At 42.7% G+C, this 287,606-nt stretch overlaps 3 protein-coding genes across 16 annotated transcripts; all 3 read left to right on the top strand.

Moving 5' to 3' along the window:
- Positions 1-1,894: 1,894 nt before the first annotated feature.
- Positions 1,895-35,203, top strand: CAPRIN2 (caprin family member 2). Of its 10 annotated transcripts, none has more exons than XM_039571343.1 (20): positions 1,895-1,977; positions 3,101-3,363; positions 5,059-5,121; positions 8,243-8,329; positions 10,188-10,426; positions 11,650-11,732; positions 13,611-13,772; positions 14,267-14,310; positions 15,650-16,495; positions 21,633-21,764; positions 21,961-22,048; positions 22,491-22,546; positions 23,147-23,248; positions 24,899-25,009; positions 25,642-25,794; positions 28,822-29,005; positions 30,653-30,775; positions 32,078-32,178; positions 32,943-33,009; positions 34,279-35,203. In XM_039571343.1, the coding sequence occupies exons 1-20, from the start codon at positions 1,926-1,928 to the stop codon at positions 34,845-34,847; spliced, it is 3,525 nt and encodes a 1,174-aa protein (XP_039427277.1). In that variant the 5' UTR covers positions 1,895-1,925; the 3' UTR covers positions 34,848-35,203. The 10 variants fall into 10 exon arrangements, with proteins under 10 accessions (XP_039427277.1, XP_039427275.1, XP_039427274.1 ...); XM_039571341.1 differs by having other exon boundaries at positions 30,593-30,775; XM_039571340.1 differs by having other exon boundaries at positions 30,590-30,775.
- A 6,750-nt stretch (positions 35,204-41,953) lies between these two features.
- On the top strand, positions 41,954-88,414 carry IPO8 (importin 8). 3 transcript variants are annotated; one of them, XM_039570733.1, is made up of 26 exons: positions 41,955-42,162; positions 50,402-50,483; positions 52,584-52,740; positions 54,023-54,181; positions 55,123-55,279; positions 56,323-56,412; positions 56,822-56,916; positions 57,481-57,565; positions 59,460-59,594; positions 60,434-60,533; positions 62,184-62,260; positions 63,514-63,630; positions 65,891-65,980; positions 66,652-66,817; positions 67,390-67,550; positions 67,993-68,118; positions 68,773-68,839; positions 69,511-69,636; positions 70,111-70,208; positions 71,221-71,316; positions 72,732-72,952; positions 78,731-78,936; positions 80,228-80,458; positions 81,132-81,248; positions 81,346-81,406; positions 81,941-81,952. In XM_039570733.1, the coding sequence occupies exons 1-25, from the start codon at positions 42,079-42,081 to the stop codon at positions 81,366-81,368; spliced, it is 3,066 nt and encodes a 1,021-aa protein (XP_039426667.1). In that variant the 5' UTR covers positions 41,955-42,078; the 3' UTR covers positions 81,369-81,406; positions 81,941-81,952. The 3 variants fall into 3 exon arrangements, with proteins under 3 accessions (XP_039426668.1, XP_039426667.1, XP_039426666.1); XM_039570732.1 differs by lacking the exon at positions 81,346-81,406 and having other exon boundaries at positions 81,941-88,414; XM_039570734.1 differs by lacking the exons at positions 81,132-81,248; positions 81,346-81,406; positions 81,941-81,952 and having other exon boundaries at positions 41,954-42,162; positions 78,731-78,990; positions 80,228-80,307.
- Positions 88,415-124,315: 35,901 nt separating this feature from the next.
- TMTC1 (transmembrane O-mannosyltransferase targeting cadherins 1) lies at positions 124,316-264,837 on the top strand. Of its 3 annotated transcripts, none has more exons than XM_039570700.1 (20): positions 124,316-124,431; positions 137,010-137,187; positions 138,810-138,883; positions 140,055-140,231; positions 142,147-142,353; positions 177,803-177,884; positions 178,837-178,940; positions 190,868-191,057; positions 203,164-203,285; positions 217,381-217,545; positions 225,766-225,879; positions 241,110-241,253; positions 247,563-247,671; positions 252,668-252,770; positions 255,739-255,874; positions 256,652-256,796; positions 256,919-257,056; positions 257,446-257,568; positions 258,747-258,824; positions 259,551-264,837. In XM_039570700.1, exons 1-20 carry the CDS (start codon positions 124,331-124,333, stop codon positions 259,689-259,691), a joined length of 2,631 nt encoding a protein of 876 aa, XP_039426634.1. In that variant the 5' UTR covers positions 124,316-124,330; the 3' UTR covers positions 259,692-264,837. The 3 variants fall into 3 exon arrangements, with proteins under 3 accessions (XP_039426634.1, XP_039426635.1, XP_039426632.1); XM_039570698.1 differs by lacking the exon at positions 124,316-124,431 and adding an exon at positions 124,968-125,275; XM_039570701.1 differs by lacking the exon at positions 217,381-217,545.
- The last annotated feature ends 22,769 nt before the right edge of the window (positions 264,838-287,606 follow it).

The following is a 287,606-nucleotide window of genomic DNA, read 5'->3' as shown; positions in this document are numbered from 1 at the left end:
GCAATTTGTCAGCAGTAATTATGACTTACAGAATAGTCCCAGGTGTATGAACATTAATTATGACTTACTATTAATAAATGCATTAACTGATCGTTCATTTTATAATTAATTTTCAAGGATCTAGCCCATCAGTGTTAGCTTTGAAAAAAACACACAGAAATCTACCAGAAGGACTCTCAGAGCACACTGCTGATCTTAAACACAAGCTGTGTCTTATTCATTAGCATTTCTTTTCGGTCATGAAAACTGCCTCACAGAGTGACCTCATTCTAGGAGCCAGGGCTTAAAAAAAATGAAGAATTTTGAGGTGATTAAAGAATTTGACACATTGAGAAGTGGCAAGATTGCGGATGCTATAGATAGTTGCATACAGCTGAATCTGATTCTGTGATACTCCATTAATTCTCCTTATTGTTTGAATCACTTATCATTTGCTTGTTTTAAATGCAATCTTTCCTATGTATAAGCCTTTCCTCCCCAGTTCTCTCATCCTTCCTGTGTACTACATAAACACTTCTTGTGTTCTGTAAAACCTGTCTTTCCAATCCCTCCTCACTGACTCACCTTTCTCTCTTTCAAAATGTCTCTATTTTTGTTACTTTCACAACCTTCAGGATTGCTATGAACTTGCCATATGGTTTATTTATTCTTTGTGGTAATGGCCACAAAAAGAGAAACACAGAAAACAGAATTCCAGCTTAGTCCTCTGATCTTTGGAAGGTCTATTTTCCCTAGTCTTCCAGCCTTTGATACCTTCCATGGCATTGATTGCTAGAGGTTAACGAAGTTTGTGATTACTTTATTGTGTCTATTCAATTAAGTGCTTTTCCTAGTTATCAAGAGTTTACATGGTTGGGTGGCATTGGGTTGTCCTATGGACAGTGGCTGAGGGAGCTGGGGATGTTCAGCCTGGAGAAAAGGAGGCCCCTTATCACTCTCTACAACCACCTGAAAGGAGGGTGTAGCCAGAGGGGAGTCAGGTTCTTCTCCCAGGTAACAAGGGATAGGATGAGAGGATAGTCCTAAACTGTGCCGGGGAGGTTTACGCTGGACATTAGGAAGAATTTTTTCATGAAAAGGGTGATTAGACTCTGGAATGGACTGCCCAGGGAGGTGGTGGAGTCACCATCCCTGAAGGTGCTTAAGGAAGGACTGGACATGGCACTCAGTGCTTTGGTCTAATTGACGTGGTGGGCTTCAGTCATAGGCTGGACTCCAATCTCATTGAGTCTGTGATTTTTAGAGGACATTCACATTTTTTGATATGTAAGGTGACGCACAGCCCTGCAAGTCTCCTCCAGGAACTTTGTACGGGCCCAGAGGAACCCTTCAGCTGGTTTACGGGCACAGACCAACACTTTCCCTTTCTTACGGCTGCACCAGCCAAAGGGTGTGACTGAACAATGCGCTGTGAACCGGAGGAGGCCGAGGGGATCCCCTTGCGCTGGGGTGATGGAGCCCTTGTCGTGGGGCTGTTCAGGGAGCGCTGCCCAGCTGCCACAGGCTGACTGTCGTGAGAGGCTGCTGCGGTACCCGCGACGCCACAGCGCATCGGGGCTTCGCCAGAGCCTTGCGCCGAACCTCTCCCTCCCGGGCGGCACATGGCCGAGAGCGACACACCTCACGTCCCTTCCCCACGAAGCGGGCGGCGGGGCCACCCTCCCCGGACACCCCATTCCCCGCCAGGGCCGTCGCTCAGCTCTCTGCAGGAGCACCAGGTCCCACCCGAGCGACCCCCCATGCCCTAGGAAACCCACATCCTCCCCCACAGCACTCGGGCGGCACCCGGGCGGGACGCCCCGACCTTCACGGGAGCCGCCCCGCGGCCCCGCCCTCCGGCCCGGCGCAGGGCGGGCAGGTGAGGCGGCGCCGGCCATTGGGAGGCGGGCGGTGACCGGCGCGGGGCCGCCCCGCCCCGCCGCTATATGAGGCGGGGGGCGGGCGGTGGGGCGGGCCTGAGCGTGTGCGGGCACCGAGGTGAGTGGGGAGGCGGGAGCGAGCGAGCCGGAGCGGGGCTGGCGGACCGCGGGCCCCCGCAGCGCGGCGGGAGGCGGAGGAGGTGAATCACCCGGCAGGAAGGAGCCGCTGCTCCTTTTTTCCCCACTCCTCCGCCGCCGCCGCCCCGCTCGGGGAGCGGCGGTGGCCGTGCCCTTCTCCTCCCGGGAGGAGCTTCCTGCTCATCCCTGGCAAGGACGCGATGGAGGGCCGCCCCCGGCTCCCCCGGCGGCGGGGGCTGTCCTGGGGAAAGGGGGGTTTTGCCCTGGTTGCCCGCCGGGGCGGTGCGGTGCGGCCTCCCCGGCGGCGGGCAGGCAGAATTGTGGTGTCATTGCTTTCCAGGAGCAGGTGTCCGTAAGTAGTTGTAGATGAGGGTGGCCGAGCATCTCTTGCAGAAACTCTCTGCTCAAGGTTACAGCCCCTCCCATGGAAGCTGGTGTCTTGCCGTGGCAGAGGCACGTCTTTTGGATGGGTGTAGGCAGGGACCAGTTCCTCACGAGGAATGATGCTGTTGTAACTAAGCCGGCTTTTTGCTTTATCAAACGGGGTTTTTTTGTTTGGTTTTTTTCTTTCTTTCTTTTTTTTTAAACTGAATTGCTTTTAAGTTCTCGGTTGGATTGCTGCGAAGGTTGTGAAAGGGTAAAACCGATTTAATGGGGGTGAGAAGAAGAGGGGCCATACCTTCAGGCATGCCACTTCGAAATCTTCATTCAGGCTGCCGCCCGGATGCCAGGCTGGCGGCATGATTTGCAATTGCTTGCTTGCAGTTTTTTCCCCTGTGGGTGATGTGTGCAGGAAACCTGCCTAGTTTTATATGGTCACTATATTGGGTTTCTGGAATCATCCTCTGTGCTGTCTAATTCTGCCTATGTAAAGGATTTTTGCTGTCTGGATGGGTGGGGAGGCTTCGAACAATACGAAGTTTGCCTTGCTTTGAAATTCTTGCTACAGATATTTTGAAAGGGAGGGAGGAGAGTGGAAAAATTGTGGTTGGTACCGAGGCTCAGTTTTGTGGCTACATGTTCTGAATATGTGATAAGAAAAGATGTAACTTGAAAAGGGGGAGCAGGGTGTGAGAGAGCTAAATGAAAGAGTTTCTTTGCAGCTCCATCCATTTCAATGGTGCAGCTTTCCCAAGCCCCTTTCCATCGTCCATCATCACCTTCAGGCCGGTCGGAGGAAGGGGAGGAGAAGAGGATGAAGGCGGCCAAGCAGCAGGTGACCCCGGCTGGGGAGAGCCCGGCTCCCGCCAGCCCCCTGCAGTCCGCGCTGAGCACGGCGGCCTCTCCTTCCCAGGCGTATGAGACCTACATCGACAACGGGCTCATCTGCCTCAAACACAAGATCAGGAACATCGAGAAAAAAAAGGTAACTCGGTTTTCTTGCCTATGGCACCTATTTAAGCTGCCGATAGTAAAGCTCATTGCCTTTTAAATAACATTTAATGTTATTTCCAGTATTTTTAATAGCTGGAATAAGGTTATGTGTGTGTATATAGAGCTCAATATATGTTGATCAAAACTGAGGATGCTTCTCTAGACCAAATTAGTTCAGAACAAACTTGGATCTGATTTAAACACGGTTTATAGTCTTGCAGAAATCTTTCATCAATTAAATGCATCTGATATTAATTTAGATGTAAGTTGTTTGTAAAACTGCAAATTAGAAAAAGTGTTTCTTCTGACAGTGGAAATGTCAGATTATATTAAATATGTATTGCCCTTTATTTTGCATAAATATTTGACTTAAATATTTTAAATACAGGAAAATGTTACTGACTAAGAAACTTTTATGCAGAAATCATCCAAAAGTTGATCTCTCATTTTGACCTGTTTTTCTGAGGCTGGGGGTACAGAACAGTGTTAGTAAGAATAATTGAGATAATGATACACCTAAAACATTGTGGCTGTGGCTAGTCAGACTTCAGTGTTCTAAGGCTTTTCAGTTGATTGGCAGGTGACTCCAAGGCTTTGGGCTTGGTTTTTAATTGAGAGAATGTTATTTTCTGTAGGATAAAAAATAATGGTGCTGTTGCTTTCAGTGCTGGATCAGGATTACAAGTAAAGCAATTGTATGACTATGTTGTGCTACTCTAAATGTCTGGAAAGCTTTTAGTTATGTCTGAAGGCAAGGGGAGAGAGTAGATCAGACATCTGGCCATGTGCTTAGGGGGACTTGATCCTCCTGCAGGAGATGCAGTATTACTGCTGTCTCATGTCATGCATCATGCTGTAATTTTGAATAACATCAGACAAGCATGTTTTCTTTGTGTGATTAAACAACTTTGTATTGTATTCTAATTCTGTCCAAGGAAGCTTCTTGTTGTGAATTTCTCTGGTACCTTTGATTTTCATGTGAATGATATTATGGCTTTATCAGCAAATAAAAGTGTGACTTACTAAAAGGAGTAGAAAGTATTCCTAGTCCTGTGCTCCTATAAGTGCTGTGTCAGTGAAGCTCTAGAGACACAAATGGAATAGTATTTACTTCATGGCAGTGAAGTCAACCTTTCTTTTCCCTAAAGAAGTTTGCAGTACCAAATAGCTTAGTCTTGTATTGTTTACATCAGCACTTAAAGACTGTTTTGGTATATTGGAAATAGATTTATTTCTTCCCTGAATATACATGTCCACTTTTTTAGGGAACAGGGCTACAAGTTTGTGATGTAACTGAAGCCAAATTTTGGAAAGATATAGCGAGGATTATTCAAGGATAATAAAACTAAATTCCAGCATTGACTTGGAAAAGCTATACAAGCCTAACTTCAACAAGGACCCTGGATGTATTTGGAGCCCCTTAAAGAACTTGGATCAACGCATTAGCAGTTCTTACATGAAACAAAAGTAGCAAGTAAGAACTGAAAGATCAGTGGTAGGGAAAGGAAGTAGACAGTCCTGCAGACTGAAATTGCCAAATCAAAGGTATAGCAAAACTTTGTGTTCCTTCCTCCAGGAAAAAGAGGAACTAGGAGATTTTCTATTCGATGTTACAGTATTTCACTCATACCCCTTATTTAATTTTTATATTGTTTTCTGTATAATGTTTACTTTCAATTTTCTGCAGCTCAAACTGGAAGATTACAAAGATCGGCTGAAGAAGGGAGAAGCCCTCAATCAAGACCAGTTGGTAAGCTTGCTTTAAGCAAGAGTGGAGGGCCTCAAAACCTTCTGATGTGTCAGGAGGGATGGGTTGGTGAAGGAGATGAGGGTGTTTTTTTACAGAAGCAGTGCCTACAGGCTTGTAAAGGTATTTTTCACAAAATCAAATTAACAAATTATTGGTAATCAGGCTGATGTTGAGCCTACAAGCTCCATCTTCTGTTTTAACCTTCATGTTTCCTGAAGTAATAGAAGGTCCCTGTTTATCTTTGATCTGTATACTTTCAGCTTCAGTGCTCCTGCACCTGTTTCTTAATGAGGTGTCTGTGTGCAGCTGACCTATGTGGCAGTGCAGTGTTAGAACCCAAGCCTCAAGAATTCTGAGGTGGCTAATTAATCTTCCTGATTTCTTCATTAGCAGCTATTACTTGAAATTGCCTGTTATCTGCACAGTGCTGTTGGTTACAAGTAGCTCAAGTAGCTGTTAATATAACTGACAGTGCTGGCTTTTTTTTTTTTTTTTTTTTGTCTTGGGCTGGAATGGATTCTAGATCTGAAACCAAGCTTCTGTAACTTGAAAGTTTTAGCAGATCTGAGTAGCAGTGTCATATAATTCAAAGAGTTTATTGCTCTAGTAATCTAGGAGTCACATTTTTAAAAGGTGGTGGACACTTGCTAAAGAGTAATTGTCTGATGAGGACTACTGACACTTCAGTGATAGTGCTGATCCTGCTAATGAACCAGCTGGAAAAATGTTATTGATTGCTAACTTTATCACAGTGTAGCAGTCTGAGAACACAAATTCTATTTTCTTACTGTGAATCATTTGTAAAAGAGTTAGACATAAATGGGATAAGATGGGAAAATGGTAATTTCTTAGAAGTAGAGTCAACCTGTTGGAGTAAATCATCATTTAGTGCTTAACTGCAAAATCTGATGTGGTCTCTTTCCATTTCAAGTGCAAAAGTAAATGAATTAAATCTGATAGTTTGAAGTAGGTTGATGACCTTTCAATTCCTCTCAACTCAATCTGGAATCAGGTGGGCAAGAAACTTTTGTGTTTAGATCATAGGTGTTCTTTACAATCTGTTTGCTGCCATGAACAGTGAGACTATTGAACAATGTTCTGTAAGTTGGAATAGTCTTAAATATATGGACTACTTCAGTATATACCCTGGACTGCAACAAGCTGTTAGGTGAAAGTGTTTGGAAAATGGCATTAACTTGGTTACTGGATTTTAGTATTCCTAGCTGGGCTTCACTTTTTAAATTTTAGTATCTTTTTCCCAGTTTCTGGGTTTTCTTAGGCTACCAAAATGAAGAATTAGATTTAGTCTTCATAGTGAACTGACAAGTGGTAGTCACATGGTCCAGGTGACTATTGTAGAAGCACATATATGCTCAATATTTAATAGTGAAGTCCCCTGTTTCAGTGGTGAAGATACAGAAATACTGCATTTGTAACTTTCAGATGCAAGTCTGTGGTGTGTATACAAACTGAAGCTGGAGTAGAGCTTAATAGATCTTAAAAGCTAAAGAAACCAACTGCCTGTAACACAGTGGTGCTCTAACACAGCTTGATGTTATCTATAGTTTTTATTTTCTCACACAGAGGAAGAAGTGCATGTCTGGTGATGAGCTAGTTTTGCAAGCAATTTGGATTAAGCTGTAATTACTCATGGTGCATGCCTGCCAGACCTAATGTGTGCACTAGCCTTGCTTTAGGAAACATTTGTTTCAAAAATGAGGAGCTTCCAGCAAGTTAAATGCTCTTACTGGCAGTATTGTGCTCTTTTGCAAGCTGAGCAGATTTTCCTCAGTACTGTTCTTCCAACATGCTGTTAATGAGTGTTAGTAACAGGTGTGACAGAAGAAAGCTATTGCTTTCCTGTGGGCTGAGTTACAGCTTGTCAGGAGAGCAGGGGTAGCTGTTCTTGATGTTTTCAGGTAGGGAGTTTTACTCTGCAATTTGTTGTTAAAAGCACAATTATTGTAACCTGACTGGTAAATTGTTGGTGTTAATTGTGAGTCTTCCTCAAATGTGTGGCTCTAGAGCCTTAGAAGTCATTCTCTCAAGTGTTAGGTGAATTGCTAAATAGTACTTCAAAGCTGCTTGGTGAATTGTGTGAAGACAACTTAAACTACCAGGTGAGTGCTTGCACTTTGTGTTGAGTGGCATTTAGTCCTGGTAGTGTCTAGTATAGCACAAACAAGTGAATAAAAGTAACTGAGCAATCAAACTGAACAAATGAACATATAACTTGTTTTTCAGTTGCTTAGGAACACATAGAATTTGCAGATATCCCAAGTCTTATTGGAACAGTAGATTAAGCTTTTGTCAGTGCACTGATGAAATGCTTAACACTAACACTGCTGTGAAAGAGCTTTATATTGGACTGATGGGCCTCTTCTAGAGAAACCTGTGATATCATGTCAGGAGCATAAACCAAACTGAGTGTAAAGCACACGTGAACAACTGGAATTAAACTTGTTACTTCCCAGGCATGCCTTGTGGTATGAAGATATGGGCAGCATGTCTGAACTACAGCATTTTTCTGTCTTCAGAGCTGTCAAGGGAACTTAGAGAAATTAACTGATTCATTAAAATGCAATTAATAATCTACTGCAGTTAGTCTTTTTGAATACTAGCCAGTAAAATACTGGTTAAAGCCATTTATGAAGACAAGAATGTGGCTTCTTCTGTGGAAACTAAATTGGGAAGACTTTTTTCTGGAGGTATGACTTGCCTTGTATATTTCTAAAGTTTGTACAAATTTTCTGTAAAGGCATTCAGTTAAGCATGAGGGTAGAAGATCTGTGCTGAACTTCTCCTGTATTCCTTCCAGGCTCTCAGACTGATTTTAAGTAGCTCTTTGCCTCTGATTGCCAAGACCTATATAGGCAAACTTGTAGGATATCTGTCTGGTGGTGTGAGCTGGCTTTGAGCTGCATCAGAGGCAGTTACCGGTGAATAGTATTTGCAACTGAAGTTAAAGTACTAGCTACAGACATAGTATCTTTAAAAAGCTACAATTTCAGAAAAGGACACACTAAATGACTGCTTCACAATGAGAATTTAAATACAAGGCAATTGAGTGCAATGAGTAGTCTTAAGTGTGAAAAACACGTTTTTATCTATTGCTTTGTAGGAGGCAGTAGAGAAATACGATGAAGTAGTGCACAACCTGGAATTTGCCAAGGAGCTTCAGAAGACTTTTTCAGGACTTAGCCAAGATGTAAGTAACTGTTTGTCTCTGTATTGACAGGAGGTACCTTCAAAATTTGTGCTGCTTCTTTAATGGCTACACTTCTATTCCAGTACACCCCATACTAAGAAGTTCCTGTCTTGTATCTCTGGAGTAGTGAAGCCTATGCGGAAACTGAGGAGCAATAGATTAAGGAGAACTGATTATTGGTACTTGTTAACCAGTTGTCTGTTTCTGACCACTTGGTAGGCAAAGGGTGGAGAAGCTTCAGTGACTCCAGTGGTGGGTCTCTGAATGGCTGGGGCCTGGAAAATGAGACCTGTGAGGAGAGCCTGGAACAACTGGGCTTGTTGGGCCTGGTGAAGTGAAGGCTTGCCAGGAGATGCACTATTATCCTTCCGATCCCAAATACTGAAAGGGTGGAGGTGGGACTTTTGCTGAGAGATGTGGTAGGAGAAGCAATGATCAGTAATTGAAATAGACTCCAACCAGGTAAGAGGAAATGGTCACTCGGTGGATGATTAAGCATTAGAAGCAGGCTGCCTAGGGAAGTGGTAAAATCTGTCCTTGGATTTCTTCAGCACCTGACTGCGCAAAGCTCCAAGCAATCTGGTCTTGATTCAGTGTAGCCTTTCTGGAGGCCTGGCTAGACAATGTTCCAAGATCCCTTCCCAAGTGAATTTTTAATGTTTCTGGTGAGGGAAAGTGCTGGTGTTAAATCACTTTGGCTTTGATGAGAAGTACATCCCTCAGTAAAATTTAACTGAAGCTTGTGGAGTTTGCTACTTAATCTGCTGTAGCTGTTTCTAATTGTGGCAAGTCACAGATTGAGGGCTTTATTTAGGTCTTTGTTCAGGATTTAAAGCACTATGTACATTATTTTTATGTAAGCAACTGTTTTGTCTTTGGAGAAACTGGTCTCTTGGCTCAAGCAAATTCTACACTTATGGAAGCTTTGATCCAAGGTAGTGGTAGGGATGCTAAACATGATTAGTCACTGCTCTGGCATTATTTCTCTGCCTCCTACAGAATGCTGAAGGACTGGTACCTGGTGACCCAGGGTATCTTTGAGCAGGTGTTTTTTGTAATCCAGCATTAACTTCTACCGGTTCATGTTTGTTCTTGGACTTGTGGTGCATTTAAAGGCTAACCCACCTTGTTTTTAACTTGGCTCTGCTTCTGCTGGTATGGATTCTACAGCCAATAGCCATTACTGGAACACTAGGGGCCATTCTGGCAACAGCATCCTTGCATCCTTTGCAGTGTCTTGTAGGAAAAAAAAAATCATAGATCTTGACACATATTGAGGCATTTTAAATTCTGCAGTTACTTGGATAGCTTCTGCTGGGTAGTTGTATTAATGCATGATGAGAAACTTGAATGCGTATTCTGTATGTGTTCTATAACTCCTGGTGTTGCTTATTTAATGAGAATTCAGTCTTCTGCCAACAGAAATAATTGTTGGGTTCTGCTGTATCCTTTAAGCTGGAGTATTTAAAAGTGAAGAGTAGTTGTCTTACTAGGAGGAAGTTGAGACAATTTCTGCGTCTCTAACTTTGTGGCAAATGTTAAAGGTCAGCTGGGTTTGGATTTGTGCACTGGTATCAATTCTATCCATTTCTTTAAAAGCTGTTACAATAAAACAACTGAAAGTTAGATGTGTAGAGAATTAGTAGATAAATGGGGAGCTCTTCCAAAGGAAGAGCTTAAAAGATTCTGGATATCTGAAGAGTTAGGAGCTTCTGTTGTCTAACCAAAATTAGTAGTTGGTTTCTTCATTGTAGGATAACCAATACTAGAACTCAATGTTTTATCCTAGAATTTTGTTGCTAAACAGGATTAAACACACTAAATTGTGTTTAATTGTTGAATTTGTGCATTAAAATAGCTGCTGAAAGCACAGAAGAAGGCTCAGCGGAGAGAGAGTCTACTGAAGCTTGAAGCAGAGAAGAAAAAGCTGCGTACAATACTTCAAGTCCAGTATGTGCTGCAGAACTTCACTCAAGAGCATGTTCAGAAAGATTTCAAAGGTGGTGTGAATGGTGCAATATACTTGCCTTCTAAAGAACTAGACTACCTCATAAGATTTGCAAAACTGACGTGTCCAGAAAGAAATGAGAACTTGAGGTGAGTTCAGGGGGTTTTGTCTAATTAGTATGCTTCATTCATTGTGCTAAATGTCTTGTTTGGCACTGCCATGTCTTTAAATACTGTGTTTTGGAACATTAATTAAAATTCTCTTCAATCCAATACCATCCTGAGCAGGGAGGCTGGGGATGTGCTGCTTCCCTGAGGTCTCACTGTTCATGAAGTGAAAAAAGTGCAGTAAAATCAGAACTCTTCTGTATTCCATTTACATTGATGATTCAGATGTGCATCTTTATTCCAGAGGAATGTAAGATGGTGCTACTGAGGTGCTCTTGCTGTTAGCTTCGAAGTGGTTTTAAAAAATTGCCTGAAGTTTTTGATACCTCAGCACTAAATGTCATGCATGTTACCTGGTTGTCAACAGAGGTAATGTCAGCATCAGTGCTCATGTGGCACAGCTCTGGTGCTGCGATGGCTCATGCTTAGTGTGACAGCCTGTCTGGTAAGGTAGTGCAGTAAGAATTGTATTGGAATATGGAATAAGTAGTTATTATATGGTAAGCTGAAACCCTTTATCCATAAGTCATGTTTGAATATGGGCTAATTCTTTAAGTGCCTCAAAATTCTAGTCACTTGTCATACACTAGAATTGCCTAATCTTCGTTCTTTAGTTAACTTCCAAAGAACAGCTGCTTATAAAAAGCTACACAACAGGAGTGTCTCATCCCAATGAAGTAAGTTGTTTCTAGGTTACTCTTGTGGTATTACTTCTACAAGAAGCATAATCCTTTCCTTTGGGATACTGTGTTTCATTGCAGTGGACTGCAAATTTGGTCTTCTGGAGGAGGTGGATCTTGGACCTATGGCAAAGTTTCCCAGTAGCTGCTAGTTAGTGAGAATGGCAGCTGTTGTTGGTTGCACCTGTATGTGTTCATCCAGTAATTGTGACCAGCTGATTAAACAGCAATTGTTGCCCTGTTTGGGAATCCTGGCTTGGAATGAAGTTCAGCCATATGGTCTTGTGGGGCAGTGCTTAGGATCTTTATATTGACCAACAAAAGAAATTAGGTTTGCTAGGTTAAATCCTGTGCAGACAGAGGTAAATTGCTTCCAGTGATCTCAGGGCTTGCATTCACTTGGTGTATGCAGCCTTGGTTTGGAAGGCTGGACATTAGTCAATGTCATAAAATGGGGGGTATTAGGATAGTGCAGCACTTGATCTTGGCTATGATTCTACCTGGTAAAACTGTCATTTGTTTTAGTGTTGAAGACCAGATGGAACAATCATCTCTCTACTTCTGGGACCTTCTAGAAGGAAGTGAGAAACCTGTGGTTGGAACAACATGTGAGTGTCTCATCTAGAGAAATAACTTAAAGTTCTAAAATTTGTGTGCTTGTTAAATATCTTAAAACCAGTGGATACACATGGAAGGCTTAAACACTTTCAAGAGATGTGTGTATCTTGATTATACAAGGATGAATAGCTGTTCTAGTTCAGTTAAGTACAGGTCAATCACAATGCCACATGCTTTTGTTTTCCAGTCAAGACTTACTCTTCTACCAGTGTACTAGCATATTTTTGAGGAATAATGATGGTAGCAATTCAAAACCTGATGCATGAATACCTTACAGAACAGTGGGAAGGTTTTTGTATGGTTATGTGCAAATGGGTTAAGCTTAGAACAGTACCCAGCCACGAAATGCTTAGTTGGGTACACTGATGTATTACAAAGCTTCATTGGCCCTGGGCTGAAGGTCCCACGGCATTGAAGAGTCTGCTTTCTTTGTTGGAATTTTAGACTCATACCTGTTGTCTCCCTGCAGTGCAGGATTCCACACTAAGGAAAAGGGTAGTCATTAATAGAACTTGCTGGGATCTCTCATCATGCACAGTGCAGTCTTTCTGTCTTTCTTTGATGTAATGCAAGTGTCCTTACTTTTCAAGCATACCAAAATCTGTGGGACTCTGTGGCATAGTTCCAAAATCCCTGGTTGTAAGCCAACATACACATTGTGTTCCTATTTACAACTTGTTTGTGAGGAAACTGTCCTTAATTGAGTTGTAGTGTCTTTCCTATTGCAAACAGCCCTTGCTTGTTGTGTTTATGCTGATCTTGTAGCAGCTGTGTGGCAGGAATCTTTCATTTGTTACTGACAACAGTGCTGAAACTGTTAGACCAGAGCATTAGAGTGCCCTGTCTAACTTCCACATATGGCTAGCTGAACTGAAAACTAGGTGTTAAATCTTTCCATGTAGTTCTGGACAAGCTGCAAGCTTGTATTGCTGCAGGCTGGTAACCTTAGCCTTGTATCTGTTGACATGAATAGATTGTTTATTAGTATCTCTATCCCTTTGGTGTCAGTCTTGCATCCCTTTCTATGCAAGCTAGACTTCAGATAAAGCTGTTAGGTTGTTTTATTGTTCATTGCCTTGGAAGACAGGTTTTTTTATAGCCATATTAAATTCTAGCTACAATTCTTGTTTGTGTGGTTGTCACTAGTAGGAGTGATCTTTCACTGAATGTTCCTCCTGTTCTCAAGGCTGCCCTGTTTCCAGCTCCTCTGAAACAATTTCTAGAATCGCTGTTACTTCTGAGGTCTTACTCTCTACTCTAAGCTGTTGTCTCTTGTTTGCACAGAGGAGCAAACTGGACAGTGCTTCTCAGAGTACTGAGAGTACACAGATAAGCTTTTGTTCAACCATGTCAGCTTTGAATCTTTTCCAGCTTCAGAGGAGTAAGTTCAGTCTGCGAACAGTCCCTTGCATTTCCCTTGCTTGTTTCTGTAGTTCTTAACTTTTCCTTCTGAGACACTGTCCTGTTACCAGCAAGAGGGTCTTGTAGAGTAATTCCATTGTGACTGTTTAGCTTTACCTCTGTTGCAGTCTCACCTAATTTTAGTATTGATGCTGGCTAGCTTTATACATGGTAAACAAAGCCCTTTCTAAGCATGTGGGAGACCAGGTGGCTCAGTGTTTACCTTGTGGACATTTAAACACAAGCTGCAGTCTTGCCCTGGGATTGCAAAGATGTTTTCAACTACATTAAATTAAGCAGTCTAATAAATAATTTCCTTTACTAAAACATTTTATTGTTATAGCTTGATAAGATGTGAGAAACTGCAGCTCATATAAAGGGAGGAAGTACCAAGTCTTAATCAGTAATTTGAATACCCCTTAATTTCAGGTTTTCCTATTTTAACTTTATGGACTTTTACTCTTTAGATAAACACATGAAGGACCTGTTATCCAAACTTCTAGACTCTGGCTACTTTGAAAGTATTCCGACTCCTCGCACCACTGTGCCAGTAAAAGAATTGGAAGAAGTAAATAGAAAACCTGAGAAAACAAGACAGATGTCAAAAGGAGAGCCTGTCAAAGAACCAGGTGGAATATTTCGGGGTTCAACTTTTATATCAGTGTTGGGAAAGGCTCAAACTGAGCACTGACTGTGCATAGCTTGGCGCTAAATCTGATGCTGTGCTGTTGCTTACTTGCAAGGTAGTAACTGAAATGGAACCTGCAGGGCTTGCAACCCTATTCTAGCTAATAATGTAGAAAAAACATTAATTTATAACAATACAATGCTATTGCCCTCTGAGCAAGTTGAAGATGTGGGAACTGTCTGGTGTGTAGGGAATGTTACATATTAGGATAACAAAATTATGAAGACTATAAAATGTTTCTTGTTTAAACTACTGAAACTGTAAAAGCTAGTCATAAAGTAAAAGCTTGTCTACAAATAGAATGGCAAGCTCAGCTTTCAGAATATCTGGTTTAGCAACTGGTACTACTATTTAAAATAGATTTAAGGAGTTGCTACTGTTTGATCTGCCTTTCTGCATTTGATCAGTTGAAACAAATTAACATCCTTTCTCTAGAATCCATTATGGAGCTTATGAAGTCTGAAATACAGCCACAGGAGGTAAGATACTCTACTGTTAATTGCTTGCCTTTAGTATTGTGATTTATCAGACACAAATGCTCTTTTGCAGCCCTTTTTTAAACTTAAAAAGGGAGTCTGAACAGCAATCTAGGTGTTGCTGGATGTATGAAGTGTTAAAGACTTGCTTACACTTCCATTTGTAACCCCAAATTTATGGCATCTGGGATATTTTGGGATAAATGGAGCAGGATTATATGAAGCAGTGTAGTACTTTAATGCTCTGGCACTTTCCTGAATAAAACAAAGCATCAGCCTTTAGAGTGGAAACACTGATCTTTTGTGTACTGCGGAATAGAGAAAATACACATCTACTAAAGCTTTCCATAAAAGCTAAGCTTGTTGCAGTAGGCTTGATATTGGTGGGGTTGAGAATGATGCTGGTCTTACTCTGATTTGTCAGGAAGGTAGGAAACCCAAGACAGACTTGTGTGCACAGGTTGTGTAGACCTGTTTCAGCAGCTCTTCAGACTCCCGTACTCAAGCTTTGACTGTCAGTAGCATAGAAATCATTAGACCTGGTTCAAAAGGTGGGGAAGGGTGTCTTTTTTCCAAGTGGAAATACTGGTTCTTAAAATGCTGAATCCTTGTTTCCAAGGTGTCCCACTAGAGGGTGTACTCTAGAACAAGTCTTTGTAACTTACTGGTAGCACTGTTACCTAACACTCATCTGATGTCTAGTCAGAAAAAAGATCTCAGCCAGTGAGCCTTGTACATTCTTCACTTCATGTATTTATTTCCTGTTCATGACAAAGTGGTAACTTAGAAAAACTTAAGACATCATCATTGAACTCTCAGACTTACTGACACTAAACAGCCTGCAGCTGAAGTCCAGTGGTACTAAATCTGAGAATATGGTGACATTTTAGTATTAAAACTCCACTGAGAATGAGGGTTATACTTGGTTACTGGGTCTAACATTTTGGGGCACTTAGCAGAATGTCTAATATAGTACCAAGGCTTAGTAGGTGCTTAGAAGGAGAGCTACCTTTATAAAAATCACAATTAAATATAGTATTGTCACTGTCTAGGAGCATCAGGTAGCACTGAGGATAAGGGCAGTAGATTCATTCAGCTGGGTTTTACTTGTGCTGTTCAGTACTGTTCCCTGTTTCTCTGTGGCATGCCAAGCAAAGCTAGTCTGCAGTGTTGCCGGATAAAGCCATGGCTGTCCACACGGTTTCTATGACTAGTGCTTAGACTGTCTAGGCTCTGCTTTTAGTCAGCAGTTTTCAGTAGCTGGGTGACCTAATTTAACTGACCTGAACTGTAGTAGCAAAACGTATTCTTGGGAGCCATTAAGTTTCTTTGGTCTATATAGTTTCTCAACAGGCGTTATTTGCCTGAGGCAGAATACTCTGTCAAGAAGAAGCCAGAAGAGCCCAGATCTTGGGAAGCCGAGTGTGCTAGAAAGCAAGAACCTCCAAAGTCCTGGGAGATGCTTGTTGATATTGAAGAGCAGGAAGAGAAGCAGAAACAAGAGATCTTAAAGCCTTGGGAAGCTCGTGTTAGACAGCAAGAACTAAAAAGACCAGATTCTCCAAAGCCTTGGGAAGCTCGTGCTAAAGAGGAGGAACAGAAGCGTGAGTCTGCAAAGCCCTGGGAGACCCGTGGGGAGGAGGAACAACAGAAGAAGCTGGAAGCTCCAAAGGCATGGGTAGCACGTGTCCGAGAGGAGCAGGAGTCTCCCAAACCCTGGGTAGCAAAGGTTAGGGAAGAGCAGGACCAGAAGAAACAGGAATCACCTAAGCCATGGGTAACAAAAGTTAGGGAAGAGCAGGAGCAGAAAAAGCAGGAGTCCTCAAAACCTTGGGTAACCAAAGTTAAGGAAGAACCAGAAGAAAAGCGGGAATCTCCAAAACCTTGGGTAACCCAAACTAGGGAGCAACCAGAACAAAAGAAGCCAGACCCTATGAAAACATGGGAAGTGCCTGTTAGGGAAGAGCCAGAGCAAAAGAAGCAGGAGCCTGTGAAGGCTTGGGCTGCACATGTTAGGGAGGAGCCAGAACAAAAGAAGCAGGAGACTCGAGAGGCTTGGGAAAAAGCTGACAGGCAGCAGCAAGTGTCATCACCGCAGTTACAGAACCCTCCGAAGTCCTGGGCAGCTGCCAGTATGGGGCCAAAGGAGCAGATGGGGCCAAAGAAGTTTGATATGGAACCCAAAGAAGTGAGTTGGCATATGTAGTATTATCTGTCATAAGCTTTTGACATTAGTGTATTGGAATAAAGCCGCCTATACACCAAGCAGGGGTGTATAAGGTGTATTTTGTAGGCCAATATTTAGACTCCCATTTCATTCTTTCTTGGGGGAAATACTTCTGGCGGATAAAGTTTATATTTGAATAGCAAGATGGTCTGCTTTGTTTTTTACATCAGCAAAGTATTGCTGTGTTTGAACCTTGAATAACTGCTTTATGCATAAGACAGAAGAATTAACTTGGTTCATCTGTAGCTATTGGCTCTGTCCACTGTTAGCAGTACAAAGCAGGTATGACTCATCCAGGGATCAAATACTTTGTGGCTGCATGCAAATAACACTTCAGTAATTTTTAGGCTTTTGATTAAAATAGCTGCTGATTCAAGAGAGATCTAATGTCTAGATCAAGCAATACCAACTGTACAGGGGCTTAAATATGTATTTCCAGATGAATGCATAAACCATACTGCTGTCCTGGGACTCTAACAATAGCAGAGTGTTCGAAATGTAAAATGAAAGCCATTGCATGGCTTACAGCTGAGCAGGCTGCTACCCTTTGGGCACATTACCTTCTTTCTCACCTCAGCTTGGGTAGCATTGGCGCTGATCACTGTAAAAACAGGTAACTGAGCTCTGCTATGTCTGCCTTAGACACTAAGAGAAGTGTTACTCTAAAGGTAGACTTGAGGAAGAAAATATGGGGAATTGAGTGCTTCTTTGTGCACAGTGTTGTCACAACTACTATCTTCCTGCAAGAAAGCAGGAATCAGTATGTCCCATGTTACTCATGGCAAATGATTAAGCTTGTATCTTGTCAGTAAACTTGACTTAACTGAAAAATGGATATTCTTGTGCTTAGAGGCGAGACCGCAAACAGAAGGTTGAACCCGAGATTAAAAGAGTATGTAACATGCAGCACTGGGTAACAGCATGGGATTATGGTGTTTCAGCTTGATCCATCTTTACACTAAGCTGTGTAGAATCTTGTGTCCACTGGTGGTGGTGGTGGTACAAGTAGAAAAGCTGGTTGCCTCACTAAGTAACTCTGAGCACAAATAGGTGTTGTGCACCCAACTATGCACAGTATTCCTGTAACTGAAACTAGGTATTGGAATAGTCTCAAGCACTTGTAAGGTGCCTTGGAATTTCTGGTGTCAGATTACCTTAAATGCAAGATGCTTCCTAATGAGAAGATACTTCCTCTTGTTTTTGTATGGGATGGATGGATGGCTTAAGTGGTTGAGAAAACTTTGCTGCAGCAAGTAAAAAAAGGGTTTCCAGTCATCTGGAGAAACTTGCAAACGGCTTCAGAATCTCCCTGGTAGCGTGCAGGTGCGCATATACTGGCAAAATTAAACTGAATGCTGGAATGTGAGGTCACTGAAGGGGGATTGCTGAATTAAGTAAACAAAGAGTGTTTTATAATATTCAAACTTGGATTTACATAGACCATAGGAAAGCATCAGCTGGCTTTATTTTTGCTTAGTAGCTATTGAGAAATCCTAGTATCAAAAGTATATTCAATAGAGTAGAGAACAGTGTACTGTCAACATAACTAGTTTCCATAACCAGCTTTTTAAAAAAGACATCTTCGACTTGAGGTCCATAAAAAGAACAATTAAAATCATGTTAAGCTCTTCAGATAACAATTTCTCTTGCACTTGCTTATATAAAAAAGAGGCAATGCAGTGCTATAGTTGGATCTGTTTAACTCTGAGAGAATCTATAAATGCTCTTGTGCAAGGATGTAGGCATGTCAGATAAAAGACTTGTGCCACTGCTGCTGCCCTCTGAGCTGAAACTGTTAGAGCTCTGAGGTCTTTAAAAAAACCTATGTTTTGAGGTATTTAAATATGCTTATTTAACTTAATGTACCTTAAGGTGCCATACCTAAGAAGCTGAGCTGAAGATAGAAGGGTGAGCTGATGTGCAGACCTGTTTAACTGTTGTTCTGTTTAAATGTTTGTGCAATCTGTGGACCAGCAAACTTGGTTAGAGCTGAATTTGTGGCCTGCTACAGGAAAGCAAAACAGTTTGGCTTGTGCTGTCATCCAGTGTGTCGTTTAATTCACACGTGCTGTGAATGCTGCTCTGAGTAGTAAGCAGATTTTAATTGTGTATCTACATGGCACAGCTGGCAATAACTGATTACAGCTTAGGTATTTCCACCTCATTTAGTACTCCATAACCAACAAACCTAAAGAGGAATTGAAGTCCTGTCTCACAGAATGAAGTTTTACTAGTAAATGAAATGGTTGAAGTGGTGTGTTAGTGGTGCATGTAAGCAGACCTTCAGTCTCTAAAAATTCCAGCTTTAACAGGAGTCCTTAGTATATTGGCACTCTGACTAGCCAAATTCCAAAGTGGTCATTGGTTTATTTGCAATGGTTTAATGGGTCCTAGAACAAATTCTAGATGTTTCACCTCTACTTTCAGTCAATTCTCTGGATGTAAGGCAAGACACTTTTTGCTGAATGTGTAAGTAGTGTTGAAGCTAGGTTTCAAAAACATTTCTTATGACAAATTAGACCCTCAACTTACTAGTACTGTTAAACTCTAGTGGTTCAAGCAACATTCAGGTTAGTGTTAAGTGATCTTAGCATGTACAGGTTTGCTCTGAGCCAGACTAGTAGGTCAGAATCTGCTGCTAGTTTTTAATGACTACCAGAAACAATAGTAGGCTAGAAAGAAAACTTGGTTTAAAACCATCTTAAATGTCAAGTGCCTGCTCTTCTTCAAAGCATCTCTTTATAAAAAGGCATAAAAACTGAAATACTTTAATTTCCTGATACCTTCCTGTATATGATCTTATATTGCACTTAAGTATTGTAGTTTTGAACTCCTAGGTACCAGCAAAGCAGCAAATCAATATGAGGCTGCTTCTGGCTGGTGTATTTTAATATATATGAACTAGAAAATAACTTCTATGGAATGGAAAGTCTCAATGTTTCAGTCCTGGTTTAAAGCCCTGATATCATATATGTAACCCTGCCTTCTCGTACTTCTTGAAGTAAAGAATGCTACCAGCATAATGCACAGAGTGTGAGCTGGGGAAGGAGATAAAAACTCTGACAAATTGTAGAAGCATACAGGAATTTTATCATCTTTGGAAGCAATGTCACTTTGAAAAGTGACAAGTCTTTTCTGCTTCTGTGCTCTTGGGGCTTTTTCAGCTTTTTTTTGTGTTTAATGTACAAGTCTCACTTAAGAGCTTTAGACCCTGCCAGACTTGACCTAGTTAGGTCAAGGTTAAAGGTGAAAGGCTTCTGTTACCCATTTTCAAACATACAGAACCAGTTTGGTAGTGTCCTTGTGTCTTAGCAGAGATGGTAGTGAGGAGGAAGAGGGTAACAAAAGCATGAATCAGTTTGACCCATACTGGATTTACTATGACAGCAAGTGCTGTAAAATTAAGACTATTTGCAAGTGAGGACTGAAAGTGATGGACAAAAAGATTCAGATTGCCAGTAACTTAATCTATAACTCACTGAGATTAACTTTATTCAGCTGTATCTTTTTTCCTACACTAATATCCTTAAAAGCTTTAGTTACTGTTCATTATTGGAAGCTATAGCAGTATAAACTTGTATTTAACGGGTAGTCAAAGGTAGTGCTTGTGCAGCAGAATTTCTAATTAAGATAGAGCTGTACAAAGATGCACTCTGAACTCTAGAATGAAGTAAAACTTCTCACAGCTGATCAAGCAGCTATCATGTGGGCCACACAGATACTAGAGACAGAGTCCTCCCAAGTTAATCATGTGCTGTAAGCTTCTTGCCTGTGCATGGTATTGGAATTTCTGCAAAGGCCAGAGATTAGTTTCAGATAACTGTCAAAAAGGAAATGCAGGAGTGTTCTTAGGCTTGTCCTAAAAGTGGACAAAGAGCACTTCATCAGTTTGTTATGGATTTAGTGTGACAATTGTCATAACACAAATAGCCTTCTGCTATATATTTTCCAATGACTTCATGCAAATACTCACTAACATGCCTGTACAATATATTGAAGTAGTAACCTCCTGTTAGAAACACAGGTGTTGAAAATAAAGGCTTTCACATATTCCTGCTATCTCAACATTTGGGCCAGTTGAAATAATGCAACTTAATGTCTTCAGATTTGCCTCCCTCTAGCTGCACAGAACAGCAAAACTTTAGAGAACCACAAAAAGTTATTGGGTTAAAATACTTCTAACAAGCCTGCCTCTTCTCTGAGCTGCTTTCAAAAGATGTGTTAGACTATCTAGACAGTCTAAGATTATTGTCACCCTTTAAACAACAGGGCTTCTGCTACTTAAGGAGCTTACTATTATAATTTTTCTGTTACCTTAGACTGACTTGTTCTCTGACAAAGCATGTCCCTCTTTTAAAGTGGAGTGAGAACCAGTTGGGATGAACTCTTAAGGAACCAGCTGAAATACTCAAGGAGTGATAAAGCCCTGCAAAAGTCCATGTTAGGTTGTTGTGTAGGAGCACAGGTATATTTATGCCAAATTTGGATGTAATACTTTCTGCAGGAGCTGGTGCATTGAGATCATCTGGCTTTTTAGTAGAAACACTTTGGTCTCATCCCAAGTTACTTGCTTGCAGTATATCTCTTAGGTGCAGTTTTTACAGATTGTCTGGAAATGCCATCCTAATAAAAGATCTGTACTTACTGGTGTAGGCTCTCTTGGGAGGAAGTAAACCTTGAGTGATGCAGCTTTGATTTTTAAGTTTGCTCTGTCCTTCAAATTAAATGTGACTGTCCTTAGACGCAAGTGCCTAATTTTGCGCTAGATGCAGTCAACTTTACGTTAGACTATAAGAAATTGAAGTGAATTAATCTAGTGAAAGGTGTTCCTGCCCATGGCAGGGAGGTTGGAACTAGATAATCTTCAATCTCTCTTCTGACCCAAACCATTCTATAAAATATGTGGCTTAACTAGTTGTAGCAACAGGAAGATGACTTTTTTCTGATAAAGCGAAAGCTTGATTCAAGAAATATCAATAACAGCACAGAATTCCTTGGCCCACAGTGTCTGACACCTCTTGGTTGCTCTGGAAGTGTATTGGATAAGGGATCTTGTCCTGCTTCCAGTAGTAGATTTAATATAATTTCTCCTTATTAGGTGCCTAAACCTGTACATCAGCCAGCTGCAGAATTTTGCTCTACTTCAACTCTTCCAAAAGATCCAGTATTGAGAAGGGAAAAACTTCAGGATCTGATGACTCAGATACAAGGGACTTACAACTTCATGCAAGTATGTTTTTCTGTGCTGTTGTAGTACAAAGCTCCAGTTCCTACTGGGTTAGGGAGAACAGTGCTGACAATGTGCGTTGGCACTGAATGAATGAATTTACCTCTAATTAGCTAACAGCAGCTTGTCAAGTGAGAATGTTTCATTTGTGTCTAGACTTTAATTTTTTTTCTACCCAATGGTGATCTTTTTTTGAAAGGAGTCCATTCTGGATTTTGATAAAGCTTCACCAAGTGCCATTGGTTCATCCCAACCTCCTTCAGTTACTCCAGCAAGTAGTCCTGTAGGTAGGTGATACTATAAGTGTAAATGGTATGTAAAATTTTGCAAGCACTAACAGGGTTTGCTTGGGCTGTAGATCAGTAGGCCTGGTGAAGATAGCTTGTTTAATTATAAAGAACAGACCATGCTAAAAGACTGGGTGGATCTTGGGCTGTAGATCTCAATTACCCAGTTTATTAATTTTTTTCTTAATCTGGAAAGTGGCTATCTCTTCTGTGGTAAAAATATTTTTATCATTGAATACCTGTCCTCTTTTACCAAAAACCTGAAGTTTTCAATTGGGTGTAGTTTGCTGATGCTAGGTTTAAATATTTGCAGTCCACGTGATAAAAATAGTTTGTATCTTCACATACCAAATATTTTAAAATAATAGAACTGCACACTGAAACTATTATGCAGTGTTTGAATTTAAAAGTAAATGTTGCTTAATGCATCCTACTTTTACAGCTTCAAAAGAGCAGAAACTGCCAAGTCAGAGTGATTTTCTTCAACAGCCCCTTCAGGTAAGTTGAAGTTAGGGCTGACCTGAAGAGGCAGATAGAAGTTATTTACCAGCATGGACTTATACTTGAGTTGTTTTTCTTGTCAGTTGCTTTGTATTTCATACAAGGTAATAGCTTGTGAGTCTAAGATCACTCAAATGCTGACAAAGCTGGCTGCTCTTCTGGTTGAAAAGGGGCAATAAATGCTTGAAAATTCTTGAAGTATGTTGAAGACATGCTGAAATAGCTTGCATATTTTACCTATAGATTCAGGTCATAGCTAGTAGTTGTGTGCAGAAGAACAGCTAGTTTCTTTCCTAGGTAGTGCATGTTTCCATTTTCAAGATCCTTACACCAAAGATTGTGTCTCAAGCTTTGGTAATTGTGGTTAAATGAACCTTAAATTGACTCACTGTGCTTGCATGTCTTGTGACTTTTGCTTTTAAATGTTTCCTTGCCACTAATGAGAATTCCTAGAAAACTGACTAACTGGTCAAAACACTTTGGTCCCTGCCTTATTGTGAGGCTTACTTGGACGTGCTCAGGGTGTGAGTCTTAGTGAAACCAAACATTTACGTTCAATATTTTCGAAACCTTCTCTCTGTCTTCTCTCCTTGCAAGCCTGCTGCTTCATCCATGGCACTGCATGGTTCAAACACTTCCCTAGCATCTGCTGATCACGCTCTTTCTGGCTCTGAAACTGAGGACTTGGTGACACCACAGGTACCATACCCTGGGGTTCACTGGCATTCAGATCTGTGTGACAGCCAGCCCTAACAGAAAGCTGAGCTGGGGCCCTCCTGAGTAGCTGTACTTGAACAACATACAGGGACAGAATGCAAGTGGCAGCAGTAGTATAGCCTGCAATCTGGAATACTTAAAGATGGGTGGAAAAGTCTTGCTAGTACTGCATGAATGCAAAGTGAACAGTCTGCTTCTTGACACAGGAAGGGTGTGGGATGAAAAATGCTCACTAAAAAGTGTGGTGCACATTCTTGTGGGAACATGGGAGCAGCATAAATATTTGCTTTGGGTACAGTGTAGAATAGTCCCTCTAATGATGACAAAGGTTGCATAAATTTGGGATGGGTACTGTCATGAAACAGCAGAACCTGTGTGTAACCTGAAGACTGAGATGTTCTCTCAAGCACTAACTGAAGAAATACTGGGAATCTGACTTCCTTATGTTCAGCTAAGACCTAAAACTTTGCTTAATTGCATTTATGTGCAGTTAAATCTTCAAATAACATTCAAATAGTGTTTAGAGCTGAGAAGTTTCAATTTATGCAGATCACTGTCTTAAAGATCTCTTGTGAGTTGTATTGCTGTGTTCAAGAACACAGCTGGCTCTTTCCTGTTGGACTCTATAACTCAGAGTATGTAGATCATAATGGGAAATGTTCTCTTTACGTTTTTTTTGCTGATGTACATGTTACCAGCATACTGTGTATGTAGTACTTACTTTTTCTCAATATACTGTATAGCTGAATATAATGCTCTGACAGGGCTTATTAGTCTTACTACCTCTTGAATCAGCAGTTCTGTCCCAATTCTTGACACCTTCTCTCACTTCTACAGTGCCATGAGACTCCTTGTGCTGAGAAGAATTCAATGATTTTGCTGTTCAATATGCATCCAGAAGGCTTGTGCTGTGCTATAAAGTAGAACATCTGATTTAGTAGAATGTTCTGAGATTTCTTGCAAACTTATTGTTTGGAATTTGGGTTGCTTGTGCCCAGCCTATCTCTAGTCCCTTCAGCTTGAAGTCTAGTGTGTCTTTCCAGGGAAAGCAGTAGATAAGTTTTTGTTCCAGCACAACCAGGGAATACACACCATGGCGACAGTGCTCCTCCTGGTGTGCAAGTACATCCCAGTGCTGTCTGAGGCACTGTGATGTGTACATGGTGAGCACAGGACTGGTAGTCTTTAGCCCTAGGTTCTGTATTTAAGTATTAAGCAACTCCTAAACTTTACAAGTGTGAGCTAACTACAGAACATGCAGGCTTTGCAAAGCCTTCTTTGACAGAGCTTACCAGAAGCTCAACTTATCTTTCCATTTGATTCAGTGAGACAGGTGTGTGTTGCAGGCTTCACTGTAAGTGCTTGCAGTAATCTACTGTTCTTAAAATGATCTGACTTTGCAGGGCTAGTTGTACAACCAGTTGTGTAAGAAGAGTAATCTAAATTTGGATCTCTAAAGGTAATTACTTGAAGCTTTGGTTAAGATGACTGTTTAGTGCTTTGGCTTTGGACTTAATGTTTGTGCTGGTCTTTGAAAATCTATTTGTTTCAACTTTTCCACTGGTGTTTCATAGCTTTACCAGAACTCTGTAGTGCTGCTTGTAATAGCAGGTGCATTATGGCTTCTTCTAGGCAGCAACATCACTTTCTCAAGAGAATGAGAAATACACTTCCCAGCCTCTATATCAGACAAGTTCACGTATTTCTGAGCCACTGATACCTAAAAAGATTGAAATTGCCCAGGTGAGCTATCACAAGTAAGGTAAATATTTAAGTTGCTGAAATGGTAAGGCTCTAGATGTGGTCCTTTTGACTCCTGATTCCTAAAAATATTGGTATTCTAAATCAACATTTCATTTTGCCATCTGCACAGCTGAGGCCTAATGCTGGTTAATACTTTGTCTGGACAACTCAGCATTGTTTCTAATCTGAAACATAATTAAGTTGGAAACGGAAAAAAATCAGACCCTCTAAATTTCCTAAGTTCCTCCAGAAAAGAGAAGTAATTTTTAATATCAGCCAAAGAATCTTCTATTAATAAATGGAACAGAAAGCATTCTGTGTGTCCTTAGTGGTAGGGAAAAAATACCTAGTGTCTCTTTATTGTGATATTATGCCAAAGAATGGTATGTATAGTAGCTCATAGGCACATTTCACTTAATCAGCAGAGACTGCAATAGAAGTACTGTTTGCTGAGGATGCACAGCAAGATTTGAAATTGTAAGCAAAAGCTATTTTGTAGCTCTACTATGTCCAAATGTCATCCTGTAGAAACTGCTGACTTCTGTCAGGCTAGGCTTTAGAACAAATTAACTGCTTCTGTTACTGCCTGATAATTATCAAGTGACCTTTCATTACATTTGTTCTTCCCCCAGGCAACTATTCCCCTCCCAAGTGAGCCACAGTCACCATTGCCTACTTCAAGCACCCCCATGCCATCAGTGCCACCAGCGCAAAGCTTTCAGTCTCCTCCAGCAAGCAGCAGCTCTGTCACAATAACAGCAGCTCCCTTTCAGGCTATGCAGACTGTAAGTATGCAACACGCAGAAAGAATTGACAGTGATGTAACTTGGGACTAGCACTGAGGAACTGGCTCCTCTTGGAATAGTGCCAAACTCGATAGATCGTTTTGTTTTAACAATAAAACCTAGATTAGTCCTCTGGTTCTCTAATGCCTTCAGAACTTAAAACACATCAGCTAAGAACAAAGATCCTGGAAAACACATCAGCTAAGAACAAAGATCCTGGTTTTGCTCTGTATAGTCCCCAAAACACTAATACTAGGATATTTTAGTAGCCTCAAGGAACTAAGAGGGAGAAGGCAGGCCTGAAATTAACAGATTTATAGCTATGCCCTAAAGTAAGGTTTGATGTTACAGTTTTCTTGGGAAAAGATTTCAAATTAAACAGACTTCACTGGAGAACAGGAATCCTGAATTATATAGCTGTTAGGACAAAATGCTTTCAGAAGCCTGAGTTTGTCTTGCTGCTTTTTATAGTGTTTGTTTCAGTGGGGTAAAACTCAGTCCAATGGAATTATGGAAAATGTCTTTTTGGTAAAACTGGTGTTGCTCATTATCCTAAGTTGTTAACAAGCAGTCAGTGTACATATCCAGGAAACAGACCAAACAGTCTGAGATGTTTGCTGCAAATATAGAGCATCAGTAATAGTGTATGGCCTCAAAAAATAGTATCAAACATTGTTACTTCCTGGTAATCTGCAGTGCAGGCTTAGAGAGGTTCAGAGGAAGGCTCTCCATTTCATTAGGTTCAACTGCAGAGAAGGTAACATTGTTTACTCCTCTGGTACGTTCTTCAGAAGATGATACAAACATTCATTTAATGTTTTCCTCAAAAGCAAGCTTTAGATTCTCCAAAGGCATTCTCTATTTTAACGAAAGTACCAGTGCAATTCACAACTTGCTGGATAATCTCTGTCTTGCAGTATGGGGACATATGTGGTAGGAGCTGGTGGAAGAAGGTAGCTAATAGCCTTTCAAATCACAGGAGTCAACAACTAAAACATCTGAGACATCCTGCTGTGGTCTGTAGTAAAATCACTGCATTGACTTTTTCTGCTTGGTTTTCTGTATTTGTAGAAGAGGTCCAAGTAGAACCTACCTCAGAGGCACAGAATTGTGATGCACATTACAGATAAGTGGTAGGGAGGTGGGTTTTTTTCTAAGCTAGATATGTTTAAGTTATGCAAAGTGGCTAGGTGGTGATTTTCTCCTGAAAGTGGAGAAGTAGCAGCATGCTATGATTGAGGAATCCGGAGTCTTTTGGGGACCCAGTCTATAAGGTAAGGGTCTGTCATGGTATAAATATGGAGTCTTGGTCTCAGTCATTCTGGTTATGTCGGAACTTGTCTGTGTTCAGAGTGCTTTGATCATAACAATACCACTGAAAGTTCACTTGAACTAATGCCATGTTTTCAGAGATGTTAAATGTCCAAGATTGCTCTTGGGATTTTTGGGTAAACCTGGCAAACATCTGTCACTAAGTCATGAAGATGTTCATTCCTCTTGTAGTGGTAGGAATCTTTAACTTTGCAGTGCAGGGTTCTCTTCTTCCCTACATTGCTTAGATTCTCATTGCTGCCAGGAAAACATAGCCATTGCACTTGAGTAGATAGCCAGGATAATTCCTTGCCAAATAGTGGTATCACAGTGACAGTAATGGAAGTATCTGATTACAGGTTTTCAAACATCCTATTGCTGCTCTTGTGCTTATGGAAGCTTAAAGGCAGACTTGGCCTGTAGCCCTAGTCCTTGATTTGAATTCCACCTCTAACCCTCACTGCAGGAAAAAGCAGACCACTTGCTACAAATACTTCAGCATGTGGGTGTTGACAGCCTGACTGCCCTGCATTCTCAAATTTCTTTTAGAAAAAGGATTAGCTTTGGATCACTTTGTTTACCAGATGAAGTGATCAAAATTAAAAAAAACCAACCAAACAAAACAAACCACCAAAACCAACAAAGCCTGTTTTTTTTACAGTGGTTCAAAATTTATGCTCAACACTTCAATATCATGAGGCATTTCCATGCTGCCTCTTAGAGGCAATACTGGGTTTCATGACCCTGGAAAAAGTATTTGTTTCTTGCTTTTTAATTAAAGGGCATCAGCAAATGGGAAGAATTGTCAAGCTGTGAAGCTGTTTCTTGCATTGTGTAGCTGTGCCTTTTGCCCAAGTCTGTCTTCAGAGAGTTTATAGTCTTGGAAAATGGTCAGATACATGTGTAGACTCAGTACCAGTAGTGCTGACAGTTCTTTATGTGAAATTTAGATCCTTTTAATCAAAATAGACTTTGCCTATTTGATGTTGATACTAGTTGATACTTTTAACAGCATTATTTCTGGTGATTGTGTTATTGGCTATAAAGTAATACAGTCACTGAAGTGACTGGGGTCTGGTTGATTAGATTTAACTAACAGTAATATCTGCTCATCATTGTACTTCCCAGACTATAACATTTGAATGACAAGGCTCATGTAGGGTAAGTGTTTACTCTTGGGGAATTTTAAGTGAGTAGAAAAGATGAAGTTGACTTTACTGAAGGGGTAAATGATGTCTAATATGGTGTCTGAGTGGATAGCAGTGTTGCATCAGGTTCCAAGACACATATAAACACCCAGGTTGTTCCTAAATGGGAATATCTCATCTCAATGTAAGCTGTCCCAGCTTCAGGTTGAGCTGTAGGACAGGTAGTCAGTGGATTTCACAGTGGATTTCCCATAGAAGGAAAATAGCTTGTTGTATGGTAATTGTTCTGCTGATAAGAGTACAGTAGCTCTGCTGATAGAGTACAGTAGCTATGGTGAATCAAGCTGTTCCTTGGGTACTAGCTACATAAACAGGAGTGTGTTCTGTGAGTTTACTGAGAGAGAAAAGGATGGGTTGATGTATGGTGTTCTTGATTATTTCTAAGAAACAGTTGGTGTTCTAGAGATGTTAAAAAGCATATGGATTTAAACCACAGCCTAGCAGGGTGGTGGCATAGGTAGAGACTTTAGCTGGTAGTGTTAAGCACTCGTTTTCAAATATGTTGTAGGTATTTAAAGTGAATGCACCACTGCCTCCACGTAAAGACCAGGAAATTAAAGAGGATTCTTCATATTCAGCAGGATATAACCAGAGTTTCTCCACAGCAAGTACACAGACTCCTCCTCAATGCCAGTTGCAATCTTCTCATGTTGCAGAACAAACCTCTCTTTCACAAGAATCTCTGTCTTCAGGTGAGAACTGCACTTGGATCTGTATTTCAAGTAGTCTTTAAGTATGTTCTGTTTATATCACTATTTAAATTCATTATCATGTGCTGTTGAGTTCTTCTAACCCAGTGAAATTCTTAACAGGTGCTACATAAATGTCTAACATTAGGCATACATCAATTCTAATGTAGTTGATGGTATGTAAACTTGATTTCAAAACTGCTAGCAGGATGAAAGGCTGGTTCATACTTGTTTCTATATTAGATGAACAGACTGTTGTCACTTACATGCCTGAATTTCTCACCAGTAGGTGAGAAATTCAAGTATGTGGTGATACTTGCCAGTCAAACAATCATTTGCTTGGAATAGCAGCAATGATGAAATACTCTTATTTAAAATCATTAATCTGGTCTCTGGTAGTAGTGCTGTCAGTGCTGGGAGCTTCTGAATGCTAAGTAAGAAAGCTGGGAAAAGTTTTCAATCTGACCTGAGAAGTACTGAACTAGTAAGTGGTCTTGAGCTGTTGCATTCAACACAAACCTGACCTACTTGACATTCAGGTAGTGCACCAGGTGGATTTGTATAGCTGGCACTAAATTTGACATGAAACTGGCCCCTAAATATCTTGAAGTTTTAGGATGAAAGAAAGTGACAGCTAGGGATCTGTATTCATAACGCTATCTAATGAAATGGCTCAAGGTCATTTAAAACTGCTGTTTTTCTGCCAGAGTGGTTTTCATAGGTCTTAGGCTAGAAACAGACTGATAGTGTGTGAAGTGAATGAGACATTAAGAACTCAAAAGAACAGTGTAAGAGTAGCAGTCAGGAAAGCATGTTTAGCTTCAATGCTCTTTCTGATCTCTGAGACTACAGGTGATAAGCATTCTGTACTTCTTTTACAGAAAATTGTAATTTTTTGATTAGCCTTGTGCAGTGACTCTGCACAGACTTCACGTGCAGAGTGTTTATACTATTGTTTTGGATCAATTTTAAGCTTTTTGGATTGAAATAAAGCATGGTCTTGTGGAAGTACATTCATGGTTGCAAGGTTTGTATTTAAAGCTAACCAGTCACTCACCCCTGTGAGTGAAAAGCATTCTTTAATACATTTTGCTTGGAGTTGAACTGCCTAATATGTGGTAGGAATGCCTGTTGAAGAGACTGAACCCAAATATCTGCTTTCCATAGCCATCATTGCTATCTAGCTGTGGTGGTTTGTCTCACTGTTTCAACAGATGTCAGTACTGAGGTGACCTAGTTTATCAGTGAAAATTCTTAATCAAATGTTATTTGATTTTAACCTAAATTGGGTTTTTTCGTGCCGCTGGCAAGCTTGTTCTCACCTATGCTACTGACTCTTGTTGAATGCATTAGGGACTTACACTGAGAGCCTGAGCTGTCCACAGTAGACTTTAACAAGCATTACACTTTACAAAACAAAGGGAAGGATCCAATCACTTAAATGAAGTAATAAAGGGACAGAAGAACAGAATATTCAGAGCAGCTTAATTGGTCTCTGAATGTCCTAATGCTGCCCTTGCTTCTATGCACGGTAACTTACTGCAGTTATAAAAAGCTTTGAATTCATGTGTGCCTTCTGTTTTTAAGCAGTGAACTATCAACCTGATGGAGCTGTTCCTGTTAGCAATGGTAGCCTTGCCTTTTATCCAGCACAGGCTAATGTTATTCCCAGACCCCCTCAGCCTTATCTCAACAGTCGTGGGTCTGTCAGAGGATCTGCTAGAGGTGGAAGGTCGCTGGCTAACTCGTATCGCTCCCCTGGTGGGTACAAAGGTATGTCTGTATTTACTATCATCCTAAAAAAGATCTAATGTACTACCACTGGAACGTGATTTAACACAACACAGTATTAAATTCATGTTCTGTATATAAGAAACATCTCAAAACAAGGCTGTAAGGGCAATGTGCAGAGAACGGGGCCCTCTGTTGTAGAATTTAAGGAAGTTCATTCTGACTTTTATTTGTGGTCCCTGTACTTGAGATGTCAAGCCAAATGGCAGAGCAATTTCATAGCTTCCCTAAATATGAAGATAGGAACTTTCAGTAACAGGTTATTAGATTACTCATATGGACTTTTCTGTTGGCAATTTCACTTGCTGTTCTGAACTTTTTACCCACTTAATTCTTTCGCCTGGCATCTTGCTGACAAACTGGGCAGGCATCTTTCTTTTCAGATATCACTTGCAGTGTTCGCCCAAAATAAGGTATTTTTTGCTTAGCACTGCTCACTTTAATATTACCAGCAGAAACCAAGATGGGGGAGAGGTTCCCAATAGTGAAGAGCCCTTCTAGATGAATTACAGACTGAAGAGCTTTTTAAGAGGAGGCTTATTTGGTCTCTGCAGACCAGTTATTCTTTTGCTGCTAGCTGAAGTACTATAGAGAGTTTCAGCTGACTTTAAGCAGTTACTAAATTAAGGTTGTTGGTAGCTACCAGCTGCAGGTTGTGGCCTATTCCCCTTTGAAGTGGAAGGGCATTTAGTCTGTGATAGGTGCTTCAGTTGTTGGGCTGAGCCTGCTCAGTACCTTGTAGGAACATGTACCAGATGATGAGTTTTATAGTTGTGACTTAACAGCAGTCCAGGGTTTGGTGGTGTCTGGTATGGAATTGCTTGCAGCTCTGCTTTGGTAGTTAAATTATAGCTTAAGTTAGTAAGCTAATAGCTAAAAAGGCAAAAATTATAGTAGCACCTAAATGTATAACAGTAATAGCTCAGTGTATGTAACAGCAAAAGAAAATGTTTCTTAATTCTACCTTAAATCCCTTTTCTGGAGTTAGGAAGCTTTTCAGCTGTTCTGGGATGTCCCATTAGTATCACAGGCAATGGATAGGGTCTGATATTAATATTTTTAAACATGCAATTTTGAGATAGCCAGTGTGTAAGTTATGAGTAGCTAATGAAATGCATTTGTTATAGGAGTAGCAAGGCCCCTATTCAATTCCAAATTTAAGAATAGCTGTGTTACTGCATAACTTAATGTACATAATTGCCAAAAAAAGTTATAGTTATATTCTGGACTTGTAATGTAAATCAAACAATGAATGATACTGAATAATCAACTCTATTTGAACAGGTTTTGATGCTTACAGAGGTTCACCTTCATTAGCTAATGGCAACTATGGCCAGTTACAATTTCCTGGTAGAGATTATGCTGGAATGCCATATTCTCAGAGGGTAAGTATTGACTTTATTTCCAGTAGCCTTCTGCTGTACAGGAGCCAAATCTTCTAACATGGTAGCCTTTCATTATCTTAACAGGTGAACTATTACTTACAAGCTAGAGGTTAGTTTTGTTTCATAGACAAACCCTTTTGTGGAATGGTAGACAGCAGCTGAAATAAGTCAGTTCAGAAAGGTAACATCGCTGTATGGCAGGTTGATTTTAGTCTGAAAGGAATCTTTGAAATGCAAACAGATGGTAAATAACATATTGTATGAGTCTAGTCTATTATTTTAAAAGTTGGTTCACTAAAATGCCTCTGTAATGTAAAATAATGAACTCCTAAATGGACTGGCTGAGAATGTGGTTAGGCCAAAAAACATGTGCCCCCCTTCCCCCCCCCCCCCCCCAAAAAAAAAAAAAGTAGGAAGACAAAGGTTCCTGGTGGGTTCCTGGTGTGAGAAGGGTCTGTCAGTGTCTTCTGTGCAGGCTCATGGACTTTGAACAGACATGAGATTTAAGGGTAGTGCTCATAACCTCAACTGAGTCCATAGTTCAGAAGCTAACTTGCTACAACAGGCATCAAAGTAGATCTTTAATTTCATACCAGCTACTATAAAAGTAAATTTTCCATAAGTAAAGCTGTTTATCTGCATCTTGTTTCTGAGCTCTGTCACTGTCTATGCTAGAGATTTGAATAAATTGAGCAAAAAAAGTGTATTTGCCTCACTTGAGTTCAGATTTGCTTATAGCCATCTTCCTAACACTTCTCTTTAAGGATGTTAATTACCAGCAGTGCTATAAACGAGGTGGGATAAGCAGCGGTCCTCGAGCAAATTCAAGAGGTAAGGCTGACATCAGTGGTCCAGTATATGCTTGGGCATTGCAGCTGGGGTGTTACTGGGAACAGTGTGAAAAGCAGAATACCATCACTCACCTAACAGATTGAGCTTGGTGTAAGTTAACCAAGCTTAGGTGGAGGCTTGAGTGCGGTTCTTAAACAGAATTGCACAGCAGAAGATTTAATTTTACTATTCTTAGTCTGCAGTCTTCATGACCAAGTTCTGACACAATGGTACCTTACTGAATGTCACAAATAACCTGACTAGGAAAATGCACTCAGGGCAGTTCCCTGTGTTCTAGTTGGAGTCCAAGCATGAATAGCATGTGTTTTGAAGAGCTGGAAACAAGATGATTTATTCCTATTCTGTGTGCTGGAAAAAGAGGGACTTCCAGTGCTACAGATGAGAAGTGAGATGAAGAGTAGCTGTAGATCACTATTTTAGAGACTGAAGGGAAATTATGGCATACCGTGGAAGCTGTTTTAGGGTAAAGCAGGTCATATCCTAGTTTGAGGGATGATTCATAGAATATACCTCAGAAGAGAACTAAATATGAGATCATGGTGAATTAATAGCTGATAGAAGTACTCATTAGCATCAAGATCTCACAGCAACTTCACTTATTTTATAGTTTGTTTTAAGGTGTTGTTTCCCAGTGGAAATAACAATGGTTTGCAACTTGAGTGTGACTGCTCTAAATTTCTCAGATTTATTAATTTTTTCATTATAGACCCTTTTAACGTGAGTATTTGAAAAGATTAACAGCTTTAATTTGGGGAGTGAGGTGCAGAAAACTTAAAAGCAACTCTAGTTTGTCAGACTTTAAATATTCTAGCATCATAAGTTGGTAAGGTCTACTAGAAATGCAACTACAGTGAGTAACATGAAGTGAAAATTCAGATCTTGAAGGTGCCATGGCTCTCACTTTGTCAGTATTTTTCAGCAATTCCATTTTATTTCCCCTCAGAAGTTAGCATATGCTTTTTAAGATGACACATGTGACATACTAAAGCTAAAACGATTGCAACCTACTGCTCTCTCTTACTTAGAAGTATAAGAAGTAATTGTTCATTGCTCAGTTATGTCCCATCCTGCTCAATGCAAGTGTGATGAATGTAAGCCCACTTCACAGTTCTGTTCTCACTGGGGTCCTTTGACAACTTGCTGTGGCTGAAAGATCAATCTGCTGCAAAGCCTGTGTACTTGCTGCTTGAGATTATGCCTGCAGGCTTAAGGGTTTTAATACTTACCGCTGCTAATGGTTCTTAACAGCAGGGTGGAGTGACTCCTCTCAGGTGAGCAGCCCAGAACGAGACAATGAGACCTTTAACAGTGGGGACTCTGGGCAGGGAGACTCCCGCAGCATCACCCCTGTGGATATGCCAGTGACAAGCCAGGCTGCCACCATACTCCCAGTGCATGTCTACCCGCTCCCACAGCAGATGAGGGTTGCCTTCTCTGCTGCTCGAACATCCAACCTGGCCCCTGGAACTCTAGACCAGCCCATTGCGTTTGACCTGTTGCTCAACAACCTTGGAGAAACTTTTGATATCCAGCTTGGTAGGTTCAACTGTCCCGTGAATGGTACCTATGTCTTCATCTTCCACATGCTGAAACTGGCTGTCAATGTCCCGCTGTATGTGAATCTCATGAAGAACGAAGAGGTCCTCGTGTCAGCCTATGCAAATGATGGGGCTCCTGACCATGAAACAGCTAGCAACCATGCAGTCCTGCAGCTGTTCCAGGGAGATCAGATCTGGCTACGGCTGCATCGGGGAGCCATCTATGGAAGTAGCTGGAAATACTCCACCTTTTCGGGATACCTCCTTTATCAGGACTAAAATCCAGTGCGATGTTTACAAAAGAGCTGCTCCAAACACCTTGGTGAGGGGGGTGGGACTAGCTTTGCACTTACTACTGACTTTATAGAGGATATGTGGTTCCATTATTGGGGGGAAATGGTGGTCCTGTTTTGCAAGGTGAAATCATGGAGTTGGGGTACTGAATCAGCACTAATTTGGCACTTTATCAGTTGTGATGTAGCCTTGCTAATAAAGCTGTGAATGTATATTGTTTGCACTTACCCTAAACTGTATTAATGTCCAGCTTACTACACTATTGATTGCCTCAAGTATGGGCTATTCACAATGCCTTGTTGTGCCTCAATAAAACAAGTTAATATGCATTTTAGTATTAATTTTGCCCGTGGTTTTAATTTTAAGACATATCACTGACCTTTTTCCTGGTTTGGTCTGTACATGACTATTACACAGAACTGGTGTCAAAGTTTCAATAATTTAGGGTAATTTGTATTTAACTGGGATTATTTGTTCTTGCTTAATGCCATTCTCAAGAGTGTTACCTTGATCAAAATGAATTCAGGATTTAGTTACCTTCTTTCTTTTCAACTGAAAGGTCAAGAAATTACAAGTGCAATGCTACATACTTCATTAGGACTACTTATTTTAAATACATACCCTGTCAAAATCTAGCATGGTCATAGCCTCAGTCCTTGAGTAGCGATGTGGTTGAAATTCTTAAACCTGAGAACAGTCACAGAAGGGGCTGGCTTACACTGTTATTCAGCTGCAATATATTTTAAAGTTAAAATTCAACTTTATGAAGTATAAATGTGTATGGCTTCCCCCTGCATGAGACCTGAATCAGATTTTTATACAGGTTCTTTCCTCATTTCAGAGAACTGCTGAGGAACTTGGTATTTGTTGTTGAAGCCTGGTGCTTGCATTTTAAATCAAACATGAATACAAATGCTAGGAAGCATTTCTGAAATCCCTTTCTTACAGCTCTTGGGCTGTTTGACCAGCCTTCAGTACTCTTGTGGCCTGAGAACTGAACAGCCATGATGTATGTCCTTGTCGAAGCTGCAGTGTCAAATACTATAAATAGTTTCAATGTTTAAAATGGTAATATGAACTAGTAAGAAGGTAGGTCACTGGCTCTCTCATTTCAAAAGCTTCAGTAGATTGTTTTAGCAGTATAAAGCACTTATCTGAGTGTACTAAATTAGCTGGTGCACAAGCCTGACTGGTATATCTAAGGCTGAAGCAGAACTATGCAAAGTGAAAGCAGCTGAGCTATCTGCTTTTTTAAATAAAAGTAAAAACCGAAACTGAATAAACTTCAAGCCTAGTATAAAGCTGCTGTTTCTTGTTAAGTGGTTTCACACCTTCCAACTTCAGTTTGCCCTTACTACCATGCAGATGCCACAACAAGTCTGGCATGACTCCATAAAGTTAGTGGCATAAAGATCTTGATTTGTTCCAAGCTCAGCTTTTTTTCCATACAGATTTTTAGAGGGTGATCATACTTCAAGTCTTGGTTTAGTTCCTTTGGCAAATTTTGAGAGGAGAAGTTGAGGTAGGAGAAGCTTTGGGGAACCTAGTTTTTACCACTACAAAAATGTCAAGCCTTAACTCTTGTACACTAAGCCTGTATTTTATAATTTTAAAAATGGTAGTTCTGACTTTAGCCAACAAAGAGGTTTATTTCTAGAACATGCACTACCGAATAAGTGGCAGTTTAACTAGATAGGAGGTAAACATTTCAATTTCAGAGCTGTATCTTGTAGAAGAGATTTTAAATTCCTAGCTAAAAGGAATTACAGCCAGAGTTGTGCAGGTAAGATGAAATATGAAATCTAATCATACAATTCCTTGACTGTAAATCATGTAGGGGATGGGGTTTTTTTGAAAGTGAAGGTTTTTAGGCTTTATCAGCCTGAATCACAATCTTTTCAGTAGTAGCTACTTTAAAATAAAATGTCTGGTTTTGTCCTATTATTTTTTATTGAAAAGAACACATAACTTGGAGAAGTCTCATCCCTTAGAATAACTAAAAAATATGATTGATTTAATCCTGTGGGTTTCTCACATAGTACCTTTTTAGCTAGAGCTGTTGGTTTTCACTGTTTCTAGCCACCTTGTGAACACAGGTTTTAGTAACCTCTGTTACAAAAAGGAGTATAAATACAACTGAACAGGTACTGTCCTAAAGAAGTTTTCAGACTAGAAGCAACTCAAAAGACTGTTACTGAACCTTAAATGCTAAGAGTGTATTTAAAAAAAACAATGCAGAAGACCAAGCAAAGCACCTTTTTGCCATAGCCGTAGCTGGCCAAAATCCACTGATAGCAAATTGCTACTCTGATTTCCAAAATACCTAAAAATGTTATGTCATATGATTTTTCCATGATGATAAACACTAAGGTAGGGATATCTCATTATGCTTTTAGATTAATAATGGTTTTTGAAAGCTTCCCAAAGTACTTCAGAATATTTCAGTGCATTTTCTACTGACACAGTTTTAGTCTAGTCAGTGTGTCCAGACTAATGACCTAGTTTTTTATTCTGCTTCTGGGCAAAGCATTTAACAGGTGAGTTTCACAACCTGGAAATACTTCACTGTGTAGTTTTCATGTAAATACTGTCTGACAGTGTAAGTTGTCTTTACACTCCTTTTTTTCTCAGTAATTGTTAAATGAAGTTGATTGGATTGTTGCATTAGGAAAAATGCCTTAACTATATGAGGAATATAATCAGGTCTAATTAAAACATAGAAAGGGGTGTCATAGTTCTGCTACATTTCCTGTTGCTGTCTGCTGTGCACATTGGATACCACCTAAATTCTCTCTGATTTACTTCTCTCGTGCAGCCTGCTGAAGACAAACTTTAAGGGTAAGAAATACTATGTTTGCATTTAGAGTGAGTAAATTTCTGTGTTTCCTTCTCTTGACACCAGCGAAATACTAGAAGGACCCTGAAATGGGGGGGGTGTAATGGTTTGGCTGGGAGAGAGTTAATTCTAGTCAGAGTAACTGGTATGGGGTTGTATAAAACTGTATAAACAGTGTTGATAACTCAGGGATGTTTTGGTTATTGCTGAGCAGGCCTTGCACAGAGTCAAGGCCTTTTCGGTCTCTCACTCTGCCCCACCAGTGAGTGGGCTGGGGGAGCACAAGGATTTGGGAAGGGTTAAAGCCAGGACAGCTGATCCCAACCAACCCAAGGGATACCCCAGACCAGATGACATTGTGCTTAGCAATCCAAGCTGGGGGAAGAAGTACTATATATAAAATTTGAGTTATGGTGTCTGAGATCTTAAGTCACCGTTACATGTGATGGAGCCCTGCTTTCCTGGAAACGGCTGAGCACCTGCCTGCCCATAGGAAGTGGTGAATGAATTCTTTGCTTGGCTTTGCTTGAGTTTCTGCTTTACCTGTTAAACTACCTTTATCTGAACCCGTGGGTTTTCTCACTTTTGTCTTTCCAACTCTTTTCCCTGTCCCGTTGGAAGGAGTGAGTGAGTGGCTGTGTGGGGCTGAGCTGCCAGCTCAGAGGGGTTCAACTCTGACAAAGGGTTTCTTAAAGTTTTCAAAATTCTAATGGACTTGTGACTTTTGTGGGTTTTTTCCAGGTCATGGAAGTGAGGGGAGACAATGAATAATCTCCCACCACTGCCATGGCTGACTTCCTGTGGCTAAGGAAACCTCCATCCTGCAGGCTGCAGTGGTGGTGCAGAGAATGTCACTGCTCTGTCCTGCTGGTTCAGTTTAGACACCTTTTCCTCCCTAACTGCTTTGTTATCTACAGCTGCTCCAACAAAACAGTCAGTGGGGGGGACGGCTTCAGAATTTTAGCTCTGATGAAGAGCTTGTGTCTGGAGGACTGGAATACATTTATCTGCTGCAGATCATCCTTGCTAGTTCTTTATTAAACCTATACATGTCTTGTGAAGGATATGAAAAGTCTGTTGTGTATTATAATTGGAGAGATGCAGTATCATAACCAGGTAAAAATGAATTAATCCTAGTTACACACTTGTTCACAAGTCTCTGATCAACTTAATTTTCTCCCAACTATAAACAATTCTATTAAGAATTTAAAAAACTTACACATTAGTATTTGTGGATTGAATGTTTCCTGGAAGCGTTGTACTTGAAAAAATAATATTGTGAAGTACTAATCTGGCTGGGAAGTATTATGGAAAGTATTAGTTCATACAGTTTTTGGGCCCTAGAGTAAGGTTTGAGATGTGGTTGGTACGGAATGAAGGTTTTATGCTAAGTACAGATCCAATCACTTTGTCATTAGTTTACTACAATGAAATAGGCACTACATTGAAAGCAGTGGTTTGCTGTTAGCCTGTAGCACATCACACAGAGGAGCGCCGCTTGCTTTCTTATGCTTTTTCAGGAGTGCCTCTGATTAACAACTTACAACCAGGTGCTGTCCTAAAGGGACGTGGTTGGCATGATGAGAGAGGGGTTGTTCTCTGCCAGCAGTGTGTTACAGGCAGCTGAGACCCCACCAGACTGCATTTCAAAGCCACCAAAAGTCAAAGGACTTATTCCAAGTAACCTGCAACATGTGAGGCTTTTCAAGTTTTTCTACACCTCCCAAAGTTCTTGAACTTAATAGAGTTGTGTTGATGGCAACTTTGTAAAGAACCTGTTTAATTTTTGTTCAGGTCAAACTGGTTACTTTGAAAATCCTTGGTTTCACAGCTGAGTTTTAAAATAAGATTGTTTGTTCTAAATACTTTACAAAACTGTTATAGCACACCTGGAAAGCTTTGAAGCTTTAAAAAAACCTCACATCTTTGCTTTGTATTATTTCCTTATCTCCCTGGTACTGTCATTCTTTTATTTTTCCTTACTTGCATGCTGGTGCAACTTTGATTTCATTTCTTTTAGTTTCTTAATATCTCACTAGTCCCTTCACATTGGATCTTCTGTCACCAGCAGTTAGAGAGCCATCAAGAAAAATCTCTGAATTTTACCTCAGATTCTTAATTTGCAGAGTAGCAGAACAGATTTAAGAAACCACACCCAACCATTCATTCTAAGTAGATGAAACCCCAAATATTAACAGAATCTTTGCTCTAACAAAAAGGCATATTAGTTCTTGCTTATAAGTAGTTACTTTCATCCTGAAGTTTTTGAAATCACATAAAAGTATTTCAATTAATTATTTTTAGAGTAACATAGTCACTGGTATCTATGAAGGTTCATGTTGTCCAGAAAGAAGTGTCAGGCATCCAGCAAACCCAGCACACAGGTAAACTACGATGCTTGCAACACTAAAAGTACCATTGTAAGTGCAAAAAAATTCTGAGAAACATTTTAGAAAGATGTTATAATACCCTTTAGGTATATTTTGTTCTTTATTGATATGTTTTACATCATTAGCTCTACAAAAGTTCTTCAATGAATAAATTTAATAACTTTGTATTCATCCATGGTAGGTGAACTTAACAGAAATGGAATGAAACAGAACTGCTCTTAAACTGTCCATAACATGGAATTTGGGAAAAGGGAGTAGAGATACACCACTACAAATCCTTTAAAGCAATTTGGATTTACTATGATATGGAATCCAAGATTTTTTAAATGGGCAGTTTCCCCTGGACAATTTATTACCTTAATCAAAATGGGAAAGCAACAAAGAATTACCATAGTTAATAATATATACTTTTTACTCTAACACTGTTTTGGTTTTTATTTTATGGTTACTGAGCATACTCTCATCTGCTTTTAAGAAGAAATGGAAAGGTCAATGAAAGTGTCTACAATTTCTTGCTAGATGCCGTAGAGCTGCATTACAGGAGAAAGGAAAGATAATGATCAGGCGTTCTGCAACACTTCAAAAGGTGATGAAAACCACAAGAGAGCACACGATCTCCAAGTGCCAGGTAGGTGCAATTTGTTGTGACAGCTAGATTCCTTTTTAATTAGAGGCAAAGTTACTAAGGGACATTTTTTTATTATTATTAAATCACTAGTGCCAGGTGCTTTAACGTTCTGGTTTATACTGTAATTACAATGAACAAATGACATATTGTCCAACTGTATTCTTAAGGCACCTATATAATGGGATGATCTTGTAATTGCCCTTGTGTTTGACTCCTCCTTGGTGCAGCAAATAGTCTTTCTGTTCTTCCTACCACTTAATCACGTCTTTGGTTTGTAAATGTTATGTAAAACATCACCCGCAGAAGTAACCAAAGGATTTGGCTCACCAAAACCGTGTTAGTCATGAGGTTTTTCTGGTCTGTTTACTGAGAATTACACCTTTGACAGACATCTTTCTTACAGCTGCACGGATGCTTAAATCTTTGGTCCACTTGCATGTTCTAGGATTTAAGAGGGGAAATAATGGGCGAGAGGTGGCGAATCAGGGTGGGGCAAGTGTTTTGAGTTTTGAAGTGTTAGAGGTGGTGTTTGTATATTCCTGATAAGATGAGGGGTAAGCCTCTCCCACGCCCTTTCACACACAATCAGCATTAAGATAAGCAAACCCTCTTCAGGTTCTACTAATCTACATAGTGATGAAGACAAGTATCATACAGAAACCTGCTCAGATGCAGAGTAGGAATTACGACGTGTGACCCAACTGTGCATTTTAGTAAGCTCCTTGCAGCAAATTTCTGTCTTCCTGTATGTTGTCAGTCGTTCTTGTGCAGGGCACATCCCGGAGGCACCTGGATAACTGTGACCAATGTCAGTTCCCCTCCATGGACCTCACCTCGCCACCTCATCCAGCCCCCGTGTTCTTGTGCGAATGACTCGCGGGGTAACAAATACGGAACACCCAAGCCTGGCGTGGAAGCCTAAAATGTACGTAGAAAAACAGAGCAAACCATTAAGAAATAAAAATGGGATTTTAAAATCCTAATTTAAAAACAATCCATGCAGGGCGCGGCGGGAGCCTCGCCCAGCCCTCCGTACGGGAACATGGCCGCCCCTGTGGTACCGCGGCCTGCAAACCGCACCCGCTGCGAGCCCTCCCGGCGGACTCCTATCCGTACAACAAGATGGCGGCCACCTCGCGCCTACCCCTTCCCGAAGCCAGAAGGCGGCGCCGCGGCCGTAAAGCAGCGCCCGTTTCCCGATATCCAGCTGTCGCAAACCGGTGAATGGCTGTGGAGAGGGACCGGGGGGGGTGGGGGACGCGGGCCCGCGCTTGTGGCACGGGGGGGCGGCGGCGCTAGCGGTGGCTCCTCCGCGTCCTGCCGCCCCGGGAAAGCGCTGCCTACCGGAGGGGGAAGGCCAAGATGGATCCCAACAGGATCATCCAGGCGCTGAAGGGCACCATAGACCCCAAGCTGCGCGTCGCCGCCGAGAACGAGCTCAACCAGGTGAGGGGGGACCCGCGGGCGGCCCGCCCCACGCGCGGCACGGGGGCGTCCGGCCCCGCCGGCAGGGGAGGGGGCGCTCCCTGCTCCGCGCCGGGACCGCCCGCCCGCGGCGGGGGCCGGGGCCCGGGGCCGGGGCACGGGCGGGTCGCTGCCCTCGCTCGGCGGTGAGCGCCGTGCTGTGACCCCCGGGTAGGCGCTCCGGAGTGCGGCAGCCCGGCCCTCGGCGTGGCCGGGGCGCTGCCGCTCGGTGTGGGAAGGGATGACATTGATGTGGCGCTGCGCGGGTCGCGCCCTGGCGCTCTCAGGGGGCAGGCGGCAGTGACACTCCGGGGCGCGCTCTGTCCCGTCCGGAGCGCGGCAAGTGAAAGTTGGAGGAAGGCGCCTTAGATTCCATGGACAGTATATGTCATGGCATCCTACAGTTAATCACAGAATTACAGAATGTGGAGTTGGAAGGGACCCATCAGGATCATCGAGTCCAACTCCTGGCCCTGCCCAGCACCATCCTCAAGAATCCCACCGTGTGTCTGAGAGCGTTGTCCAAACACTTCTTGAACTCTGTCAGGCTGGTGCTGTGACTCCTTCCCCGGGGAGCCTGTTCCAGTGTCCAGTCACCCACTGGGGGAAAAGCCTTTTCCTAAAGTAGCGGCAGAATGCACTGAATGAAACTGTGACCCCAGGCTTTGAACGTTCGAGAAAAGAGAAAGTTCTTTTGCACAGCACTAGTAAAGCTTTGCTTTCCATGCTTTGATAGAATATTTGATCAATTCTCTTTGAGGACTCGGGATTTTTTGGTTGTGTTGGTGTGTTAGCAAAACGGACTAATAAGAAAAAAATAAGAATTGGCTGTCAGGAATTATGGTACTTCAGGATTGCTCCTCCAGCTTAGTTTTATATTTAGGCAACTTAAAACTCCTTCTGAATTAGATATAGCTAATCCTTGCTTTAGCAGTTGGTAAGTTCCTTTAGTAAATCAGTGGATTAAGTGCTGGACATTGAGAATGCTCTTGTGAATATTTAGATAAGGATGCAAGGCTTTTTTTCCCTTTTTGGCATAGTTACTTTAAAAATCCATTAGTATCTGGTTTTGTCCCTACTGTTAAGGGCTGAGAGGGAAATGAGAAATATTTGTCAGCAGCCTGTTGCACAGGGGTCAAAACAACAATACAGAGTACTGCTACTACAGTGTTCTGTTCAGAGCAAAGAGGCAGCTTCTGGGCTCCTAGGTCCTGCTCCTAATGCAGTCATCACCAGTAAGTACTGTGAAGGTCAGGAAAAGTCCTGAAAGCATTTTAAGATTGAGAGCTGTAAAAAGTTCTAAGTTTAAGCGATGGATAGTGCAATTCTCATGAAAGACACAGGTTTTAGATTCAAGAGTGCAAGTAGACTTATTGAGAACAGGTTGAGATGCAGATTTTTCTTTTAAAATACTTCACATGTCTTCTTTTTTGTAACTATTATGAAGACTGAATCCTGAAATCAAGACATAGCTATTTTTGTGTAGGCTTCCTGTTACTAGGTGAAGCATGATGTATCTGACTGACATAATGTGCTGATGCAGTGCTGGGTTTGACATGACTCTTTGGATAAGAGGAACAAAAGTGCTCCTGAGCGATGTTGCTTAACGTGGGACTTTGACATCTTGAAGCTTTTAGGTGCTTTTGAAGCAAGGCTTCAAAGCAACATGTCAGACTCCTCTCCCATGTATCTGATGGTAGTGTTGACATGTCCCTGTGTTCCTGCAAGTGCTGAAATCCAGGTGCTGTTCTAGCATTTATCTTGTTCTAGCAAAGGAACCAGTCCACCAAGCAAACAGAAAACTCTCTGGCAATAAGTACCCAAAGTGGTGATGTAGCCCATGGCCAAACAGAACGAGGGTCACCTTTATTCTGTGTCATAGTTACAGGGATGCTGCTCTTGAGACAGGCTCAGGGGTGCTGAGGTAAAACTTGGCTGTGTTAGCTCATCTGCAGTGTGCACTGGCATTCAGCTTGGTATCCAGGTATTGCCATGAGCTTCCCAGACACTGCAAATCCTACTAGTGCACCAAGACAGTGCCTCTTTGTAGGCACCTCAGTGCTATACCAGTACAGAGAGTCCTTTAGAGCAGTGTCATGATAGTCCTGACACCATAGTTTGCTTACAATGTAGAGAGTGGGGAGTAGAGTTTACGTGAATGAAAGTTTTTCTACCTGTAAGAAGAGCCAGCGTGTTTGAAAATGCTTCTTTTTCCTCTGTATGTTCCTGCAGCTGTGTGAAGATACACCCAAATCAATGAATTTGCTGTCTGCTTTCTGGATTATCACCTAAGTGCATTCAGAAATGGAATCTGAATTCCTTTTTTTATTTTTTTTTTCCCTTTTTATATCTATTGGAAGGCTGCTTGTGAATCTTCTTCCTCTTGCAGCTAGAAACAAGTGTTGGTTTTCAGTCAAAATTAGTTTATGGTCCATTTATATCCATTTGTGCCAATCTTACTTCTTAACTAGAACAGGTTTCTTGGTACCCTCTCTGAACAGATTTGTCAAAGGCTGATCCCCTAGAGGCCTGTTTTTCTAGCCTCAGCAGGCTATATTTCCTTTGCCATATCATAAAACTGAATTTATGAAATCTAATAATAGGAGCACAGCTCTTCTCTGCACTGGTTTCCCATTGAATTAATCTTTCTTGTTCAATCTGGTCATTTGTGTTTGCAGTGTTCCAGAAAGTCTCGTGCTCCATGCCACTAATACCTCATTAAATACTAAATCTTCAATTATCTTCTTTGTGTCCAACATCTACATGGTTCTTATCTCTCAATATACCAAAGTCCTTTTAGTCTTTTATACTATGCTTGTTCTTCCCTCAGAAACCTCATGTTTTTAGGAGAAATTCTATTATCTTTGAGTACCTGACCATGTACTTTGGCCTCTTACCCCACTCCATTTTTGTTGGTGGCGTTCTAAAGATCATTCAGTTCTTAGTAGGATTTTTCTGGTCTTTATCCTTGGTTGCTGCTACTTTCAAATCATCAACAAACTTCACTTCTCTCTGTGATCTGAACACAACTGTAAGTGTGGGATTTATTTGAAATCTGATTCTTGCTAAACTGGAGCAGTAATTTCCTGCCAGGTCAGTGTCTGTGTCCTGTAATTGCTGTCATTTCCCTTTTAGCCTCTTGGGTTTCTAAGTGTACACATCTTTCCGTCCCCCTCTTTCTCTTTTGCCCTCCTGCCCTGCCTTTTTTTAGTTCAGCTCTGTCACATAATTAGCGTGCACTTGAAGATATTTATCACTCACACTGTACTCAGTAGAACAGTTAGTTATCCTACCAAGAAATATACTCAGTTTCAGTGCATCGTTTGTCAGTATCTGTTCCAGGCTATTACTTCTGTTACATCTGTCTCATGGACTTCAAGGACTTTTGCTGGGTTCATTTATTTATTTATTTATACTATGGCTATATACTGCTTTCATGTGCCAGTTCTTGGAGTGCTGTGAAATTTACTATCTGATTACTGAACATAGAGAGTCATTCTAATTCCAGTTCAGATAGGATTTCCGTACAGTTTTTATGCATTAATCTTCAGTGGCTCAATGTGCTGTAACACATTCCTTTGGCCTGTAGCAAAAGAGAAAAGAAGAACTCAATTGCAGAAATACAGTTGGGTTTTTTTAAATATTGAGTAGGAGTTACATAATTTGGCTTTGACAGAAACTGAGTAGCAGTGCTGAAAGAACTGTGAAAAGATTACCCAAAAGCAGAAGAGTCCAGAATAAAGTTTGGCTTCCTTCCATATCTTTCCGCATCTTCGTTGAGCTGGCTGCCATAGTAGCCAGGGATCTTAAGGCCACTCTGTAAGTGCCAAATGAGCACCTCATGATACCTAGAGGGAGAAATCTCAGGTATTAAAGACCAATTTGATGAGGAAGTTGACTTGGATGAATAAAAGTTCTGTGGAAAGTGAAGTTTCTTTGATACTGGATGAATTGGGCTGCAGAACCCACAGAGGAAAGAAATTCAGGTGGGTTCTTGCACAAGCTTATTTTCACTCTATGTGAAAACACTGTGTGTTTTCACCTCCCCACATAGTACCTTTGCATATAGGCAGGGAAAGAAAAAAGCGTCTCTTGAAGTTCTAGTTTATTTTAACAACTGTCTGGACTGACAGTGTAAAAAAACAAGAGTGAAAATGCTATTAGTGACTGCAGAAATACTAAGTGTGCCAATGGAATTTCTAAGTATACATTTTCAGTACACAGAAGATAAAGTAAGACTTGGTAAACCAGGTTGCTGAGCATTTGGATCAAATGTATTTAAGCCTTAAAATTATATTTTTAAAAAGTTATTTGCTCATGAATTCAAGGTACAAATTTCTTCGGTGTGTTTGTTTTTGGAAACGAAGATGCAGTGCCTTGTTTTTTCAGCAATTCTTATGTGCCATACTTGCATTCAGAGGTAATAAAAAGTGATGTTTACTCGTGGTGGAGAAGGATAATCTTGGCTTGCAGAACCTGAAGGAGGGCTTCCAGATTTCCCATATCCATTGTCCTAGAGTGTCCTGTTGTTTTGCGGGGGAAGAAGCACCTTTCAGTGGCATTCTGCACTTGGGCATTGTGGTTGCCATCAGTACAGAGGGAAGGTTATTGGCAATTGTGGTTCTGGAGCAGTTGCTCGTTGTGGGCTTTAAATGCGACAGCAAGCAAGACGCAAGAATAATGCTTCATGAAATGGGTTTAGTAGTGTATAATGTGTGATAACCTGGGAGCCAAATCTGAACATTAGATGTGAAAAGTATTTGCTTCAGTAGGATCCATTTGGGAAGATTTTAATATATTTTTCCTACTTACTTCTCCTTGTATTCTAGTTCTTTACAAGTGATGGTCTTCATCTTGATGTTTTTCAGTGGCCCATCTGAAGCTCACTTGGCTGTCATATGTTCTGTACCTAATCAAATGGAAAATAGGCAAAAAAAGATGTGTTCTCTGATCTTTGAAGCCTGGAGCTGTGATGCTGAGGCAGGGAAGGATACATCAGGCCAAAGTTGAAGGAACAGAGTGCAAAAAGCTGTGCAGCTGCAGTGTGTAGATCCCAAGACAGTGGACACAGATGGAGCAACATGCATGGGTCATAGACCTGCATCTCTTCTCCATTGCTGTAAATTTACCCAAGTATGTCTTCCCAATGCTGCGTGCCTCTCCCAGTATAGCTGCTAGCCTTGCACACTTCTGTATACCATCCTCTTAATCCCAGTGGAAATTAAATGAGATTCTTTTTTAGCATAAATGCTCTGATCTGTGATTCATGCAAGAACAGTCTCTGTTTTAGACAGCTTTAAAATAATTGCTCTTTGTAAGTACTCAGTGAAAGTTTGTTTTTCAAAAACTTTCACTTTCTCCTTCAAAATAAACACATGCCCCAATGGATCAGCACTTTTCACAGAAAGTTTTACCAGATCCCAACAATGTGAGTTCAAGGCAGTGTTATTATTCACCAAGTGCACAAAGCACCGTGCTGTGTTGTGGGAGTTGTGCTGAAGGTCTATTCAGCCATCTGGTGCCTCCCTGCGGCTCCTGGGCACGGCTCTTCAAAATCAGCAGATAGTTTTGTGTTCCTTCCGTGGCACTGACAATATTCCTGCTCTCCTTTTGTTAAGGTGCAGCTGCAGTGATTAAAAGAACTGTCTTGTTGAACTCATCCAGCTCCAAGGTCTCTTCCATGTCCATTTCCATGTCACAGTATGCACCTGACAATTGCTCCGCACCTGCTTGTACGATAGGTTCAGCTTTGTTTGCTGATGTCCGGAACAGCACAGGGAAGGGACACATCCCAACATCACAATTAGCATGATAACTAAACAAACGAGAATGTGCTGGTACAGGAAAAATGTTGCTGCATGCAGCTTTTTAAAAAGTCCTCTGTTCTAAAAACTGCAGACAGCATGTAGTTTTCCTGACCGGGGTTTGTTGCTGCACAAGTGAGCAGGATGTAATTTGAGCTTCACAAATACAACAGAATCGGGTGTCTTGTTTCTAACGTGGGCTCACAGTCTCTGTTCATCTCTACAGTGTTCTTGTTTCTGATAACGAGTAGTAAACAGAGCTATGTAAAAATGTGAATGATGGGCGTGACAATAATAGGGAACAGAAGGATTTAATGGGCCTGGCGATCTCCCTAGGGGTGGTGGTGTGTGAAGTGTAAGGACATGCACGTAGGGCTGTGCCGGTGGCTATGGGACCCCCTCGGGGACACTGTGCCTTCCGTCTGTGTAACGGGGCTTTTGTCACTCTGAGTGCTTGTTGAGTGGATCTGGCACGGAGGCAAACAACCATATTTGTGCAGATCCTGGCAAAACTTCAGGGAAAGCAGTTGTACACCAGCACAAGTGGTACCCATAAAGCTTCCTGAAGTAGCAGTGATTTTAATGTAGATCCAGTAAAAACTGTTTGGACAGGGAAAGGGAAATAATACTGTTAGCACCGTGTCCACTCTAAATGTGGTACTGGTAGGATTGCAGCAGGAAACCACCACCACCAAAACAACCCCCCAAAGCTGCATTTTTAATCAGTGTGTTTATAGTAGTAAAAGCTTTGTAGATTGGGTCTGAGAGCAGTATACAGGCACTGTTGAGAACAGAAAGGGTGGTTAGAGTTCATGCGTGGTTTTGGTTTTCCGTGCTGCTGGGATTTCTCATGGTTTCCTTATCTCCCTGTAACTTGGGTGTTGAGTGCTGGAGGGTGCCGCAGTCGACTGTGGCCCTGTCAGAATCCACCAATGTTGTCCAGTAGTGACTGAAGGGCAAGATTTGCCCTCCAGGATACTGGATTAAAAGGTGCTCTTTGGAATCCAGTATGGTTCAACCAGTTCAGCATGTCTCTAGATAAATGGACTTCCTGTGCTGGATGTTACAGCTTTTACTTTATTTGGAGCATTTCTTAGGGATAATTAAAGTTTATAGAGAAGGAAATTGCAGGAGGGTGTGCTTTTGATTTGCCACTACTGCTTTTATCTCAGATTACTCTATAAACGTTGAATGAGTCTCTGAGCACAGAGTAGGTTAGAATTACACTATCATTATAGTGAATAAAATGAGGGCCAGAAAGTTAAGTGATTTGGTAAAATTATCGAAGGATAGTGTCGCGATGCAGCTGGGACACTTAGGCATCATGAAAGCGATGTAATTTTACCTTGTTATGAAAATGTTAGATCAAGGAACTGGGGACATGAAGGGCAGAAAGTATCTCTTACTTCACAGCTTTCAAATGAGGCAGAGTTTATGGGAGGACATTCTATACCTGTGCTTAAAGCACAAGTCTGGAAACAACCACAGAACTGCCAGGCATAATCTAGTGGGAAGAAATACTATAAAAGGTGAAATACAGAAACCTGCTGCCATCTAACCCCAAGAAACCTCTCTCTTTGAACATAAAGAACATGGATCCAAGGGATGAAAGATCTGACCTGCCAGTACTGATCTGCCAAGGCTTAGTAGTAACTGCACCACACTGAGTCAGCGATTCCTCGCTGGAGGAGCCCTGGTGGATGGCAGCAGGATAATGCTATCAGATTGTCACATCTTTTAAATCTGGTGTGCTTTGCTCAGAAGTTCACTGAGCATTGTTTTCTCTTTGAAATTCTTCAGCTGCATGGCTGATGCAGTGTTTGAAAAGTTCCCATGAAGGCTGTGCGTTTTAAGTGTTATTTGCCTACACTTGATTTTAATTGAAAATGTTTATCCTGCTGTTTCCCCAGTTTTTATTGAGATGCACTATACATCTAGTTTGCTAAAAGGTAGTTGCATATGGCTAATGCAGATGCTGTTTACACTTGAAAGCAATTTTAAATTGCTTTTAAAAATCTCTTTGCTATTGCTGTTCTACCACAACTATTTTGCAAATAAATGGCGTGTATTGATGAAGCATGTCAATATCCATTTGACTTATGGGGCTAAGATGAATAATTCAAAGACAGATATCTAGTGCTTTTTACTATGTATTCTTAGAATTATTTAAATATTCATAATCACTGATCTCCAATTGAGAACCTTTTCACATTACTTATTCTGCCCATGTGCTGTTACGTGCTTGGCTTTTATAAGTAATCGTTTCGATTTCTGCAGATCTGGGTAAATCCAAGTGCTAAAACCTTTCATACATCATGAGGAGAGTGCAAAGTCCTTGGTCTGTATTTCCCATTCAGCATTAGCTGATACGGTCTTCTTTAAACATAGTGACTTACTGTGCTGTCTATGTCTTTCAGTCCTATAAGATCATCAACTTTGCTCCAAGTCTGCTGCAAATCATAGTATCCGATCAAGTTGAATTTCCAGTGCGTCAAGCAGGTGAGAAATTCCTTGTTCCATTTTCTTTCAGTAGAAAGTCAGTCTGTTGTTTGAACAGACTCTTGAGCTGTTGCGGTGTAAGTCAGTTCAGGTTTGTTCTGAAGAAGGAAATGAAAAGGATCTATCTTAGCTGTGTCTTTCCTTCACGAGGGTCAGGTAAGACCATGGGTATAGGACAGAGTCCTACTTTGACTTTCCCTGTGTGTATAGTGATCCCTACTGGATTGCTGTGATACTGATATGAAAAAAGCATGATTTCCACTCAAAAGTGAGCACCCTTAGGTATTATGTCTCCTGATGGTGAAGAAGTAATGATGCTAAGGCAAGTGTGAATTTAAATATTAAAAAGTGTATCACATTTGAATACATGTTTCTCTATTTGAATCTCTTTTCCCTGGAAAAATGAAAATTTCTGAAAAATGGAAATAACTCCTTAATCCCTAGATCAAGGGTAGCCCCATACATTTAATCAGTATCTTGGGGACTACCTAAATAAGTAGATATGAAGGAAGGTCACATCACTGATAAGTTACACAGTTACAGTCTGAGCATGTCTGGAAGGATTGCCCAGCTGTGTGTGTGAGTTCAGGTATAGTGGTGCAGTCAACTTCAGGCGTATGCATTTATGGAAGATCAGATTCTAAATTCTCATAATCCATTTTAACTACTTGTGTATAATATTTTTGTCAGATACAGAGACTGTTCAGGTTTTCCCATAAATTAATTAATACTGTTTTCTTCACAGCTTTGTTTTTATCCTATGGAACAGCATTTCCCATAGAAGCACTGTTGGGTTTTTTTGGTACAGATCCCATTAATCCCCTGAGTGCTTTGGGGTGTGCTGACATACTCTGTTTGTCATGCTGGCCTTTATTTTTTCAAAGATAATCCAACTTTGAATGGTGTTGTTAGTCCATTCTGTAGTAAAGTTTGAGGCTTAATCTAAACTCCATAAAGTCATTTTTTATAAATTAATCTCTCATTTCAGTATCATTCAGGAAAAAAACACAATTACATAGAATGTAATTTTATTTATTTTACAGAATAGGGGTGTAAAATAGAAAAGTACGTGTAAGTTATATTTGTAAGCCAACAGATTTCCCTGGGAATTTTTTAAAAGCCAAGAATTTGTATAACAACAAGATCTATGGACAAAGTAGATTAAAGTCTTGGGCTGGTCTTTCAGGACCTGTTTCTTGTCTGACTAGTCTGGCATGTCATAGACAAAGAGCTGTTTTTCCTCTTGCGCCTATAAAATATTTAACAAACTACATATTTTCATACTTTGCAATTTGTTATCACAAAAAAAAAAAAAATTGTACCCAAGGATATCTTATATATACTTTAAAACCCTAGCTAGTAATCAACTAAAATAGTGTACAGGCATAAGAGTTTATTAGGAACATTCCTATAATGCCTCACACCGTATTTTCTTTGTTTCCTGAAGAATGCCTTCAGGCATTTTAGTACTGATGCATAAATGCTGCTTTATTTTCTGTTGAAGATTAACTTTATTTTTTGTGGTTTTTTTTCATGTGAGACAGAAGGGAACAATTCTAAGGGATTATGGGAAATCCTAATAGTGAGATAAAGCTTAGGCAATTCACAGCAAACATTTCTGTCTGAATAGAAGGTAGGCCACGTGCCAGTTTCATACTGGGCATTTCCCCAAGCAGAGGGTCCCATCTGTGTGTGCAGCAATTTGTTTACATGAGCCTTCCAAAGCTTCACTTACTGAGCTTGAGTAGCTGTTTTAGGGATGAGTGAAAACACAGATAAGTTGATTTTTGTTGGCTTGTTTAGAATGATGGAATATTATGTCCATATGGAAGAGTGCTGTAGTAAAGAATGTACTTCAGTAGATGCTGATGGAAATACTATCCTGTTCTGTTCTGATCAGGCGCTTGAGCCTGATCTTGTGTGAAATCATGAGAAGAATGATTTTCTGACTCAGCTGTGCTCAGTGCCCATAATTGTTAAGAATTCAGGTGGTGGATTTAGGCGCCTTTTGAACTCTTTGTTCTGCTTTTAGCTGTTCTACATGTTGAGCACTGGGCAATGTGTAGAATTAAACTATTCTTTCCCACTGTCTGTACTTAGCTGCCATTTACCTGAAGAACATGGTGACACAGTACTGGCCAGACCGTGAGCCACCTCTTGGAGAAGCAGTTTTTCCATTTAACATTCATGAAAATGATCGTCAGCAGATTCGGGATAACATTGTAGAAGGAATAATTCGTTCTCCTGACTTAGTGAGGTACCTTACATTGCATAGAGATGTTTCTATTGCTCAGGTTTTCAGACCTAGCAGTGTGGATGTTGTTAGCATGAGAATCTCGATGTTTTGGGAGATGAGACAAGTACTTCCTTTGCAAAAGTAATAATAATCTGTTTACACTTACTTATGTGTGCCTGTTTTTCAGAAAAGTAGTAACCTGGCAGAGAGCCCTGTGATGTGGTTTATCCTCTAAGGGTGTTGTTCAAAGTGTCTTGTAACACTTGCTGTAGTGACAGCCTGTCTGTTTGGCTGATTCAAGGCAGATAGTATATACAGGGCTGTCTGCAATATAGAATTAACCATTCAGGGAAATATTGTCCAAGATTTGTTTCATTTTTTTCTAGTAGCCCTTTTCTTAATTACTTTATCAATTTTTTTTACTTTATCCCAGTATTTAAATATGTATTAGGGTTCTTGGTTTTAAGGTGTTAAAAGAATGAAAATTGCAGTTCTGCTTTTGCTGGAAGAATAGTTAAGAGTCACAGACATGCTACAGTCTGTGATTGTTCACCCCTTTAATTAAGGTGAGGCTGATAGGATGGGAACTGATATTTTCTGCAGGCTTTTTTTTTTTTCATTGCTTAGCAAAACTAAAAGTAGTTCTCCACAGGTTCTAGTTCAGTGCTGCTCAACTTTTTTAGTCACACTTCAGTTTAGTCAATCAACAGTTCTGCCTTGCCTCACCATTGTGAGGGGTATCTAAAAATGTGTGGCAGGAGAGAAATGGTAAGAGGTTTTTTACCTAATTGGCTCTACCATATGCTTTGGAGGTTGAGAAAGTGCTGTTCTAGAAGATCCCAGGAAAACTGTAATTTCTTGAGGAACCTGTGGCTTGGATCATAACATAAGCCATTATTCTTTAATGAAAACATACAAATTTGTGTTTTTGTGGTTGCTTTCAGCTTGATAAGCAAGTATAAACATTCATTTTCAAAGCACAAAGCTGGCCGGTTTCATGAGCAATTAATTCTTATTAATTCTTTTAAAATACTGCTTGATACATGTGGAGAGGGAGGAGGGAGGCAGAAAAGTAGCTAAAATGTTCTGAAATGAGTTTTTTCCTTAAAGTCAAACCCTGTGGGATTTATTTCTTGCTTTTCCTCTGCTGCTTCCCAAAACTCTCAGTGCTGTCAAAATATGTATGATACTTATGACATAATATGTACAGTAGCCAATAAACTAAGATTTGGGATCTATCCTGTAACTTAAACACTATGCTATGACCTTATTTGCTTATATTTCTTTTTCCCCCCTGCACTAGAGCCCAGCTGACAATGTGCCTCCGTGCTATCATTAAACATGACTTCCCTGGCCATTGGACAGCTGTAGTAGACAAGATAGGATACTACCTGCAGTCTCCAAACAGTGGGAGTTGGCTTGGGAGCCTCCTGTGCCTCTATCAGCTGGTGAAGACTTATGAGTAAGTTGGTGTCCATCAGTAAATGAGGAATTGGTACTTTCAGTCTGAGCTGATTGCTGAAAATGACATTCTTAAGAGCACTGGCAGTTCTACAAGGGAATTCAGATAGAAAATGGGAATGAATAATTATCATATGCTTCCTTTCCTGCAAATAAATGAAAAATATTCATCATTAGTGAATTGAAAGCAGAGCTGCCAGCAGTAATCTATATGAATTTACTGAGGTTTTTTTCTTGAGGCTTTGTACTTTTGATCTGGCTGTAAAAACAACCCTTAGGTTTATAACTTCTTTGTTTGAAGATTCCCCAAATTCTAGATGTATGAATGCAAATTATTTTCTGCTTTTATGTCATGACTACAGTGCTGTCATTGTCATATACTGCTATTGCATATTGTTAACCTGTAGCATCTTCCTGATAGTCTAAATCCACAAAGCCTAAAATGGGAGCAGGGTAGTAGGGCTTATCACTCCTTTTTTTTAATTACCTATTGTTGGAAACATATATATAAACCACACAAAAGAAATGTAAATGCAGAAGGAGAATCTTTTCCAAAGCAAGGAATCATCTTTCCCTTTCAATGGCTGTTCACTCCCATTTGTTCAGCACACAACTTGGGTTTGGCATTGGTATGAGCAGCAGAGAAATTCAGGTCCCCTGCTCCTGTGAGGTGACAATTCAGTAATAAAGAACAGTAGTTCTTCCTCTCAGTAACTGTATAAGGTAACATTTGTTGTTTTCCTTTTTTTTATTTATACGTGTTTTTAGTGATTTTGCACAAAGGGTTCAGATGGGGGTTAAAGGAGGGGAGAGTGATTGATTGAGTGCTGGATATTCTTTTTTTGGTTTTTTTAGGGCACCGAAATTAAATTGTTGTTGGGGAATAGGCATTAGAATCTCCAGTGTGTAGATCCTGGACCAACACTTTTGTTTCCTTTCCAGATACAAAAAGGCAGAGGAGCGAGATCCTCTCATAGCCGCCATGCAAATATTTTTGCCTCGGATTCAGCAGCAGATGATCCAGCTTCTGCCTGATAACTCCCATTACTCTGTACTGCTTCAGAAACAAATCTTAAAAATCTTCTATGCTCTTGTTCAGGTGGGCATCTGTGTAGAGGAAAACCAAACTTTTACTTTGCTGGGCACAGTGACCCCTTTCAGAATACTCAGGGGTGTGATTAAATAAGAATACCCATTTGGATGGGAAAAGTAATGTACAATAAGCAGGTGTTACAGAAATAGGATATTTATAGATTTTTCTACTTCGAAGCTGGTCACACGATCTCCCAGATTAAATTTTTAATGAATGTAGGTGCTTCTGCACGTTCTATCTGTAAGCTCACTAGAGAAGTGTTCCTATTTTTATAAAGTTGCACATAGCCTGACATGAACTGCATGGTTATCTGGACTGTGTGGTAGGCCTCTGAAAGTGTCAGTAATGGATATTGTAGTGTAATTGTCAAATGCTGCACTTCACTGGGTGGCATTTATCATTATCTCCTGAAGATCTGGCAGATATTGTGTGTTGAGGCACATGCACTTCAGAAAGATGAGTTTGGCTTTTACTGGGATGAGTTTGGTGAAGGAGTACTTACAGAGAATTGGAAAGCAAACCAGATCCTTCATAAGGAGCAGCCTGTAAATTCTTACTGGGGGTTAAAAAGCTAAAATAGTTTGTTATTAAATGGGTGGAGGATTAAAAAGATACCAAGATCCTATTTTTCTTTTCAATAACTTGCCTGAATATCGTCACTTTTCTTTGGATTTTGTAGAGAAGTAAGATTTACTGGATAGTAGCTAGGTAGTAGTAAGGAGTACATTTTGCTTGCTAAAATGCTATTGGTTTGCCCAAACCCTGTAATACAGATACTGCTGTGGTCCTCAAAGTTACCTGGGCTGTTGTGAGGAAGAAAAACGAAGAGAGTTCTTAGACCAAGGAACTTCCCTCAAATTATGTCTGCTCAGAAATTCCTCTCCAAATTGTACCAAGAAGGTTGCAATTAGAGTAGTGTTGATATGTAACCTAATTGGTTTTAGTTTTACTTAAAACCTCATCTTCCTTAGAATGTAACTATTACAGGAAGATCTGCCTTTTACAGAGGAAAATAGTATTTCATACCTGTGTTTTTTCCCTTATTGCAGTATGCATTGCCCCTCCAGTTGGTGAATAACCAGACTATGACTCAGTGGATGGAGATCTTCCGGACCATCATTGATAGAAATGTGCCACTGGTGAGTTTTGGCTTTGTAAAGACCTCTGATACCTGTGTGTTGGCGTTTGAGGAGCAGTCCGTGTAAAGATTTTCTAAGTGTTCTTTTTTTAAGATTTCTGTTTAAGATTCTTTTCCTTGGATTTTTGAACCAAAGTGATGTAGTATTAAAGTATATCTGAGAATTTGCATTTTGTAAATTCGCATAATTTTGAAATTAAAGTACAGCTGTTGTGCAGGTATTGCGTGTACACATTATATTGGCTAATTAAGATAATTGAAAGCTCCTGGGTGTTATGTAACTGTTAATAGAACCAAAGCTTTCGTCCATGCTGTGTGTTTATATTAGTTTTCTCAGCAAGGAATGTTTAAAGTGTAATTGCTCTCAACAAGTGATGTAACTAATTTAAAATACATGTATTTGTTTGTAGGAGACTTTGCAAATTGATGAAGATGATAGACCAGAGCTGGTGTGGTGGAAATGCAAGAAGTGGGCATTGCATATTGTAGCTCGTCTCTTTGAACGGTAACAAACTGATTAAAACCAAATTTGGGTTACAAGTCTATACCATTAGTTGACATGCAAGTAGAGAAGAAATTTGATCAATTAAACAGCTCATGGTCACTGAAGAGGTTTTCCTGCTGCTGTCCTCTGCCTTGCACTGGCACAATGGTCTCAGCTCCTAGTGAAATGATTTGACTCTCTTAAGATGGCAAGAAACTTGCCCCACAGGAAAAGTAAATTTATCTAAATATGTATTTATTTTACTACACCCGGCTACAAGTGTTTATATTCTCAAATATAAAGGCAGGGGAAGATTTGAAAAGAAGTCCATAAACATGGAAGTTACACAGCTTGTGACAAAAAGTCGGCCGTGTTTACTTGAGTATAATATCGTACCTTAGGATAATTTAAGAAAAGGGAAGTGAGGTGTTATGGGAAAGGGTGGCTTTAGAAGAAACCTGTGGTAAAGGTTTCCTTTGCTGATGCAAGACCACTCGGGGTCCTTTATGGTTTAGAAAGTACTGTGTTTTCCTGACACTATAGACTTCTCACAGTGTAAATATCTGTGTCCTTTTCCTTTTAAAGATATGGAAGTCCTGGAAATGTAACTAAAGAATACTTTGAATTCTCAGATTTCTTTCTAAAAACCTATGCTGTGGGCATACAACAGGTAAGCACAGTTCACTTTTTGTGAATTGCATTATTTTGGCTGAAGAAATGTATTACTTTTTAACAGTGTGCTTGTATTGAGCTTAATTTATTAAACAAAATGAAGAGAGTCTGGCAGGTTTTCCTTTTAGTGATTGAGAAGTTCTTCAGTTCTTCAGTGCCATACAGCTGAGGTATAATAACATGAATTTTCACCAATTCAAAAAACCCTGCAGGAAAACTCTCAGAAAAGATGAGCGCTGATAAAATGGTGGTATTGTCGTGTATAAGCACTCTTGATACAACCGAGAGGAACACTTTTGGTGCAGAGGCCTCATTTCATGTATTTTCAGTCCTGTCTTTCCCAAGTGCTTTTGCTGCAAACAACTTAGGTACAGTAATCCAATGATACTGTTTTATTTCAGGAAGATACAAGCAGGTTAGAAGATGTCTGGAGAACAGCAATGAACATTATTTTATCCCTGGAAAACATATTATCTGAAAATGTAGCCTAAATTCAGTTTGCAAGGAAATTATTTTTGTTAGGGAATGCTAATTATTTGTGTTTAACATGGTGTGTGGAGACAGTTCAGTTCTGATAAAGTTGCTAAACAAAATTACTTTCCTCCATCCAGTTTGACAACAGAATAGTTTATCCATCAGGATAGGAGTGGTTGTGTAAGGCTGTAAATTAAATGAAAAGGGAAGCAGTCTAATAGTTATTCTAAATTCCTTGCAATGTGTAACTCCAGAGTGGAAAAACAGACTCCCGTGGGCAGTTACAATTTTAAATACTTAAAGTTTGTCTGTTAAGGCATTAAACTATGTTGCAGAGGGGACAGTTTAGCTTTCAAGATAAATGTGCTGGATGGTCTGCACACTTCTTCAATTTCTGGCTCTTAAATAGCGATTTATCATGATTGCTTACGGAATTCTATTGTGAATATTACATTACTAAGCCTTTGTTACTTACTCATCAGTTGGTAAGTGCTGACATTGTGCTAGAGTCTGTATAAGAAACAGACAGTTCTTGTCCTGGGAACATGTCATATAGAAGACTTAACATCAGACTTAGTATTCCTAATGAAGGAGCTATATTAAAAATAAAATTTATTATCATGTTCTGAAGAATTAGGAAGCAGAATTGTTCTGCTAAAAGCATATGACTCACATTTTTGTTCTGCATTGCCCTTTATTTTTACTGTTATTCGTGTATATGCCACTTCTTTACACTTACTAATAATTGACCTGCCATTAGTGCAGATTAGTGGCTTGTACTGTGTTTTTTTCTTAGTAGAGCAAACCTTTATACCAAGGAAGCTTTGTGTAATAGAGTTTATAATAGCATGCTAGGTGATACTATCTGATGGCTACAATAGGTAATTGAAGTTAAAGGGTTTGCATCTCTTCTGATTCAGAGATTTAGGTGAACCTATTTTTCTTTCCTGGTTTAGTATTTCAGTTCTCATCACTGTTCTTCCAAAGTAATTTGTCTTCTTTAGGGACCTGTCCTTAAATATGAACACAGACATCACTTAGCAGGTTATAGAAGCAACCAGTTTGAACATCTCCCTGTGCCTTTTCCTTACCTATTCCAAATTTTGCTGAGGCCTCTGTAAACTGTGAGCCTGTGACTGTTGTAGTGTATCTTTGGTTTATAATCACAAGTGTTCATCTGGTAAGGCTAGTAGTAAAGGTGGACATTTGCATAAATGTTTGCAGGATTAGAACCTTGATATTTAAATTATTTACTATTTTTGGATCAAGGGCATTATAGTGATTTCTAATACTAGAACATCTACTGTAAAACTAATTTATCTGTTCATGTATATTCACTGAGGGAGTGCACTGCATGTTAGTGCATGAGACAGAATTTTCAGTCTTCATTTAAAAATACCAATTTGTCACTTCTTTAGGTTCTCTTAAGAATCTTAGACCAGTACAGGCAGAAAGACTATGTTGCACCACGTGTTCTTCAGCAAACACTGAATTACCTGAACCAAGGGGTGATTCACTCTATAACATGGAAGCAAATGAAGCCACACATACAGGTCAGTGGATAAAACCCCATCATAAACAGTGCATGCCATCAGAGGGATTAAAAAAACCTCACCACCACCCCCCCAACAAGTTCTGTGGTTTTAAAGAAGGTTTCATGAATCATTCAGCAATTGATCTGGAAAATAAAACAGCATTTCTACACAAATGTGGTTGTGTTTTGCAATATATTGCTGCCTTTTATTGCAGATACTGTTAACTCAATCAGGGATTCTGTTCCGTAAGTTCTTTGTTTTAATTTTTACAGTCTGCTAGAAAGTCATAATGTTCTGGCTTTTATTAGTTGCTGGTGTTCAGAATTGTCAATAGATTTTTTGATTGTAGTGCAAAGATAGTGCATAAAGAGAACATTCATGTAAGAGGAGCTAAAACCTCTTTTAAGGACATGTTTTATAAGAACAAATGAAAAGTGGTTTTCCTGTTCTTTTATTTTTTCATATCATAAGATCCTCTTTGTAGCTAGTTAATTCCATGACTTTTAAGGGGAAGGACTCTGAAATCCATTCTCTTGTTAGGTATTGCATTGGTGAGATCCTTCTGCAGAATGTAATACTCTGCTGTGTACAGACTATGTCCTGAAGTATATTTTGTGCATGGTAATGTAACATTATAAAGATAGATTGTATACTTACTGCTGCTGTCTGGGACTATTTCAAAAGGAAAGTACCTATAGTACTGTGAATTTGTTTCTGTTAGACAAAATAAAAGTGCTGCTTAAAGGAATTTAACTCTTCAGAAAAATAAGTCTAATAAATTAGTCTGTGGTGGAGGGAAGCTGTACTGGAATTTTAGTTTATGTGTACTTATGTGTATTTGGCTTTTCTAAAATTAGACTATAACAGAAGAGGTGATATTCTCTCTAATGTGCTACAAAGATGAGGACGAAGAGCTCTGGCAAGAGGATCCATATGAATATATCCGCATGAAATTTGGTAATTTGGCTTTATTTTTTGCTTTCATTGTAACTGCACGCTGTAGTTCCAGTGATCAGCATGGTCACTGTAATGTCTCTCTTTACCCCCAGTGACCTGAACTCTGGGAAGAAGAAAACTTTTCTTAAATCTCACCAATCTGTAGCTAAAAGCAGGTGGCAGATCAAGTGAGTTTGGGCCATTTGACTGGTAGCTTCGAACTAAATGAATCTCAGTTTTTTTTCTACTTCACATGTGCTCAGAGCAGCCCAGACAGACTGGCTTGCTCACTTGTTAGTGCCAGTTTCAGAATCCTGACTTGCAGATGTGCCAGCTGTCTGCAGGTTCCTGCAGCTCTCACTTTGACCAGAAGAGGCCTGACTTACTCTTTCCCTGTTGAAAATTGTCAATGCCTTCAGCATTTTTCTGCCACTTTTTACTACTAAATTGTAAGGTAATTAGATATATATATTCTTTTAAAAGAGACAGTGCAAAATCTTGGGAATAACACACAGGGCCATATTATGAATAATTACATTTATTAAAAGAGTCTTGTCACTGAAAAGGAGAAGGGTACTTTAAAAGTACAGCAGTTTTAGCTGGAAAACTCCTGTGAGCCAGGCACCACAGAGATATATATGCAGCATTTGGGAAATTTTAATTAGTTGATTTGGGATTAGCATATGTGAAAACAGAATTTAAATATTCATAGAATAATTTTAAAAGCTTGGGGAGTTGTTATGCAACAAATTAATTACAACATAGTGTTGATCACTGGAGTATAAATATATCCTTGATTTTTGGTGTGTGAATTCAGTTCTTTCTGTGTAAGTAGTGAATCTTATTTTTATGTGTAGCTGAGGCAGTTAAGTACAGATTCAGATTGTATCATGGAAGGTAAAAAAACACTCAAGTATCAAAGTACATTAAATGCAAGTTTAGTGAGGCAGCTTTTCGTTTGGAACAAGAATTCCAGTAATCTGGTAGTATTTCTTAATGATGTTTTATCTTAAAGTTTTCAGGAAAAGTTGGTATGTAATTTGGGTCACATTTTAAGATCACATTTTAAAATCTTTTAGTTTCATCCAGTTTGTGTAGGGATGTTTGGATTAGAACATATTTGCAGGAGGTTTTTTTTCCAACATATAAATTATACTTTCAATATGAACAGAGGAGGTTTACTTGCAATGAATGAAACTAAAAAACTTGACCTTTCAGCAGATATAAAACAACCTCAGATCTAAGTAGTTTTAATGTACAAAAAGTTTCCCATGAGGTTTTAATAAAATGGAGTCAAAAATGTGTACACATGGTATACAGATGGTACTGGAATGTATTGTTGTTCTTCCTATAGGGGTTTTAATTTAAAAAAGAGATGGGATTTTTCATCCCTTGTCTATGGTCTCAAAAAAGCTAATGAATAAATAGCATATTCTTAATTAAGGGAATGAAGAGTGGCAGTGGATTTGGAAGGCAAGAAGTAAATGCTTTGTTAAGGTATGTGACATAAGCTTGGGTCTGAATTTTTAACCATGAAGACAATCATGTCAATTATATTGAGGTTATGTATTCATCCAGATTTTGTGATACCCGAAAAACAAGATGGTTTTTAAAAAATCAATTATTCAGAAAAGAAAAAAATTGTAATGCCTTTTTCTCCCCATTTTTCAGATGTATTTGAGGACTATGCATCCACAACAACAGCAGCACAGAATCTCCTTTACACTGCTGCAAAGAAGAGAAAAGAGGTATGAAACCAGTGGCTTTTAATTATTTGCATTTTCCTTAATAATGTTATTTTCCCCTTATGTTTGAAGATGGTACAGGAAGCTATTCTTGAAAAATCTACTTGCTGCTACGTAGTCAAATGTGTCCTGGCTGAATGCTCTCGATTTTGGGAGAGTTAAAGTATGGCGTGTATAAATACTAAGTGGATTCTTCTTGCAGGTTTAAAATTCATCTGCCAGATACAAACTGGGTTGGAATAGATGTATTGGAATAGATTCTCCCAAGTTTACAAACAGCCTCTGTCACAGCTGTTCTGAGTATCACTAACTGTAGCAGGAGGGAAAGTGGACCTGATACTTAATAATTTTCACTGATGCCGTTTAAAAATCCTTCTTAACAGCTATGAAATTAGCAAGGACAAAACCCATTTCATACAGTTCCTCTTTAAATGAGGATGAAACTTTTCTGTAGATCCTTCTGTATTTACAGTGATCTGTGCAAAAATACCCAGGCAAACCCTGGAAAGCAGTTTGCTAAAACAGCAAATGTTTTTCTAGGTTCCATTTTAACATCCAGTAATCATGGACCTCCATTTCCAGGTGGATTTTCAGAGGAGAACACAGTCTTTACATTAGGTGGAATATGACCTTTCTACTTCCTTATTGTCAGAACAGTTCTTGTCCACTGATCTTCCTTCTCATTTTCATAATTTGTATTTAGACCATCAAAATGGCGAATTGGAAAAGGACATAATGGGTGTGGAAATCACGTTCAGCTGGTTTTGCTAAGAAACTTTTCTAAGTCTAGTCAACTTTAGAAACTACTGCCAAAATCAATAGATCAAATTAAGTTTATGAGGTTTTAGTCCAAGCTCTCCTTGAAAATACACATATATATTTTCATACATATATGTACACACGCATATGTATTTATATTTATGTGTGAGACAAGCCAGAAAAGAACTTAAGGGAAAAAATGGGTGAGGTGCCTTTTCATCACCTTTTCTGATTTGCCTCAAGACAGTAACAAAAATACCTTACTTGCTATTAGTAATGCAAAATTTCAAGGAGATTAACCTAATTTTGACCAGTTTGGCTGAAAAGTTGAAAATTCCATAGTTCCACATTTTAACTATTGAAAGATGCTACACTTAGTACCTCACATTGCTTTGGCCAAAACAAAACTTCTTCTTGAAAATGTCATGCGAATTTTTTAAACGATGCTATTGAAATAACTTGACAAAAGGGGATTGTGTGCTTTCTGTCCTGCATAGGTATTACCAAAAATGATGGCATATTGCTACCAGATTCTGACAGAGCCAAACATTGATCCGAGGAAAAAAGATGGAGCTTTGCATGTTATAGGATCCCTAGCAGATATTTTACTGAAGGTAAGTGGGTAAAGAAATGAAAAAGGTTTGCAATTCTTGCTATCAACTGAGATTTAAAATAAAATAGTCTTGCTTTATAAAGTATGGCTAGCCCTTAGCCATATTCATAAAGTCTGTAGAGAGATTGCACTCTGATTGCAATCAGAATATGAGAGTCTGTTTATTTAAAAATATTAACATTCTTTCCTGGTTTTTATATCACAGTTTTATACGCAGATTTTCCTTCTCACGCTTTTCCAAAGCTCTGTTTGTTTGTTAGAGAGCAGTCCCCTGGTCCCCTCCTGCTTTACTAGTTAAATGGAAGAGTTAAGAAATCAAACATGCATTCTATCAGCAACATTGCCTGTGATTCTTTATGAAATTCCCCAACAGCCTGCACTGTTATGGGCTTCTTCTGGTTCCAGGAAAAGGTTTACTTAACATGTTGCAGGAATGTTTTGTCTAGCTTTCCAACTTTTTTACTTTGCAATGTGTAGCTTTAAGTCTTACTTCTTCTGCCAGTTCGGAGTTTTGAAAAAAGCTAGGAAGAACAAAGAGCCTTCCTCCATTATTTTATAGACAGCATCTTCAGAATTTTGAGTATTTTTCTGGAATCTGAATACAAATTTAATCCACACTGTTGCTCTCTAATTAATAATGATTACAGTTTGCCTGGTGCTTTTGTAGATGGTGGAGTCCAAAATATGCCTTTGCTCCATGTCAAAAGTAATTTCCAAATCATTATCATTTTAGCATGAGAATGGTGACCTTGTTCTAGAGGCTTCTTTTTAAAAGTAATTTATTATAGTTTGTCTGAATTGTCTCTCTGTGCAGGATGTGTCTTCCTATTACAAGCAACATCTTACCAAGATGTACCATCTCTTTTTTCACCAATGTACCAATCTGTTAGCTGATCTTAAATCCTGAAACATCAGTCACTTTTGCAGAATTTTTGTAGATTATTTTGGATTGTAAATGCCCTTCCTCATGCTGGAGTATAACAATGAAAGAGGATGACATTGGTTGTGTTGTAAGGAGACTTTCATATTAACATATTTATCTCTATCCTGAGGGGAAAAAGGAGGATTTATTCCAATATTCTGCTCCTATTTGAAATTTTCAGTCCTGAAACATGAGGTTATATTTTACTTTATAAAAGAGTAATAACCCCAGACACTGCAGACCCCTTTAAAATCTGAATTTCTCGTGTTTTGAATTTGATACATAGCAACATTCCATCAGCTGTTTCCATATAAAATCCTGGATTTGTAAGTGCTTTCTGTCTCTTAAGCTGACTGAGGTAGAGCGTCTGAGGAGCTCACAGGCACAATGACCCTGCCTTAGCCACCTGGCTCCCCACAGCAGCTCCATTTCAATGCCTGCAAACTTCTGGCCTGTGTGCACAAAGGAGCATTATTTTCCTTTCTCTCTGTTGTTTCTCTGCTCAGTCCTTCATGTGCCTCTGGAGAATCAGCATGGAAAAAATGCTGTATGCATTGGTGAAATGAAGTGTGATCGTGTAAGATACGTGTTGTACTGAATGTCCCATTTCACCCTCTTCCTATCTTAGCCACTGAATCGTTCCTTTGGATGGTAACAGCATCCCTAGCATGTATCTTTTCTATTGTTCTGAGACTATAAGGAAAGTCTCAAATCTCCGTGCTGGTTCTAGCTTCCTGTGAGTATCTTGGGTTTTGCTAAGGTTGGAATAATGAAGAAAAACTCTCATCCAGTATCCTTCTGCAGCTAAGGAGATTTCTGTCACAAAGGAATTATCTTCAGCCATTAATAAACATGAAAAAAAGATGTGATTTGTTGCTGTAGTGTCCAAAATAATACGTTTTGATACTTAGAGTAACAGTAGGTCATTTGAAACTCAGATCTATTCCATAGTAGGCTCATATTTATCTTCAGGTATGTATGTACTCCTTTCTAGGAAGAATGGAAGTACTAGGTTATTGATCCTAGTTAGTTTTTAAGAAAAATCAGCTGGAATTAATTGCCTTAAATAACATGGAAATTCCAGTTTACAGGTTGTAATGAATAATGCCAAGTAGAGTATTGTATGTACAGTTCTTTCACTTACCTGGTTTTGAACTTGCTATGCTTTTGAGTTTGTTCTATTCAAGGTAAGGGATTCAGTTCTCTTTGTGGGACAATGGCTTTATTATATAGGCAAATAATTGTATTTCCCAGGGTTGATATTTGAAATGCATTATGGGCTAGACAGAAGTATGTAAAATGAATGGTCTCCAAAATTAATTCTTCCTTACTCCAACAGAAGAGTGTCTTCAAGGATCAAATGGAACTAATGTTACAGAATCACGTGTTTCCCTTGTTCATGTCTAACCTGGGGTATCTTAGAGCTCGAGTAAGTTCACTTGTTACATCAATTCCAGTATTTGCCATGGTTCCTTCCTTTGCAGTTTGATTTCATTCTGAATGTTGAAGAAAGAAATTAAGTAAATACATAGTAAAATTTAAAATAACACTCTTGTGCAGTATTTTTTCAGTATTTTGATTTAAAAATGGTTTTTCAGTTAAATGAATTGATGAAGGCTCTGTGTTGTATTAATGTTCACCTCTTCAATCAAACTTGAGAATTTGAGCAGTGATTGTGGCCATTTTTCATAGCAGAGCTCAATAACTAGAGTACTTGGATGGCTGTGAAGAATAGGCAGGATTTCTGCAAGTAGGTAATGTCAGTTTGAGTGTTGCTTGAAGAGAATCCCCAAGTGCCAATATCAGTCATAGACAAACAGTTTTCGTTATTTTTTTTCTGATTTTATTTCCCCCAGAAGTACCAAAGCTATGAATGCCAGTTATGTGCATACTGAGTTTATTGGAATTTGGGAAAGGAGAATAAAGAACTGCTTGAGTGCAAAACTTGTGTTACATTTAATGTATGAATACACCATAATTAAGTGGAGGAAAAAAAAAGCAGTGCATTCAAACAGGGAGATAGTTAATATTGGTTTTGAATCAATTAAAAATGCCTAAAATTACCATAGTCCCTAACTTGCTTCTCTTTTTGCCTTGCAGTCCTGTTGGGTACTTCATTCATTCAGTGCTCTGAAATTTCACAATGAGCTAAACTTGAGGAATGCAGTAGAGCTGGCAAAGAAGAGCCTGATTGATGATAAGGAAATGCCTGTCAAAGTAGAAGCAGCCATAGCTCTTCAGACCTTAATAAGCAACCAAGAGCAAGGTATGTGGCAGTGATTCATCAGCTGTATACACTGATCTATTGATTTTTTTGTAGAGACGAGAAGGTTGGTGCAGATTTATCTGTTAAACATTTCTGCCGTTTAAAGACAGATTTCAGAATATTTCGTCATGTTTAGACAGCTTCACTTGCTCATTAGTTACTGTATACATCCCAGAATTCTGACTTCAAGTTTTTTTGGCACAAAAGAAATTAGAATCAGCATGTTTGTTTTAATAAAGTAAATATCACCTGTCTTTGGGTTTTTTTAGTGAAGTTAAATAGTGTTTATGTTTAAGAATGAATACTGCTTATATATGAGAGCAAATATTTCCTCAAAACTGGACTTTAGCTGTAGATGGCATTGCGATATTACGCAATTTACTTTGCCTACTAGCTATGGACTGTAAAATTGCCTTGGGTATGTTTTTTGGCTTTTTTATTTCTCTAGTGAATTCGCATTAAAAAAACTTACTTTGTTCAAGAGTAGTCAGCTACCTGGCAGTTTGGAGATGCTGTATGTATATTTGTGTTTATAGATAGTTGATTTCACCTAGTTCCTATTGGTTTTTTAGCCAAGGAATATGTGAAGCCTTATGTAAGGCCAGTGATGCAGGAGCTCCTGCACATTGTCAGAGAGACAGAAAACGATGATCTTACGAATGTAATCCAGAAGATGATCTATGAGTACAGCCAGGAAGTGGCTACTATCGCCGTGGACATGACTCAGCACCTGGTAAGAGCAATAGGGAAATAACAGTCCAGTCAGAAGTACATGCCTAATTTGGTAAATGAACTCTGTTTGAAGTGTGCACTGTTTAAAGTAATCTTTATAAGGGCCCACCTGTAGTATTTACAGTATTTATGGCTTTTTTTCTCTATGAAGCATCTTTAAAACCTGTCGATTTTTCAAAGATACTGATTTGTGTCACTGGTTTTAATGAGCCAAGCTCTGACTATTTAGCATTTCAAATGACTTAACATAGTCAGACTTCTAAAAAAAAAGGAGATTTTAATTTGCTACGTTCCCCTTTCAAAAGTAGCGAGCATATTTTTCAGTGCTGACAGCTCTTACAGATAAAGCATTGCTGCTGCTGCATTAACTGCCTTGGTTTTGAATGACAAATTAGAAACACGGGTTCGCTCTTGAATGTCAAGTTGCTTGGTTTTGTTCACAGGCCGAAATATTTGGTAAAGTACTTCAGAGTGAGGAATATGAGGAAGTAGAGGACAAAACCGTTATGGCCATGGGCATCTTGCACACAATTGACACAATCCTGACAGTTGTGGAAGATCACAAGGAGGTGAGATTTTCCTTCATGCTTTTCTCCTTTCATTCATGACAGCAAGCACTTCTGTGTATGTTGCATCACTTGGCATGAATGTGCATTTACTCTGGCAGGATGGTAGCAAGCCATCTCTGACAGATCTGAATCTAAAGCCCAAAAGTTTACTTTTGGAATTTATTAATCATTGAGCTTTCTCAACTTCAAGGGAACTTATGTCCCAAGGGTAAAATTCTTAGCTCTTACTTGATAAATGCTTCATTGGAATGTGCTGGTTTTGGCTGGGGTAGCGTTAATTTTCCTCACAGTGGCTAGTTGTATTACAGCATGTTAAAGTATAATTTAAGAAGAAATATTTTGCATAAGGCTAGTTTTTTTACAGTGGTGACCCATATCTATAGTTTACCCAGCAATTTCTTGGATAGAATGCCTAGGAATTGGTCTCCCAGTTGTGGTGCAATGTATGTCTACATATCACATATTCAGGGTAAAGAGGTTCTTTTGGCATCAGGGAGACCTTATTTCATAATTTTGCGATTGTTAATGCAGCATTTAAAAATGATAAAAGCCTTTTTCATTTGGAGAACTTCTCAGACTGAATTAGTCAAATACATTTATTTGATTGCTGTAGTTCTAATTTTTTTAATAAGGTGCTTTATGTTTTTATTTCAGATCACTCAACAGCTTGAGAGCATTTGTTTACAGATCATTGGCCTTGTTTTACAGAAACACGTTATAGGTATGTTTTAGAGATAATTTTTAGAAAAGAAAAAAGAATAATTTTTTGTGTAAATAAATTATTACTATCTTCCAGAACAGAATTTTATCTTTTTGTGTGTTTCTTTAAAGAAAGAAAGTTCCTACTTTACCATTGTAATTTGTTTCTCCTGATCTTCTCTTGTACATTAGTCAGATTGGCTATTGTGTTTTGGAGGTCAAAAGCAGAAGATGGTGTTCTGATTATAATTCTAGCTAATTGTGTTGAAGGACAATGTCTACAATTACATTAGTCTCTTACGGACATGGTCTGCAATTACATTACTGCTTTGTCAGTATGCTGCACTAAAAGTTACAGTTTTGTGATAAGGCCTTTCAGAAAAAACAATGGCTGAGAAAATAATATATTTTTCAGTAAATCAATTAGAAGCATCGTCTTTAATGTGCTGCTGATGTATCTTTTTGGTGTGTATTTATAGTGGAAAACTATGCATATCATTGTAACTATAGCCAACATAAGGCCTGTCTGAAAGAGTCTTTTACCATTTGTTTTATTTTTCTATGTATGATTTAGTTTCTAATTGTTGTCTTCTAGTTGTTCTATGACTCAGGACTCGGTTTCAGATTTCAAGGTATTTGCAAGTTAAATTTACTTTGTGAAGCACCCTGCTTCAAATTGTTTGTCTTTTGCAGAGTTTTATGAAGAAATTCTGTCCTTGGCCTTCAGCTTAACATGCCAGATGATTTCACCCCAGATGTGGCAGCTTTTAGGTGTTCTGTACGAGGTTTTCCAGCAGGATTGCTTTGAATACTTTGCAGGTATGATTGCTTCTGTTCTATTGATGTTTTCATTCTTTGAGAATTCGTCTCTAAAACCCATCCTAACAAGGGTCACTTCCATTTAATGTCTTGGTTTCAAATGATTGTGTATTTGAGTCATGCCCTGAACGTCTGTTTAGTGTGGGAGTGTAACAGGAGATATTTAAGTAGGAGAAGCATGTTCAAATCTGTCAGTGTGAGTAGGGGTCCTGAACTCAAAGGAAGCTGAATATTCAAAATTAATATGAAACTAAAAATTGATTAATTAAAATATACTCTTACTCTAGTTCCTCTTCCTAGAATGCACCCTGCATAGTGCATTTTATGAACAATTCTTCCAGAAAAGACTTTTGCAGAGCTTGAATTTCCAGCCATATTCAAGAATCTAAACTAATGAATTCTCCTTTAGGACTACATCCTCTCTGCTTAGCACCTTTTGTAACTGTTTTCTCTTTTGCTCTCCCTGTTCTGCAGATATGATGCCTCTCTTGCATAATTATGTGACCATTGACACTGATACTTTACTGTCTAACCCAAAGCATTTAGAAATCATTTACTCTATGTGTAAAAAGGTAAGCCTTCTGATTCTTACTGTTGTGCTTATCACTTGTACATAACAATTAGAGTTGCTGAGTGACCTGAACATGCCAGGTGGTGGCCAGGCATTTCAGAACTAAGTGAATTTTGGTCTTGACTCAGTTCTGAGCACACACAGCACCTTCACACTTTTTAAGCGACATGCTTTAAAAAAAATACATGCAAAAATCTGTGTGGGAGAAAGTTGCTGTTCATCTTGACTCTCTTCTATGGAGAGCTATTTTGGTAGGTAGGGAATTAATGAAGCCTGATTTCCTTGGGTTATGTATCTTGCAGTTGGACTCTGGTTGTCAGCTAAGGTGCAAACTCATTTGAAGTTCTTCCTACATTTATCTTGTTTCTCTTTTTTGCTGAGTCTCTCATGTATAATAAAGTATGAGATCATTCTGCAGTCCTCCTCTGATTTGGGGCATTAGAGAGTGCTAGGCATCTAGCTACCTGCTTATTTTTAAGAAACTTAAGAGTATTTGAATGTGAAAATTTTGCTTCTTTGTGAGGTTTGATTGACAGTGGCCACAGGGTTGAAATGTACTGAGATGAAGCACTCAGTTTCATATGTATGTGCCTACACACAGAATAATTGCATACATCTTGTTCTTAATCAGAAACTAGCCTAGACATAGCATTCACTTCACCAGGCTGTTAATCTGCCAGTGCCTATTAGAATTGAAGTGAAAAAATGGAAACACAATGTGGAAAACATCGGTAATTCTTACAAGTGACATTTCTTTCTAAAAAAGGGAAAGTGAGGGCATACAAAGAATATAACATACTTTAAGAACTACAGCAGTTTCTTCTATTTCTTAAAATTCACTGTTAGCCGCTTGTTTATGTCCTGTAGAGGTGAATTATGTGTCCCAGAAAATTTAGCATGAATACGTATGTATATGCCGTGTAGAGATTTTTGGATGTATGCAGGTACAGGAGCATTTGCTTTCAGTGTTGTCGGTGGCTACTGATAAATTAAATTGTCATTCTGGTTGTTAGGTACTGACAGGAGATGCAGGAGAAGATGCAGAGTGCCATGCAGCCAAACTCCTAGAAGTGATTGTTCTTCAGTGCAAAGGACGGGGTATTGACCAGGTGATACAAATTGAACAGGTTTTCTCTTTTATTGCTTTCTAATGATCCATGATTCCTGAGAGAAACAGCTGGAATTAGAGAATTTGAGAGAAATATAAAGTGGGGAGAAAGACAGAAAGAAGTAAATGAGCTCAGGAGAGTTTGTAAGGTTGGAGTTTTTTGGTTTTGAGACAAGATATTAATGGGCATGACTACAAAATGGATATAGACTGAATTATAAGGATATAGTATGTTGTGCAAGATTGTCCTTTTTTGCTTTCTCTTAATAGAATTTCCCTTTTGATGCAAAACACAGAGTTAAAACTATTGTGGCTGAGAGGTTAAACTGTACATATCCAACTACTGTTGTTTCTCCAAGCTACAGGAACTTGGAATGGTTTAAGTACTTAGTGCATTTGGAAATGCAGATTTTTTAGCATGACTGGATTGTGATTGCAGGGAGAAACATAATCACAATTTTCCAGAGTTTCTTAGAACACCTTTTTAGAAAGTAGTCTTTTTCCTATAAAGGGCCAAGTTCTGGGTAATGAGCCTAAATTACCTTGACATATCATGTTTGATGTTGCCACAGTGCAGTCCGTGGATATCAGTGATAAATTTTCAGGTAATTTTCACTGAAACCGATACAACTTTACTAGTGTAAATCTGAAGTAATTGAAGATAAAAATGCTCCCTGAAAGTTGTTATTTTTAATGGAAATCTGGAAGAGTTTAAAGTGAATTCAATGCATTTGCATTGAAAATAAGCATGTGGTGGAAGGCTTAATTGAGCCGTACAACTCTGTGAATTAAAATGGTTGCACACTGAACTGAAACTCATAAACCAAAACTTTCCTAGTGCTTCCCAAATTTTTGTAAAGTATAAATCTGCACATTGAAATATATACATGTTTAGAAGATGTTCATATCATTGTTTAGAAATTTGTGCATACTTGCTTTTATCAGAACAAACTCATTTTAAACTTTTTTAAGAAATTTAACATCACTTTACATATATTAGGAAAAACTTCTTATGTTACGGATTTAGATAATTCAATTTCTAATGCCTGTTAGTTTTGAAATTGTTTGGTATCTTTCTTTAAAGATGAAAATGTCTGAGTTTCTTTCTGAAGCTTGTATGCATGCTAGAACAAGTTTCACCAAGTGGCCCCAAATATTCTGTGCTCAGAATAACATCGCAATTTTTAGCTCAGAGAAGAGCTGTTTTGGGGAACATTTATAAATGTGTGATTGGAGGCTAGAAGGGGAATAGAATGTGTTCCTAGGTTCTATAGCTGAACTCCAGATAACTCAGGACATAATTCTGATAAAAGTAGTATAAAATTTTGTGTGATCTAGCAACATGTCTAATGATTATTTTCTTTTTTTTTTTTTTTTCCTTCCCTTTTCTTTTTTTCTCATTTCTCTTATGCCCAGTGTATTCCCCTCTTTGTGGAGGCTGTTCTGGAGCGCTTGACTCGAGGAGTTAAAACAAGTGAGCTTCGTACCATGTGTCTTCAAGTTGCCATAGCTGCACTCTACTACAATCCTGACCTACTTTTGCACACCTTGGAGAACATCAGATTTCCACACAATCCTGAGCCCATCACTGCACAGTTCATAAACCAGTGGATGAATGACACAGATTGTTTTTTTGGGCAAGTATTGAAGTGTTTTTTTTTTTTTTTACAATATTAGGAATTGATCAGCAAGATTTCAACAGCATGTTAACTTTTTATCTGAGATACTGTATACTGTACTTTCTGTTCTGTATTTTGTAAGTTACTTTTAACTGCTCTATTTAATTTAAAAAGGCATTACTCTTTCCAGTGAATCCCGCACTCTGATTTTAAATGGCTCTTCACAATCAACTTGCATATTTATCATTGTGCCATTGACTGCTTAGCATACTGCTGAACTTAAACGTCACTGTGAGCTCCCTTGAATGTGTGTGTGCTGCACTGGTGTGCACTCAGGCAGGAGCTGAATATTTGTAAAGTTAATGAAGGGGAACAAAGCCTGTCATCACCTAGCAAAGCATGCACTTGATGCTGAGCAGAGGTGAAGGCCAGTGCTTGCCTCTCAGCTGAGATGTGGTGTCTAACTGTGAGATTCAAATCCACTTAAAGGCAAAGCAGACAGTCAGATGTAGTTAACAGCTACCTCTCACCTTCCTGCTTGAGTTTTGTTTTGTTACTGAAGGCTGACATGTGCCTGCAGGTGTACGGACAGGCTTAGACTGTGTCTTCCTGAAGTTGCTTCTTCCACACCTTGTGGTTATATTATTGTTAATTACTAAATTATTTGTATATCTATCAGCTTTAGGAAAGAGCAAGACATTTTAGGATTTACACGTACCAATTTTCTTTTATGGCCGAAGCAAAGTTCTTGAGCTTCATCTCTTTGTGCTTTCATTTTTTTCTACTACATATCACATGCTGAATGCATACAGAGATGGTAGGAAAGAAGATATTCCCTACAGGTGGTAAACTGAAAGAGATTTATAGCCTAAAACAGTTTATCCTGGAGCATTCAGTGAGAAACTAGTCAGATTCAGAGAGGAAAAATGTTGAGGGTCTGACTAGGCCCCAATCTCAAATAGTACTGTGAGCTACAGCTTAATTTTCAGTTCTTCTGTGTTGCTTTTCAGAAAGCATCAGCTAAAGAAACTACTGCTCAAATAAATTCGTATTTAGATCTGAGACAAAGGCTGACAAAGGCTGTGAAAATGAAAATTAAACACGTGATTGTCATGCCCGTCATTCTGCCCAGACTGCACTTGAATGGCAGCGGAGGATCAAAAATCTCTCTTTGATCTGCTGCTGCCAGCAGTGAAATAATTATCTGTAATATTGCTTAAATCTAAAAGTCACTCTTCCTTCTGTGCTGTCTCCTCACTTCGTGGCTTGCAGGTGTAGGGTAGGGCTTTTGCTGTAGTACTGCTGGTGAGGCGCTGTGATGTGCTGCAAGGGACTTCCTCCTTTTCCTTCAGGAGAGCACTGCTTCTAGAAGACCATTTGTTTTCTTAAGAGTATTAAAGGAGCCCCATATTCAGAGGCCTAACTGAACAGGAAAAGACAGAAATGCAAAAAAAATCTGTCGTTCTTGAAACCCTTTCTTGGGTCCACGCCTGCAGAGTTCATGTCTTCATCAGAGAGCAGTGGGCACCCTTATTTGTACAGTCCTTTTTCTCATCAGCTGCCATTTGCTGCTTTGGTTTACATTTAGATTAATTTCCATTAAGAGGCAGTTTTAGGCCCAAATTCAAATCATTTGGTTAACTCACAGATCCTGGAGAAATTGGACAAGATCAAAGTAGATCCACCTCCAGATGTGAAGGACCAGGTGAATCTTGCTGTCATTTCTTGGTCAGCCATGCAGGAAATCTGGGACTTGGTAGTAACAGTGGCTGTTCAAGATGCTTTGTCCACATAAATCTTACACTCTTATGTGTGAACACCCCATCCCTGGAAGTGTTCAAGGCCAGTCTGGATGGGGTTTTGAGCAACCTGGTCTAGTGGAAGGTGTCCCTGCCCGTGGCAGACTGGTTGGAACTAGATGACCTTTAGTTTAGGGTCCCTTCCAACCCAAACGATTCTATGATTCTATTTCTTTCTTCTGTTCCTGTGAAGTCTTAGTCCCCCTAGATCCTGCTCTGCCAGCTGTAGGGTTATGCATGGCTGCGCATGCTCAGGCTGGAGCCAATGGTGTTTGCCAGCAGAGTGCAGTATTTCTGGAGCAGCACATGTGAACACATGAGATGGAATCCATGGGAAAAACGGATGGGAAAAGCAGTTATAGTAAGATCAGTAGCTGTTCTTCCATGTTATTAAAACCATGGAAACTATTGAAAAAGTGTTACAAAGTTGGTATATTAAAAATTAGCCAGGCAAGGAGAACTCAGAACTCCTTGTAAGACTGTGCATAAATTCAGTATGTCATGGTGGATATCACGTCTGTGGTTTTGTGCTCATAGTGCCCATATGCTACAGGATATTGTATTTATTTCTAGATGTTTTCTACAATAACTTCACACTCGAAAGCCTTTTGCAGAAACATTTGTTCCTTACCTCTTTCTACCTTTTTCCTAACAGCTGAGGTTTGGGTGAAGCTTCTGCATGACTTACGCTTATTCTCATACTAAAAATTCTTCTGTGGTAGCTAGAGTGAAAGGAAAATCTAACTTGCTTCAAAAAACCCCTCAGTAAGTGATTTTGGGTTTTTTGAAGCTGCATAGGGTTATATATTTGATAGCAGTTTAAATAGTTAAAAATCCTAGATTTCTCCGAGTTCTATATAAAAATCCCAGTCTTATGTTGGTTCCAACTTTGCACCTAGAAGGAAATGGCTAATTATTTGCAGTTTGTCCAGGAACTAGATTGATATAATAGAAAGAAACTTGATTCTCGCATAAAGGAGCACAGCAAACCAGTAAAAAGAGCAGCTTAGCAATTTTTCTCTGAAATACTTTCAGCTTGGTTTAAAATCCAAAGATTTTAAAATCCTTTGTGCTGTATTAGAAGAAAGTGGCTTAGCAAGAAGAGGTCCTGCAGGTTCTGAAGACCACACACAGCTTGTTAAAAATAGACTTGGCTTGGAGTCGTGCGTTGCAGTGCTGTGTGTTGTGTGTTTAACACTCCAGGCTTGATAAACCATTGAGGAATAAGCAGAGTCCCTGATTGTTAGGGAGGGCTATTGTGTGCTTCTGAGCAAATAAGTACAGATCTCAAAGCACAAATTACTGAGGAGAATCATATCCAGGCTCCCTTGAGCAGATGGAAGGATGCTGAAATAATGAGCCTTTTGATAGCAATGGAATGGTCCTGAAGCCATTCTTTGCTATTATGAAAATATATAAAACTCTATTTGGCTTGTTCAGTCCTGTGGGTCCTTAATACAACTGGGGCATAGTAGAATACTGAACTTCAGGTAGGGCAGATGCTTTTCCTGCTGTTTGTCTCTGCTGGCAGGTGAAAGAAAAGGCTCTTTCTGGCTCAGGTTCACTAAAGATGGCTCAATGCCTCAATTTCTGCTGTCCTGCAGGGCCTTCTAATAACATGCATATTCTGAAGACGTGTTCATTCTTGCAACTTCTCTGTTTAGCTGCTTTAAAGTGGAGCATGACAAATATGCTGCGGGTTTTGGTCATTTGGGCTGCTTCCCAATGTTGACTCCCTTTCAAACAGCAGGGCTTCATTCTTGTACTTTGATTTGCTGTCCCAAAAAGATAATTTAATATGAAGCTAAGCCATTAATTACTAAGATTTTTTTACCTTTTACTGTTGCATTTTGCAATTGGCATTGTACAATGGCAGCTTTTTCAAATGTATGATAAAAAATAGTGCAAAGAGTTGTTAGCTACTCTGTGCAGGTGGCTGAAATTGCTTCTTTGTACATTTGGGTCTTGAAGAAATTTCATGGCTTCCCAGTATCAAGATGCAGGATTGAAGTCTTGTGCATAGATTACAGAGCTTTGGTCACACTTGGATGACAGTGCTGGCAAAAAGAGGAAGTAGAGATTTTTCCTTTTGCTCTTGCACTAAGGACAACTCTCCAAATAACAGCTATGCTTCATTTATAGGTAGCAGTATCTTTAGCTTGGCTTTTGGTCTGCAAAGTGTCAGCATGAGAGCAAATGGTTTGTTTTCAACACGCAGGAGTTAAGTCATTTCAGCTAAGAGGAGTAAGGGATTTATGTTGGGGTTTTTTTTATGAAAGCAGACTCTGTTCCTCTATCTCAGTCTCCCTGGCTGGTTTGTGTGCCCTCTTCTGTGTCCCATTCCACAGGTAAAGAAAGGATTATGGTTACAGGACACTCTTCACCTGATTGCACTTTGGTGCGTTTTTCAACACGTAACGAAGCAGCCAAACCCAGTGTGACAAAGTGTGTCATTTGATATGCTGCTTGACTTTGTTTTTCTTGGAAGGTCTGCTGTGATCATAATGTTCTGCGTAGTCATATATAATTTATTTTTGTTGTCAACTACTCTTTGAGAATGAATCACTTCAGTAAATCCTCACAGGACTAACAATGTGGGAGGTGTCATAAAATCCCTCTAGATCTCTAACCTTGTTTAAACACAAGTAAAGTTTAGAAAGCTGCAATACAGGATCACTTGTGTTACTTAAAGGATATAATAGTTCAGTAGCATGTTATATAGGAACTTTGGTTATGAAATGCTAAGCACTTCAAAATTATATTTCTGTAGCGGTTTTTGAAATGGTGGATTGAGCTGATTGTCCCCCTGTTAGTTTTATTGCAGTCTGTGGTGCCCATCTTATTTAATCTCTCTCAACTTGTATTCTCTTCATTCCAAAGTAAAACTGATTCACTAATGGAAGTATACCAAGAGTTTGGAGGATGGCCACTTTCTGCCAGCTCTGGAGGTTTGCTTGGTTTCTCTAGGTCTTGCTGGCACTACTTGTCCTGCAGAAGGCTTGCACAGGAGCCATCAGCATAAAAATGGAGTAGTTCAAACAAAAAAAGCTCCTCTCCAGCCCATAATGGCAGAATACTGTATTGTTAGCCCCAGGTTGAATACTTCTGATGTTTCCAGTAAAGGAGAACCAAAAGAGTATCTGCAGAGGCAGTTAGAGACTTTTTCCGTCTTGTTTGCAGAAACTTCTCTTTCTGGAAGTGAAAATCAATTCTTGAGTTTAAGAGCATAGATTCTTTCCCAGTTTCCTGACTATGGTCACATAAAAATCTTTCTGCTACTAATTTAATGAATTTCTTTCCCTTCAATTATCTGTAGTTTGTTTTACTGGAGGTCTACTCATTTGCAAGTTCCCACTTTGAGTATACTGCCAGTTACTCTTGATAAGGTGGAACTATTTCCCTGCTTTCTCTGGAGTTAGCAATGTGTCTCAAGTTAACATTAGAAATTGTATATTGAAATATGTATAAGACAGCCATTCTGATGGACTTCTAGTAATTTAATTTCAGCTATCCCTGGGGCATTCCATAAATACACCCTGCGATTCAATGCGTTCCTGCTTATCATTGCTCTTCACTAATAGTTTTTGCCAATTTCCGTCCCTGAAACAGTACTGCTATCAAAGCCAAGGCAAATTAATTTTCCATCCTATTTAATAATGATAATGTATGTCAAATGATTTATTAAAGACAAGATATTCTACATAATTATTAACCAGTATTTATTTAGCATTACAAATTTTGCATTTGGTAATCAGAAAAAGTTGCTTCAGGAATTTGACCAGTGCTTGAAAGATGTTTAATTGTTATGGGATGAGAACTTTCCAGTGGGAACTTGCATTCAGAAGAAAATAGTTTGTGTAGGATCTTTGAACATAGACTTTGAACATAGCATCTGAGACATTGTCTTCTGCCATGTCAAGCACCAGGACGTTAGTGTTCTCTATACATCCTTGCAGTGAAAATCTGGTTTTTGTCTAACAATTGTGTCTTGTTTCAGACTCCATGACAGAAAGATGTGTATAATAGGACTGAGCATCCTAATGGAATTGCAGAACCGACCACCTGCAGTGGATGCTGTGGCTGCCCAGATTGTTCCTTCAATCCTCCTCCTCTTCTTGGGCTTAAAACAAGTTTGCGCCTCACGGGAGCTCACAGAACATGAGGATCATGCTAAAGATGAAAAACACTTTGCAGAAGATAATGGTAAAATCTCCCCTTTTCACATTGTGGATTTTGTCTGGAATTAATTTAAAGGGGGTAAGAAATTGCAGTTCATTTTTAAGACTCATTAGTCTGCTGAAATAACTCGGCTTACTGGGTGCTTGAAATACCATCTTTGGTATTGAGTTGATTTTTCCTCCCAAAGCGTAATCAAAATGTTTCAAGGTGTAACAGCTAACATTTTGTGAAAGGGTCTGTTGGTTTAAGAGTAACTTGCAGGTCCACTCTTCTGGGTTGTAAATATTCTTCTCACATCGGAAGCAGGAATTTGCCAGGACTCCACTAGGCATATTCTTACTTCCTAGAAAGAAGCTGTTCCTACTACCCAACTGTTTGAAAGATCTTTTTCATTGAATTTTTGAAGGAGATCCTGACAGGTCTTCTTTGTCCAAATGGAATGTTGTTTGCAAAGTGGGGTTTGAGACAGCTGAGGTTCCTTGAGCACACAGGCCTCTAACCTCTGTGTCTGCCAGAAGAGAAAAAGCATCAAAGAATGCCTTACAGAGGGAATCATGGGGAGGGAATTATGCACAGCATTCCAGGCAAATCTGTTTGACAAGGAGTTGGAGATAGATGTTTAGAGGTGTGAAAATTAATTGGATGTAAACAGATTATGTAGTCCACTTGAATTTCACACAATGGAATTACAGAATTCTTCTCAATACATAGGAATACAGTATGGAAACAGCACAAATTTTCAAATCTCTGTCCTGTGATTCAGTCCCTGCTTGCTGCATCTATAGTCATTTAGAATTGCACATTGTAGTTGCATTTAATTCAGGGAGTCATAGTTTCATAAGCAGAATGGAAGGTAACGCCAACTTAATGTGTTGGTTTAAGTTGTTCAAATAAGGGAACACTGAAGAGTAGAAGGCAGACGGTGTACAGATGGATTTCTCATGGTTTTATGTACATTTGTGAATTCCACGCAAGTCTCTGTTTGTAATTTAAAAAGCAGAGTGCTGTTCCACTTCATGGAAGACATTTCCTTAAAATTTTTGGACCCTATAATTGCACAATGACTGCATAAATGAAAGAAGGAAAAGATGGCAGTTTCACATTCCTCAGGTCTGCGTAGAAACAAAAGTTTAACTGATCTTGAATGTAGGAAATGTTTTAAAAGCTTCATTTTTCCAAGGCTTCAAAGATTTTGGGGAAAGCGTGTCCCTTTTCCAGCCAAATCCTAAATTTACTAATTGTTTTTAATTCATAAGTCATTGTTTTCTTACAGTTTTTAAACTTTGTTTTGCAAAACATATCAATGCTTTTGCAGAAGAGATACCGAGCGATGAGGATGAGACAAATGAAGTGAGCCAGGCAATGCAAGAGAACCACGGTGGAGGAGGAGGTGGCAGTGCTGGAGGTGGAGAGGAAGAAGATGATGATGATGATGATGACTGGGATGAAGATGCATTGGAAGAGACTGCTCTTGAAGGGTTCAGCACACCTCTTGACCTTGAAAATGGTGTTGATGAATACCAGTTTTTTACACAAGCACTTCTAAGTATGTGTTTGCTGGTTGGCGGAATGATATAACATAGTGAAATTGGAGATGTTTATGGTCATCACTGGGAAAAACCCTTTTCTTTGTTACAAGTAATAGTTTAGATTACTGAAACTGGTAAATGTGATCTTGCTTTCTAATGTTAGTCCTAAGATTTTTTTGGCTTACAAGTGCTGCAAAAGACAAATTGGTAGCAAATACAGCCAGAGATTAATTCTCTTCACGTTCTCCCTCAGAATTTTTCAATCACAGCCTAAATAAGTGGGGCTTGGTCACTAGAGGGACTCCTGTATAGAGAAATATTTGTCACCTTCTAGATGTTAATGCGGAAATTATTTTCTCCCTTTCCTGTTTGACTAATCCTGTTGCTTTTAGTTTTCATATGAGTTTTAAACGAGAAGATTAAATTCACATTGTCCATGAATAGTGGCCACACAGTTCACTTTCTGTTTCAGAAAGCAGAGGATGCAGTTAAGTTCCTGAAAATGGATTGCCTCTGTTAACAGAGTGGGAATTCTGTGTGATGAAAACCGACAGGAATACTGATCATGTTTTGCAGTGCAGATTCTGTTTTAAAAAACCAACCAGAATATTCATATGTTTCATTTTGTTACTCTGAAATGAACTTGCGTGTAAACTGATGATCACTTTTCCTCCACTGCTGCTCTGACAGCGGTGCAGAGCCGGGACGCAGCCTGGTACCATTCCCTGACCGCGCCGTTGAGTGAGGATCAGAAGAAGCAGCTGCAGGAGATTTACACATTAGCAGAGCACCGGAGAACTGCTGCAGGTGAGTCACTTCCCTGGGCCCGTTCCAGCTGTTGCAGAGATGTTGGAAATGCTTCTAATCTGTAACAACCACCTCTGTGCTAATTGACGTTTTCTAGGAAGCGTGAGCAGGATATCATGATTACATTATTCCTTGCCTGGAAGTGTGTGTTATTCAGAGTAAGTTTACTGTTGTTTCTAATTAATTGCCTTCTCATTGACTTGTGCTGCTGTTAGAACAGGGTATGAACTAGTTTTACACAATCTGACATCTGAAATGAAGAACAAATTAAGGCAATATCTACCTGTCAGCCAGGTATTTGATGAGGATTACTATCAATTATTATGTGTTTAACAGCTTTGTAACTTTTTAACCACTCACATTGCCTTTGCAGTCAGTGTGAGATTTTAGGTGTATAGAAAACTTGCATCATGGAAAAAAAATTCAGATTTAGTCAAAAAGAATGCAGAACAGTGTAGCATAGACTGATTCTGTAAAGGATCAGTTTTTCAACTCTGTTGCAGAGGTGTGCACACTTATGCCTTTAGAGAAAATCTGATTGTAATTTATTCCTGTCATTGCATTTAGGGAATGAAATTTTGGCTCAGGTGGGGGTTTTTTCCATAACTTTGCATTCTTAGCTGAGCTGTATTGTCTCTGACAAAGGTGTTCGCTAGAGGCTATTTTTCATATCCTTTTTCTTTGAATTCTAGAGACTAAGACAGTAGAACAACAAAGTGGCTACACATTTGACAACAAAGGACTGATCACAGCATTTAACTTTGCTGGAAGTACTCCCGGTGGCAACTGAAGGACTGGCTACAAAGGTCAATGGGAAGGGTCTCATCATTACATTTTCTTGAAATCATCGTGACTTCTGAGTGATAGGGGAGGGTAATTTAATGCTGCTGAAGGTTTTCTGGAAAATAGCAGTGTGCTTCCCCCACCAGAATGTTCTTTCTAACCAGCTACTGTAATGTACAAATTCTTGTGGTGTTTTTATAATTTGATGGACTGAAAGGAGATGTTTGTCCTCAAGGAACCTGAATGACCGGGAGGGGCCAGGCTGCATCTAATTGAGTTGCACTTCTCAGGTTTTTGCTGTGCAGAATTGATAGATTCATATGGATAACAGTGCCTTCTGTTGTACATGGATTGCCTGAACAAATGGATTTTGGAGTGCATTATAATTTTTTAAGTGTAAGGACATTTCTTGATACACTGTAAGCCTTGGTTCCATGTTTTCCAATCACCTGCTTTTTACTGCTCGGTTTAATTGTTTGTTGGTTGCATACAAATTGCTGGATTCAAAATATTATCACACCTTCCCTATTTGGTGCAGACCAAATCTGTAGAAGAAGGTGTCTGTTGGAGTTGCAAAGCATACAAAGGGTCTTAACAAAATGGCAGATTTTCCCTTGATGCAGTAGTCTTTAACTTATTTCTCTTAGTCATGAATTCAACTCACTTGAGTTACAATGGCTTGCCTGGCAGGTGGCTACCCTAAATCTACATCAATATTAGCTCCTGCCTGGACAAGTGGTGTGGCCCTCTCACATAGATGTTCTACATGACAACTTATTTCTACTATTATTGATGAATATTGGATTATACATGGGATAATCTCTTCTGGTTTTATTCATTCATTACCATTCCAGTGGTAGTACTGAATAATGTGGTACAAAATACTTGCAATATTTTATTTATTTTGATAGAATGAACAGCTTCAAACTTACTTCTTACTGTTACACTCTGTGATTATATTTCTGGTCTGCATTGCAGTTGGTTATTCTTGCTCCATGCTGAAATTTATCTATCTGACAGACTTTTTTTCCTAAATTTTGGAGACTGGTTCCACCAGTGGAGGTTTAGACTAGATATTAGGAAAAATTTCCTCATGGGAGTGGTGGTCACACATTGTGACAGGTTGCCCAGAGAAGTGGGAAGAATCAACATCCCTGGAAGTGTTTAAACAACACGTGGACGTGGCACTTAGGGACAGGGTTTAGAAGTGAACACTGGGTTAACAGTTGTACTTGATGATCTTAGAGGTCTTTTCCAACCTAAAGAGTTCTATAGAACAAGGTGTTTGTGGGTAAGTTCATTTAGAGAGGAAGTGATAGCAGAACTAATTTGAATAGGTGCCCCTCCTTTAGGTCTATTGGGATGGCAGTGGTGTAGCACAAAGCAGTAGGGGTGCTTTAGAATGTGAACTTTGGATTGGAGATAAAATGTTTAGACCAGATTTTGTCTCTATGTGTTAATTTCTTTATGATTTAAAAATATTTATCAAGCAATTTTAAACACATACTGATAATCTGTTTCTTTACAGCAGGGTCCCAAATAAAAAGTCAAAGCCTTTTCCATACACCATCAAATTTTCCATAACTACAGTAAATTACAGACTGCTGGCCCTGTGCAGTGCTGAAGCTTTCATTTGTCATTCTGGTTGAGTCTGATAAATCTGAAGCACTCTCTGCCTTGGCTTGTGGAAAAAGCCAGAGGATCTCAGCATGTTCCTTTGGGAATTTTCCTAGCCTGGCAGCAGTGGGGCAGAAGGTTCCCTACGCTTTCCTGTTTCCTGCACCTTTGTGTCAGACTCTATGGCTGTTCTGTGCTGCTGCTTCCTTTTTCTTTTTTTTGCCCTCCTCTCCCCAGCAGCTGCAGAATAAAGTTGGCCTGGTTCATGGAGGTTTTTCACTGATGCTACTTAGTCAATAGCAGCAGTGAAAATGTCTTGCTTTTAGGCCTGTTCCACATGCAGAAAACTGTGAGAATTCCAGGGTCTGTATTTCCAAAAGGGAACAATATGCTGACCTGCACTGGACAGGCTCTTTAAAGGTAAAGCAGCAAGAGGGCCAGGATATCCTTTATTTTGAATGTCAGATTATGAAAATTACAGGTCACTTTTGCTAATTTAGGCCTTGGGGTGTATTGACTGAGACACTAAGTAGGAAAGCATTCCATCCAGTTTTTTGGGGAGTTTATCGGAAACCACAGAAGTTTTGAAATCATTCACAAATATAAGGAATGGCTTCTGGAAGTTAAGGGCATTGATGACTTCTCTCCTACCTGTCTATTGCAGTTAGGTATTAGGCAGGTAAACAGTTTAAGCCCTTTATTATTTTATTAAAAGAAACAAAATTGTCAAGTTGGGTTTCTTTCAAAGCCCATTTGCCTTCTCTACACTGGCCTGCAGAGTAGAAGGTGGATTTATTTTTCTTCTGCTAATGATGTTGCTTGCACAGTCACTGGCTATTATTTAGGAGTTGATGTGTTCAAGGTAAAATCTGCTTTTGCATAGCATTATCTTGGTGTCACTCAGCTGAACTATGGCTGCTCCCTAGTTCTGCTTCTTGTATACTTTTCAAATCAACTGCCAAGAAAATTTCAGCCAGATGTTTTGTACAAGAGTTTAATCAGCAGCGTGGAGTCGGGAATCTTTGTTGTCTATTTTGCAGTGGGGTCAGAGATGTCTGAGGGAATGGCATGTAAAAAGGTTAAATGCCTTTCCCTTCCCAGAAGATTCATGAGCAAATGTTTCTCCTGGCAAAAGCAAATGTTAATTATTTTATTCCTTTTTTTTGAAAAGGGTTTTCATCCAAAATGATTTATTGGGCTCTAGCCTCCACTTCAACATGTGGTTCTCTTTTAACATGATAAATACCCATTTGTACATGATCATAAATAGGTAATGGATTTTAGGTGTTTCTTTCTGAGCTGTGTCCAGCTTTGTACTACATTAAAGGGAGAGTAACACAAATATGCATTTACTGTCTCACTTTGAAGCCAAAGTAATCATGGAATATCAGATACCAGCACTGCCAACCAAGCACGATGTATTTGCCATTGGAAGGACAGAGAATCATGAATATATTGCAAAATAAGACAAAGGCTGATAACTGGTGACTTATGTTGCCCTGAGCCCATATTCCCAAAGTGTAAAGATGATCCATATGGGCCCCACAGTGGCTTTACATACGAAATTGATGTTATGGGGGTTATAATCATAGCAACTGTGAACTTACATAAGCTGCTTTTCCAGATAAAATTAACTGATCCTGGGCATTGAACTGCATATGCTGTTTTGTCACTTGTGAAAGGAAAATAAGAATTGCCACATGTTTTGGCTGCCTCTTTTTGCTCTCTCTAGTTAAGCATTGAAGTACATGGCTTTCATTACAAAGCAGAATCTTTAATCACAATGGCCAGCTCCAGGAAGAGTGCAGAATATCAAGCTGAGGAGAAGGTTAAAAAACCCCAAACCTCAACAATCACTCAAAACCTACATGTGCACAGTCTGACTGAAATAAATCTGCTTTGGGAGTATAAGTCAAAATATGTAAAGAATGCTACACAAAATGATATTGTGAGATTCTTTGCTTTAGGGAGAAAGGGTGCCTGTGGGGTGTCAGGGAGCCATGAAATGCTCTGCTTTAGGATATGTCCTTTGCCTGTGAAGTCCTGGGAGTCTGTGGCTCTAGATTCCATCGTATATTGTAGAGGAGAAATGGTAGGACAGTAGAGGATTTTTTTTTCTTATTACAAAGCCACAGTCTATCTTGAGACTTTAGTGAGCCAAAGGAATTGTAGACAACATGAATGATTAACTGTCCTGTTTCCAGAATACTTTTCTGTCTTTCTCTTCCTTCCATTTCTTCTTTTGTCAGCCACAGTGTTATTGGATATTTCAGGGAGTTTTCAAAATACCTGAAAAGGTAAACCTTAAACAATTTTTATAAAATCTCTTTTTCTTGAAGCAATGCAATTCATCAGTTGCATTTCTCTGTGTAGAACAGTCTCTCATTGGACATACACAGATGATACAGAACTTCAAAAGCCCCTCACATGTGCCTGTGGCTCGATGAGCCTCTTTGTGATTTACTCCTTAATACGGGCGCTTTGAAATCCCCACACCTTGTACTGAAATTTGCCCAAAGGATAGGCAAAAATGCACTATGTAATGAAGTACCCAGTCCTCATTTTGAGATATGCCCCAGTCTGTCGTTAATATTTGGCAGTCTGGTGGTCAGTTCCTCAAGGATCTCTGTCTCTGATTGAGGACATTCTTCAAGTCCAAGAGACTGTCTCTGCAGGTGGACGGAGAATCAATTTTCCCTCACTGCAGGAAAGTATACAGCAGGCATGAATTTCTTGATCTTAGGAGTGAAAATACCATTCTTTTCTCTGGGATATCAGATTTTACCCCAGCTGGGTGTGATACGGTAGAGATGCATGTTCCCATTGTTTTTAAGGAAGCCAGACACTATTCCAGATACTAGGAAGTCTCAGCATAAAACCGTATCGTAAAAAGGATATATGAACAGATCAAGCTACTTGGTGCTTTGGACACTTCTTCCACTGCTACTACTTTTGTAAAACCAGTCAGGGAAAACCAGTGTAAAATGAAAGAAAATTAAAACAGTGCTTGGGCACTAGACAGGCAGAAACTTTTCTGGCCTGTGAATCCAATTCCTATACTCACTGCAAATACACTCAGATACTCCTCAAATATGATATGCATCATCTGTATGGATGTCAGTACCGAGACTCTGACAGCCGTTAATGAGAGGTGAAGACTTAATGTGATTTTTCTCTGGCAGAAATCAGATGCATCCCTTTAAAAAGTCTGTAAACTGCTTGTCCTGGCTGATATGCAATCACCAACATGAGAGCTCAGTAGGATTAGAATATTTCTTAAAGATTATCAGCATATCTCCTAAAGGGCTACTGAAAGTGCTCTTTGTCTGGGGAGGTGGCAGATGAACTACTCTTGGACTAGAAGAGTTTTGGGGAACACCAGAGAGAATCTGCAGACATACGGAGTGGTGATGAATTGGGAAAGGATCTATCTAAATTGAGGTGATGCACTTGATATGATTGAGATCTGCAGCATTCCCAGTGTTGCCTAGATCTTCTAGAGAAGCATCCAAGAACTTTGTCCCATGCCTTCCTTTGGGAAGAGAATGTGCTTGGGCAGCCCCAAATTTGGTGCCATGCTTTGAACTTGAGATCAGAAAACGATTTTGAGTACAAGTTGTTCATAACAGAAAAATGAGGTGGAAGTGTATATTAATACTAGAATTCTCTTTGTAGGCTGTATAGAGATTCACAATTTAAGTGCTTGGCTGTGTTCATGGTGGAATAGGAGGTGAACTTTCAGATACATGCATTTCTCCAATGTGAATACAACAATGTCAGCTGCAGGATTCACCTGAGAGTGTGTTGGTCAGGGGCTGCCTGCTGGACCATCTGGATTATGTTACATGAAATGAAATGCAAAAACTGTGAAACTACTTGGTAGTTAAAGCTGTTGAGCAACAAAAATTTTCTTGAAATGAGATTTTAATATTATTCTCAGGTATGTTTTAATTTTCATGTTTCGTGCCCTTATACAAAATGCAAAATTACTGCATAACTTCGAGGCCTGTTCCTTTTTCACTGAACTGTTTACCACTGAAGGTGTTGATCCAAGAATTGTTCCTCGTTTCTGGGTATTTTCAATGTGTTTGTTAGTGAAGTTTCACATACCCATCTTTCACCATTTTTCATGCACAGAGATCTTGGAAATGAACTTAACAAAAGGAAGAACGGTGCTTTGAAAAGAGAAGACTATGCATAAGCAGGTTATTTTTAGAAACCAGAAGAACTATGGCCTCTGAAGAAAATACAAAACAATAAATACTTACACAAAAGTGCATGAGGTAAAGAAATTAATGTAAGACAATATAAGCAAGACACGTTCTTTGATCACAGCTGTAATGTTTATTTTTTATTTTTCATTGCCAAACAATGTGTGACACTTGCTTTTGATTGCATGTGCTGTTGGAATAACGCCTAACTTAAATCACGTGAAATGTTTTGGGGGCTCAAAAAGAGACCAAAGAGACCATGCACATTTCTTTTGATATTAAAAGCAAAGAGATGAGCCCATGACTGCTGTGACTGGAGGGAGCCTGCTATGTGCTACATTAGCAGATTGAATTGCAGGATCATCACCTTTGTAAAAAGCCTGAAATACTAAACTGTGGGTTGGCTTTGAGGGTAAGAATTGACAAATGCAAAGCATGCATTGATGTCAAGAAGAACCTCTTCCTAGCTTAAAGAATTCTGTACAGTGTTCTCTTAAGCTGTGCTGAATTTGCTTTAAAAACAGTAATAAATCTTATTGCTTAGGTCGAATGTTACATCTGTTGTGCATTTATATGGAAAGAATAATATTTCTTAAAAAAATGTAACATGCCACCTACCAAGGAGCCAAATCTCGTTTTATAGCTGCTTTTCATACAGCCATAAAACTTTTTTGCAAGAACACCCGAGAATTAATTTTAAACAAATGTGTGCGTTATCCAGAGTTAATGTATGCATTTGTGTAGCAGTGTGTTTGTTAATCCCTGACTCATGAAAGCAACTGTTCACTTACACACGTTGGCTGTGAAAGAACATAACTGATGGTTGAGGCAGAACACCCAAACACAGTTCTCAACATCGACAGTCATCTGCACCAAAGCTTGGGCCAGTCTTCTGTGCATGGAATTCATAAAGAAGATACTTTTACCAGGCCTCCCCAGGACAAGAAATGAATCCAGCTGGAGCTGCAAGCCTGGTGTTTGTATCAGTGGAGTATTTCTCTGATGGTGAGTTGCTGAAGTAGCCTGTTTGCTAAATTGCGTTGATTGATAATGCTTGCCCTTTACTGTATGGGTCACTTCTGAGTATCCTCCACAATCTCTCTCTCCAAAAGCAGTAGTTAGTGGTCCACATTTTTTAACTAGGGAGGCTGAATTAGTGTAGTTTGCCCAAAGCCATAGCAATGTGTTGCACCTGGCATGAGAAATTAAAATTCTGGCTCTGTATAAGTGCCTGGGAGTTTTGCTATTGGCTCTAATGCAGCTAGGATTTTACCCATGCAGTTTGCTAGGTCCTGGTGTTTGGATCATTGCTAATACCTTCCACAGAAGCTCTGCCAGAACATACTTAATTTATGAAATTCATCAACAGCGAGTTCCACTCTTGAACTGCAGTTCTAATCTGTCTAGCAGTGACATTCTTTAATTGTATTTTGTGTGGGTTGCTTGGTATGACAAGCTCTTCTGGAGAAAAAATGTTTCTCAGCGAGATGATGAATGACATCCCGATTGCTAATTCCCCTTGAGGCTTTGGAGTGAACCTGATGGATTGGAAGCAGGACTCCAGATGTCTGGCGGTATCATCTGTGCCATGTGTGAGGGTACAGGTTGGGAAGCCCCTCTGTGGTATTAACCAACATCCTGGATTGGTTGTGAAGTTGTAGGTTGTGATTGCCACTCCTAACAGGCTCTAAAGAGTGTATTTGTTACCAAAGTAAATATTTGGCTCCTATGCTGCCTCCTGCCCTCTAACAGTGTTGATCTTTTTTAAACTAGAATCACATTCTTAACCTGAATTCTAATGCCCAGTCTCTTAAAATAGTAATTTGTTTCATTTGGTCCCCAGCAAGGGTGAAATAGGATCAGTGTTGGTTTTCTCTTGTTGCCAGGTACGTTAAATGAATAATTTAAATAATTTAATTACCCGTTTGATTAAATTACTGGAATTTAACTAATGTCATGCAGTTTCCTGCCGATTTTTTTTTTTTCTGGCAGAGCTTAAGCTACGTGGTATTGTGTGCACATCAGGAAAACTCTCCATTGTCATTTAAATGAGATTCTGAGCAAAATACAGAGTATGGAAAGGTCATATCAGTATATGAATAATGGAATTTTTCCTTTTTTATTAAATATATTGGGCTTTTATCTGTCAGCACCTTGTAGAGCAGAATGTGCAACTACAATAAATAAGGGTGCCTCACACAGTTTCTATTACATATAAATACTCCATACTGTCCTTTTTATACAACGTACCTTGCCTTGCACCTGCCTGCCCTGAGAGGTTGTTGTGCAAAGTGTGGGAATGGGGCCAGATGTCTGCACCTCTGTGTAGGGATTTGAGCACAGCCACGGGGCTGGCACTCCGCCCTCAGCAGCAGTTGTGGCTGTGCTCTGCAAGAGCTGTGTCCTCACAGGGAGAGCACGCCCTGTGTCTCGTGTTCCTGCTGCTATAAGGATCTTCCTGGAGGATGCAGGGGGTTAAACAAAACTGCAACGAGAATAATTGGAGAACACTGCAGTGCATCTTGACTGTGCACTGAGCTGAACCGGTTATCACCGTCCTTTGCTATGTATAGACCACTCAGAAATGTGTCAGCATGAGGTGAGATTAAACAGAGACGTGGAGTCTAGTTCCTCAGTGTGACAAGGATCATAATTCTGCCAAACAAGAATCAACTCAGTTAGGGTGAACAGCATGATTAGCTCAATTTCCATTACTGTTTTGAAGAAAAACTGACAGGACCTGTCTGCACCATTGTGATGGAAGGAAAACAAAAAGCCAGCCTGGCCAAGAGAGAATCCATGCGCAAGAAATACTCTAAACATTGATTTCACTGGAACAGCAAGCATGGAAATCCCTGCAAAGAAGAGTGACTACTCCAGATGTTCAGTTACAGAATATTTACCCCAATGCATTGTTAGGCAAAAGGTTTACTGATGACTTAAAGGTAGGACTACGGTACAGAGGTTGCAAATACTTTCCCATTGTGCTCCTCTGATCTCTAAGTACTTTGGAACCCAGGACTGTCTGAGCCACCAAGCTAGAGGCTCTAAAGGAACTTTTCCTGGCTGCCAAAGGTTGTTCTGTCAGTAAGAGAGGATTCTGCACAGTCTCAGGCTGCCTCAGTTATTGTGGTTGCTTTTTCCTAAGTCTTGTGAAGGCTCATTTGATTTTTTGTTTAATGGGATTTGCTATTGGTGATTGATACTCTTCTAGTAAAATACACAAACCACTGCCACTGTGTGGCTGAAGTAGCAGCGCTCTGTGGCTGCAAATCATGCCTGGCTGCCTGTCACAGAGGAGTGTTTGTGTTTGTTTCTGTCTGCTCTCATTAGGCTTTGTTACCCTCTCACTTCACTGTCTGTTCTGTAGCTTCACAATGTTCTGATCTTCCAGGGCATCAGGATCTTGTCTTCGATCTTCAGCTTCTGCTTTTGGTAAACACAGAAATCTTCTCACTTAATTGTGATTCTGGATTCCTCTGTCTTCCTCTCACACGTGCACCTCTTGGGCGTTTGGGGCTGTGATCTGCTGAATTAGGAAGAACTGTGGAGTGGTGCTAGATTTTTCTCTCGGTAGATACTCCCACAAAGCATGGATCATGAGATTCTCTTACTGTTCTGTTTCTTTCTTTAGATACAGTTTTGTGTAAAATGTTTTCAAATAGATTTTGAGCAATTTTTTTTCAGCATTTCAGGGCCAAATTACTGAATCAAGACCTAAATCCTTATATGATGAAATTCTGTAACTGTACTGCAGGTTGGGGAAGGTACAGAAAACATGAGGCAAACACATCCAGGATTAATTATGACAAGGACAGTATTGCTTTGTTTATAAACTGTAAATACTTAGTTTATCTCTTCATATTTTTGCTCTGTTCCAGTTTTGGGCAGGGGAAGATATAATTTGCTTCTACTTTTTATTTGGATATGGAGCTGTGGTTGACTCAACTCTGGATTTTACTTTATGACAGTATTGCTGCAGGAAAATATAGCACCAGCTACTTAATGTCAAAGGATGTGTGCTAGTTTATTTTGTTGCCATTTTTGTGGCTTTCTTCCAAGGTCACTTGTGTTATGGGACACCTGAGTCCAAGATTTATTCTGCTGCAGGAGATTGCCTAACAGTACACTAACAGTTCATAATCTAAAGAATTTTTGAAGCTATATTAAAGCACGGGGAAACATTTCATCCTTCTCTGAATGGTTTCTGTTTCACAACATAACTTTGTGCAATAACATTTTCTTACTTTTTAAAAAATATCCCCCTTTTGGTTAAAGAAGAAATAGAGGGCAAATATCAGCAACTGTGGACCTTTGAAGATATACAGATGAGCACCAGGATATGGAATGCTAATGGAAATAACAAGGGAAAAAATAAGCGCACTGCCTGGTTTTAGGCACCTAATTTAGATGAGGAGGGTTATCTTGTTAGGTTTTTGTGGGAGGGTGAGGGATAGCCAGAGTTGTGCTCCTGAAGCATCAGATGCTCGAAGTCATCCTCTGGCAAAGCCTGCTTCATTCTCGTAAAGCAAGCTCAGGGAAATGAACCATCCATGTTGGGTGGGGAGCTCTGCTAATGTAAGTGCACCCCTGGTGGGTTTATTTTGAGGGGAAAGAGAAACACTCAGAAGGATTATAACCTAAAGTAATTAGAGAAGAAAAGTCTCCACTTCTTGTTTGCTGATGGTGTGCAAGTGGATGGGCAGTTTTGCTGATGTTTTGTGCATAAGAGAGATTCTGAAACATGACTAATTTGATGCATATGCTTTGTCTTGCCATGGTAAATTATAACCTTCCCTAGCCCAGGAGCTGAGCTGTAGCTCTTCTTCTGATTTAAAGTGTGTTACGTTGCCTTAATTGCACCATTTATCACGACTTTTTGGTGCTTTTTAATTTTGCTTTTTACTGTGGATTCTCTAACCCAAGTAAATGATACTATGGCATTCAGGAAACTTGGGAGGCATTCAAGTCAGCACTTCATCAGCGCTTTGCAAGATAACCTATGAACACCAAAGTTGTAGGACCTTGAAAAAAGACTATTGGCAGGAAGAGCTTGGAAATCTGCAAAACAGAAGCACCTAAAGGTAGGTAAGGTTCTGATTTGGAGTTACTGTTGAGCCCCTGCATGTCCAGTGTCCAGATCTGTGTGTTAGAATCACGGGAAAGCTCTAAAGAAAGGAAACATAGTCCTTGAAAGGAGTATGTTACAGAGCTGGGTTTTCTATCAATTTCTATTACTATCCCTCCTTGAAGACTTAGAATCAGAATTTAATTCAGGTTGGAAGGGAGCTTAGGAGGTTCCTATTGCTGCATCCCGCAGCCGTAGGGAGGAGAGGAGAGAAGATCCAACAGGGAGGAATTGTGCAGCAAGATTGATTTATTTAATTATTTTACAAACTCTTTCATAGACTTTTTTCTTCATAGTCTAATTGGACAAAGGATCAGCCACCCCCGGGTGGATTGGCTAGAACTCCTAAACATCCATTGTCAAAATATTTTTCTACTGTACCATAAACATAGTTCTAAAAGGTCACAGGTGTTCATAGAACTTCTGCTAATCTCTTCATGAGAGAGAATAGTATCCCACGGGCTTAGAAAGAAGCAAGAAAATTCTTGCTAGCAGCAATATTGTATCCACAGGTTCCTAGTCAACCTGCTGCCCAAACCATGGTCAGCTCGGAGATCAGACAAGATGGCTCAGAATTTTATCCAGCCAGTCTTCCTGCTCTTTCTGTAATCATGGGCAGGGGGATTTTGAGGGTAGCAGAATAGCTTGGTTGGCCTGTGTGGGCAGAGATCATTAGGAGGGCAGGTGCTTGACTTGTTCAAAATGTGATAATGGCAATAATCTTGAATGAAGTAGCTGTGCTTCAAGCAGAGGATAATTAGCCTTCACATTTGAAAGGAAATGAGCAGGAAAAGCAATGAGCATTAGGCATGAGTCCCACTGCTATGCAGTTTCTAGCTCTGGAAACTACAGTTTGCTTCAAGGAGCGTTGGCTTCAATTGCAAGGGTATGTCACTTCCTCAGAGCAGGCCAAAAGCTGAAGCATGAACTGTAGAGTTCTGTGGCATCATGAACTATAGAGCTGTGGGAGAAGGGAAAGTGTAAAGGGAGAACCCACATGAGAAACCAGTGGCTGTTTGCACTGCAAAGTGCCAGCAGGTGTCTGGTATGTTCTGCTTGCTGAGAGAAGCGGGTGGCTTATTATTCACAAGAGAAAAGAAGTATCTTTCTGACAAAAGATCTAAGCTTGGGAGAGCCAGATGAATGGAGGGACCTCTGGAGGTTTCAAGGAGATGGGTTGTGACCCCCATGTTGTTTTCCAAGAAGACAAAGCCTATTGGTGAAGGAGAAACACTAGACAGGGAAATACTGGCTTTTGAGGGCTGTGAAAGGCACCTGCAGGCATTTACTTTGTGTTACTGTCAAGGAAAGTATAGGCACATTACTGCCCCTGAAACTGCTCCAAACATAACATAGAGATGCGCAGGCAGCACAACTGTGTCTTCCAGTCTTTAGTTTTGCTATCAGACTTTACTTCTTTGCAGTGACCCCTTCATGAGAGGTGCAGATATATACAGAATATATATATATGATATAATACATTCTGAATAAAGGCGTTCTGTCATTCCCTGAATTAAATTGAAACATTGTACAATGTATTGTCTCTTTATGGATGTACAGAAAAGCCAGATAGGAGAGGCCAGGTTGTGGGAGGGTCTAGATATTGAGGAAGAGGGGATACACAGGTACAGGCAAGTTTAGGGAGAAGTTGGAAAGCTATTAATACAGCTACGGAGCCCGTGCCTTCTCCAGTTTAGAACACATCTGTAACTCCTAGATCCTTGCTGTCATGTGTGGGGGAAACGCTTTCCCTCAGGTACCAAAACGACATCTCCACCACAAAGCTGAAGCCTCCCACGTGCGGGTCCAGCCAAGGGACACGCGTGGGGCAGCGTGGAAAGCCTGCCCTGGGCTATGGCGGTGTGTCAGCCATCCTGCTGACACCCTGCTGTGCGGCAGGGAGGGACGGAGGGAGAGAGGGAAGGCGAGTGCCGGACACGCGTGGGCAGGCCGGGAGCGGCCGCGCCGCTGTCCGCGGTGCTGAGCGCGCCCGCCGGGGCTGCCTCGGTTGGCTTCCTGCCTCGTCTCAAAAAGATGGGCTGCTCTGTAATCTTCCTGCCTATAACATCTCTGTGTCATTTCACAAATGGTGCGGCCCACTGGAACCCACGGATTTTCACCGTGGCGGGTAACTCTGAATATCTTCACCTAGAGCCACGTTTCTTATTTCCTCGCAGAAAGCTGCTATTACGGAAATAACTGTCTGCTAAGCTGAGCACAGTGGGGAGTTCTCAGGAAGATGATTCTTCTGAAAATGCCTGTGAAATTCTGCTGAAAATGGCTACACCAAAGCAAGGAGAATCTCCTTTTGTACCATCCCAGCACATCAACGATAGAGCTGCAAAACCTTAATCCTTAAAATCCTGACTGAACTGATGTAGCTGAGCTTCTGTGTGCTCTTCATTACAATACTTGATTGCCTAGAACTGCTTACAGTACCTAAAAATATCTGATATATTCAAACTATCAGCAACACATCCAGCGTATAGTACTGAGTGCCACCCACTGGCTTGAAGTATTTTTTTCACCATGTGCCTGACTTGCTACAGGAGCCAGAAAGCAGGAGAGAGACAGTCAGGAGTGACATTGAAAGGAAGAGTCTCCCTTATTACTTAGCTAACATGTTAAATTGGTTTATGGCTCAAAGTTCTGTAGTACTAAAAGTTCTTTGTGAGGTGTGATTATTTAAATTGGTGCAATCTCTCTGATGGTGTTGAAGTGCTGCTTTGAGTCCAGCAGTTCCTAGGAAAGCTGATAGCAAAAGACAGTTCTATAGGTTTTGTTACATATGTGTGTCATGGTGTTTTGCTCCATGCTGGGCTCAGCTGTACCATTCTGTAGGTGACTAGCATTTAGAGATTTAACCTCTTTAGAATAAGATAGATTTATTTTTCACTTGAAGGTGCTTTTGGCCTTCTTCTGATAGAGTATGTATGGCAGTCAGGCTCACAATCTCAACACCCACCACCACCTCAATTCCCTAGGCCAGCTGAGCATCCAAGGAAGGAGCGTGTGAAAGGAGATCCTAGGTCTCTTAAACACATGCTTTCTGATGCTGTATCTTCTGTCCATCATCCCTTCTGGCAGCTTTCTGAAAAGCCTTTGTTAGTAGTCTAGGACACTTTTTCCTCCTGTTCCTACGTTTATCTTGCATTGGGTCCTATTTCAGTTTAATTCAGGGAATGACAGAATGCCTATATTCAGAATGGCAAAGCCTTGGCTGTAAGAGTCACAATGTTGATTTGCAGCCTTTGATATATAATAGCTTTATTTCTATATGTGTTGTTCCTTGCACTTGCATGAAGGAGGTGATGTTTCATCTACAACAATCTTACTTTCAACATAAGGGCTTATCCTCAGGAGTATTGTTAGCATGGGGCATTTTTGTGTTATATATTAGATTTCATGTGATTCTAGAAATCTCTGCTTCATTTTCCCCACATGTTCAAGTAATGGCTGTACAAAGGGGGCTACCCATCTTGCTTGTGTCAAGCAAGAACTCATTTCAGCAATCGATGTGCCATCACCCAGTCTTTGCCTGCAGGACTCTGTTCTGCATAGGGAGAGTCAACCATAGAGGAAAAGCTATGAGAGTGGAGAACAACCATTTATAAACCTGTGACAAAATGTAAAACGTGTTTCCCATTAGAAGTTGTGCCCAAGGATGCCTAATGTATAGTTTTTCATCCCATGATCTTCAAGAATGATGTACACATGATTTTATTTTTTAAAAAATAGTGATCATGTTAGGAAGATCAGGTCAGGCAGATCTCAGCTAGCCATCAAGATGATTTTCATTCTGTATGCCACCAATTTGTCATTCCGAAAAGGCTAAATTTTTTACTAGGTTTGATTGCATGAGGTGATAGGCGCAGGTTTAGTTTCCCTCTTCTTTGCAGTATTCAAAGCCTTGTTGATGGTGGTTGCAGGAAGATAACTGATACTTTCAGACACTAAAATATTTCAATGAAATAACATATGATTGTCTGGCAAGCATATTCTGTGAAGTGGAAGAGAGCTTTGTTAAAGCAGAGCAATGTCTGTTATGTCTCTGGTATGAAATACTAGTTTTCTGACCTGATTTTTCATATGGAGGTTTTAGAGAGAGACATGGAGCACCCTCTGTTTCTCTGCGAATGGTCTCAACATATCACTCCTTTTCCAGAGCTATTCACCACCTAATTTCACTGGTCTCTGGTGTGACTAGACCCCAGGGAAACATCTTATGTGCTTTTTCTTCCCTGCAAAGCAGGAAATTGCCAATTTTGCATTATCAAAGGAATAGAGAGTTTGATGGAGACCTCTCTCTGTGCTTCACTGTGATACACAGTTATGCAGTAAATTTGCCAATGGCTTCTGCTGCCCAACAGAATTCCCACCCTAAAGCTGTGTGGCAAATGTTCTGGTTTTGGAGAACACGTCTAGGTAATGCCTCTGTGATCTTTAGAGACAAAGGATTAGCTGTGGCAGTCTGCTCATCCTAATGCATAAGGGCAAGACCTACCTAGTGTAGTCGGCCCTGCTGGGAGCAGGACATTGGCCTGGCTGACCTGCAGAGTTTCCTTTCAGTCCTAAATTATTCCATGGTTCCTATAAAGCTGCCTGAGCATGTAGCCAGAATCAAAGGTGCTTTGTACAAGCAGTGCTGGAGCCATTGGTGCTGCAGCTGCCCTTGGGCAGAAGTTTGTCTCCAAGTGCTGCCTTCATTTCTCATGAGGAGCATGGAGGCACTCAAGAGATACAGTTTTGGGGGCTGTGGTGTGGTGTGCAGGGATTGTGCAGCCTGAACACTCCAGCACATTGCAGTCCTGACATGCCTCTGCCTTCCTGCATCCCATGCTTAGTTCACTGCTTGCTCCCATGGATGTAGCTGGATGGCTGCTTTTCTGCAGGACTTACACTGAAGAAGAATCCACGCAGCCAGACAGAGCCCCGTTGGGCACCCATGGTGTTTGTGAAAGGCTCAGGAATCTCCAGGTATGACAAGCTAAGGCTGCCTGTCACCCCACCCAGTGATCCATTGCTCTTCACTATGAGTGGGTTTTCCCCTGTGTTCCTCACAGGGTTGCTGGTTGCACAAGCCAGCACCAATTAATTCGGGGGCAGTCCTGCATCTTTACTGGGATGCAGGTTTCACATGCCCCTTTCCACTGCTTTCAAACAAGATAAATCGCACAAGACTTTAACCTTTATTTTCTACACATTGTCTTTTTCAGTGCTGTATACCATGAAACATCCCTATAAACAGGCAGGAACTGAAAGAACTGGAGTTGCTCTGAGTTATATGAAAACCAACTTCGAGCCCAAAGAGTGGCATTTATAGAGGCAAGTGGCTTGTTGAATAGTTGCTCAACTGCAAGCCACGATACTAAATGTCAGTCTGGGAATGCCATAAATCCTATCTAAAATGTGCTCAGGTTGTTTTACATTTCAACATGTTAGCCCAAAACTCTTCAGACAAGAAAAGAATAAGCAGCGTGGGTGGCATAATTGTTACTTTTTTAGATCCCAAGCATATGCTTTTAGCAATCAGGACCTCATAAATTTTCCCTCAATGCTTGTCAGTGTTGCTTAGGTTTCCAACTAGGGGCTTTGAACTCTGCTGGCCCTTCTCCAGAGCTATCATCTTGCCTGCACTGATGTCTGCAGTTTTGGGGTGAAAACGCTCCTGTGGAAAAAAAACCACAGCCTTTATTGCTGAAAGACAGAACTTGACAGGTAGGACTGAGACTTGTTCCCATTTTAAATGGGCCTTCCTTTACTAATCACCCTCTCCTTTCTACTCCCACCCCTGCCTCAAGCTGTGGCTGTCCTACAGTTTGGTCCTTTTAGTTTTAGCCTTTGGCAGCTTGTGCTGCTCCTGTACTCATTTCCTCAACAAGTTTCCAACCAGGTTGGGATTTGGAAATCCTGCTCACCCCCCCAGGAGGATCTGTATGAGCAGGGCCACCAGATTTCAAGGCTGTTTCCTTCCGTGGCCCATTCTGACCTGCAGATAAGCCTCTGTGAATCCTGCTGGAGACAGGCTGCTGCAGGGCTTGTAGGAGTTCTCAGGGAAAGGGGTTTGAATTTGTTTTGCTTTCATATGAATTATTTGTTTGTTTTACCACATTTTTAAAATTGGGGGGGGGGAGGTGCTTAGGGTTGGGGTTTTTTGGGTTTTTCGTGTTTTTTTTTTTTTAACCTCCCAAGTTTTGCCCAGTATTCAAAGCCTTTTGACTGGTGCCTCCTGTATGCTGGGCTCTGATGGGTTCTCAGCAGTGCCTCTAGAGGTATCTCCTGCTTATTTGGGGTGTGTCTGATGACAGAGGAGAGGGGGCAGAAGTGGGACATGGGGTTGTTTGCAGAACCCTAAACACATTCCTTCTGAAATCTTTTTTCCTCCTTCTGCTGAAATCAGATTTCACCTTGATAAGTCTAACACTGTAGCAGACCCACCGCAGGGATTTATGTCATCTTTACAGAGGAAGAAAAATTGCAGGAAGAATGATGTAGTGCTGCAGCTTTTCAGTGTGGTAAATTTAAGGTACTCAATTTACACCATTATAGCTCTTCAAAATGATCTAAGAAAAACACCTCTGAAGCTCAAACTTTGCTTACTTCTCAAATGCCAAGATTAACCTTTTGTGAAATCTTCATGTTAAACCTAGCTGCAATTTGGCAGAAGTTTAGGGAGGAGAGAAGGAAATGGTCTGGAAAGATGATCATGATTTAAGAAGCTGTTCTCAAACAAAGTGACCTCGTTCTTTTATTTCTATTTATCTAGCCTGTCTTCCAGAGAGCATTTTTTGGCTATCAAAACACATTTATTTAGATCTCTCTTTTCTGTGACCAAGACATTGTCAGCCAGTTCCTGAATTTTAACTGCTTGATTCTGCAACCTTAATATTTTTTTAACATTGGTTTGTGTATAAATTCATACACTTAGTTTTAGGAAAAAATTGAAAAAAACCAGCTTTCCCAGCATATGGAACCATATGTACCCTCACAGGGGCCAGGAAAATGGCTGAGCTATTTAGACTATCTAGCAGAGACCTCCACTTGAGTTAAGAGTGTGCAGCCAGAGCACTGAAAAGTTGTTTTCTCTGGCAGGGTGGTCTGCAGCCCATGTCTGTCAGTGGCTGTAGTAAGGGGTCAGCAGCTCATCTGCAAGGGATGTATTAAACATCAAATTAAGTGTAAGTTAAAGGTGGAATATCCTGTTTGAAGAACAGAGGGTGTGCTGTGGGTTTACTGTGAACCACTGGGCTGCAAGGTTTGGGAACTGCTGGTCTTTGTGGCCAACTCATAGAAGAAGGTGGGTCACATTCTTTGCTAGGGATTTCTTCAGATCTGTCCTCCAGACCTCTTCTGGAGAACCTGAGCTTTGTCTCCAGTTGCTGTGAAAGAGTGGATGCACAGACATCCCTCCTGTCTCAACTCCTGCCACACTCTCTTTCTTGTGGAGGTGGTCACCTCCCTCTACCCGTACTATCTAGGTGCTGTCACCAAGAGAGAGGTACCATCTGTGCATGCTGCTGGTTTGTCTTACACCACAGTGATCCCCAGCAGCAGAGAATTACTGAAATTCCTGCTTGGTCCTTGGTCTTGTTTTAAATTGGTGGTGGGCTGTTAGACCTTTTAACTTGAGAGGTCTGATCCAGCCTAACTTTTACTGTTTCTTTGTTGTCTAAAGATTGCTCATGTACCAAATACATAATTCTGCGGTATTTTCTGTATTTCCTTAGAGATGAGCAGCTGAAATTAATGTAGCTCTGCCTAAGCAAAGACAATAGAAGGGGTTTTTTGGCAGTGCTCACCAGGGCATTGCTGGTAGTTGTTTATAAAAAAACCAGAACAACAAACCCCAAACCAAACAAAAAACCCCCCAAGCAAACAAAAACCACAAAACCACACAACTTTAACTTAGGGCAGTTTTCTCACTCCCCTCTTCTTTCCTTCTCCAAAGTCTGCTGGTTGTCCATATTGCCCAGCTGCCGGCTCTGGCCTTCTGAACTCACCAGCCTCTGCTCATTGCAGCCTGCAGAGCAAACATGATGTGCTTGTGTCCCAGAACACTTCCAGCATTGATCACTGCTACTAAATGGTGCTGTAAACACCCGCTGGGGGTTTGCTGTGTGATGATGCCTTGTGTGAGCACAGAGATCTCTCCACACATGGGCAACTGAGGGCCTGGTGCACAGGAACAGCCGAGTGTGAACTGCTGGGTTTGGGCACGTCTCCTTTGGATTGTGGACAGAGTTCCAAAGCAGCAGCATTCCCAGTATCCACTCCTGGAATACAGCACACTGCTTCCTTTCAGTGTTTGAAAGCCTTGCTTCAAAGCTTCAGAACTTCTAAATAAGGCAGGCAGAGCCTGCCTTATTTAATATTAGTGAAACACTGTGGTTTTCCCTAAATTCATCCTCCAAATGGCTGGGCTAATTTTGCTGGAACTCTCTGTAAAATATTTAGCCTGAGGCAAACGTATTAGAGGGGAAATTTTTGCCTGAGCACCGAATGTTTGACAGTTGCAAGCAACTGAAATCAGGGTCTTGTGACAGGGAGTAGGAGGCAAATTTAACTATTTCATCTGTGCCGGGTGTCTGCCTGTACTAACATTTCTGGTTGGATGCATAAGTAATATGTGCAAGTCCATAATATATCCTTTCTCTTTAGGAACCAGCTTTATTCTGGTAAAACTCATTTAAGTCTATGGAATTACAAGACCACAAACCTCATATAACATTGGGAAATCAGGCTCTATGGATGTGCTCTGTGTGTGGTATCAATCTATTTGCATTGTATATATCAATAAGGCTTGTGGTGAAATGAGAAAAACAAGCTGCTTGTATATCATCTAGGAATGAGCCCTATGTTATGCTTAATATTTTCCAGAGACAAATGTGGTGACAGTCTTATCAGAAACACTGGCTGAAATGAAGCTGTTGGTCCAAACATCCTCATCATCCTTTATCCTAAAGCCAAAGCAAAAATGAGATGTCCCAGTGGGTGTGGGCCATGGTAACATTACTTTTTATCATTATTATTATTATATTCAGATGTTGGTTGTGTTTACAATTACAGTGCTGGCAGATGGACTCTATTAGAACTGCCAAATCTGATCATCTAGCCCCAAATCTGATCATATTACTGAGAACACAGTCTGGGATTTTACAGGGGCCGGAGACAAATTGGCTTTTTCTTCCTCGCCAGCTCAACTTGCCATATCTGTTTCAGAGTGAGGCACAACATCTATTTTATTGAGCCTCTGCCTCTTGCTCTGGATCCTTCTGGGTGGCTGCTGAGCAGAGACCAAGAAAAGTCAGTGGCTTTGCACTCTGGAGGGAGCAACACATGGGTATCCTTACAGATTTGGCAGGTAAGTGAGCTCAGGTTCACTGTGCATGAAAGACGAACAAGGGCTTGCTTTCCCATTTTGGCATTCCATTTTTTTTTTTTTTTTTTTTTGTAACAAAAGGAGATGTGGAGTTGCGGAGAGGAAATTCCTTACAAGCCAGTTTATGTCATTTCTCTGTGGTCAGGCTGATTATTTTTCTGTCCCAGGAACAACAAGCCAACAGCAGCACTTGCATGGTGTACTTTTGATCCAAAGAGTAAAGTGGGCCCAGCAGTTAACTAGGACAAAAAAATCCTTCTGGCAGGTCTAGCTGCCAGCACTTAAGCGAGTTTCCACTACACAGACTCTGTTCCCTGGGTTTGATGGCTCACTGAGTGAAAATGAAGAAATGAGAAGGTTAGCTTGCTCTCTGGAGAGTGAGAGATGCTCTTTGGAAAGCAAGGTAGATGCTCTGATTGTATGCAAACAAGGAACAGACAAGGAAGCAGGAGCTGCAAGGAAATTGCCATGTGCTAAAGGATTATTCTGATGAAACACTATAGGGTAACTAGTGGAGCAAAATCACTTGATCCTGACTCCAACAGAAGGCCTGTTTTCTACTCTAGGAATGACTCCCTGCAGCTGAATAGTAAAGACCCTCAAAGGTAGCAGAAACCTTCCACTCCTGCTTATTAAATCTTAGGACAGGAGTTCATAGGGCTTTGTGACAGCAGCCATTCTCCTGTCCCACAAAATAGGGAGCCTCCCCATTTACCTGACATGGTACTGGAAGGGCATTGGAGTCAGTCAGTCCAGCCCTAATTTAGGGAAGGGGATTTCTCATATCCCAGCTGACTGCCAAAAACTTGGTCACTGAAGTGGTCTGTGGCAGCATCTTTTTTCTTTAGGCAGGCAAGGGCTGTTACAAGTGGAGGTCCTCTAAAAGAAAAAGTTTGTTTTGATGAAGATGGAATTTATGGTCAAGTTTTTTCCTTGGAGAAAACTGCTTGCAGGCATCCTAGGGTTTCAAGGAAATTGAAATTGCTTTTTTATTAGCAAAATTATTCATTGCATCCTACCCTGCGTTGTACAGTGCTTCTGGCATGAGGAGCCTTGGAGAGGGGCTGTGGCTGCAGACTCAGCAGGGAACACTTTCAGGAGCAGGCAGCCAAAAGCAGCTTCTCCTCAGAGCAGAGAGATGCCATGGGAGACAGGAATCTGCTGGATTCTGAAACTGGTGGGAGACAGATGTCAGGAATCTGTTTCTTGCAGAGATGAGATCTACCTTGGGAGGGTGCAAAGGTCTTCTGACGCATAGTTTGCAGGGTATCCCAGATTCCTAAGCGCCACAGTGGGTTGTCGCTGCCGTTTGTGGAGGCAAGGTACCCAGTGGAGCTGAGGCAGCGCTGCCAGTTCTCTCATAGCAGCAAGACCCTGGACCCAAAGTGTCTACTCTATTTTGACCTCAAGAAAAACTGTGATCTTGCTTTGAAAGTGGTGGGATTTTCCTGATCTATTCAGCTCAACAGCTGGGAGAGCATGAAGGCCAGGCCGGGGGAGAGAGGAGGGTGATCCAGAGCTGCTGCCCCTCAAGCAGCTCAATAAAGCTGTCAACCTGCTCCTTCAGATGGCTGAGTCCTCACAATTGCTCTTCCTGCCTTCCAGGGCTCAACACTGGAAGCTGCACCATGTTTCCCTTTGAGCTGGTAAGTTTCCTCTTAATTTTCTTTGGATTTTTCTAAGCATGCGCTTGACTCTTTCTAATGGATTTAATAATTGATTTTCATTGATTTCCTGCATGGTGTTTCAACATAATGTGAGAGACAATCCAAATGGGCTGAGTCAAAACCACTGCTGTGTGTGCAAGGGAAAGGTGTAGATAGTGCTATCAGTACAGCTCATGGAGAGGAGCCACTTTCTCCTTTGCCCTCAGCAATAGGTATTTAGGTTTTGCGTGACTAAGCATTATCTTCTCCTTAATTCTTGCTTGTTGCTACTTAGCTGTTGTCTTTTTATTTGAATGAATAAGCGCCTCTGAAGAGGAAATATAGCTGTTTGGTGTTTTCCTTTTTTTTTTTTTTTTTTTTTTGTCCCCTGTGGACAAATGCAGGGAAGCTCTGCTTAGATGTTATTTTAAGCAGCTCGTTTTTGCTGCCTGACCTATGTGACTGACTTAAGGTCATAGGAAAGTGCATCTTTTTTCCCAGATTGCATGATGTGCTTCATGCTTTGGGCTATGCTAATAATTTTGATTTCTGGGACAGAAGGTAGACATAAAAAGGCACCTTAATTCTACTAGTCCTTCCTAAAGCTTCTCAGAGGAATTCTATAAGCTTCCTCTGTAAACTGCATCATCCTTTAGTTTCATCTTGAAAAGTAAGGGCATCGACTACCCCGTGAAGGACAGCAGCACAGGCTGTTTTCCCTCAGAAGGATGAGTATAACAGAGCTGTCAGTTCTGCTCCTCTCTGAGTTTATACAGTACCATTAAGCTGACTATCATCTCTTCCATAATGTTGCTTCCAGTTATTTTGTATATTGGGAGTAGTATATGCAGGAGGGCAAGGCTGCTGTCATGCAGGGGGACATGAACAAGCTGGAGAAATTGGATGGCAGAGGCATGAAATTTAAGAAGGCAAAGTCCCACAGCTGGGAGATAATAACCCCATGCAACAGTACAAGCTGGGGAACGGTTGGCTGGCAATCAGCTTAAACTAAAAGGACTTGGAGGTTTTGATGGACATGAAGCTGAACATGAGTCAAAAATGTGCTATTTCTACAAGGAGAGCCAACCACACCAGACATGAGGTGCAGTAATACCAGCACAGCTGGCAGGTCAGGGCAGGGATTGTTCTCCTCTATCCAGCACTTGTGAAACCCCATCTGGTGTAATGCATCTGGTTCTGGCTCTTAGAAAGCATTGATAAAAGCATTGATAAACTGGAGCAATGTTAGTGAGTGGCCACTAACATGGTCAGTAGGCGGGAGTTCAACGTTCAAGGAAGGCTGATGGAGATGGGTTTGTTCAGCTTTAAGAAGAGAAGATTCAGGTGGGACCTTATGGTTACCTTGAACTACATAATGGGGATTGCAGAGCTGCTGAGAGGTGCCCAGAGAGAAATGACAAAAGGCACCAGGCACAACTTATACCAGGGGAAATTCCTACTGTGCCTGAGGAAAAAGGGTTTCACCCAAAGAGAGATGCAGAGCTGAAGAGGTACTCAGAGAGGCTGGAGGCCCTGATTACCAGAAGTTGACTCTGCAAGACCATGAGAAAATGTTGAAGGTAGTCCTGCTTTGAATGGAATGGCTGGACTAACTGTTCTCCCTATCATTCTATGTTGCTCTTTTATTTAGTGCCCCTGTATCATATCTTCTCCTAGTTCATGAGATTTCTCTATCAGACTGTTTAGATATTCAAGTTACAGCTGTTCATGGTCTCTTACAAAGGAAATACGCGTTGCCTGCAACTCTTGCAACGTAGATACAAACCTAAGCCTGTGAACAGCTGGGTATGTCTTGGTGCTGCATTGTGTGTCTCACCCTGCTCTCACTGAATGCAAGTGCCATGTTCAGTGGCTTCAGAGAGGTTCTATCACTCTTAATATTTGTATTTAATTGATGTCATTCGGGCTTTCTTACAGATTAAAATGTTAAATCTTTACAGAAATGAGTGATTTCAGACATGAGCTCTTGCTTTATATTGAATGGCTGCTTCTTAAATACATATTTCATAGGAGGTGTGTTAATTTTGCCTTGTAATTATAATTACCATTTGATTCCCAAAATGGATTTCAGGAAAAAAATACCATTGTTACCGTTCCAGTTCCCTCATTAATGGTTCCCACTCCTTTACTTGTCCCCAGGCCCAGGAACACTAGACAGGACTGTGGTACAGGTCTACTGGGAAGATCACATGTAGCTGGAAAGGAGTTGGGCTGTGGAACTTCTCTGGCCAGTTCCCTGTGAGCCCCCCATGGCCCACAGTGTGCCCCTGCCCTCCTGAAGAACCCTCTCACCCCCTCACCCACCCCAAACATCAGATTATTCCCTTGTCTGGCCCTGGTACAAGTGAAAGGGCAAAGAGGGCTGGTGTAGATGGCTGGAGGAGAGGTGGGAACACCTTCAGACTACCATGAAAGGAGAAGCCAATGGAATCGTTCCCACCTGGGCATCAGCAGGCAGGTTACTGTTCCACAGCTCTCCTCGGTATCAGACAATCTGTCATTTGCAAAGGCAATTAAGAAGAGCACCACAAGAGCCTGCTCAGCTGAGCAGAGGGAGGAAAGTGCAGGCTCTGTGAGACGAATGTGACCAGGAGCTGTCGGAGGTGCTGGCATCAGTCCCCGAATGATGTCAGTGGGAGAGCTGCACGGAGGTGCCTGGAGAACATAAGGCTGCTTATCTCATTTGCAGCCCATCCTTGCTGAGCTATGGGAAAGGTCACACTCCTCACTGCTGCATTCGGCTTCCTTCAGACCCTGCCCAGCTGCTGTGAGTGGATATAGAAGCAAAAAAAAGAAACGAAACCCGAAGCCAGCCTTGGAAAGAAGGGAAATGCAGCCACAGCGTGTTAATGCACTGAGAATGCAATGTTTGCCAAATACATCCTGCTCCTTTTCCACTAGCATATAAACCCCAGGGAAAACAAGCCTTTGCTGTTGCTGTCAGCTGGTGAGGTTATTCCTTTGGTTCCCACTGAGAAGTCGGGGCTGGAGTTCCTGGAGTCCCTTCTTGCTTGTATTACCTTGTGTTGCCAGGGGTGTTACAGTGGCTGTAAGCTTCCCTCACTTCCATTTTCCCTTAAAAACAGCAAGTCTAGTCACAAGGAGACGAAAGAGAGGGGGACAAAGGCGTCAGCTTGGTCACTTCTGCTTACTTGGTAATGGTGTGAGAATTTTTTAGGAGGAAGTCGAGCAACTTGGGGTTTTTGAGGGCAAAGTTTTATGAGGTCCTTCACACTGATTAGGTGTTCTGCTACCCTTTTGCAGGGGAAGGACACTCTGTTTTCACACTAACAGCGTTATACTACCTCACTCCATTTCTTGGTGTATCTCAAACATGCCTCTTCTAATAAATGGGGAAAAAATAAGGAATTAATTTTCCCTCTTCTCAGAATCTACATGATGCTTCGACCAGTGCCTCCTTCAACAAAGCCATTCTTATGTAATAGCAAATACTGAGATTTTATTTTTTTGATTTTATTTATCTGATATGATACATTTTTACTTCACAGTAATGTGGCACAGCAGTTGAATTTTCAGTGCCAGTGTAAATAGTTCCTGCCTCATATTACCAATGATTGTATGATAGTCTGACACATCCCTAAAGCTTACCTGCTCTCTTGAGTATTTCGATGTTCCCTCATAAAGCCTGAGGAAGATCTGAACCTAATGGAAATGCATTCAAGGCAAAAATGTTTTGGACATGTATTTGTTTCTTTGGGCTGCATTAGAGCACCAAGAGGAGAATAAAGCTGGGAGGAGGATAGAGCCTCCACATCCTCAAGTTTCTGAAATGTTTGCAACCAAATTGCAGTACTGATCTGTATATTTTAACTGGGTCACTGAGTGAGAGCCATTTGAATGCTTCATGCTCTGCATCTTCCAAGTAATTGCAGTTTAAGGATTCATTTTAATGTTAATTTTCCCACTTACATGTTTGAAGCTGAGCTTGGAGTTATGCAAAAAAGAGGCATTCTTGATCTGTTTTGAATCTGAAACTAACCAACTGTCAGTATAAAACCAACCCCGCATTATAACTGTACACAGTAAAACCTTTTACATTGTTCTTTTGAGGTAGTGAATGACAAAGTTTTCATTTAAAAAAATTACTCTGTCTTAAAGAAAGAAATTGGTAAGTTCTTTTAAGAGCCATAGGACAAGACGGTGCCTCACACATTCATGTCTAAAACTCTGGTTATTTCCAAGCAACGACTGAATGTTTAGACTCCTTCATCTGACCCACATCCCATCCAGATTCTCAGTTCTTTTTTTTTTCTTTGTGATTTTTTTTGCGTCTTTTTCCAAAACATGGCTCTTAAGATCAGTCCTGTCACCTCTAGACATTAGAACTGACAGGACATTGAGGAAAATGAAAACCAAGAGAAGCTTTTTGTTGATTGAGTGGGATTTAAAGCTGAGGGTTGGGACTCCTGGCTCCTTCTGCAGACTGCACCCCAAAGCCAAAAGGAGCATGAATATTTGGCTCAGGGCATCCTCCCCCTGTTCTGGCCATGTAAAAGGGGAATTACAGCTATGAGGAACTTCAGCGAACTGAACCTCTTGACTTCTTTCTCATAGCAGCCAGCACAAGTGTTTCAGCGGCTCTGTCTCCCCTCCCTCTGCAGCCCCGAGGGCAGTGCAGTTCCAGACTGTGCTTTCTTGTAGAGTCTGGCAAAGTTCTTCCACTTGGATGGGGGTGGTGGTTACTCTGTTGGCTTCGCAGTAATGCTGATCGTGTGTTAAAGTCCTTAAGGGAGAACAGACACTTCCCCAAAAGAAGAGGAGCAAATTCCATCGACAAAGGGGTTTTGTTATGTAAATGAGTGCTTTTGCCAGGTGACCACTGGGAAGAGGCAGCCTCAGATGCACTTGGCATGCTGGTGGAAGTGACTCTTGAGGCAGTGGGACAGCCTTAGTGAGCAGAACTATCAGGAGTGAGTTGAAGTGGTCACTGATGGCAAAAAGCAGCTGGAGCCACAAGTGGGATTGTTGGGATGGACAGAATGAGGAGAGGCTTTGAAGATAAGGAAAAAGCAGCTGAGTTAGATTAGGAGTTCAAAGCAAATGGCATTCTTTGAATGACCAGTCAAGAAAAGCAGCTTCAGAAGCAAGACGAAATGAGAGCTGGACAGTAAAGAAGGCCAGTAAGTGAATGATACAGATTCTATTGCAGAAATATGCAGCAAAAGAATGTAATTATAGTCATGATTTATTAAAATGAGCTGGGAAGCGTCCCAGTTTAAAGAAGCTTTTTATAGAGGAGGCAGCCCACATATTGCCTATCCAATTAACAAGAGAGATTTGTGGACACAGGATGTGGGAACTGGCACCCACAGGGTGAATGGAAGTGTGTCTGTAAATCACATTTTGACAAGTGAGGGAGAAGGCCTGGCTCATCACAACAACTCTGCTGTGTCTCTCTCTTTTTCTTCCAATCCAGAACTGAAGTGTTTGTCCCTTCAAACAGCTGTCCTGCCTTTGCTTCTTTTGATGCTGTGAAGTTCATCAATATTCATCAGAATTTGAGAGAGACTAATTTTCAGCAGAAGCAGCTGAATGGCACACTGGCAACACCAACACTGGCAACAAGGCCAGATCCTTTGCCTTTTGGCATCTCCCACCCTGGACACCTACCCTACCACCACAGTGCTGATGGCTGGAGGAGGTTTGCCAAGGATTCAGATGTGATACCCACACTAATCCTACCAACTCCCAGTGAGAGCACAGGAAAATCTAAGCAAGCTTGCAAGGTGATGGGCAGAAGCTTTAAAGGGTGTGCCGTTGTGTCTAGCTTGTTGGCAAAGGAAAGCCTTCACAATTCTTCAGAGAACTTGTCAACTAGCTGGTTGGATTATCTTTTTTTTCCTTTTATAAATTATTATTGTTATTGGCTTTTAAGTAGAAATTATTTTTTTAAACCTGTGAACTTCTTTTCCAAAGTTCTGGTCTGAGCAGATCAACTCACGTTTATCTTGCTCTACGAAGTGGCTTCCTAGCTGTTAAAGAAGATAAAGCATCTGCACTTGTTTTAGGATTTGCTAATGTTGTTCACGTGTTATGTGCACAGCTCAGTATTGGGATGAGTGTGTAAAAAGAGCTTAGAGCCTGTTTTGAAGGCATCACTGTCACTTAGGGCAAAGGCAGTTGTTAGAGATCTGCAGAGGTTTGTCACCCTGGGAAGAGAAGCCGTGGGAAGTGTTGGGCAGACACACCTTGCAAGGCTTGCAAGATAGCTCTGTCTCAGCAGTAGAGACCAAGCCAGCTCTGAAGCCGTGGTTGCACCGTTCAGTGCCTTCACTAAGCAGCTGTGGTGAGGTGGGATGGTGAGTTCAGGGGCAGCAGGAGCTGCATTTAGCAATGTCAACCCAAGCCCACAAGACTCTTGCTCCTCATGATGGTTTTGCTTGCAGTGGTTCCCTTCAGATTTGGGTCCTGGGACTCTGCCTAGACTCTGCTGGTGTCTATGGGTGCTACAGGTGGATGTCTACTTATTATTCCCTGGGCAATGACACACAGCTTGGCTTTTGCCAAGCTGATCCATGGCTGGTTGTGGCAGATCAGAAGTGATTCCAGACCTACCACATCTGTTACTTCATCAGTTTGCCACTGCTCCCTGCCAGGGAGAGTAAAATCTCACAGCTTAGCTGAGAACAAGGTGAACACTTCTTATTATTTCTTTACTACGAGTAACTTTTTTTTTTTTCAGAAAGCCCCCCTATATCAACCAAATTAAGACATTTCTCCTATACCATCAGTGGCAGTCCAAAAATTCTGATTTGCTCTTGGAGTTTCCAGTAAAATTGTTGTGCCCTCAGGTTGTAGCTCAGTGAGCTCAGGTAAGGGCTGTGGGTACCCCAGAGTCTGAAGTTTTACATTAGCTACATACTTACCTTACATGATTGGACCTATTCATGGAAAAATAATATTCTTCTCCACTTGAAAATTTTATCAGATGGAGATTTCCATAATTCTGCATCCATAAAAACAGAGCAAGACAGAAATGTATCCCCAAATGGTTAAGTGCTTTCTGCAACTGTCTGATATTTAGGAATTTCATTTTGTGAAGGACATGCAAACTTCTGATTTTTTTTTTTTTTTTGTTTGGTCAGATCCATTTGCCACCAATCCAGATTTACTATGGGTTTGGGATGTAAATGTGAAACTGATCCAGCCTCACTGAGATTTGCCTGGTTTCATGTCTGAGTTGGACTTGCCTTTGGCAGACGGGCACTTGCAGCTGATCCAAACCCATTCAGAAGCTCAGCAGATGCTTCTCTGAGCCTCTTCTATTTTTTAAAATGGAAACAAAGCCTAAAACCAGGTGCTTTCTGTGCTGTCTTGAATTACAGATTTTATTCTTCTTGTTAAAACACATCTGACACATCTTCTAGTTTATCATTTTCAAACGTGACAGAGTGTAAAACACCAAGTCCTACCTGACAAACAGTGCTGGGACTCCAGGAACTGCTCTTTTTTTCTAAGGCTCTGGGCCAGTTCTCCTGAATTCAATAGCAATTGAATTCAATTGAGGGAGACTGAATTCAATCAGCAGGGAGTGAGGGCTCTGTGTGCTGCAACACTGCAAATAAAACTGAAATTAGTCATGGTCTTTGCAGAGACCCTGCATTATGGAGGAGTTTGGATAAGAAGGTCTTAACAGTCACTTTTAACCTAATTCTTGAGGAAAAAGGAACCCACATTTTTGAGATTAACCATCAGAGGATGTTTTTACAAAAAGTTTTATGAGGAGGCAAACCCCTCCTTTAATTATCTGGTCTGAAAATATCAGCAGGGTTTTGTTTTGTTTTGTTTTCTTAAAAAAAAAAAAAAAAAAAAAAAAGTGGTGCCTTGAAAATGGTAAAACCATTGCCACCATGCCTGCAGGTTTGCAAAAATTAAGGGAAAATGGGCTGCCATATCCCAGATATTCCACAGGCTGCTTGGACATAATAATGTAATGATAGGTTTTGCATTTATCAAGAATGATCACCCTAATACTGAGCTAAAATGCTAAGTGGATAAAAAACTATTATTGTCGTGACTGACCTGAACCTGGCAGGATTCTTTGTTGCTTGTGGCTTATGTTGTTGAAATTGTTTCCCAGCTTCTAGAACTAAGGATTCTCTGCAAGCTGAGCTCAGACAAGATAGGTCAATAGCAGGAAAAGAAAAACCTGCTGCAAACCCATCTGAAGGCAAAAGGTTGGAACCTCTGGCTCACAGTGACTTGCAGGAAAGCCACCATCATTTTGTTTGCAGTGATTAAAGGTGAGCATCTTAGCCCTCTCTGGGATTTCTTGCCTTTGAAATGCACTTAGTTAATTATTACATCTTAATTTATTTTCTGCTGTGGAATAAACCTTGCTGTGGGCAGCAGAGCATAGGAAGCACAAGATGGTGCCTTTCAGTGGCAAAGCTTCAGCTCTGGCATCCTTTTTCGCAGTGTTAAACCACAGAATCCACAAGGGAGGTGCCATAATAGCAAAATGATGTTAAAAATGATGGTGTATTTTATAAGAGCTTCAAGCGCCTCTCATCATATTTCCAGATAATCTCAGTTTGCCAATTCATCAAGTCATTATTCTCCATCTGTGATACCCAGTGATAACCAAATAGATTTTTAATCCATTTTTATCAACATTAGTGAGTTCATCACTAATGTGTTGAAAAAAACAAATGCAAGCATTAAAAGCAGTGTGAAGACAATATGTTGTTATTCTAGCATGTGCTCAAACCTGCACAATTGCAAACTAAAATGTCCAGGTTTTCAATTTAGAAACACAGAGGAGTGATCTGTCTTTGGACACCACCATCCACACATATGTTGGAATTTTTCTTTCTAGGGTTAGTGATCATGGGCATGCTTTGTCTGGCTTGAGACAATTCCACATAATCAGGTGCATAAATGAAAAGTCAGGGGTTGCAATTAGGCATTCACTCATACCAAATAGACTGCCTCTAGCCAGTATGAGCACGTGGCCTTAGACCCATGAATGGCAGGCCCTTTGCTGTCCCTGGAGGGGAACACAGGGAAAGTGCAAACCTTTTTTTCCATGGCCTGAATGGGGACAGACATCTACACACATCCTCTCCCCACAGACTGAGCCGGAGCCACTTCATCAGTGCAGCAGAAGTTCCTTTAAGGAACAGGCAGAGAAATTGGTGGCAATGAAGGAGACCTCTGTGCTGTGCCTTAGAACTTTTGAGTACTATTTTTCGACCATAGCGATAGTAAGTAGCACTTTCCACATTGCGCGGTAGCATTGGGGACCTGAAGAGACCCAGGCCTTCCACTGGCACACGTGTTGGATCACGTTGTGTGCTCACAGCATCCTCTTCCCGAGCTGCACTATTACAGCTGGACACTAGAGAGCTCCTTGTACCAAAAACAGCTCCGCAGGGCGAGGGGAGGCTCCCTGAGAGGCGCCTTCCAAGCAGTGCCCCCCCTTCTAGGGGAATTTTAATTGAGTATTATTTTTGTGCTAAAAATTAATATTCTCAAGGGAAAGCTGTCTTTGCCAGAGCGATGGCTGCAGCTGTAACTCCACACCTCCTACCCCCACCAAGACAGAGATTTTGCAGTTGCAACTTGGAAACTAATTATACAGATAGCAAAAAGTAAATCAAATGCTGCCAGCTTGGAAATGATAATTAAGTTTTCCTTGCAATAACAAACACACTCAATATGTGATTTATTATGACTATTGCTGTATTAATGATAGCAATAGTCTATGGCATGCACCTATGCAGAATACATGTTTTTGTTTAAATTGCCAGATTACAGTCCCAGATGCAGGCTGAATTCTAACTAGCTCTCTGCAGTCAGTCTGCTGATAACCTTAAGCCTTACAACACACAAGCTATTGCTAAACACTACTCTATTAGCAAGCAATAAAACAGGATGAAGACTGGGTCTGCTTTTTTCATTAGCTGTGTTTGACCTGTCCCCCACAGTTGCCTTTACCCTATCAATCTTTTATTCAAAACCAAAACAAAATTCCCTATGCTGTCACTGTAAGGGCAGATGCATTCCTGCTTTGCAGCCTCTGACAAGCACAGGCTGCTGCAAGATGCTGTAGAGAAGTTACAGCCCTATGGTATTCCCATAGGGATTTTGCTCTAGGGTTGATTGGCAGTAATCTTGTCCTGAGGTCAGCAGCAGGAGGGCACAGGATTTTAGTGGGAATGGCTCAGGATTTTGCCTCCCAAGCAAGTCCTGTCTCACTCCCATCTCAAAATCCTGGAACGCAAAGACTGAAAAAGTCTGTTATGAAAACTGCTGAAAGGCTGGGGAAAGCCTTGTTCCAGCCTCTGCCGTGCACTGTAGTTGTGCTTGGCCAGGACAGAGAAACAGCTGGCACTCCTGGGACCTGTAACAAGAGTCCGGTTGAGAGGTCGGTGTCTGTGCTGCTGGTGGCACAGCTGGGAGACCAGGCTGGCACAGCTGGCAGGGTGGTGCCCAAAGTTGGAGGCTTACTGTTGCAGTTGCTTAGTGACACTTGCAGCTAGATGGACCAATTCATTATGAATTAAAATGTTCCAGATCCGATTAGATTACTTGCAGGCAGTCTGACAGGGCAAAAATAGTTATTACTGTCTGTGCCTGGATGTTGAGGAGGATATTCTGCAGGAATGAGTCAGATCTGATTGGGTTTATGTAGAAAGCCAAGGAATCAGTATTGAGTTCTGAGGAAGCTTCCCTTCCAGCACAACTTGACCGTGTTAGTGACAGTGAGCTGAATTGTATCGTGAACATCTTGTCACTTGGTTTCCAAAACCAGCATGTGACAATGGTCGCTGAAAACAAACTCTACTGCTTGCTTCTTTCTTCTTTTCCACCCACTGTCCTCTGAAAATGTACAGATGACTGGAAAGAAAGAGGATTTTCAGTGTAGGGCAGCTCCAAAGAAGGACCGTGTGGGAGGTGAGATGAGCTGCCTTTTGATTCCTCTCTTAGGAGCTGCGCTGGGTGAGCCTGGGCCGTGTCGTTCCACAGGCCCGTGGCTCCCATACATGCACAGCAAGTCCCCAGCACAGCACCCATCAGCTGTCTTCCTAAATGACCTGGAGCTACCTGGAGGATTCTCTCCTACTTTTGTGAACAGACAGCTCGTAATGATAGAAAATGTAACAAAATCAATCAGCAGCAACTTGCTGAACTGGAGCTAACAAAATGAAAGGGTGTGGTGAAGTCAGAGCTTGCAGTCTCTTGCAAAACCCCATTCCTCAGAAAATTGTGTTTTATTGTTTCCATCCCTGGGAGCTCACATTACACCCCAGCTAAACCTAGCAGGGCCCTGTCATTCATCAGTCAGTTTTATGGCTTGACAGGAGTCTGGAAAATTAGAAGCCAGTTAAACAAATTAAAAAATTTAATGGAATCCTCTGTTTGCATCTTGCAAAAGAAAAAAGGAAATGCCTTGGGATATCTTTTTCTCATAGGGAGGATCATATTGGCCTCCAAAAGGCAAAACATCAAGGTGGCCACTGGAGAGAGAAAATCTTGCAAAATTTTATGAAGGAAATGAAAATGTGATTCCTGTCAAGTCACCCCTCGTAAGTCCGTCTTTTCTCATCAACATCTTGTACCATGTGATATTCAGAAAAAGTGAAAACACTAGTGGTGGCTATGAACTACTTTTCCCCTCTAATTTTATTTTGCTTCAACTGTCCAGAGAGCAAGACTTTTGGGAGGTATCCAAGACCTCAACATCTAAGGAACCCTTTCTAGAATCTAAATATAATAGCTCTGCCAATTTACCTGACACATGTGGTTATTTCAGTGACAAAGAACTCTGGGACCTTCTAATCCCCTTCTCAAAAAAAAAAAAAAATTCCTCCAGTATCACTTTATTTATCTCCCCAAAATATTTTGGTATGTGGTCTTTGGGAAAATGGCTCATTTAAAATCATTGCTGTAAACTGTTATTGAATGGATGGTGATCCACAGGCTATTCCTTTCATCAAGATGTCACCCACTGTCAGGTCTGACTAATAAGAGTTTATAGACCAGTGATGAGTATAAGCAGTCTCAGTGACATGAATTCAAACTCAGCAGCTCAGCTTACTGCAGCTTAGCATGGATTAATTTCCCATGGCAGACACCAGCCTCATGCCAAAAAAAAGACTAACCCCTATCTTTATGATTTTTCTCTTCTTCACAATTGTCAGTCTATGTAAGTACAGAGATAGCAAGAAACAGGCCCAAATTACAAAGCGTGGATCTCTGCAGCAGTTCTTTGAAGTTGGGCTGTACCTGAGTTTTCCTTTGGGCTCCTCTCCAGTCCTTTCCCTTATGAAAGGATTCATTTTCATGTGTTTTTACCCTCTTCACCAGTAGGTTTGTTTAAGCAGCAGTGATACAAATGAAATTGGCTCTCAGGTAATGAATTTCTTTCTCTCTGTCTTTTCCCAAGGAAGGACTAAGAGTACAGAGGTGAACTGTGGTTTGGTAGAATGCTGTGTTTGCTAGTATTATCTTTTTTGTTTATACTGGAGAGTGTTGGCCTTTTTGCCCTGAGAAGGTGATATTGATGAGGGTCACAAAAATCCTTAGGTCTTGCAGAGAATCACTCATTATTCTTGAAGCAGCTTCCAGGGAAGCTCTGTCTCAGTGTACGTGACCTCTATTCTGCAAAAGAAAAGGTTGCCTTGTGCCTGAGGACAGAGCTGTGGCATGAACTTGGCAGTAGTAAAGATGTGCTGGGCCATGGAGCATCTCTGGAAGCCTCTGGACAGCACACAGGAAAAACTAAGAAGGACCTAGGATGTGTCAGGGAGGTCAGATGAACCTGAGACAGGCCCCTGAATTTGATGTGATGTCCCAGGGATGGAAGAAAGGGGCAGCTGTAATGCGCTAGGAGTGGTCTACTAGAGGTGACAGAAAACCCTGCAGAGAGGCGTTCAGTAACACTGAGTTTGCTAGATTTGCTCCCAAATTGTGACTTGTTTTGGTTTCTATGTGTTCCAGGCTCCAAATGCTGTCCGGAAAGCTTCCAGACTTCTGTTGAGGGATCCTAGGAGCGTTTCAGCTGAACTGCAAATGGCTTTGGGCTTTGGGCTGAAGTCATGGCAAGTTTTGTAAGCTCTAAACTGGTAAAGCTCAGTACCTTGTTTTTTAAACTCTTTAGAGGCTAGAAGTTCTACTGACTGAGAAGAAAGCTGGAGTGGAATCAGGCAGGAGAAATTATCTGAAACACATGAAGAGAGTGAGAGTGCCCATAAGAAAGCAAGCGAGACTCATCTCCTTGGAGAGACTCTGAAAGGAGGGAGTTCTGCAGTCCCCATCAGCAGGAGGAGCTGGAAACGCTGAGCTCACAAGTGTGCACTTGTCATAGGGGAAACTGGGGAAAGTCACATGTATGTCTCCCTAGAGCATGTCAGGAGAGCCAAGAGTTTGCTTTCACTTGGATAAAAGGTGTGTAAGTATTGTTAGAGCACGTGGCTCATAATTCTTTTCATTGCCATATTTGCAGCCCCAGAACTCTGCAGTAACAACGTAACAAATCTCAACGTGAGCTAATGGAAGAGGGAAAGGTGATTTTAGCCAAAACAAAACAGGATTTGCACATGCTCTCACACCCTCATGTGTTCTTCATCCTGTTCCATCCGTGGATTATGATTTATTTTTCTCTCCTTGTCTGGGTGTTTGATGGCTCTAAGCCTGTTCTTTTCTGCCTCTCACCACTTCTTTAGGGCTTTGGTCTATAGTCTGTCCTCTGTTTCACTCTGTTTGCAGTTTAGGGGGGGTCCTGATAAGCTGTACATAGATGTGCTGGCATCTTGATGCCCCAGGTGTCATCCGCACCTGCCTTCTCTGTATCTTCACAGCACTTCTACTGCTCCTTCTGGTGCTTCCACATCTAGATAATCACTTCCATTCAGAATGGGCTTCATATTTTTATTAAAAATTCCTCGAGTATTACAACGTATTTTACCTGTCTGCAGCAGACTCACAGGAGTGCAGGTGACTGCTGAAGAGCAGGGATCACTGGGGAGAGATCCTTTTATCCTACCACCAATCTGAGGGTCGCTTAGATGCATGGTCTGTGGAAACAATGGAGAGGGAAAAGGGAACACAGAAAAGCTACTCCAATCATTCCCAGCTGCCTCCTTCTCCATCCTGCTTCCTCCTGATGCTGCCCCTCTCAATCAGGCTTTCAAATTGCTTCCTCTGAGAAGCTGTACAGGGTTTTACTGCTTTGAGTTTTAACTGATCTATTGGCTGGCTGTTAATTTCTCAAATGCCTTGGGAAAACAGCAGGGACAGAACCATCAAAAGCTGACTGGTGGGATAGCTCCCCAGCCAGCACAGCTGGTTTAGGTTGTTGTGACTGTGCTTGAGGCCTTACCTGTGCTTTAATATAGCCAGAGCTCCTCAGTACACCTCAGTGTGAGAGAACCAGTGAGCAGAAGCAGAGCCCAGAGTGAATGACTGATGCATTGTTTTATCTGGAGTGTTTGTCCAACATAAACACTAGATAGTTAACCTGATTTGAAGTTATTTTATTGTAAAATAAAACTGTAGCTGCTTGCAAAAGTAAAATCCAAAGAAGTAACCTGAAAAAAGATGTCATATTACTTTTGCAGTAGCTTTTATGGAAACTTTCACCCTCCTCAAATTACAGTGACTCCATGTGGCTTATTCTACAACATAGATTTTAGTATTTGTGGTAAAATTTATTCCAGCTGTTGCTAATAATAGAGATATGAATAATATTATTACAGAGAGTCTTGACTGGGCTTGGTGCAGATTTATTAATTTGTAATTTTTCCATCCTGAACCCAAATATTAAAAAATGGATGAAAAGAAAGAAAGGTAATTGCAACTACTGGCTTCTACTTCACCACGATGAAATTGAGCTTGCCCGGTAATCAGAGAATAAATGGAGAGATTTCCTGATTTTATCCAACAGTCTGATTCTATCAGACCTTTTGCAGTGAATGCAATTCAGTCAAATGTAGGGATGCCAGAAGATCTTTTGTATAAATCAGTTACTTTTAGGCTGCTGCATTCTGGCTCAGAGATTCAGAGAAAACAAAACCAACTGAATCTGAATAGGGAACAGACTTGGGGTCTTTAACCTCTGTTTTTATTTTGACATACGGACTTTCAAGAGACAAGTGCAATGGGGAACCTACAGCCAACTCTGAAGCCTGAGTATAGGGTCAAACTAACTGTTCCAGTACAGTCCAAGTTGAAAATGCCTCCTTTATCTCACCAAAATCAGATTCATCTTCCAATTCCAGTGTCTCCCTACAGGAGCAATATGAATCCCAACCACTAAATATTGATCGGAGTTTCTTACCCTGCATTTGACCTCGGCAGCTCAGCATCCAACTTCACAGCCACATGACAGTACACATGTGTCCTTGCACAGCCTCGTGGGAAGCATACGGTGTCTGAGCTACTAATGTCCATTTCTCAGGAAAGCTATCCTCTTTAAACAACTTCTCTCCAGCTGGATTTTCTTTAAACAGCCTCACGCACACTCTGCTTGTACTCAGAAACAATGTTCCAGGAAAAGTGAAAATGTCATCCAGGGCTATGCAATGTAAGTGAAAAAATGTTGGGTCATTTAAGAATCCCTCATTTGCTTATCCAGAAGTGGGCCTATCTTGGGTTGGGTTTTCCCGTTTTAAGTTTTATGGTTCTGAGCCAGTAACTGATTTCCATGAAGTGCATGAAGATATTCAGCTTAAACTGTCTTGTAGTTAATCAGCAATAAACAGATGACTGTTACAAGTGATAACTCTTATGACTCAAGCCCTACTGCCTACACTTTTCCCTTGCTCTGCTGCAATAAAAAAGATCTGTCAGGCAAGGGCAAGGCTGAAGACTTTCTTTGGCTTTGGGAGATTTCTGCAATGCTTCCAGCAGAGGAAAAATGCAGATCCATGCTCAGTAAAGAAAGAAAAATGCTTTTGCTCCTCCACTCCCCATTTCATCATGGGGTTCTGAACACCCAAATCATGCACACAAAAATGGAAAGTACTGATCTCCTTAGCTGATGAGTGAACCTGCTGGAGTGGGCAGTCTCATCTGCCTATGCCATAGTCTGCCTCCTCTCAGTAGATGAAGAATCCAGTTATTCTCATTATTGGGGCTTGTCCCACCTTTGTAATGTCCCTGACCTTTAAACTGAGATGTTCCGTCCACTGTGGGGGTTCAAAGACTCTGTCCAGTCCTGCCCAAAGACTAATGCTTAACTCAGGTCTCTTCAAAGGCAGAAAATGCATTTGTTGTATAAGCTGAAAAAGAGATTCTCTCTAATCCAGTAACAACTATGGCAAGCTTTTTCTGAGCTTGAAATCTCTCATTTTACACAAGCATATGAAACAGGTGACAAATGGATGTGAAAGTGGGTCACAGAGCATTCTGTGTTACTTGCTATCTGTGTCAGGGGTGGGAAATGAGCATCCATGAGGATTCACCAAGCAGTGCTTACCATGTGGTACCTTCTTGTTGATATAACTTTGTAAATACTGGCGGGTTTGAATTTTCAGGACTAATATTTAGCACAGTCTGTGACTGCCATGACGAGAAGGCTTATTAGGGGGTTGTGGGCTGAACTTGAAATACTATATCCTCTTTGAATAGGAGAGGTCATCCTGAGGATATTGGATTTCTTTGTCTCCTAAGGATCACAGGACCAAGGTACTAAGTTTTCCTCTCCTGCTTGTTCTGGCTCTTGGCCACAGCTGGAAGTGAAAGCAAAAACATAGGAACTTTCACTGGGCTTTAGGAAGAATTCACCAAAGAGAAACTCTCTGTCACTTGCATAGATCTAGAAGCAATTTGGTAACATGGAAAAAGGATCATAATTAGGAATTTTCCAGCTAATCTCAGTACAGCCTTTCACCATTGTAGTGCTCCCAGTAACTCCAAAGTGCAAATTCTACTTGACTAAACAGAATTATGCCTGCACTGAACTCCTTGGAAGGGTTCAGGCCCACATGGATTGCTCTCTGTCTCTCCAAAGCTCTTCCAGGACAGGCAGCACACTGGATTTAAGATGCCAAACTCGGTTCGTTTTTAACCATAGGAACATAATCTGTATCCACTGAAGATTCCATGCATGGCAGATACAGAGTTTCATCCTGGGGCAGCTGAAATGAATTGCAGTAACTGACTACAAGCAGAAATCAATTGGACCAGTTACCAAATGACTTAGTTTAAATGTAAAATTATTTGCTCAGACAGCAAGAAACTATTTACATGTGCTACTTTTGAAATTTACCTCTAGCTATGACCATATGGTAATTTAACTTTTAAATTGTATTTACTGCATTTTTATACTTTAATCAGTCAATGCAGAGCTAAACTCTTCAGAACTCTGCGTTTAAGGTTGAGACTCAAAACATTTGCAGTTTCTCTCTGCCTTTGAGCAGTTGCAATTGTCAGATAATAACAGATCAATCAGTGCTCAACCCTTTGAAGTGTATCTGCTCAAATGTGTCTCCTGCCTTGTACAGGCTGCCGTATGTTTTACTCCAAGTGGAGGCTAAACTTTCCTGCTTTAGAAGTAACGAGCTCTGCTCAATTAGCAGAGCAAGGATTTTTTGAGCATCGCACATAATTAGTTTCAAGGTCTCTAGTTTTAACAGCTATTTGTTAATCTTCTTTATATAGCTGGCACAAAACTTGGGATTCAAATACAACGAAGCAGGCAAATATCTGGAGTACTTCAACTACACACAATCCCAGAACTCAGCTTGGCTTTTCTGAGAAGCAATTTGGCTTCACATTTCAGAAGTGATGACATGGTTACTTTAGGTAGAGAAAGAACCAAGGCTTGCAGAAGGAGAAAATACTTCTTATTAGAAAACATATTTTTGGAAGTGGCAAAGCAACTTCAGAGAAAATCATTCCATCACTGTATTCTCTTCTTTCTCTCTCTCTCTTTCCTCTTCCTCTGTGTCTACGCCTGCATATATATGTACAGATCTGACATCCAGAATACAGCAGTGTTCAGTATTTGTTCTTCTGCTCTCTGAATTCTTGCTGCTGTTAGTGTTTTTATGAGTGGACAGGACTTCTAGCAACAGACAACATCTAGAATTCAATCTGTGATGGTGACTGCTGCATGACGACATAGTGTTTCCCTTTGTGGAGAAAGTAGAAGATGATGTGTTTGTATTTCAGCAGGTCTTGGTGTGACGAACAGGAGGTCTACCTCAATGGCTGGCTGGAGCATTTCTTTGTCTCTTTCAGATGTTGGTTTGAGGGAAGAAAGGGAAGAACTGGTCTGTCTTGGAGAAGTGAGAATAGATTTTCTTGTCATATAAGGACTTGGCAAATCAGTGTTAACTACATGTTATGCATAACATTTCAATAAGCACATAAGAAAACAGTTTAAAAATAAATAGGGTTTTTCTCCATTGCAAAGTCTAGGTCTCTGTGCCAGATGAAAGCCAATGGTCAGTGTAGGTGCCCTCCTAAAGAGTGTGAGGGGAAGGAGTCTTGAGTGGGTCAAGACTGCCATCTCTCTCTTTTTGGTGTTAATTGAGCATGGTGGGTTATGGAAGAGAGCAGGATATTGTAGATCTGTATGAGAAGCAATGTTATTTATTCCATAGAGTGTGCCTGTTGTACTATGTGATATTAGATGGCTGTGTATGATACTGTCAGAAGATATTGACAGGAAATTCCTTAATGGGAAAACTATTTTCTATCACCTCTTCATCATTTACTGGTTTAGAACTCTGCATTTTTTGGTGAGCTTTTTGTAAAGAACTAGTTAAGCTCAAGGAGTGGACAGCAGGGCTTGTGACACAGCAGGGACATGTACTACAGTCCTGCATAACAAATGGGGAGACTTGTCCCTGCCCCCGTGCCAAGTTGCCTGATGGCAGCCCTGGGCCCTGTCTTGTGGCAGGAGCAGGCTGCCAGTGGGCTGCCCCGAACCTGTGACGATGGAGAAAAACAGAAGGCTGCAAGACATTGATGAGAAAGGCTGTGTGGACTCTGATCCCTGGAGGTGAAGGACCAGAGGTATGGGAGTCTTGTTGGGAGGGACAGCCTGCTGAGGCTCAGCTGGGCTAGGGGACTGCAGATTTTGTTGAGCTGGGTAGCTTAGAATTTCAAATATTACCTGCAGTCTACTGTAAGGCAATTTCAATTCTTAAGTCTTACACACTGTTTTTGCTTTCATCAACACTACAGTCCATTCTGCTCTATCACCACCCCACCCCCCCCCCCAACCAGTATTTTAATTTATGTCAACCAAAAGTTCTGATTCCTCCTCTTAGGCACGTGTGCAATAGTGAGGTTGTTTCCAGAGCTGCTGGGTCCTTGTGGGCTCTGGTACTTCAGAGCCTCTGGATACCAGGCTGTTTCTCTTCCTGTGCCAATGCATCGACTTTGGAGTCTGGCTTTGCATGCCTAGGCTTTGAAACTCTGGTGAAAATGAAGACCAACACACTATCACGAGTGGTCTCCCATTGCTGATGAAAGCTCTGTGCAGCTAACTGCCTAAATGTCATCAGCTGCTTAAAGACAAAGTTTGAATTAATGGCTCTGATTCTGGTGGAGTTTCCTTCTGTCCCGGATATAAACACACTGTCCTAGTCAGAGTTAACTGTTATTTTTAGCTACAACAAAAGTGCATCTGAAAAGCCTGTTCTGTTGCACTTGGAAAATACCAGATCACTAGAAGTGCCAAATATGCTGGGGGAAAAAGCATTCCTGGAGCGGGCTTGCCCTGGACAGCCTGCATGAACTTTCCAAGGCTTCCGCTCCCCTCTTTTCCCCACACGCAAGCAGGCACGCTCACACGCACACACAGGGAGCAGCTTGGAGCTGCACAGGCTGCTGGTGAGCCCTGCTCAGCGTATCTTTTCTCAAGAACAAATTCAAAGTAAGTCCACTATGTTCATTCACCTATTGAATCAAAGCCTCTTTGCCAAGTGGTGTTATTGCTTTGTTTCGTTATAAACAGGTTTTCTTTAAAGGGTAAAACCCCATTAATGGAGTCCTTGTTTTTCTGGTTTTTGAAAAAAACTATGTAAAAAAACATAGTTCTCATACATGCGTGAATAGATGATCTGACCATAGCCTTTCCTGAAGTTATTGAGGCTTGTCACTAGCACAAGAAAAGTCATCTGTGGGAGGGTATGGACACATTGCAGCTCTCAAATGATTTTGGAAGAGGGACAGGCAATGTACCAGAGTAAAGGAAACAAGTTCTGTAGCACCAAAACGCCTTTTCCTCCAGCAGGACACAGTGGGGGGCTGTTTGGCACAGCCGACGCTGCAGCGTGGAGGACGTGGGCCAGCACTGATGCCGTGGAGCAGCGTGGATGCGGTGCAGCAGCATCGATACCGGATCAGCATGCACGCTGTGGATGCTGTGGAGCGGCGTGGGTGCCGTGGAGCCAGCCGGGATGCTGCCGCTGCTCAGGTGAGCACGGTCACAGGGGAGCCGCGGAGGGGGCTGCCCGCGGGGGTCGGAGGAGGCGCTGGCACCAGGCGGCAGGACAGCCCTGCGCCCGTCTCCCGGGAGAGCAGCGACAGAGGCGACCCGCCCGCTGCAGCGGGACTGCGCTCCCCGCCCCGCAGCGCTCCCCGCCCGCGGGCGGCACGGCCTCGCCTGGCTGCTGCCGTGCCGGGGCGCGTCCCCCTCCCCGGTGTGCGGCGGGGCCACCGCGGGCAGAGCCCACCCCGCCGACGGGCTGAGGAGGTGGCGGCGGTGTGACAGCGCGGCAAGGAGCATGCGTGCGGGAAGGGGCGCGGGGGGGGAGGAGGAGGAGGAAGAGGAGGAGGAGGGATGGCGCGGGGAGGCGGCCGCTGTTTATTTGCAGCCGGGCGGGCTGCGCCTCGGCAGAGCGCGAGTGGCCGGCGGCGGTCCCGCTGCCCGCCCCGCACCATGCGGGCGCCGCTGCCTCCCCGCGCCGCGGCGGCGGCGGAGCCGGGGCAGCCAGCGCGGCGCCCCGCGCCATGGTGACGGGCTCGGCGCGGGGCTCCCGCAGCCGGGACCGAGCCGCGCCGGCCCCCTGCCCGTCGGCGGACGGGCGGCTCGGCGGGGCGGCGGCGGCGGCGGTGCTGGCGGGGCTGTGCGCCCTCTGCTACGGCAACTCCCTGCGGGGCGAGTTCGTGCACGACGACGTCTGGGCCATCGTGAACAACCCCGACGTGCGGGCGGCCGCCCCGGTGTCCGCCGCCTTCGCCAACGACTTCTGGGGCAAGCGCATGGCCGAGAACACCAGCCACAAGTCCTACCGGCCCCTCTGCGTCCTCACCTTCAAGTGAGTGTCCGGCACCGCGGCCGGGCGGGCGGGCGGCTCCTCCTCCGCACGGACCCTCTCCCGGCTCCGTGCTCCGTGCCCGGGCGCGGGGGGCGGCCGGCCCCGGGTGGGGGTCAGGGGGAGCCCCGCGGCCCCGGTCCCGCACCCTCGGCTTCGTGATTCAGCATTTCTGCCTGGAGCTGTGCGGGACGGGGGGCGCCCGGGGGCGAATGGGGGCTCAGCCGCCGGCGGGGTCCCGCGGCCCAGCCCGGGGCAAGTTTGCTAGAGAAGAGGAGGGATGAGGCGCCGCTCCGGGGGAGACCGCCGCTCTCCCGGCAAGTCCCCCGCTTTCCCGGCTGTTTGGGAGCAGGTGGCGCCTCTTCCCCGGGCTGCCGGCGGGATAAAAGGGAAAGCGGAGCGTTTCGGAAAGCGCTTTCGACTGGGGAAGGTGCTCACATGATTTCCCCGTGAGTTCCTCCTGTGCTTTATCTCGAGTACTTTTTCTCCGCGGTTAAGCGATCGTGCCAGAAACTTCCCGCGTTGCGTTTTGAAGCAGACCCATAGTCATCCCCACCTTTGTTCTTAGCGCTAAGTGGAGGGGTCATCCCCGCGGGTACCGCGCCGTTCCGTGCATCTCTCCTGGCAGCTGCCAGCCTCCCGTGTGAGTCACGGAGTTGCAGCCTCCCTGCTCCAGATGTTCTTTCCCTGTGTACCGGGCAGAGTTGTTGAGGAGCAGTTTCGGTTTTACAGGAATAAAGAGAAGTTGAGCAGCAACAAAGTGACAGCTACCTTCGCTAATCCTAGAAAGAAAACTCTCGCCGGCCTCTCTCCCCGAGGAGAAGAATTTGTGGCAAATCAGCTCAGTTACAATCCATACAGTTTGTCATTCTTTCCATTAGCTTGTTGTCTTTTTAATTTATTCTGATGCAACATTAACGATGGTGATATTTAGCACGTTTTAGCATTTAGAAATGATACATGTGTTTGCAGAGAGCGGTGCTGAAGAGCTGATGCTCTGGGATCGGTAGATGCTCATTACAAACCGGCAGGAATTGGGAATAAAGGGTATGGACGCTGGCAAGTCTGCCAGGGGGACGTGTTACCGGTTCCTGGCTCACTCTGCTGATTGAGTAACTCATTAGCACACTGGATATATGAATAGAATTTCACGAATATGTGGAAACTGAGTGTTTCTGTGAAGCCAGAGCAGTTTTGGGAAATGGAACAGCCCTTTGGCACTCCCACAGAGCACTTGCTGCTCTTTGGTTGTAAAGGTGGATTTGGAGCCAAAAGCTGTCTGTATGGGCTGTCTGGGGAAGCAGGGCTGTCTGGGTAAGGCTGGCATGCTTCTGGTAAAGGAAAACTGAATAGATCCTTGTAAACTGGATCCTTTAGAACACGTTTTGTACCTTCTCCTTGAAGGGGGTCTCAGCACATTTCTGTAAAGAACGAAGGGGGAGTAGGTAGTCACAGGCAGAACTGGTGCACACAGAGTGCCTTCTCCGTTGTGTGTCCAGCCAAACTCTTGTAGTTGGGGGGATCCGTGTAATTAATCCATTCCTTCAGCAACACAGCTGGGGGTAATTGGAGAGGGGAGTGAACCTGTGTGTATCACCACTGATCCCCTTGCATACAATTATTTATCAGGGCTGGAGTGCTGGACTTGGCCTCCTAGATCAGGTTGCAGGATTGAGATTGTGATGCTAATGAGCAAAAGAAACTTAAACTTTAATAACAAAATGGAAACTAAATGTTCTAGTTCCCATTTGTATGTATTTGAACTGGTTTTGCCTTTGCTATTTAAAGGGGCGTGTGTGTCAAAAAAGGATGAAGTGCTGTCTCTGCCTAGTCCTTTTTGGAAGGGAAGTGAGACTAATTTTGTGAGCAAGATTTCATCCTCTATGCTTATAATAACCGTACAGCCAAGACATTGGGTCAAAGGCAGAGTCATTTGTTCACCACTTGGCATTGCATTTGGAATAGGGAAGGAATCGTTTATCTTCCCTGGCTGCAGAGGGAGATTATTTCCACTGCATCCCAATTATCCTTCCAGCTTTCCAGTTTCCACATTCTTCCCATTTCATTTCTACCAGTAGGGTGTCAGAGGAAGATGTTAAGAACTGGGTGGAGTGAATCCTCCAAACCCAGTGCTTCCAAAGAAGCCTCGGGCAGCTTTTGCCAAGCGGCACTGAACCTGCGGCTGAGCCGTGTTTTGCCTGCCTGAGCCATCCACCCCTGCCTTGCCCAGCAGGAGGTTGCTGGTTGCTCTCTGCCTTCCTGCAGAAGGAAAAAAGAATTTACCCTGATTCTTGTAAAAAGCTCAGCAGCAACTGATATCTATCAGAATGGAAATGAATGTTGCTAATACTTTTGTTAGAATTTACTCCACCCACTCAGAATACTCGAGAAAATTGTGTGATGTGTGCAGGAAGGAGGGAAGAGAGGACCAAAGTATTCTGGTATCTTTGTTTTTTAGATGTGCTCGTTTTGTTTAATTTATCTTGTGCTAATTTGGTCAAATCTAAGGCATTTTAATAGCAGCATGAATCTTTATATCAGCCTAGTGGCTCTGCTTCTCTTGCATGAAACTTTCATCTGTAAAGGCTTGTTTTGTGTCTTGCTGTACTAAGATTAAAGAATCTGGGAGATCTCCAAACTGCATGTACAGAACAGATGTGAAGGGTGGGCTGAAATTTGTATCTACAGATTCATCAATCTACAGAAACTTTGTCTCTTTTCTGCCTTTTGTGCTTGTGAGTATGAGAGTAAGAGGCAGGACTCAAGATGCCCTGTGGACTTCTCATTAGGCTGAACATATCCTACATATAAGCTACATATTCCTGAAATGACCGCAATTAAAAAAATTTATCACCCGTCTCTCAGAAAAATCTGAAGCAGACATTGCTGAAATTGTGTAACAGTAGTTCAGTGTCCCTGATGAATTGGAAATCATAAGTGACAGTCCTCATTCCACTAGACTAATGCTCTGGAGCCAAACAGTGAAAAGAGCTCAAGTATTTGACATTATTCACACTGGATCTGACAGTATGAATGATCAGAGGAAAAGAAGAGTGGCCCATGTTACTGGAACCATTAAGCAAAACTTAAAATATTCACAGAATTGCTGCACTCTTTTGTGTGGGTTAACATTGGAAGGGGAAAAAAGCCTTCATATGGACTGTTGAATTAAATAATGTTTGCTTTGTGTCTTTGGACTTTACTTATCTTTTCTCTTGACTTCTATAAAATAAAGGAATGTAGATTGAGTTGGTTCAGAAGCATTCCTATTACACATGGGTAACTGTTAGGTGACAGGTCCAGCACAGGAATTGAGATGGTAGGTAGTGGTTTTGCTTAGTCCTTCAGAAGAACTTCATGCTCCCTTCTCCAGCTGCTGTCAGAGGTGTTTACCTGCAGGTAATTTCTTCTCTAAGAAGTGATTCAATATACTTCTTTCTAAAGAAGGCAACTTTTTGGACTCAGAAGATACTATTTTTTTGGTATCTTCCTTACAAAATGTTAAGATGAAAGGTAGAAAAAAAAAAAGAACTGCCAGTTCTGTAATTCACTCAGGATTTTATATTTAAACTGCTTTCTGTCTTACACCTTGCCTCCACTAACAGAAGTTCACTGAATCATTTATTCCCTCAGTAGCACTTAAGTTACTCCTTATTTCCAGTGGTTTTGCAGAAATGTTTCTCAGCTGCTGAAGCAGAAGGTGCAATCCTCAGTGCTGTCTCCCTCCCTCTTTCTCTTTCTGTCTGCCAAATCCCCATTTAGATAGATTCTCCAACCCAGAAACAAACAGGTGATGAAGATTTGGTGTAGTCAGCAGCACAGTGAAGGTGTGCAGTGGTAGAAAATGGTGAGAACGAAGCCTTTCAAATCCCCTGCATGCCAAGATTTAAAGACTTTTAACCAGATATGAGCCACTTGGTTTGCAGGTGGCTGAGAAGTGAAGGCCCTGTGTGCTCAGCCTCCTTGGTGGTGCCGAGGCAGATGCTGGTGAGGGAGGTGCCTCGAGTAACAGCTCACAAGAGACAAAAGGAAAAGGCCATGTGGCCATGACAAAGACTTGGGAGGATGGCATGGCAGGGAAGCACAGCAGACACCTGATCTTCCTCGAAGGAGGTGGGAGTGACTGTTCCGTGGGAATGTGCTTGTCTCCGTGGGAAGGGTGTAAGAGTGTCCACTCCAGCTGCTGCTGGTGGCCTAGGAGGAGAGGAGCTGAAGGGGGAATAAGCTGCAAAAGGGAAGGCAGCTCTCCCGCCAGAAAAGACGTAGACACACAATTTGTGCAGAGAGCCATCCTACTAGTACTCTAGCTGGAAAAAAAAAAAGTGGGAAAAAAATTAAAAAATCTGGGCTGTGCTCAGGTGCACATGCACAATGGATAACCTTCCAGGTCTGCCCACCAAGGCTGCTAGCCAGTGATGGCTTGGGTATGTACCTGCCTGGGAAGTAAATGGGGCCCTTCAGCAGTGGCTCAGTATTCTGGATTGGCACCGAGAGCCTCATGTGAGGCTACCGGTGGCTTTGGATCAAAGCCTTAAGTGGATGTGAGCTTGGGTTAGATTCTATAACTCACTGTCAGCGTTCTGATCTGTCTAGTTGTTTACAGCTGATCCTTCTGTTTTTTCAGCTGTATCAGTGGCATAAGTTTCAAGGACAGGGAGCTGAAGAAAACCAAAACAACCTGGGGAAGGAAAAAAGACCTTACATTTTCTTTGTTACTGATTTAATGCTATATTACAGCTTGACATTGCAGGGTAATATAGTGGAGCTATAATGTGTCAGGTTAAATACACAGTGCACAAGTATTTTCTTCACTCTGTACATCACAATGTTTAAGATTGTGTCAGTATTTCTCTTGTACAGCTTAGTCTACTATTTCTACCCGCGCTGTGGCAGTCACTCTCCACACTGCTACTGTGATACCTGCCATGAAATTGATGCAGTGCTGGTGTAGCCACACTGGATGAGGTGGACTTTGTGAAGAAAAGCAGATGCTCTTGTAAGACTGGTTGTGTTAGAGCTAAAATATACAGACACATCTTTAAGCCCATAAGCTTTTCTTCTGACTCAGAGCAGAATGCCTTGCTGCCATGTAGGTTTTTTCCAAAGCTTGGTGCCTCGAAGCTTGGGTTTTTTTCCCCAGTTCCAAGTGCACAAGAAGTCTCCCTCACAAATGGAACTTTTGTAGCAGGTGTCTGATGTTTATGGTCATTAAGTTTGGGCTGTGTTTCTCTAGGGTTGCTTGCACTCCCTGGAAGGAGGATAGGACTCCCATGAAGGGTTAGGGGAAGCTCCCTGCATAGGGATGGGGAGTGCAGACCTGGCTGGGGGCTCATGCTGTCGTGCTGCTTGAAGCCAAGCCCAGAGATGAGGATTTGCCCAGTAGGAGAGGTGTGTATAAAGCATGTAGGATTCTGCCTTCACATTTTCTCAGTCCTGAATAAAATTTGCCTGTCTCTTGAATGAAAAGCCTTTTATGAGGGAAAGAGTTCTCTAATTCTCCTGAACGACTTGGCTGAGGTGAATGCAGTCATGCTTATCTTTGTTGCTTGCTTTAATGGTGTCTGGTGTCTATTTAACACTTACCAGTTCCTGGGGATTTTCTCTCATCGGGCATTCTGTTCCTCTTGCACCAGTGTCACCCTTAATTTTCTTTGGCCATCTTTTACCTAAAAGACTCAGCTTTTGACCAGCTTTCTTACCCACAGGAGCATCCTTGTCAATACTCTTTAGAGTCCATGGAAATAAAGTGCTCTGGCTGCTGCTGGTTAGCTAAAGGCATTTCTCTGCATTTCCTCACTCTGTTTCTGACTGCTTTCCTGGACTTTCTCTTTATTGTCTCACAGACTTGAAGAAAGAAAGGGAAAAGAAAAAAAGACTGTTCTCTTTTCACTCACTATACCTTTTTTTTTTTTTTTTCTTTTTTCTTTGCTTCTTTATAAGTTAGAATGGCATTTCCTTCACGGTCTTCAGCTTATTTCAAACTTACTTCAAATTTGGTGAAGAACTGTTACATTCAGTTTGAAATACTGTCTTTAGGACTAATAACTTTATACTAGATTTTGGTTACTATTGCTTTCTCTTCTTGATAAGTGACTGTCCTAGCTTGGTTTTTGATCACATCTCATCCCTTTCTTTCTCCACACTCTGATGTATGGCTGCTGAAGAGTTTCATGAGATGTTTGTCTCCTCAGCTCTTGCTGAGATGCTACTTAAGAATAATTTATAAGACAAACTGCATTTTGTTCACTATCTAGATGAAATTACACCTGGTTTGTCAGTTTGCTTGCCATCAGCTGGGTTTTTTTCTTCTCTAGTTTTCCAAGGCTGCTTGTGGAGGCAAAGTGTGAGTGGTGCTCTTGTTATTCATAACACAGGAATGATCATCAAATCACAGTTTCTGGGGTTTCACTAGAAAATTCTGCCGTGGCACATTTGCCACTTTCAAGGTGCTGCTTCTTCCCAGTCTAATTGTGTCTTCTGTGTTCTTTTCCTACCCGTGCTGGAAAGCAATAACCTGCTTTGAATGCCTGCACTTAACTAGTGCTCTTGTAAGTGATGACTTCTATTCTCTGAGGGAATTGCTGTAGCTTGGGAATTGATATGGCCTCTGTCTTCTCACCCTTTGCCATTATAGCAACTCAAGGACCAAACCATTTAAGCCTTAGTGTCCATATAATTCTTAGGCATTGTACTGTACTATGGAAAGATTATCAGCACAAATCAGCACGAAGTGCTGTTGCACTTTGTGGTGGAAACTGGCCATTGCACGAACACCACTGCAAAGGGGCTTATTTTCTGTTTACTGCTGCAGGTTTTTCATTAATCTTTGAGCTGTTTCCACATACAGCTTTAACCATTATTGCCACTGCTGCAGCTGCACCTCTTTTGGAGTGCAAATGCTCACTTTCCTGGCACGCAGTACATGCATCTGTGGAGTTTATCAGGAGATTCCACCATGCGCTGAAAGCGGGTATTACTTTGCATAAAGTTTGCCATATTTAGCACACAATTTGAACAGGAAAAGATCATCACAGGAAACTTAATCCATCCTTATATATTAGATTAATTTATATAAATCTGCATATGAGCCTTCCTTTATAAAAACTGGGGGTGGGTTTATGAGGTGTGGGATGCTCTGAGACTTTCCATTAAGTGTTACTTGCTATAACAAGCTACCATTATTATCCTATGCATTTCTATTTCATAACATGTTGTGTTTCATTGTTAGTCTTTTGAAAATAATAAAACAGATTAAACTAAACAAGAGCTGCCTAGGGATAATAACAAAGTCTAAAAAAAGAGAAACTCTCCAATTATGGTTTACAATATTAATAAATCATAAGAGGCCTTAAAAAAGGTTGAATGAGTCTTCATGTGTACAAGTGAATGAAAAGCACTATTTTAGAGCCTGGGGGTGGGGTGCTGGTGATTATATACTGTAACTGGATATGTATGGGATTTGTCTGTGAGCATGTGCTCGTGCAGCATAGACTCCTCTGGTTCTGCGTCTGTGAGGATGAAGTCACTGAGTCCCACTCCATTTCCAGGCCCTCTTTGTGGGGAATTGCTTACCCAGAATGGATGTGTCCCTGTCTGATAGCTTCTCCAGAGGGCAAATGGTTACCTGGGCATGCTGACAGAGGTTACTTTTAAGAGACAGAATGATTTCCTTTCTTTTTGAGAGCTGTTGTACAGGCTCTACTCAGTGAACCTTCAGCAGCTGGTGCCTGTGGAAGTCTCTCTTTCTGAGAATGAAGCTGTGTAATTCCTTTTCCTAGAGTGGATGGTGGAAGAATGGTAGAAAAACTACTGCAGGTGGCAAGGCAAGCTATACTATTCCACTGTTCCTGGAAAACATCCATTAGCCTTAAAAAATCAAGGGATTTCTTAATTTTGGTGTACCTCCTGCATGGGCATGTAGTTTGGGCAGTGCTCTGCCTTGGGTGTGACATGCTGTGCCACACATGCTGCAACACTGGGGCCCAAAAAGAGTGTTGAGTCTTGGCTTGAATCTGTGTTTCAGCACAGCCTCTCTGTCCTGATGGGACATGTGATCAGTGCTGAGATTTCTGTAGTCAGTTCTTATTTTGGTGGTGGCGGGGGGATGCTGGTCAACTCTATTAGAAGATACCTGTCAATGTCACCTAGTACTGAGAGACTTCTCTTTGGTGTACATGCTCTTCTCCTTCTTTCCCCTGGGTCTTCTGAGGGCCTTTGCATTTGAACTGCCATTTGCCATTTTGCCCGAGGTTTAGCAGAACTCTGCTTCCAGGGACTCGTCCAGCAGAGATGTTAGAGCAATAAAAACTCTTCTCCAAGTGTTTCACGGGTGGCTCCTCTGAGGAAAGACCTCCATGTCTGAGATGGTTGTATCTCCTCTTTCAAGGGTCTCCATTCCTAGGAGCGACATCACTTGCTGTGTTCAGCCCCAGATCTTTAGGATGCAGTTTGCAAACACATCTCTGTTTTGAGGAGCAGCCTGTTCAAGCAGCCTGGCCAGCCCACAGTATCTCCTCTCCTCCCTGTGTGCTCTACCAAGGCCATAAGATATATCTGACAAATTGTGCTTTAGCTCAGACAGAAGCTATGATCTTCATGAAGAAATGGCTAAGGTCTTCCAGCCCACTTGATACAATTTTCCCCATTTGTGGGGCAGTAAGAGTATGGAAATACGAGGACAACACCACCCTCACCTCCCTCCAGTGGAGTACAGTTTTTGCTTGCCAAAACTTCTGTTTATGAACATTATGTTGGAGAAAGACCACTTCTTCCTTAAGTTTGAGATTCCTATCTCTTTTTTATTTCCATTGTTTGCTGAAGAGTCTGCTGTGTATAATTGCTGCATGCTGCTGCCAGTAAACAAGACTGACTCTCTCTGTTAGGGTATTAAAGATTAAGAGGGGAGAAGTAATATTTTATTTACCCATCCCCTTCTGCTCCCTTGCCCAGGAGTTCCTCCACAGTTCCTCTGTGGTGGAGCAAATTTGGCGTTCCATGGTAGGCTGCCTTTTGTCCCCCATGGGTGTGTGAGCTGGGGAGTTTTGCAAAGGTCTTGTGACTTGGATTAGAGCTGTTTGAAGACCCAGACTTGCTCACCCGTTTGACATACAATAAATTTAACCACTGCTAATGTTTCAACATCATTCTGCTGGGATTGTTTCAGGACAAAAGAATGTTTCCTTCATTGCCATGTGGCCTAATTTCTTATGACAAAGAGCTTTAGCAGCAAAAAGCACTGGTGTGAATATAGCACCTGCACACACTCACGTTTAGTGTTCATGGACCACCAAAGATGGTATTTAAAACATACTTGCAGCCTGATTTTGCTGTTTAATGGAAGAGTTACCTGAATAATGTAGTATTATGTTTGTGTTTTGTTCTGCTGTTTTTTATTTATTTAAAGAACGCACGGGGGAACAGCCAAGCTGCGAGGCTGATGCTTTTACAGAGCTGTTTTTAATAATTTGCATCAGGTAACTCACAGCTTACAAGCCTCATTGACTTGATGTTCACCCTAAGAAGGGGCCTGAAGAGCACACCCTGCCTTTGGGATAGGGGACCTGATGGGGGCAAGAAGATCCCTTGCCTACAAAGTTCTGCCTCTCCTGCCAGCAGACCTATTTTGCAGGATGGGAAGCGGTCAGATGTGATCTATGGAAATTAATAGTAGATTTTTCAAGAATATTGTCAGGTATCATAGGTTTGGTGATTGGTTCTCACAACTTGGCCAATCTCTCCCATTTTGGTGTATGAGTTCATATTACCTGATATCCTGAGCACTTGCCCTCACCTGCCTTCATCTGCTTTCTCCAGAAATCAGGTTGCCAGATCACAACTTTGGCATTTGAGGGGGAGCAGTGGATTGTGCTCCAGCTGATTTGCAGCCAGAAATTATTCATTTGTATAAAGAATGTGTCCTGCAGAGGGTCCCTGCCATTGTGTACATCTGCAGGTGTCTTGGAGTGAGCTGTGGCTCCTTTAGGGCAGGGTGGCCCTGTGCTGCCCCTTGCTCCCCTCAGCATGCTGAAAACAAGATTCAGGCCTGGGGGTTCCCACTGCTGCAGCGTATTTGCAGCTGAAACTCTGGCTGGATATCTGTTACTGCCATTTGTTGTGGTTTGTCATTCAGTGCTGGTAGAAATAAGGGAAAGTGATGGATGTTGGTGCCCTGAAGTGGCTTGCAGGAGAAATGGGATAAAAAAAGAAAAAACCTCAGACTCTTCATGTATTCTTGAATCACGCAGACTGATGTCTTGTCAAAATGTAACTGCATCAACCCATACTTCAAAGTGAAAGGTCAAGTCATGCCAAAATCTCACATTCTGCGAACTCTCTGGGTTTCATCTGTTACCTCCACAAACACTCCAGTGGGAGCAGAGCAGGAATGCACAAGTAAAACTGTTGGTCTGGTAAAGTTAGACTGACCTGGAAAATTCAACCCAGGACAGCTAGCACGTCCTTGCTTATGAATAAGAAATATAGGGAGTTATTTAGAAAAAAAAAGCTGTCTGGCTCTCACAGACCTCTTCACACCTCCTCTGTCTCACAAAAAATACCTAAGGTGTTTTTTTATAGTAGCAACAGCTCAGTGGCCTTGCTGTTGCATCGTGCTTGTCATGGGAGACCTGGAGTCTCTTAGTAACAACAGGAAGGATTATTGACCCTATAGCATATTTACAACTGCATGTAAAATATTTAGATTGAGTCTTCTTTTCACTGGTTATCTTGTCGTTTGTGTAAAAAAAAAAAAAGCCCTTCACCATTAGTTAAAGGACATTTTTCCAGATTCTTTGCTCTTATATGGAGTCTTCCCTAGATAGACACCATGTGTATGTGTGTATATTTGTGTGAGTGTATATATACATATATATATATCTGTCCATCTGTACAGATGTTGTTAATACTAAAGAGAATTATCTTCAACTGCATGTAAGGCAAAGCTTGTCAGCAGCTGTTAAGCAAGCTGGCTGTAAAAAACAGTGACCAGAAGAATGTGTTAATACACGCTGTCAAATAAATGTCATAACAGCTTGTTACATTTTATTTTATTTTAATGATCAACACAAATAATAAACCCTAATTGTCTCACTGAGTCTAGGGTGATGTTAGCTAACTTATCTTTGCTATCAATGTCCTTACAAAAATGATGCAAACTATTAGACAAGCTTCTTTATGCCAGTAAGGCATTTAAATACAGGCTTAACCTTCAGTGTGTGGCACTATTTTGAAAGTTAAATGGGAATAAACGCTCATGTTATGCCAAGCAGATGCTCCAGTGCTTTACCAAGTCCTTGTCTTGGCTGTTCCTGGGCAAAAACATCTATTCTAGAGCAGAAAATAACTACCCATATTGTATAGCTGCCACATGGCCAACAGAGCCACAGAAGGTGCCAACAGGGAAATAGGACGAGTGCCGTGGTGTTGGCCAGGGTGATTTGCTGCTAAGGAAGCACAGGCATGGTCTCACTGCAGTAAACTGCGCTGGGAGGGCACAGGACTCTCTCATCTCTGTCAAAAAGGTTGCCAAACACAACCACATAATATAAAAATTGGGGAAATAGTTTCTCTTTAATCAGATAAACCAGAAGTTTAGAGTGATTTTCAGTAATTAGTTTAATAGCACTAACATTAGATGGCTGCAAATGGGGCAAAAGGCATAATTTAGAGTATTTGAAAGATGTCTTGCTATTGCAAGACCTCTCAAATCTAGTAATGGTTTTGTTTTGTTTCCTTATAGATTGAACATATTGCTGGCTGGCATGAACCCCTTCTATTTCCATGCAGTGAATGTAATTTTACACTGTCTGGTGACTCTTGTGCTGATGTATACTTGTGACAAAGCTGTGTTCAAGGACTGTCGACTTGCCTTTGTCACGGCGCTGTTCTTCGCTGTGCATCCCATTCACACCGAGGCTGTAAGTATGTGCCACCAAAGCTAAAAATAAACTCATTCTTCAAAATTTTAGGGTTTTTTTTAAGGAAATCTCTGAGTCATACAGAATGTTGTACTTGTGATTTTTTGCTGTGGGGTAGCAAAGGTGAGAATGTACTCTATTTAAAATAATTTGCAGGGGTCATTAGGAAAAAAGTGTATTAATACTTGCGGTCTTTGTGCTCTGGCACTGAATTCCAAATGATGGTCCTAATCAGCCATGCTGGGAATAAATGGACAGTCGTGAGTCTTCTGAATCCAGAGACCTCAGTGAGGCTGTGCTCTCCTGCTGGGGTATTGTTGCATGCCTTCAGTCATCTCCTATAGCCATCAATTTTAGGGAGAAAAAGTGAAGGGAGCATTAGTGTGTATTCTGGACGAGCCCTCTCAGACAGAGGTGATGTGACCCATGGATTAATTTATATTTATTTCAATTAAAAGCTCGGAGAATCATCTTCAGAAAAGAAGTTGTTAACGAACACCAGCATAAGTTTACAGAGCAACAGCTCATATTGGGCATCTTTCCCTTCATTATAAGGAAACATTTAAAGACATAGTCATTCCAAAGCTGCAGTCTGTTAGCACGAGGAGACACTTCTGTAGCTACAAGGAGTCTTGCTGCCTTTGAGAAGGAGAGGCAATGTCCAGTTCTCCACACTGTAAAATAGAAGTACACTTATTAGCTGAGATACCACTGACATCACACTACTCTCATTCCAAGCCTTTGTAAATGAGGGAGGGAAACAGCTCCTGTGGCTGAGAACTTTTGAGGAGAGATTACCTTAATAACAAAAAGCCACAAGCTTTGGAGTTGCTCCCTGTGCTGCGTGTGTGAACTAATCAGCTAGGCTCCCTTTGATAATACAGCTTTATATTTTAAGGGAGGTTTTAGAAGAGGCACTCTTGGAATTTATTTTTGTCTGGGTTAGAACTTTAAAAGGTTAAAATAAATGCCAGAGCTCGGAATATAACTTAATTATGTAATCTCAAAAGGGGTGAAATTTCAAAGGGTCTTTTATTTGCTTTATGGGTGATTTTTAGATCTGTATGAAATAGGATATTGAAATAACTGTAAAAAAGAGTATTTATCCATTCTTCTTCAGTATTCCCTTTTTTATAATAAGATTTTGTTAATTAATATGTAGAAAAAACTCTCACAAACTCAGATTGTTCAGGAGCAATAAGTTCTATAACACTATCCCTTTTTGGTGATAAAGTTCATTCAAATGTTACTTATTATATGTCTTTAACAAATTTCAGTACTGGGAGTTGGATACCTTTCTCATCTAAGCCTTATTATACAAAATTAAAGCAGATCCCTAAAATTGGCATTTTCTGTGTAATTGTATTAGTATTTTATTGCGTAAAGAATGACTTTACTGTTGGCTTACTCATTTGTTTTGCCAAGTATGCAAAGAAATGCAGCAGACAAAACTGAGTGTATCCTACACTATCCAAGTAACATTTTGCTGTGCTGGGGGAGGATAACACTGAAAGGTCAAAAGCTTAAAATAGTAGCAGTGAGCATGGATTGTGGAGGCAGTCACTGAGTGTTTTAACATTTTTAGATGTGTTTTTACACCTGTGTGTCTCTTTTCGTTTCAGGTAACAGGTATAGTAGGCAGAGCAGATGTCCTTGCCTGTCTACTCTTTCTGTTGGCTTTTCTCTCCTATAATAGGTATGTGATAACACTGTGAGATCCTCTCATCTGAGGAGGGGAGTAAAGGCAAACCTGTCAGTGTTTGATGGTTGTTGGCAGAGGTCCTTCCCACAGCACTGCTGCGTGGAAGCGTCCTGGCCCCTGCTTGCAGCCATGGTGATGCTTGTGAGAACAAAAAAACATAAAACCAGAAGTCAACATTGACAATCCCTCTTCCATTGACATTGCAGCTGACCACACACCAGAGGAGGGCTTGTAAAACTTATAAAGAAATGCTTTCAATGGAAGGCAAATTGTCTGTATGCAGGGTGAAGAACAGACAGACACATGCCTGCCTTTCAAATGCTTGCTGTGGCTGTGGGACTCTGGAGCACCTGGTCTGGGAGAGTTAAGGAGTGTGTCTAGACCATTAGTCATCCTTTTCAGATGAAAACTTGGCACTGCTTGCTGCTCTGTGTTCTAAAACTGTAACTGAACAAGTATAGGTACAGAAATAGCTGACTTGGATGGGATTTCTGCACCTTTTGCATTTATTTGCAGTTAGAAATAACATTGCTTGCAGTCAGAAATAGCACCATGTCATCACAGCCATGGGGAAAAACTGCTTATATCCCTCTGGGGCTGTGTGCTACAAACCCACAATGCTGTTTTCTTCAGAAGGTTTCGAAGGTGTGAAACTGGTACTGACCCCGTAGGAACCTGCCTGTTTGGTTTTGGTTCTTTCCTACCTTCTCCCCTGTGACAGAGGCTTGCTGCCCAGTCTGTTAATGATTAGGACACATCTCTGACTCAGGAGAGTGTGGGTGGGATGAAGGAATTTTTGCTTGCGTAGTGCTTTTGGTCCCATAAGGAGAATTAAGCATGTGTGTTCCACGTGACAGAAAGCAGGTGTTTTTTCTGCCTTCTCTGTACTTACTCTGCTTTCCTCTGACTGTTTCAAGTCTACTTTATTTTTCTGCTTGTCTTTTTTCCCCCTCTTGTGCACCAAGAATTCGAGCAGCTCCCTATATTTGTGTCTTTCCTTCCTGTCCTGTGTCTAAGCCTTAAATCATCTTAGATTGTTCATGTCTTAACATGTTTGTGTCAGCCATCTTAAGGCATTAAGGAAAAGTGTCTCAGTATTCGTGTGACTGTAGTAAACATGAAAAACAGAGCAGTTGAGATATTTTATGTCAATTCTGTTTTTCAGGAGTGTGGATCAGCTTTATGTTGGGGAACATTTCCCTCCCACTGCCTCCCCATTCTTTTTGCTGCTTAGTTTATTCCTTGGGACGTGTGCAATGCTGGTGAAAGAAACTGGAGTCACTGTGTTTGGTGTGTGCTTGGTTTATGACTTCTTTTCCCTCTCCTACAATGGACTCAAATTGTAAGTAACTTGTTATGCTCACGTTAAGCGTTATGTGCTTTTCAAGTGTTTTCACCTGTTGAGTCTAAAATATGTATGATTATCATATAGAGCACTGGGGGAGCTGGACTTGCCCTGCTGAATTAGATGGTCCACAAATTTGGAGGGCACCACGATTTCATTCTGTGGTTTTGGGTTTTTGTGTTTTGTTTTATTGTTTTCAAGTTTTTTTGTTGCTCTCTTGCTACCTGATAACTTCTGTTGGGTAAATAGACCCGATGTGAAGAACTGATCCCTAAAATTCTGAATTCACCCAGGCAAGACTAACATTTATTTTTAGTGTGGGAGTTCTGACTGAAGCATCAACATCTTAAAATTTCCCTGGCTTAACTCTTTCCATTCACAGTGTCTGCTTGATTATTCAGTTCCAATGCCATGGGTTTAGAAGTATTGTATGATGTTTAGTAGTGAAACCAGGTTTGATATTTTTTCCGTCCTTTCAGAATGGAAAAAGGGGGAAAATACCCATCCAGTTCTGGTTGGAATAATTAACAGCTCTCAGCAGCTACTGGAGAAAAATTAAATACTTTGAAGTTTGTATCCCTCACCCACTATGTCAAATAACTGCCATTTTCCATCTCCTTTCAAAGTCAGAAGTCTTGTTTTATTAGAAGCTGTTTTTTATCAATTTCTCTCCCAAAACATCCCTGGTGCAGATTTGTGAATGAACATAAGAGCTCACTGCTACTGGGAATGGGAGGTCTCACTCCTCATATCATTTATTGTGTTTCCACTGGTGCTGCCCCACCAGCTCTGGAACCTGTCACACCCTGCATGAGCTCGTGTGTATCTGGGTTATAAAAAGGACACTGAATTTGTGTTTCAGCAGTGAATTAAGTGAACAGAGCTGGCACAAGGCAAGAGCAGCAACTGCAGGGAGGAGAAAGGGGACTCCCAGGAGTATCCTGGCTTCCCTCCCTTTGTGGCCCTTTCTCTAGCCCCTAATGGGGATAGACCATGCCCTCTGGCAGCAACAGCAATCAGCGGGCAGGTACAATGGATCGGCAGGGGATTCCTCCTCTTTTCACTGGATAAGTAGTTCTTAGTGGTGTGACTGGTGGGCAAGTAGCCAGGGAGATTTCTGGGGACTGACAGCCAGCTTGCCGGTTAACACTTGCATTTACAGCCTGACAGGCCTGTTTTAGGAGCTGCCTGGCTAAAGGGAACACAACTGTTAATTAACTGGAGGAAAATCTGTGCCTTCCTCCTCCCTCCTTTCCTCAGTCTCCCCCTTCCCACAGCCCACATAAATAAAAGCTTGACTTCTTCAAGCTATTTTTTTGTTTTAGTGGTGGCCAGTTGCCCAGATGTGGCACTATTTAGCTTGTAGGAATGAAGCTTTTTAGCCCAGATGTGCTGTATTCTCATGTCTTCTCTTGTTGCTCGTATTGTGCATTTATCTCTCTGTTTGTGATGCTCAAGATTTTATGAGTGTATTTGAATTTAAGGGGCAGGAGAAAACAAACAGTCTACTACGTGTTGCTGAAAACTTACCTGCTCCTTCTTCCAACCTGTACAGATTTGTTTTCTGTTTAAAAGTGGTGGGACATCATTTGTTTTCTGGAGCAAAAAATTAGGAATGACAGCACAGTGCTTCCCATCTTAACAGAGGTCCAGAGAACAGCTTGATACAGGAGTGCTCATCTTCTGTTGCTGTCAAGTCTCTTCCTCTAGATCTAATTAGGAACTAATAAATACTGTCCTCTCAGCACACAAAAACTTTGTTTTGGATTAAAGAAATGTTGTCTGTTGTAGTTTGATACCACGTTGTGCCGATTCCATAATGTTCAACCTTTTGATAAGTGAAACTGCAACAAACTAAAAATCCTTAAATGCTTTTCTTTCCCCTTTCCCTTCTTTTTCTCCCTTTTCTCAGGAGAAACGGGGGCATTCCCCAGAGGCCTGCCCGGCCGCCCGTGGCCTCTCGGTGTGGCTCTCCGCAGGTGCCCCTGTCGGGCCGGGAGAACGGGAAGCAGCGCTTTGCTCACCGGGGTGCCTGGAGCTCCTGCCACCCGGCATCGCCCGAGGAGCAGCCGAGCAGGGGCCTGGCCGTGCCCAGCAGAGCCATGTGGGCCATTCGGAGGTACTGCTGCCTACTCCCGCTCCATTCCAGTGTACTTTGCAGCTGCCTTAAGATGTCGACTCGCTCACTTTGTTTTAGCCATTTTTATCCTGAAATTGCTGTGATTTTTCTTGTGCTGCTGGAGAGGGAAGACAGGAGGAGGTGGAAGGAGGGTTAAGGGAAAAATGAGGAGAATATCTGAGGACTTGTCAGTGTTTTTGTTCTTTGATACTTGTATTTGTCTCTGTTTTCCCTAATGGATAGTATCACAGAATTCTCTAGAAAAGACCTCTAAGATTATCAAGTCCAGCCATTACCCCAGCACTGCCAAGCCCACCACTAAACTATGTCCCTAAGTGCTGCATCTACATGTCTTTTAAACGCTTCAGTGATGGTGACTCCACTGCTTCCCTGGGCAGTCTGTTGTTGACAACCCTTTCAGTGAAGAAAATGTTCCTAATATCCAATTTAAGACTTCCCTGGCACAACTTGAGGCCATTTCCTCTTATCCTATTGCTTGTTACTTGGGAGAATAGACTGATGCCCACAACAGGGGACAGGAGGTTATCAATATAAAAAAATACCTCCTGTCTTGCTTCATGATCTTGTTCCTTGTTTCTTCTACTCATGTTTCTTCCTTTCTTCCTACTGCTCCTTTCTCCCCTCCTTTGCTTTGTGCTTTTTCCAGACACCCTCCCTCTTGCCCCCGCTTTTGGGAACATCCCTTTCTTACACAAGGGGAAAGCCTCTAGTTTGCCAGCCTCTTCAGGAGAGGCTGCAGAAGTTGTGTTGGAGAGCCCATGCACGTGGGATGGCTTCAGAGTGAGCTCCTCCACGCTGCCAATTGGCATTTGCTTCTTGGCAGCTGCCTCTTCAAGTGTTGTGAAGGATTTCTGCACATGGCAAATCAAGCCCTGCATATACATAGCTACTTTCTGTTTGAAAAGGGGCTCTCTGGTGGTGTAAGCTGCTCAGCTGCTCTCTTCTCAAGTGACTGACTGTGTACAACACACTTGCAACAACTTGCTGTGTGAGGGTTAGCCGTGGGATGCCCAAAGTGGAGCTGGCTTGGTCCCAGTGGCTGAGAGGAAAGTGTGCCTGTGAGAGCTGTGCTGTTGACATATTATATGATATGAAATAGGAAGAACTCAAGACAATTTCTCTATTAAAATATATTCTGTGTTAAAAAAAAAAAGGAAATCCTTGCTATAGAAGAAAAGAGAAGGAAAAAATGAAGTTGCTGTCAAATCTAAGATTAATTGCGCAATTTTTCCTTGTAATTCACGTTGGCTTGTGTAGGTCTTCTTCCATGGCAAAAGGGGGAGGGGGAGACAAAGCTTTAAATATTTCAGAAGCTCCAAAATTTGTGGACAGGTTTGGTACAGTGTTCCGGTTTGGCTTCAGGTATCTTACTTAGTGCACCAGATTACTAACTGGAAGGTTTCAATTAGAATAAAGTAGTAGTGCAATGATCTATACTTTTAAGTACTTGTAATGTGATCAAGTAGGTTTCTATTTAATAATAATTTATTATACATCTTCTTACTAGAGCTAACTGAAAAATGCAGGAAGATGTAATGGAGGAATTAAGGGAATTGGTCTAATTAGCAGCAACTGGAGCTAGTTATGTAAATTCTTGGTGCAGAGATATTTTTGTTCTTTATTGTCACTTGCTCTTATCTTCAGCTATCCAGTGAATATGTGGGTTGCAGTCCCAGTTGCCTTCAGGAGTAAGGAATGAGTTAGTCTGGATGAAATTGTAGGTTTTATCACCACAATTTATTGCAATTTTGAGTAATGCTGGCGTATGCTGCTGAAATGAGGTAACTAGAATCTCTTGTGGGTTGGATCCATCTCCCTGAGTTTTAAAACCTGAAAGAGGCTTGTGAGTGTGTGTGCCTTTGCATATGATAAAAATAGGGAAGGACAGACCGGAACTTTCATGTCAGGCTTGTACTTCTGTTTGGGGTAAGTGTCCTGTTGAAAATCAGTGCCAATGGCCATCATCACTCATTCTCTTTTTCATGATTTGTTGAGGCCACTGAAAACTGGAATCTATTTTTTTACCTTTTTTCTTTTTTTTAATTGGCTTTGGTTGTGCCAGGTCCTACGTGCCTCGCACTCTGTGTTGCTGTGTGGTCCAGCCCACAAACACCTGCATGCCACCTAATCACTCTGATGGTTTTGAGCTGTGTAAATGAGCTGAGAACTGCAGTCTAAGCTTCTTGGAAAAACAACACTCCACAATAGCTTGCATACTGTTGAAACTGAAATCTCTGTTTCTCTTTGGTGTCCTAGAAGCTCATTTTTATTGTGTCTGCTGGTGGTGAGACTCTTCCCTTGGAATGGACAATAGACTGGAATTAATGCTGCTGTTTTCCATGTATATGAACTGTTGCATGAGGTTTTTTTGTGGGTTATTGTAGCAGGTTTGGTTTGAACCGGGCAGAAACACCAATTTAGTGTAGTGGTTTGGTCCAAAATACTTATTACTGTTTACTTTCTGTGGGATAAGAATTAGGAGAAACGCAGAGCAGGCACCAAACTTGAAAGAATAAAAATAAGTAGATTAACAGACCTAAAAGGAGAAAAAAAAAAAAATCATACCACACCTTCAAAACTCTTCTCCTCCCCCCACCTTCCTCCCTTCTCCCACTGACAATGTAAAAAGACAGCCCTTGAGATGCTCAGTCTGTTTACCACTTCCATAATAACCTTGTTCAGTCCATTTAAGAAGAGGAGTCTCTCTTGCTCATGCTATGGAGAAACATTATCACAACGAAACAGCCGCCAAAGTTGGTTCTCTGCTCGCATCATGTGAGTCCCTTCCCCCCGACTTGCAGCTTTTCCCACAACTGCTTTCGAGGGTCCACTCTTGAATTTCTGGGGTAGAATTTTAAGGTTGAGCCGTTCAGAACCAAAGTTTTCTTCACCCATCTCTGGGAGCGTTTCATCTCTAAGAATAGAGGCCCTCCTCCTTCCCTGAGAGCAAAGGGTCCTCCTCATCTTCATGTCTAGGACTATCTCTGGGAGCATCTCTAGGAACTGAGGCCTTCTCCTTTCCCATTTGGAACAAAAGTCCTCATTGCTTCCATCTCTCCCTGTTCAGACTTCTCATGAAATTACAGCTGCGTCAGCATCTGCCTATCTCAGCGCAGGTGCTTTTGAACACTCCACCCCCATATCTTCATGAAGTTACAACGGGATACTCTGATATATCATAGCTTCACAACAGACTTTCAGCTTTAAGCATCTCCTCTCTCTTCCCTCAGGTTTTCAGCTCTTCATAGCACTAAAAGGGTTAATCTCACCTTGGCCTTGCAGCTGGAATTTTGCTTATCACTGTTGGTCACATGATCGTTTGCCAGACAGCAGGGCAGCTTTCGGCTGAATCTTGGCCGCACTGGAGAGGGGGAGCTGAGCCGCTCCGGCTGCTCCCAGCAGGGCCCTGGGGGGGTTCCGCGGGTGGACCAGGGCCCATCGGCTCCAGGATGGCCGTGGCCCAGCCCGGCCTGGCCCGAGCAGGGCCTGGGTTGGGCCCGCTGGCGCCCAGCAGGGGCCCGCAGCATCCTGCGGTCCCAGCTCCGGAAAGGAGAGAGGGCTCTTCCCGGGCTTTGTCTATTCTTAAGTGTGGATCACAGAGGCAGTCACAACTTTAAGTGGCTCAAAGAACTGTCCATATTCAAACTGGCCAGCTGATAGGTTCTGTCAGGTCACAGAGGAAGCTGTAAGCACCCCTTTGCAAGGACATCTCTTCTGGGACTATGCTTTGCTAACCCATGACAGTTATTTTTATTTATGTATTTTATTTTAATTTTTTTTTGCCAGGTTACAGAAGAAGCAGGTGTACCTGGAGCTGTGCCCAATAGCATCACTTTAAATCTGTGTTGTATGTGTAAAAGAGAGTGTGGGAATGCACTAGTCATTAGCATTGTGGGATCCAGGCCCAAAACCCCATTGATCCAAAATTCAATGATCTCCTAAAGGCTATAGCAGGGATAAATGTGATCTGATGACTAAACTGATCTGGTGGCACTGTTGTTTCCTCTTACAATAGCAAGAGAAAGAAGATGGAAATGCTCTGCAGAATGTGGTGCATTCCAGAGATGTCTGCACTGGCCCTAAGTTTGATAAACTATGAGGAAAAATATGTTGAGGTCATAACACATCTTCCCTGAGTCCCTGTGCAGTGTGCGTGGTCAGGGTTTGAGCTGAAACAGATGCTGTCCTTCAGCATGAAGAGCAGAGGGAGAGGTGGGGGGAAAGCGCTGGCACACACAATGTGTGGCTACATAGCAATTGCTTGGCCTTTCCTCACTGGCTGCTTCTATTTCCAATCTTTGTGTAGCAATGATGCTTTAATTTTTTTTTTCTTTTTTAATGAATATGATAGTATGCTTAAAACAGTAAGTTAGTGTTCAAAAAGAAGAAGTCTCAGCTGAATTTCCCCATGCCACACAGTGCAATGCTACATTCTAGATTCGTAACTGATACAGACAGAATAGTGGGACCAGTTTCCCAGATGTGGGCTATCATGTGTGCAAACTTCCCCTTTTCTTGTATTTGTTAGAGGGTGTTTGATAGGAAGGTGTGGGTATGAAACTGCCTGGGTTATAAAAGTGCTAGGAAGACACTTTTTGTTAGATGTGGTACAACTTTCTTAAATTTTGGTAAGTTGTTCTTAGTTGCACTTACACACCCTGGAGGTCAGTGGTGGTTGTGTTCATACGCAAAGCACAGCAGGAAAAAGCAATGTGTGCCTCTGAGAAAGCAGTAAGGTAACCATTATTTATGTTGTATGTGTGCCCCTGACCAAAATAAGGCAGAAGAAAAACCTGGATACTTGTCTCTGACCTGAAAGTTCCTTGCTGTGCAACAGCAAAATAGCAAGGAAGTGTTAAAGGGCTTTGCAAACACCACAGCAAAAGCTGGTGGAGAAATTCCAGGACAGTTTGAGATTCAGTCTATGGTGAGAAAGGTCTGGGAGCCTAGCAGTCAAAATGCTTTTCTTCTCTAGGAAAGCAAAATGAGTAATCTGGAGCATGAAGCAATAGAGCCAGCCTAGGCTTTTCCTTTCCTCTCTCACTGGTGAAGTCCTCAGGGTTGTGAGATTTTGCAAATAAAGGCTCAAGCTCCTACTCTGTGATACTCAGAGCAAAGGTTGGTCTTGGATTGCCTCTGTGGGAAAGCAGAGAAAGGGAAGCGCTGCATTGTCACTGGCTATAGGCTGATTTCTTTTTTTCCCTAATTGATAATTGAAACTGAACTGAGAATAGGACAATGCAAGTTAGCTCCAGAAGGCAGGTAGGGCCCTGAGTCCCAAGGCCTGGGGAAGCACAGTGTGTGCTGAAAGAAGGCAGATTAGGTAAGTGTTCTTGCTATCCTGGGATCCGTGGGATGCTGCTTCTGTGGTGTTGGAAATTTTTTTAATTCTAGCAGGTTTGCTAAGGCTCTGCTGTTCTTGCTATTTAGTAAGCTTAAGTTATGAATGAAGTTTGGCTGCCTCTGGGGAGGTGTGTTGCAGAGGTGGATTTGGCCTGTGGTTTACTCTTTTCTGAACTCTGTTCTTAAGATTGTTTTTCCATTGTGAGTCTGAGCAATAGCTCTCTCTACTGCTGTGTCTGTACAGTCTGTGTAGGAAATGTTGAGTGAATCTTTTTCCCTGCAGTCAGTGAATATATTTATTGTCATGCACAGATGGTACCTGAGGCCACCAGAAGGCTCTGCTAGAGTCTAGAAACATTGGAGATGTGGGTGCCCCTATGCTCACAGCCTTAGATTCAGCCAAGGGTTTACATGCTCTGGCCTGTAACTGTCTTCCAGAGAACCCTTGTGTAATCTTGGGAAAATAATTACATCTCTCTCTTCCCATGGCACATGCTGGAAGATGAGGCACAGTAATGCATGCTGCTTTTCCACCTCCATTTGTGTGATGTGCTTGTTGTTTTAAGATTTCTGTTCCCCTCCAAAAAAAGAAACAAAGCCAAGGGCTCTCTCTTAGGCATGCATGTGCCATTATGTGCCTTAATTTTTGAAATCTTCGAGTGCTGTTTCCGTACAAGTAACTGAACTCACTGCTTGCAGATTGAAGTTTAGTTAAGAACAGCGCTGCTTTGGTACGGTGATGACTAAGGTTGCATGCATGCAGAAAAAGACTTGTTTAGACTTCATTGTGCTGCAAAATTATGCACTCACCAGGTAAGAAAGACCTGATTTAATTTTGGCCTCGTTATGTGTTTATATTGTGACAGTCTTTAATTACACTAGCACATAGCTTTTTCTTTTTTGCACAATCCCTGCTCGATTCATTGCCCAGAATGGATGGTGCTCACTTAATGAGTAGCTATTCAATATTTTGTTTCTTCCTGGTCCAGAGCATTGCCCCGTGCCCTATTTACTTCATATTATTCAAGTCCTGCTCTGAGACAGATTTACAGCTTCTCAATAATTCCTCTGTGTACAGACTACCAAGTGCTGGTATTTCCTTGCAGTTTGTTACTTTAGTCTGTAACCTTTTAAGGTACTTTTGGCATAGTTTCTGGATGTGTAACTTCCTGGCTATTCAGAACAAGTAAAGTGAATAGCCAGAAATTTTGTAGTGGGGAACCACATGGATGTTAAGAATTTGATTCACCTTTGTATTTACTTCATGGACATCTGCTGGTTGGGCAAGCAGACTAGCTGGTGCCAGCAGTAGACTGTGCCCTTTAGGAGTCAGGATTGAGAGATGAGGGACCTTTTCCTTTAGATGTTTTCAGACAGAGGAGACACAATGATACAACATTCCCTTCCAGACTCGGAGAGGAGTGAACCTGGCCCAGCATGTGCAGCTTCTTCCGGCAGCCCTTTCCTTCCTCTCTCCCCAGTTTGTTGTCCTGCCTCATCTACTGCAGCCTGTCCTCATCTCTTTTCTTGTTTGCTTTTCCTTAGTCATTTAATTGTTTCCAGTCTTTGCTCCTCAGGCTTTGCCTTTTGGATCTTGCTGCTTTCCTCAAGAGCTACTGTGTCAGTCTCACTCCCATGGTCCCTCCTGTACTCCTGTCCCCTAAGTCCTTGCCCAGCCAATTCAAGGGCCCTGATCTGTGTCCTTGTACTGCCTGTTGCATCCTCCATGTGCTCCTCACTCCTCCCATCTCTCTGGTTCAATTTTCTGCTGTGGGAGCTTTGCCCAGCATGGGAGCAAGGTCCCTCTGGATTCTTTGAGCTGTCAGCACTCACTGTCTTTGCTTATCTCCTCCTTTGCTCTGCATAGGTTTCTGCTCCACAAGCTGCAAACCCCAGTTTCTTTTTGACCTCATTTCTCCAGCTTTGGGGGTTCAGCTCTCCTCTGCCTATAGCTAAATTGTGAGTTTTCCCTTTGCTTCCTGCCTGGGTTTGAGGAGGAGGGAGAGTGGAGGGCCAGGCAGAAGCCAGGAGCCTGCTCTACTCTGGTGCTTGGGGTGGAGTGGAGCCACAGCTGATCTCACTCTTTGCTTCCTTGTGGCTGGAAGAGTAGGCACTTGTGCATGCACTTGTTTGAATAGAAGAAGGTTAGTTTTAAATTTGACACCCTTTGTTGGATCTGTGTTTCAGCCACTGTTCTGGATAGCACTTTTCTTGCAGCACAGAAAAACACCTCTCTCCCTCTTTTTAAATACTTCCTAGAAGGAAGTGGAAAGTAAATAATTTCTCCTGGACTATTTATGTGTGACAGTACCAAGAGGCCCTGTTTATTTCAGTAAGCAGTGAATAAACTGAATTAGTTTGCCTTCATGTACATTGAATGTCAGAAAAAAGGGACAAGACTGAGTCTGATGTTATTTTTCTTAGCTGATGATGGCTTAACACGTTCTAGCTTTTTTTTTTCTTCTTTTTAGAGAAGATTATTTAAACTTTAAAGATCTTTTAGACTTTCATTTAGTTCATTAAAATCCATTTTTGTGGAAACTGTGCCTGGGACAAAGAACGGTGCTGTGCAGAACAGAGTCAGGAGGAAAAGTTAATGACTGGTTTTGGTGGTTTTGGGTTTCTTTTTTCCCCGTCTTCTGAAAGATGCTGATCGCTTATTCATTTGTGTGCAGAGGGAGAGGGTTTTTTTCTCTCATTAATGGGAGTTGCTTTTAAGCCCTGCAGTTGCAGTCACTTCATTGTACATCAGCCTCTTCTGTTCCCTGTGCTGCTAATTGGAAATCCCCAATTTGTAGGTGCAGCCTGTGTGTCCCAGAGCTGACTCACAGGAGCCTCTGTTCATTCCCTTTACTTCACAGGACTGCCTTTCTATTCACAGTTCATGGCAGTCTCATTAAAGCAGTGTTTGAAACAGCAGCATGCCCGTGTTCAGAGGCTTTCTCTGAAAGCCCTGTAAACCAGTGTCAAAGAATTAACAGCAGCTGAGAAACAAGAACAAACCCTAATGGCTTGCCAGGTCATTTCCTTGCAGCAAATCTGGGTTAGTTTGGCACACAACAGTATTTCAGTCACCCAGGAAACAAAAAAAAAAAACCCAACCACAACACCTGAAGATGGATGATACCCAGATTATTGCAGGTATTTCCCTGGATAGCAAATCTAATTGAACAATTTCTCTTACGCTTTGGCTGTCAGGCACATTTTTGGACATCTAGTGGAAACTTTTAGGCTGTTCTCAGGAGTGAAGGGATCAGCTGTAACCACCTACCTCATTAATGACTGATGCTTTTCAAGCTGGTCCATGTCTCCTCTGTGAACCTGCTAATCACAGCATGTATTAAGGGAAGGACAGCAGACTCTCAGGACTAAGTTACTTGGCTTTAAGTGTTCACTGGCTGATACAAGCAATCATTTGCTTGAAACCACGAGGACACCAATCTCATCAAGGGCGACTTTAGGTGGATGATTTCAGTTGTGTGATAAGTGTTACTTTGATTTTTTTTTTTTAATATGAAGTAGCTGTTGAGACTTAATATTTGATTTAAAAAGTCTAAAAAAACCCAACCTGCTAGCATGTGTAATGCTTCTCCCATCCTCCCTGTATGCTTTCCAAGATGAACAGATTCTTCCCTGACTAGAAACTTAATCTTCAAGTTAATCTAAAGTAGAGTATTAAATCCTCTTTCACATTTCTAATGCAGTTATCCCAATATTCTTTTCCAACGAGTGCATTAGAAACCTTAATCTTCTACTTGGCTTGGAAATGCTGGAACACACTTTTCTCTCTTGATCTTTGAAATGCAGATTTTTTGTTTCTATTCTTTTTAGCAGTTTCCAGAATGTGAATATCCAGGAAACTGCAGTGCAGAAGGGACTCTTGTAAATGCATTCCACATTCTCAAACATCCATGCTGAAATTCGGATATTGGCCAAAGTAAGCTGTGAAAGGCCAGGTTTGTGCTTGGGTTGTTGGAATGTTGCTGTCGAGTGTTTGCTTTCCAGGTCCGACAGGTCTCGCAGCATCTGGCGACACCCTGCTTTGCCTTATGAATTCTCATTGCCTGCCACAGCTGATCGTGGAGTGGTTTATATGATAGTCTTCCACTGGAATATGCTGTGGTGGTTGTTTTGATTTTTTTTTTTTTTTTAACCTCCTTTCTAAAAGTTAGGTTTGGTTGTCTTAAGAAAATGTCATTCTTTTGCCGTGTGGATAATGCAGTTGTTCCCTCTGTTTAAAGCTTTGATTGGCAGCATGTTTCCTGTAGATCCTCTGCTCAGGCTGGGGGCTGAAGTCTGCTCAAATCTCTCCTTTTTTGACCTGTGAAATTCCTTGGTTTTGCAAATCAGCTCTAGAGTAAGGAAATAATAAACATAAAATTAGTACTTTGAAACTAACTATGGTTGCACATTGGTTGTGCTAGTATAAAAAGTATGGAATAAAGTACAGTTCCATTTAATCTGTGAAAGATGCCAACAAACCCTCTGGCTGTTCTTCCAAAGAGGAAAATTAGCAGGAAAAGCTTGAGAAGAAAGTCTTCCACTGATTGTTCAAAAGAAAATTCAGGGAAAGAGTAATTATCAGTTAGAGGTGGAAGGGAGATGGAACATTACCTTTATATCCTTCCCATAAAACGCAGCTTTATCCTCTCATAGACCACTGTTACACATGCAGTTCCTACAAGACCACGTTAGGAATTTCTGTAGAGTCAAGCTGGTGTAAAATGATGGCCTTGGGTTCTCTTGGAATATTTTGGCATTAGCTGATTTAATTGAATTTACCGTAATCTCTGCCTAATCTCGTGACAGCAGTTTGTATCACTGCACCTGTGAGTTATCTGTAAATGTTCGAAGCAGAGATGTTTCTTTTGTTTTCTGGTAGTAAACTCAATTAATTTGTTGTTGTTGTTCTCCCTCTTCTCCCCTGTTCTCTTCCATAATTATATCATGCATTCATTTCAGCAGATCAATTGCTTAGCATACAAATGCTTTTGGTAGAAGCATCAGGAGTTTTCATTTTAGAAAGCTGTCACCTGGTCTGTGGTCTAAATGGCTGCTAATGCTGGTCTTTCTAATCAATCTGTTATGATCAGCATTCCTTTGTTGATCTTGGCTGGCATACTGTGGATTCACTGTCATGACCCTGCCTATGGTCCTGAATGGTATCTCCATCATGAAATTACTCAGTATGGAAAATGAAATTCCTTCATTCGTTGCCCATACAAGCTTTTGGAGATGATGGATAGCTTTCCACCCAGAAGGCATTTGTTCATACATTTGGTCTACTGACATGCATTAATATAAATACAAGGATTTTTGCATGATATTTCTTCAAGGAAAACAAACACACAAACAAAGAATTCCTTTTAAGTTAGGATTTGTCTGTTGGACTCCTATCAGTATATTTAACATAATAGCAGAAATTTGTGGGGACACCATATCAAACCAGCAATCCATCTAGGTCTGTGTTCTGGCTGCGGTCATTACTGGATGCTTACAGAGAAGAGAAGAATGGGAATGGGGCCAGGACAGGGTTATCTTTCCTTACTGTGGCTGCTGAACGTGTGCCAGGCATTGATTTAGAGTCCATGGATCTGGATGCTGTATCTAGAGCACTGTGTTTAAGGCTCTCCGTGGACCTGTCCTCTGTGGAGTTGCCTAATTTCCTTTTTAGAACCGTTCTCTCCTCCGACTTTGAGGGCCTCTTGTTGCAGTGAGTTCTGTGATTTTAATTACACACCATATAAAGGAATCTTTTTGTTTGCTTGAAACCTGATAATTTCATTGGGAGCCCTTTGACTTTGTGTGATAAGAAGTAGAAAGTAATGTTGCTGGTTCCCTTCCCCAGGCCCTTCATAATTTTATAGTATCTCTGTGTACTCCCTTCCCAGGGTGGAGAGCCCTGTTCTCTCTCCTCTCTCGTCATGCAGACACCATTCCATGTGTCTGATGAGCCTTATTACCCTTTCCTGTACCTCTTCGATCTCTGTTAGATCCTTTGGGAAGTGGGCAGAGGAAGGGAAGGTCTCAGAATAACGTGCAGTACTCCAGATGCTGGGACTTGGATTTTTATGCGTTGTATTATTACTTCTGTTTTTCACAAGCTGCAATTTTTTTTTTGGTGCTGATTTATGGCATCACTTTTTTCTTTATTGTTTATTCTTTTGTTTTGACTGGAGTCTGTTTAGGTAATATGTGCAGTAAAAATCTGAATGGAAAAATCTGAGTATATTTTATTACTGTGTTTTCTGTTGTGTGTAGTGGCTTTGGCTGCATCTGCCTGGCCTGTTCCCCAGTACATGGGAAAGACTGGAGCAAGATGCTGAACTAAGCTAAGCCTGGCTGGTTTTGGGGCCAGAGATGACACCAGTGAAGTCTGCAGCTGCTGTATCTGGGTCTCAGTTGCCCAGATGGGGGGTTACACTATATCCTTCCCTTCTTAACTGCTGTTTGGGGATCAGTACTATCTTAAAGCAACCTTGGCTTGGGCAAAGCTTGTGGGCTGAGTAGAAGGGCAGAATCCCCTCATGTCTGTGCTCAGGGGGAAGCGATACCTCTCTAAACTAAAGGGCAGAAAGTTGGAACATTTGCCCTAATTCACACATATAAAATCTGACATAAAGCAGAGACTTAATCTAGGATTTCCCAAATCTTAAGCAGATGTACCTCAACAAAATCTTCCTCCCAGTAAATGGACAATTTCTTTCTTAAAATTTGCTGAAAGGATGGAGCCCCTCTATCCTCCTCTGCTTTCCTGGAAGCTGAAAGCTTCAGCATTTGTTGCTTTTGAGTACAAAGATCTAGACAGTGCAAGCAGTGATAGCTGCTATCCCAGGGCTTTCATGTCACTATTTGTTGCATTATTTACTTTGATCTGATTTGGCCTCTTGACTCCATCAAAAGCGCCTTTCAATGTGAATTAATTACGAGAACTGCATTTTCTTCTTTCAATTGCCTTTAAAAGAGAAATAAATGCTCCCAGGTGGCATTAGGGAAGGAGAGAAGTGGTTTTTTTCTCTGCACAAGCCGTGCTTTTGTCATGGACCAAAGGCTTTCTCTGCCTTCCTTTACACTTTTGGAGTCTGCTGTTTTTATGGCTTGAATGTGCTTTTTCCTGGGAGTTTGGAAACGCCAGAACTGAATGAGACCCCTCAGTGGCATACCAGCCCAAATGAGCAGCTTTCTCATAACGAAGATGACTTTAATATTGCAGCAGAACGCTCAGTTAATTATGAGGTGTGAATAAGGAATATGTTTCACAGTGCTTTGGCAATTTTCCTGGGTTCACTGATCCATAAACAAGATTATTCCCTAATAGTCCTTCATCTCCGCCATTATTGCACAAGGATATTCAACTTTAAATTAAATTAAAAATTATCATCGTTAAAGTTAGTTGAGCCATGGCTAATCTTTTGAGACTGTTTCCAGGATTAACTATTTTAGATTTGCTCAGTTATTTGGGGAAGAGAGAATTTTTTGTCGTTCTTCCTGTGCCATTTTTATAAAGGCCACACTGTAGCAACCCTCTGCTGGGAAATGTGAATTAGACCAGTTTTTCTTTCTTTCTTTTCAAAGTCCTTGACACTTCAGGCAGCTGATGTTTTAGGGGGGAAGTGCTTCTTCAAGGTACGTGGCAGTTTTTTTACAGTTCTTTCAGCTTTTGCTAACCCAAGAGCAAGGGACTAAATTTGATTCCTGACTGCCAGCTGTCCAGCCCAGCTCTGTCTGTGGCCCTCAGCCAGTTTGTATGGGAGGGAAATGACACAGGCTATTGGTGCAGAACTGTCACACAGTTTGTGATCTCTCTGGGTTGTGCAGAGCTGCAACTCTTTGAAGTAATTTTTACCATTACTTGAGCATCACTGTAGATTTTTAAGGTCAAGAGGGACCATTTATGATCATCTAATCTGATCTAGAGCACGGTGCAAGAGACAGAACTCCACGTAAGAATTACTGCATGAAGCCTGTGTTTCTCTGTGAGCTGTGTCACACATCTGTCAGCAGCCCTGAATTTAAAGACTTGATGTGATGGAGTATTTGAAGTAATCCTTAGGTGGATGGTTGCAGCAGTAGGCTGTTCTCGCTGTTTAAAATGTGCCTATTTCTAGTCTGATCTATCTAATTTCAGCTGCCAAGCACTGCATCTCATTATGTCTTTTTCCAGCAGATTAAACAGGGCTCTCCTTGCTGAAAGTTTTGCAGTCTGTGATTGTTGTTTTATCGTTTTTCCAGACAGACTAAAGGCTGGGCTTCCTCTGGGTACATCTACTCAGCAGCTGCTGTTGTGATGTAGTTTATGTATTTGGATTGGAACAAATCTCAGATTAGATAGTTGGGTCCTGTTAATAATATGTCTGCACTGGCATGGAGATCAGAGTGGGTGAAGCAAGCTTTCTGAGCACTTGCCAATCTTTCTTTGTTTTGTTGTTGTTTTTAAAAAATTTTTTCCTTTGGGTGTCATACTAAACTGTTTGAAAGCAGTAAAATACAGCTATGTTTTGCAGCGCAAAATTAACATATTGTGGAAGTCAGTGAGTAAAACCAAACTGATTAAAATTAGCGTATCTTTGATAACAAATCCCTATGGAGCAAGAACAAGCTCTTCCCATGTGCTTGTTGTGTTTTTAGCACAACAGTGTTTCAATCTTAATTGGAAAATTAGTCGTATGAGGAGGTGCACTTGATCTTGCATCTGCACGCCCAGATGACATTTGGATGGTGTGCCGCTCCTGATCTTAGGAGCGCTGCCACGCATCAGCAAACGCAAGTGCTCCAAGTCTGGAGTTGACATTTTGTCTGGAAGGGCTGTGAGCGAACACGTGGTCTTTGAAATGCTGTGCTGAGCCCCTGCTCACACTGGTAAAGTTGGAGAAAAGGGAGTGGAGAAAATTTGGAGTGATTGTCCCTTTTAACACAAGATTGTCCCTCACAATATAGGTCCTAGCAGATTTTACACTGAGTTTACTTTTAGAAACCAGAAAATACATAGATTGGTATCTTTATTTCACACCCAATATGTTTGATAATCAGGAAGCATAATTTCAGAGGGGAAAAATGCCTTCTGCTGAATTGCTGGCAGCCTTACCTGGAGTGTGTAGGAAGCTGTCAGGAAAGCAGGGATGTCAGGTCTTGACCTACGTGGATGATGCTTCATTTGTGAGATTCAGTTAGACTAAAGTGCAAAGTAGTACGATTAATTTGGCTTCAGGTTCAGTGTTTAAGAATGCATTAGACAGAACTTCTGCATTATGCCTTTACACCAGATGAGGCTATGACCCAGCTGTCAGGCTACTCTGTGCTTACCATTATCTTTTACATGACTTTTCATATTCTCATATTTGATTTTTTTAAGCATCTGTCATTACCTCTCCAGAAACCCCTTACAAATAAGAGGTGCATCTTGCATAACTTAAGAGCAATTATTGTTCCATTACCAACTAATGAAGTGCACACTTGTATGAAAAGAACGATGACTCAAGATTTGATAAAGTTCAGTACGATTCTTAAGATAATTTCTGGAAGTGTTTTCTGCCTTCAAAGTTTATATTTTAATAGGTGGCAGATTTTATATGCAGTATCTTCCTTAAAAAGATACTAAGGAAGAAAAAACATATGTGAGAGCCTGAAAAAGGGAGCTGTTTCCATATCAAACTCAAGGCAGAGGTTTTGACAAAAGATGTCTCCCTGCCATGGCAGGACACCAGAGTTTGTGATTACTGATGTTGATTTAGTGTGGTGATTCAGTGTGTTCTTGTCCCCCTGGTAATTCTGTCAGGACATGAAGGAAGCTTCAGGGAAGGCAGGAGTCCTGGGAATTCAGTATGGCGTGGTGTAGCGGGTTGGGTTTATAACCAGGCAGAAACACCAATTTAGTGTAGTGGTTTGGTCCAAAATACTCATTACTGTTTATCTTCTGTGGGATAAGAATTAGGACAAACGCAAAGCAGGCACCAAACTTGAAAGAATGTAAATTTATTAACAGACCTAAAAGAAGAGAGGGGGAAAAAAGAAATCATACCACACCTTCAGAACACTTCTCCTCCCTTCTCCCACTGACAATGTAAAAAGACAACCCTTGAGATGTTCAGTCTGTTTACCACTTCCATAATAACCTTGTTCAGTCCATTTAGGAAGAGGAGTCTCTCTTGCCCATGCTATGAAAACATTATCACAACGAGCCTGCCGCCTGGGTTGGTTCTCTGCTCGCATGTGAGTCCCTTCCCCCTGACTTGCAGCTTTTCCCACAACTGCTTTTGAGGGTCCTCTCTTGAATTTCTGGGGTAGAATTTTAAGGTTGAGCCGTTCAGAAACAAAAGTTCTCTTCACCCATCTCTGGGAGCGTTTCATCTCTAAGAATAGAGGCCCTCCTCCTTCCCTGAGAGCAAAGGGTCCTCCTCATCTTCATCTCTAGGACTATCTCTGGGAGCATCTCTAGGAACTGAGGTTTTCTCCTTTCCCATTTGGAACAAAAGTCCTCATTGCTTCCATCTCTCCCTGTTCAAACTTCTCATGAAATTACAGCTGCGTCAGCATCTGCCTATCTCAGCGCAGGTGCTTTTGCTTACGAGTTGAACACTCCACCCCCCATATCTTCATGAAATTACAACAGGATACTCTGATATATCATAGCTTCACAACAGCTTTCAGCTTTAAGCATCTCCTCTTCTCCTCCCTCAGGTTTTCAGCTCTTCATAGCACTAAAAGGGTTAATCTCACCTTGGCCTTGCAGCTGGAATGTGGCTTATTGCAGTGGAGGCGGGGGGGAGCCGAGCTGCTACGGCTGCTCCCAGCAGGGCTGTGGGGGGGCATTCCGCAGGTGGAACAGGGCCCATTGGCTCCAGGATGGCCGTGGCCCGGCCTGGCCTGAGCAGGGCCTGGGCCGGGCCCGCTGGCCCCCGCACGGGGCCTGCAACCACCTGTCCCAGCACCGGAAACGAGACAGAGAGATGTGGGGGGTTTGTCTATTCGTAAGTGTGGATCACAGAGGCAGTCACAACTTTAAGTGGCTCAAAGAATTGTCCATATTCAAACTGGCCAGCTGATAGGTTCTGTCAGGTCGCAGAGGAAGCTGTAAGCTTCCTTTGCAAGGACATCTCTTCTGGGACTATGCTTGCTAACCGATGACACGTGGTCATCCCCCAAGTTATGTTTGGAGAAGACTTTAGTTTTCATAGAATCATTAAGGTTGAGAAGGACCCTCAAGATGACGGAGTCCAACCATTATTAATCTAGTACCACTGTGTTCACCACTAAACTATAGCCCCAAAGTGTCTTTTGAACACTTCCAGGTTTGGTGATTCTTTCACTTTCCCGGGCAGCCTGTTCCAATGCCTGACCACACTTTGAGTGAAGAAATTTTTCCTGATACTCAATCTAAACCTTCCCTGGCACAACTTGAGGGCATTTCCTGGTGTCTTATCACTTGTTACCTGGGAGAAGACACCGACCCCCAGGTCAGTACAACCTCCTCTCAGCACTGCAGGGGTTGTTGTGACCCAAGAGCAGGACACAGCACTTGGACTTGTTGAATCTCACACAGTTGGCCTCGGCCCATTGATCCAGCCTGTCCAGATCCCTCTGCAGAGCCTTCCTGCCCTCGCAGATCAACACTCTCTCCTAGCTTGGTGTTGTCGGTAAACTGATAGAGGGAGCACTCAATCCCATTGTCCAGATCATTGATAAAGGTATTAAACAGAGCCCTGGGAACACCACCACTGAGTGGTCCCCAGCTCGATATAACTCCATTCACCACCACTCTCTGGGCCTGGCCCTCACCCAGATTTTTACCCCACGAACAGTGCACCTGTCCAAACCACGGGCTGCCAGTTTCTCCAGAGAAATGCTCTTGGGAGACGGTGTCAAAGGATTTAGCAAAGCCTTTTCAACTGGATAACGTTGCAGGGCTCTTGAGCGAGTCCAGATGGTGCTCCCAGGGCCTGCTTTTGAGATGTGGGATTCCCTGTGCTATCACCTGCAGGGTAATGCTCTCTGCCAGTTAGGAATTGTCTTCTCTTGGGCACCCCAAACACTGAGGTACTTAAGCAGGAAATTATTTTGAACGTTCAGGTCCTTACATTTAATGCTTTTTTGAGTAGAGCTTAGTGTGACGATCACGATCTGCTAATCCCTCTAGCAGAGTCCCCCAGTAAGTGGGACACATAATCATGATGATTACTGGGTCATTGCAGCAGAACAGCTGGCGCTGATTGCTGTAGTTCTGTTCCTGTTCAGCACAGAGGAGGTTTCCACATCTCCAGTATCCTCATGATAAGACTGCAGGCTTAGGGAATGGGATTTCAGTGCAGATCTCACCAGCTCACTAAACCTGCCTCTTGAGAGTCTTCTCACCTTCTTAAACTAGGCTTGGTGAGTTTTAGATCATTGATTTTAAAGGCCTTTTCCAATCTGTTAATGCTAATTTTCTTGGTCTGCTTCTCTGATGGGACTTGCTGTGGCTTTAGTAAGAAGGGAGATATACTCTCTGATTCAGTAAAAGAAAAAAGCCCCAAACCTAAGGAAACCAATACAATCCAGAAGATAATCTGCAGATGGTCACTTCTGTCAAATGAACATCAGGTGGTAAGGGACTATTTGGCTCATCAGACATAGAACCTCTTATCATGCACAGCCAGTTATGTAATTCCTTTCACAGACTAGCTCAGTGCTGCGTGTCCAGTTGGATTGTCTCCAAGGCTCCCCTTGGAAGGCTATTTGTCTGACAAGCTTGCCTGGAAAGCTTTCTTTTCCTTGCCTAAAGGCCTTGATAGCCAATTTTTGCCCACTTAATCCTTGTGTTTGTGCATCTCTTTTATCCTCCTTCCCTTTCCTGCCTGTGTGTTAATGTGCGGGCACACAGAACTAGAGAGACTGTCAAGTGAGCTACAAAACTGGAGTTAAAGTCTGAGAATCCAGCGCAACTCTTTATTTCCTAAGTGTTTCTTGGGAGGGGACACAGAGGATTGCTATTTCTTGTTACTAAATAACATAGTAACCTTCTTACTGGCTTCCTCTAGGCAGGTTTTGTGCTGTGACAATGGCTGAGACTCTCCAGAGAAGCTGCCTTTGCTTTTGCCAAAGAGAAGCGTATGTTTGGAGTGCTTGTTTTCATTTTTATTTATGTCCTTTGGTCAAGTGCCATGAGAATATCAGCAGTTTCAGAAACTTAAGCTTTTCATTCTGACTTGCAACCATTTTGAGAAAGCACAGAACAAAATACATCAGCAAGTGCAAATGTAAGGGATAAAAAAACCACCACCAGGATCCCCACCAGATACATTTAAGGTCATTTTATAGGTGAGTGAAGCACTAGAGAGCCTCCTGCTTCATCTTGGTAACTGGCATGCAGGAAAAATGAAGTTGAACTATTTTGTACAGTGGCTTGTGCTTATGCCTTGTTGTACACTAGTGCAAAACATGTCTAAGTGAGATGAGAACTGAAACTTAAAACTGGACCAAAAATATAAATATCAACGCTTTCCCCACATGTTAGCAAAGAAACTTGCTGCTTCTTGTTTTCTTCTGGACTCTCAGAGGCTTTAGTTCTCATTCTATCAGGCCTTTTGGAGACCCCAGCTCCCTTTCCATGAGTGTGTTGGATAGGCTTCCTTTGCCATGCTGATGGGGTGCTGCTTGCCTGTTATGTCAGAGTCTGAGTGACTGTGAAAATGATTTAGCCTGTGAGCAGAGATAACATAAATCATAGTTTAAGAAAAGGATGATTGTCTTTCCTTTCCTGGTAGTGTACTTCTGCTTCCCAGAGGATTGTCTTCCCAGAGAGACATCTGGCTTTTTTTCTGTCTTTGCCATGGATTTCTATCTATGAAGTCCCATAGAAAGATTGCCTTTTACTGGATAAGAGTGATTTGCTCCTTTTTGTCTGGACAGTCTGAAAGGGATGCTAAATCTCCAGGGGAAGGGTGTGTGCTTCTTTCATCTCTGTCCCCCTTGGAAGATGTGTAGATACAATGATCCCCATGCTTGGCCCAGCTCCAGGGCTGACTGACTTTTCTTCAGCCATGAGGTGAAGCTGGGCTCTTTTCTTGGCTGCAGCTGGCCTCCATGGACATGTGAGACAATACAGCAGCTGCTGCTGGATGGGCTGGTGGATGGGCTGTAGTTCAGGTTGCTGCAGGGTGAGGGAAGTCCTCTGTGGGCAGGGTAGTTTGTCCATCAGCTGCCGAGCATCAGCTTCAGGCAAGTTGCTTTCCAGCTCTGACTAAGAAGCACCCATCACTCAGCAATGGTACCAACTCCTTTTTAGCTAAAGGAAAAAAAGCCAGAGAGGAAATATCTTGGAGCTGCATATATTAGTGGTCTGAAGTGTTTCTGGATCAGAGGAGACAAAATAAACTTTCTGCATGAGCTTGGATGTGTGGTGCTCGGCTCCCTCACCATGCTCTGACAGCAGTGTGATATGAAGGCATTTGACACCTTTCAATATTGGCATCAGGAAGAGACTCAGCCGTCTTAACACCTCCTAGCAGTTGGGTAAGTAATTTCCTGAGAGCAGAGGAAGGAATGTTGTCCTCCCCTCTCCCTGGCAGGCCTGTGGAGGTGAATTCCTTTGTTTTGGAAACAGATTTGATCTGAAAACATTCTTTTCTGTAACAAAAATAGACTTTGTGATACAGTGTCTCGACCTGATGTGAAGACTGAACGTTTCTGTGGCAAGGAGGAGCCTTTGGTGTCAGGCAGTGGACGACTTCATGCATGGATGCCACACTATCTGCTCTGAGTAGCAGCCACGGTGTCAGTTGTGTACTGAGGTCCAAAGAGCTGAAAATGTACAAGTGTGAGGGGTTACGGATTTCTTCTCTACTCGTCTGGTAAAGTTCTGGTTCAGTAAAATCTATTATATGGAGCTATTTATGTTAAGAAACAGACCAAGCAGCTCGGCTCCCCACTTTCACCTGCTTTGTTCCTTCTTCCTGCCTACATGCTGTGCTTGCTCTGGGTGGCTCAAGTGGATAGAACTTTTGCTTAGGATGTGTGCCAGCCTCCTGGATAGAGAATCACAATGTTCCCTGACCTGCTGCCTTCAGGAAAGCATTGTTTTTCTGCTGAACTCACAGCTCTTTGGTTGTCTTTTTTGTCTGTAGGAGTACTGAGCAGTCACCAGTCACCAAGAACCTGCTTTTGGGGTTTTTTTTAAGGGAAATGACAATTGCAAAAGCAGCAAATGATGTCTGATGTGAACAAGCCCCTTTATTTTCCTTTCTAGCCCTGCCATGGTGGTAAGGATGTATTATTATGGGCTTTCCTAACCTTAGTTCACTTTGGTGGAATGGTGTTGGTGTTTTATGAAGTAATGAGTGTGTAAAATCCAGTAGAAATCAAATTGTCCCTTTAGCTCTACTTTTTTTGGTCCAAATATTTGTAAAGCAAATGGATGTATAGTTATGGATTAGGTACTATCTTCTAAGAAGACACTAAGAAATTAATGCAGACCATGTAGCAAATTGCATTTAAGTACCTATTGCCTTATTTTGCCACACTTGAGTGGGAAATGATGCTGCAGAGAGGAGTAATGGCGACGTGATAAATCTCAAAAGGAGCACAGATGAGGCGTCCTTGTAACGAGAGATGACAATTAGCAACTGCTTTGTTCGGGATGGTGCCAGTGGTGTATTTGGATGCAGCAATTGTGTAGGTGTGGTGAGAAAGTAGAGGAGGGCCAGGAGTAAGGAAACTGACTCTTAAATCACCATTTTCAATCTCAACCAACTTAATATGGCATAATAGGAGCACAGTCTAGCAAAAGCACTGCCAAGAGATAAAATGCTGGGTTTTACCCTTTCTTCTGCACCTCTCTGCCCTCCCAGCATCCCCTCTGCTGTTCTCTGCAGATGGTTGGTCTGTTGTCAAATCTTTTTGTCCTTTTTTTTTGTAGTGAAGCTTTCCTTGCTGTGAAATAGAAGATCCTGCCTTACTCCCTTCTTCTTGCTGTGTTTTAATTAATGTTTTTGCAAAGCATGTTAAGATCCTTGAATAGCAGTGTGGTTTTGGCAGTGGTTCAGTCTCCTGGAGAAAAGCATATGCCTTAGAGTTTAGGAAAAAAAAACTGAACAGGTTTTTAGGTTTAGAAATTGACAGGTAAAAAGTCCAAACTTGGTGGGTTAAAAAAACCTGCCTTTCTTTAACTCATGTAACCTGAAACTTTAGTCTCATAAAAGCTTTTTTTTTTTTTAAAGTAAATGGAGTCCGGTGTCTTTCTTCCTGAAGGTGGGAGTCATCCTTATTGAAATCTTAGGAACAATGTTCATATTGCACTAGTTTATTTCTGAAGCAGTATTTCCTTACACAGCCTTCCCATTCTCTATACTCATGATAGAAATTAAAAGGAAACTTAGAAATGTGTCAGCTGTTCTCTTAAATGATGGAGCACATCCTTTTTTTTAAGCAGTTAAGGGAATGGAAACCACAAAACTTCTGGATCGCTTTCAGCCCACAGTAGGGTAAAGATCCTGAGTGTGTCCTATATAAACTATGCCAGCTCAGTCTGACTGGGAAAGCCCTTTTTCCCAGTCTCCATTATGAATGCTTTGAAGCAGGTCTCTGTTTCAGGCTGATACCACAGTGCTGAGATGTAAATCGGCAGCAGGACAAAACTGGTGAAGACGTCACCCACTTCTCAGTGTTAACCCAAGCTTAAGAAAGGTGTTTGCAGTGCTTGGGGATTTTTTTGGCATGGTTGCCTTGCTTACAAAATAACACTTGTGGAAACCCATGTTAGGAATGTTAGGAGTCACACCTGTGGTTCCTCTAAGACGGTTAGCTTCCTTATGGGAACAGTTCTGCATTTTCTACACACTTGCTTTTAAAAGTGTCCATGAAGCAGCTTGAGGACATCTGGGAGGCTGGATAACTGGTGCTTCTGGAAATTGCAGGGAAGCCATTTGGGATTCAAAGCTGCTTGTTACAAAGTGTTTACTTGCTGGTGAAGGTACAGTGTGCCACGCACACACACTAGTTCCTTCTTTTGAGAGCACAAGGAATTTTGTGTCCTATGTCCTCCCATTTAATTTCCAGTGGTGGTGATGTTGCCGTATTTTTTGTGCTAGGCACTGCTGTGGGTTGTTTCATTTAATCCACTCTGCTATTCTGGAGGTGAAATCTGTGAAACTTCTGAGGGGAAGTGTGACCATGGTCTTATACATTCCTGGAGACCCTGTGGACAGGTAGTGTGGTAGACTGTAGGGTGGAGAGCTTGCCTACATACACAGAGACAGAGGTGATAGTTACCAAAATATGTGTGTCTGAGGAGAAGCCCAGCAGTGCAGCTCATGCTGAACGCGGCAGTGATTGAGGTGTGCACACTCTGGTGGGATTCAGCAGCTGTGGGGCAGCCACGTGCTCCCCCTCAGACCCGAGGTTTGTGGTCCCAAAGAGCCTGCCCAAATTCAGCATCTTGGGAACTGTTTGGTCCCTGGGGTTTGGCTGAAGCAGATGGCTGAGGTGTGACTGCGTCGACAGACAAGCTGTAAGCCATAAAGCAAGTATCTCCACCCTGTTTTTCCAGAGCTGCCTCTGCCAAAGTGCTGTAAGACTGGCTGGCACTTGGGATTCTGGATAAGCTCTCCTCTGGCCTTCTCATTATTGATTTTAAGCATGTGTTACCATATCAACGTTATTTGTAGTCATCTTACTTTTTTTCCTGTCAAAAGGCAGCCTGTCTGTGTGCTGGTATTGTGAGATGACAGAAGCTTTTCCTTTTATGAATCTGTCTCTTTGACTGACCCACAGAGCAGCAAAGGGAAAGCTAGCCCTGTGCTTTTTGAGGCTCAGCAACATGTTTTTCCATCAAAGCTGGCATCAGTTGCTGTGAACTCAAAGGCAGGTTTGCCAAAAAGGTGAAAGCATCTTGCACTCTTTCACACAAGAAATACCAGATCCAAAAGGTGTTTTTCTTCAGTAGTCACTCTAATTATTTTTGTCAAGCCTGAGCTGCATCTGGACAGTGTAGGGTTTGAGGGAGCTGAGTTCACAGGAGATGAGCTCTCTGTTGCTGAGGGAGAGAGAAAGAGGGTCCCCAGATGATGGCTCAGAGCAGAGGATGGCTCTGCATCCTCCCCATTCACTGCTGATCTGAAAGGGTGCATGGGGTGCTCGTTTCCCTTGACAAAAGCCAACCTTTCTGAATACCCCTCTGCTGCCACTGTTCTTGCAGGGGTTTCTAACAGCTTTCACCAGGATTTTAGTGTGTGCCTTGGGGTGCTTTGTTTTGTGAGTTTGATCTGTCAGATTCCCATTGAGCACTGTCTGAGGCAGAGCAGAGAGGGCAAGAGAGGGAGCATCCCCTCCTGGGTGGGGGTGATGATCCAGGCCAGTGATGTGCTCACATGAGCATTGTAAATCCTGAATGCTGGGTTGGTCAGCATCAGGAATGCTGGCAGGACACTGATGGATCGCACCCGGTGGGATTGTCTCATTCTTCATCAAGTTCTGGCTCTCTACCAAGAGTTGTTCTAAAAAATAATCGTAAAGAAGGGGAAAGAAGTTATGGTTCCTGCTGCGAAGTCAGCAAGAGCCAGCTGTTGACAGAAGTGAGAGTGGAATGGGGTCTGTAGGGTTTTGACTTCCTTTACCATAACTTGCTGGATGCTGACATTATTTTTATCAGATCTGGCCTTGCAGAGTCAGGAAGACAGATCAGCAAGAGAGAAAGAGAAATTGAAATAAATGAGGTGTCTGGCACGTTTGATTTTTAAAGTGAGCTTGTGTGCAACTGGGAGATGGTTGGCTGAGGCAAGGGGTGTGATATGGTACAACAGAGTCCCTATTCTGCAGATGTTACTGGAGGGGCAGACACAGGATCCTGATCAGATGTCTGCATCAGCTCCAACCCCACAGCTGGCCATTAGCCTCGCTCTGTGCCCAGGGACAGGCGCAGGGCACGGAGGGCGAGAAACCAAAGCAGAGGGTGGCCTGCTGACCTTGGAGGAAGGAGGGAACACAAGCAAGCTCCTGCTGACTCCCAGCAGGGTGAAAATTAATTTATTAGATTCATCCCAATGAAAAAACCCCAAACACTTAGACATCCTCAAAGGCTTTCCTTAAATGACACTGTTTTTTATTAGCCCTAACCATCTGCAAACCCCTCTCCCCCCCAAAATGAAAAGGAAAAGAAAGCATTTTTCAGTAAACAACATGTTTTGTTTCTATTTTGGACACTGTCTAAATAAGAAATGTAGAAAAATAGCTAGATTTAGTAACAGTCACACTTCTCCCAGGGGCGGAATAGAAAAAGGAAGCGATTTAGATGTTCCTTCTTGTTCCCACCAGCCTGGGCTGCTGAAGGCTGGTCAGTGCAACTCCATGAATTTTTCTTGTGGAGCTTACCAAAGTGCAGTTTGGGGCTGGCAAAGCTATTTGCAAATCTGGCTTGAAATAACCAAAAAGTTTCAACTGAAACTAACACTTCTTTCCTCTCCAGGCATTTTAGAAATGTTACTGCTTCCCTGCGAAACTTTCAGTATGGCACAGATAATAGCTAAGCTTGTGTAATAAAACAAGAAAACAAAAAGAAGGAGGCAAAGAATCAGCTCCTGTTCTCTTTGGGAATTTCTGAGAATTGCAGGCAGTTCACTCAGCAGCAAAAGCCACCTTTTGAGCTGGGGCAGAGCGGGGTCAGTTCAGCACTTTCCTGGGGAAATATGAATTTATACCTGAGCGTTTGCCTGCTGTGGTGAGTGGAGCTCAGTGTTGCTCTCTGGTCCCTCTTTATTTTGCTCATTTGTGTAAGGTATTCCTTGTTCCATGTTTGCAAATGGATGCAGTAACCTCCTTTCTCCCTCTGTATTCCTCCTTCCTCCCCATTCCCGTCTCTACATTAAATGCTTGAGAATAAATTGGTAACTCTGCTTCATGGGGTACCTACAGCACTCATGGCTGACCTTTAGAAGTTTTCCCTTTTTTTGCCTTTCAGTATGTTTGTAAGGAAGCCAAATCATTTAAACCAGCTGGAAGATCCCTGAACTGCTACAGTTCTATAATGTTCTATAATCATTTCCCTCCCAGCTTATAAAACTGGCTCTTTCTAATTTACTGCCAGGCCCTTTCATTGCAGAGTGGAATAATAAAGGTCTCTGAGGACTGTGTGCTTCTCAACTCTCTGAGAGATCGATGGGATCAATTTGCCTCTGTGTGTTTCGATGTCTCTGTCCTAATTCTGGAGACAGCTGCTCTGGTGTGCTGTCAGGTGGCTGTTTGCAAAGGGAGGGACTCCTGGATCTGCTCAGGGCTCTAAAACAAGCTTGTTAGAGTTAAAAACCCCTCAATAACCAAAAAAGGGAGCAGGGGTTTATTGTTCTGTAATAGGTACTGGAGAGTTGGTCAGAGTTGTTATTTGTCCCTGAGGTGAGCAGCCCATGGGGTAATGCAGCACGTATGGTTTGGGCAAGAGTTTAAACTCATGCAGATGATTTATAGTGATTTTTGTAATGTGAGTTTTATTAAGTTGCCCGAAGCACAATATGTTCATCAAGGCTTTGCCTTCTTTCATTGCATCCATCTTGTAAAATCCGTTTCTTTCTGGCCCTTGTGAAAAGTGCCCTTTTGTGTCTTCTCCATCATAGCCCTGAGCTATCAATTCGAGGAATCGAAACCGAAGCAGACAAAACAGCCCTGCTCAAGTAAAGTGCACTTGGGTGAGGTGGTGCTTTCTGGAGGAAGCTTTGACAGGCAGCAGCCACTTAGGTAAACTCCACTCCACTGCTTCTCTGTTCCTCAGAAAACGCTGCAGCAACCTCCTGCCCTGAGACATACTTTGGAAAAGGCCCCTTTTGCCTGAGTATAAATAATACATGTACCTGTAACCTGAAAGTTTTTTCAATGACTTACAAAGAACAGTCTGTATTGACACTTCCCATTTTTTAATTATGTTTTAAAAATCTTACATTTGTTTTTACTCCCCAGTTCAGCTTCCCATGACTTGTTTTTGTTTGGCTTGTAGGTATATTGGATGCTTTACTTGTTTAATTGCATTTTAACCACAGGAGTGTATGTGATTGGCACTTGGAATAAGTCTTTATTTCTCTAGGAATGTTTGTAGAATAGCAATTCTGATGGCTGCTTTAGGGATGTTACATTTAATCAATAACTCAAATACAGAAATAACAGCAGCTCTCTATCTTTCCTGGTTGGCAGTATCACTCATGCTGGCTGGTATTTTTCTCTTAGGTTTTCAACAAGGGCTATTTTTTGTGTTTAATGATAGGCTCAAACATATGCAGTGCAAATACTAAAGGAGAACAAGAAAAGAAAAAGACTCTCTTAGTTTAATGCAAATACCTGTTTCCTGTAAGTAAACCAAGCAAGAGTCTCTGGATTGGTTTTGTTGCAGCATCAGAGGGTAACAAGCCTGGAACAAACTTCCCCATGTGTTTTCTCTCTAGCCAGGTGGGTGATGTGCTTCTAGCATGGGTTGCCTGGGCAGAGGCTCTCAGTCAGGTGGGAAGGTGTGGTTATTCACTGTCAGCTCCAGCCCCATCCTGTAAAAGGTTGGGGGTGTGTTATAGGCTGTGGCAAAATCCCCAAGGCAGAAGCTGCTTGGATTTTTGGCTGAGTGCAATATTCCATAAACTTCCATGAGAAACTGTAGAGGATCTTTCATGCTTGCCAGGCTTTTAAATTTCAGAATTTAAGCCTACTTCTGTGGAGATGGAGACTACAAAATAGTGTTGTTTTCTTGCTACTGCTTATTTTTTGGAAGTTGCCAATGCAGTTCAAAGTGAATATATCTTAGTGACTTAAAGAAGACTGGAACATTTGTGGTTTTATTTTTCTGGCAATAGATGAGACTGAATTGTGGTCAAAATAGGATAAAATGTAATTATTTTTTATAATTCTGCCAAGTTTCAGGATTATTTTTTTATTGATGTGCTTTTTGGCTTTTACCATTTATTATCTGTTTAGATGAGATATAAAGAATAGCTTTGCAGAGGAAATCCATTTAAAGTAAGCCACTAATCTTTACCGGCTATTGCAGATTTTAATTTTTATTTTTCACAGATGAACCCTATCATAACTGAACCACAAATGTATGTGATGAAAGAACCAGTCCATTTTTAATTTGAAGAATTTAAGGATTTGTAGATGTTTGTATGAAAAAGCAACAGAAATAAAAGTTGTTGGAAGTATAGTGTTTGGTATTTCATGCCAACAGTAATAGCACAGGCACAATTTACTTACAGGGCTGCTGACAAAAGAAGTAATTGGCTGCCAATTTTTGAATTGTTTTCTTCCAGATTCTCTCTGTGTTGCAGTATAACTTTGGCATTGAGTTGCATTTGATTGCAAACATCAAAAAGTTTCTCTGAAGGGATATCAGCTCTGAAGAATGTTGATTCTTCACTATATCGCTAACAGACTCATGTAATTCATATTTAAAAAGAACAAGCTATTTTTGAGGATGTTAAAAATAACAGACTTTTTCCTAAGAGAAAAAAGTGAGGAAGGTTGGAGTTTTTTACCATTTATTTTGTATTTAGAGATGGCTTTGGCATATTTATGGATTGCTTTATTTAATCTGACAGAAGCAAAGGGACAGGGTAGATAAAATGTCAGATTAAGAGTTTTCCAGAAAGGAAGTACCTTCTTCCTGAAGTATTTAGTACTGACCTGCAGCAAGCTGTGTTTTAAGTAGCTGAAGGATGGGGAATAGTTTTTGGAAAAGGGACCAATCTCCCAATACACATTCTGGTTTACTGTCCTGAAGGTCCACAGTCCCCCTCCCTCATCAAAGCAGTGTGATGACTGCTCCTCTTTTCATCCTGTTATTGCAAAGTCAAGGATTCGAATTGTGGATGCCTAATTTTTCCCCCCCCCTCCTCAATTAAGTGCAAAATGTGGATTTAAATTGAATTTTACAAGTAGTTTCAGAATAAAAAAAACTTCCAAACATCTAGGCTTTGAAATAAAGCAGTGCTCTTCAGGCTGCCTTTCCCAGTGGTTCAGGTGGTCTCCCTGCATTTCCTTGCAAATTGTGCCCATATTTCCTTCTGAAACCAGACTTTTGCTTACCACTTCGACTTGATTTACCAGAAATGCTCACAGCTAAACCATTATGTGCCTCTCCAAGCATTTCCAAAAGGTTTTTTTGGGGATGACCTGACTCCAAATGATGACTTATAAAATATAATTCAGTTGAGCAAATATATTTAAGGAAAAAACCAAACAACCCACAACTGAGCATTTGCCCTGATTGAGAGCATCTTTGCCTATAAAAGTTTTCTTTCGTCCCTCCTTCCTCAAGCCAAACTCTGTACCAATAACATAGTTTAAATTCCTTAAAAAGCTGTTTCAGGTTTGGGATTGGGACCAGCTGACTCTTACCTACCCCTATGCTTCTCATCAGTGCCTATCCCATTTTTAGGGATGATGCATGGAGTATAAAGGAGGATCACCAAAACCAGTGACAGTCTCACAGACATTGATTTCTGTGCCCTTTCTCTGCATTTTTCTTTTTTTGTTTGTTTGTTGGTTGTTTTTCTTTTAAAGTTCACTTATTGGCATCCTTGTCAAAGACAACAGCAAAAAGTTAGATCCTTAATTCCCTAATTGCATGTATATAATGTTAAAGTTACCATGGTTCCTTCTGTAAGTTAACAGCCTAGCTGGACCAGTGTGTGTTTAGTGACATGAAACTCTTTACAGAGAGCATCAAAGCAAGGCAGCAGGCATCCACATTTTTTATGGCTTGTTTGTAAATTTTTACTGGGACACTTGATTCCCAGGGACACCTCAATAATTTACACTCAGGGTAACAGAGCCTTGTGCATGAGAGGAGGATAACCTCCTCCTTTCTTCACATAAAAGCTGTCAAGTAAGGTAGTTTTTTGTGATTAGGAAGAGTTTTAGATACCGTGCAGACCTCGTGCTCCCTGCCTGTGCACGCAGCCCCCTTGCCAAGCCTGGCCACGCAGAGTGAGTGTGCTCCATGGATGTGGTGCTGTACCTTGTGGATGGCTGTATTCCAGCTCTGCCACATCTTCCCTGTGCAGCCACAAAGGCAGCAGTCAGCCTGTAGGAGTCCTGTGTGGTTTTGGGTTCATCTGCTCCTGCTAGGCTGGTTCACAGAAAGCACAGCTGCTTTTGCAAGTGCAGCTGCTCAGGGGAAAGCAAGGGTTTTCCTGCTTCCTGTGCTGCAGTCCAGCTCCTGAGTGCTCACTGGGAACACCAGTGAATGGAGCTCCAGTGGCAGCAGTTTTTTTGGATACTGCCGCTGGATCTCTGACAGCAGCAGAGGTCTGAATATTGCCATGTATGTTTTCCTGGCTCATCTTTTTTCCCCTCCCTTTCCTCTTTGTGCCTGCCTTCCTTTCTTCTCCCTTTATCCCCTCTCTTCCTTGTAACACATACTCACATAGCCTTTCCTTCAGACACATGTTTTCAGCCCTCTGCAGTCCAAGCAAATGGTCTCCAGGCTGGATACAGGCATTGCAGGAGAGAGAATCTCGTATCTCAATGGCTCTGCACGAGCAATGCAAGGGAAGTCTGATGCTGTTCCTTCTAGAAGGTGTTTGGTAGGGCTGGAGACCTTGGGGAATTGTTACAGATCTCTAGTGAGCATTGCAAATAGAGATCTTTTCCCAGTGGCTTGTCACATGCCCAGAAACAGTCAGTTGTCACTGAAATCAAAGCCAGCAGCATCTCTGCAGTCCCTCTACTAACAACAAATCCCCACTCCAAACTATGGAACCATGGAGTTTTCCCAGTGAAGTGGTTTCAGAACTTCATCAACATGGGCAGGTCTCTCTAATTGCTTTTTCAGGAAAAGCTGAACTGTTTTACTTGACACTTTCAAGGAAGAAAACAGTTTCAGCTAACATAAACTCCTGGAAGAGAAAATTTTCAGCCCGGATGAATAAAGCTTGTTAAAAGCACAAGCAGCTGTAAAAAGGGATTTGTAGCTGAATGTGGGGAGCAGCCAAAGCTGCTATCAGTGCTGCTTATAGTGCAGTTGCTTGAAATTACCTCCATAGGAGCCTTTCACTGGACTAGGACAGGGAAAAATGAGCTTATGCCTCAGGTGTGTGTGATGCAGAAGAAATAAAATGGCTGAAATCGAGGGAAGCTTTAAACTGCAGGCATGGTGTTCCGGTTTCCCGAGACCTGGCGGATCTGGTGGCCATACTTTGATGAGGTCTTATTTTTCCTGTTAGCCCTCCTCCACTTCGTCTCCTCCTTGCACCGGTGGAATGTCTGGTATGAAGAGAAACCCTTTTTCATGTTCTCAGTCACATCTTTGATCTGTTAAGTGCATTTTGCTACTTTCCTTTTTTTCTCTTTCTATTCCTGATCCCTTACTGTGCCTCTCTCTCCTCCTCTCCCTGTTCCTCCCAGTTTTCTTCCTCTACTTTCATCCCACACAGAATGAAGTATGGATTGCCTAAGAGAATAAGGAAAAGCCCTGAGTGGGATCACCTTCTCTGCTGTGAATTCCCTGCCCTTGCTTTCCCCAAAAATCCAGTAAACAGCAAAAATTCCAAATACGGTCACAACTGAAAATGTACACAAAGAATACATGATATTATCAGTGAAAATGAGTTAAGGCAGTTGTGACTTTCATAAAACTTCTCCATGGCTCCCAAAAGAGTCTGTAAAACTGCTCCTGCTTGTGTGTGTTTATGCATCTAGGTCTGCATGGGGAGTGGTAGCTGGGGTTTAAGGCTCTCCAGGGAGATAAGGAGCAAGGATGCCACACACATGCTGTGGGGAAGGTCAAGACTACTCATAAAGAAGGAAGCAGGAGGGCTTTTCTTCTCCCTTGCAAAACCTGCAGCTATGACTGGTATTTTGTTTCCCTGAATAGACAAGTGCTTTAAGCAAGTTAAATACCCAGATGTGTCTAGATATATTGGATTTTTAAAAAAGATACTTCTCCAGTATAAGATGCAGCTGCCTGGACAGATGATAAGGAAGTCCTCTTTAAGTAGGAAAGGTAAGGTGGTCTCTACAGACAGAATATGGCTCCTGTAAAACTTGCTTATTCTCAGCAGGGGACTCTGTCAAGCTGGTTTGGAATTAGTCTGTGCATCTATCAATGACCTAAAGCTTTGGCATGTACTTAAAATAGCCCCTTCTAAGTTTAAAAAGGTTCTTGATTAGAGGTGTCTTACTGTTACCAATAATTAAGAATAAGAGAACAACCTTGCTTTTATATTCATCTTCCCAATAGCTTCCCGTAGTGTTAGGAGTTTGAAAGTGCCAGTTCAAAACTCTGGTGGTTGCTGGGAGTTGGACCTGCTTCCTAAGAAGAATATAAATGAGAGCAATGATCCTCTCAGAGTGAAGGGACCTGGCCAAAACAATCTCTTGATATAGCAACACTTATCCATACTTACCTTGGTCTTTGAGACATTCCAGGTGGAGAGTCCATCATAGATCTCAGTTGTTTATTTGCTTCCCCTTGAGAAAGCCTTCAAAGACAGCACAGAGCAAGCTCACGTTTAATGCCAAAGCTGAGTCAGCTGCAGTGTGGGGTAAACCTCTTTCCAATTGTGGTCCAATAGCTCACAGAGCTGTGGCAATGACCAGCAGCCAAGGAGCTGCCCCACACTGTTCTGTAAGCTCGAGGTGCCTCCAATGGCACAGGCAAATTAAAAAAGCTGCCTGCTTCTTAGAGAAGTTTGTTTTGATTAACCCAGAGTCCATCTGGTACCAGTGAAGTGTATGTTCCTGTAAACTGCACCATACTGAATTTTACTGGGCCACCTACCCTGCTCAATTATAGAACCTCGGAGTGCCCTGATGATGTAACTGATTCCAGGATGCTTTTCAGGAAGCTGAGACTGCCAAATATCTGTCTTGGCCTCTGCTTGAACTGTGTGAGAGAAGTCCCTGCATTATTAAGCTTTTCTTGGATTTATTATTTGTTGTGATTCTGGTTGCTTTGGGAAGTATTCCTGAAAGGCTTTTAAAAGATAGCAAGCAGATAATTACATGCTGGGTTGCTTTGTGGGAAAGCTGGCATGAAGCAGAAGTGGAACCCCTGCCCAAATGGGCTCTTTTCACACTTGTTTAGTGAACCTGATGATCTGGATTTTCTCCTCTAATTTTATAATTTTCTTAGGAAAATGTGGAAGATCCACACCTTGAAATGTTCACATACTCCGGAGGTAGCGTATTGCTGTGTGGTGCTACCATCAACACACTTTGCCTAACTACATCCCACGCCCAGTCTCATGTGGGAGCGGATGTGTGTGTGTGTTTTGGCATGTTCTTGGCACCACAATTGTGCTGGTTGGGGTGGAGCAGGTGATAGGGAGTGGTTCCCATGAATAGAGGGATGTTTGGCAGCCTGGAGAGGTTGGCCAATGCAGGGAAATCTGACCTGTAAATGACTTTTTACAAGACAGCTGTTAAAAAGGGGTATAAAACAGTTTAACTGTTAAAATAGTAATTTCTTTCCTTCTTCTGGTTAAAGAAAAATTAAGAGCTTTGGCTGATCTTAAGGTTGTCTGAGCAAAGTTCTGTGTAACCTTAGATGTGTTTGCAAGCTGAGATTTTACATGGAAAAAGCTACTGCATTTTACATGCTGTCTGTCACTGACACGTATCCAACTTCCTCATCCAGGTCTCGCTTGAAGTTCATTTGGTTTTGATACACAAACTGTGTGTTGTTCTTTCACCTGCACTAGATGGGAGATGTTTTACTAGTTACCTTCCCTGGCACAGGTGGTAGCCCAGTGAGGTGTTCTGTAAAACCACGTGGTTCTTGTAAATCTTTGAGGCATTGAGTGTGACCTGTCCATTTATACCACTCCCGCAGGTCGATCTGATGGGTGGAGAGCAGGATTGCTGAGCAATGAACCATGGTATCTTTTGCGGTTTCCACACAGACTTCAGGACAGCAGCTTTCTCAAAATGGAAAAGTTTCACTTCTTAATTGAACTATTCATTGCCTCACCATGGGTAGAGAGCAAACGCACGGCCTGGAGATGATGGCCACCCCACAAGTTTTAGGTCACTGATGCAAGGTGATGCTGTTTCTCAAGGATGAAGTTGGCAGACTTCTTGACACTGATAAAAGTGCTCCTCTGTCTGTAACTGAAGCCTTGGAGAAAGAGCTGAACTGTTCTAGTTGATCTTTTCCCAGAATAATTCCACCTAAAGCAAATACTTGTAATGGAAAATTCCTGTCTAAAGTGTTGCAGAGAGTTAAAAGGAAGTGAAAACAGGTTCTTGAAAAGAGTCAGACAGTGTGATGAATAGAAGGCTCTCCTCTCTCCACACATAAAAATGTAAACAAAGTGCAACCAAACACTTCCTGCTGCAAATCACGAGGGGATTGAGTTTCATAAAGGGCTCCAGTAGGGGACAAAAGCCTGGGGTTTGGTCCAAATGCTGTTAAAGTCAGTGAGAGGCTTTCCCTTTGGTTCCGGTGGGCTTTGGAGCCAGGCCATGGTGAGCCCTTGAAGGCCAACCTGACCTTTCACGGGGAGAAAAAGCTGAAGGCTTAGTTTCATCTCTCTTGTACTTGCTGGAGCCTGATTAAAATCAGTGGGAACTCAAGAAACTTTGCACTTTGAGGCGTTCAGCCCTTGAAGACTAGTCTGACATTTAAGTCAGGTTTGGTGCTTAAATGTCAACATTTGACAATAAGTAGACACCAAAGACTGAAAGTCATCTGGCTTGCTTTACACTGTGTGGTTTAGTTCCCTAGTTTTAGGCATGGCACTTAGGGAAAGTTTTCTGAAGAGCAGTTCTTTTGTACAGAACATCCAGATGTACTTCTTTCATCTTGGTAAATGCTGCCTCTGTTTCTTGCTGGCTTTGCCCTGGTGCTTTTTTCTGCAGTATAATCTTTTCTTCATCTCGCCATGGTGACCAGGCTTGCGAACTTCCTACTATAGAAAATTTGAACAAAACCCCAGATATTAAAGACTCTTGGCTGCATTAGGAAGTGCTTCAGTCTTGTTTTTTCAAAGACTTGAAGGGTGGAAGCAATCAGGCGATAGTCTGTCTTAAGGAATTTGGAGAGGAAATAAGATGTGTTTTATATGCTCGATGTTCACAGGAGAAACATATGAGGATTTCATGCTTGGAAAGGTAACTTGCTTGAAGGTGTTGCAATACAAACTGCAGGTTTTGTAAATCATTTAAATAGAGTATCCTGATACTGATTGTATGTTACGCAGAAGAACCTGCAAATGTTTTCCTTCTGAATTTATTTTGTTTCCTTGATATATATAACTTCTTAAAATAAGTTGTCTTTTTTCAATAGTTTTACCTCCTATATGCTTAAAATATTCCTGTTGTCTCTTCTGTATTTCTTTTTGTCATTTCTTTATTACAATGATGGAGCATCTGTAAGGTTCAATAGAAATGGAATTATCATGAAATTAATATCATGGATATGGCACTGTTTGTTATATTAAGAAAGTTCCTTAGACTTTGGCAAGTGCTTCTACTCTGTATTAAAATAAATGCGTAGTTTTGGCTCCCAGTACAGTTTAATTTTACTCATTGAGAAACAGGAAGGGTTTTATGAACATTCCTACAACAGTAAGCCACCTGTGTGTTTGTGTCTGTGCAATTAATTGTCACAGCACTTTGTCAGCAGACTTGTGATGAAACTTAAACGTGCAGAATGCGCTCCAAAATAAATGCTTAGAATCAGTTCTGCTAGATAGTTATTCTTCTCTCTAGAGACTGAGCAGAGAGCTGGGAACAAGGAGTTTTTGCATTTTAATCACAGTCTAAAATTGAATTGCTCTCTTTGGGTGACCTTTTAAAAATGTGTCTCCGTGTAGTCATCTGGGAGTCTGAAGACAGCAATCTCACTGAGACCCACATGGGATTTTTCTGAGGATTAAGGAGTTAATTGAAGATTAAAAAAAAAACCCAACAAACTAACAAACACATCAAAACCATATTTTGATGGCAAAACTGCAATGTATTACGGTGTGTATTACTTGAACTAGTCTCAGTATTTTACTTATGTGGAAAGATCTTTGAAGAGTAGGAGTGATGTCATTACTACTGCATTTAGGGTGGTTAAATCAATGTACACATTTTTCTCCATTTGAACAAGGAGTTAGTGTTCCAAAGTACTTCAACAAACATTTGTTTCCTTATATTTCAGCTACCTGACTGCAAATAACAACCAGAATTTCTTGTATACTGCAAGGCCTTTTTTGAAGAGAGCTGCTTTGGTGATAAGCTACGTAAGTAGGAATGGACTTGACCATGTATTTCTGTGTATTTGATGAGAATGAGCAATGCATAGTAGTATCCCAGAAGACTCTGAAAGCTCACATGGAAGATCTTAATACAAAGTTAGGCTTGAAAATTAGTCTAGAAAACTTCAGCTGGGCAGAAACAAGAATATTACTGTATTTTCAGCTCAAACCTTTAGATTTATAGTGGTTGCCCTTGCAACTGTGTAATCACCTGCAGGTATTTCCTGTCCTAAATACAGGGGACTCGGTGGCACTGGGCTGCCTGGTCAGTGACATGCTGTTAATGCCAATGCAGGGCTCAGTAAGTCATAAGAAAAACTGCTGCTTGATGCGCTCCAAGCAAGACTCAGCATGTTGCAGAGGAGAAAACAAGCACTTCCATGGGAATGTTCTGGGTGTGCTGCTCCAGGAGCCAGATCCCCTTGCTTGTCCCCTGACAAGCGGTTACCAGAAAGGTGAAGGAGTGGCAGCTTGCAGAAATTCTTCCAGGAATTAGGATTGCACAGCATGAGAAGCACCGATGGAGCTTGTCCTTACACCTGTGCCAGCATGGATAAATGATAAGAACTTTTAAAATATCAGCCGTGATTTTTCCCTCTGCATTTAGGTAGCAGTCAGTAGCAAAATTCTGCAGTATACACTGCAGCAGAGTGAAGGATTTGTCCTTCAGAATGCTGCCTTTGTGGTGGGTACTGAGATGTGCCAGTTGCTGTCAGTAATGCAGGCACGGCAGAGGGACACACAACGTCACAGTGTGCTGTCTGTGCTGGGGGCTGGCAGGTTTGTCACCCTGTGTAAGGTGGCCAACTTGAGTTGTGCCTAAACTGCTGAGCTGACTGGCTTTGCACAGCACGGAGAGCTATCACAACAAGACGTTTGCTGGAGGACTTAGTTCTTCGTAGAAGTGCATTGCTAACGGAGATGTTCTTCTTTGAAGGTGATCCTCGTGTTGTATTTCCGCCTCTGGATAATGGGAGGTTCCATGCCGATGTTTTCAGAGCAGGACAATCCAGCCTCATTCTCACCGTATTTACTGACGAGGTACGATGACAGCAGTCAAACAAAAGTTTTCAAAAGTGTGGTCTTGACGTTACATTTTCCTACACTAAAATGGTTTGCAGATGAGAATGAAAAAACTTGTTTTGTTGTCTTAATTACTTCTCTGTATTGCTCTGTCTAGAATAGAAAGCAACCAGAATTATTTGAACCCCAAAGCACATTGCAGGTCCTGCAGGGTTGTATTACAGCTGTTTTCCTACTGAAAATTGTGTGCTTATTTTTACGCAAAGCCCAAAGAATAAGGTTTAGTTGCCTGAGCACAGGACTGGAAAGCCCAGTAACTGAGGCATAATTCTAAATCTTAAAACTGGCTGCTCCTGAGATGTGGGGTGGTGGAAGCATTCAGAGTTCTGGCTTCAGCTGAAGTTTGTATAAAAATATACTACGCCATGCCTCTTGGTGTAGTATCAGTGACTGAGCAGTGAAGGTGGAGGGGCCATGTGCACAAGTGTTTGCTCTGTTTAGCTACTGAAAGACAATTTGGAGGCTTCTGCAGGAATTTCCCGATGTCTCAAATGAAAATGGGAGGAGTCTTCCTGTGTGTCATGTTCTGGCCTTGCTGGCTCCTCATTCCAACAGTGGAATTGCAGCTGAGACACAGGTTACAATCAAGCAATCCTTATCCAACATCTGCTGCAGAACTGGACTGGATCTCATTTGGGGAACCTTTATGATAACGTGGCAACAGCTCCTATTACCATCAAGGCTAAAAGTGCTTCCAGGAAGCACATTGTCTTGTTTGGAAAGCTCTGATGTGATTGTTTCCGGTGGAGTTATTAATGCCAGACTCGGTGCAGCACAGCGTGAAGGATTTGCTGCTGTCCCTTTTTGAGATGTTTATCCTGAGATGGAGGTCACCAAGTCACAAATGATCCTGGCCTAATTTCAGTTACCTCTTCTGTGCATGTTCTTTTGCGTGTTTGTCTCTTTGCCTATTCTAATGACAGGGGAGGGTTTTCTAAACCCAAAATCTGAGTCATTCTCAGAGTATGAAACAGTGACTATTTTTACCACTGGCACTGTGGATTTTATTAGCAGGCTTAGGAAAAAGAAGCCAGAGTGCTGCTGGCTGAGGTCCTCCCTTGGGCCCAGCAGCAGCCCCAGCTTCACCTGCAGTCCAGCAACACCTACCTACTCCAAATGTAATTAAGGAAATCCACTGCAGTAAAAAGCAGTATTACTGTTATGAAGGGATTCTAAAACCCTTTATTTATCCCAGTTCTTCCACTTCTGCTGAGCTTGATCTTAATCCTCATTTTAGTCAATTTACCCAGAAACCTTTATCTTCCATTCAGGAAACCCAACCCTTCAGCAGGTCTCAGTGTCAGTCCTGCAGGTACAGAGACCCAGTGACTGTCTCTGAACTGACAGCCCATGATGCACCCTCTGACCACAGCCCTTATCTTGGCAACAACCTTTCCAAAACTTCCTCCCCTTTCAGACTCAGGCTATAACTGTAACCTGAGACTTTATCTTGCCGTGGTCAGAGCTGAAGCTATTGCTGCTGAACTGGCATTGTGCCAGTCATCCCAAGTGCAGGACTGGGATGTCAGCTGGAGATAGCAAGGTTGAAGTGGCACAGGTGTGGTTTCCAGGAAGGTCGAGGAAGGTGATTCTGCTCTTGTGAGACCTCTCCTGGCACACTGCATCCAGCTCTGTGGTCCTTGGCACAGGAAATACATGGACCTGTTGGAGTGAGTCCAGAGGAGGGCCACAGGAGTGCTTGTGTGTATGGTCCAGCCTCAGAGAAGCTCCTAAGCAGTGTATGTTCCTCAGCTGTGGACAGCTGCAGTGCAGCAGCATGTGAAGAGCTGGTGTGGGAAGTTTTCAACAAGGTTTTGAAGACAGTAATTAGGACACAGCACTGAAGCTAAGATGTTAATTGCAATTTGGGTTGAGTTGGGAAGAAGGCAGCGGAAGAGCTAAGTTTGCTGTCAAGACGAGAAACTAAAAGGAAGATCAGTTTTGGGTAGTGCTCTTGAAGTGATTACTAACACTGTCACTGTGGTTGAAGCAAGGGTTAGTTTCAGGCAGTGGGCAAGTTGTTTTGTAACTCTGAAGATCATTTAGGTAACAAATGGGAGTTTCTGTTTTCAAAGAGTTGTCCTTATTTGAGCTGGAAATGTGGTTTTTGTGCACGTCTCGCCAGGGTAAATGTTATGGTTTTCAACAAAGTTGAAACTTATTGTAAGACTTGGCCAGCTCTGTGGAACTAGAAGGAAGGCTGATAACAGTGGAATAAAAAAGAAAAACAGTTGTTTGGAGATGTGTGGCAGTCTTTGTGAAATTCATGAAGTTAGATGTGAAGCTGGGGTCTCAGCTGGCACGGGATGAACCCAACGGAGCATTGTAACTTTTGCAGGGTTTATTGGGGCCAACATTAGGGGCAGGTATAAGTTAGGGGGTTGAAAAAGTAGTGACTCATGAGGTCAGAATTTGTCATCCCTTAGAGCTGATACGGTGTAAATTACAAGACTGGGGGTGTGAGAGGTGTGTGCATCCATGATTGTGTGGAGGAGGGGGGCACGTAGAACTTGGGGTGTATCAAATGAATCTGAGAGGAGACAGGTTCCAAGCAAGGCAAGGAAGTGGCTTGCAGCAGGTAGTTGAGCTGGAGAGCTTCTTCCTGCAAGATACCAGGAGTGTGCTGGATGTTTATGCAGGCTCCAAGAGAGATTTGCCAAGTTGAAATAAGAAATCCAGGCTACTAAATATGCAGAAAGCACATCCAACTCAGAAACTCCAACTCATCCAACTCCCCAGCTAGGAACTGGGGAAAAATTATCATCTTACATGCTTTACTTGGCACTGACTTTTGGTCATTGCTGGATAGACCTTTGATGTGGCTCAGTGTGGCCTTAGAAAATGCCTATGTGTTCTGTGTAACCTGTCTCCATTCTTGGACAAAACAAATTAAAGTAGACAGATAATGATTTATTTAACAATTGAAAGGCTAAATATGCTGAAATAATGACAGTTTGTAAGTCTTTAAAAACAGTCATCTGTTCAGCATGCTCACTAAATTACTGTTGTTAAAATGAGAAGCGATATTCCCAAATACTTCAAAGCTTAGTGACATAAATGAAAGCTACATTTCATTGCCCTTCATTGTGTTGCTTGGCAAAGGTGGTTTGAGAAGATGAGATGTGTCCATCATTCCCTTTCCCAGTGGAAGCAGAAATGAAGGTGTTTGGAATCCTGCTATTCCTAAGCCCTGCCATGAAAGCCTGTCCATCAGGCTGTTGTGCACTGCAGGAGGGATGTACTGTCTCCTGTGGCCTTACCTTAAAGAACACAGACTTTGATCTCAAAATCTGCTATGGGTAAGCGATATTTGAGATAGAAAACCCAATCCCAAACCTCTGTTCAAACATTCTTGCTTATCTTAGGCAGAATTTGAGGGAGAATGCAATTAGAAAGGTTTTGAGGGCTACGCAGCTTTGTGTAAGCAGTGTACCGAAAGTGCAGCTCCGGAGTTAGGAGGGTGTTGAGTGGAGGGCTGACATGCTCCAGACATGTTGCACAATGTTTCTTTCTTCTTCCATTCTTGAGGGGAAAGAATTAGGAGGCCTCTGGATATACCAACACTGTGGCAAGACAAGGGAAAAATCCATTGTGCAGCATGTCTCAAACTGTGTGACACAGATTAAATCTTACCTATAATTTGTAACTAAAAGTCTGGTTTTTAAAAAAACTATGGGAGTCAAGTTATATTAATTTCTTCTGGCACTTGCCTTGTGATCTCTGGTGACTGATCACTCTGGGCATGAAGCAGGTTATTTGTGGTGCTTCCTTAAATAGTTAATGCATTTCTACTTGGACTGCCTTGAGATAACATTGTCCTGTGGTTGAACTGCTCTCTCTGTAAGCTGGCTTTCTGTATTCCTTTGCTGTTTCAATCAGGTAAATGAGAATTCAGTGCTGCAGAAAGCTGAAGAAGTGCTTATACATAAAAACGGGCACATAATCCTTTTCACAGAGATTTATGACTGTTTTCTGAGCAATGCATTTAATCATCCCAGTTGTAACTTCAAAGGGAATGAACTACCAAGAGGCAAACCAGAGACCTGTGCTGGGAAAATGGGTCCCTGTGCCAGCCAGTTCTGCCAAGGAAGTAGAAGTCAAGTGTAGGAACTACTTTGGTATGGAGTTTTCATGGACCTTAGGCTAGAAACTAGCATTAAAATAGACCCCTGTGACATGTCAACTCTTAATCAGCCAGGCTTGCACATGTTCCCTGAGTGGTGAAGTTCTGCCAGGCTTGTCAGTGCTTTCTATTGTGCGCCTAGAGGTGCTTAAGTTTGGCCCTGCATGTAATCCCTGCAGGGGATCACTTTCAGGGATCCCATTCAGGGATAATTTCCAACACTTCTAACACTCTAAGAGAAGGGAGAACAACAACGTTGGTAAAAATTGCTCTCATGCCTACCCAGGGGCCAGACAGTCCATACATTAAGTGTAAAGAGTAGTCTTTATTTCAAGGGGTGTTGGGCATTGGGTTAAGGTCTGGCTGGAAGATGCTGCTCCAAAGCAAAGCCCACCCTGCAGGGAAGGTGGCACTCTCAGAGCCACATGAAAGATTTCAGCATCTCTCTCATTCAGGTGTTCTTGGTGTGATGAATAGACCCTGGTAGTGCTGCTCTGGGATTTGGTAGGCATTTTAATGGGTTGTGGTGCTTGCTGCAAGTGCTTGTTACACAACAAGCCTTCCCTGCCAGAGCCTGCATATGGAGTAGAGAGGCTGCAGCCAAAGCAGACACCATTGACTGCTACAGGCCATGCATTTTGCTTTCCAAAATACTTCCACACAGATGTGCCCAGAACATCCCTTTGGCTCCCACCAGCATGGGGTGAGTAATGCTCTGGGATACAACAGGCCATTTCCAGAAACGTGGTCTGGTTTTTAATTTCTTGAGGATCTCAGTGGCTGTCCACAGAACCCTCCATCTGCTGCTGCCTCAGTGAGCCTCTTCTGAAGCAGTTGCCCACTGCTGGGCACTGCTGGGGACTTTGGGCTGCATGACTCTGGAATGTGCTGCTGTTGGTGAGGAGTTGAAGATCAGGTGTGATGACAAGGCATGTCCTAACCCACAGCACATGGAGGTTTGCAGTGCGAGAGCAATCCCAGGCTTTCCAGCACTGAGGTTCTGACAGCAGGCTTGGGTTTCACTGGAAATTCACAGGCTCTTTGAAAGTCTTTACTCTTGAAGAATTCAGTATTTTTCAGATTCTTAGCCACAGAGTTTAAACAACTGAGAAAGAGCCATTCACCAGATTAAAGCTCTTCAGGCTGTGTAGCTATAGAGGACAACACAGTCCGCTTTTCCCCCTGTGTCCCTGCGGCACACAAGCCCACCTTCCAGAGGAGTTACCTTGTTATTCATCACACTGCAGCTCTCTGTTAATCCCCATCTTTGTCTTTCCTACTCCTGTCCTCTACTGATTGGCAGCTCTTTTCCCTAAATGCAGAAGGTTTGATGAAAGGGAATACACAGGTACTTTTCCAGTTACAAGTATTTTCTGTCTAACTTATACTCACATTTGGGTGTGTAGTGGTTTGGTCCAAAATACTCATTACTGTTTATCTGCTGTGAGATAAGAATTAGGAGAAATGCAAAGCAGGCACCAAACTTGAAAGAATATAAAGAAGTTTATTAACAGACCTAAAGGAAGAAAAAAAAAAATTATACCACCTTCAGAACTCTCCTCCTCCCCCCACCTTCCTCCCTTCTCCCACTGACAATGTGAAAAGACAACCCTTAAGATGTTCAGTCTGTTTACCACTTCCATAATAACCTTGTTCAGTCCATTTAGAAAGAGAAGTCTCTTCTTGCTCATGCTATGAAAACATTATCACAACGAGACAGCCGCCCACTTCCAAATATTGTTCAGTCCATTTAGGAAGAGGAGTCTCTCTGCCTGCGTGTGAGTCCTTTCCCCCGACTTGCAGCTTTTCCCACAACTGCTTTCGAGGGTCCACTCTTGAAGTTTTTTGGGGTACAATTTTAAGGTTGAGCCGTTCAGAAACAAAAACAGAGGCCCTTCTCCTTCCCTGGGAGCAAAGGGTCTTCATCATCTTCATCGTTAGGACTATCTCTGGGAGCATCTCTAGGAACTGAGGTTTTCTCCTTTCCCGTTTGGAGCAAAAGTCCTCATCTGGTTCATCTCTAGGGACTGAGGTTTTCTCCTTTCCCATTTGGAGCAAAAGTCCTCATCTGGTTCATCTCTCCCTGTCCAAACTTCTCATGAAATTACAGCTGCGTCAGCATCTGCCTATCTCAGCGCAGGTGTTTTTGCTTACGAGTTGAACACTCCACCCCCCATATCTTCATGAAATTACAACAGGATACTCTGATATATCATAGCTTCACAACAGAATTTCAGCTTTAAGCATCTCCTCTCTCTCTTCCCTCAGGTTTTCAGCTCTTCACAGCAATAAAAGGGTTAATCTCACCTTGGCCTTGCAGCTTTGCAGCTGGAATGTTGAATTTTTCTTATCGCAGTGGAGAGGGGGGAGAGCCGAGCCGCTCCGGCTGCCCACGGCAAGGCAGTGGGGGGGGTTCCATGGCTGGAACAGGTCCATGGCTTCAGGATGGCCGTGGCCCGGCCCGGCCTGGCCCAAGCAGGGCCTGGCCAGGCCCACTGGGCCCTGCTCGGGCCCTGCAGCCACCTGTCCCAGCGCCGGAAACGAGAGAGAGCTTGGAGGGGGAGTTTGCCTATTCTTAAATGTGGATCACAGAGGTGATCACAACTTTAAGTGGCTTAGAGAATTGTCCATATTCAAACTGGCCAGCTGATAGGTTCTATCAGTTCCCAGAGGAAACTGTAAGCACCCCTTAGCAAGGACGTCCCTTCCGGGACTATGCTTGCTAACCTATGACAGGGTGTTAAATGGAATTAGTCTGTCTGCTGCTTGTTTGTGTCGTTTACTCCACTATCCCTGAATGAGCTGGATAGACAGAGTGGGAATTTTTTTCTTCTAAGGCTCTGAAAAGAAAATGTTTGGGCTGACAATATACAGAGCAGGAAAATAAACTCGTGTGGGAAGGTATGACTGGGCTGGGAGTCCCCAGGGAAAGTGCAAATATATACAATTTGAAGACAATATCCTAGATACCACTACCTGGTTATAATCGCAGCCACGTGTGTCCTAGGAGGACATTACTGTGAAGTGACTCATCAAACTCACTTGGGTTTAGTGCTTTGTAAGAGGATGAAGAGAGCCTTGAGCCAAAATCAGTTCAGATGTTAATACAAATGAGAAGCTCTTTTCTCTAATAAAAAAGCTCTTCTTACCCTTGTCGTGAACTGAAACCTTCCTGAGTGCCTAGCAGTGTGGAGGTTGTGTCAGAAGAGCATAACCAGGGTCTATGACTTCTGAAAGGGCAAAAACTGTATTCCTACTTCTGTTTCAGATCCCTACCTGCTTCATAACTGCCCTTCTTTTTTCCCCAAGTACTAGTTAAGTGCACTTATCACCTGTCTTCTAGATAGGTCCATTTTTTCCCAGCCAGGAGAATGGTTTGCCTTTGCTTTGTTAAAATCCCCAGTTGGGAGATGTTTCACTTGCAGGTGGGTACCCTGCTGGCTCTTTGTGGGTAGGGTTGTCTGTCTGGCTTGTCCCAGAACTGGGTGGCTGGTAGGTTGCAGCACAATATGCACTTAGAAAAAATAGGATCACTGGCCCCCACTTCTCCATGTAGGTTTGGTGGGACATGGTCAGAGCTTTGTGATCACTCTTGTAGCACAGTTTTAGAAAGAAATCTATAATCTCAGTCCTGGCTGCTGTGGGGAGAAAGCTTAAACTGCTCCAAAATCAGAAGAGAAAGGAAATGCCTCATAAATGTCTATAAATCTTGTAATTTTTTTTACCTAGTCTCACATTCCTTTTGCTCTCTGATTGCCTGGGTTTGGCAGAGCTGAGATGAGAGCTTTTCCAAGCTTGTTGGTCTCTGTTACAGCAAAGGGTTACAGACAATTCCGCAAGTATTTTCCTGTCATATTGTTTGTGGCTTTGAGTAGTACCCTTTGTGTTCATTTTTGCAGCAGAAACAATCAGTTCTGATAGTTGTTTTCTGCAACAAGTTCTAGATATGAGTCATCCTGTATTTATCTCAAAGCATGCAACAGAACACTGAAACTAAAAAAATTTGAAACTAAACAAACTGGATTGCCATGGCAACACTGGCTACCAACAGGAGGAACTGTGTTTTTCTGAGCATGCCAGAGATGACGAGAAGTGAAAAGAACACTTGATACCTGCTGAAACTTGGATGCTCAGTTTGCAAATAAAAAATTTACTGCAATGCAAATGCTGTTACCTGGCCTGGGGGAAAACTGTTTGCCAGTTAAGAGGCAAAATCTTCCAGTCACCTCACCAATAATACTCTGATTTTCATGGGATTAACTGGGAGAGTGGGAGATCCTACAGGCAGGGATTTTTCTCCCTTGGAATTCCAGTAGACACCAGAAGCAATACAGAGAAGATCATTAATTTAAAATGTCATTCACTTAGTCAACTAATTAAAAGAAAATACTCTTGTTGCCATTTGCAGGTAGGTTGCTGAAATGTAATTAGCTCCTGGAGTGATTTCGGAATCTTCAAGTCTTTTCAAAATTTGCAAATTAGTTCCTTGAGGTGTCAGCTTTGGTCAGAGGTTTCTTCCAAACTTTCTCCTGTGTTTAGCTTTCTCCTTAGGCTTGTGGTACGAGAGCCACATAGACGTGAAGGAATTATCATATGCTTTCGAGAGCCAGAAATAAAAAGCAGCACTGGATTGTCAGTAACTATTATTAGCATCCCGTTATTTTTTCCTAGAACCTAGAATAGCGATAGTTTATAGTGCTTTGTTTTATACAGCCATCCATCGTGTTCAAGGACAGCTTACCAATGCTGAAAGCATATCCAAACTTTTACTTGACTCAGAGCCTGCTCAAGGCTTTCTTGCAGCTTGCAAATGCCTCCAAAAGTCAGGCAGTGCCTTCATGGATCTTGGTACCATGCCTGCTAATGGGACATGCACGTTCAGTGAGGGTGCTTGGGAGATCACCCAGGAGATGAGGTCAAGGGTTCTCCAGTAGGGTGTCTGCAGAGGCCAACCAATTAACTGTACACTTACAGTGGTAATGACTGTCACAGGCTGTAAAATATTTCACTGCTGTTGGAACAGGGTATTTAAAGACTAATTACTGCCATAGTGGAATGGAGCGATTGTCCATCTCCTTTGGGACCCACCTCTGGCAGCAAGTTGCACATGGCTCCCAAGGAAGACTGAAGCCTCACAAGCACTTGGAAATAGGCACATGTTTACAAACCATTCCTGATCAGTGAGTGTCCTGCAGTCGTCTTCCCATCTTCACCAGGAGCTTGTCCTACCTTTCCAGCAGAAGTGCATTAACTCACACTGATCTGGCTACTCCGAATACCTCTACTTAAGTTATTAAGCTGACTCAATTTGTTATGGCAGCAGACTGTGTTCATTTATTCTGTGCTGTGTAGGGACATATCAGCTCCTGCCTTATCAGTGAAGATGCAGAAAAGCAACTAGTCTGTCCTTAGCTGCAATGCTGCAGTTTGCCAAGATCCCAAATGTCATCTTGTTCCTTTCTACCCAACAGCCTGAGTAAACAGGGGGAGGGTTTTCTGGTGTGTGTTGTGGTTTGCATACAAACTTTCATGAATATTTTCATGCTTATTGAAAATATTAATATGCCAGGGCATAAAAGGACACTCCCTCCAAAAACTGGGCTCTCCTAAAGGATCAAGGGCAAAACCAACTCAGTGCTTCTGGAAATCCTGTCTGATATACACAATTGTAGTAACATACCATATGCCATGACATTATTCAGATTCATCTAAATGGACGTGCTTTTGTTTTGACAATAAAGCTAGAAATGGATCTCAGTTTGGCTTTGAAGTAAGTAGCTGTAAATAAATGCTGGCAGCCTTTTCTGAGCTGATGTGTTGAGGCTGATGGAGAAGTCTGTTTTATTGTGGCTGAGCAGAGGTAGGTCAGGCCACACATAATGTCACGAGTGAGTGCCTTGGTGTGATTAAGTCCCACCAGAGTTTGTGTTGCTATGTTTCTCTGTAATGTGGGCCAGAAGAGATTGGGTTGGTGACTAGAAGATACATTTGTTTCTTTAGAAAGAGAGAACAATCAAAATTAAGAATCGTTTGAGCGAAATAAGGTTATGTTTTTGAGGGATGCTCTCTTAAATTGGAACTGGCTTTTTAATCGCTGTCTCTGTTAAGAGAAGATGGATTTTGTCTCTTTCCCTTTTGTTTAGTACCTCAGGGTGGGGAAGGTGAGGAAAATGGGGGATATGGAAGAGAAGTGTACCAAATGGCTGAAAACCTTAAAAATGTGAGAATATTCCACTTTCCAGATTTGAGAACTTAGAAAGATATGTGGGAAAATGAGAATGAGCCTCTGTGACTGTTTACATTGAAACATTCTAGCTCAGTAAGCCTCCTTGTTTTGGGTCACTGTGCTGCTGGAGATGTTTGTTTTTTGGATGAGAAAAGAAACTGATATCCTAACTTTGTAGTTATTCAAGTATGTTTTCACAGAAATTTAGGGCCCAACACCCATCTGGGAACTTCCTGCCGGGAGTCACACTTAGCTTTGGTGTCTTACCATTCTGCCACAAATATAATGTTGTAAGGGGCTGCATTTTGACCACAAAGGGGTATGTTTCTAAGTGGCAAGTGAGACAGTCCTCTGTTTATATGGCTTGACATTTCTGCCGTCCTTTGTTACCATTTTAATAAACCTGCCAAGGTACCATGGCAACTGGGTGTGATAACAGCTGCCAAAGCAGGCTCAGATGGAAGAAATCCTATGCGGGATAGAATGTAATTTTTTCCTTTTTTTGAGTATTTGCCATTTTTGGTGCTGTGTTCAATGTGAATTTTTCCATTTGCAAGCCACGGAGGGTTTTGTCTGTTTGAAGCCTGTCACAATTTTACTTGGTTGACTTCATGATTGCTGGAATAATCTGCAGTCTCTTGCACTTAAAAGTATTTCAACTTTAGATGCACTTTTTGGCAAATGCATGCCAAGAAGCAAAAGCCTGAGGCAGAGAGGGATGTTGGTTTGATTTGACTTTTTTCTTGTTTTCTTTAAGCCAGTTGCACACATGCTGTTCTTTTTCAGTCCTTTGAAAGCCCTGCATACTTCCCAGAGGGCAGCAGGCTCCCCAATTCCATTCCCCATTAATTTCCTCTCTATTGAGAATAACAATTATTGAAGATTACAACAATTTGAAAGGCCCCCTACTTCCCCATCACTTCTGTGGCACATCTCATGCAATCTGGCCCCAGCCCTAATAAGCCGCGATGTGATCAGCTAAGAATCACCCCCTCCCTCCTTTCTTCTGTATTTTCTCCTTGTGCTTTGGTTTGCAAAGAGAAAAGAGAGAAGGGTCTGACTTTAATTGCTCCATGTTGTCCAGATAGAAGAAATCCTAAATTGTAAGTTAAACCCAGCTAGAGGGATATTTTGTATTGCAGCAGTGATGCAGTGAACTGTGAAAAAGTTCAATGTATATGTATGTACCTGCTTAGTTATTCATTTATTGTTTAAGCCAGCAGAAAGTCACTTCAAAAGTCTAACATTCAAATGGGAGTTGAAGTTCTGTAAGTTTTCCAAAGTCTGGTGCATAGAAACCATGTAAATATTACTGATCTTATGTTATTTCTTCAAATGACCTGTTCAAGTGCCCCTCACCTATGGTAGCATCTCTTTCTTGACAGAGAGGTGTGGTGCTGCCTGTGTGTGCAGTGTTGTTGATCAGGTTTTTTTTGTTGTTTCCTCCTCCTGTGTAGTATGTGGTAAATGCCAGAGGAAAGTGTTCCCTGTGCTGGCAGTCATTCCATGTATTACATTACCTGTTCTCATTTGCAGGTTTTTAACTTATTCCTACCTTCTGGCCTTCAATGCGTGGCTCCTGCTGGCACCAATCACCCTGTGCTACGACTGGCAGGTCGGCAGCATTCCTTTGGTCGAGTCCATCTGGGATGTGAGGAACTTAGCCACGGTGTTCCTGGTGCTGGTGATGACATTACTCAGCCTACACTGCATTGCTGCATTCAAGGTAACCCCAAAAGCCGTGCAATACAACATAAAAAGAAAAGAAAATCTTTTGTCTCCTAATCTTCAGCTGAAATGGTTGGTAAGCGCATGTTTTCCTCTGGAAGGCACTGGAGTGAGGTGAAAAACCATACCAGTAATAACTAATGCAGGCAAGCTCAACTGATGAAAATGTCTCTCTAGTTGAATGTCTCAGTGTCTAATTGGTCTGATTTGAGGGCAGAACTTGGCCCGGACTCCCACATTCAATTACTGTTAATGATCCCAACCCCACTGAAGTTGTTAAGCATCTCTGCCTCTCCCATAGTCATTAGGCTGTTTGTCACTTACTTCAAACAGGACTGGGAACTGTCATCTGCAGGGCTCTTTGAAAATAAAATCTATTCCTCTACTTGCACTTTTGCTATGCTTCTAAAACCTAAACATTGGATACATCTTGATGAGAAGGTTTTTTTTGTCAGCAGAGTAATGGAATGTGGGAAATCGGAAATGATCTGGAAATTGTTCTTTGGCATAAATAATACAGTTGGTAAGCCATACTTCCCAATTCAGCATTTCAGAGGTACCATTAATCATATTGCAGAAATCAAAGTGAGGTTGTGCAAGCCTTGTCGCAAGTCAGATATGCACTTCCATGGAATGGGGTTTTTTTTGTGGATCATAGGGAGTTACAGGCTGTTCCTCTTTCAGTTGTGTTGTGGAAGCTTCTTTAGGAGAGGTGTTGGTAGTCACTCTGGAAATAGTACAAAAGTTTCTCTTCCTTAAATGTACGTATCACTGAAAAGCATAGTTGAAGAGTGTCAGGTTTTTAATACCTGTGTTATGCTAAAATGTGCAGGTCATGTACATTTTCAGTCTACCCTGGCAGTCTTCCCTGTGCTCCTGATAAGAGACAGAAAATGAACCAAACAGTTTGAGACTGCAGAGTCATTAATTTAGATAATACATTGACAGATGCTGTATGGGAAATATGGGAAAACACCCTATTAGCTATTCACCAGTTCTACCTGCAGGTTGTATATCATCTCATATTCCTCCTGCTTCCATTACTCACAGCTAAGGATATTCAGAAGTGTTTGTATTAGACCTAATCCTGTTCTCAGGAAAGTTAATGATAAAATTCTCATTAGCCCAGTACTGAAGACTTCTGAAAAAAATCTTATTCTGTGTTCTTTGAAGTTTTGTTTGCTTTTTATTTCTTCTCCTGCTGTCAGAATTTGAACTATGTGTTGGATTAATACTGTTAGTTTGCTTGAAAAAGATTTTACTTTATATTTTTGTTTCTTCTTTTTCATAAAAAACAAAACAATTTACTCTGGATTTACGAATACCACTGTTTGGTTTGAAACTGCAAGTTGTAGGTTTTTTGTGAGAAATTCAGTTTTTGCTCTTGACCACTGTTAATGTTAAACAAAATGAATTTTACTCTTTGGGCATTTACTTACCAGGTGCTTTGAAATTTATCTTCAAGATTCCTTTGTGTTTATCCTTGAAACACCCTAAACACTGAATAAATTGGATCTGAAGTGACCTGCTTTTGTATCTAATCCAGTAAAACTAGAACCATCTTGACCAAGTGCTCTCATGGGCACTTGGATCCTCCAGCAAACCCACTGTGAACATGGAACTGGTGACAGTTCCTGGGGATCAGTTTGGACATGCTTCCCTCAGCCCTAGGTATAGAATCACAGAAGGGTTTGGTTGGAAGGGACCTTAAAGATCATCCAGTTCCAACCTCCCTGCCATGGGCAGGGACACCTTTTCACTAAACCAGGTTGCTCAGAACCCCATCCAATCTGGCCTTGAACACTTTAAGGGATGGAGCATATGTATGTATGTCATTAGAGGTATAATTGGAAATATATTGCTTTTCAGGAAATTCTACATTTCTGAAGGTATTTTCTATTTTATTTTTAACAACTCACACAATCTCCAAATCGTGGTACTGCCATTCAGTGGTATCAAGATGATCATGTTGGGCTGAGCAGTATGAATTATTGAGGAAAGCAAACAGGAAGCAGTACTTTTCCTGGAAATACATTATGCCATTTGACTTCAAACAGTCCCTTTTATAACACGGAGAGGGAAGTTCAGGGCACATGGACTGCAGGCACAATTGGTTGCATTCGGTCCTAAGAAAGCATATTTCTAAATGCAACAGGAGTGGCTTTTTATAGGGCATTGCTCCCCCCAAGAAGGACCATCCTTCAGTCAAGTCCCAGCCAAGCTGTTTCTCTGTGTTTTACAGCTTAGAGGCAGCACGAGATGTATCAGTTGATTTCTCACATTTCATAAAGTGTAAGATGTTCTGCTTTCTTTTTGATGCAAACACACAGAGCAGTCTTAGCAGCCATTTTTCTCTCCTTTTTCGTTGCAAGGTCTAACCTGGAAGAGACAGCTTGCAATTTACTAAGGGATGATTGTAGAGTGAACAAGCATGCAGTGTCTGTGCCTTTCTCTTTAGAGTGTAGGTGTGCAGGGGTAAGAGAGAACAAAACCTTATATTCCTTCTCAGTGGCACCATTGCTTTCCTTTCTGCAGCATGGAGAATGGAAATGCTAGGAATTGTTTTGGCAGCAGTGAAGACATTGGTCCAGTGAACATTGAACTGATTTTCAGTGGCGAGGGGTGATGTGTGTGCATCTGCAGCACAAACTCACAGGAGACTCACAGAATATTTTGTGTGGACTGTAATTAGAGAATGCATGGATTGGATTTCTGCCTTTGTTGTCGTTGAATTTTAAGCAGGGCTAATTTGTTGACGTTTGTGATTAGGGTAATAACTCTGTTGGGCATGTATGTGTGGTGCTGATAAAGGACATCTAAGGCACAAAGCTTTCTTGTTTCATTTTGTGGACGTTGTTATACCTCAGGAAGAGAAGAAACACTGGAAGATTTCTACCCATGGGTGCTTTCCTTGGAACACGTCTGTTACTAGATGGGGATTTAATGCTGAAAACTGCTGAAAGCAGCTCTCCAGTTTGTTTGGAGTGAGAAGCCTCCCTTCTCATCCTGCTCGGGCACCTTCACTGTTGTCCTCCTCTTTACTTAATGAGGAGGTCATTGGAGAAGTTGCTTTGTTAATTCCCTGTGTATAACTTCCATTCCCTGGGTTGTTTCTTCTGTGTAGTGCGAATCCCTGTTGCTTATCAGCTGGAGAGCTCCCTGTGAACAGCTTCCCAAGTAAGACTTGTTTCTCTGCATAGTGCTGAGGTGCACAGCTACCCTTGTGTCTTGCTGTAGCCATCCCTATCTGTCACATGTCACAATTAATGCCTGTTTTCAGGAGGTCTGAGAGGAGTAAAGAAAAGGCAAGCTCCTTGTTGCATCTCCCACTCAGGAGGAAAAGGACCTTGCTGCTGTCTCTGGCCAAGATTTTTCCGTAGTAACTAATGCAACAAAGTTGCAGTCCATTAAGCAGCTCTCTGAAACATTTTGGGACTTGATTTTTCACCATTTGGATGCCCAGCATGCTCTGGAAATTAGCCTCTCTGGAGCTGTTTTGGCCAAGGCACCAGGAGTCACTGGCATGTCTCAGAATCCTCCGGTTCTGCTCAACTCTTTGCAGTGAACATCCTCCCACAGGCAGTGTGCTGGGGATGTGACAAAGGCTGGGGGTGCTATTGAAAATGCCTGCATTCCAGTGAAATTTTAATAGCTGGGAAAAGAGGATGGCATTTATTTATTGTTCATTTTCGAAGACAGCCTTGGCTACAAGGAATGGATGTAGTGTGACTTCCTGGTGGATTACAGAGGTACCAGGAAATGGATGAGGTATTCTCTCACTGGGAATTCTCATTCTTCATCAAGCATGCCAGTCACAAGGTAAGAAAAATAATCTGGTGCTTCAGATGCCCACTGGGGTAACCAAGGGCCCATGGCGCTGCCTTTCTTTGCTGGAAGATATGGGGAGCACCTGGCGGACTGGAGGGAGGACAATTCTTGGCATTATCATCAGGACGACTGTTATTTCTTTGACATGTCATAATAATTCAATGAGCATGAAAGGAAGACCCTTCAGATGTTTGAAGCGCCACTCTGCATGGCATTTTTAGGTCGCTGCTTAATTAAAATGCAGCGCGATTAAAATGCAGCTTGTCCTGTAGTTGTAGCTGCGAATGTATGCGTACAGAGCACATGATGGATAGCATTCCACTCTCTCTATGGTACCTGATATGTGGAGGGCTGATAGAGGGAAAACTTGTGTGTGTGGTGGGCTAATTCAGCCGGGTGATCTGGGAAACTAACTTGAAACAGTGGTTTTTGCGGCTGGCCAGGCTGGGGGAGTGCATTGCAGCTCATACTGATGGCCCTCACTCATTTGTACTCGTGACCAGCACTGTGGATTTGCCTAATGGTGGTTCACACCTACACTGGTCCTGCTTGCTCAGCAGGAGCACATAATGATGTGTCCCAGTTTGCCCATGTCCGAGGAGGGAATGCTACGAACAGTTCACATCGATTAAAAAAATACATCTAGTGTGCTCTAGGATATAACTTTCTTAAAGAATGTGCTTGGCTGTTCTGTGTGATGTGGCTACATTCTGTGTGTGATGGCTTTCAGGTTATATTCACTGCATGTGACTGACATATGTATTATCCTGATCTTTCATATGCTACAGTTGGTGGTTTTTTATTTCAGATCTAATTTTAAAGGTGATGCTGCTTCTTTAAATTTCCCTGCATGGTACTTCTTAGCCAAGACAAGGCATTTTATACCATATTGTGATGGCTTTAATTCGTGCTGTAATTGGCATCATATTGCCATTTATCTGGTGGATTATATGTATGGATATCATATGAGCATATTCTTCAGCAACTTTCAGACTAAATTTCTTAGCTGACAACGTTCAATACCATCCAGGAGAGGAATGCATTTGCATCTTCTCTTTGTGTGCATGTTTCTGTTGTTTTTGCTAGCACTCACTATGTGTATTCTGTCATGCTATTTACTTTACCCTGCACTCCTGAGACCTTTGCCTCATTTCCCAGGTTTGGCATTTCATTAATAAATCACAGCTTATGGACCTTTCTGGGGAACAATTGCCTTTTATAATATTCTACAGTAGTACCAGCATAGTTAGGAAGTATGCCTAGCAAAATTTATATTCCACAACACTTCCAGAACAATACCTGCTTCAAAGGCACAGCAAGGTGAATAAGGCTATTTATTGATGGAGTCTATCTGACAAGCTGGAAACCACAGTCATTTCCATAAAAGGTCCATTTAAAATAAATCCTGCTTTCATTTTCCTGAGGGCCACTTGAATTCCTTCCACATAGAGAGAAGGTCAGGACTGTTGTTCTTAATCCTTAGCAGTGAGTTTTTTCTATGCTGCTTCTGTTGTTAATATTTGCTGCAGGGAGAGAGTAATAAGCCAGAAAGACTCTGTTTAGTGAAATCTGAAGGAAGGGGGGGAGCCCCTTGCAGGCACCCCGAGTTTGCCGGCCGCGTTTCTGCTCTGTCAAGTGCTGCAACCGGATCAGCTGCGTACGGGTCCCTGGTGGGGCTGGAAGGAGCAGGGAAGCCTTCCCAGGGAGCTCACTGTGCCAGCTGACAGACTCAAGCTAAGGGAAAAGCTGCCTTAGTCTGTATGTGACTGCTGTTCTGGATTTAAAAAGCAAACACAAGAACTGTCAAAGTACCTTTTGCATCAGATTTTCTTTTGCTAGGTTTAAAATAACAGGTTTGGAGCGTGGTACTCTGAGTAAATATAACCAGAGCTGAAGTAGTTCTGATTTGGCTCACCATGAATATATTCAGCATCTCACCAAATGGGCTCTTACTGCCTGCAGCATGGTGTAGGTAATTATCATGGGGGTAGGTAGTTCTGCCATTTTCAGCATATTAACGTTGAATTACTCTTTTTATTCTGCAATTTTCTTCTTCTGATTTGAGTTAGTATTTCAAAGCTTACTCAGAGCTGAAAGGTTTTGAAATGGCACAGTTGTAGGGGTGAGCAGGAGAGTGTAGGTGAAATGAGGAGCAAGAAATTTACAGCTGGGGGAGGGTAATAATTGTTCATCATGGCTTCTTGGCCTTAGTTAAATATTGTGATGCCAAGCTATTGTGGGGGTTTTGTTTTTTGTTAGGCTCCTCTTGTTCCGTGTTACCTTCTCAAGAGCAAACTCACCATGAACCGAGTTGCTTTTCCAAAGATCATGCTTTCATGTACTGCAAATGTATGCACTGAATTTTACCTGTTTTGTTTTGTTTTCCCCACCTAGTCAAGCAGCCTGCAGTCGCAGAATGAAAGGGAAGAGGGAAAAGCAGCCACAAGGTCAAAAGGATTGTTCTAATTCCTGGAGCAATTTGTTGATTTTCCTATTTCCTTTTGGAATGTTCCACTTCTCTTTCAAAGATTTGTGTGCTCCTGCTCACATTGGCTTGTCAAGTGGAATTAGAGGTTGCAGAGATTAAGGATTGGGAAAATGAGCTTATATCTTAAGGGAATTTTAGAAAGCTGGGTGAGAAAGACCATAAACACACAGCTGAATGGATGGATAGCTGACTTCTGCAGGGAAAAAGAAAATAGTAGATATCAAAATTTTACTTTAGGATACTAATATAAAAAGTGAAATATTATAGGATATATTTCTGTGCCCTATTATGGGAATGGAAAAGGACTACTTTCTGCTTTTATTCCATAATTAAAAGCCTGATTTCCAGAGCTGTTGAGCATCCACAGTTCTCATGCATGTAAAGCTTTTAGGCATTTTCAGCATTTCTGAAAAACGTGCTGTTTTACCTGGTGGCACAGACCAGGACTTTATTCCCTCTGGAAACAGAGAGGGAATTATCTTATTAGGGTGGTCTGAGATGTGTGCCAAGGATTTCTCTTCGGATAACCCTGGGTTAGGAAGCCAGTGCTCCTTTCAAGGGTTTTGATTTCACATTCTGACTGGTGTATGTTTGCCTGTGCACCAGTTCCTGAATAGGTGCTGCTGCTGGTGAACTGGAAAGTAATTTCTGTTGTTGCCAAATACTTGGAATAGTATCAGTGTGTCGGGTAGTAAATAAGCAGTCAGCAGTGGTTATCAAAATAGCATTAGAAATCCATGACTATTCCTATCAAAACTAGATGATCACCAAGAAAAATTTAGTTATTTTAGGAAATGAGCAAGTTACTAAGCCTGGCATTCAAGTAGCTGGTGCTACCAAAGATGCTGATTTTTAATTTTTTTTTTTTTTTAATGAGATGAAAAAATAAAACTCCTAATGAAGTATAGTGATTACAGAATTTGTGGCTCTTTTTCTAGGAGCCGGCTGATTAAGACAGGTGTCTGAGCCAGTTTTGAAGTGGGGAAGTTACCTTTTGCTTACCAAATGCTTGAGTTTTTTGGACCATCTGTTAGCACCCGACTTTTGGCATCATTTTCTTGGAAGCAGTTGCACAGGCAGCAGAGTGAAATAACCACAGCTCCGCAGTGCCCTCCTGTTTGGTCACGGTAGATAAAGATGTGTGTGTCCCATCCAGATTTCTGTGGTGACCTAAAGGAGACCATGCTGATGGTACATGGAGCACGATACAGCTCTGCCACGGCCCATCTGTGCATGCACCAGTGAGGTGGGACTTGGGAACACCCTTAGTGCTTCTGTGAGCTTTACAACCACTGAGATTTTTTTTCTTTGAAGGAATCAGTCCCTAGGGTTAATTCCTGATTAGCTTAATGCTTTCTTTTTATCACCTTATGCATGAATGGAGAGTGAATTTGACATGCTTCTACACCATCCCTTTTATCTTGATTGCTGCATATGTGGAAAGTGCAAGAGTGGGTGTTTGCAGAGGCTGACCTCTTGCCAGGTGAGATGCTGCCAGTGCTTTGATGCAGGCTGGTGAGGAGTCACATTGCTGAGCTACTTGTGGCTTCATGAGAGAGTGGTACAGCAGGAATAGATGGAGTAGGGTTGTGTGCAGTCTTCACTAAGGGTTTGTACAAATGGATCTTAGGAATATACTGAAGTGTCATCCTCTGTGTTCTGCAGAGAGTCATGCAGCTTCTCTCAGTCTCTTTGTCTCTTTTGATGGATAATGCACTTAAATCCTAGGCCTGCAAGTGTTTGGAAATGTGTAATAGCAATCATTGCTTTTATACAGCCATGCACTACCAACTTTCCTGGATGCAGCTTTTCTGCACATGCAGTCAGGTGTTCCAAGCATAGCATCTCACTGGCTGCAATGGGCCATCCAGAGCTCACTGTCAGAGAGTTTGATGCCTTTGCTAGGAAGGAGGTCTTTCCTCCATGGAGCTGTAAATGGTGGAGAGGTGACACTTCCCTCATTCTCAAAATAAATTGTTAGAGGAGGGAATTAAACCCATTTGATTGCCACCTTCCCATCAAACAGACAAGCACGTATAAACACCTTTGGAAACATCCAGAGGTAGAACAGAATGGAATTATCTTGAATTTGTTTGCCCAGCTGCTGTCTTCCCTGAGGTGCAGCTTAGTCCAGCCAGGAGGAGTGCTGTCCTCACAGCTCTGCTTTCCAACGCCTCGGCCCTTGGAGGTGCCAGGCGATGTGAGCATCAGTCCTGTCAGCACAGTGTGGGCTTCATGGATCTGGCACCTCAGACCATGCTTTCTCAAGGGGAAAAATAAGGAGTTTGTGCTGGGTTTGTGCAAGTCCATAGTTATGACAGATATGCTGAAGTAATCTGTGCACCTCCTCCACTCACACTTTGAGGGCTCTGCCTTGTTGAAGACTTGTACTTTAGTGGTAGTCAGCAAATACTTATTTATGGCTCAGGAATATGGCTTATATGTAACACGGAAAGACCTCTTTCAGTTGGAAATTCTAGAGTTTCTTCCTTTCCCCTCAAAGTGCCAAGGAAGCAATTTTTGAGGTTTATTGCTGTATTGATCATGTTTGACCTTGGAGTGATTCTTTGATATTTTGTTTGAGACAGTGGGACACTTTTTGTATTGCCCCTTTAGAAAACCAAATAGTTTTCTTAGGTTCTTTGATAAGTATGAAAAGTAAGTTAAAAAGTTTTTTCTTTTAATTGGTTTTTGGTTTGGTTTGTTGTTTTATTGATGGGGTTTTTTTGTTACAACATAATGAAGGGCTCATGTGAATTTGAAAATTCCCTCCCGCCAAGCTATTTACTATAATAAATGCTATTTTGATTTGAAATCAGCTTGTCTTTGACAAGAGAAATCATTCTAAGGTTAATTCAAACATGTTTGTTGTTTCTCCCCCAGCAGAGACTTCTGTGACAGAAAGACAAGCTTTGTATTTCCAAAAGAAAGCACTGTCTTTAAGAGGAAAGGAATTGTCTCTCTGGAAAAAGAAATGTAGTGATCTATAATTTCTAGTCCTAGATATTTTATTTTAAGGAGAAAGGAAGACAAACAAAATTGCCTATTACTCTCTAAAAGCTTTTACTACTGCTCTGGGCACCTGGAAGAGGCTGATTCTGACACCCTTAGCTCAGCTATCTGAAGTGGGATCATATGACCAAAGTGGCTAAACCAAATAAATGGCCCTAATATTTCTTTTATTTCTTTGCCTGGAAGATGTAACAGGCTACGTATAGGTTGGGTTTGTTTTATTTAGAAAAACACGTGGAGGGAATTTCCTATGGCTTGTGTTGAAGGGAAGATCCAGCTGCCCACTGTTCCTGCAGCCCTACGACTGGCTCACAGGCACGACTGTGCATAGCACAAAACCAGCTGAAGCCTGGCCTTTAGGGGCCAGCTCTCCCCAAAAGCCTCTGCCTTCATGGAATGCTTTAAAAAGGGCACTGCCAGGTACTTTTTTTTCAGATATAAGGAGCACCAAGGAGGGTTCTGCTGCTCCGTGAGGTTGGTTTGTGCCTGCTGGACTCCTGTCTCTGAGCCCTGCCCAAGGGACTGAGCTGGCAGCCCTCAATGGCATTAGCATGGAGTTGTGACTTGTTCTGGGGAGAAAAAGGGCATGCAGAATCATTTGATCCTTCAGCTGAGCTAATTCCCACATTTTCCTCTTTCCCATTCGATGTACAAGTTTTATTTGTCTTTCTCTAGCATTCAGTTTCCTTTGCTTATCTGCAGTGCTGCAGCCTTGAATAACACCGTGTCCTTCCTGGAGATGTTTAACTAGAGGTTGTTTTCCCAATTATTGATTTAATGATCGACAACTGGAGAAATATTTAATAGCTGGTTTGTTTGAGAGCAAGTGCCTATCTTGGGGACAGAGAACATTTTATGTGCCAGCAGTGCGCTCCCTTTGGGCCAACATACCTTCTTGTGCCTCCAGGTCTTTAGTGTCAAAGCCCTAGGGTAGAGTGGTGGCAGAAGATGGGCACCAAAATTAGGTCAGACAAGGTGGGAAAGGAGAGTCAAATTGCAAGAGAAAAATGGAGTATATTTCCAGCTCTGGGTGGGGAGGGAAGTTGAAGTCAAGCTAGAACTGGTAATTTTAATTCAGAGTTGAGAAGAAATTTTTAATCCTTTTTTTTTCCTATTCAATTTTCTGTTGTAATTACCAGGCACCTCTGCTCATCATCTTTATGGATTGATGTCTCCTTCAGTTCTGAGAATAATGTACTTTAGATGCTGTTGTGACTATATGTAGGCACTAGTGACTGTGAATCCAGGATACAGAGAAAGTGGATGATAGAAGCACCATAGATAACTGTGGTGCTATTTAAAACATATATTAATAAAGAAATCTGGAGACGTGAATTCTACTCCTCTCTCTGCCTCATGATTCCTCTTTGAGCCAGGAGAAATCAGTGCACTTTTTTGTCATCCTGTGGTTCAGCTCCTCTAAAGTGACATCAGAGCCTCCTGACTTGTACCCTTGCTTTTGGTACCCATAGAAAATGCTTGTTGTCTTTCCCATAGAATAGGATGAATATATTTTAGTAGGAGGACTTCTGAATTTCAGCCACTGTCTAGACCAGGGGTAACTGCTGTTGCAGTCTGCAGCTGTGCAAAAGCAAGACAGCTTGTACTGCTTGGCCCCGCATCATTGATTGGGCTCCATTTCTCTGCTCAAAAATCTTGTTCAACGTTTCTAAATGTAGCTCCCTCCGGCAAAGAGAATTCAATTTGCTCTCCAAAACTGAGAAATTGCCCACAACAATTAGAAAGTGTTTCAACCATTAAGTGATGCTGGTTGCATCTGTTTCTAAGCATGACAAAGCTTCTCACGATGTCTGCAGCCAGTAAGGAGCAGTATCTGGGGCGGGAAAGCACAGCGGTCTGTCTGGGTGATTGAACACACCTAAAGCTACATTTCTATCCTGGTGTCATTCTTTGAGAAGCAAGAGCTGATTTACTCTCTTGGGGTGGAGCGAAACCTGAAACTCAGCTTGCTCAGGCCACTTGGGTCTGTCCACGGCAGGATGAGTGGCCACTGCTGGTCACAGCATCCCCAGACGCCTGTGTTGGCGCCACGGATCACAGTTGGTTTGAACTGCACGTGGTAATTCCATTTCTCCTCAAAGAGCAAGCTGACATTAAAGTGAGTGCAAGTGAAGGACATTAACTGAGCTCAAGTGAAAATCATTAATTTCAGCATACAGCATGTCTCAAATTTCTGACTTTGTATGAATATGGAGACCTTGTGTGCAAAAGTATCATTTCAAGTATAGATATTTTCCCTGAAAGGGATAAAATGACTGCATTAATGTGTCACTTGGGGCTAGTTTTCTTTACACAAAATATAACAGATTGAACAGTTTTTTCTCTGTTACAAACATTTAGGGCTGAACACAGCAGTCTGTGTGTATGTGATATGCATTTGTGTATTTACATACAGTCACACAGTCGTAGACATGCTAATGTATACATTCACACTACTCTATACTTACATATTACCAACATGAGTTATAGCTTAGGTGATAGCTGTGCCATGCATATGGTAGAGCTGACCTTGGAAAAGATTCCAAGGGTAATAATAGACACAGTGGGTAGTGTTTGTGCACTTTCTGGCTATATTAGATGCACCAGCATAAATATCAAAGATTAGTGTCTTGCAAAAATTTCTTTTAAATGCAAAAACCTACCAAATGTTGATCTGAGTTGCTTTTTTTAAGACCCTCAAAGGAAAGGGGAAAGTTAGAGGTGAATTAAGTTGGATTTTTTTAGTTGATACTTGTTTAATTTTGTATTATTACAGAAACTGGAACACAAAGAAGTTTTGGTTGGCTTGTTGTTCCTGGTTTTCCCATTCATCCCAGCCAGCAACCTCTTCTTCAGGGTGGGATTTGTGGTGGCAGAGCGAGTCCTTTACATGCCGAGGTAACTATTGCAATTGAATTTTTTTGCTAATGAGACCACCATCTCCTTTTCTGAAAGCAGGCATGATTGCTTCTTCCCTTTTAAGTACTTCAAACATTATATTGCTAGTCAGTGTGTTCTCTGCCTGGGAGTTTTGGTGTTATAGCATGAGAGATTTTATAGTCAGCTGAGAGCAGATTGCTTGGCAGGAGCAAAGCTACTCAAAATCCTTACTTTTTTTTTAAACACAGATTTCTTGGTGTGCTTGACACAGCTCAATACAGAGGTGAGGTGTTGTTTCCTGAGGATTGTCCTCCAAGACTCTTTCTTGGTAGCAGTACCAAATTCAATTCCTCAATGATTTTATCTTAAGGATAGCAGCTAGGAAGTTAGCCTGTCATGTTTTTATTGGGTTCTTGTTCAGCTTTCCCACTCCATTAGGTGGTCAGTGAACACAAAGGAGACTTTTGCTGTCTCGAGAGGCTCCTGGCTTCAGTTGTGGAATATGTGCATGGGCTCCTGCCTGTGAACTACTGATTGCATGCACATCTAAGAGTGGAGATTTGCAGTTGTTGAGCAGGAGGAGGAAAATCCAGTCACTTCTCCATCCCTCAGCCAATGCCCTGAAATTCCCCTCAGCTTCCAGCCTCTAACAATTGTGACTTCAGCAGTCTGGGTGCTTCCCATTGCATTTATGCACGGACAACTTTGAGGCGTTACTTGTGACATCTCCACAGTATCCAGAGCAGAGGCTGCAGTGGCAGTCAGAGGCCATTCATCCAAGATGCACCAGAGCATTGCCCATTTCAGGGAAACACAGGCTGCTTGAGGCTGGAAAGGACCTTGGGAGGTGATCTGGTCCAAATTCCCTGTGCAAGCAGAGCCAGTTGCCTGGGGCTAGGTACAAACAGCTTTTGAATATGTCCAAAGAGGGAGATTCCACAGCATCTCTGGGAAGCTTATGCCAGTGCAGTTTTTTCCATGCATGGGCATAAGTGGATGCTGCATCTTGGATGCTGCAAGTCAGAAATCCCAATTCTACCCTTAGGTGCAGAGGGCCAGCCTTGATTATATCTAATAGGAACTGCTGAGCTGCTGACAAAGCAGAAGTCCTCAGTTTCACCCTGAGTTAGTTTGTGACAACTGAAACAGAAGTTTTATTCCACAAAACATTTAGACTGTATTCTTCAGAAACTGGGCAAACATCCTAAGAAAAATGCTTACAGATAGTATTTTGAAAAGCTGTACATATTCTGATTGGCATGGATGTAAGCACTGTCACAAAAAGGCTGCTCATTGGTGTAAACCTCAGGCTGTGGAGGAGCTATTGCATGTGTCACAAGGCTCTTACGCAGTTAGGCTGTATCCCTGCGCCTCTGTATACCAACAAGCTTTTTAGGTCAAATTCTGCTGACTTTATTCACATCACTAGCCCTGCCTTTGTTTGATGAGGGTGTACCTGAAAGTATAGCGAGTGGAAGTTGTCTCTCAGAGTTATTTTGCAAATGATACCCTCAACTAATGGATCCTGCATCATTTCAAATTAACTTGGAAATCAGATTGCTTTAAATTCATGTAACAGAAAATGAGGAAACACATGAAAGAGCAAAACTATTAAGGAAACAGTCAGCTGAACGCAGGGCTGTGTTGGGTGGTTGCATTTCTGAATCTCAAAAGAACTGCGGAAAATACTTCAGCTGTCAGCAGTTCCTCGTTCTCCTCCAGATGAGACTGCTGATATAATGAGAGGAGGGGCAATGAAGAAGAAAAAAGGGTATGTTTGCACAGAGAAAATTAATCAGCGTTAACATGTGTGCATATAGTTTGTATAATGCTTTTCATCTCCCTGAGGGCTTTGCAAATATATGACCTACGAAGTAGGTAATTGATAGTTGCTACTTTTTTTTTTCTTTCAGTTAGAAAGACTGAGGCAGAAGGATTAAATGATTACTCTGGAGTACGTCTGTGTCAGAGTCCCTGGATCTGATACTTTGCTCAATCAGTTCTGTCCTGCTTTGTGGCATTTAGTTTTTGCTCTTAGCCCAGGCTGGCAGGTAGCTGGCATGAAAAGGGAAGGCAAGCCCTGGCAGTGCATGGGAAAGGTGAGCACTTTCATGCCGAATCATCTGGAGAGAGCTGAGCATCTCTTGCATCCTCTAGGTCCAAAATTGCAGGGGTGGTGAGGGGAACTTTGGCAAACATTCATGACGATGGCAGCCCAGAAATAATGTGATTTTGTTTTGTTTTGTTCTTTCCCTTGGGAGGGAAAAGGCAGTTTAGTAACGATGGCTTTAGGAAGCACTCGTGTTCTTTATTTAGAACAGCCTTTAGCAGTTTTCTCATGTTACATCTTGAAAAGGGGCTTTCCTATCCTTCGCTGTTCCAGCTCTAAAACTCAGTTAGCAAGTCAGAGGTTGCTGTGCAGATTTATTTAGACAAAAGTCCTCAAAGTGGTGGAGAGGATTCAGTGATCTATGTTTTTGGGCTTATGCTGGAAGGCACTTTTCTATCTCTGTTTCAAGCAATAGCCTTTTATTGGTATTTATGCATGTGACACGTGCATATTTATGGATGGGACAGTGGTGTATGTGTGTCACAGCCTGAAGTCCTAATTCAGTGTTGCTCAGTAGGTACCTAGGGAAAATGTCAAGCATTTTCTTTTCAATAGAAGTTAAGTAAGGACCCAAGGATTTATGTAAAAGATATTAAAAATAGAAAGAAGAAAGAAATAAGCCTTTTGCTCAATGTCTAATTATATGGCTGGGCCTTGCCTTCTGGGGATTGATGGGTATTTGGAGCAATTTCTCTTCTGTCTGCAGCCCTGCCTCGGGGGAGAAGCATACAAACTATGTCAAAATGGTGGAATATTTTCTTTAATTGTGTTCAGCTAAACAGAAATATTTGGAGAAAATATTTCTTGTATTTATTTTTCATTTGAAGGTTACAAGAACTTACTTGTTTAAATTAGGAATTTTTAATAATCTATTACTTCAGCTTGAAAAATTTCATTGGAAAACAATTTATTGTCTTTTAACTTGTAATTTTTTTGTTAGTTTGGGGGTTTTTTGGGTTTTTTTGCTCTTTTTTTCCTGTCCATAAGAGGGGAAACCTTGTTTTCAGGAGGTCAAATGGTGTGAAATACTTACCTAGGGAGTGCTGGGTAGGATACAGCTCTCTAGGCCAGTTTTTCAAAGTGGCATCACTTAAATAGCTGAATCAGTGAAAGGCTTAAATTAGTTTTTTCCCCTCTTCAAAGTGTTGATGCTAACACTGCTCAGAACCCCACAGACAGTGTAATTGTTTGAAAATGCAGAACGGCTGAGTGCAGGCAGTTGTTCTGAGTTGTGAGCAATTTGTCTGTGCTTACACAGGAGCAGCAGCTCTTCCTCTGTGTAGCCCTTCACCGTGCAGAAACAGGAGCAGCAGTGCCAACTCTGGGGCTGTCCAGGAGCTCCCTGCCCTACTGACACTGCAGCAGAGCTGGGGCTCCCCTCACCTCATTGGACCAGACCTTTCCTACCAGAGCAATTTCAGTGTTTTCCTCATCTTTCACTGCTACCTTGGTAGCCCTGGCTCCTGGCTGAGCTGCCGTGTTGTAGCTGGACAACTTAAGCTGTTTTCACAGCCTCATATGAACCTACAAATCAACCAAAACATCGCTCCGTGGGTTCTTTCCAATTTGCTGAGACAATAGGCAATCCTGTGGTACCTGCCCCATTTTTATGGCAACTCATTCGTGGTGGAGATTGCAGTGAGTGGGTTGCAGGATGGATACTTACTCTTTCCCAGCACAGGCAATTACAGGTTGCTGTCGGGATTTTTTCGCCAGCTCCTCACTATATCAAGAATTGATGTTGCAGCCCTAATTGACAATACTAGGAGAGAAGATCACTGCTATATACAGGATGGCATTTGCTTCACCATCTATCTTAAAATCTGCAAGAAAGCCAGCATCCAGAAAAAAGCACACTTGTATTTTTCAAGAAATTAACACATCATGGTAAAGTTTTCCTCATGCAAAGCAGGGACCATATGAATTTTTGCCTTTACATAGAGCATGTTTTTAATTCTTTGTGCTAATGCATTTGTTCCAACTAGTGTAATCCCAAACATTATTAACTTTTGTAATTGGAGGGGGAAGAAAAGAACCTGGCAGGTGGTGGAATCATCTGTAACTTTTGTGAACCTGATAATTTCTGAGCAGAAGTGCCTATTGCTTAGAAGGCAGCCACTTGAGGACAGGACTTACTGGGTGCTTCTCTTTTCTGGGAGTGTGTTATGTACTCCATGTTACCTTCATTTTCTTAAAGAGCAGTTGTGCAATGGGGTTTCAGTTTCCTATGCCACTCCTTTCTTCATCGTTATTTGAAGCTACAAGTTCACCGGGAGCTGAATTTCTGTTTGCCTTTCAGAATTCTTTCAGTATGAGATCAGATCCTGTAAAGGATCATCTGATTTACAGAAGAAGCTTCTCTTTTCATGCGGAGTCAAACACTGACCCAGCGAAGTCAGCAGTGAAAGTCCTGTTGGCTCCGTGGAGCCGGTTTATCTTCTCCCCGATCTCAATTCAGCAACACAATTAAGCATTTTGCCAGTTTTCAAGTTGAGTCCACAAGTCATTTGGGCTTTGTATGTGGAATCCAAATTACACCTGTTCCATTTACTCGAAACAGACATGATTTCATTGTGTATTCTGTTGCTGCCGTTCTCGCGGGGGCCATGGGGCTGCCAAAGTTCAAATGAACTGAACTGGATTATATTCCCTGTAATTCAGGTGCAGACCTGAGGGCACTGGGAGAGAAATGGGAGAGCATTATGTGATGGCAATAGGCCAGACCCCATCCCCAGCTGAGTCCCTCTTTTCTGTGAGGGATGTCTGTCCCTGCTGCAGGGTGTCAGTTTGAGCAGCAGTCTGCAAAAATGGCTCATGGCTGGAGGCGAGGTGGTTGGGACTTCTGCTGAGGTAAGTGACCCCAGTTCTGCTTCCCCACCTGCGAAGTAGGGATAATAACTCCACTCTGCCCTTCAGAAGGGGGCAGAGAGAGTTCTCATTAATGAATAAGGAATAACTCCTTGTAGGAAGGCTAAATGCCGTGAGCAGCTACCTTATAGATGCATATCCAAACTTAAGCTCCTACCTTTGGAGGCTTGCCCTGTCCTATTAAACACTTCAAGGAGAAATCGAAGCAGCCATCTTCTATTAATGCAGGCAAAAAATGCTGAGATGCCAGTGCCATATATTTTGATAGAAGGCAGTAAAGACGTAGGAATAAAAACTGAAATGATTCTGCAAAGCTGAAGAAGATGAGCTCATGGCGTGTTTGGTCTAGACTGCAGTATAGTGTTATTTTAACTAAATTTAAAACATGCTTTTGAGAAATGTGTTTTGGGCATGTACAGGAAAAAGCTAAAATTTTGTGGAGTTATGGGCATTAATGTCTATACTGGAAAGATTTCTGGTTTTGTTGTGATAGATTAACCTAAGGGAAAACCTTCAAATGCATTTATTCTGCTCTTGAAAATGAGAGATAGGTAAAGATATTGGTTTTAAAAATAATAAGTTAATGTCATCTCGTGGAAGTAATCTACTTGGTCATGTTGATTAAAAGCAGAATTCTTATTTACAAGGTAATACATTGGCCTTAAGAAGATGCCTTGTGAAATTTAATAGATAATAGTCTTATGTGGAGTTTTTGGAGACTTGTGATGGAACTGAATGGGAAATTATTTCATACTACAGAATTCCAGGTGTTATGACAGTATTTAAATTGAAACTGTAGCATACAGACCCATCCCTACTGAGGTATATAAGATCTAGGGAAATTTCTGTGGAATCCCAATGGAATTATATCGGATTTTTCATTTATAAAATGTTTTCTTTCCACAATTCGTACAGTAATCAAAAACCTGAAAGGTTTCTGTGTTACCTGTAAATATTTCAGATAGAAATCTGTTGGATGTGAAATCTTGGACTCAAAGACTCTAATGAAGGGGGTTTGTTTATCACATGGCTTTTTGGAAGGAGGGGGAAATGTGTCCAAATGTTGAACAGCCATTCAAGGGTTAGTGAAATAATTCATTTCTAGTCCGTATTTTCTCTCTAATAACGAAAAGTTCCTGCATTTTCTCTAATTATATCATGTTCTGCCTAGAGAATCACATTGCTAGTGGAGGTAAATCATTTTGATTACTTAGCTGATCATGTCTAAGTATCTTTAATACAGGCCTACATAGCTTTTAATTTAGAGCCAGTGACAGTCTTAGCACTAACTCAGAAGGTACCTTTCCAAGTTAGATATATTCTTCCAGTGTTTATAGTTTGCTATGTCTTTGTGTTATGACCTGCAGACTTTATCCTCAGAAAAGCCTGCTTAATTCCAGTGCAAATTTGACATTTTTTGCAGCAGACTCCGTAGCAGGTTAAGTTCTTGGTTGTCACACTGATACTTCTGAGCTGTCAGGATTGTCCTTTTCCAGTGGGATTTCTTTTGTATGTTAAATATTGTGTCTTGATGGTCTTCCTGAAGTCTTTTAAAACCTCTAGTAATCAAGAAAAAGTATATAAATTCCATATCATCCTTACTAAGAGACAGGGAGTTTAAACAACACTTTTGCCATTGTCCTGAAACTCAGTACCAGTGAATGGTGCTGGCTGATTCTGTGGGACAGAGACACATCCCACATCCTCCTTGCCTTGGGACATTTATTCCCAAACATGACTGTTACAACAGGTTTTTCCCTTGTGGTACCATCTGGTTGAGAAAGTTTTGGTACAACATCTTCCTATGAAAAATACCAAGTTTTAGTTAACCCAAAACTTTTGCCAAGGTGTGCTGACTGTAGTTGAACTTTAGACAAAAAGGTTAGAAACAAAAGACTTCTCCAAGCCAAGATGACGTTTACAGTCAAAAGGAGATGGACAACAGAAAGGACAGTTGGGAAGAGCAGCCAGAACTGCTCCTTTAGAAGGGGACGCTCATCTGGGAGTTGGGACATTAAGGTTTATCTGCCCCACACTAGCATCTTTTCAGGATAATTAGTGCTGATTTATACCCTGCTGGAGCACTCGGTGGTGGCAGTTTGATCTGGACCTGATCTAGGCCCATGCTTACACTTTTGTTAAATTACCTAGCCTGTAACTTGCTGAATTTAGGCTATCCTTGTACCAGCTGCGAGGCAAAGTCTCAATCCAGCAGTAAACTTGGCAGTGCAAAGTAAACTTCTCAAAATTTCTGGAAAAGCTGGGCCGGTGCAGTGTGGTTATTCCAGATCAGCACATGGGCTTTCACGGCTGGGGAATTTTGGGGACTCTAAACTCTTCATGTGCACCCACTGCACCCCCAGGTCTGAGCTTGACCTGGCACAGTGGTTTCAATCCAGGTGATCCAGTTTGCAGGAAGTGCCCCAGCTTCTGAGTTTCTGGCTCTTTTGGGCGACTGAGGAAAGGGGTTTATTTTGGTCGAAGGTTGGGCTTGATCTTGAAGGTCTTTTCCAACCTAAATGTTTCTATGGTTTTATGACCCAAGTGCAACCTAGCATGCACATACAAATACACTCTATTTCCAGATGGAAACATTCTTTTTCAAAGGCCAGATTTCATTCTGGCCCAAACAGCTCCAGCCTTGAAAAACTTGACATTTTTCAAAAAACAGCATCTTTGCTACTCTGCCAGCACAGCTCATCACTGGAGCTGCATGTCTGAGAGTGCTTTTTGGGGCAGAAAGAACCACCCTGGCTATGCTTTTTTTTTGCCAGCGCTCCTTTCCACATCTACTGCTATAGTGAGGCAGGAGTAGCCCACAGGGCATGCCGAGCGTGCTTTTTGCAATCAATTACTCTCCATTAGAGAAGCGTGAGCAGAGCCGATGAGTTTAACAGGGATGAACTGCCTTTTCCCCTGCAGCAGCAGCCCTGCCTGTAAGCTGCATTTCAGCTGCTTTGGCTTTTCCTCTAAGTGCCTTTCCTCTGCTCAGGCTGCAGAGCTGGAGTAGCTAGGACTAGGAGCATGTAAAGCGTGTCTTGCCACGTAATATATGTGTGGTACTGAGGCTAAGAAGCTTGTGGGGAACTGTAAAACAGAGGGAATCCAAATGTTTGTGTTCAGCATTTAGACCTGGCAGCAGTCTTTCTGAAGGGCTGTGCTTGCTGCTCTCTGAAGGGCAGCAGCAGAGCATGCATTTAGTCATGAACACAAGGGTTAAACTGGCTTCAGAGCGGCGTGAAAGCGAGGGTTGATTTTTATGGAGGGAAAGGGAGTCATCTTAAATAAGTGCTGGAAATCAAGAATGAGTTTTGCAGCCTAGAAGGAGCCTCCTGGGTGAAATGCTGAAGCCAAGTGCATTTTCTGGTCTCAGTACACTTTTGATGTAATCCCTTTTGTTGCATTAGCAGCCCCTGAATACGGCTGTGTTTCTTCCGTGTTTCCACAGGCTGCTTACAGGCAACTCTTTCCCAAACTGATATGAGTGCATGTATGCACCTGGGTTCTTATCTAGGCTGAGCTATGAAATCTGGAGTAACTGCTTTGATGAAATCAGTGGATTTACTCCAAATTTACATTAGTGTAGTTGAGATTAAATCAGTTTTTAGAAAACCCTGAACAACTACTTCACAAGATTCGACATCCACAAAATTACCATTAAAAAGCATGAGGAAAGCATCTTTTTTGCATAGTTTCTCCCACCCTTTTTTAACTCCTTTTTACTGCCCTGCCTGGGTGAGTTAGAAGAGGCTGGGACTGCAACTGCTGGTGTCCAGGCTTGGTTCTCTCAGAACTTCAGCTCTCAGCCTGCTCTGACTGAGCTCTGTGCAAAGTCACAACTTGTAAAATGCAGTAGAATGCATGACTAGAACATGTCTTGTTCTTCAGGAGCTTTCCACAGCAGTAGGTCTCCAGACAATTTCTGGAGGAGGTAAGATGGTTTCTGATGCAGGCAGATTGCTGTAGCAGAGCATCCTGTTAATCCTGGGCTGTGGCACATGTGGCTTTGATTAGGTGACATCACCACAAGAGCTAAATGCAGTGAAACCATTCCTGACTTTTACTAAAAAGTGAAAAACCTGATTCATAGAGAGCTGTGTGCAAGCATCGTCAGTAGCAGCCTCGCCTTGGGAAAGGAGCCCTAATGGCCAAAGGAAAGGTTGAATTTGCAATCTAATTACCCAAGACGTGTTTGCAAATATTAAGTATATGCTGTTTTGGCTCTAGCTTTAATAGGGCAATACATATAGAGCACCATGGGAAATAAGGTCTATATGCCACCACATTCCCATCTGCTTGTGCCTCCTATCACTTTGCTTCCTTACAGGTGGAACAGTATTAACAACCCACAGGAATTATAGACAAAAATCTGTCATTACCCAGCTCCCTGTGTGCAATCTTCCAGAATCACATGGCAGTAGCACAGAGGGTTTCCCTGCCGGGCTGCCTGGCCCTCGGCCCTCGCTGCAATTCAGGGCCTGCCTAAGGTACCACTTTAGTACTGCAGGAGTCTGAAACCCTGAGGAATTGTAAAACTGTTGGCCTGGTGGTCCATTTGCCCAGCTTTTCTGTTGCATCATGGAATTACTGAAGTTACAGGTTCTCCTTTAATGCATGCTCATTGTGAGCCCACATGAAATCTACTGCCATGTTACATGGGTGGGCTGTTTCTCAGGACCCTGGGGACCAAGCTGGCATGGACTTTTCACTGCTGTAGCAGGCTATTGCTTATCCTACAGAAACCAAAAAAAAATCTTAGCAGTTTTACAATAATCCTGTGGAAAATGGACTTAGAAAAGTGGGTTGGGGATTTTGTTTGTTTCCCATTGTTTTGGTTTTGCTACAAAGTATTTCAGAAAAGTGCTTGTGGAGAAATGGTTGCCTCCCTAGGAAATGCTAGAGTTAACTAAAAAAACCAAATAACCCCCAAACCCACAACCCTGCAGCCTCAATACATATGCAGATAGCTATGGAGATGTCTGGAATGTAGTACTTAAGGGTAAGGTTTTCAAGTGGCAAACAAGTCTTTGATGAAAGGTCCTTTTGAGACAATTTTCTTTTTTTTTCCTCTGTGTGTGAATAAAACCTGATTTCCTGGCAAGTCAGTGGTAAGGTTTGATATGGAGTCAAGTCCCCCATCACTCTGAGAAGAAAAGCAAATCAATTTGAAATGTTCTCTGTGTTTGTAGGTGGTGGAAGGGTCACAGCAGAATTAACCACATAGGAAGCATTAGCTGGCAAGTTACCTTTATCATCTGAGTGCAGCCTCACCTGTATGGGCTCTTTCTACCAGGGTACCACTGCTTGGGCTGCTGCTGACTTGATAAAACTCAGAGCTGCTTCAAAGGGCTCCTGTGAAGCCGGGTGAGGTCAGGATCAAGGGAAATGGGATGAACTTGCATCTGGTGGTTGAACTGTGGCAGGGCTGGGGGGGCTCTCCAGGTCCAGTGACTGTCAGGGCAGGTTGCTGCTGCAGCAGGTCCATCTTTGCAAGCTCGGTGCTTCACTGGTTCGAAACGTTGCGGTCTCTGTGATGAAGGTAATTTCTGTACTGGGACTGTTGGCTCTAGTGTGAAACAGGTGAAGTAAGGTATGACAGATTATGTGGTTTTGGAACTAGGAAACAATAGTAACAATAGTAACATAATTATGTTTTTTTGATGGATGCTTTAATACATTGGTGTGGACATTCTGTTTTGTTTAGAGCAGATCACGGGATCTGGAGGAGGGGTCTGGATTTGCCCTGATTTCACCACAGTTATTTGGCCTTAAGGCAGAAATGTAAAGAGAGATGCAAAAATTACTAAGGATAATAGCTTTGGGGATGTTGCAAGGAATTATTTTGCAAACTATTTGTGGCATGGAATCACAAACACACATGCTTTCCTGGCAGTAAACAACATGTGAGTGCTTTCTGTGCTTCTGGAACTCCCTGGCCTGCAAAAGACCTGCAGCCAGGAATGTAATAGCTGTCCTCAGCCAAGGGATGGGCTTGAAATGACCATGTAATAAAAATAGCCATGCAAAAAGATAGGGCTCCACGTGACACTGCACTGAAAGGTCCTACTACAGGTTTGCTGTCCCCACCCTTTCCTCGATGTTCTGTGGCAGGAAATAGTCTGAATTTGTAAGCCAAGCTCACCAGGTTCTGAGAATAAAAGTATTCACCTACTTCATGCTGTCTGATCCTTTCCCTTCTTCTCCTTTCTTTTGGGTTCCCGTGCACTTTGCAGTGCAGGTACATCGACTGTAGGCTAGTTAGACTCTAATGTGGTACAACTACAACTCAGTCCTAATATTGTCAAAGTTTTCTCCATCTTACTAAATTGTAAGTCATGCTTCAATCCTGCCCTTTATTTAACCTCACCCTTGGCAGCTTTGCAGTTTGGGATGCTGGTACCTCATGAGCTACTCAAGGCCCATCCAGCAACTGTTTGGGAACCCATTCCTATCTGTATTCGGACTTGCTGCTGAATCCTATAGTCTCGTTACCTTGCTGAGTGTGGTCCCTGCTTTTGGGTTATTTCCCAGTTTATCTCTTGGGCAGTCCTGTGTGCTATTGAGAAAGGTATCTTGGTTTCCATTGCATACTCCCCATGTTGTGGGTAGAGTCCTGGACTGCGGCTTCACTGCTGTGTTTACAGTCCCCTGTTAGCAGAAAAAATCACTTGATGGCCATGTTTCAGGTTCCTGTAAGAGGAAGACTGCAGCAGACCTCCCTTACAAAGCGCTTTAGGAGCCCCCAGGTGGGAAGTGCCCTGTGGAGCTGGGCACTGCTGTGTACCTGCACGGTGCCATTGCCCGTGTGGCTGGGATGGGAGCTGCCATCTGGGCTGAGCTCCTGCTTCTCTGTGGCACCCAGCATCTCTCTGAAACTATGGTGGTGGTGCACTGCAGGTGTTGGAGAACAACCCCTGGAAGCAGCACCTTTCCCAGTGGCTGTGAAGGTGTAATGTGATGCTGACTGTGCCTCAGACTGAGGACTGCTGCTGAGGCAGAAATTCCCAACCGCTGGGACAGGATTTGACATAAATGCCAAGACACTGATGTTTGCATTTTTTGTTTTCTGGACCCATTCATGATTCTGTAGAAAGGGTCTGTTCTTGAATACATGAAGGTGTAGGGAAATTACTTTGAAAGTGGCCTCGTGCTAAAGCAATTAAGTAATATATACATCAAATAATTAATTCCAAGGGAAGGATAAAATTGAGGGAAGGCAAAATAACAAAGTAAAAACTGTCTGCAGACTTTTGAGGCATTTCTTGATGGAAAGGGAGGGATTATTATTAAGATTAGCTTTTCAGAGGTATTAAAGTAGGGTTCAATAACTGTAAAGGCTGGATTGTTTGGCACCAGCATCTCTGTAGTTCTAAATGTCTGCTTGCAGTTAATGTAGGTGTAACAAATATTTATGTGCAAAAGAGTTAATGGAAAAAACCAGTGCATGTACAACAAGAAATGTGTTACAAGAAAGTGAAAGCATAATTGAGTGATTTAAATATATAGGTAACCACTTCTGAAAAATGGGAGAACTCAAAAACAACCATGAAGGGGTTCTGAATGATCACCAGATCTGATGTCTCTGGGTTTGCCCCATACTTCTGTACTTCTCTCAGTGTTCTGTAAGGCCCCTGTACTGTGCCAGAGACATCACCGCGGTGCTAATCAGTGCATACAACAGAGGCAGGTTTTTTCCTCAGTGAAAGGAAGAATTCTTGTCCCTCTCCATCCTTAGGAAGCCTAAGCAATAGCAATGCGTCCAGCCCTCCAAGAGGGCAGAGAAACCATGCCAAGAAGCACACACAGAGCTCCTTGAATGTGGAACATTTTCCTTTTTCTGATTTCCACATTGACTTCCACCATATTGCATGTTTGCCTGCAAGGTCACCTCTGACAGTGGGATTTTGTTCTTAATTTTTCTTAACTCATAACATTCTCACTGGGAAGTTGGTTGAACCTCTCTGTACAGACCAGGAAAGCCTCTAAATGTCTGGCCAGAGTGTGGGCAGGTGCAATGATCTCTATACCTCCAGCCTGCCTGCTTTTAAGTGTGGGATTCAGCTGGGGTTCAAGGTGTGCCAGTATTAGGGAAGGGCTGTGCTTCTGGCTCGGTTTATTGATCATCCTCAAGTGTTATTCAAGAGCCTTCTGCTCCCTGTTTTCATTAGGAAGAGCTGCCTGGACTAAGATAGGTTTTAAGTCTAACACTAAATCAGGTGCTAAGTAACCTGAAGAGTTTTAGATAAGCTAATAAAATTTGTTGAGCAATAGAAATTTAAATTCCTTGTAAAAATTACAAGTAGAATAAGCAACTATTAAGTACAGCAGCTGAAAGCACTGAATTTCCAGCTCAGAGGGACATCATTGGAGGAAATAACACAACCCTTGAATTAAGGTAAATAATTACTGAATTGATTTAAATTTATTCAGGTGTAAGACTTCAGTCCAAATTTGGCTTGTGCAAATGCCACAGTAATTATTAATGGTGAGCCGTAGAAGGGCTGGGGGCTGGAGATGACCGTGTGTCAGTTCATGGAAGGGCAGCAAGGAAGATCTGCCAGCACATCTCAGCTATTCTGGGCTGGGCACTAGAAGGGACAGGCTGGCCCTGATGTAGAAGTGCAAGAGCCATACAGGTTCTCCTGCTTTTTGGTGGTCTCCATCACCTGCTCCTGCAGTCGCTCTCCTGCCTCAGCTTCACAATTTGTAAACCAGAATTAATAGCAGCCACCACTGGGATTGTTTAGAGACTTCCCCCTGTTAAAATGCCTTTCATTTCCACACTGCTCCAGTAGTGCTCAGTATTACTGTTATTACATGGTGCTTTCTTAGCTTGCTGTTCAGAAAAGCAGCTGCCTTCTGTGGCTGGTGGAAGCTACCATTATGCTGGGTGGTATTATGTATGCGACTGTACTTTTGGCATCCGGGTCTATCATTTAGATTAATTTGGAAATTGTGTAGTGACTTGAGGAAAACTGCTGTTGAATTAAAGTTTGTTAGCCCAGAAAATATAATTAGTCCAAAACCCCTAGTAATTGTGTAATAAATGCAATACTGGATGGTTTTGCATATAAACCAGACACTTGAAATATAACTTTTGGTACGTTTTCCCTTTCCTTTTTTTTTCCCCCCCAGCATGGGGTACTGCATCCTTTTTGTCCACGGTCTAAAAAAGCTGTCTACATGGCTAAATAAATGGAGAATTACTGTTCTGACCCTCTTTGCTTTGCTGCTGCTGCTCTTCTCTTGGAAGACCGTGAAACAGAATGAAATCTGGCTGTCACGAGAATCCCTGTTCAGGTAGGAGTGACCACAAGAGAATATTTGCATTTTTATGTTGTTGAAAATAAGTTTGTTGCATGGAATAGTTTTCTTTAGAAAAAGTTGTGCTATTGATGCATTGATCTAATTAACATTTTTATTGTCATAAAATAACACTTACTTTCTGTTTTCTGATACCTGGGCAAAAACTGGTGTCAGCACTTTATATGCTTATGTACAAACTTTGGCTCTGACAAGCACATTTTTAAGACATGCTGTTTTTAAATAACTTCGATTCTGTAGATCTAATGATAGTGTAATGCTTTTGCTTCTAAAGACATAGCAAAATTTTTTTGCAACACTCCAGAATGCCATAGTAACGCTACTGAATATATTGAAATTTCTTCAGCAATGTTCTAATGACAAAAATAAAATGCCACGAAGTGCCAAACTTAATGTACCATATTTCATTTTATTTGATTACTCTTTGCCAAACAGCTCTCTTAACAACCTCATTTATGTATTTTCTTGCATTGAAACAGTCTGTTTCATTTTGTGTTTTGCTAGAAAATGTATTGCATTTGCCTCCAGCTGCTTTCAGCAGTTGTCTAATTGTGAAGTAATTGCAGAAACACAGGTGATCTGCACATGGGTTGATCTTTATTTCCTAACTTATTGGCCAGAGCAAAGTTTAATTTATGCAGCACTAAAAGTATGAAATTGTTTTTTATGTGTACCCTTTGGTCTTCAGGAAACACTACTGCAGTGGTTGGAGCTCTCTTAGTGGGGCTGTTTTTTAAAAAAATCTGAAATTGGGGTTTCTTCCCCCTGCATGATTCGTGGAATATTCTGAGTTGGAAGGGACCCACAAGGGTCATCGCATCCAGCTCTTAAGCGAATGGCCCAAACAGGGATGGGGATCAAACCCACAGCCTTGGCACTATTTGAACTCAGCTCTGACCAGCTGAGCCAATCTCAGTTCTCTGCCTGTCTCCCTCAAACACTGTTTGCTGTTCAAACAACAGCAGCCACGGTGACTGGCCTGGACTCACACAGCAATCCACTTCCTCCAGTCCAAACCTGGCCACTTGGAGGAAAGTAGGAGGATTTCCAAGTTGGACAACTCTCTTACTGAAGGGGAGGTGGCAATAGGACAATTCCATTTGCAGAGTTTCAGGCATTCATACGGTGTTGTGTTGTGCACAGCTGTGGTTACCCATGTTTAAAAACCATGAAGTCAAACTGTAGCAGATGACAGGAGGACATTTCCTTCTACGAAGGAGCGTTCTTGGGACAACATGGACTGCTATGGGGTCTCTTGCAGAAGAGAGAGATAAGGTCATGTCTGCTTAGTTGGATACAAATGGAGTTCTGTCCTTCCAGCCTCCATTCAAAACAGGGTGACTATTTACTGCCAGCTCCAATTCCGAGGCTGTGGCACTGCTGCAGTGCAGCTGTCAGCTGGAGCTAATACACCTTTACCTCAAGGGAGGGAAGTGGAGTAGCTCAGGGCAGTACTCAGGGCTCAGTGCCTTGGGCTGAGCTGTTTCCCTCTTCAGCTCAGGAGTTTTGGGGACAGTACCAGGAGAGAGGTCTGCCCCAGGCTTTTGAGGGGATGGCAGAACTCTGTGTTCCTGCTGGGTCACCTCATATTGTGTCCTGTCCCTGAGAGCAATCAGCAGCAGCTGCTGAAAAAAGCACTGTAAGAACAGGGCCAGCAACAATAATGCTTCTCTCCAGTTCTTTCCCAGCTTGCAGTAATCTGCAGTTTAAAGACTTCCTGAGTCAGGAGTTACTTGCTATTTTTGCTTTTAACAGCCACTGATGGACTTTTCTTCCATAATGTCTCTGCTTTTTCAAACCTATTTATAGTTTTGGCTTCTACAGCATCCTGTGTGCTGGGCTCCATGGTTAAATTACAGAGCATGCACACTAAGATTTCCCTCTGTGTGCTCTGAGCCTTCTGCCTGATTATCTGGTTTGGTGTCCCCTACTTCTGGTGTGCTGAATGAGTAGTGAGTAACCATCAGCTTGTCACTTAGAATAAAGGCACTTCCATGCCTTGAACCCCCATGCCTTCACCTAAGGCTGTCTCTTTTTCCCGCTGAAGTCAGCTGATTTTGTACTCCCCTCAGATGGAAGCTGTTCTGCATTTCTGATTCCTCTAGTCAGTCTTCTCTGGATACTTTCATACTCTAATCCATCCTTTTGAGAAAGAGGCCAGAATTACCTTTCAAGAGGTATGTGCAGCACGGTAACATAGGACTGCTTTCTGGATTTGGTTCTCTTCTCCTACTAATTCCTAATCTTCTGCTTGCCTTTTATGACCGACCTCTCCTAAGCAGTGAGTGATAATTTCACAGCACTCCCAATGCAAATTACAAGACACCTACTGTGATTGGAAATAACTGGGTTTTAGACATCAATCTGTGTGGAGATTTATGCAGATTTAGGGAGTGTGTGTACACACTCTCTGTTGCTTGTGTCTGTACCAACACTGCATTTGTTGTGCCATCTTCTTGCCCAGCCTTCAATACTGTGAGATCCTTCTGCAACAAAGTGTAGTCAGCTTTAATTCCTGCAGTGTGATTCACATTGGTGGCATCAGCAAACGTGTCCCCTCCCCGTTTGCTCCCCTTTCAAGATCCTTTGTGAACACCTGAAGTACCTCAGGTGCCATTGCATGTCTCCTGGGAACCCTGTTTGCACTCTTCTCCAGCTGTAAAAACTGTTCAAATATTAATGCTCTTTGCTTGCTGTCTTTCAACTTAGTACTGATTCATGAGAGGATTTTCCCCTCTTACTCCATGACACCTTGGATAAATTGGAAGTCTTCGGTGAGGGATTTTATAAAAAAAAATCCCTTTGGACATTTAAGTGCTCAACATTGGTGTATGTGATTTTGGTTGCCTGGGCTATATTTGGATATTTGTAAAAGCTTTCCATAGTTTCAATAACATGTATTGTAACATGTATAGACCTGTTGAATCTATAAAAACACAACAGAGCTTCCCAAATAACTTCTTTCTGCAATATACAAGGCAAATTCTTTGTTGGACTGTAGTTACCTAGAAGTGTGCTAGAATTAGGCTTTATTATGGTTTTCCCCAAATTACCTGAAGTGAAAATCAGACTTCCTGGTCTGTTTCCCCCTCAAGATCCCTTCCCTGGAGCCATATGAGGTCATGTTCATCAACTTCCATTCCCGTAGTGCCAGTCTCATTTAAATTACAGGCTACCTACCGCAGCTAATAGCTGTATGTTTGTCTTCCTTTGGATGTATTCTACCAAGCCCAATGGATTCATAACTGTTCTGGGTGCTGACTTGTTTTAAAGCCTCTGTTACTGCCACTTCAGTCAGAGACAGTGCTTCAGTCTTGCCCCTGTGAGGAAAAGCTCCTGTGTGGCAACTCCTTCAGTTTCCCTGCAGTGAGCACTGGTGCAGAGAATCCATTTAGCTTTTCTGCTGTGGTCTTTTCTTCTTCAAGCACTACTTTTAGACCTCCATCATCTATTTGCCTTAGGGGATCTTTGGCAGGTTTCCTCTGTCTGATGTATTCCATTATTAGCTTTGATAGCTTTAGCAAGTTTTTCTTTAAATCTCTTTTGGTCTGCCTAATTATGGTTTATGTTTAACTGGCTGACGTTTATGCTCTTTTCTTTTTTCCTTCTGTAGCTGTTCCTTTTTAGAGTGGCTTTCATTTCTCATAGCTGTCTTTACTGTGCTGTTTACCCTTATTGGCCTTTTTGTTGTCCTTTTAAGATCTTCTTTGATAGGTGCTACACATCTCTCACAAGTCTGTAACGTGGTAGGACCCTTCTTGTTGATGGGAAGAAAATGCAAAAGAATAGTATAGCAAGAAGATAAAGTCATCCCAGGAGTGAGAGATCTCCTCTTTGGGGCAGGAGGATGCTGATGAGGAGAGGAGGGAGAAGTGGATGGAGGTATGTGAAACAACAATAAATTTTAATGGACAGAATGGGAGGAGGATACAGAGCAAATCTATAGATGAGGGAAAGGAGACATAAATCAACCTGCTTGGTAGTCTCTGTGTGTGTTGAATTTTTTTTAAGAAGTATATGCTGGGAGAATCTTTACTCACAATCCTAGTTCTTCATTCCTCTTTCTCCAGTTGCTGCTTTACTTAATTACTGCTTCTTCCCTCCTCTTAGTTTTTTTTTTTTTTTTCCTTTCACCTCTACTTTTTGTTCCATCATTTGCTTGGATGTGTTTCTGCAGGGTTGATTTTTCTTGATTCCCTTGGCTGAGGCTTAGTCTGTTAAATACGCTTTTCCTATGCTGGTCCAGGAGATGTTTGTATACTCAGAGTGTTCCTAGTTTTGTGCTTGTGCCCCATTCTGTCCCTTTCTCAAGACTTAACCTATTTTGATGTTGTGTGGCAGCACCGTTTCCGTCTCCGGGTCACTGTTGCCACTCAGTCTTCAGCCCAGGGGCCAAGTTTTCTGGATGCAGAAATCCTGCCAGGTCCTGGCTGAACCAGCAGTGTCGGGGAGGATGCTGCTCTCTGAGGAAATGAGGCATCTCCACACAGATGCACAAGCATGTGTGCAAGGACTAAATGAGAAGCAAATAAACCACAAGTATAAGACATGGCCAAATACGTAGAGAGATATTTGTGGCATTTTATTCCAAGACATCTCTAGAAGCCCCAAGCAGTTTGTCTTAGTGTGTTGGCAGGTGATCAGGGAGGACTGACTTGTTAATTATTTACAGAACTGCCCTCTGGAGTGAATGCACAGGCCAGAAGGTCAGATTTGAACTGCGGTCAGTGTTAATGTCCAAAGCCAGGGAGAGGGAGGGGAGAGCTGTGGGCTGACCTCTGCATCCGCTGTACTGACCTTTCCAAGGCTTGTCAAGCTGCCACGTTTCCTGTTGCTCCTGGAAAGCGTCCGCACGCGCTGCCCACATTTGTGACAGTGCCTGGAAACACAGGAGTAACCAGAAAAGGAACTGTACAAAAATGATGCCCTCTTAGCAGCTCTCCTTTCCAAGCCAGGTCTGCTGACTTCAGGAATTTGCAAAAACTGCTTCAGCCCCAAATGTGTGGCACGTACTGCTGTGTTATTTTGTTAATTCTGAAAGCTGGCTCAGCTGAGGAGAGCAAGTCCCATTGCATTTCAGGCATGTTCTATAGGACAGTTTAATATGGCCCAACACAGATATCTGTGAAATCAGTATGAGGGGAGGAGGCCAAGGAGGTGGTTGTTTGTGTCATCCAGAGAATAATTTGCTGTAGAGAACCTTTGTTGATGATAATGATTCCCAAAGCAGAGCAGACAGCGTCAGTTTCCCAGGGTTCCTGCTGAGGCAGGACTGGTCTCATTCTTCTGAACTGAGCACTTTCCATACGGATATCACAGAAAATCAGTGAAGCCTCAGCCCTGCACCCAGTCACCCTGTAGAGCAGAACATGCACTTGGGAAAACAAGAGGGGGTATCACAGGGCATTTTTCCCAGCTGAAGTGGAATTTGGATGATGCTGGTATTTGAGGTTGGAAAATACCAGCAGTATTTTATTTCTCTGATTTATGGCGAATAGGCTTTTTGTTTTTCCACGGGGAGGAAGTGTTACATCAAAAGGTTTACCTATTGTTTGTTTTCCATTTATGTTGCTTACTGCTGTCGTAGAGGTCAGAAGGGAAGGAAGTCCTTTGGAGAAGTGACGTCCAGGGTCAGTGGGCTAATTTCTGACTGGAGCCAGATCGGTGCTGTAGGTTTTCAGAAGGGTGCGTGTCTGCTGGGCTGGGGAATAGGGAAATGGGAGAGTTTGGAAAAGCATATTGGAAAGTTATATTGAAATTGTGAGAGACTGGGAGCTTGTGGGAAGCACAAATGGAAAAACATTGTGTTCTGCTGTGTTATTTATACTCCACCCTTTCCTTCTTGGCTTTCACTGTGGACATCATTGTTTCCTCTGTCAATGAGCAAACAGCATTCTCGACTGGTCAAGGATCAGTTAGCCAGCCTAAACACTCCCAAAAATTCTCCTCTGCATCCAGTGCTGTGTTTGCTGCTGCCTCTCCCAGCACAGAGGCTCCAAGCAGCCTCAGTCACTGCTATGTGCATTTACAAAATGAAACATCCCCCTCCCCGCCCGTGTGAGGAGAATAAATAGGTCAGTGTGAACAGTGTGATACAGAAGAGAGCATCTTAAGAACCCAGACCCATTTCTGCCTTTCCTGTGTCACCCCCGCCACCAGCAGAAGCACACAGATGCAAGAAGCTTTATTAGTGATGTTTTAATAAATGGGACCAGCAGAATTGGTGATAAATTCTACTTAAAGGAAAACAGTTCAGAATTAAAGTATTTAAACATATGCATCTTGCTGTTAAGACTGTATCTCATTGGAACTGAAGTGCTCGTGCATGTGTAATGTACTCCTCACTGTTAGCTCAGTCTGCTCTGTTTCAGCAGAGGCTGTAGCAGAGCAGCTCCTCGCACATAGCTCTGGGAGAGCAGCAGTTTTGAGTGCCATGTCTCTGCCTGTAACACTGATGCTGATGTAATAAAACCCTCTCTGTATAAGAATTAATATTCCAGTAATGCCCAGAGGTTGTAAGTGTGTAGTTAATAGCTCCCAAGGCCAATGGAAATTAACACAGCCATAGCAGTCACACATTACTTGCTGCTGGTGCAGTATATCTTTGTGAAAACTAATACAGAAAATCATTCTCTTAAGAATAGCATCAATTAACTGATTTAATTCAGCGATTAGTCACAAAATGTCTTATTCCTGTAGTGCTCCCAGTAAGTAATTTGGAAATACCTGATGATTAGGAAGCCAAATGCAAGGTGTACTTTTAATTTTAGTAGGCAAACCGTGGCTCTGTTGAGCTGAACTGTGCAAGGCAGTTGTGGGTGAAGCTTTGGAAGCTCTCACAAGTAGGTGTCAGCGATGCTGGATGCCACTGGCTGCAGATAACCAAAAGGATACCACATTTGCCGCTGCAATTCCTCAGTGCTGTTTTGCAATGAAATCCCCCTCAAAGGGTTTTTGCAGCTCTGGGTGCATTCTTCCCATGCAAGAGAATGTGCACCCCACTGCAGGGGCTGTGTGTGAGCCTGTCTCATTATGATTAACTTCCATGCTCACCAAAGTTAAGCAGGAGAGACAGACAAGGCAAGGCAACAAGACTTGGGAATTCTCTAATCCTTGGTTTTCCTACCTGAGGTAGCAGGGTTAGAGATGCTGGGAGTAGAAAAGAGAGCAGCTGGCAGGAATCTGCTTGTGAGCAAGAAACAGGACTTTGTCTGCTTTTCCGTGAACAGATTCATCCATCCTTATTTCCCGTTACCTCAGAGAGCCCCTATTTATGTGCTGGAAAGAATTCCCCCATTAAACAGAATGCTGACTTCTCTGGATCCTTGCAGGGAAATGTTTCCATGGTGTACGTGCTCCTGTGATTTCTTTCTCTCTTTAACCTTGAAACAGCATTTCTTCTGGCTGTGCAAGGTGTACCTTGCTTTCTGTGCTCTCAATTAAGCAAATAGGCATATGCTTGCTTTGTGCCCTCATTATTAATTCCAAATGTTGAGTTCAGTCTACACGTAGCAGGGGAGACGAAGGGGAGGGATGGGGTGGCTGTGCAGCCAGATATCCTCAGTCGTGTTTCATAATGCCAGAGCGTTATTTTGCCACCTAAGGGTTAGAGTCCCATTAGCCCTCACATCCTGGCCATACTCTGCTCAGCCTTAAGCAGTGCACATGTGCTGGTACTTGGAGTATGCCAGGCATCCCATCTAGTGCTGATGCCCATGGAAAAGATACCCTCTTTCTGGTATCTGCAGTGCCAGGTTTAAATCGAGATTTTCATAAGGTGCTTCATGACACTCAAGTTTAAGCAGGGATTCGGTTTTTAGAAAGTACTACATGCTTTCCTTCTAAATATTAGCCATTTTGGTTTTGGTCTTTCAATTTAGTAATTCAGATTCTAAAATACAATAGCATCTGGCCACCAGGAGTGTTGCAGTGTTGGTGCTGGAAGTGCCTGCGGTGACAGTGACCAGGATGAGTTGAATTGCTGCCACACATTTATGTCTGCCCGGGGCACTTGGCACATGGGACAAGCTCGGAGTTAGAACATGAGTTGTGTTGGCACAAATGCACAGGAGATGACGAGGTGCTCGAATTACGAGCAAGCTTTTCAGGAGAAGGGAGTGCGAGAAGAAGGTGGACCTAGGGGCAGATGGGGTAACCTGGCTGCTAATTGTGTCCTGCTTCTGTTCCTCTTTACAGCTCAGGAGTGAAGACCCTGCCCCACAACGCCAAGGTGCACTACAACTATGCCAATTTTCTGAAAGACCAGGGCCGTAACATTGAAGCAATCTACCACTACAAAACTGCTCTCAAGTAAGTCCCTTGGGGACCTGGTGGGGCTCATGCTGTTAACCCATCTCCTTCCTGACAGGCATGGGGCAAGTTGGCTGCTCCTCATCCCTGGCTCCTGGGAGCAGCTTGGCTTTCAGAGCCTGGGAAAGTTCCCTGGCTCCGTGTTTGTGTGTCATGAAAAGAGGTAGCCTGGCTTCCCTCCAGCTCCACATGTGTGTGTGTGTGTGTGTGCACTTCAGTATACGAGATAGAAATGTTGCCATAGCTACACGTTGAGCGATGAGGTGTCATTTACACAGCTGAATGTATGCTGGTAAGCAGGAGGTAGTTGTCCTAAATGCGTTTTCAGGTTCCTGGGCCATTTATCTTAGTAAATTGTTAATGGTGCATGCCTGGAAAATGTCAGTGCGGTAGCCATCTGAAGTGCAGTAACAATAATGGTACTTACTGCTTGTATTGAGGCTTCTGTCCACAGAGCTTTGCATGAATGCTAAATTAATTGATCCTGAAAATGCTCCTTTGCAGTAGCAGGGCAAATATCATTGCTGAGGTTCTGTACAGGGGGAAGCCGAAGCAGGAGGATGAATTGCCTTGCCTATAGATGAGCGGTAAACCAGGCCCCAGGGCTGGGCTGTGATACAGGACATGTCCTGTGGTATGTGTGAAAGACCCTTCCTTCACACACAGATGGGGTCACTCCCTGTGAGCAGCTTCCTCCACTTGCTGCTCCTGCCAGTGCTGTTTCACGCAGCTCAGCTGCTCCCCAGGCAGTGCTCAGTGCACCAAACAGGTCACCCCAGTTCCCCAAACCTCTCCCCTCTGGTCCTTGGGACTTGGAAGAAAGCCCCTCTGGGAAATGAATGCAAGGAACAGGGCTGGGGGGATGGCATGGTGGCAAGGGAAAGCAAGCACGGAGTGTGCAGATAGTGTTTTCAGGAGTAGAAGCATGTTTGGGAAGGACAGACAAGGTGAAGAGTGGCTCTGATGGACAGCAAGGGCAGAGCTCAGCTCCATAGGGCATGTCAGGAGGTGGAAGAAATGTTCTTTCCTGACATGTGTTGTGACAGAAAACTCCAGAAATTACATGTATGTTTTGTCTTTTGGCCAGCTGAAGGGTTATGATAAAAGCTCTCCAAGGGCTCCTAACACACCCAGGTTGACCTGTGAGGACAGGAGTTCATTGTCACTGAGGAGGGACTGAACCTGGGTGAAGGTGATTTTTAGCTTTTTTGAGCAACATCCTGTTCTGTTTGACCATGCTGGGCATTTAGGAAGTCATTTAGAAAAACCTCCTATGTTTCCAGCAATGGAAAATCTAGCACAACCACCAGTAAACTGTACTGAAGGTTAATTACATTGGCTGCTGAAAATGTCCTCCCTTATTTTTAGACTGATTTGTTTAACACCAGCTTCCAGTCATTGAATTTGTTTACACCTTTTAATGCCACACTGAAGATCCCATTACCAAAAGTCCATTTTCCATAGAGTGATCAACTCCTGCCTTAACCTGCTGCTTGATAGGTGCTGGTTTTTTCAGCATTACAAGGTTTTGCAGTCCTCCAGTTGTTCCTGTATCTAGTCTCTGAAATTTCTCCAATTTACTAGAAAAGCCTATTGCAAGTTAAAAAGAAGAGGGACTGACAAAAATTATCCAAGCCCTGAGGTGGAGTGCACAGAGTAATGTAACTGCTCCTACCAGCATTGCCTCTGCTTGTGTAAATGGGATTTGCAGACAAAAGATCTTCTCTAACTCAGCAGCACGCATTTATTGTAATTATAATGCTGTTTTCTGCTCCGCAGTATTTCAATTATGAAAGAGTCTGTTTTAAGAACTGGTTGCAAACATTTTCTCAGCTGTATTACATAGCACTGTTTATACTGATGGTGTTGTTTATAGAGCATCTGAAGCCTTGTTGGGGCTTGGAGCCCCACAGAACCAACTGTGCTCTTCTCTAGGTGCTTGGTGTCTCGTGGCACTGGTACTAGTGCCCACTTGCTTCAGTAATTTCAGGATTAACTGGCAGTTTGGAAAAGTGAAACTCGCCTTGCACATTCTCTTTCTGACCCAAAGGTGCAGGCCAGGAGTTGGAAGTCTCCATCACTGGGAAGCTGCACTACTTGTTCCCATCACATTGTATTCTCTGCGCTTATATTTTCCTTATTTTTACTTCTTCCCACCTCTGTTACAAGGAAATTATTTGGGGTCTGTGTAATAAGCAATAGAACAGTGTAAGTAAAAAGTGTAGTGTGTTCTCTTGTTGAGGAGTACATTCTGTAATGTCTGTGTTTTCCCTTCAGACAGACAGACCCTTTCCGCAGTGCCAGGGGCTGTGTGGGGGCCCTGCAGCCGCTGCTGAGTGCCTACATTTGATGGCTGTGTTGAAGCAGTGGAGAAGCTGCTGGGTGTGGGACAGGCAGCCTCAGGCAGATACAGTGGCAGACCCTACACAGGTATCACAAAAACCAGCTGTTTATCCATTCTTACAGACACCAGCTCCTCACAGACTGCTCTGATTGTAGACCAATCTCCACAATTAGAGAGAAGGAGGTAGTAGCTGTAACATCCTGAGCAGATTTTGATGGTTCAGGATATTTTTGGCCACTGGCTTGACCTGGAAAGATGAATTATCACTCTGTAAATTTCCATAACAGGGAGTAGGCAGACCAGCAGCTGAGGTATTCACACAACAAGCTTTCATGATTTCCCACAGGTACCCCTCACTGAGTGCCTGATCTCCCAGCAAGTGTGGGTGGATCCATCCCTCCCCATGTTACAGAAAACCCAAGCTACTCAGGAGGCTTCACAATCCAATGGCAGCACAGCCAAGAGTACAGAAGATAAAAATATTATTTCTGCCTAGTGCTCAGTGAGCAGATCAATAGGGAATTAATAAGGAAATGGAGTCGATAAGGACACGGCTTGCTGCCTGGGAGCTCCTGGGAGACAGGAAAGGGAGAGCTGCAGTGCCTCAGCGTGTGATGGCTCATCCACTATTCCAGCTTTGTGCCAAATGACAGTGCAGGTCTGCTTGATCTCTGGTGAATGAGTTTAATTGTTCAGTAAACAAAAGTGATGTTGTCAGTCTGCACTGTGCTGCTTGAACTGCGAGCAATTGCCGTTCCACCAACTCCACCAATGTAAGGATGCACTTCCACGCGCTCCTGCTCTGCCAGAAGTGCTGCCTGCCATGGGTCTGCTTGGCAAAGCAACACATTGCTCCTGTGAAGTTGTAGCTGTGGGAAAAGATGTTGAAGTGCACACAAGTCACCTAGTGAAATCCTAGCAATTGGTACTAAATCCTGGAAAAGTGATCCCCAATGCTTTAACTGCTCCCTTTCCTGCTTTCAGACACAGGTGGGATTCCCTGCTGGCAAATGTTGGTGCACCTCTGTTGGCTTCAGGGCACAAAAGTGCTGGAGGAGTGTAATGTGTTTTCTCTGACAGTGAAACTGCAGGGGAGGTTTCCAAGGCAAACTTGGCAATCAGTCCCAAAAACCACCTGTTGGTGCCATTGCAGGTGGCCCATCAGATAACTCATTCCTCAGCCCAGCCCAGAGGCCAGTGACACAACACCCTGACCTAGCCAGGCTTGGGTAATCAGTGCAATCTAATTATGCTCTCCAAGAAGTGAAAACTGAAATGAAGTGCACAAATGGAGGATGACGTTGGAATTGGAGATGGAGAGAATGAAAAGAATAAAAATTCTTTGTATGTAGGAAAAGCTCTTCCTATATGTAGTTTGTAAAAGGGGAATGGAAATGGAGCCCTTCAGAGATTCCAGATGAGTTACCCGTAAAACAGGCCCGACAAACAGCTGGCATTCAGCAATTGTCGAGTGGGTTATAAACCTTTCATCTTACCTGCAGTAAAACAAGAAAAACACAGCGCTGGATTAGACTGCTTCACTGGTTTGCCTGACATATGGTAGTGACCCCAGGAGATCCTGGGGTTTTTTTGGGGTTTTTTCCTGCAGAAAGTAAAGGCTGGAAATACTCCACCTGAGATGTGAATTGACCACGACTATTCTGAAAGATGGCCTTAACATTCTTGCTGCTTCTGCTGCAGGTTTGTGGCTGTTGTTAGGAATTCTGGAGAACCTCTGCTCCTGGAGATCAAACAGTGCTGATCTTACCTGAAATGTATCTCACCACTTGTCTCCCATTTGTGAGTGAGAATATGAGGTGGTGCAACCTCACTCAAATATGAAGAACAACTCTGATGTGCTAATGAAGATGTTTTTGCTGTTGTTGATAGTTACCAAGCTTTCGTCCTGCTTCTCCCCAGCCTTGTGTGCTTGATGTTACTGTTGAGACTGTTTTATTGCTCCTCAGGAAAGCACATGGGCTGACATGCAGAGAGAGAAAAACGCCTGAGCCTTAAAACCCATTCGGTGAACATTTGTTATCAATTAAATCAATCTCCTTTTAACAGTGGAGGGAAGAAAAATAATTTGTCTTCCCTCCTACAATTGCACTCATTCAACATTTTAATTCCCAAAGCAGTTCTGTCTTACCATCCCTCTCCATGTTTGTTGCCGGGGCAGTGTTTCCCATGGAGGGCAGATGGGTGGGGCTGAAGGAGGTTGCTGGGTTCCTGGCTGGATAAACACACTAAATAAATCCTTGGGTGGACAAACACACTAATAATAGTTCTGGGCTATCCAAGCAACATTTCTGTGTCTGAAAAAAGGTCATCATCTAAAAATTCATGTTTGCCTTCTGGATGTTAAAACATGCCTGACAGCACAGAGTCCTGCAGGAGGCATCCACCTCATGTAGTGTGATCCTGTGAATTTATGTACATAAATGCACTGGTGCGTGTACCTGAGAATGCACACATTTCTGCAGCATTACCTCTGTGTGTGTACATGTCCATCAGTAGGTTCCTAGCCACAAACTCCCCTTAGGCTTTCCCTGCCAAATGCTGCTGACCAAACAGAGCGGGAAGGGGACCAGCCTGCCACGCAGAAACCTTCATTCCCCCTTGTGGCGTCCTCTGGAGGAGGGAGCCTCTGGACAGCAAGTAAGAACTCTTGGCCTGCCTTTCTTTGCAGTTCAGGGAGCTGTTCTGCTGTTCAGCCTTCAGAGAGAGGAGAGAGTGGGCCAGGAGGCAGAGAAACCAGTATGAAAACACGTAGTGCTGCAATTTGTGTGGTCTAGCTCTTGCAGAGGAGCTTGCAAATAATACATCTTAGGCCATTGCTTACAGCGTGGGAACTGGGAATGCTGGTTTGGGGCATCAGTAAGGGTCATGAAATCGTGGTTATGTATCCTTAGTACTCAAACATAGGCTAGATGGAGAAGGGAAAACAGTGTAAGTAGCTTGTTCGTATCCCTCATTTGAGGGAACAAAATTGGTTCATAGCATCATGAAAATGGGTAGAAAAGAAAAAAAGCAAGGCTGTTCTTTCAACTCACTACATTTTAGAAATAAAGCCCTAATGCTGTAAGGGAGACTCGGGTTTCTTCTTAAGCTTTCTCACACACCTTCCTGCTGGGGTTTTATATATCTTAAATCATCGGTATCTGGGGTTGTTTAAATTCAGTTAAATTGCACTCTCCATGCAGTAAAAAAATTGTATTCTTCCAGCCCTTTATGTGTGTGTGTCAGTGTATTTGCCTTGAAAATGCCTCTCAGCATGGACTGCAGGTGGCCTTGGATACCATCTGTGATTTATTTCTGGGAAGAATTAAAATATGAGCACCATTTGTTAGCCTGTTTTTAGTGAGTAAAAAATGTGCAGTGCTGCTTTGCTGTGGCTGCTGTGGCTGCATTTGCTCCCGAAACCGTGAGTGCCCTTCTGACATTCTGATATTACTTAGATCAGGCCCTTGGATCAAGCCTGGAACATCTTCATAGAGATTTCATGTAATACTCTGCAATAGTGGATGTTACGGGCTGGAGGTGGATCATGTCCAAGTGGTTGGGAGTAACTTTGTGTGGTGGTCTGATTTGAGCTTTGACAATAGGCTTAAGGAGTATTGTGTAGGTGTGTGGTGGCTGTCCTGAAGCTGGATGGAATTGTTGAGTATTTTAAAGGTAATTGATGGCTGAAAGGGCTGCTTGATAATTCGAATCAGAGACTTCATGGCCTTTACAACACATTGCATGGGATGGTGGCCAAATTACTTCAGCCAGTGTGATTTATTTTTGAACCTGTTCTCTATATAAAGTTCTAATCCCTGCCTGTTTTGAGGGCTGTTACCCCTCTGCTCAGTTTTTCTGCTTTTTAGTGATAAAATAACAATCAATCAAGGCACAGGCTTTTATTTACTTAAAAACTGAACTGGTACTAAGTGCAACCATGAGCCCCAATGCAGAGACAGTATGTGTGCATTTAGAGCTGTAGAAGCTGGGTGTGCCTGCTGGGATGGACAGATGGATGTGTAACTCAGCCCTGGACACTGGTGGTTACAGGTGGGGTCCCTTCCTATACCATGGTGTCTGTTGTGGGTACAGGTCCTTCAATGCTGCCCTTCAGGGACTTGCTGGCTTTTCAAATACATCTTCTTAGGGAAAAGCCCCCATCAGCTCTGAGGATGACAACTCCATAGCCTTTCTCCGATACTGCATCAAAGCTCTGCCTACTTATGTATTGGGGACTGATAATATGGGGAAAGAAAAATGCTTTTCTGATGAAAGGGTGTTTTCTTATTAGGACAAGGCATCTATTTTGATTTTTATGTGGGTTATGCAGAGAGAAACTTACGGCTGTATTTTGCACATGTTTAAGTCTACCTTTCACTTCTGGCTAGTGATAACCTCAAATGCAAGGGTTAGTTACTCATTCCCACAGCCACTGCTTTTTTTCTTAGCCTGCTGTCCTTGTTTTTATGAAAACTGTACAGTATGGGGCTGTACAGCTTCCCCTGGCACCTGGGAGCCTCGGGAGATGGCAGGTGTGATTTCACCCCCGTCTGCTTCGGTGAGAGTATGTTGGTATTTTATCCCCTCGTGTCACGTTTGATTGAAGGGCTCACCTGATGGTCTCTTGTTTGCTGTGGGGTCCCTCAAGATTCTTTGGGCTCTGTGGAGGTGCCTGCATTGTTCACACTGTCTATAAGTCAGGCATGTTGTGAATTATTAGCCCTTTGCTGGGCTTTGGGAGTGTTGAGGTTTCTGGGATTTTCAAGACTTACGTGGATCCTGCATAAATTCTTTATGTGAGAGAATAAGCAGACAGCCCCATTTGATAACCTCATGTTGCCTCCACACTTCAGGGAACATGCAAGTTTAGCAGGAAGGATTTTATTTATTTATATTTAGCTGTGATATTGTTTGACTTAAACTTTGTTTGACTCAGCTCTAACTCTCAGGCTTCTATGCCTGCCCAAGTTTGAAAATGTAATGAAAATTTATAAATTGTAATATTGTTTAGTGTGCTACAGATTGGTTATTTGAATGGCATGCTTTCAGATATTGTTGTGGGTTGGGGGTATTTTTCCTTAATGGATGTCAAGCTCAAAGAATTAACGAGGTTTTTGTCAATTTACAGATTAAATCTACTGAGAGTCTCCGGTTTGTTTGTTTGTTTGTTTTTTGGCATTTCTGTCCTGGAGAGGTTTCCCTCAATATCAGGGTGCTCTGCCCTTCAGCCTTGGAGGCTCACCCTGCTGAGAGGGTTTGCTGGTGGCAGGGCACCTGTGGGCTGCTGTTCCTGCCTGCTGGGCTGATGGGCAGGGGGAGAAGCCATAAAAACAGGACCTTACTTCCTTCCACTGATCCCTGGCTGTGATTCAGCACTTGCTATTTATACCCAGTCAGCCTCTGGAGATCCCAGGTTAGATCAAGATCCTGCTGTAGACGCTGCTGATCAGGCATGACCCCGCGCTGACTTGTGAGCAGGACCTCCCTCAGGAGCTGAGCTGGCCCATGTAACAGCAATGAGGATCCTCATGGGACCCACAGCACTGCTCAGGGATGCTCTTTGAGCCCCCAGCACCAGACTGGGATGGGATCACTCCCTGTCTTACTCCCGGTGTTGTGTCAGGACCCCCTTGCAGCCGAGTGCATGGAAAAGGGTGTGATGTAATACCCAGCTCCAGGCTGTGCTGTGTACAGCCAGGAATCTTGCTGCTTTGTCACGCTTTCACTGAAGAAGATTATGCCTGAGGCTTTCAAAGGAACCTAAAAGCATTAGATCTCTCACTTGCCCGACTTTCAGCAGGATTTCTAGGTGCTTTTTTAAATACAAAAACCCCAGCCTGCCACAACCTTCTGCCAAGCTGAAGGGTGTTACCTTTGAGGAAATATTGATGCAACTACTAGAACTCTTCAAGAGACAGCCAGCTGCTGCTTGATATTGCAGGATCACCTCTCCTTCTATGAAAGAAATTCAAATGTTGCAAGTTGAAAACCTTTTTGAGGAAGACATAGGATCTGCCTTCATGACCTACACATCATGTAGAGCCGCTCTTGGAACAAGGTGCCACACTGTCATGAGGCCATGACCTGAATTGTTGCCAGTGCAGGATTGTTCCCCAAAGGATGACTGGTCTCGGAATTACATCAAATCGTGCTTTAATTCAGCCTGACATAGAGCTTTATTGAGAACTCACATAAATACATGAAAACGAGTGTGATGTAATATTAAAATTGGAAAATTGGCTTGAAATGGTATACTGGAGTAAATACAAAATGGGCAGTATTAAAACTTGGCACAGATGGAAACATTATTCATATAACATTCTTACTTTCGTTGGCAAAACAATGCCAATAATTACAGTATATATTGGAATGGGGCAAAACGTGCCTTAAAAGCAAGTTGCCATCCTGCCAGCAAGTAATTGGGCCTGGGTAATTAAGGCCTGAGTCCATGTGCCTAATGTGGCTGCAGGGAGCCCCATGGATGCTGAGCTTTGTGGTAGGGTCGGACAGGCATCAGGAGAGACAAGAGTGGCTGTCAGGGAAGTGTCCTGTTGTATGGAGGAGGAGTGGTGAGAGGTCTGACCCAGGGCTCTTCAAGCTCTCCTCTTGCCACAGAGAGGTGACACAGCCTGTTTTGTCAGGGCAGCACAGGGGGCTGAGTTATCACAGCTGCCTCAAAGGTGGCGGGGTCCCTGTGAGTGCTGAGTTTAAATGCATTATTTAATCAAAAGATGCATTAACAAAAAACAGGCACACTAGATCTCCCCAACTGAATCATTTATTTTTAAATTATTTTTCATTTATTATTTTATTATTTATTTGTAGAAGAAAATAGTATGCTTGGAGCTCCTTTGAATATTATGGAGATGATGCAGGCAGATTTTTCTTTCTGCTGCTGCCATGTCATGGCTGCTGGGTTAATGATGATCGGGGTTGCTTACGAGTTTTATAATGGTTATAAGAACTCATAAGTCACTGGGAGCGTGCTTTCAACAGGCTTTTTGTCAGCCCTTGGAGAGTGGTGAAGGGCTGGTCACTGGGCTGGAGCATCAGGAAGAGTCACCCTCATGTGACATCTCAGGACTGTCCCAGTTCTGAGAAGTGTCTCTGGGCTGCTTTCAGTAACCTCTTCTATCATGCAGTGCCTGTGGGGGGCTGCCCAGACCCCTGAAAGATGACATTACAGCCTTTTCCATGCTGTCCATGGTAGTTTTCCAGGCTAATTGCATGTTGGTCTGGCCCCATCCCCTGCTGCTTGCTACCCACACAGCAATGCCTGTGCAAAACCCACATAATGCTGGGTAGTTGTCGCACTAATGCCTTCCTCCCCTGAATACCCCTGGCACCAAACCAGGGGATGTTTAAAGGCAGGACTGTGAGCAGAACTTGCCAGTTGTTTAAGTGGTCTCTCTCGATCTGAATTAAAAGAATTAAAATTCTTAGAGGATCATAGGTTGCAGTCATGACAACAAATTTCCTCCCTTTCTCTTCTTTCTGTAATTGTCTTGTAATTCAGATAGGAGCCAAACAAAGCCCTTCAAATTTTTTTTTAAATACCCCTACCATTTCAGATAATAGTGGCATTAAATGAAAAAGCAGAATAAGTGGTCATCAGCGTTTTGATGACTGTATCTGTTTTATACCTGGTATCGTCTTGGGAAACTGGAAATCTCTTGACTGTGCAAGTCAAAAGGGCTTTTGTTCAGTGGTATTAGAGGGAATTTTGCTAACCTAAAAGAAGTGGGGATAATTACTAACAGGAGTTCTTGTGCAGTCTATACCTGTAATAGTTAAAGGGAAGGCTGCTGAAATTTATTCTGACAATTGCAGATACAGCATTGGAGGAACCGTTTGAATTATTCATTCTGCAACAAGGAAACATCCCACTTGTCTTCTCTTAAGAAATGAAATCTCAGTCTGCTTTAAAATGTACTTTCATGGGTTGCTTTCCCATAATTTTGCTATTCCAAGACTTCTATTATAATTATCCTTGAATGTAGATTTTAAAGAAAATTATTCTGATTTCTAAAGGAAAGGATAAACTGATTTTTTACATGAACTGCTACTTGTAGAATAAGTTTAATGAAATTCAGCTTTGTTTCATAAATAATGCAGCACTTGCATTTGATTAGGTGAAGCCTAGAGGAATTTCTGCCTAATCAGATGCATAGCAAGAAGGGTATTGCCTGCAGACTGTTACCATTATCAGTGGTGGTGGCAAGGAAAATACAGCTCTATATATGTCCACGTAGAAAGCTTTGTTTCGTAAGAGAAGCTGCAAAACAAGCTAGATATGTTCTAATAATTGATCTCCTGCATCTCAGTGTCCTCAGAGTGATGGTTTATAAAACAAAGTCTGGATTCTGAGTATTGTCGTTATTGTGGCATGAAGAGACTCCAGGTTAATTGGAGAGCTCCTTGTCCTGGTAATGTGTTTCTAACCCTTCTAAGAAATAAACACATTCTTCGTATCAATGAAGAATGGAGAAGAGACAATGTTTGCATTAGAGAGCTTATGATCAAAATAAGCTAATGCTGAATATTAGGATTCATTGAGACCAATTCCAGAAGTCTTGATAAACATCACAAACCTCCTGATAACTTCAAAATGGGAGAAGTACATGTGTCTCCCTCCATTACAACAAGCCACCTACAGCAAAAGCAAGTTCTTGAGTAAATGTTGGTTCAGTTGGTAACTTGTGGTCAAGGTTTATGCTCCTGCGTAAATCCTGCCACAAGACTTTGTTGTGCTCTGTTTTTATTCCCAGGGAGCTGTTATTGACAGAAGTGGGTGTGCCTGAACAGAGGGTAGTTTAAATGGGGCTGCTAGTCCTTTATTCAACATCCATGTTAATGAATAAAAAAATGATCTGGTCCACATTCTCTAGCCTGGAGGTCAACTGGCATAAATTGACGTGGAAGTATTCAGTAAATGTTTGTATCTCTGAGAGACAGTGGCCAAGTCCACCTTGGCTTTTGGGACCAAACTCTGACGTGGGCTCAGGCCTGGACCATTCTTGGGAACGATTTGAGGGTGGTGTGAAAGCAGCATAAACTGAAAGAGGGCAAGTTTGGATGGGATATTAGGAAGAAATTCTTTACTGTGAGAATGTTGAGGCACTGGAACACATTGTTCATAGAAGCTGTGGATGCCCCATTCCTGGAAGTGTCCAAGGCCAGGTTGGATGGGGCTTTGAAAAACCTGGTCTAGTGGAAGGTGTCCCTGCCCATAGTGGATGGGAATTGGAAAAGATGGTCTTTAAGGTCCTTTACATCCCAAAACATTCTGTCGTTCAGTGATTCTGTAATGGCATGGATGGTCATGGGCTCAGACTCTGGCTCTGGTTACTTTACCAGAGGTGATTCTCTCTTAGGCTTGGTTGTTCTGCTGAACTCAGTTGAGTGGCAGCCTGCTCTACCACCATAATAAAGCAATATTCCAAATGAAATATTTGGAGAGAAATAAAAGAGCTGAACCCTAGCGGCAAAGCCCAATGCCACTGCCTTAGCTCGCTGGGGTCAGAATTTCTCTTAACTTTTGTTCAGATATGTAAAATTGCAGATGGCCTAAGTTCTTCAGGCCAGATGCTAAGCGGGTTTAAGCAGACAATTTGTGCTTGCTGAGGTTCTGGGTTTTCACTTACATTTCTTGGAAAGGGCAACAAGATGTAATGAATAAATGTAAAAGACAAGAAATAGAGCCCACGATACAAGGGAGACTTGCTGTGATTTGCTGTTGAGAGGTTTTAGCACTGAGCTCGGAAGTGTATTTATGGAGCTGCTGGTCAGAACTGTGCACTTTAAAGGTGAAATCAGTTCCCTTCTTTAATCTTGAGTTTTCATTCACTCCAAATTGGTGCAAGCAAATCTCCTGGGCCTAAAATGCCATAGGAGCACTAAAGGCCAAGAACAGAATTAATTTCTGAAAATTTGAGAGAAAAACCATCAGGTTTAGGGCTGTAAAATGTTAATCTGTTTCTGACTTGCCCAAGAATTGTCTGAAATCCTTTTGCCCACTCATAACTCAAGTGACTTCATGTCAAATATTAGAGCTGGTTTATGTGTGAGTACTGACAGAAGTAGCTCATGCTTTTATCATAGCCTTCTGGTAAAAAAGGCTCAAAAAATGCAACTGCCAGAGCTTTTTCTTGGTCCAAAACGATGTCAAAATCCCATGGAGAAAATGGGAAACAAGACCGAGCCCTTGGTCATTTGCCCTGAGATGTTCTTTGCTCAAGAGTCTGGTCAAGGTGTCACACAGAGCTGCATTCCAAGTCCTGAAGAACAAGCAAGCTTGGCCCTTTTCTTTCCTCCCCTGCTGTTGCTCTGGAACACATTTCTCCCACCCTGGAAAGACTTAGACTAGATGACAGATGGATTTGAGGGCCAAGGTCAAGACTCCACACTACACCCTCATCATCATCTTGTCTTTTGCTGGTACTTCTCCAAGCACAGGAAGCCTCTCACATCCCAAAATGCATCAGGCTCACTGGGGAGCTTCAGTGATGGAAAGTGGTGCTATTTCTATGTCAACTCAGTTCTCACTACAGATTTCCTACTCTTTGCTACTCTGTGACAAGTTCAGGTAGGGGTCTCTTCCCAAGTCACTTGAGCAGCGAATGCAGGTGGCGAGGGTGAGTGTGGACACTGGGCAGTGCACCTGAGGGCTCGCAGCAGAAGTGGTGACCTCTGCGAGACGGGATGCTCATCTGTGTGGGAGGGATGCTGGCACTCTGTAGTCTTTATTTGCTATGAATGATGGTCACTACATATATCTTTTGTTATTATAACAGGCCACTTTTTAAAAAACACACATGGCTGCATCCCTGAACAATTTCTCCTCAAATACGTGGCTTTGCAGTGCTTGTTTGCTAGGTGGAAAAAGGACTTGGGGCTTTTCTCTTACTTAATGGTGCACACCCATTTCTCCCAGAGTTCCCTTGACTGTTTCCAGCTTCACCCCCAAATAAGACCTTGCCAAAATCATTTATGAGCTGTGGAGTGAAAATGTGACTGATACAAATGTTGCAGCAGTGTATAAAATGCTAAATTATTCATGGTACTTAAGCACAGAAAATCCCAGGGCTGAACTGACATGGTGAAAAACTCCAGGCAAAGAAAAAAAAAAACCCACCATGGAAAGTCTTGGATTAAAAACAGTTGCAAACTTTAGTCAGGCTATACTATAGAGTCTTAATCCCTTCTTCCTTTAAATGCCCCTTCCCATGCTGTACCCTGTGCTTTCATAGCCAACTACTTTTAATGTCATTATCCACATCACTTTCCCATGATCAGGGACCTAAGGCAAAGAACTGTCAGATGACTTGTCCTCAGAGCATCAGAACTTCTCACACAGCTGGTCACCAGGGACCTCTGTGGGCGTCTGTCAGAAATTTATTTCCTTATCATAATGACCCTCAGTTCTCACCTACTTACCGCACAAAGGGTCCTGGATACTTGAATCTTGTCCTAGATCGCTTCCACGTCTGGAGTTTTCTGGTGAAGGACCTATGTACTAGTTTGAAAACAAACCAGTGGGAGGCACCAAGTCAGAATAACAATTTAATAGGGAAATTTTTAAAAAAGGCAGAAAACACTGGGTTAAACTGACAGAGTCAGGATATAACCTGACACCCTGTTAGTCAGGGTGGCGGTAGCAGTCCGATAAAATGGTGGCTACAGTCCTCCTGAAGTGGTGGATGTGGTTCTGTCGAAGCAGTGATCCAGTGGAAAGGGTCTGCTCTTCCTCAGAAAGTCCAGTGGTGGCTGTGTAGCTCCTGTCCTCTGGAAATCCAGTGGGAAGGGTTGTCTCTGGTGGTCAGAGTCCCAGATTATATCCACGATGGGATGCTTGGTTCCTCCCTCTGGGTGGAGCATCTCACAATGGGGTAATGAGTCATGAGGCAAAGTGTTGATGAGGCTCATTAACAGAAGATAGTCCGGAGGGAGTTATCTCTGAGTCATGCACAGGACAATGATGGGCCATTAACAGAAAGATAGTCTGGGGGGAGGAGGCAAGGAAACACTGCCCCACCTGATTTCAACAGCTCATGAGGATGGTAATAGAATACACTGCAACCCAGGACAACCTACAAACTAAAATATTAATGTAGGAGCACAACTTTGAGAATTTAAACTGCTGAATGGACTATGACCTGCTGCTTAATTCGTGGAGAATTTTAACAGAGATGCACTGGGCTGAATATGTAATCTGGTAACTGAAACAGGCAGATATAAAGATCAACGGGTCAGATAAAAGGAGAACTGTACTGAACCAAATGCTACAAGAAGCTTAGAGAATTCATACTGTTAAGCAGTCTGGTTCCAGATTCTTTTATCATTTTGCTTGGTCTTGAAAGCATTGTTCAACAGCTGATTTCAGGTTTCCTTTTGCACTTTATTTTCACTTTTATTGTGAAAAAAAAAAAAGATTTTAAAACCCCAACAAATAATTTTAAATGGTGTAGTGTTGGATTCTGTATATATCAAAGCATATTTCCCTTGGAAACATTTTTTGACAAGGCAGTTCTTGCTTGTTGCAAAAGCATTGTGAATAAAAACAGGCTGCTTTAGTCACTATGCCTGTTGCTTGAAGGGTAAGATAGGTTTTCAAAGCTATTCAGTGTTCCACTTTGCCCTGGAGGTATATAGGAACCATAGGAGAAGATTTGATTTGCAATCTGTTTGGGAGTTGAAAAGGGTCTTCAGGATTGCATCTGACCTGCAGCAAATGAAGGGAAAACAGGGTTTTTTAGCTGACATTCATCCCTTTATTGAAGGCCAAACAGCATTGGTGGCAGAGTCAGCTTTGGATACTTTTACTCAATTCAGCTTTATTTGTCAATTAATGAGCATCTGTAAGTTGGTATTTCATTTTTCCCAGGCTGTACCCTCGTCATGCAAGTGCTCTCAACAACTTGGGGACGTTGACCAAAGACGTGGTGGAGGCAAAGGACTACTACAGACGGGCCCTTCAGCTCAACCCTCAGCACAACCGAGCTCTCTTCAACCTTGGCAACCTGCTCAAGTAAGTTGAATGCAGGTCTGGCACCAAGAAAATTCACATTGCCTGTACACACATCACCAAAGTGGTTTTTTTCTGCCAGCTGGTGAAGAAATGGTGTTATTTCTTAGTGCTATCCAAAAGTGCCGGCACAAAGGTGAGGCTTAGTTTGGATATCCTTGTGCTGTCTGCCACATCACTCCAGGTGCTGTTTGCAAGTGTGTTTCAGTTGTAGGAAATTTACTTGTTCCAAAACAGGCATCAGAAATGAGTTGCCTAAACCCAGATAGTCACCTGAGATCTTGGAGATGTGTAAACCTTTCTAGGGGAGGAAGATGTATTGTTCAAAGGCGGGCATCAGATAATCAAAAAATTCCCTCTCTGCAAGTTCCCACTTCTCCTCATTAGCTGTATGGAAAGTTGTTGTGTAGTTTAGGCATAAGCACCTTATGCTGAGATGCTCAGAGCAGCAGAGAGTTCATTCCCTTGCAGAGCAGGTAGGTCTGGATTTGAGGGAAAGGCTGGTTCACATCCCTGTATGGTTAAAAACAAGTTGATGAGCTCATTATTTCACTCATTGTTATTTAGTGTCAGCCTTTAGCAAGGAGAATAGCAGACAATCATAATCATGCAAATTAATTTGACTAACCACATCTAAAGACTAAACTTAGATCTGTACAAGAAGCCAGTATGATAAGATCTGCAAAGGGTTCAATTAAAAAAAAAAAAATCTCCATTTAGCACCAGCAGAAAGGTCCTTGTTTTTGTGAGGATATTGTGGTATTTGCTGACAGAACTGCATAAACTACAGCAGTGAAAGTACATTTTTGCTGATATGAACTGCCCTTGTTTTGCTGATAATGGGTCTCAGTAAATCTTTTAGAGCAGACTGGGCTTTGTGCTGGTTATACCATGACAGGCTTAGTGTGGGACTGGTTTTAAAGTGGCACTGGGTCATTAAAACTTGATCTTTCTGGTCCTGAAATGTAACTTTGAGTGTGGATTTGTATAAAGGATATTAAGTGCGCTGCCGAAGTTCTACCTGGTCTGCTCAGTAGCGGAGAAATTATCAGAATAATATTACAAGTAAACCTTGAGGTTTACTTGTAATTTGAGGTTAGAATATGGGAAATGAGTAATCTTAAATAGAAAGTAGGTAAGTGCTTTACTGGATATACTCACAAGGTAGGAAAATGGTACAGTCTTATTGCAAGAGAAATGAAAGATCTTTGTATTATTCATCAAATTTGGTTGATTGAAAATTATTTTAGGTGGCAATGGTGTTTAAAAATACATATTGCCTTTTAAATCCATAATGTGTGCCTTAATTATTATTCTCTGCTATGTTTTGTTTTTTCCTTTCTTAATATAAAATATTAATATGAAAGGATGTAAGTCAGAAGGAGCACCAGGACATCCCATGTCAATTATGCTTAAATCTGGCCTGTCAGTGGGCTCTTATGACCCAGCAGATGGATAAAAACTGGATTTGTTGCACTGGAAAAGCACAAAGGAGACATGTGGGGAAAATTTCGTAGAACTGCTGTTTGTTTTCTGTGCAATATGTCATGTTTTTCACAATGTGATACTTAAGATAGTGTGTGTCCTGTTGGATTGTAAGTGCTCTGCATCCTTCTGTGGTGCCACATTTTGCAGTATGTTAAATGTGTGTCATGCTTGTGCTAAACTTGTCAAAAGGAAGCACTCAGGATCCACCTGCCCTTTTCCCACATCCATTCGCTCCCATTTTCTAAACTTCCTTTGGGCTTCCAAAACAGTGTAGCGCATCTGGACACAGCAGTAGTATTATCCAGATGTATTGGAATCTGGGTGCCCTCATCTCCCTGTTCAGCTTTAAAAAACCTGCTAAAAAATAGGTGAAGTTCACAGTGGAGGAATTAGCACATACATAGAGCAGATGCTGCATGGGCAGATCCTAGATGAATGTCTCCCCTAAAATGGTGTCCCAAACCCTTTGGCCAGCACCTTTCCTGGATGATCCAGCAGCTTAGCAAAATATAAATAATGTCTTTATTTATATTTTCTACCCATGTCTCCAAATTATCCTTTCATATAGATATATAAATGTATATATATGGCAGCCAGTATTCTGCAGACACTAAATGCTAGTGTAATATGGGTAATAAATGAAATAAAATGGAAATTTGCAGAACATTACAGGCAGATACTACTTTCTGGCTGTGTTGTGAGACATTATGAAGAGTGTTTTGATTTTTAAACATATGTCAGAGAGAAGATAAATGGTCAAGCAATAAAAGCATCTTCTGTCCTCTTTACAAAGGCTTCAGAGCATGGTGCAGATTAGGAACAGACAGACCTGCAACACTTCAGGCATGTCCAGTAACAGCACTGCTTGTACTGGGACATGTAATGAAATTGTCTGGCATGGGGAATTCCCAGTTGAATTCTGCTGATTTCGTTGTACCCATCCCTGCTCATAGTGTGCAAATCTGATGGTGGATATTAGATTTCATCTCCTCTGGAGTACTGAGAAAAGGGAAGTCCAGGATTTTGGAAGGATGGGTCTGCCATTCCCATGTGGGAATCTGCCTTTCGTTATTCCATGCAAATAAGCTATTTAAGTGTCCATTGCATGTGATTTAAACTTGAGTAAAAAACTGTTTTGAGGACACAGGCTGGAATTTTTAAGTTGTTTTCTGTGGAAGCCATAGATGAAAAATGATGTTTCTATTTTCTGTTTGCACATAAAGAAGACAGCTATGTGCCAGAAGATGAATGTTCTCAGGAAGTATTGCAGGGTAATGGCTGCATAAGCCTCTAGTTTTGTTTACATATCCTAAAATAAAGTTGTATGTCATCATTTTTGTGCCTAATATAAATATTGGAGAGTAGATAATTAAACAATGCCAACAGATTTCTTACTTAAAATAGACCCAAAAGATGGCCTACCTGAAAGTGAGAAATCTCTCTGCTTTCGTGGTCTGTGATCAGTGACACAGAGCAGCCTGATGCTGCTTTCTTGTGTTTTGAGTATTTGTTGCCTCTGTATAAATTCAGGTTCACTGAGATACAGATAAATATCATTCAGAATACCTCACAAATTTATAGCCTGTGGGTTGTTCTGTAAAGAGACAAGAAATAAAATATTGTGAACGTTTGAAATAAATATCAATCTCAGCTTTCTGTTGCAGGAAGAATGGATAAGAACTTCTTATTTGTGGTGCTGTATCAATCCACACCTAAAGCACTGCAATATTCAGTGCACTGCTCCTTATGAAGAAAAACCTCAGAACTCTCATGTGCTTTGAGGGTGTCACAGCTTCGTTTTCAAGGGGAAAGTGAAATGCCTAGAAACTATCTCCCCTGAATCTTGAGTTCACTCAACGGACTGATTGTCTTCTAGATGTAGAGTAACATACAACATGGCCTGTTTGTTGTTGTGGTTTAGTCCCATCTATTTAGGAAACCCATCTATTCAGAAGAGGAAGGCCTGTCTGCCCTCTCTGATACAGGCTTCTGCATGTATGTGAGTGTGCTGACACAGGCTTGTGGAACTGCCTGGAGATGCTGAAGAACATCAGCTAGAGATTCCACGTGTGGAGATTTACGACCTTTTAGCTAGTGAAACGTTCCCTCCTTTCATTCAGAAGCAATCTGAGTGGCGATGTTCAGTGATACTGCATCTGGCTTTCTGAATGGTCTCTGCAGGATACTCTGTGTCTCATGAAGGGCTGTAGGTGTCCCTCAGTATCACATACACATTGGAGACTGTGGTTAAACACCCCCCCCAAACTCTGGCAGTCTAATTTTTGCAGCAGATTGAAAAGATAACTTAGGTTCCTGTTATAACTTAGGGTCTCTGGAGATCATCTGGAGATCAAGCCAGCTGCTCAGAGCAAGCCTGATTGGATCAGATTGCTTAGGGCTGTGTCCAGCTGAATCTTGGATGCCTCCAAGGACAGAGATGCCACAATCTCTCCGTGCGACCTGTTCCAGTGTTTGACCACCTTTGCGGCGAAAAATATTTTTCCTTATATCTAATCAAAAGTATTTTTCCTTATATCTGATCAGGATGTCCAGTGTTCCTACTCTGGCATCTGTTGCCTCTTGTCCTGTCACTGTGCACCTCTGAGAAGAGTTTGGCTCTGGCTTCTCTGTATCCTTGTAAAAATTTGTTCAGAGGAGTTGTGGAGCCTTTGTCGAGTTCTGTGTTTCTGGCTTTAATACAGTCTAAATAACTTCACAAAATAAAATCTGAAAGTTACAAAGTCCTTTAGAGCACTAATTCCTAGGCTGCTCTCTGTTGCACGTGAAATTGGCTCCAGTGCAAACAGCCCTGTGCATCACCAGACTTTGGCAGGGTGGTTTAACCTGGTGCTTCTCCAACTGCGGGGCACTTGCAAAAATACGTAAGAGATGCTCTTGGTGGAAAGAGCTGTTCCTTGCTTTCAGCTTGAGCATGCTGATTGTAGAGGAAAGGCTGTGAGCGCAGGTGGGAGAGGGAGTCAAGAGAGGCTATTATAAAACAGGGTAATTTGGGTAAAAATTGGAGTAAGTGGTCACAGATTGCTCATGTCAGTTGAATTTGTTCTTCTCTCTGTCACAGTGAAGATACACATTACCTAACTATTCCTGCTCCAGATCCCCAGTTTATGGTAAATTAGCGTATTGGACTGTTCTTTCAATGCTTTGTGCTCTCCCAAATTGTAGGAGATTTATGTAAGAGATGGCCTTGATCCTGCAAAGTGTTGGCCTTGAGCCAGGAAAGCACTTCAACCAGTAATTAATTTTCAACTTGCATACATAAAAGTTAAGTACACATTTAAGTGCTTGGCCAGAGCACTTGGTATCTTGCAGGCCTAAGCCCTCTGAGAAACTACTGGATCTGCTTTTTTTAATGTAATTCAGTCTGTCACATAAAAGGATGCCATAATCTTTCCCTCTTTACCCCCACTTTCAGGAGACAAACATTGTTCTTGGATCAAATGGAGAAAAAAAGAGGCCATTTTGGAATAAAAGAGTGATTAAGAGGGCTGCCCCATGTTCAGAGGGAATGCTTGTGGTTAATGGGAACTTTTACTGCTGCTGAGTGGATCACTTAATCCTTTTATTTCTGTAGCGGGCATTTCCTACATTTTTTGCCAAACATCGATACCTTTATAAAGCAGTCATCTGGTTTTGATTTATAAAAATGTGTCGTGAAACTCCAGCCAAGGGATCCCAAAGTTTTATAAATTGACAAGCTAGCTAGACTTTAATTAGTGTAGGGGAAAAGTGGTTCTTTATTTGTTTTTGCTTCATTTGTGTAATTTATATGGAACACCACTGGAAGAAGTAAAAGACCAGCACAACTGGTTTTACTTAGCTTAATGCACAGGCAAAATATTCTTCCAGTTACACAACTAGAAAGGGAAAAAATCTGCAAAGCCACATATATTATCAGCTGAAATTTGCACCTTATAAACAAGATCTGGTTACTTGACCATGCCACTCAGATGGAATCTAAGGCCAAAGCAGCAAGGTGTTCACGTACTTTCTGTTTCCTCAGAGCCCTTTGTTTCTTTTTCTAAGCCCCACTATTCGTATTCTTTGTACACCCAGCACAAGGAAAACGTTGTTTCAGCCCAGCTAAACATCCTTAGATATTTGTTCAGGAAACCTTCTCATTTTTCAAAGGAGAGAAATACAGAGCGATACTGGAGAAACTGTAGCTCAAATAAATAAACATCCCAAGATTTTTGTTAGGAAACCTTTTCCATTTTCCATAGCCATAAACGCAGAGCAATGCTGGGGAAAAAAAACTAGTTCATCAGCATAGCCACCTCTCAGCTATCTCTGTTCATAATCCTTAGGATCTGAAGAACAGAACTCCTCCAGCCTAATGATCGACATGCTAAGGAATTATTTAGCAATCCTAGGCAGATATTTTCATTTCAAAATAATGGAGTTGCAAGTAGATCTGTAAGAGCACTTGTCTAGGAACATGCAGAGACTCCTCAAGGTTTTAGTAGAGGAAATGAAGTGTTACAGTGCCTCCAGCCTACTGAAGTGAGAGTGAATGCCCTGTTCCCAGATCACAGTGCCTCCATCCTCTCAGCACCCTCCTTTCAGATACCTAACTGCATAGAGTCATTAAAGTCTCTATCCTCCCAGCTGCTGGAGACAGCGATGGGCTGAGGAAATGCTGGGTGCTCACAGTGTGGAGAGGAGGCGTGAATGAATCATTTAGTCTTTGTTGAAAAGGTCAAGCCGGGGACTTCCACGTCTCTTTAAAGTAGTTAATCAGTGGGATAACCTAAACATGTACTTACAGGAATATTTCTTTCTGGTTTTTTTCCCTCCTCCCTGCAGGTCCCAAGGGAAGAAGGAGGAAGCTGTAATCTTGCTGCGGGACTCCATTAAGTACGGCCCAGAGTTTGCAGATGCTTACTCAAGCCTGGCCTCACTGTTGGCTGAACAGGTAACGGGGATGGCTCGGGTCCTCTGCCTTCGTGTGCATGTACTGCTGCCACAGCCACAGCACCTCCTGCACCTCCCACCCTCACCTCGCTCACACGTGGTGGCAGGCGTGGGTCCACGCTGTCTGCACAGAGCTCTCGGGCTGCTCTACAGATGGCTTTTCCAGGATGGGAGGCAACTCATTCACAGTGAGTAATTACACCCACATGGTGTGGCTCTGAATTAAATCACTGCTGAAGTTGTGAGTAAATCCCCTCTCTGCGGCTCCCTGCATCTATGGAGAAGTCTTAATCCATTGCACCTTGAATGTTGTGACAGCAGGAGAGGTGAGTGCTTCCCCTCGCGCACACACACACACACACACGCCTACACAGATAACCTTGAGATTGCATTATAAATCATCCCAAAAGTAGGAATTGTTAGAAGCCAGGTGTCCTCTGCAGCCCAGATCCTGCCTCTTGCATGCACACACAGGGATACAGCCCCTGATTACCGTGGTAGATGACCATGAGCAGGGAGTGAGAAGGCTCCCTGGCTTTATGTTGCTCTTAATGAGTGGCTGTTCAATATTTTATTTAACCTCATTGTTCATGTGCCTCCAGGCCTTATTTACTGTGCATGGCCCAGGCTGTGCTCTGGAGGCAGGATTACTCATTTCCTCTCAGGCCTGTTCCCCATGCTCATTACTCAGGCTCTCCCTACTCTCTGTAGCTAGGTAATTTATTTCTACAACATCCCTGTGAGGTGAAATATCGTCCCCACAGAGGAAAAGAGAACTTGAGGCACAAAATCCTTGAGTTCAGAAGGAGCCATGAGGTGTGAGTGCCCACACTGAGACCACCAAGCCCTCCTTCCCTCCACACCTGCAGCAGCAGATGAGGGATGCTGTGCTTTGTGCTGTGGTCCCTCTCTGGGGCTGTGGGGGTGGATGATAAGGTCCCTGTAACTGCACAGCTCCAGCACACCTCTGCAAACCTTTTGAAAACTGATTTTTTTTCTCCTTCAGTTTTCAGATCTAAATGTTCCATAGCATGGGGTGCTGAAGCTTTCTTTAAAGGTTGCTGAATATAAATACAGACAAATCAAAATGGTATCGTTTGCTGTTCTCCATTATTCTGGTTAGTGAAATCTTCTCTCTGTAAGGGAAGGGGATACATTTCAGCAAAAATATAGGCAGAGGTCTTGTTTAATCTTCTTTAATGATGTAGGCACTCTGCAAAACTCACCTATGATGTATGTGAATTACTGAAAGGTGTTCTATTTTATTTTCCTTTTTAAGAGTATTTCAAATATTATCAATATTATCTGCAGGGATCTCAAAATATAGTGTATGAATTTAAAGATGAGCCTTGTTGAATGGGAACTCTGCTTTGAATAAGCCCATCAATGAAGAGTCTCCTGCAAGTACAGGAAGTGACTTCTCTGCAGTAATACCTGGTTTTAATATTAATTGAAATTATTAATTAGAACAATCGATTGCAAGGTCAGCAGAGCAGTAAAACCATTATGGAGTCCCGAGACCTTCTGCCCAAAGCAAATGCCATTAGTAAATCCAGCAATAATTCATCTCTCTTACATATGGATTGTTCATCCTCTTGTGACTTGAGTAAGTGGTAGGGAAAAAAGGTAGTTAGTAAAATTTTCTCAGAAAACAGTGATTTTTCTGCAGACTTTTAACACTTTCTCATGTTCAGCCACAGCATGACTACTTGATTGTGCACCTCCTGCCTCACACACCCATCCTAGTGACCCCAGTAGGGTCTGTCCTGCAATACCTGCTGCTGCCCATGGCTGGGAGCTGCACAGTCACACCCTCCAGGGGTACAGGCAGAAGTTTTGGCATCTTCAGCCCAAAGGATGATGACAGGAGCCCATTTTTTCAGTTTTGGGTTTTCCTCTTTGTCTGAGCAATAGTGTTGAAAACGACTAAAAGTTACAAAAAGTGGGTTTTTGTCTCATTGTGGCCCGGAGCTGTGTCACAGCTGTAGGGGTATCTGTGAGGCCAGGCAGGATGGCATCACTGTGGAGCTTTGGGGAAGGGACCATCGGGTCCCTCTTGCTGGGATGTGATAGAAAGGGGCTGAAGTGCCAGGTTAAAATAACTTGCATGAGGTGACCGTGCCCATGACAACTTCTGCCTCTCCAGCTTTGCTCTAAGGCTGAAAGGGAAACGTGTGGACACAGTGAAATAGTGCCAGGATTGCCTTGGTCAGTCCTGCATGGCATGTTCCCCCCGTATTAAAGGGGATGAATCTGAAACAGGCCTTATGGTTCCTTCCCTTCTACGCCTGGAAAAAGTGCTGCTAGGAGGAATGTCTCAGGTGCCAGGGAATTAACCCATAACTTGATGTAATTGCCCTTTTCTCTCCTTGACAGCTGATTCTGAAGCCAGAGCTGACATGGGAAACACCACTACTGCATTGTACAGAACAGTTTGGCTTGTTTGTGCCTTTTATAAATGCTTGCCTTTCTGAGTGCTCTTTCTGCTTGCAGTTGTAACTCAGTTGCACTGTACTGCAGTTTTCCTTGATTTCCATGATCACTGGTAACAGAAATCAAACATTTTCGCTGCCTGTTTTCACAACATTCTAACACCAATTCCCCACAGTTTCCCTTCTTCCCAGCTTCAGTTCCGTCCATCATTGTGTGCTACTTGGTGGCTCTTTTCAGGCCCTAGTTTCAACTGGTTTTGTATGCGTGTTCCTTAGAAAACAAAACTGTTTAACCCACCTTGCTGCAGAGGAGAGCCTACTCAGTCATAACCAAACTGGAAAACCGAGCCTTATGAAAAACAGACTTAAAAGCCTGGAGTTCAACTGAAAGATACTCATATGCATAATTTTTTTAATATCATAAAAATCTCATACATTTTTTAAGACAGTCTTCTGAGTTTTGTGAGGTTGATGAATGTTTCATGAAGATCTGGGAGTGGCATTATTAAGTGTTAATGAGAAGCAAGCCTTGATGAAGTTAGAGCTCTATTTCTGCTAAGAAGAGGAGAGGCTGAGGAGAGAAAGCTCTGGGAGGAATATCAGGTTCCACCCTTGCCACTTTCTGACCGTGCTTAATGCAAACACTTTGTTAGATTGGGCAATGAGCCTGAGGCATGCAGGGTCAGGATGTTAGGTGCCAAAAAAGCAATGCAACCACGATAAAAGTGCTAAAAGTGCTCAATATTGGTAAATGTTTTGTACACTCTAATCCAGCATGGAACACTAATCCAGTTTAACACAGCTCTTCCTTGCTTTAAAAATCAGGTTTATGATTAGTAAATAAAATAAGCTGACATACGTGCATACAAAGCTGCATTCATTGGCTGAAAATTAAAAGCAGAGGAAAAGAAAATAATACATGAATCTTGGAAAATATGCACGAAAAATTGCTTTTCATTTTAGTCAGTTCTGATGATCACTATAGTTTTCCTGACTCTGCAGGATAATGTTGTCAAATTCACATCAATTTATCCAAAATTTCCGAAGTTAAGCACTTTTTAAAAACGTGTTTCTGTGCTTCATTGCACACTTATCCTTTTTGCTGGCTGACCTTTATCATGTAAATGTGAAGGGACTTAACAGTGGCAAACCGTGTGATTGTGTGATCATGTCATACTCTTTCAGTGCAGTTCATTCCAGCTCTCCAGTTCTGAAATAGGAAGTGAGAAAAGAGTCCTCACATTGTGCAGCTGTGGAGCAAAAGCTGCTGTCAGGTACAGATTTTAAATCCAGGGCAAGCCCAGGGAGTTCTGCCATTTGCAGGCCTTGAGGAGAGTCCACAGCGGGGAGTGGACCAACCTTTTATTTCAGTGTGGGTTCATTCCCAAGCATGGATCTGCCCTGGGAGCTTCAGGCCCTCCTCAGTGAAGAGCCTGTTGGCTGATTTTGCTTGGGAGCATCGTCGGGAGGCCGTGGAGTTTGTCACTGTAGGGCTGTGCTGCTCAGTGGAAGGGGAAGAATTGAGGAAAGCATCTTTGGTGCTGGAGGCTTGCCTACCACCCCTCTGCACCGTGCCTGTCTCTTCTGTTCACAGCCTCCTTCCACAAACACACCCGACAGCCGAGCTCTGAGAGTGGGGGGAAGGAAGGAGCCCATGCTGGTGAGCATGCAGGCAGTGGACACACATGGTCTGACTGAGGGAAGTGAAAACCTTTCTAAGTTGCTCTTTGATCCAAAAGAGAAATGTGGTCATTGTTTCAGGACTGGGCTGCCCGTAGCTCAGGCTAGACAGAACCCAGCCAGTCAGATGCTTTCTGTAGGCAGGGTATTCCCAAAGAAAAGATCTGTATTTTCTAGAAATGTTCAGCATCAACAAACCTCCTTGAAATCTATGCAAAATGAGGGCTCAGTGCAGCTGGGGAATCAGCATGATGGCGTGTCCCATCAATCCCAGTGAGCTACACCTCACACATTGACAACACCTGGTTTTAATCTGAATCTTTTCCGATTTCCCCCACTCTTTCACCACCCTCCATCTTTCTCCAGCTTCCTTTATCCCCCTGCACTTGCTCCCTAGCCATCGCACACAGCAAGCTTTCATTCTTGTATTTTCCTCACTGCTTAGGGAATGAACAGCACAGCTCCAGAGGGGGAATGTTAGCCAGCGAGATGCTCATTAAACAAATAAATTAGAATATATCAGCTCCCAGAAGATAGATATTTCTCAACAGAACCCACACAATCCCTGTTGCTGTGTTTTTCCTGGCTGGGCGTGTGCCCAGCTGGGGTCTCACTGGCATTGCACAAGCACCACCTTTTCCAGGTGTTTCACAGGTAGCTACCTTTGGAAAGGCATGGGGGAAAGCTGTCTGAATTGTTCTGGGACACTAGCTGGCAGCTATATTACATCCATGCCCTGGGGTAAAATTTTGGCCTGGAAGGTGGGGTGGCTGCAGGTGCCCTGAGCTCCCTGTGCAGCGAGGGAGCTGTCACAGAATGCAGGTGTGCAGCAAATGGTGCTGACAACCTTTCTGCCATTGCTAAGAAATCTCCTTCTCTTTTAAGGAACGGCTTCAGGAGGCTGAGGAGGTCTATAAGGCTGGCATAGAGAATTGTCCAGAGAGCTCCGATCTGCATAACAACTACGGCGTTTTCTTGGTTGATACTGGTAAGTGAGAGGACCAAGGGAGTTTTCCCTCTCTGCCTTCTTTGCTTTGATTTATTTTATTCAGCAGTACACATCTAAAAGGGTGTCAAAAGCTTCCAAGGCAATAGATGTTCCTCCACGGTAGCTTGGAAATAAATATCCCCATGCTGCTGAGGGGGCACAGCGCACTGGAATTCGTAATCAGTGCAGGCACTGTGCAGCAGGAGCGTTCAGCCCTGCTGTTCCCTTCAGTGTTTCTCACCATCTTCACACAGGCAGTTGCCCTCTTCAGTGTGAGCTGGGCAGCACCCTGACAGTACTGCCTTTTTTCAGCAAGGCATGGCCACATCAAACCAAATCACAGGCACACAAATGGATCATTATGGTCTCTGGAGCATGTGCAGCCCTACTCTGTGACAAAGCAGCTCTTTGACTGTAAGGGTTAAGTGCCACCACTATAGAAAGGAACATGGCTTTTAAACCACAATCATCTGTGAAAGCAAAACCTTATACACTGTGGGGTGAATTGATTTTTCAGGAGCTCTGTAATGGCATCCTTTATTTTCTGGGCTCCTGGTTCCCATCCAACTTCCTTGGCGCTTTCTGGCATTCACATAACAACAGAAACGTCACTTTAATTGCCACCTTTTATTGACAGCTTTATGAGCAAGGCTAAGTTTGACAAATGACTGTTGGTTGTCTCAATGTTGTCCCTACAGATCAGAGCCAAGACTCAGTGATGAAATAGCGTAGGCTTAAAGTGTGTGCTTGCCACCCATTCTTTCCCTATCACGTGTGCCCAGCCCCAGTGGTGCTTGGGAGGAAGGGATGATGGTGTCTGTCAGTCTGCAACTGGCTGTTCTGCCTCTGAGCTGACACTTGGCCATCACTCTCCTGTAGTACCAGTGTGAAACAAACACAAAACCAAAATCAGTATTCATAGTCAAAAGAGGTGTCATGGCATTAGCAAAAGAGGTTGAGGTTCTGAATTTGGGCCCTGGCAAAATTCAAGCTTGCAAATAATAAAAATTCCTGCGTGATTTTCCTCTGATGTTGTACTCATCTTTGCTTGCCAACCCAGCTAAACTGTCCTATTCCTGCCAAAATTTGTGGTTCAAATGCAGTGCAGAGCACTTTCTGGTTTTTGCACTTGTGTACCCTGCCAAAGTCAAAACTATCGTTTCCTGGTTTACTCCTATGCTTCCCTACACACAAACAACTGGAAAAAAACCCACTGACTTTTGATACTTGGGGCATGATGTGTCAATAACCCTCCTAGAGACATGACAAGGCGTGGAGGAAGCGGCTGGTGGTGAGCCTGTCACAGGCTGCGCTCTTTGCCGGCGGCACAGGGAGATGCTGTGAAGCACCACGCCAATTAACTTGCAGGGTTTTGTGCAACAAGCCTCCAGCAAGTGTTGGCTCTGGGGAGCCACAACTCCAGACAGCTCTGCAGTGGTCACAGACACTCTGTGTCACCCTTAACGATGCACATTACCCGTGTGCTGAGCAGGGGAAGCGCGGCTGGCTGAGGGACTGAGGTGTATGCCCAGCTGCTTCCCAGGATGTTTTGTAGATACAATTTTCAAAAACATCTGCCTGCTCAGTGGTGGGGAAAGATCGAGGCTGCTGCTGGATGTTTTGAAAAAGTTGTACCTTGAACAAAATGTCCTCAGCCTTGGGTGAATCTTAAACACTTCTAAAGTTGTACCTTGAACAACATGTCCTCAGCCTTGGGTGAATCTTAAACACTTCTAAATCTCTCCACAGACGTTCCTCCTCTCTCCTGTAATGGACACGCTGAGATGTGTCTGTGTAACTTTTAAGTTGCATAGATGGTCTCAGAAAAAGTGAACTAGATCTGAAAAACTGTGGAAAGAAAATTCCCACAGCAGCATGTTCAATGCCCCAACATGCACTGGCTGTTTTCGAGATCTGTTTTCCAGCTCGAAATGGAATTAAATACATTGTGAAGTGAATCGGTTTAAAAAATGCCAACACTGAAAAGCTTTGTTGGTGGACAAAGCTGTTTGAATATTGGTTTTCATCAGGAGATTATCTGGTCTGGGGTTTGCAAACCAATTAAATGAGCCCTGGGATTAAAAACGCAGTATTTGCACTGCTGAATTGCTGGAACTTTATACTTTTACCATTATTTAGCTAAATAAAAATATGGTATTGAAAGTGGAACTTTAGGCATTGGGGTGGTGATCTTGCACCTCTCTTTTTGCTTGTATTTTGTTGTGGTGCTCGGTGATGTCATGGGCTGCAGGACCTTGCACATTTTCACACAGCGAAGCAGTGCCACCCAATGGCTCCTGTGCAGCACAGAGATGGTGCCTACGTGCACCATCTGCACACCTCTGCTCTGGGATTTATTGCCCTGAGTGGGAATTAGCTGGTCCCTGGCAGCTACTCCCAGTCCTGTTGAGCAATACACAGAGACTGAGCTGGAGCTCAGAGCAACACAGCAGAGGTGGAGAGAGTAGTCTCTGTTTGGAGAGAGCTGAAACTCTTTGCGGTTCTGGTGGTGGTGTGGGGAATACTGGGTGGCTTGTTCTCCATTCTTCATTGTCCATTTCTCCAGTGGGCCAGGGTGAAAGGATGCTCCACCAGGAGATGGCACATGTGCCCCAGCCCCTTCTCTGAGGTGGGCTCTGTCCTTAGCACAGGGGTTTTGTCCCCACTGCTGCAAGATCAGAGGGTGCTTTCAGCCAGGAGTCGTCATCTTGTGACTGTATCCTCAACTTGCAAAAACCCGCCCCTAGAAAATCTATTTCTCAGGATTGTCTGAATATTGAGGCCTAAATCTTAGTTTGGACAGCAGTGTCTCTTACGCTTACATTCAAAAGGCTGAGTCAGGATTTCTTTCTCAAAATGTTTCCCATGCATACAGCAGTAGGTGAAAGAAAACCAGAACATTACTGGATGCTGAGTTTGAGACAGGGTTTTTCTGATGCACCAGTTTAATGGCTGTTCTTCTCTCCAGGGTCTCCCGAGCAAGCCATGTCCCACTACAGACAGGCCATCCTCCTGAGCCCCGCTCACCACGTGGCCATGGTGAACCTGGGCAGGCTTCACCGCTCCCTGGGGCAGAACAAAGAGGCTGAAGTGTGGTACAAGAGGTGAGGATTTGGGGTGGGAGACAGAGGGTTTCCTCCTGCCCCTGTATGGCTTGTCTCTGGTAAAGAGCTTCTGATACACGGATGTGTCACTGCATGCATGGGGTTTCCTCCCTTCATTCTTCATCTGTTTGAAACTAGATTTGGCTATTTTTGGGGAATGCTTGGAAAGGCAGCATGAGCTCAGGCAGTGTTGATTTCCCTGGACTATTCCCAAGCCCCCAGGATGGACACAGCTGCTTTTGGCTGGGGGGTGCTCTGATGATAGTCAGAGGTTTCTCGGTAGCATGGGCAGGTTGTATTACCACAACTCCTACCCCGCCTGAAGCTGCTCTATGGTTGCTGCACCAGTAACAGCCATAACTGCTGCACAGCTCAGCACCAAAGCCTTGGCACCATTAGGAACTCTGGCCCTTCCCAGCAATGTGCCAACAGGCAGGCCCTGACTCTTGGTACGCAGCAGGATGGACTGGGTGGGGGTACTTTTGCCTTCTTTTTGGCATATAGATTTGTGCTCACACTCCCCAAGTTTCATCACTGTCAACTATCCCCATGCCTGCTGCAGGTTTATGAGCACTTTGGAGGTGTCTCTTCCCCTTTCTCAGGTCAGGTGGCCAGAAGGATTACTGCTGTGGGCACACTCATCCCTCCCCAGGACTTGAAATTCGTGCTTCCCGGGTTGGGATGGTGCAGAGCTTTGATTCTCCATCCCAGGACAAGCCCACCTCGCTCTTCCACTTTGTTCACCACCTTGAAGCATCCCTTTTTCCCAAACTCCAGGGCTCTGAAGGTATCCCGGAAGGCTGAGATCCTGTCCCCGCTGGGGGCTCTGTATTACAACACGGGGCGATACGAAGAAGCGCTGCAGGTTTACCGGGAAGCGGCAGCGCTGCAGCCTTCCAACAAGGACATCCGACTGGCACTGGTGAGCCTGGGGCCAGGGCAGGGCCACGACACAGGAGCAGCAGCCACTGGGTGCAGCCCAGTGTATGACAGAGGGCTGAGCTTTTCAAGATCATGACTCTTTATTATGTGGCTCTGTTCCAGGCTCAGGTTTTGGCGATGATGGGGCGGACGAAGGAAGCCGAAAAGATGACGAACCATATCCTTAATGAGGATGCAGAGTGTCTGGAGTGCTACCGCCTTCTGTCAGCCATCTACAGCAAACAGGAGCTCTATGCCAAGGTACCATGGCATGGGATACCCTTGTCCCAAGGGCTCACGCACAGAGGTCAGGTTGAATTTTACAGTCCATCTCTCTGGGGACATGTCACGTGCCTCAGTGCACATCCAGTAGATTATTTCTTCACTAAAACCTTCAGTTTATCTACATACTAAGACTGAAGAGAAGCAGTGTGGTTTTCTTATCACTTATACCTCCTGCTGCTGTCAGGCCTACTGCCTGTCAGCCCCAGGCATTTAAAACTCTCATTTCCCTGTGTGTTAATGGCGTGGGGCAAACAAGGGAAGGAGGAAGACAACTCTTATGCTGGGAGTCCATAGTGGTGAGGAAAGAATGAGAACTGGGAAGGCACTGAATGGAAGGCACATAATGTCCTCTTGCTTTTTCACAGGCACTTGAAGCTATAGAAAAAGCGCTTCAGCTAAAACCAAAGGATCCAAAAGTCATATCAGAGCTCTTTTTCACTAAAGGAAACCAGCTACGAGAACAGAATCTCCTTGACAAGGCTTTCGAGGTATGATTGCTCTAAGACCTACCAGTGGTTTTATAGGCTAAAAGATGGAGTTTGCTTATTGTGTGTGAAAGTCCCTGGTGCATACACCCTGGCTGTTGGCCTTAGGAGCTCAGAGTGCATCACTGGTACAGAGAAAGCTATGAGGCAGCTAACTTTACCAGACCTAATTGCAACTTTTCTCCTCATTCCTGTATGGAAATACCGCTCCCTGCTCTGAGAAGTTAAGTACAGAATTGTGGTGGGATTGACCTTTGCTCCATCCAGCCCTAGCCACTCTTGCTGTCAGTGACCAGCTCCAGGTGGCTCAGCTGGAAGCTTGGGGACCTGTGAGGGCTCACCATGTTGTTATATCTCGCCTCAGAAGCCAATAACTGAGAGGTTGGCTTGTCCTGTGGAGCAGGATGCTTGACAGCTCAGAAATTTTGTTAGTATTAATAATAGTACAGAAGCAACCTGGTCTAGTGGAAGGTGTCACTGCCTGTAGGAGGGGAGCTGGAACTAGATAATCTTTAAAGTCCCTCCCAACCCAAACCATTCCATTATTCTCTGATTCAGAAAATATTATTTTGGCTGCTCTGAATATTCTCAATATCCCTAGAGATGTTTAATCCTGATTTGAAAATCCTTTCCTGTTGTGACAATGTAAAAAAAGTGCTGTTTGGCAGAGCCCAGAAGGTCCTTATTGCTTCTTCTCACACACTCAGTGTCAGTGGGGAGGGAAAGCACTGCCCTCAGGTCCTTGTGAAACCTCCACACAAGTGGCTCTACCACAGTCTGTTGCCAGCTCCAAATTAAAGCCTTGCAGATAAAGAGCAACCACATGGCTTGTAGTTGGCAGGCACTGTGTTTGGCACTGCCTAAGGAAATGACCCTGATGTGCAGGAGACCCCAGTGGTGCAGGGGGCAGGGACAGGGTTGCATGTGTGGCTCCTTTCGCAGTACAGGAAAAACACACATTGGCAGGGAAAAGCTGGGAGATGAACTGAGCCATGAAGCAGTACATTATATGCCTCTGCTGCAGAGAAACTGAAATTCACTTTGTGCATTGTATGTAAGAGGAATTTGAATTACATTCTGAATGGCTTCAGGAGAGGAAACTGCGTTTCTCTTTCCCCTCCAGCATTGGTTTTGTTTGAAGAGTCAGACTCTTAACCTAGAAATGTGTCATGTTTCTGTAGAGCTATAAACGGGCAGTGGAGCTCAACCCAGACCAAGCACAGGCCTGGATGAATATGGGAGGCATCGAGCACATCAAGGTACGACAGGTTTGGTTTTCCTAAGCAGCCAGGTGCAGAGCCTACTACTCAGGACAAAAAGCTAAATTGGTTTCAGATTGCCAAGAGCTGCATGTTTGTGAACAGCAAGTGCCCTTGACATATTTTATCCAAAAAGGAGGGAAGTCTCTCCACCCCAGCTAGAATTCCTAACCAGGTTGCTTGGTAAAGCAAATCTCATATTTTAAGAGTGCAGGCTGCAAGGAACAACCTGCTCCTCTCTAAAGCTTTTCTGCTTCAGTTGTTGACCTACCTTAGAAAAATGTCACCGTGAGTCGACTTTTAAGGTTCTTCTCTACCTAATTAATTTAATAAAGATGTCTAATGCAGAATACTGGCATGAAATTATGGAAATAGACAGCCTACCCTGTGGTTGCTTATTCTTTTGAATACTTTAGCATATCATTATGATTTGGGTCTTAAGGAGTCACATTGTGTGATGTCCTTAAGCTGTCCTGCTGCCGAGTAATTAACTCTTCTGGTGCAACATAACAGAAAAATGTAAATCTATTTCTTGCCGTGTGAGTTTCATCAAATTTAGGCTAACAGCACTTGGTGATCTATTTAATAAAGAAGTATTACTTTTGTAAGCCAACAATGTCAAGTTTTTTAAACTCTGTTTCCCCTGTATTACGCTTCTCACCTTACCCTCAGAATGGACTTTGTGTGTGGAATGTGAATGAGATCTACCACTCATTTACTTTGTAGGGGAGCTACATCACTGCCCGTGACTACTATGAGAAAGCCTTACAACTGGTTCCAAACAGCAAGCTGCTGAAGGAGAATCTGGCCAAACTGGATCGCTTGGAGAAACGGTTCCAAGAAGCCCAGGAGAAAGACCAGACATAGCAATCAGTCACCAGCGGAAAGACACTCATGCCCCTTGGAGAAGAGCATGGTGGAAGCCTGTTGCTCAAACTGATGCTGAAAGAACTTTGATAGGATTCAGAATTATGGAAGGCAAACTTTGAATGCATGCTTAGGTTCGACCAAAGTTACAGGAGACGCTCGGCTCCTGTGGGACATGCTGGAGCATGAATGAAAACCTTCCTTTAATCAAGATTTATGTCTAGGCTCAACCCATTTTGGTGACACCGGGAGTGTGGGTGGGACATGTACCTTCAATATCTTGGTTGTCACCAGGGAAAACATGGAGACAAAGCACTCATCCATTGCAGCAGGGGTGAAGTAGCACCTCCTGTTACTCCACACAGGCTGACCTCATCCGTGTAGAGCACCACTGATGGGCTTCATTGCAAGTGCTGCAGACAGGAAAGATGGTCATAATGGTCACATAAAAAAGGTTCCAAGGGGTTGATGCTGAGGAAATGGTGGCCACTTTTACAGCTCTAAATGTGACTTGAAAGTTATTCTAAAGAAAGGGGAAGCTATTTAAATATCACCCTGGAAGGATGATTCTACAAGTAGGACAGATGATCCTTTGAGGGAAAACCTAGCCTGAATGTTTTACTCATTAGACAGTAATTTTGTAGTAATTCAGGTTCATGATGTCACTTTTGTCAAATATCATATGGGTTTACCCTTTGCCCTCTCCCTCCAGGCCAAATAATTATTACTCTGAAAAAAGTTGAAGCATCCAAAGGCAATGGGAAGCTCTAGGATTACTTGTCCTCCAGCTCAGCCCCCAGTATGGAAAACAAACAACCTATTTAATCAATATAGGAGGTAAAGTAAAGCCACAGACAGATTAGGGAACATTTCCTAGCCTGGAAAGGTATGAAGGAGGCTCTTTTATGGGTGTGCAGGGACAAAGCCCATTTATCATGGTGATAACACTGACAAAATACTTGGTCTAAGTGTTCTCACCACTCCCCTAAGAGATACAGAAAATGACCTATACCTGATCAGTCATAAATCTATATTTTTAAATACTGTGGTGGGAAAACAAATTCTCTTCAGAACTGGGGCTTTTATTTTTGAACTTTATTTATTTAACTTATAATAATCAAATAATTAATATATTTTCTCTGTTTTATATGAATTGGGCAGTATCCTTCACAGCTGGCCACATGGCTGGGTGTTGTGACTCATATTGTCTGAAGTTAGAAAAAGGGAGTACCAACAAGGCGTGCTGGAATAATTCCCTCTAGTGATTCTAAGGCAAGTGGCTGCAGAGCACATGGGGCCACACTGGCCATGCAATAGCAGCACTTCTGCTGCTTCCACTGGGGTTTGCACCAGTTCACAGGGAGCGTTACTGGGATCCTGCTTCGTGCCTTTGGGTTTGGACATCAGGGTAGGTCATCAGTTTCTTCCTCCTGCAGCAGTAAACTGCTGGAAAAGTTCTTTTGTTTGAGCTTGAGTGTGGCCAGACCCTGCAGAAGAGCAGCCCAGGGTTTGGCATTATTAGTAAAGGACAGTTTAGATTAGGTGTGCAATGCCTTAAAACACATCTGTCAGGAAAAGCCTGTGTGGCAGGCACCCCTGTGCTGCCCAGATTTAGCTGGCCATGGCACCTCAGCACACTCCAGGTTCTCTCAGTGGGATGGTTCAGCCATGTTCTGGTGGATTGCTGGTTTCGTTTGAAAAGCCTGCTGTCTTGCTGCTGGTGGTGGTCAAATTGCTGAGGAATTATTGATGTGACTCCAACTGCGTTTGGAGCGCAGGTGCAGTCGTTGCCCTGCCAGGGCTAATGCCAGAGCCATGGCTGTGCACCCACTGAGACCAGGCAGGACTGGTCCCCACTGGCCAAGGACACCGGCCAGTGCCTACAGCTGGGCAGAGGTGGGAGGGAGAGACTGCTGCGGGGGGAAGAGGTGGCACCACAGGAGTTTGAGCTCTCTCCCTCCAAACCAGCTTCCCAGGGGAGCATTGGGATCAGAATAAGCAAGTTGTTTTGCTGGTGAATATTCTGCCCCCAGCCCAAGCAGCTTACTTTACTTTACGGGGCTGGGGGCAGGTTTGAGCTCCTGGGGCTGGTCAGCAGCCCTCTCTTTTTTTTCCACACGACTGTTGTGGCTGTGGACTGGCTGAACTGACATTTCTGCAGGTCCCCAGTGCAGGTGCTCTGCTGGACACCATGCACAGAGTAGCTTTGCAGGGCGCTGGGCTGGCCAGGAGATGGAGGTGGGATCATGCCAGCACAGTCCCACGGGATGGGGAAACCAAGGTTGCAATGGCCTCTGACAGCAGTCAGTTCCCTGTCATGCACTGCAAGGTTGTAGATGGTTCCTTACTGGGATATTCAGCGGTACCTGGGCCAGAAAGCTCTCTGCCTGTCCCCAAGGTGAGCCTCCCTTTGGGGCAGCTTCTCCAAAGCCCCATGTGCCCAGGCTGGCTGTGGTGCAGTGCATTTGGGGGCTGGCAGAGCAGAGTTTGGTGCAGCCAGCCCTGACAGTGGTACCATGCAAAGCCCCCCAGGGAGGAGGCATCTGCAGAGTGCTCTAACAGCCAGCTGAAGCTTGGGGAGTAGTGTGGGGAGAGATATGCCTCCTTTAAAAATGTGTATCAACGATAAACTGCCTCATAAAGATATATTAAATAAATACTATATGTTCTACAGGCCTCACTGTAGTGTGTGGCTTAAAATTGTGGCCAATGGAACCTATTTTTTCAAATACAGAAGTTGTATTTTTTATAGCAATGCTTCATGAGGGGGAAGACTTAGTTTTATGTTTTTTAACTTCAGCTTAAATCTTAGTTTGTCTTTCCTGAGAGACCTGGTAGAAATCATTGTCTCCTCCTTGTCCTAAAACCTGATCAAAGCCATCTTGACCTCCTAAAATTGGTGTATGTGTAGAAGTATAATACAGCTTTGGATGCCCCCCTCCCAGATCCTGGAGAAGGACTGATTACCATTTGTGCAACACTGTCTCACTTGCAGAAAATGGAGGAAGATGAGACCATGCACCCAGTAAGGGAGGGGGTTTGGTTGGAAGGCAAGGCATATCCACTTGCCTGAATTGGGCAGACAGCATATCCAGGGATTTTAATGCCAGTTGAACCAGTTTACATTTCTAGGCTAAAAGGCCAGCTCTCCACATTTTAGAGCTGGGTTTATGGTAGTTGGAGAGAGGAGAGCTCAATAATGAGCCCCACATTCCTGAACCAGCACTTTATACCCCATCTATGCAGGATGACAGTCTGCAAACTGGCAGCAGATTTGGAGAATGGCTCAGACCATGGGCTACCCGGGCAGTTAAACCCTTGTGCAGTTCTGAGCTGACTCCCTGTTCTGTTGGCACCCATGCTGAAACCCTGTGTTTGTTCAGGGCATAAATCATGTCAAAGGTTTACTGCAGGCAAAATAGAATGGAGTGTGATGTGAAATGGGTTACCTCCACCAAAACGGAATGCTATTGTGAAAGATAAATCGAGCAACTTACCTTGGGATAACTTTATATTATCTTAATTAATCATAGGAAATGTTCTCTTCCTCTAGCATTGCGCAGCTTCTAAAATAATGAGTTATAAATACATTGTTTTCTGCCAACTCCAGTGCTCAGCATGGTTAGCAGAGATTGCAAATTAATAAATGGCTGAAGATCTGTTTGGTGGGGGAGAGTTCATGCTCTCTGCAAGTTGCATTGGCCAAACCTCAGTGCTCACTAATATTAAAGCAGAGAATTAATGGAAAGCTGGTTAGGACTCTCATGTAATCACTGTGCATTTTAATCCTAAATGAGAAACATAATAATTGTGCTGCTTTCTCCTTTCCCCATGAATAATATTTGCAGCTGATGGATTTTATTTTGTTGCTTATTTAAATCCCAGCATTCTTTGCTTCCATCCCTTTTCTACCCCCCAGGATAAATGATGCAGTGGGGGACATTTTCTTTCTCTCATGGACTCCTTGGACTAGATTTTCCTACAAATGTGCAGGCAATTTGTTTTGACCAAACAGTAATTGAATGCAGCAGTGCAAATGGCCTTCATTCCAGAGATCTTGAGGAGGACAGGGGGCTGTCCATGCATGCATGCGGGTAGAGAGAAATGTAAGTAAAAAAAAATCCAAAAGAAAGAGCCTAACTTGCAGGGGAGGCTGGACACCCCTAAAATGATCTAAAAACTATGAAAACTTCTCCACAGTTAAGTAAACTGTGTATGTATCTGGCCAGATATGGTGTACAATATTTGGTGAAAGAAGATAATTGTCAGTCTAATTTATTAATTCAGCAATTTAGAATAACCTTATATGGTCTTTTGCCCCACCTGTCCTCCAGCTCAGTGAAACTGAAGCTGGTGTATGATTAAGTCTCTTCAATCTTTATGTGATTAAGTTGACCAAGTGCTCAATTTCTATCTTTCATATATGCAATTATGCACAAGATTTCGAAAAAATTAGCCCTTAGAAGGCTTTTTGCCCAAGCTTCAGTCTCTTGAAGCAATTTCAAAATGCACCATTTTGCTTTCATGTACATTTAAACCCAGCAGCAAAAGAAAAAAAAAAAAAAAAAGAAAAGACAAGAAAAAGAAAAAAAACAGCGCTTGGCATTCACTGGTGTTTTAATGTGGCAAAGTTGCTTCAGGTAACCTTGATAACTTTGTGCAAAAGTTCATTGCCATGTTTGTACTGACTTGCTGAAAATTTTTTCTTCTAGAAAATACCCCCAGTGGTATCCTCTGTAAAAGTTATGGTTTCTACAGCTGTATTACAGTAGAAATTTCTGCCTGAAGTGGATGTCACACTGCTTGTTCCTCTCATGCAGGAGTTGTTTGCATTGCCTGTTGTTCACATAGTTCTTATTTCTGTACCTACTTTTTTAAAATTTGCTGTGCATATCTTTTTAAAAAAGAAAAAAACCAAACAAAAACAAACCCACGAGGAAACAGCCTGTGGATTAGAAATATTTTAAAAATAAATTCATTCTTAGCAGCAGCTGGATGTATGTCAGTGATGCAGGAATTTGCAAAGTCTTTGCTTTTTTCACTGTGGGATTTATGGCTAGATTTCACATAAAGGAGTTATGCTCGAAATCTTTGCAGAAGAAAATGTATGTAAATGTCTATTTTATATAAAAAGTAAGAAAAGTAAGTGCTATGCTTGGTTTTGTTCTCTTCCTTTAGGACCAGCCATGAACAAGTTCTTCTGGAGGTGGAAGGGCCAAAGTTTCTTACATTTTATTTTACTTCCCCTGAAGTCCAGGTTATTGGTCATGTAGGAGCAACTATGCAGCATATGTGCTTGAATCTGGACATATAAAAATATTCAAACAGGCATTTTTTGGAGCCTGAGCATGAGAAAAGATGTGGGCTGGTGATGTGGTGCTCATACAGTCTTGATGACTGGACATATTAAACTGACATAAGCTCTTCATGTCATGCTTTATGCCTCTTGTCAGGAATGCATCAAACAAGTCCACAGAGTGCAAAGAGAAAAAAATAGAGGTTAAAAAGAAACTAATTTTGTTGTAAATCCCTTCTTCCTGACACACATTCCTAGACGCTCCTGCATGTTTCTAGGGTTTGAGTTCACTCAGGGGACAGTGATGGTGATAAACACCTCTGTTGAAAATGGACCTGAAAGAGAATCAAAAGCCCTGAACACATGCCATGGTGTTTCCTGCCGTCCTGGTGTGTGCAAAAGGCTCTGTAGCATGAAGGGGAATTGCACACTCTGAAGTCAGGCTGTACACCCTGACGTTCTCCCAGATCCCAACAATGAATCTTCTACCCAGTGCCCACCTAGGTCCCTGCAAGGCCTGAGGCACCTCAGGTCCGCTGGCAGTGATGAGGGGGGACATTAGATCCTGCTGCTGACCATGAAAACAGGCAGCAAACTACAAACAGGAGAGCCCAGGGAGGCAGGAACTCCCAGTGAGACATGATTGGAGAGTCTCCAAGCCCCCCTGTGTTGCAGCTCTGCAGCCTCAGCTGCTGAAACTGATTGGGGCTGATTAAAGGGGCTGGTTAGGTGGGAGGTAAGTTGTTCCTCCTGTGAGATGCAGAGTATAGTCTGGGCTCCAGCAGTGGTTGCTTTTCCCAGGCTGTGGTGGGAGCAGGCCTTCTCTCTGCTTGTGGCCCTTCTTCATCTGTGTGGTGAGTCCTGTGCGTGGTCTGTGGGGGCTACGGCAGCAAGCATCGCTGTCATCTGCTCTCCTGAGGTACCAAACAAGTGAAAGTAGCCAGTCAGTTACCACAGATTGTGCCAGGGCTTGGTGTGCTTGCCCTGGTGAGTGATTTTTAGGCTGCTCGTGCTGTAGCTGTGCTGGGACTGGAAGCCTGTTACACCTTCTCTGTGTGGGTGCTGCTCACCACAGCCCTCCTTGGCTGCTGTGGCAAGTGACCCATTCCCTGTGCAGGCTGCCCAGTCATCCCCTGGCTGTTCAAGAAAGACAAACAGCTTGGTCCTGCTGAGTTTGATAACTGTTCTCTCTAGGGCACCAGATCAAGCCCTTCTTGTACATCCTTCTGCAGTGGCTAATGTATTCATAACTCCCTGTCTGGCCTGTTCCTACACCCATGTGAAAATGTATGTCCTAGGGATGCTTTTAGGCAAGAGAGGGAAATAAGCACTAGACAGGTTGTGAAGTGGTTCAAGCCAGGCAGGAGAATGATTATGTTCAGAGTAATTTACTCTGGTAATGAACAAGGAGCTCGAAACATCTGTCCTGCTGAGGCAAGAGATGGGGTAACCAGCTAGCTGCCATTCCTCCCACCCTGCTCCAGTATGATGCTGGTCCTTCTGCTGCTGCTAATGTCATTTCTCTCACCACCTAAGGGAATGGTGTTTTCTCCATCATTTACCACCTTGATAAAGTCTGTTTATTTTCTGCTTCACTAGTGGACTTGCTGCTATAGCAATAATCACCACAGTCTCTTACTGGAAAAGCCAGTCAGCACCAAGGGATATAGGGAGAGTTTGGTCCAGGTCAGTGGCTTAGAAAATTGTGCCTGAGTTTTGCAGTGGTCAAGTGCTTTGAGAGGTTGGTCTGAACAGGGCAGCTGAGCCCCTCTACAGCCTGGAGTGCCGGAGGAGTTGTGCAAGGTTCCCCACAACCTTGTGGGGTGAGTCCCACTGGTTACTGCTGAGGTCATGGAGTGCTTGGTGGTCTGGGTAGAGGAGGATGATGTGGGCTCCTCGGTGCACTGGCACTCTGATACGGTGGTGTGAGAAACTGGTGAGCTTTCTATTGCCTGTCAACCTTAATCAAATAGCATCACCTTCAAGCCTACACAAAGGGTATGAGCTCCAAAGTTAAGGAGGGCTGGAGTGGTGTCATTTTGGATTCAGTCTTGTGGTGACTCAAGTGAATTATTCCAGGCTCTCACCAGAGCAAACACAGTGTGAGTACCTCCTAAATTGTGAGCATTGTATTGCTTATGTTTGCACGGCTGGGAACTGAGATCTTATCCCAGCCTTGGCTTGGGAGAGGCAGGGGACCCCTCCTATTGGCATGAGGAATACATCAGACAGCAGTGATTAACAGAGCGATTTTTAGCTGGTGCAGATACAGGCCAGCTGAAAGGAATGGAGGAACAGCTGCTGTCCTCTTCTCAGCAAAGCAGCCAGAGGCCTGATACAACCCCTGTCCCAGAGCCCCCAGCCTGGAGAAGCAAACCTCTGGCTGGTAGGAGAAGTCGCAGTTCTTGTCTTTTTTCCTTGTGTCCCAGGTATTTGAGATCACTTCTTTCTGTATGATCCTGGCTGTGATGGTTGAGTTCTGGGCTGGCCCAGGAGAGCAGCACTCCCCTTGCTCCCCCACCCTGTGTGGGGTCTGCCAGGCCTGTCACTGTGCCCGTCAGTCCCTGCTGGGTGAGGACTGGAGGCATTTTCCCTAGAAAACGTAAATTGGGGATTGCCACGGATTTATCTCAAACTGCAGTTCAGTGAAGCATCTAAGCCTTAATCAGAGCCAGCTGTCCCCAAGTCAAACTGTCCCCATGCTCACTGTCCATATTACTAAGGCACGGCTGGTGCCAAAAGCGACGTAAGAAAGCTGTGTCTCCTTGGGGTGTGTTTCAGACCAAAGCCAAGACTGGGGGCTGGGCCAGCTCAGTTCAGAGACAACATCTTTCATGATAACTTTACTGGCACAGGTTAAGTACCTCAGGGCACTTAAGGCATGGAAGCTTTTAAAAAGAAACTTTGAGTAGTCTGGTGAGGTCATTACAACCTGTTGCACTTCTTAACTTAATTTTGTAAGTCCCAGTTGCATTTCATTAAGAATAATTAGGCTACTGCATGAAATCTAAATTTGTTTTTTTTATGGCTGTGCACACATCATGAAAGTACCTCACAGGAGACCTCAGCTTTGCACACATCAGCTTCTTGTAAAGAATTGCAATTTCTCTGTGTTTTCATTTATCTCCATATAATTGCCTTCAGCTTGGAGCTCAGAATGGAGTCAGGAAAGCTGTGGCACCTGGGATTTGTCTCATTAATTCCCTACCTGCCAGAAGAGCCTGAGGTAATGCATTTGAGCGTGTGGGGTCTTGTCTCACTGAAAAACATTCTTTTCTCGTGTCTCCGATGTAGCCTGAAGTGTTTGTCCCACTGACCCGGAGAGCCCAGAGGAGGCTCTGCAGCTGAGATTAATTGTTGGCAGACAGTTGGAGCCTGGAGGGCAGCCCTGGCAGGTCTGTGTTGCAGTGTGCTGCCCTCCTCTCTGGCAAAGGGGAGGAGAGGCAGACCACATCTCTTTTTCATCCTCGAATCACTGAATGCTGGTCACTCAGGAGAGGAAAGTCCTTTTTGCACAGCTTTCCAAGTCTGGTCCAGGGTGTGGAAATCTCCATGCTACCGTGGTTCTTTTAAGTGTCTCAGCCACTAATTAGAAATGGTTTTGTCTTTAAAAAGACCCTGCTCACTTAAGCAGGCATCCAGAGGAGCATTTCTGAGGCAGGAGGAGAAGCACTGGTGATTCCTGGCAACTGTCCCATCATTCTTAGTAGTCATGTTGGCTTCTCTACTTTAAATGCAAGACCAGCTTCACAGGCCTTGCTAAAGACTTCTTAATGGGCAGGGACAATGATATAAGGGGCCCCTTTTATAGTCCATTATATTGTAATTGCAGACCAGTCATCTTCACATCTGTTTCTTGCCCAACTTGAGGATCATTTTTGAGGACTAATGCTGAATAATGAGAAAGTTGCTATGGTATAAAAATTTCAATGTGCAAGATTAACCTTCGCAATGAGGCACCTCCTCGTTTCTTCATTCCAGGCAAAACCAGTCAGTGCTTTTACTCTCCACTGTCATGTCAGTGCTGTCCCTGTGTTCCCATTACTGCAGCATTTGCATTGCCGGGCAATCCTGGCGTCAGACTTTGCTGGGAAGCACGGGAACTTTCCATTTCCAGTAAATAGCCTCCTGGGATTAAGGCTGAGCTGTGCCATTACTGGGTCTGTTACTTATGGCTGGAAGTGATTAGAAAATGAAAGTAAGGTTTTCCCTGAGTGGGGAAAAAAAATAAATCTTCATTTACTCGAAAGCACTGAGGCAAAGGCTCATGGTGAACCCTGGATACCTTGATTCAAAATGCTTGAGGCACGCTTCAGGGGCAGGCAGCCACAGCAAAGTGTGTGCCTGCCAGGCTGCCTGGACTTGCCATCTCCAGAGGCTGCATGGGTGAAATAGAGTGGTGGTAATTCAGTAATTAAACAGTAATTCAGCAGCTGGACTTTTTTTGTCCCACGCTGCAGTAGAGCACTTGCTGCATCCTTAGAGGAGGGTAAACACCTTCACTAAAGATCTGGTCTGCTGAAGATGGGATCTACTGTTCATCTGTTCATTGGGTAACTGCCCTGATAGTGGGTCTATCTACTAAATTGCTAAAAGAAATGCTGAATGGAAACTCTGCTGGAGCTGATTGCACTGAGTTTAACTGTGACATTATATTGCTTATAAAATATGCAGAAAAACCCTAATGGGCATACACTTGCCTAGTGTTAATTTAAGCTCCATGTAGCTGCCTAAAATAATCATAAAGCTCTTGGATGTAGGCCTCTGCTTATCTCCTTAAATGCACCGATAACAAAATTAGGAGGATTTACGGGGCCAAAAATATCTGGCAATCAGTTCCCATTGCTTTTAAGGCTTCTCACATGTCTTTTAGGATCCCAGACTGCAGGTAACCAAAGCTGAGCTTGATGTTTCAAGGTCCAAAATGGCATGGAGGCTCTGTGAGGCCCAAGGTGAAGGATAAACTATCCTTTTCCCTCTACGGAGCTGGCAGCAATGAAATTTGCTGGCACATCTCCTGGCAGCTCTGTGCTTCCCAGGTATGAACAGTGGCTTGATGGATAGCAGATGAGAATATCCAGCCTTTGCAGCTGGAGGTCAGGGAATCCTCTGCGTTGCTAATGTGAAACCAGCCTGGCTGAAAGTCCTGGTACTGAAAGCCAGCCCAGATCCCAGGGCAGGACCACACTGAAGGGTTGCAGACTCAGTGTTTCCTCAGTTATGCCTCAGTTCTTATTTAATAGCACAGTTGGGTTAATTCCTGTCCTAGGTTTTGATTAATTGTCCCAGAAGTTTATCCCTCAGTGTCTGTGCTCTGGCTCCACCTGTGCTTGCTTTGTGAGATTCCTGCGTGTCCTTGTGTTCCCCTCATACAAGGGTGCTGTTTCCTCCTCAGGTAGCTGCTGGAAAGCCCCTGGCTTCCCTGTGGCCATAGCCCTGGGCTATTAGCTAGCCATGGGCTGCAAGGGTGTTGCCCACCAAGGAGCAAACTGGATTAACTCCTGCTTCCAGTACTTCTGCAGGCAAAGGAAGAGCCTACGGAAGCAACTTCAGGGTTTCAGCATTGGATGTGGCACAAGTCTCCTTTTCAAAGGCATCCCCTGTATCATAGAGAGATAAGATGGGTTGCAGCCAACCGGCCATGACTGCCTGTGGCCATGAGATGGCAAATCAGGCAACATCAAGTAACAATCTGTCACTGTCATGTCCCAAAACACTGGCTGAGATGGTGATGGCCTAACAGTTTGGCCATAATGGGAGGAGCAAGGGAAGTAAGACCAGAGAAATGTTCACTTCAGGGCTCAGACATCCTGCTAGGCAGTGTGAGGAAGGCTGCCTGAGGGCTGCCTGTGTGCCTGTGCTCTGTGGCTAAATAGAGGTGTCGCTAGGCACGGACTAGGCTTGACAGCATCTGTGGAAGCTACAGGGATCCCTGCTTTGCTCCCCTGAAGGCTGGGCACTGCCAGGGTGCCATCAAAGCTTCCAAGGAGAACTGTAATCCATTTTTCTCCTGATATTGAGGAAAAGCAAACCAATATGACTCTGGATTGAACCGAGCTGAATCTTGAGTTTTGCATGATCTACACAACTCCTTTGATCTGATCAGTCCAGGTCTTTGGGGACAAACATGTGAAGAGTTTCTCACAAGCACCAAGCCATTCCAAGGAGAGTGATAGAGGCACTCCAGTGTCCTTGCCTCTGCTAGGTTCTTCCACCTCTTTTGTCCTCTTCCCAAGTATCCTCCTGCTTACATTAACATTCAGTCTTCCTGATCTCTGCCTCTCAATTTGGCACGTATACATTAAACTGCATGTGACTAACTTCAATTTGCATTCTCATTTTATAAAAGCCCACGTGTGACTGTGATGTTTTGGGAAGGGACTTATTGGAACAGTATGACTTGAAGGAAGTTTGTGCCTGTAAATCAGATATGTCCCTGGAAGCATATTGTTCATGCATTCATTTGTGCACCCTTTCCTCTGTAGGGGATGGGGTTCAGCCCATCTGCCTTCCCCACAGGGATGGAAACTTCTAGGCTGGCACACTGTGTGTGGCCAGTGGCTGGGACAAGGTGTCCGAGGGTGAGTCAAATGACAGGGTGTCCTGGCCACAGCTACAGGAAGAGAGTAATGGATACAGGAAAGGAGACTTTCACAAACAGAAATGCAAGAGAAGGTGACTCCTGCCAGATGGAATATTCAAGCACCCCTTTGCTCATCAGGTCTCCTCTGCTTGTCAGAGGAGCAGCCCCTGTAGGGATGTGCAGATCAGCATTTTGCTGCAGCACGGGACCTTGGAGCACGTTAGGGAAGGTTGCGCTTTGCCGCTGTGCATATTCATGTGTGCGTATTGGCGCCTGTCATGAGCGGAGCCATCCCTACAGGGTGGGGGCACTGCTCCTGTCCTGCAGGAGGTGGAGCTGCCCCTCATCGCCAGCCAGATCTGAGTGGCAAGGACCTGCCCCGGTGCGGGGCTCCGTGCTGTGTGTGGTGTGCAAGGGGACAGCTCGCCTGCCCTGGCTCCTCTGGACAGCAGCTTTGTCCTGTCCACCTGCAAGCCTCCTCCTCTCCTGGGGAGAGAGGGAAGCAACAGCACTGAGAGTGCTGTCAGCACTTTGCTGAGCAAGGGCTTTACAAGGAGCTTCGGGATAACGCAAGCAGGGGCTGTCTTTCACAGGTGGGAGTGTGGATGTGACCAGGAGACTGACGCGTGGTTGGCTCTTCCCCAGACCTGCCCTGGGCATTTCCAACAGCAGCACCTCCATCTCTGCAGGTGCCACCACCTTTGCTGAAACCAGGGAGGACCTTCAGTGGTCAGACTTCAGGCAGTGGGCAAGGGACCCTGGCATGGGCAGTGCTGCCAGGAGGCTGGAAAGAAGGCAGTTCCCACCTCCTCCTTGATGTCCCCTTGCAGACACTCAAGCCTTTTGATACCTTCTCTCAGTCAGTCCCACAGGGCAATGGGCTGCAGCAGAGGAGTTTGCTCAGTGCCAAACTCTTCTCTGGTGGTCCTAACAACGTGAACAGGGCCAGACTTGCCCTGCCCTAGGGCAGGCTGCTGGTCAGGATGTCACTTGTCTCCTTGTGACTTGTACTTGCATGAATGTTTCTTTTTTTCAACCAAGCAATAGCTTGGGTAGCTCCCTGCTCCCTGTCACACCTTGAATGAATATTTTCAAATCAGTGCTGCAGCTGATGTTAGCAAAATGGCTTTCATTTTTACATTCTTCATGGAAAAAAAGGGGTTTGTGTATGGGAAAGGGCAGGCTGCCAAACTACAAGTCAGATCAGGGGAATGTAACAACAGGACTTAGATTTGTGGGATTTAGGTTAAATGGTAACAGCTGAATGAGCAGGGATGGTGGCAGGTTCCCGTGACAGGGAGAAGCAAGCAAGCAAGGTTGTGTTGGCAGAAAAGCTGGCGTGTCATGGAAGAGCATTAAAGGTTGGGAGCAGGAATAAATGTCACCTTTCCTGCCTAATGGAATTTGGACAGGGTGACTCTGGAGGCCCCTTTGTGTGTCAGAGGACTGGTGGCACCTGAACACTGGTGTGGTGTCGTGGGGGTCAGTTGTGCCAGGGGATGGGATGCTCCTGTGAGAAGCACCATGGCCCGGAGCTCACCAGGCATCTTCTCACAGGTGGCTGCATTCATGACTTCCTTGCCCAGGGCAGGTATGAGTACTGGGAGGTTTTTTCCACTGTTTAGACTATAGGGATCCAAATTGCCCTGCTATTGCTGCCTCCCTCCTCTCCACCCACAGCAGTTCTGTTCAATTTCCAGACCCTGAAACAGCAGCAAGGTGTACTATCTTTTAATCTGGGATGGCAAAACCAAAGGTTTAAGCACGTAAGTCCCCCTTCAGAAACCATGCTGTAATAGCAAATCTGACCCTTGCATCCCCTGGAGGAGAAGCAGAAGTCCCCTCAAGCTGCCCTTTTTCTGGCTGAATGCAGCCCTTCCAGTTTGGTGAGGTGCCCCTTGAGTGCTGCATATCAGCCCTGCTCTATTAAAAGTCTGCTTTGAACGCTTGCCAGCTAGAAATCTGAACTGCTGTTGTGCTCCTGAAGCAGCGTGCAGGATTGATCAGGGGTTATCTCCTCATCAAATACAACTTTGAACATGAAAGGGAAGAGGGGCATGATATTAAGTGCTGCAGCTCTCGTGGCTTATTGGAAGTGCCTTTTATAGCTGGGCACAGGTTTAGCGACTCCCCACTGGCCACATGTATTTGTCTGCACAGGTAATTACAGGGCTGATGCAAGTTATTAAAGAGATGGTGTTATTTCTGTCATAGCCATCAAAGCTGAGGTGTTGGTATTAACTAATACCTAACCTATTATGGCTTTCCTAGGAGTCCTTAATGATTATGCTTTCAAAGGGGCACTATCTGCAGCCAGGAAGGTGCCTCTTAATTGGGAACAATAAAGGAGCAGAGTGGCTCCAAAGTGGGTGTTAGCCTTTGCAAAGCAGAGCTATCCGGATCCGCACACACCAAATGCCCATAGGAGAGGAAGGGAAGCTTGATGTAAAAGTGATGCTTCATTAGAAATGAGCTTGGAGTAGCCATGTCAGCTCTTAGGAGGCTGAATGAATGTGAGCGCACTGTGGGACAGCTGGTGGGACAACTCCTGAAAGTTTTGGGATTTTTAAGTAGGACTTTGGGAAGGAAATTGCATGTTCTCCTCCGAGGTGTCTCTCAGCTGCGCGATAAGCCGTTTGTGTTTGAAATAGCTGCAGTATCTTAGCCTGTGCCTTGGCCAGTTGTGCCTGTACTGCAATACCCCATATTACCTTTTTCTCTCCCTGGCTGATGTGCCAAGCCCTCTCCCTGCATCAGCAGAGTGAGGTTCCCAAGGCATCCTGCTCTTTGGAGAAGGTGGTCTCGTTCTGTACCCCCTGGCTTTGGAGTATAATGTCCCTCAGAGCAGGTGACTGTAGTTTGGCTGTAGTAGCCAAGCAATGAATTTTCCTCATGGCACCCCCAAAGTGTTTCCCAGGGCTCGGAAGCCCCAGCCCCTGCCGGGCCAGGCACCACTCTCAGCAGCGCCTGGGTGACAGTGGCTGTGTGCTCCCTGCAGTGCAGATCCCCAGCTCTGCTTGCTGGGCAGGATAATGCTGCGTGGCAAGGCAGCAAGACACAAAGTCTATTTGTAATACAGATTCTGTACAAGCCACACTGTGGCTGGAGATCTGTTGTACCCTTTATCCTTTGGTCTGGACATATCAGTGTCAGCTCACACAACGAAGCTTTCAGCTACAGGAGGCAGGGGAATGAGATGGACAGGGCTGGAGGTATGTCAGTGCCACAGCACAAAGCTATCGCTGTAAGGAAGCATAAAGACGCCACTAGTGCTGAGCAAATTCATGGCAGTCCTCTGCTACTGGCAGCTCCCTCCCCAGCCACCTGATGCCAAGGGGGAAGATGATAAAATTTATCAGGTGGAGCCAGTGACATCAGTTATCAGCTTCTGGTGCATGACATTCCCAACCCGTGGTGGGACTGACAAGGGCAAGGCTCAGCCATGCAGAAACACACCTTTACTATTGCTTGCTTCTAGCCTGTGCACCTGGAACAGAACAGTGCTAGAGGACAAAATCACCTCGAGACTCTTCACTAAATTAGATGTAGAGTACTAGCTTGGATGTGACCCTAAATACGTGTCCCTCTATTTGAATGGAAGAGGGCTAATTAGTAAGTCCGGGTGCCTTGGAGGTGTGAGGGTTTCTGGGTATAGTTTCATGTAATTCATTGTCATGAAAAACAGCAAATCTATCTGGCCCTTGAAAGCATTTTGTGTTTTTCGGTAGGAGTCTAAAGAGCTGGAGAAAACACCCAAACTGAGCACGGCTGGGACTGAGGGTCACGTTCATATTTGTGCTGGTATGCAGTGCAGTGTGATGGGTGTCTCAAAAATGTCTTTCAACTGTGCATGATTATGTGCCCTGTCTGCCTTGTCTCCAGTATATGTTTTACTCCTACAGACCCTGGGTAGCAGAAGAAACTGAGTGTTTAGCTGGGGTCTGTCCAGATCAGCTTCTCGTGTTAGCACAGCCAGTAATGTGCTGGAGACACAGCTCAAAGGCTGGCTCTGGGTTCAAAATTGGCCATATGCCACAACAAGCATACAGGTTACTGGGTAACTGCAGATGAGACAAAGAAATGTGGCCTGTCGTCCCTCTGAAGTGGTAATAAGTATTTCCTGGGCATATTGACTGCCTCTGCTCTTTAACTTAGTAACGGTGATGTGTTGGTTATATTGTTGATCCTTAGTCATGCAATTCATCCTCTGGGAATATTTGGTTGTTCGTGTGGTTGAACTTTTGGGTGAAATCCCATCTCCTCAATTTCTTTGTACCGCCTCTAAATATTTTACAGGTAATAAAAGTCAAATAGTCTCTCGATCTGAGGCAAGGCCTTCCCTATGGGATCTAGCCTGGTGAACCACTGGGAGATCTGCCTGGATAAATGTGTGTTCAGCCCACTCTTACACTAACTCCTTGTTCCCCGCAGGTAAATCTTGCAGGGATGTGTTCCCAGCCCCTCTGCCGGCAGAGTCAGACTAGACCACAGCTTGTTTCTGATGGAAGCAGTGCTGGCTGTGGCTGTAGCTCACCTTCAGGGCCATCCATAAGGACTCTGAAGCAAGTGACCCTGCTAATGCTGTAGAAACTCTCTTCCTCTCCTTCCTGACCCCCTTAAAACAACTCTCCTTAGTGTGCCTGGCTTCCTCAAAAATCAAGTTGTTGATTTGTGTTTATTGAAAGTACCATGTGTTAAATTGTGTCCCTTGCTGTCTGAGTGTTGCGGGCTTGGCCGGTGGCAGTGCCGCAGTGTTAGTGGAAGAGGGGAAGATTGATACTGCTAATTAGCTTGGCTTGTATCCCAGGGACATGAAGTGCCACTGGCTCATTGAAGGTCCAGCAGAGTATGTCATAAAGGTAATAAAAGGAGAAGCTGCACTTAAACCTTTGCGCTAAGAACTGTTCAGGGGAGCAATTCAATAAAATCCTACCAGAAACATCTGTGACGCACAGGACTGTAAATTGTAGAGTTTCCAGGTCACAATTCTTTGCAGGGCGTATTTTGTCAATTACACATCGCCTTTGAACTCCTGTATGGGGGGCTGTGACTGTTGTAAGTGCTTGAAACCTGTAGCCACCAGTCTCATCTCAGGACAGCTTTTTCTTGAAGTCCAGCACAGGTTTGAGGGTGAAGGGAAAGGGGAGAGCATGTTGCAAACAATACAATCAGGCTTTTTCTCAAGGCAGTATCAACCCCCCACAAACTCCTCCTTATTGCATACCAAAGTGTCTGCTTCTCACTGTGCATGGGCTGTCTGATACTAGTTCCCACTCCTAGTACCAGCACCTCTTAATTCTTACAGTCTGTTGCACCAGGCAGTACAGCCTGTGTTCAGCAAGCAACCCACCAAGCTCAGGGTGAGCCCTGTTGCCGTTTACATCATGCAAAGCAGGAGCATCTTTCCTCCCCTGCTGGGAGAAAGCAGAGGTGGAAAACAGTGTGTCTTGGTTTCATCTAGGATTAATCTAGAGTTAATTTTCTTCCCAGTACGATTCTGTGTTTTGGATTTAGAATGAGAATAGCATTGATAACACACTGTTGTTTTAGTTGTTGCTAAGTAGTGCTTAACTCTGAATCAAGGACTTTTCAGTGTCTTATGCTCTGTCACTGAGGAGAGGCACCAGAAACTGGGAGGGAGAGTGGCCAGGGCAGCTGACCTGAACTGGCCAAAGGGATATTCCATACCATGGAATATCAACCCAGTATATAAACTGGGGGGAGCTGGCTGGGAGCTGCTGATCACTGCTGGGGGACAGGATGAGCATTGGTCAGTGGTGGTGAGCAATTGCATTTTGCATCACTTGTCTGTCTGGGGGTTTATTCCTCTCTCTCTGTCTTTTTGCTGTCTCCAATTGCATTACAATTATTAATATTATTATTATAAATTTTTATTTCAACTGTTCTCATTTCAGACTCACAGGTTTTTCCTTTATTTTTCCCCAATTCCCTCCCCCATCCCAACAGAGGTGGGGAGAGATGGTGGTATATGAGTGGCTGTGTGGTGCTTAATTGCCTACTTTGGTTAAATCATGACACAGTGTTAAACCAAGGGATGCTTGAGGATATGGAGACCTTTTCTTTGGTTTGCTGCTGCTCTGTTGATGTGAGAACCTGCAGTCTGGAGAAAAACCAAAATCAACGAATGAGAGATCACACACTTTCTGTGCTTGAAGGAAGAGCTCTTGGAAGGGCACTTCATTCGGGGCATTGACCTTTCAGAAGTACAAGGCATTGAGTGCTGCAGTAAAGATGACAACTAAAATGCCTTAAGACAAAGCTTAGGCCAGCTGCATCCCCTGCAGACCTGTCTGCAGTCCTGCACAAGAAAGGAGCAATCAGACCAAGATTGCCAACAGACTGTTTCAATGAAAAATGTGACATACTCACCAAGGGAAGTCTTGCCTAAATTCTTCCAAACCCTAGCTTTTCCCCAGCCCACATTTAAGAAGTTTAAGTGTTTCAGTCTTGACAATTCCCTCTTTCGTGTCCACTTTGCAGCTGCAGCTTGAAGACTTTGCCGTGGAACTTAGCCTGGGCTGCATTTATGATGCAGTTACCGTTTGTTGTGAGGAAGAAGAAAACCAGCTGTGTGAGCACTAATTGTTTCAGACTTAAATTGGAAATCCTGTGGAAACAGGCATGCTTTATCACCCAAATATGCTGTCTGGTAACATGGTACTCTGTACCCCTGGAAGGGTTTCTGCAGCAGCCTTGAGGCTTTGTCCTTTTGTCTTGCCCGTCATGATGGCCAAGTGTGCCATTGGCAGAGGAGATCCCACATCCTGATCCAAGGTCCTGCTTTCCCATAAATAGCCTGCTGCTGTTGCAGGGCTGCATATGGGAGCATGGCTCATGTTCTGCTGCAGAGCCAGTGGAGTGCACAAGTGTGTGCTGCTGCATCTGGCCTCAGCTCTGCATCACTCTCTCCCAGGAGATGACGAGACAACCTTGCTCTAAGTGTCACTGAAATAGACAACTGTTCAAAGAAAGGCAGAGTGAAAGGATGGTTGTTGGTGGGAGTTTAATCCTACTGAAATGGATTCTTAATAAATTGAACTCATTCTGTTGGAAATTCATTAATGAAAAACTGCTGGCCTTTCTTTCCCAGACTTTCAGAAGGAAATATTTAATTCCTCACTTTAAATCTGCTTCAGTTTTATCAATATAAAAATCTTCAGTGAAAGAAGTGTTCTTCACTTTCTTTTTTTTTTTTTTAATTTCTCTATTTCCAGATGTTCTTCCTCCTTGGATGAAAAGAAAGCATGTTGTAATAGCCTGTCTTTTTTCAAAAAACAGCTTCCAGGCACCACACTCACTTTTGCAGAGCTTGATATTTATTCTTGATGTGAAAAGCAATCTTGTGCTCAGAAGTGAAGATATTTGGACTGAATTCTGGTTACCTCTTCACAGACCTCTATGTCAACCAAAAATCAGAGTAGAGTGATCAGGGGCTGGTGCTCTTTCCTTTTTACCAAATAAGCTGGGTAAGAGGCTTGAACTGTCTTGGGTTTGCCATTGACACGTGGTCTTTGGCAAAGGGTTCTATTTTTTCCCTCCTTCTATTTTTCATTTGGTCTGCGTGAAGCTGTTTTGAGGTGGTAATTTAGTTGCATGTGTTTACCAAATGCTGCATGACTATTAGCTCTACAGTTCCAAAAACAAATCTGGTTTCCAGTGGAAAGGACTATTTAAGTTGGGGGAACAAGGCTGACAATTTTGGATCTGGAATTTTTCATGGGAGAGCTTTCAGCATCCTGGAGCATTTCCCTTGATGCTTTCCAGCACAGCTTTGCCATCAGAAATTCAGATTCCAACAGGAAAGCTCCTCTGGAATAAAGTGCAAGCTTCCTATCCAGCTGCAATTACGGGGCTTTCAGATGTGCAAACTGAATGCTCTCAGTAGGAAGAAAAGTCTAGCAGCTGCTCTCTAGGTCCTTAACCTGGACATGTAGACTCTTCTAGAGAGATTTTGCTTGCCATGGTGACAAATTCAATTCTCGAGTGTGGTTTGTTGGTTTGGAGTTCTGTTCTGCACAATGAGCGGCATTCACACTGTGTGTTGAAGATTACTTGTAATTCCTCTGTAAGAAAATTAGGATTGCTTTTATGTACAAGTAGCATAACTATAGTAGATTCATTCTGGCTGCTCTTGCTTTCTAATCAGAAAGTCGCCAAGTCTCTATGGTTTGGGGTTTTTTTCAGAAATCTATATTAGCTAAAGCCACAGGTGCTTACAGGATGACATTCCTCATCTTAAAAATACAGTTTCTTGTTCATTCCTGCAGATAATCTCTGTGAATTCTCAGCTCCCAAACCAGTGCTGAATTCAGGGAATACCATTCTGGTACATTTTCAAAATGATGGGGAGAAAGGCTTTAGAGGGTTTAGAGCCTGGCTTGCTTTTGTTCATTTGTTAGTAGAGAGGTGCTTGCTGTGTCTAACGATTTCCACATCATCTGCAGCTATTCTTTGATACCTGAGCTTATTTTTCGGGCTAATCCTGCTGCATTCTGTCAAGGTAACTTTAAAACAGAATAATTACTTGTAGCAGAGCTCCCTTTGCTGAGTAAGGGAGGTGAATCAAGTGCTTCTTTTCTTATTCTCACTGAGAAATGAGATGACTAACATCTGCTAGCTGAAACAAGCAGTCTTGTTAATTCTGTCACTCTGATAGTCCCTTGAAAACCCCACTACAGAGGAGAGCCTTGAACCTGGGGACCAGTCTGCTATTGTTGCTTTCTACTTTCGTGAGTGTGTGCCCGCTGCTGCTTGAGGAGGTGAGCAACTCTTCCCTTCCAGAATGGGGACTTGGTTTGAGGGGACAAGCCAGAGTTATTGACCCAGTCAGAGCTAACTCTTACTTCCTTTCTCTTACAGAGGAGGCAGGAAGAGAAGGTTCAGGATTAACTGCACCAACGTTGCATCCGAAGGATGTCCCCTTAGGTAAAGAAATGAAATTCGGCTCAGTTGATTTGCTCTGAGGCTCTTTCCTTTAACATATAAGAGGATTATGCACTGAGGCAGATGCCTTCTGACCTCAAGTCCCCTTTCGTGCACTTGTGCGGATGAAAAGTGACACACAGGTGCTCCATCACTCATTATCCATACCTGTGGGACATCCTCTCCATTCCGGCTGCCTGCACTTCTTACTGGGAGCAGGGACATGGGGTAGAGTGTGGGAGAGATCCTCTTTCAGTACCTGAGCCTCACTTCCTGCCTGAAGGAGCTCCTCCTTAGGATTCAAGTTTTCATGCACTGCTTTTTCCTACCCCCACTACCTCCAGACAGAGCAGACAAATTTTCTCTCTCCTGCATCTTTGGCCTTGCTACATCCATGGTGTGAGGTTTTTTAGGAAAACAAGAAATTTGCCTGTGAAAGTATAGAGAGTTTTCTGTCTCTCTTGCAGACACCTGTGTATTTTCCCCAGTTGCTCCTCAGTGACTGTTCAGACACGTTAGTGGGGCTGAGGAGGCTGTCCTCACTGCTGCCCTGAAGCTACTTGGAGACTGCCAGTGTGACAGGGCTGTCACCAACCTGCTCACTGTGTGTGGCTGTCCGTGTGACCAGCATGTTCCCAGGCCCCTCAGCCTTTCTCCCCATGCTGTGCACTCCCCTGCTCCTCCAGGCTGGGGGCACGGCTATAAATTATATTCCCGCTGTTTTGTCCTCTGCAAGACCTTTCTTCTGCCCTTCCTCCGCGAGCACTGATTTTCGAGATGGGAACAGTTTGGTCTTCCTTGTAGGAGATCCATTAAAGTTAATTGGACTATCTGCTATCAGAGCCAGAACTGATGCAACACAGTTGTCACAGTGAGAAGCTCTTGCTCAGCAGTCCTGGGAATAAGTGACTAATTAGAGAAGAGCCAGAAGGGGTGTGTGACTGCTGAATTAGGAAGCTTTATGGCTGGCTCCAATATGTTTACTTTTATCATACAGGTCCAATAAACCCGTGCACTGGGCTGTGACAGCAGGAGACCATTGTAGAGTTCTAAAAGAGTCAACAGAACAGGTAAAACCAAAGCAATACCATTCAAAATGCTGACTTTGGCATATTTGACCCTGTAATATTTCTCAAAACAGATCTATATGTACAGATAAAAGTGTTGGCAGCAAGGCAAAATGACTGATAAGTAGCACAGGTTGAAGAACGAGAAATGAAATCCAGTCACTCTGGTTTCATTCAGCTAACTTGCAGTGTAAGGAAGTATGTTTTATACCTGGTTCTTACTACTGGCAGTAAGAAGCCTTAAAATCTAATAGAGACAACTGTGTATCCTCAACATCTTACTCCCTTAGTGCCAAGCAATATATCTGTCTATAAAAACCTTGCTGACTCCTTCTTCCTAATGGGGCAGAGGAATAAATATATGTGGGAAAGAAGCTCAAGTGACTCACACTAGGCTTCTGCAAAACCTTAGTGGCTTGTATTTGCACAGTGAAGCCTTCACTTTAGTCTCAGGAGGTCCATGTAATCTGTCCCAGTAATCTCAACTGAGTGGAGAGGTAGGGAATTTGTTTTTCAAAGTCCTTCCACCTTTTTAAAATTTCTTTTCATGGCCTCTTTTGAGGTTGGTCATAATTTGTGGGATTGTTTTCCCCTCTTCCTTTACAAGTGTCCTTTCAGGCTGCACTTAAAAGGCAGCTTGTTCCTCTCTGCCCTAGTCACAGATGAGACAGGTGAAGACTACTGTAGTGCATCCCCCCTTTGGCATGCTGAGCTATGACTTCAACATTTCTCTGATGCTGCTGAAATTACATTTCTGTCAGAAGTATTTTCTTCTTCTGCCCAGACCTAACCTCAAATTTATTTCCCGACCAGATGGGAGCTGAGCTAGGCAGTTGCAGCAGACATGAGCACCTGTACTTGAGAATGAAGTCTGTGAGATAAATTAATACTTCAGTTACCCTGGAGGGATCCCTGCCAGGATGCTTTGTGCTGGCTTTGTTTCTGTGGGAGGCCAGGTCTCTTGTCAGGTGAAGTAAAATTAGAGGTGAGCACTCTTAAAAGTGTCTGCATATGGACAGATGTCTATGGATCACTGAGGGAAAGGGACTGGAGAGAACTTGCACTTGCCAAGGCCCATCTATGATCCCAGTGAAACACTTCCCATTGTAGCTTGCTTGGAACTCTTTTTCACAGCACTCTTTTGTCAAGATAAACTATGACTGGTATTGCTTTTATAAAATTCTTGTATTCAGAGCACTGTTGAAGAACTGACTAGTCTCTCCAAAATCACAAGGCAAGGGGGTAAGAGCAGCTGAGTAAATAAAAGGCAAAGCAGTTCTGACTGAGGCATTGTCAAGCTAAAATGTGAGTTCTGCTCAATACTGCAGTCTTACGGTGGACTAATAAATTATGTCTAGTACTAAAGAGCACGCTTTAATCATATTTTGTCTGCAGCCTGTGCTCAGTCTTCACTCACTGATAACCCAGCGTTTAAATCAGTCTCTTCATTGCAGGCTGCCGCTGAGTCGCACCACTAGCTCTGTTCCCAGTTCCTGCAGGAGGCCTTTTCTGGGCAAATCTGATCCCAGCAGCTCTCTTCTTACCTGCAGCAGTGCAGAGGCCAAATGAGATCACTGTGAGTTCTCTCTCTTGATTGCTAGGATGGTTCTGGTGGCCCTTTGGGTCTGCAACATGGGAAATGGACCATTTACACTTTATAGAATTGTCAGATGGGGTGTTGGCTATGACAGCCCAAAGAAATCAGGCGTCTGTTCAAGGGTGAGGATTTTCCTGGACTGGATGGGACTGCTAAAGAAACATGAGTTGTCTTTATCTGAGATGAGTCCTGAATATAATGCCTGTGTATAAAATATCCCAAGTGCATTGGGGTTTTTTCTTTTTGACTTTTTAAGGCAACTTAAGACAAAAGTAAAAAAAAAAATCCAGGTGATTTCCTCCAGCAAGTGTCCACTTCCTCCTTTTCCTCATACCTTTCCCCTAAACAAAGGTTACTGGAAATTAGAATGGGAGTTTCAGAAGCATAAGACTTGTGTTCTACACTTCTGACTCTGAAATTGAATATAATCCTTGGACAGATACTTTTCTCAGTAAAAAGCAGCTGCTTGTGAAAATACCTACCAGCCCCATGCTTGATGGGCAGGAGAGTTTGGGAAAATGCTCTAAACTGAACTTGTGTATTTATATATCTAGATCTAATTAGCACCACATTCAGAAGTCTGCAGGATAAATTTTGCCAGAGAAAGAGTAGGATATGCTAGTGAATAAGCACTGATTGCATGAAAGTGATGGCATCTTACAAAAAGAAGAGGCCCCTGTTCTTAAACTGAAGGACTCTCATACAGAGAAATGGGGGCAAAAAACCTGTTTGAAGTACTCCACGTGAACCCAGCATTGTCATACTGCTTCCCTGCACCAGCTCGCTCTCTTCTTCCCCAGAAGTTTCTTTCCTGCTGAGGCTACTCAGGTCAAGGTGAATTTGGCTTTATAGTTTCATTGGCAAATGGAGAAATCCACCACTTCATCTTGGGTAATCGGAAGGGATTTGAGAGATTTCAGAAAGGTTCTAGATAGCTTCAAGTCTCTTGTTTTACATGTTAAAGAAACTAATTTATCATTCTAGAGAAATGTTTCACTTTGGCTCAAAGTAGTTGCACTAGGAAACTGCTGATGCAAAACCTTTGTATTCCAGAGCTTTATCCCTCCTCCTTCCCTGCATGTGCACACATACAGCCAAGCATGTTAATGAATAGGTGCGATTGTCCCATGTTGCATCTTAACAGGAAAAACCTAATCCTGGACTGAGTGTTTGTGTTTCTGCCCATCCTACATTTTATCCTATTGCTGCCAGCAGAAAATGGAATATTCTGCTGATATTAATAAATTTCATCTTTTTTTTCCCATGCATGCTGAATAAAATATGCCGCAGTTAGGAGCAGGAAATTAAAGTATATATTAAAGAAAAGAGCATGCTGTGGATCCTCTCACAGGTCAGATGAGCACTTGAACTCTTCTGCTTTGTGCTGCAGTTGCCTGTCTTTCTTCCTTGTGGCATCTTCCTTAGTCCCACACTGACCTAACAGCAGTGTTAGTACAGATGCTGACTATGGGAGAACGTTCTCCTAAGCCAAAACCAGTCAACAAGTCATCATTTGTATGGTAGCCAGGCCATCCCCACAGATGAGCTGGGAGCTGGCTGGACATCCCCTTGGATCTGACACAACTGGCTGCTGACCACTGACTCTGAAGGCAGGAATGGCTCTCTGGCCAGGCAGCCGATGCAGGGAATTGCTCAGCTCTGTAGTGTAAATCTTTCTCAGAGGGGGAGGCTGTGGCAGTGCACACAGCTCTCACATACGCCTTCATACAAAAGGTTCAAAGCCCTGAGGGTTCTTTGAGTGAGATACTGACTCAAAGTTGCAGTATACAGGTACTTGGCTCCTTTATCTGACCTTTATATGATTGTCTTCCTGTTGCGGGAAGTAGAGGAGCAGGGATCTGTTACCACGGATGCTGTAGAATTCCCTTGCAGAATGCACTTGGTTGTGTTGCTTAATCAGTGCGCTCTTTCTCTCTCTCTCCCCCTTACCATTCTTGAAATAAGGTACTGCTTTTTTATCTTCTGTGTTTTGGGCTGACTCTCTCAGAGCAGAGAGAATTACTTAATCTCTTATGCACGTACTTCGCTTAAACAGAGCTGTGGTTTTGGATGAGACACTGTCAGCTTGCTGCTGCTTCTGAAACACAGCAAACAGCCTTGTCCTCCTAATGTGCCTCCTCCTGCCTATTAAGCATCTAAATGTTTCTCCATATCCAATACTGTGTAGGAGGAAGGATGATGAAAAGGCTGAAGTACCCCTGAGTTGCTGGCTGACATGAGCTTTGGCAACAAATTGGAGACCGCAGTTGCTCACGAATTGAAAAAGCAATCTGTTCAGGAGGGATGTGCTACCGGCACTGCTCACAGCCTTGTGCAGTAGCCAGCTGCTTAGCAGGCACTGTGTGCTTTCCTCCTCTTCCCACTGGCATCCATGCTGGTGCTCCACAACACCACACCACTGAGATAAAAATAGGCCCCCCAAAGTGGTAAGCAACAGAAGGTGGGGATGATTTCTCTCCACAGGGAAGTGCAGCACAGCCAACAACTGTGGGGACATCGTTAGCACAGCAGCTCCAGGGCTGGTTAGCAGAGGCTGGAACCATGCAAAAGGCTCTTGCTCGCCCTGAAGCAGGCTTTTCTCAGCTGTTCTGCACATCTTTGGGTGAGCTCGAAGCCAGGGCAAGCTCAGTAACCTGAATGCAAAAACAACTCTTAAAATGGACCTAGAGATGAGCCCTTGTGGCTCAGCCTGTTGGGCTGCATCATCTTCCAGACTGCAGCACCCACGCTACACTGGTGTTCCCTGCTGTCCCCTGATGCCAGCACAGGGACCACGTCCTCCAGCAGTGTTGGGTGTGTGCAGGAGCCTTGTGCAAAACTGTGATTGACTCATTGCTTTTAACTTAGACTGTGGTGGAAGAGCTCTGGATGCTTTTGAAGGCAACTCTCCATGAGGAAGGGCACCCTCCCTGTAACTCAGCCGGGCTGAGCTCTCTTCCACTGAGGGTTAAGGCACGTACCCTGTGTTCCCTCTCACAGGTGCTGCTGTGCAGAGCTGTTCACGCCGCAGCACCTTCCGCAGGAAGCAAATGTTCCTCATCTTCCTTCTGGACTGGAAGGATTTCTACCCAGCAGGAGGGCTGAGCCCTTCCCTCCCTGCACTCTCGGTATCCCGTGCAGTACACAGAGACACGGCATGGTGTCAGCATCCCATCTGAGCAGAGAGCTCATAAAACCTTGGTGCGGGGGGAGCACACTTACACAGAATTTAAGCTGCTCTGCAGAGGGTATGACTTTAAAAATTGCTGCCTTGGGAGGCAAACAACCCTATTATGCTTGGTACTAAAGGGACACTCAGTTCTCATTAGTGATCTTGTTTTCTCTCCTCCTGCTCTGTTATAACCACTCAGATGCTTCCAAATATTTCCCTGTTGATTTGGTCTCTTATTTAACGAGTGCTGAATCTGAGTGCACTGTGTGTACATGAAGCTATAGGCTAGGCCTGCTCTCCTGTGTTTCTGGAGAATCAGGGACTTCATAGACAAAAGTGTAATATTTCATAACTCTTCTCAAGACCTGGTCACAAGGTCAATAAGAAAAAAAAAATTACATTTCTCCCTCAGTAGTGAGTGAGTGTTTGAGTTTGGTGGGTCTTTTAGCTCAGGTATGTGACCAGCTTGGTATCTGTTTCTCTCTTTTCCAGGCATTGATTTAAAGCACAGCTCAGAGCAAATTTCAAGCAAATCTACTTTCCTCTAAGGCTCACCCCTTTGTGCTTATAGCCTGGGTCTCCGAGGTTAAGGCAACAGGGCTGCCTTGTGATCATGTGCACTTTGAGAGCTCCTGCAGGCTTGTACCAGCTTGAACACTGAACCCTAAGAAATGATCCAACTGATGGGAACAGGTTTTAAATATTTGTATGTATAGAGAGAGAGATGACCTGTGTAGGTTAAGCTTTTTACCATTTTGGCCTTTCCAGTGAATAACTGTGCTCTTGCTAGTGACATCGGGATCTTCAGGCTTCTACCAGGTCCAGTAAATACTGGGGCAGGGGAGCAATGGGTTTAAAAAATAAGAAAAGTAAACTAAATATTGGAAAACCATTTGTCACCAGCTTTATTGACCTGCTAGATTCTCTTCAATCATGGGCAGAACTGCCAGGTTTTGTGGAAAGCTCTTACTGTCTTGTCTTAATGCTTTTATCACTGCAGTGCACATTTATCCACAGAATGTCCATCAGAAGTGGAGCTAGAAGAGCCCCAGGGATTTATATCTACTCCTTCCTCATCACGTTACATGGGAAGCACAGACTGCTCTTGGATACTCTGTCTCTGAAGGGCATGGCAAATACTGTTGTAAAGTATCCGTCAATAACATCATCACTGAACTGCCAAGAGGAGTTTCTTGGGATTTATGAAGAGAGTCAGAAAGGAAGAAAAGATCGAGGTAACAACAAATGATCCAGCTG

The sequence above is a fragment of the Corvus cornix genome, chromosome 1A (genome assembly GCF_000738735.6).
Source record: "Corvus cornix cornix isolate S_Up_H32 chromosome 1A, ASM73873v5, whole genome shotgun sequence".
Classification (NCBI taxonomy): Eukaryota; Metazoa; Chordata; class Aves; order Passeriformes; family Corvidae; genus Corvus; species Corvus cornix.
Note: the sequence above shows the minus strand (reverse complement) of the source record. Positions and strands in the feature narration are given on the sequence as shown.

Coding starts and splice junctions, on each gene's coding strand:
- CAPRIN2 (XM_039571340.1), top strand. CDS start 1,926: ATGAGGCGGGGGGCGGGCGGTGGGGCGGGCCTGAGCGTGTGCGGGCAC. Junction 16,496..21,632: donor TTGATATGGAACCCAAAGAA/GTGAGTTGGCAT, acceptor TCTCCTTATTAG/GTGCCTAAACCTGTACATCA. Junction 22,547..23,146: donor TTCTTCAACAGCCCCTTCAG/GTAAGTTGAAGT, acceptor TCTCCTTGCAAG/CCTGCTGCTTCATCCATGGC.
- TMTC1 (XM_039570698.1), top strand. CDS start 124,968: ATGGTGACGGGCTCGGCGCGGGGCTCCCGCAGCCGGGACCGAGCCGCG. Junction 138,884..140,054: donor GCTTTTCTCTCCTATAATAG/GTATGTGATAAC, acceptor TCTGTTTTTCAG/GAGTGTGGATCAGCTTTATG. Junction 140,232..142,146: donor TCCTACAATGGACTCAAATT/GTAAGTAACTTG, acceptor CCCTTTTCTCAG/GAGAAACGGGGGCATTCCCC.
- IPO8 (XM_039570732.1), top strand. CDS start 42,079: ATGGATCCCAACAGGATCATCCAGGCGCTGAAGGGCACCATAGACCCC. Junction 42,163..50,401: donor CCGAGAACGAGCTCAACCAG/GTGAGGGGGGAC, acceptor TATGTCTTTCAG/TCCTATAAGATCATCAACTT. Junction 55,280..56,322: donor TCTTCTATGCTCTTGTTCAG/GTGGGCATCTGT, acceptor CCCTTATTGCAG/TATGCATTGCCCCTCCAGTT.